Source organism: Mya arenaria, chromosome 3, assembly GCF_026914265.1.
Source record: "Mya arenaria isolate MELC-2E11 chromosome 3, ASM2691426v1".
NCBI lineage: Eukaryota > Metazoa > Mollusca > Bivalvia > Myida > Myidae > Mya > Mya arenaria.
Window position 1 is genome coordinate 49624388 of NC_069124.1, and position 206748 is coordinate 49831135.

Consider the following 206748-nt stretch of genomic DNA (forward strand, 5'->3'; position numbering starts at 1 on the left):
GAAGACTCTAACATACTAGCGTCAAACCATATTGAAATTTAACTGATCAACGGTCATTATAGAAATGGAATACTTAGGAGCATCCTCGCTCGTCTCCCGGAATCCACGGACTGTTCTAGAATGAACAGGCTCCGAAATGATGTCAAATGACTTGGCGCCACAATAGCCAAGATAAAACAAAATCTGTTGGACTCGAATGCAGAAAACATGCGTTATGCTCCAGTTGGAATAAATGATGGTATTCCGTCAGTATCACCAGCTAAAGCAGCTCAAGTGAATAAAAACACAGACGCAGGTCTCAAAGATCAAACCGCTGACAGAGATAGAGACACAAATGGGGCTGCTGACAGGTCATTGTCGGAGCATGGACAACCCAAAAAGCCCTAAAACGAGAAACGGAATCAATACAACTCCACGTGCATCCCGCGGGAGACGGAAACAAACACACAGAAAAACGTCAATGCATCAAACCGTTGAGAAGCTGGTCGGGTGCGAGACATCATGCAAAATATAGATGTCACAAGCACGGCAAATTACGAAAAGTTGTCTTTCAGCGCAACAAATACAACCAAAACTGACTTTAACGATGTGAGGAAACGACGTAACGTATCATACTTCGTCGGTCATATTGTTAGAGACGTAACGAAAGTGACATATATACACTTAAAACAAAAAGAAATGTGCAATTGTCTTATCTTCGTTTGTTTCACGGAACGAGAAACTCCTTCGCAAAGGTGAACGCCGCAGATGAGCTCGAAGATATGACTGAAAATGCAACGTTCTGGCATGAGAGAATCGTGTACCGGAAGTGGGTTTCCAAGGAGGAATGGGATAACACTCGTCGGACGTCACGTGAAAGGAAATTCAGAGACACCCGTTACGAACGCAAATCCAACAACTTTGTCGCTGAACATCGTCAGCGGCGCAACGCCGGAAGTGAACGCCGAGACTACAACGACTACAAGGAGAAGTTCGAAGGAGGCGACGTCACCAGGACAACTACTGGAGCGATAGACGGTCGAACCATTGGAACACCGACGACAGGGAGCGACAATGGACTTAAGAGCATACATTTTCATTTCTGTTTCCCTAGATGCGGTTTTATGTACTGATATATATATGAATTCCTAATAATGTGTACCTTGCTCAACTTGTTCTGTTTGAATTGCCGCGGAATAATGTCTTCCACATATTCCTTGTTAGATTATCTAGACACATATAAACTCGATATTGCATTGATAACAGAACGTAAATTGTTATCAAGATCTGTAGCATTAATGTATTAAAGTGATTCTTTAATACTATAAACAGCAATTACCATTCATTTGTTACTACAGACATAAGTACGGACAATGATGGTCCGATAAGATGCAGTAGAGCAGGAACAGCTATAATGTATTAAAAACCCTCAACTGCTGTATAAGTAACTTTCAACAGCAACTAGTTGGGCAGATAAACTCAATGGATATCGTTTGGATTTTATTTAATCCGTTGATATAACGGCAATACTTTGAAGAGTACTTGCCTTCTTGTTTTTGATGATGAATTTCTCCTACAAAATTTTACTTAGGTTACCATTTGGAAGAAACTTTAAGCAAAAACATGCCGTGTTTTTACTTTTCATGTTTTGTTTTTTTTGTTCCCAGTTTTAGTACAATGCTGCTTTTTATTATGAAACTCTATGAATACACATTTTAAACCTTTTATTTACTTAGGCAGATAGTGTGTGATGTTCATAGTTTCAAACAATAACTGCATCGTATCTATGAGAAGTTTTTGTATTAGGTACTCTTAATTGTATTCCATCTTCTGCACAAAGAGTTGGGATCCCAAATCAATGAAGTTACTTGGGGTTCGTGTATTAGGTTATTATTATTTGTTTTATTATTACGTTTCCTCAAGTTAATGCATACTATACCTTTTAGGTTTTTACTTCATTTTGAATTGTTGGGATAATAGTGAGGTTGTGCACGCAAGCTGGTTTAAACCCCCAGTAAATTTATAGTTTACCGACCGTTCCAAGGCGGTACCTAACAATCCTTGATAAACACACCTAGTGTTTTATAAAGTATACATGCACTGTGTTATTTGTGAAGTTTCGTGCTGTTGTTCCATGTTTCTTGTTTGTGTTTTTTTTTGTCTTTGGAGTGCTATTAAACGGGGTTTATGTTTTGGCTACTGAGCTTGTTTCTGTTGTTTTTCATATAAATATGAATCAAGAGTAAACAGTTACAATTCGTTTAATATCATGTTGATAAACAGAATTAATATACGTATATACCAAATAGAACGGTATTCATTAAAAATCATTAATACCGTGTTTCTGTAAATTGTTTGAAAATAATCTTATTTCAAGGATATGTACAAGCATCAATGTGAACAGTCAAAAATCTCCATCAGCTGAGCAGCAAGGTTCTCAAAAGTTCTTACTTCAAGAGACGATTTACCATCATATTGAAGCGGACAGCAATGCAGATTGCCTGCTTGGACAAGAAAGCTACCTTTGACTCTGTTTGGCGCATGGGACTCTTATTCAAATTAGGCAAATTGGGATACACTGAGGCTTTTAATGAACTCGTATAAGGACATGAAATGTGTGATAAGAGTGCAAGGACTTAAATCAGAGCCGTTTGACGTTCTGCGTTCTGTTAGACAAGGAGGGGTTTTGTAAAAAGAAATGTAGTTGGTTTACATCGACCAACTTCTTGTTGACCTTGAACGAAGCAATAATGGAAGTATGTTTATATCAGTCAAGAGAGGAAGCCATCGTTTGCGGATAATATCTCACTGGTATCTGTCACTCCTCTAAATATACAATGCTTGAAAGATATTGTCTATACATATTGCCAAAGTTAATGTCAAGAAATCAAACAATATTGTCTTTACAAAGCGACGAACAGCACCACCAATAGGAAAACCTTATGGTAACATGTACATTGAACATTCAGGCTATGTAATCCATACTGGTATAAGACGGGACTATAATTTGAAATATACCATTTACATTGTAGTAAAGTATGACTACAGAAGGCGAGGGCAGGGAGTCAGTACCAATGGCATCAACCCACTAATCTCTATGGATCTATTTAAGAAAATTGTCAAACTAATAGCACTTTATAGCTGTGAACTTTGGTGTAACATGTCTACAACAAATGTTAACTTAGTCAATACTTTATTTAAAAATTAATAATAGGGTTTACGAAAATGACTTGATCTGATATGTGTGAAGCGATAGTTTGTTTAAATAAACCAAGTTGTACGTGATGTTGAAATTAGAAAGCTTTTGTATTTGCAAAAACTCTTAAGCTTGAATGTCCCCTGCACTAGCAGGAATCTGTTTATTCGATGATATCTATTATATTTATCACACGTTGGAACTCACATGTATGGTTTTGTACCTGATGTATGTTGTATTCTATGTAAAAATGGTTTACAGACAATTGTAAACGATGTGATAGTTAATCCATCGAGGCATCCAAATCAATTCAAAAGAGCCACGTTAAGACCTCAGTTTACCAGTTTGAAGAGAGCGATCGCAAAAACATGTACACATATTGTGTAAACAATGCTGTAGTGTGCATTACCGTGCTTTTTTATCTAAACATTGTGTTACCCTTTCATTTCTAGTAAGTATACTGTAATTATTTGTATATTATCTGTAATTCTTCAATAAAAGAGGAAAAATGAAGATAAATATATGGATAGATAGATAAAAAGATAAGGTTTTTTTTAATTATTTTATAAAACATAACATAATAATAAAAACAGATGTAAAAGTTAATGTAGTTTAAATATCATAAAAAATATGATAAAAAAGGGGCCGTATCCATGACGTCTTAGAAAAAATGTTCAACTAAATAATTATCCAAATCATAAAGGCATGCGAATAAATTTGATACAAACTTATTCTGTTCTGGTTCTGTTAAACTTATGTTCACTACCATGAAAATCGTCACTTTGAAGTCTTATAAAGACGGCCCCAGATGTAAGTAAATGAGTTACTTTACATAGATGAATATACATTGTATCGTTAAAATATATGTACGCTTATCTCGAATACAAAGCACAACTACAGTTTGTCTAGATAGTTATAAGGCTGAACGTTTTCGTAAACGATTGCGATACAATGATGCTTTTTAATTAATACTGTAAAACATTGATTCAGCAATGATCGCAAACTGCTATCGTCCATTCCACTCTTAGTCTTTTTCTCTCACCAAACAATCTCCACGTCTGTCCTTATACGACACCGAGGCGCCAAAGGGCAATAAATATGCCAATCCACATAACGCCTAGGACGATGCTTGTGATCATCAAGCTCCTGGCGCTGTTGGAGTATCGATGGGCCGCGTCCAATTCACCAGAAGCAGAAGCGCTGTTCGCCTTAGAAAAATAAAAATATATTTGTTATATCATGTTGATCAAGAATGTCGTTCTGTAGTTGGTCTTGAGTCGTTAGTGGAACCAATGCTGAACGATAATTTAACACAATATTGGCATAAAAAAGACATCACCACAATGAGTAGTTTTTACAATAAAGCGTTAAGTTCTAGATCTACCTAAGAGAACTCAATATATCAACAATCACAAAGTTGACATGGGTCGATGGTACAGACCGTAGTCAACGCCTTTGCATGAGCATATAAAAATAATATATTTGTAACTTATTCAAATATGAATATCACTTTCTTATGGAATGCACATTGTATGATGAACGTAGAATTAGAAATATACCTAGGTTTTGTATACAACGTCCAAATATGTAGAAATAAGTTGAGTGGTCAAATACAGAAAATTATACACTTATTATATGATCATATTATGGGATATGTTTAATTTTCAGAATCAAGAATTAGACGTCATTTTGTTACGATATAATTTAGTGACCCAATTTGAAAAAATATGGGGTCAACGCGTGATCAGTTCTGAAACAATACTGTAAAGTCATTCATGTTGGAGGGGTGATATATAGAGGACATTTGCAAGATCATATTTTATTTCACGAGTGTCATAGAAATACATTATTTGCGAGAGGCGGAGTCACGAATGAATCGAGTGTGTGTCTATGTTCGCGAGTAACACTGTTCGCGAGTGACATTATAACAGTTAATGCACGAATTATTTTTAAAATGAACAGGGCATGAAAACATTGACTGAATATCAGTGGTCGCCATTTACTTAGATCGGTAGTGTAAACAAAAAAAATGGATTTAACATGGACTTTAATACAGTTTCCCACGTGTAAGTGTTTGTTGCATAATACAAGAATATGTATTCATCCTCACTATCCGTCAAATTTGCTTGAAGACAGGTCGTTTCCAAGATGGGGTGAAAACATGCATCTTTGGTGGAAGAACACGTGGTTGTGGTTTTTAATTAATCAGTCAATTCCTGTGTGAACTAACTCGGAAATTATTACAAAAGTCCGACGCATTTTCCAGACAGAATCAGTTACTTTAAATATTTTAGTATTTTGTGATTCGTAAGGGTATCTATATTATTGTTTTCTATTACGGTTTCTATCTTCAATGCGAGTAATTTTTCTTATTGAAAACGCAACGAGCCCTTGTTTATTAAATCAATGGGCTTTGAACTGAATTTTTAGAAATGTGTCAACGCTAGATTTCACATTTTTCCAATTAGAAGTGTTGCCTGTCTACATTGATTGAAATGTATAGGGAAATTAATCAAGAACAATCAAATTTAACCAAGACATAAAACTGTACTACACCCACATCCACACACTTTGGTGCTTTTATGTTATTTTTATTATATACTTTAATTACTATTATGATTTGTACTTTTTTATTTTTTGAAAAAGTGAAATGTGTTGTCAGATATTGTCATTTTTGTTATTTGAAACAACAACAGGGTTTCAGTATCAGATAACACAATCTTCCTTTATGTTGCTCTCTCTCTCTCTCTCTCTCTCTCTCTCTCTCTCTGAACGTAGAATGGCCTATTGCCAAAGGCGTAAACTTCCATATTGAGTATTTACGAGATTTACTATATTAATTCACTTAGCAGAAAGTGTGCGCAGTGAGAACGTGAATAAATTAATAATTCGACTCTATGTTTGAAAATTCATTTTAAAGTTTTAATCTCGACAGACTTTTCCAAAAAGAGTGACTGTTTTTTTTATCCCATTCTGATTAAATATTCTTTCGTAAAATCTAGTCAAACCCTTACTACCCAAAATTTGTCAAAAGGAAGGTATGTTTTACTCCCGAAAAAGATTGTTCCTCAAAACTAAATTAAACATGAACTTTTGAAACGTTTTAATTATTGGCCTTCCTAACCCACTTTAACACTGTTGAAAGCCCTTACCAAGCGAAATTAGAATTATGAATTAGAAGCTGTCTATCGGAAATATTTACAGTAATTGCTTAAACAGTGTTAACACTTATTTTTAACACAAACCACAGTGGCATAGTAGATGGCAAATATTCCTGTCAATGGGAAGCAGCAGAGGCAGGCAAAAACGGACGGCACCAAGTAATCAGGCGGTAGGGACACGGTTGTCACCACCTCGGGCTGGCTCACAATCTGAAATTAAATATGCAGGATAAACGTGTTATGTGTTAGTTCTACTTTAACCTTCCCGCCTAGTTTATTGAATCCTGTAGCTAACCATGCTTTTTTAATTCCATGCAAACCGGCCGGTTTATAAAGTTATAGCATAAGTCAATGTGCTATTATTATTTGAATGACCAGAATGCATATTCTTAAGATATATCATATTGCCCTGAGTGTTTTGATTGGATGAAAACTAGACACTAATTAGAATCAGAGGGACATTTCTAAAAAGGATAATGTAATTTAAATGGTGTCGTTTCTTTATCAGGCTTTTGCAGGCATCGGTTATTCCATTAAGAGTAAACGTCAGTTGGTTTCTATTTTAATGAAAACATTCGGATTGTATTCCTTTGATTAAGATCAATCTTAGAATAATAATAATAATATAGTTAAAACAAATATTTCTTCTTAGAGCTCAGTGGTTGTATTAAAGCAATGAACACTTGTTCAGACAGATCAAACAAGTGTGATTTTAAATTTAAATCCAACATAAATTAAATAATTGCATTGAATATACGATCCTTGTGCATCGGGAAAAGTGTCTGCTGTACATAGGGACTAGACACCAGATGTCCAAAAAAGAGGCAAGTATTCTCTCAAAACAAGCCTAAGATTGTCAATGCGAGCTAGTAGGTGACCGATAGAACACCATTTTATTTGCCGAAAATAATACACGCAACAATCGTGTTGTTGTTTCATCTGACTTTCCCGTTTAAAAATAATGCATTTTGGTTTTCCATTTTAAAAATATATGTTTATGAGTAATGACAAATGTACCGAGGCCATTTTTATATTAACTAGAATCCCTAGGTAATTTGAAATTGGAAAAAATGCCACAAAACATGTGTCATAAGCGATGTAATGCATCGGTTAATTGATCCATTGCGTTGAACACAACGAAGTCAACTTTATATAATGTTTTGACAATTTTCTGTTTTCTTGCAAATGCATGATCTGCATTATCGTACAACAGATCGTTCATACTCTCTTGTTCAATCGCCCCGATTCTGAGTTAAAACAGCGAAAAAATCCAGCCGTTTTCTGTTTATAGATTCGCTCGGAGTCGGCAAACCCTGCCGATTGTTCATAGTCTATGAAAAAGTTTCTTACAAATACTTTAAATTGAAAATCCTATCCACAAAAGTCCAGCTTATCAAACTTTCGGTATAATGATTGATTAGCACATTTACCGCATATTTTCTTCTATATTCTTCAATATGTTCGAAATTCCAATATGGCGGCGATGAGGAAATTTTGCCGTACCAATATGTATCAACAATTAGGCTCATAAGAATCCATGTACTATTATAACTAATTATAAGGAGAAACATATTTAAAACGGTGTTAGTCATTTCTTCATAAATTTATCCTCCAAGTTCGTAATATATGATAGGAAAATACGACTAATTACATTTGATACATTATTAATGTTCATGTGATATTCACATTTCGGTCCTATTATAAAGGTTATATTTGAAAACCCTCGGTACATTCAAATAAAAAGGGACTTATACGTATATGGTATTTACATGTCTATCGATATTGAACATACATGTATTTCAAGTTAGCTGAATTTTCCGTTTAAGAATAATTTATGTCAATCGTTTTCCTTTTTAAGCACTGGCTTTTAGAATGTTTGGTATTAGTTAATTTCCCCCTCGGGTTGTGGTATCTATGCTGGGCAATTTATGTTTTATGGCATGCGAAAGTCTAGAGTAATTTAGTTATGATATTTGGACCAATTTTACTGATTATTATGACTTAATATGCATGATTGTATATAATTTGGCGATTATCCCTTTAAAAAGAGCCATATATGACCGATTTGTATGATCCATTTTGTAATTTGAGTTGTCACTTGATACAGAACCTATTATGATCAATGAATACCAAAAGTATTCTGATCTGAAGACGAGTAGTTTAAAAGCAAAGATCATGTTACTCTACAGTGTTTATAATCCTTGGGTTATAATTAGTGCGCGAATATATGCAAAGCCTCAAACGACCAAAAACAGCATTTCGCAGATTTCGAATAAAAGAAATTGAACTTGTCGTCATTTCTTGAAAAGAAATTTATTTATTTTTTACATAGTTTAAACATTTATTATTGATTGGTTTCTTTAACATTTTACAGACAAAATGTGTTTATATTAGTATGTCCCCGCATGCCTTTAAGCTTTTACAACCCAGTGGTGTATGTATGGTTTATATTTGAAAACAAGTTAATGTTGACATCATATTTAAAACCACATTCATAAATATTGAACTTGTATGTTTTCTTTAAGATAAGGACAGCAATACAGCTTTTTTATATTAAAATTACGTACCACAGTGGTTGGGCTTTGTACATGAGTTTGCACTCCGTACGGTTGAAGCCCATATTGTTGCTGGACTGTGTATGGGTGCTGGCCTGCGTCCTGGTGCTGGCCAGGATACGGTTGCCGAAAGTTCTGGTCTCGTTTATATTGTTGACCGTCGTATTGAGGCGGCGGCTCGTAAGGTGGTGGATTATCGAGGTTAGAAAAATTATATCCTATGTTCCCTGAAGAATTTAGGAACAATTGTCATTAATCGAGGAATATTACTTCTCACTTATTTGACAAATATCTTATACTATAATCCGGGAGCCGCTTTATTACCCTAGCATATTTTTGAGAAATCTTAACTTAAACATACCGAAACAAGAATAAAGATTATTTTAGGCCTCATTGTTAATACAAATAATTATATGCTTGATAAAACATTCCACAGTGCAACAGTGGCTTGTGAAAGCCTAAAATAAGCATCATTTTAAAAGATCATATATTATTTCGCTGTAAGGAACAATCTTTTTCATACATACATTCTTTACAAAGTAAAGTGTTCTTTGTTCGGTTGTCTGGAGCATTTTCACATAAAAACATATTTATATTGTTGACATCCTTTTTCAAAAAGAAAATGAAAATGCAATTCTAAGCCCAAAACGGAAAAAAAAAAATTTCGTAAAATATGCTCGACTCCTTATTAACAGTGTATGCATTATGCTCGCTAAATATTGAAACTCAAAACAAAAACATTACGAGTTAGTCCTTCAAGCCAAGATTTGCACTGTTGAATACCTTTAAATTCAACATCGAAATCATTTTTACTAAGTTGAAAATTCTACTTAAGTTGCGTTATAAAAACAAACTCTAATTACTTTCACTCATTAAAGAAATGTATTTGATATTTGGATGAAACAATTGTAAATTATAATTTTATTATCTTTAAAATGCTCTTACTTATAATAAGGGACCGATACACACATTTGCTCTTCTTTTAACTCTTAATCAAAGCCATGAACATTATTAAACACTCATCTCTATTCTCAGATTTCAATGCTCAATTAAATTCTTTAACATGTATCATACGTGGAACACCTTATTGTGGTCAGATGCTCAATTAAAACAAGAAGACAAGAAGAAAAGGTGCGGGCGTACTTTTCACGTTTAAGCTTTTAAGTGTTCACGCGTATGCCTCCGTCAATAGGTGCTGCCGGAATTCCTATCATTGAATTTTAGAGAAACCATATGACAAAAAACAACCACAAAGTTTTTATGAGTTAATGATTGGTTTCATTAAGTGGGTATTTATAGATTCGCATATATACATTAATAGAGCAAACGTTTTGGGGGTTTTCATTGTGAGTGTATCATGTCCATTTTTTCCTAGCCTCACATAATAGCTGTAATAGTATTGAATATAATAGGGAAAACAACAAAGACCATTTGTATTATACGCTTTTGCTATAAAGCTTGAAAATTTCATAAAATATGAACCGCCATTCTTACAAATATAACATAAAGGATAGTTAATTCATAATGTCTTAGGCCATTTCTGATATGGTATATTGAACAAAATGTCTCTGTAGAGTTGATCTTTTAAAATCTGAGTTTCAACTCATTAAGTTTATTTATCATGATATGAATAGACTTAATTAAAACAAAAAGGAAAAGCTTTAAACATACCGGCATTCTCCATGTCAACACAGAAAACTAAGAATTCGTTTTAATATTAACAGCAAGTTAAAATCCGACTGCGTTCTATTTACGCAAAATTTAGCAGTATTTTGGAGTAGTTGTCGCATGATATGTTAAGGTAGCGAAAATAATGAGGCCATCAGATAAGACGGCGCGATTGGGTAGGCGAATGCACACGCTATTTTGAAATATGAGACCAAAAATAATAGACAGCTTATTTTGAAGTAAGGACTCAAGACTATAGAAGGTATTACTGGTTGTAATGGGACAATTTCATTGACATAGACTCAAACTATAATAATGTTATTCTTACACTCTTCCGATAAGGGCCGTATTCATAAAGCATCAGGTAAACATGCCTAAGCATGAGACATACGAATACATTTGATAAAAGAAAGACGGTCTGAAATAAAATATTTATATATTAAAATATTTGTTTCAAAATCAGTTTAAACAAGGTCTTATGAATACGACTTTAGATTAATTATAGTGTCAATAAAAATTTGCATAACATTTTTAAATAATGTAGAATCCCTGTAAACTTAGTTCAAAGAAACAACTAAACTACAATATATATTATAAGGCTAAACTGTTTGCGAGAACTATTGCAATACAATTTAGATTTTTGACAGTTATTTCAATTCATTAATTGTTCAATAATGTTCTGTCGTCCATCCGTCTTCCTTTCCCCTTTATCTCCCTCCACAAATCTACACATCTAGTACGAGTTGTAGTAGTTAATATAGACAATCACAATTTGGAAATACGAGAAACTACGTAGATTGACAGTATTTTACATTTTCAGTTGTTGTATTACAATATAGATGGGTGAGGTTGGAATTTCCCATTTGGTTTGTGCTTTTCAGGGGATCTTTAGTGAACATCGAGTATTAGGAAGGTGATACGCGATACATGGAGACGCCAAATATGGCATTATTGGATATGCAGACTCGCGAATTAGTTTAATGTTACTTATGTTGATTTGGGAAGAAAACGAAGAAGGTGCATTAACTACGCCATAATGCCATTCGGGCAAAATGAATTGCTGCGTTAATATTAAATGAAATGCCTCTAGGGTAAATTAACCACAATCAGTTTGGGTATTTACATGTTAACGCACAAATTTGAACCACATGGTAAACATCGTCAAATAAACGAGACAATAGACGACGGAAAGTTAAAAAAACGAGTTTCTTATGTATGATTTATCATATTGGATAATATCTATTTGTTGTTTTTTCACTGTTTTGATATTTCAACCCGCTCTCACATTAGAATCAAACGTCAGGGACAGTTTCAGAAATGAGGTTACGTCAACAAACAAGTTATCGCTCTTTTCTGAAAAAAATACACTGAACAGTCATTTGATATACTTTTTAGGTATATAATAAAAGAACAACTCTTGTTGTTTTTAGTGAAAATCGCAATACATCTGATCATTTGAACTCCTATAGTAAAAATATATTGCGATATTACACTGACACAAAAAATTACCATATATAAATTGAGTTTTTAAGCATAGTTTAGCATTTCTTTTCGGTGCTTTTAAACGTGATAAGGATAACGATACATTTTAGAAGTAAGAAATGACAGGCGATGATTATGAATACATGAATGCAATCAGAAGCTTGCTTACGCCATTGTTCCTGTTCAACCTGTTCCGAGCCGTACCTGTTAAATATTGCGTATCGTTCATAATACCATAATCATAAGACTATACTAGAACCATTTTAAAGTGCAGATTGAGTGACCGATCATATACTAGTACGAGTGGTGTTCGGAAAGTTTTGGCACAAATCTGTCATATTTTTTTCTTGACATTTTCGTATGAAATTTTCAGTATACGTCTTACACGTTTCATCTCTTCATTCAAATTATACATACACATATTCTTTGCTTCAGATGAGTTATTTTGTTGTTATGGTAACGAAGGGCAAGCCTGAGCGGGGCTCTATTACATCGATATCGAAAACTGTAGAACTACGAGTTTGTTTTACTTCATGGTCTGCAAATTGAAGATAACGCATTTTGTCGTTATTCTTGAAATCTATTGGATGTCAACAATGTCTTTTCCAGTCTACATGGTAAACAACTTCATAAAGAATAGATCCAGAACAACGATATTCCGAAATATGTTGCGTCTTGATGGGTAAAGGCAGACAAGAAACTTGAAGCATGAAATAAAATTCTTAGGTTGTTGGTATGGTATTATTGAGCGGCCACCATGTCTTGCGCCGGCAACCCATTGTTGAATGCAAACCATACGTCACAAGCACATTCTTCACTGATATGTTCCACTTTGTTTTTGCATATATAACCACATAGAACGCTATGGATGTCTTCTTCCAGCTACAACCACAAAGACATCATTTATGAACGCAATGATTTATTCTGTTCTCTATTACCAGACACACATCGGCTACCTTTGCAAGCTTATTAATCACTACAGATTGAAGTACAGGTATCCTATGCCTTCCTCGACAATCCAATTTCTCTCTTAAAGTAGAAGTCAATGTACCCTTTCCCTTCTTCAAACGTTCACTCTGTATTCCAAGACAAAGGTAAAAGGAGTATACATGTGCTGTAACTAATTATCGTGTGTCTGCAGACACACGTGCATGTCACCGATGCCTGCATAAACAACTTACTCTATAAGTTTCCATATAAGTAATGGTACCATGTGCTTGCTTTACGCCCAGACTGAAGTAAAGGTACAATTTGTTTGCTTATGCAATTTTATCTGTCTCATTCCATAGAAGTGAGGGTACCCTTTTTCTGCTTGAATAATTCACTCTGTCTCCCCAGATATAAGTACATGCATTTTTTGCCTGCTTAACCCCTCGCCTGCTTAAACACATAACTATTTTCTTTCAATATAAGAACAGATTCCATTTATCCTGCTTAAACAGTTTACAATTCACTCTGTCTATCCATATATAAGTGCATGTATCATATGCCCGCTTAAGCCATTAACAATGTCCGGTCAGAAATAAATTCAAGTTTTTTTTATGTATACTTAAACAATTTACTCTGGCACTCCAAATTCAAGTACAGGCATACTTTGCCTGCATAAGTAATTAACCCCCTCCTTTCAGATAGTACAGGAAGTAAATACTTTATTTAACACTTCACTCTTCCTCTCCAGTTATAAGTACAGGAATCATTTGCCTGCATAAACCGTTTACTCTTGCCTTTTAATTACTTGTTTGAGGACAGGTACGCTTTGCCTGCTGAAAGAAGTTGCTGCTTCTATCCAGAGATAATTACAGACAATGTTTGCATGTTAACAGTGTTACACTGTTCTTTCAATATAAAAACAGACAGATTCCCTATGCCTACTTTAATGTTTTGCTCTGTCTCTCCACAAATAATTGCATGTACCGAATTCCTACTTAAACAGTCGATTATGTCCGCTAAGTAATATATAAGTATAGGTACCATAGGCCTGCTTAAATATAGACTATGTCTCTATTTTCATATAAATACAGGAACCCTTTGCTTCCTTCATTAAGTTTGAATGTCTTTTTTAAGAAGTACAGTTATCCTATGCCTGCTTTCACTAGAAAAAATATTGCTTGACTGGTAGAGAAACATTTATGTCTTTGAATGTGCATGGTTAAATTTAAAGTAAAAGCTTGAAATAAACTTGAGCTCAAATCTACATGTTTATTGAATTCACTCTCAAAAATATAACACTAACTGGTGATAATAAAATAATACTTAACTTACGTGTCTTTTGAAGAAAAAACGAGGAACTGTATCTGACGATAAGTGTTTTGCATATACATAAGTGAGCAAACAAATGCTTTAACAAATAGATTAATACAAATTTAAGAACAGAAAAAAAACATATTTTTTTTCGAACGGTAAGCATAACATTATTATCATGGCCTTTCAAAATACAATGCATCGCTAGTAAGATAACACGAAGTTCTCGTAAAAGGTCCGCTTACAACCGTTAGAAGACACCATTTCAATAGCTCTGCTGGGGGTATAGTCATATAAGTATCTTTCTTAGTTCATGATGACTCAAATCGAGAGCTCATGTTGTCAATATCATTTCTGTGACGTATGTTGATTAAGAAATAGAAATAGAATAGACAACAAACATTTAATTCACTAACATAAGAAATTGATCGAAAGCTAAACGCTCATAAAGATCATCTTCTTCAATATAAAAAGTAGTGTTTATCATCTGGTTGTTTTAGGGGTTTTCAGAAACGGAATATTCGCTTAAAAATAATATATGTATATGTATGTAACGTGATATCTATTGCATTGGAGTACTAGACCAAAGATGATATCTATTTAAACAAATAAAAAAACATATTGCATCGTGCCCTACACTTGACGTAAATAAAATATAATAAGTTATTGAATGGTACTTCAAAACGGCCATTTCTCATTCGATATTTTCTTGCTTTGTAAGTAATTGAATCTTACCCCCAATGTCTTTTTTTACTGGAATCCGGCGTACCTTTCTGCGGCATTTAAAACAATTCTTATATGAGCCAAAATCCTGCGTACCAAAAAAGCCACAGTGCGATCTAAGCCCGGCAAATTAACTATTCTGAAATGTTCCTATTCAGTTTATGCAACAAAAGTCAAAGACATTAAACGAAACAAGCCCATATGTATACCAGTAAATGACAATTATTTAGTTTTGGGATTATTACATTCATGTGTATATTTCAAGCGTCAACGAATTTATATGTATATATGATTATATGATCAAAACATTTTTTTTAACAAAAAACAAATAGTTATCTCTTAGAAAACAAAAGGAAGATAAGCAGTCCATGCCCGAAAACCCTATCTAATTATGGAATTATTTGTTATTATCTATTATTAGTGTACTGCTTGCCCAAATACATGCTAGTTAATGTTGTTTAATTTTGTATTGGTATTCTTTATACTATCATATTTTAAAATAATTCATTTCGCAAAAAAGGTGTGCGGCCTCAGTATGTTCCAATCCTCAGCAGCACTTCAAGAAGCACGCTCATCTTTCCGTTATATCTCTATAAGAGACAAGCTCATCCGCCCACCCGGAGTTTTTCTAGAAACACTCTCACGTACACTAAAATTCAGTTATCAAACTTGAGCTGGCGGAAATTGTAAATCCGAGTCATAAATGATAATATTTGATAATTTGAAGGCCGACTTGAAGGTCAAATCACACGACCTGCGATGACAGCGTCATATCATCCTGAAGCTTCGAACGGCTGTGCACACGCTCAAGGTTTTATTCTGAAATAATCTAGCGGGCTAAATTATCAAAACGCTATCAAATAAATAGTATCCCTATTCGAAACAGCGATATATCATTTTTTTCACTGATTAATCTTTATAAACATCCGGAAAATAAAAGATAATTCAATGTTATTATTCATACGTATAAATTTCCCTTTTTAAAATCATTTGTCTATTATTGCAATATAAGCGCAGTTACCCAGAGTGATAAATTAACCCTCGTGGACAAATAATCTAGAAATTTGGCATTTCATGTCATTTTAACGCTACGGTTAATTTGCAGCCTGGAATGTTTTGTTTTGGCAGTTTTTTCCAGAACAAACTGCTCACAAAATTTACAAGATTGTTGGAAGAAAATTGTATAATTACATAATCAAATAACAATCCAACTAAAGAGGGATTAGTTTTCGTGTTAAGCTATGTTATGTCAGATGGATCTGGTATACAAGAACCAAATGCAAAACGTTAAGTTTCAATATGCAATAAGTTAATCCAGCTGCATTTCACTCAGTACATATATTGGAATTATAAGTTTTAAAAACATCATTGATTCTTACTCTGTTTTATATTTGTCAAAAGCTTATTTACTGTGAACAGTTTAAGTTCTACCAGTCTAACAGTTGAACAAGATGACAAATGGCACAGGACTTTTTATATTAGCTATATTCGTAAATTTTCTACTTGATGGATAATGAAAATGCATTACTTATAAATATTTCGACACATGTAACATTTAGAACCATCAATATAGTTTATGTATTTTGGTAACACAAATTTCTTTTTAATCACAATATCATTTTTTAACGTCATTTGAACACTTCCAAACATAACCTCATTTTACGAGTTGCCTATGTCGATATCTGCCCCGGGGTGAATGATCATGTGGGCCAAAACCAGTAAAGTATTTGACCAATTTTTTATTCAGATTTTCAGCAGGATCAATGCCACTTTTGCAAATCTTTGATAATTATGATTACTGAAATAACAATACATTAAGTAGAGTGCATAGAAAATAGAAAAGGTGAACAAACTCTGCCTTGCTAATTTGATACTCCTTCATTTCCCGAATTATTTGGAGTTACAACAAACTATTTTGCCAGTATGTATACCAAGTAACGCCATATGTTGTGATTCAAAGTATTGAATAATACCACCATCTTGAGTTTCGGGTAATCCTGAAAAATCCCCTAAATACCGCAAACCAAACGGGAAATTACAAATAGCGATTGTATTGACCAACCAAATCTTGCCTCCTAACCTCGTGACCTCATTCTTCAGCTAGATTAACGCACCATGAAGTAATGATTTCAAAAGACTTTAATCATTTTCTTGAAGTGGATGCAAGAGGATTTGATCTTGTTATCTTAATTGAAACGATTCATTAACTTCCTAATTTGACATGGAGAAAGCCGGTATGTTTAGAATGCTTCATTTTTGAATTTGTAAACTTGGATTTGAATTGATGGTTTAAAGAGAGAATCAAATGTACTATCGGCCCATGATAAAGAAAGAAAGTGTTATGAATAATACATTGGTCAATGTTTTTAAAGGACCATTGCTCCATTAAAATTTAGGGACATTTATTAGATAAGTGAGTTACAATCACGGATCGTTGTCATGAAGAAACTTAAATTAAATGTAAACTTTGCAAAGAAAAGTTTCAGAAGATCTTTTTATCAGGATTTGAGGTCCAATATCTAGCAAACATTATAGGTATATGCTTTCTAACATGAGAAGCGGGGTAAGGGAGTAGAGCAAATTTTGTGAAAAAAATATATTCTTCAGATTTATATATTTATACATATTACCAATTTTATAAGCGAGCGAAAGCTATATGTTTGTTTTCTTTTTGTTTTGTTTTCTCGGGGAGGGGATATTTTTACATAGGTAAACGTACTCGCAAAGATGCTTCATGAATCAGGCCAATAGTAAATATTGTAAAAAAATTGTCAAAACATTTGGAAGGTATTTGCCTGGATTAAATCCGAATTGTTCCATACACGACAAAGTTCAAGGGAGATAACATTTGGTCTTATTCAGATCTCGATGATCCTCCACCCTACGGAACGTCTGAAAACGACGGTCAGCAGAATCCAGGTGGACAACAGTATCCAGAAGGCCAGCAACAAAATCCAGCAGATCAGCAGTATGGCCAATCATATCCCATCCAGCAGCCATACGAGGTCCGTGCAGGCCAGCAACAATATGTGGGTCAACCGTATGGAGGGCAAAACATGTCCCCTGTGGTACGATTTTTTATCAGGCAAAATTGATAAATTAAACGAAACTTACCGGTATTGTTAAGTTTCATTGTAATTCTCCGAAGCACAAAGTCATGGTGATGGATTTTAGTATGATATGCGTCAGAAGCCCAGCTGGTATTTTTTTTAACTTTCCGTGAGTACCAGTCATGAACTGTAAGCTTTTTTATGTGCTTCAGTTACATAGTTATATTGGAGGGTTCATTATAGGTGTGGTACTTGAGCGCCATCAACATGACGTTGTGCTTCGGTAAATCTCAATTAAACTTCACCTTATAGGCAAGTCTTGATTAATTTATCAAATATCCTTCAACACAAAGTCACGTGATGGCCCAAGTTATATTTTAAAGGGTGTTCACAAAATGAGACAAACCAATAACCGTCAAAAATGTTTTGAGTTCGTTTGAGTTATAAAGTTCATATACATTTATGTTTAATATATTGCATTGATCAATACAATTAGTATTTTCTGCGGTTTGCAAAGCAGATTCGGCAAAGCTATCAGTCAAAGATTTTTGTTATAAAAATATTAAATGTACATTTTGAAGAACAACCAGCGGCATTCATGGTCTTTGAATTGCGTAGTGTCTATACCGGCGCTTGTTAGTACTTAATATAACCATCTCGAGATCGTTTTGGTTAAAACTGCTTTGTATGGTTTCTGGAAACAATGAACAAATAACTACATTCCCCTCTTTTGCCGCTGCTTTGTTAGAAATAAAATTCTGAGGTTTTAACCACAAATTATGCATCATGCACATAGCGTCTAAATTAAATTGCCTTTATATGTTAGCCCGGTCTTGTTTGTTTAACTAATTTATATATTGCATAAGTAACTGTATCTTACGTTTGGCTATTTTTTTTCTAATATTTAACAGCTGTAGGACTGGGCTCTTTGGTAAAAAATAACAATAAGCATAATCAGTTACATGGTAATCAGCTGAGTTTTGACAAATGACCACAAAAAAACATCCAAACTGTTCACATAGCGAGGCAGGGCAGGACGCATGTTAAAGTTCTTTTCATAAATCTAGAAATAATTGGGTGACTTCCCACCGAGAATTCAATAAATTGTAAACATCAAAGGAGGAAATAGCACTCATCGCCGTTAAAACCACATTGTATGTCAATTCTCTGGGGGAATTTTTTTAAAGGAAATTGATAACATCACAAACAATTGAACTAGAAACCTTAACATTGTTTTCATCGCAATAAAAAATCCAATTAATGATATTTGTTTCATATTACTTAGTGTTGAATTTCCTCGATGAGTTCATAATAATAGCTATGGCATTTTTCACATTTTCATCAGCGACGGATACAACAGCTGTGTTGTCCAATCTGGAAAAAAACAGCAGACCATCGGCCTTGTCGTCTGTACTATATGTATCACCCTGTCTATCAGTCTAAAAGGTGGGAAAGCTTAGAACCTATATTTGGACCAGTCCCAATAAAATGTATCTACATATACAGGTCCTGGACCTCGTCTCCAAGAAATGTAATTGTTTATCTGGTCCCAATTTTTTAAACTTCTTAAATACCTTAAAACAGGATTAAGCTAAGATCACTATTTTGGTTGTTCTATAATATGCGTTATATTTACTTCTGTAAGAGTTTTTAGAAATTATATAAAAAATATGTGTATGATAATCAGAATAAACCATATTTCATTAATCAAAATCATTTTATGGTATGTTTTTTTGGCTAATTGAAATAAGCGACTTAAGCCAGTTAAGCTTAAGAAGTTTCGATAAATTGGAGCCTGGTGATTAAGCCTTGAAGCAAAAACGTCTATATCAGGCTAATAAAACGCTGTGAAACCCCTTTTAAACACAGAAATAGATAACATCTATTCGGTAGTGTCGCGAAATACTCTATTTAACATGCATATTTTAAGTATTTTGACGCTATGAAACAAGCAGGTGTAATAAGATTTAAACCCTCATATAAACTTTACCTTTAGCAATGAATGTACTCGTTATATTACTCTGTTTTAACCATAATAATAGGGCCTTGAAAACACTGTCGGGTTTAATTCTCCTTTGAAATGATCTGCCGGCTGAATGACTCCTTTAAATCAAAAAGTATGTATATCACAATTCTGCACTATTAACTCTTTTAACTTTATTTGGTTGCAAGGACGTGAGTCTGATTTGGCGAACAGAATTCTATGGTGCAGCCATGGACAGTGTCTAAAACACTATTTTCAGAGGTCACTTTTCCCATTTAGCTTTAGCCGGCCTGCTTGTTTAATGCAATTATTGTAAGGGTGACTCACGTCGGTTGCATCGCAGGCTCAGTTTACTGTCTCGCATGTTGTTTGGGATTCTAATTAAACGTCCCCTATGCGGTCCTACTCGAGGATATCCCCCCCCCCCCTCTGTGTCTCAAGGGCATCGCAGTGGGTATGGGCGGCGTCCGAAAAAAGAACCTTTCTCCGGTAGGCACGGTCTTTCGTTCCAGGTACCTGTCTGTATTTTCTGCCCGCACTGTTATACCAATTATGTTCGACTCAGTTATCGATTTATACTGGTCAGCTATATTGTCCCCGAATAACATCTGATGACAGAATTGATATTGGAACATATTGCCTTGTATTCATTGTTCAAGACACGCTTGAAAGATTTACGCCTGCATGCATTGACATGCTCATTCTCATGGTAGTGAATACATGTATTTGGAAACATCACGCGTTTTGGCTTTAATAACCTTGATATTTTAGGATTCACTTTTGGAGGACTCCACTTCGTGACGTTTTTTGGCACGCGATATTTATCTGATCATTTCGAGTTTTGTCACTATCTTATCAATATTGGCTCTGCCAATTTGGTCAATGGTTTCCAAACCGGCGAGCCTCAAGCCTCACTCAATGACTCTATAATAAGTGTAATACGCAATGACTAATAAATCCAAGTGTCTGTTTTAAGAGTACAATAATTATCAATTAACACATTCATATTGACAACAATTAACAATAAAACAATTCTGATATATGCATCACTAATACAATCTCTTAAGAGGTAGCACTCTGCATGTTATTGATTTGTTTTCATCAAGGGCTAGAACGCTCGAGAACACTGGAGCGATTAGGTGACATTGTGCTGAAGGAGCATGGTATTTTTTTTATAAAATTAAAGAACTAGCTCTTAAAGAAGCAACAGAAAAAGGAACTTATTCGGGCTTATTTCGGTGTTCGCATTCAATGACTATTTTATATGGCTTAGATTATAGATTTTCTTTTTGGATTCAAGCTGCAGAAAATGTCATTTATATTAGTTGAAGTTACATCAAGATAGTCTTTGAAAACTCTTGTGCTGGTCACGTTAGCATGCAGGTACAATTTTAAAGATGGTTTGCGCTCTCCGAGAATTTACCGGAAGTTGTAAACGTGCTAAGGCAGACCATATTTTCATGTAAACATGTATTGTTCGATGACTTGTTCTCAAGTATCAACACTTCATACATCACTCGATACAAAAAGCCGGAAGCATTGTGAAAATATATACTAATACGAAACTAGGACAAATAAATGTTTGAACTATTTGAAGAAACTCGACCATTTAAATTTGTTATCTTCATAATTCCCGAAATATTCGTCTTTGTCTTTGGGTGCTGAGGATGTTGTTATATATATACACTCAGACTCATCATAATCCATCGATAATATGGTTCCTTCTAAGGATATTTTCCAAATAAAAATCATGTTGTTTACAGCCGTATATTCAAAACAAATGATATATCTTAGATTAAAATTAAGGATTCTGACTTTTTTTGTTCTGAAGCCAAGGATAGCTGCTACCTTCCAGTAGAAATTACACATGATGTGTTTAACCTGCGTATTTTATTTTAGATTGTGACCCAGCCTGGGTACCCGGAGGTGGTGACCACCATGCCGCGACCCCCTGACTACATGGGGCCTTCCGTTTTTGCCTGCCTTTGCTGCTTCTGGCCAACAGGAATATGCGCCATCTATTATGCATCTCAGGTTTGTGTTTAAACGACCACGATCCCATTGCTTATTTTTACCTTTATGATGGCAGAACTTAGTTTCAATTCGTATTATTTTACAATATGTACCCTTATCTCTTAAACGAAATTGTCGAGTCATTATCTAGCAACATACTTAAATAAAATCTACCCATACAGAAATATCTTAAAAGGCATAAGAAACCGTGGCACGAACACTTGTCAAGTAATTTCTAAAAGCTGTAAATGAAATTATAGTTTTTCATAAACAAAGTTAATAATTTGCCGACATACTCAGGTTTATATTTGTTTGAATTCTCATCCTGATGTTCTATTTAAGCCATCATTTGTACTGCGCAAATAACAGAATGACATTAACCACTACCTACTCAATTGAAATGATACAGGAGTGCTACAGCAGGAATAAATTCTTTCATTAACAACAGGGACAAGCCTAAAAAATAAACTCTGCTTAGGGGCGCAAGACAGGGGCCAAAACGAAAATAAATTAGAGACTAAAACAAAAAACCACATATAAAAAACAAACAAATACCACAGACAAACCACACACAAAATAGCGTTTACAGTAAATGATAACGGTCCGTGAAACACGATTTCAATGGAACCCATGTCTACTGTGGGCTTTAACTAGTTTGTAAGGCTAAAACCCCATACTTGATTTGACATAGGGCACAAAAAAATGTTAAGTGAATTTATCAGGTTGATTACGTAAGTACTCTATGTGGCAGTCTACTTCTTATTAAATAGGACGTGCCATGGTCTGTTTTAAGTACCAAAACAGACATCAATACTAATAAATAAAAAAAATAAAAATAATAATAATAATAATAATAATAATAATAATAATAATAATAATAATAATAATAATAATTATAATAGTAAAAGTAATAATAATAACAATAGTTATAATTAAACCAACCTTTCTTGAAATGTACCCAATTTCACAATTTTATAAATTTTACACAATAACAATAAAAAAACAAACACAGAAAATGTATTTAAATTATTTCACTCTCATTTTAATACAATTGTTCCATTATTCTGAATGTTATTCAGATGCCTCACCAAGTTAACAACATACAATGCAACAGGCATGTTAACTTGACATGTACAGTTACTGTACGCCAATGACAACAGTTCACTATGTTTACCATGTTTGCAGAAATGGAATGGTCTGCATCAATTTCATGGGCCGATGTACAAATTTCTTCAACTTTTCAACGGACTATCTCTTGATACCAATTTAGTTTTTACATTTATAAAATGAACGGTTCAAGCTAATGTTATTCATTAAGTGGTCCATAAAACACAATGTACGTTTCAGTTTCTATTACCTATACCGTTCTAAACAATTCATAACCAAACATATACTAGTATTTCTAAACTAAATTGATAATAAAAAAAATATGATGCATTCCAAGTTGTCTTATAAAAACAGCTTTTATAATCTAACTATTTAAATTTTTTACACATGTACCATATACCTGTTGATAACAAATAAAAATGGTTTAGAACCAATTCAACTCAATAGATTCAACAAGTAATTTCAATGCATACGTTCTCCTAATGACATGATACAAATTGTTATACAATATCAACAGTTATACAAAGAGTCCATGAACGGTATGCAATAGGTATGAACAAATGACGAGAAACAAATGTATATGTTTTCATAATTCAGTCGACTCTATTTATGTTTTTGACAACTAAACTTATATATATGTATGTGGATGGTGTCGATAATACCAAGGTATATATCTTTTTTAAGTTCATTACACAATATGAATATCATAAGAAGTGATACTGGGGAGTTATCGTTTGTAATGGCGTTGACTCTGGGTCTTAACCAACGACCGATGTCACTTTTGGTAAAATTCAATATGTTTGAATATGGTTGACGTCGTGAACTTGACACATTGTAAAATGTTGCCCTTGTCTATAATGTTAATCTTATTGCATATGAACCCATTTTTCAACCTTTAATTTACTAATGACAAAAGCAATAGCATGAACATCTTCATAAACATGTTTTCATGATTTTAAAGGCGAACACTGCTGCTGCTTCTGGTGACATGGCGATGGCCAAGCAATACTCCAACAACGCCAGGAACTTGATGATCACGAGCATAGTTCTTGGCATCATCTGCATCATCCTGACGATTGTTCTGCGTGCCGTTATCGGTATAAAACACACCTACAAATCGTATTAGACGTGCAGAGGGGAGAGAGAGAAAGGAGTCAAAGAGAACAATTGACGCCAGGAGTAGAATTAATGTTTTAGTTGTCAATATATTACAGTTACTATCAAAAACATAAGTATGTATCAATCATTCTTAAACAAGTTAAGCCTGTGACCTTTGAGTATTTCGGGTTAATTTTGCAGCATTTCTTAATTCCAAAAATAACTTTGTATGAGACTATAAATGCAATAAACTTACTGATATTGACTCTCCAATAGTGATCAACTGCACATATTGCAACAATAATCGGAATTTGTTTTAATGTTTGTCTTTATAATTGACCATTATGGTTTGCACCTGGTGTATTTTGAAATTTTTATTATTATATAAGCCATATATTGACCGTATTTAGAGGCAAATAAAAAATTTAACACAATAGCCGTATACTTATAAAACAAATGGAAAACAAAAATCTGTAATCTTTGTTATTTTTATAAAAATCAAATGATTTGAAATAAGCAAGTAGTAAAAACATGAAACCGTTATTATAACGTATAATTGGAACCTTCGATAGTAAAATAAAGCCTACGTTTAACCGGACTATCCAGATCTGTGGCAGATTCGTTGTCTAGTTGTATAACACCTGACTGTCATTCCAAAAGGTCGCAGTTTCGATTCCCCGACACACCACTAAAATACTTATTGTTTTCCGTGAAATGGGGTCCCGTGTGCCAGTGGTACTTCACACTGGGGCACTTAAAAGAACCAGGGTTGATCTAACCAGGGTCACATTCCGTCTATGCAAGATGTTCTGAAGACCAATAATGTCTAACAATCGTATCGGAGCACTCGCCTAGTGGGCAAGCCCGAGTGCGAGCATAAATAAGCTTACACACTTAGAAAACGAATACAATTTTTAAACTCAGACAACTGATTCGTTGATGAAAGATGTGTGTTTAAAGCAAAATTTTGAAGATATATTTTAAGCAAACAATCACCTATGGAGGTACCGTGCGCTCACAAATGAGAAAATACACCAAAGCAACTCGAAACGTTGAGAACAATGGTTTTATGACTTCTTGGAGTCAAGGTAGAGTTTAGCATGAAAGAGTATATAGTTTAATCAAGGTTCCTTTATCTAAATATATCTAAAGAGACATAGTATCTTCTTGTAAGATAATCAGTGTGTGTTTACTACGTGATAAATAACGTCATATAAACTACGTTGGAAGAACAGAGCGAAGGAAGTGTGTGTTTGGCAAGCAAAAGGTGCACATAGTTATATGATGAAGGACAAGTTATTTTTGTTGACTACATCAGGAATATACGCCTATTTTATATATGACAGCAGAGTTAATGATAATATGCCGATTTCCCATTCAATTATTAATTCATTTATTTAGCTTCATTACGACATTAAAGCTGCACTCTCACAGATTTGCCGTTTTTCCAACATTTGTATTTTTTGTCTTGGAATAAAAACACTTTTCATTTGGTTTGTGATAATCATTATGTATCAATATCTAACTGATTTTATTTAAATCGCTAATAATCAGACGTGTTGACCATTTTGTTCTCTTGTTCTTGTTGACCATTTTGTTCTCTTGTTCTTGTTGATCATTTGTGTTCTCTCGTTCATGTTGACCAGTTGTTTTCTCTGTATCGTTTTGACCATTTTTTTCTGGTTATTGTTGTCCATTTGTGTTCTCTGGTTCGTGATGACCGTTTGTGTTCTCTGGTTCGTGATGACCGTTTGTGTTCTCTGGTTCGTGTTGACCGTTTGTGTTCTCTGGTTCGTGTTGACCGTTTGTGTTCTCTGGTTCGTGATGACCGTTTGTGTTCTCTGGTTCGTGTTGACCGTTTGTGTTCTCTGGTTCGTGTTGACCGTTTGTGTTCTCTGGTTCGTGTTGACCGTTTGTGTTCTCTGGTTCGTGTTGACCATTTGTGTTCTTTGGTTCGTGTTGACCGTTTGTGTTCTCTGGTTCGTGTTGACCGTTTGTGTTCTCTGGTTCGTGTTGACCGTTTGTGTTCTCTGGTTCGTGTTGACCGTTTGTGTTCTCTGGTCCGTGTTGAACATTTGTGTTCTTTGGTTCGTGTTGACCATTTGTGTTCTTTGGTGCGTGTTGACATTATGTATTCTCTAGTTCGTTTTGACCAGTTGTCTTCGCTGGTTCGTGTTAAACATTTGTGATCTCTGCTTCGTGTTGACCATTTGTGTTCCCTGGATCGTGTTGACCATTTGTGTTCCCTGGTTTGTGGAGCCATTGTTGATCTCTGATTCGTGATGTGTTAACTATTTGTGCTCTCTTGTTCGTGTTTTCGACCAGTTGTGTTCTCTGGTTCGTGTTGACTATTTCTGTTCTATGATTCGTGTTGTGTTGACCGTTTGGGATCTTTTGTTCGTGTTTTTGACCAGTTGTGTTCACTTGTTCGTGTTAACCATTTCTGTTCACTGATTCGTGTTGACCATTTGTGTTCACTGGTTCGTGTTGACCACTTGTGCGCTCTTGTTCGTGTTTTCGGCCAGTTGTGTTCACTGGTTCGTGTTAACCATTTGAGTTCACTGGTTCGTGTTGACCATTTGTGTTCACTGGTTCGTATTAACCATTTTTGTTCGCTGGTTCGTGTTGACCATTTGTATTCACTGGTTCGTAATGGCTGTTGTGCTCTCTTGTTCGTGTTTTCGACCAGTTGTGTTCACTGTTTCGTGTTGACCATTGGTGTTCTCTGGTTCGTGTTGACCATTTGTGTTCACTGGTTCGTGTTGAACATTTTTGTTCTATGGTTCGTGTTGTTTTGACCATTTGTGATCTCTTGTTCGTATTTCGACCAGTTGTGTTCACTGGTTCGTGTTTTCGACCAGTTGTGTTCTCTGGTTCGTGTTGATTATTTCTGTTCTATGATTCGTGTTGTGTTGACCGTTTGGGATCTTTTGTTCGTGTTTTCGCCCAGTTGTGTTCACTTGTTCGTGTTAACCATTTATGTTCACTGGTTCGTGTTGACCATGTGTGTTCAGTGGTTCGTGTTGACCATTTGTGCGTTCTGGTTCGTGTTGACCATTTTTGTTCTATGGGTCGTCTTATGTTGACCGTTTGGGCTCTTTTGTTCGTGTTATTGAACAGTTGTGTTCGTTGGTTTCTGTTAATCATTTGTTATCACCGGTTTGTGTTTACATTTGTGCGCTCTTGTTCGTGTTTTCTACCAGCTGTGTTCACTGGTTCGTGTTAACCATTTGTGTTCTCTGGTTCGTGCTGACTTTGTGCACTCTTGTTCGTCCAAACTATAATTAATCTTCACAAACACCTTATTGTGCTTGTCAAATTTCTTTTGATTGAGTCGAGCTATGTAACATCAGCGATAAAAGACTTCCACCAGTTTACTCCTCCGTGCTTGCAGAATTCTAATACACTATGGATCTTCACATTGGCAGTAACATTATTGACATCGTCTTATAAGTTATTTGTATTTTTTTACCATAGTTGAACAACAAGCATTCCAATTCGTGTTGAAGATTTTGTTTACTATTTCCTTTGATACGTAATGATGTAGATTTCTGAAAGATCTGAAATCTTCATCGGATGTAGCTCGTTTATGCCATAACAAAGTCGCTTGAAAGCCCAATTGTTATATCAGTATGCTTGCATTGTTTCCGAGATGGCATAAATTGAGGGTGTGTCACATAAAATAGTTATAAAAGTTTGAAATCTAAAATCACATACGGTTTTGCAGATGACATATATAAGTCTTAAGGTTATATTTATATATTTTATTAACTGAAAATATTGAAATTTGTTTGTAGATTAAATACATCCTCATCTAGTTCGTTTATGAAATCATTATTAACAAGTATATGTTACAGCCGATTAAGTGTAGTAAAATACAACATTATATTCCCATATAGAACAATTGACATACTAATTTTTTCATAGAGATCAGCAGACACATATTATTTGATGGACGATAAGTAAGTTCCTTATTCCTTATTTCCTGTTCGAATAATCATTCAAAATGCATTATTGTTAATATGAATAAAAACCCTTCTTTGTAATGTGTTTCGTAATTTGTGAATAAAAAATGTACGAAAAAAGAATAAATATCCTTATAATATGCTTAGTTCCTCTTTTGTATCCGTTAATTTAAATATTCCCATTTATGACAAGCGATCAGGGACAGAAAAGCAACCCACGAAAACGGATCAAGGCACTTGATCGTTTTTTCCCGTTATTTCGTTTTAACGACCATAAGAAAATAATTAGAAAATGACAGCGTGCGTAAATTATTTGCGACGTTTAATATGTTGTCCTTAAGATTGCAATGACGGTTGCACGTTACCAACATGTTGCATTGCTCATCATATACGTGTGTAAAGCTAGGTTCCTGAGCACTCCGTTTCATCGTAAAAAAAGTACAAATTATTGCGTTTAAAAAAATAGAGAAAAACATAAGTGAAAATTAATAATAACGTAGTGTAATATTGAAAACATAAGTTAAGCCTTTGATTGAAAAGTAACATTTTCGTGATATTGTGGCCTGATCCAAGAATTCTCTGCCATTGTAAGGTATTTACTCAAGCAGGTATTTTGTCTCAATCATGTGTATAATTTAAACAAAAGTAGTTAAATCTTGTCCTGCTCATATTCAATGTTGTTCTGTATTTATGTTACTATTTTATTAATGTATTAAAGAAATTCTAAGTAATTGCTCAAGCACCCTTTTTGCTCTAGAAACGAAATTACTGAAGTACTGACCAGACAATGTTGAGCTGGTTTTCCAGAATAAAAATTAAATATATGGTGTAACACTGCATGGTGTCTTGTTTACCCCTTGTAGGGTTCTTGTTTATCCGTTCGTCTGTTTGGTCAATAAATAGTGATAGAATCAACGTACAACATGAGCCTTCTTTATTTCGTTCAATCATAAAAACGTTATACTTTTTCGATCACTCTGCGGAAGGACTTCGTTACAAAAATACCAACTCTATATAGGGAAGACAGAGCTGAATCAATCATTTTTTTATTAGAATGTATATAGTATATTCTACATAATTCAAATGAAAAGCATTTGAATGAAGCTATTTCAAGGTTGATTTCCGCAAGGAGTGTATAGACAACATTGAAATGTTAAGCAAATATATTCATGATAAACATATGATTAATTATTATATGTGTCAAAAATGCACTACAGTCTTTCGTGACACAAACTCTTCGTTGCTCGTGTTCGTAACGCGTGATTTGTGTACATGTTTATGTGAGTTTGATACATGTTTGGTTGTTTGGTTTTTAGGCATTGGGTAAGATAAGAATGGACTCAGGATTATAGTGTTTGACATCCCAGAATTGCCATTCATAGCGTATATTGTGAAAAATGAAGACATTTTATGATTATTATGGTTGAAAATGGACTTGAATGACATTGTAATCATAACCGTTTAATGGTAAAGTTATACGTATAGTACTTATTGATCGAATCGCCAAAATAAAAGTTATGTATATGATAACGCTTGCGCCTCGTCAAATCCGAATCAGCAATAATCCACTCGAGTCGAATACAACCTCCAGGATCAAAACGTAATACTAATAACCCTATTATATTTCGGGCATGTATTTGAATAGAGGTCATGTTCTGATTACAGTGTTGATGCAAGTATCTAGCATATGGCGTTTGTACAAGATATCACTGAGTGATTGTGCAAACAGTCCCAATTAGATTTACTGATATAAAGTTTGTCCATGTACATTCATCTTAAATTGGCGATTTAAAATCAACAAATGTAAAGGGACTTTCACGTTCTTTACGTGGTCAGACATTATACATTTTAATTATAAATTATATTTAAAGGGTGTTAACTATTTTAAAAATATAACTTTAATTTCAACTTAATTCGATTTCTTTAATATCATCAATAGGACATGGAGCAAGCGTTTTTCCAAGATATTCACCCTAAGGTGCGCTTGTATTAAGAACAGCACGCATGCAAGTCTGGCTTTGATAATTATCAAGTTATGCGAATTAATTGTCTGAGAAAAAACAAACAGCAGCCGAAAGCTCTCTGTGCAACACTACTGTTTCGATCTATTTTACCCGTGTGCACTGTGGCAATAATCATACGTAACATGTGTAAGACATTTTCCAGTTGCTTTTAGTGTATTATCGTAAGTGTCAATGTTGACATTTCATTACTTGAATCACAACAAAAAGAAATAAACATTGTCGTGTTGACTTATCGTAACAATAAAGCATCAGTTACTTTTGTTTACTCTTCTTGTTTGAGGATGTCGCTATTAAGAGAAGATATATATGATTATTGCATTCATAAACCATGTCATATATCATAATCTCGTACTGACTTTGGGGACATTGAAACGTACGAACGTTTTTTCGTAACCTTCATTTACACTTCTAATAACATTTATTTTGAAACTAGAATTATCACTCGAGGCTTGTTTATATTTACAACTTTGCTTTGTTATATATATAGCCACTCGCTTAATATTAAAATGTTAATTTTAAAATCGGGATCTTAATTGTTTGTCTCACGATCGTTGATGAGATGAGCCTCATAAGCCTTCCTCTGCCCGCAGGTAGTGACCGAGCCCGACCCGGCGGTGGTGACAATACCGCGGCCGTACTATACATGTTGGCGTCAATCGTGACATGTATTTTTTCTGTTTTCTGCCAACTAGACTGTGTGCTTTCTACTACCTATATGAAATACATGTTTGTATTTTTTGGAATTCATTGCTTTTGTCATCGTTTAGAATAATACTTATTAAGATCAACTTGATACTATCATTTTGATTGTAAACAAAAATATTATATAAACTTGAATCTTTTGAGTTGAGTTGAGTTTTGCCAAGCTGTCGCCCCCGGTGACATGGGCTCGGTATCACACATGTCCAATAACGCCAGGAACCTAATTATAAGCACCTTCACCATCGGCGTCATTTGGATCGTTATCTTCATCGCCCTCAGCCTTCTCACCTAGACAGACAAAAGCATTCATTGGAAATAATAATGGAATTCATTGCTTTTGTCATCGTTTAGAATAATACTGATTAAGATCAATTTATCATGTGACCTTTTTGTTTGTGGTGTTTGTATTTGTGTATGTGGTGTAAGTTTACTTTTGGTGTTTGTGTTTGTGTATATGATATTAATATATTTGTGTTTATAGCTCATTGTCGTTTGGGCCCTTGCCATGTGCCCCTAAACAGGGTTTATTTTTTAAGTTTCGACTACTGAGCTTGCCCCTGTATTTTTCATTGTATTATTACTATATTTACCGAGTGTTATATGTACTGATTCTTACATCTTGTCGATCAAGTAATAAACCAAACCTTGTTGTTGAAATATGTGATTTTCAAACAAATATGTTACTGCAATTGTAAAGTCGATCGTTCATATGACATTTAAAAATAGTATGTAATTAAACTTTCTAAGTCTTTCCTACATAGTATACAGTCTCTGTAGTCCCTACTTTAGTTAGTATTCACAAACATCTTATTGTGTTTGTCGTATTTTTTTATTGAGTCGATCTATGTAACGTCAGCGACAAAAGACTTCCACGATTTTACTCGTCCGTGCTTGGAACATTTGTATACACTGTGAATCTCCGCATTGGCAGTAACATTATTGACATCGTTATATTGGTTGTTTGTATCTTTCACCATAGTTGAGCAACTAGCATTCCAATGTTTGTTGATAATAATTCGTGTTTAAGATTAGATTTACTATTTTCTTTGATACGTAAGGATGTAGAATTCTGAAAGATCTAAAATCTTCATCGGATGAAGCTCGTTCATGCTATAACAAAGTCTCGTTTGAAAGAAAAATAGTTTGAACAGTATGTTTGCATTGTTTTCGAGATGACATAAATACTTTTGGTATAGGGTGTAAAATAAAATCGTTTATAAAGCTTTAAAGTTTAAAAGCACATATGATTTTGCAGAAGACAGATATAAGTACTTAGGTTACATTTATATTATGAATGAACTGAAAATATCTGCAGGTATTTGCAGAAGTATGTTTGAGTCAAGATAATGAATTAGATGTCTAAACAACATTCCCTGATAATGACTGCCGAGTACAACTTGTTAAGCACATACCTCATCTAGATCGTTTATCAAATCTTTTAGGAGCTTGTTAACGTTAATCAAGTAATAAAAAGTGGAAAGGACACCACATTCGTGAACTGATGGTTGCACTGCAACGTTATTGGGCTTGCAATAATTGAAATTAACCGTAAACAGACGACTTAAGCGAACTTTGAACCTTCCTGTCTTAACTGTCTTAACTTGAGAACCAGACTAACGTGCCATAAAGAGTCAAAGTAGCCTACATAAACAAACATATAAACAGCCTTTGCGTTATTGTTCTTGTTGTTGTTTCTTTGAGGCGAGAGAATGGAGTAGGTGTCCTATTCCAAGCATTATAACTTTTGGATTTCCTAGCATAGCATATCAAAACAAATAAAAAATGCCGGTATCTTTAAATATGAAGTCAATGAAGACACATCAGTAGAAAACAAAAGTGTCTTCTCACTTGTCTGCCTGTGCAATAATGACAACTTAGGCTGTCTGTTTTCGGCCATGGTCTTCCTCCTATAGTGCGCAATGGACATACCTGAGGAAGTATGTCATGTCTATATATGAGTCATGTCTTGAGCACTATAAAAAATATATTTACTGTTTAATGTTTCCAGCTTTTGTTCCTGCTGAAATTTCTATCTAAAGCACGATAGAAATTAAACTTAAAGCAAAAAGGATTCTATGTTTCAAACAGATTTGATGAGATTTATTAAAGTTATAACCTTTCTTACCTTTCAAGATATTCCGGTTAAATGGAATCTAAAGTAATTTAATCTGTTGCGTTTATATTGAAACATCATTCTGAAGTCGTCGGATTTAGACGCAAACTTCGGATTAACGATATTTAGTTTTGACAAACACAACCAAGAAAAAATTAGAAAATGACAGCGTGTGCAAATTATTGGTGACGTTAAATATTTATTCTTGAAGATTGCAATGTCTGTTACGCTTTACCAACATGTTGCGTTGCTCAGCATACATGTATGTAGCCAGGTTCCAGTATCACAAAAATGCTTAAGTAAATTAACAATTTCAGCCACAACTCATTTTACCACATAGCCAAATCTTGTATATGATGTACTTTCTCATATGTTCATACAAACCATATGGTCATGACTCCATAAAAACAAATAGTTTTAAAGCAATAATTGTACTTGAGTCAAATTTATTAGTTTGTGCCCAAGTACGCAAGTACATTTTTCTGCATTTTCTTTCATTTCGTTGAATCATAAAAACGTTAACTCTTTGGATCACTATGCGGGTGGACTGCGTTGCAAAAATACCAACTCTACATAGGGAGGGCAGACATATATAAAACCGAACCGTACGGAAAAACCTTACTACGCAGGACGATGTATCTAATATGCTGAATCAATCAATTCTTTATTAGAATGTATTATACTCTTCTATATAGTTCCAATGAAAAGTCTTGAGGTTATTTCCTAGTTGATTTCCACAAGCAGTGTATGGACAACATTGAAATGTTAAGAAAATATATTCATGAAATTAAGCATATGATAAATTGATATCCGTGTTAAAAATATGATGTTTCTTATCACTTCGATAGAGACAATAATTGTTGTTTGTTGTGGATTCTGCGGCACTTTCTACAGTCTGCTGTGACACAAACTAATCATTCCTTGCGTTCGAAACGCGTGATGTGTGTACATTTGTATATGAGTTTGTTACCAGTTTGTCTGTTTTGTTTTTGGCCATTTGCTAAAATAAGAATGAACTCAGGATTATAGATTTGACATCACAGAACTGCCATTCATAGCGTTATATTGTGAAAAATGAACTCAATGTATGATCACAATGGTTGAAATCCCCCCTTTTTGAAACGATGACCTTGTAATCATTTTTTTCTATCATGGCCAAAGTAATATTAGTAATACTAATTAATCAAATCACCAAAATATACGTTATTTATATAATTACTCGGACAGCTGAACTGCGGCGAAGAATTAAAGGTTACTTTCTACTTAAATTAAAAAGTTTAAAATATATAAATAAATGTTTATCCCTCGTTCTTTATAAATACTTTCGAAAAAGTATTTAGTTTTTATAACACATATCAAACAACATTCATTTGGTTTAGCAAGGATACAAGATTACATATATTATAGCATCCAAGAACCGTCCGTGTGGGGTTCGAGTAGGGGCGGTAGAAAGATATCGTTGAACAATATCTTGATATACTTCGGTTATGTACATTAATATAGGCCATGTTCTGATTACAGTATTGATGCAAGCATCAAGCATATTGTGATTGTACAAGATAACATTGTTTACTTGTGCAAACAGCCACAGTAACATTTACTGATAAAAAATTTGTCTATGTACATTCATTTGAAAGTGAGGATTTAAAATTAACAAATGTAAAGGGACTTTACACATTTTAATTGCGTGTGCGTAATGAAGCATAAAACCATATACCTAGACAACATTGAAACCATTGAAATTGATCATCGAAGATTTTTTTATAAGAGCTCTATTGATATTTCTAGTTGTTCAACATAATCGGTGGATTAGCAAAACTGCTTTGATGATATCGTTAAAAGTTAAAAATATGTTGAATATGAGTTAACTCAAAATACATATTAAAAAGTAATATGTGTATACTGTTCGGCGTTGATTCAAATCAATTGATAAAATTGATTACTTTGAAAACAATATGAGAACAAATGTTCAATTTAAAAATCTTGACGTCTGAGGGTGTCCCTTAAATATTACAAGTGTATATTGTAATCGCTTTAACTCTGAAGTGAATTATCAGTCCCTGTTTCGATAAAACTTGCCGTCCCTCTGGTTATTGTCCAAATAAATGATTTCAAACTAAAGGGTGTTAGCAATTTGAAGAATATAACTTATTTTCAACTTAATTCGATTCTTTAATATCATCAATCGGACATGGAGCAAGCTGGTAAGTTATGTTATTGTTGTGGTTATTTATTAAGTAGCTGATAAGATATTTACCTAAAGAGTTACGGCGTAACTACTTCTTCGATGAGGCTTACTTATTGTGTGTTTTGCAGAATTAAAAGTCCAGTCTATGTTTATATGCAGAGTTGATATTCTGCTTGTATATTTACATTTTAAAAAATATACGAAAGTATTTTTTTTGACGTGGATTTCATTTTTATATCTACCTTCTCGTAAATCGAATACTTTCTAATTCATTTTCCGTTTGGGTGAATTAAGTTTAAGTGTGTGTATTAGCTACAATTCTGAGTAAACAAGTTAAGTAATTTAGAACGCTTTAATACACATTTATCAGTGAGAAAGTTAGAGATGTGATGTGAATTATTATCTTATTATAAATGGCATTACAACATGTCCTGAAACTTAAGCCTTTAATGTATATTTGTCCAGGTCAAAATCCTCCTCCTTATTCAAACCCACCTGGTCAACCATATCCGGGCCAACATCAATATCCAGCACAACAAGCATATCCAGACAAACAGTATGGAGGTCAGCAACAATATGGAGGTCAACAACAATATGGCGGGCAACAACAATATGGAGGTCAACAACCTGGTGGTGCGGTCATGCAAAGTTCATCAACCGTGGTAAGATAATGCCGTTTGTAATTTCGTATCTTTTTAGCTCGTCTGTGTTTTCAAGGTATTCAAATGCAACATAAGGTGCACTTGTATTAAGGGACAGCACGCATGTATGTCTGGCTTTAATAATCATCAAATTATTCGAATTCATTGCCTGGGAAAAACAGATAAATGGAGATTTTTCTCTGCGACACTCATGATTTCGTCTTCTTCACCTATGTGCACTGCTGCCATTATCGTATTAAACAAAATTAAACATTTGCCTAGAAGCTTTTGGTGTATTATCGTATGTGCCAATGTCATAAAATCATTACTTAAATACAAAACAAAATCTAAGCCGTTGACGCAAAGACTTAATAATTAAGCAACCATTACTTTTGTTTACTCTTTTTCTTTTAGGATGTTGTTTATAAGAAAAGATATACATTTGTATATATATATATATATATTGTGTCTGATCATTTTATTCTAAGGCAATGTTTCATAATCTCGTACAGAAATTCGGGTCATTTAGTCAACGAGCGTATACTTTGTTGTAATAGCATATATTATGAAAAAACAACGTTGGCCTAGAAATATAACTCTAGGCTTATCTTAATTTAAAACTTTACTTTGTTTTTATTTAATTTCTGGCACTCTCTTAGTATTCAATTGAAATCGTGATCTTAATTGTTTGTCTCTCGCTCGTTGATGATATAAGACTGATAAGCCTTCCTCTGCCCGCAGGTAGTGACCCAGCCAGGCCCGGCGGTGGTGACCACGGTCCGACCCCCGGACTACATGGTTGCGTCAATCATGACATGTCTCTTCTGTTTCTGGCCGACAGGACTAGTTGCCATCTACTTCTCAATACAGGTCAGTTTCAGAAATAAACACATGCAATTCATGGAATCATATTAGCCGACATATTTAACAAATACATAACAGTTGCTTGTATCTTTTAATTGAAATTCATTATATCAAAATTGATAATGTTTAAAAAGAATGGCATCCAATAAAGAAAAAAACATCAGGTTGTTTTAATGATGCATGATCCAACAAAACTCACAAAGACACGAGTTGAAGATACAAAGGAACACAAAATCAAACTTCATTTTCTAGTCGCAGCAAGCAGCTAACGCCGGCGACATGGGCACGGCAGCACAGATGTCCAACAACGCTAGGAACCTTAATATTGGCACCTTCGTCGTCGGCTTCATTTGGATAGCAATAGTCATCATCGTCGTCGCTGTCGGCGCAGCTAGTGTAACTTACGGAAACTAGACACTTCAAAACGGATTCACTTGAAATGAAATGGACTTTCATTGATGCATAATATTTTATTATATTACTTGTATTTACCCATGTCATACATGTACCGCTTACGTATTTCACATCATCCAAGTAATAAATTGACCTTGTAGTCATACTTCGTGCTTTATTATACAAATATTTCAGTCAATATCGAAATTAAGGTTCAATTTTTTCACATTGTAACTTATTTATTATTTAAATTATTATTATCTAATCATTATCAGCATTCGTCTACCAACTTACTTTAAATGAACGTTAACAACTTATTCATATCACAGAAATGTGCTACTGTTCGCAAATAAACTTTGCAAAACGTACACCTCAGCCAGATAATAAAAGCGTGTTCATAATCATTATGCCATTTTGCAACGATGACACAATATGCTTTGCCCAAAAGGGATTTCGAACAGCTCATTTTTCTCCAAATGAAAGAACGTTATTTAAGGCTTCGATTTAATTGGTTGATAAGAAACCAATGCAAACGATACATTTATCGACTATTTTCGGCAGTATGAACCCGCCCCTAAATATTACGTTCCATTTGGATACATAACGAATTCAATAAATCGCTGACGGTGACAGGTGGCTTTCTTTGATACGTTAAGGCGCTGATAGGCTACAGGTTTTGCACTTTATTTGAAATGCACTTTATGTATTTGGGCGGAGCAAAAGGCGTTGATCCAGTTGATCCACTATCGTAGCAATTGGTTACCCTGGGGTCAAAACAGGCTCCTTCCTTGCTGCAGCTTGTTAAAGAGAAGTAAAAAAAAAATGGTTGTACATCTCCAAATGTTTATGCGATGTAAAAAAGTTTTAAACACTTTAACACATAATAGGACCACGAATTACTAAAGTCGATTCATACACAAGGGTACGTGTTTGTTAGCATGACTCTGTTAAAACAGTTCACGTTTGTATTGTTTTGTTTTTATTTTGTTGTTGTTGTTTTTTGGGGGGAGGGGGGTGGGTCACGAGAAATCTAACTGCAACCATATGGGAACAATATGTTGGATTCGATAACAACTTGACACTTGGTACTTTAACTCTCACAATGTATAGGACGCTTGCATAAATAGGACGCAGGCAAAAAAAATAATTTTTCGTTTGCATTTTAGGCGTATTTCGACATTTTTTCTTGTGTACTTCCGTAATTAGCTTCATATTCCAGTGATTTAACGTATTTCGGTAATTCCAGTATCGTCTTATTTGTTTTGACGACTTATTTTTTGTATCTTATTTTTTTATATCGTGAAAATGGCAACGGTCAAATTAACCACGCGATATTAAATTGCAAACTAATTTGTGTTGTGTTTTTTTTTATTCCAAGTAAATTTATAGATTAGACGCAATGCGTTGTAATTTTAAAAGAATCAATAGTAAAAAATAGATTGAAATGTGTTGCGTACATCCCTTTCTTTAAATCACAACCTTTTCGGATATTCAAACATCGGGCTTTATGAGTTTCAATTTACACATCTTAAAGAGTAATTGGGGAATATATTCTATAAAGCTGAAGTTAGACTGTTGATATCGGTATACCTAACAATGTCTTACTCTGGGCGACACGTCATATGATAATTGTACATGACGACGTTATGTTTTTTCGTAATCAAATTGAATCAATTAAGTGAACAATTGTTAAATTCAATTGTACAGGAGCCCGTAGATACTTGTCCAGGTACTATATTCAGTTGAGGTTTAAATTCGTTTGCGAAACCCCCTTTTAACTAGCTCTGGTAAGCAGAAAACAGATCTATACACAACAAATTTCCATCAAAAGATAGGTTTTGTTATTTTATGTACAAACAGCCATAGACCAACATTTTATTTTCAGAGGTATAACATTTGACGTTAAAGAGTACATGTTTAAGTATAAATTGGTGACCTAAAATGATCAGTTGAGTTTCCACAAGTAATTTCCACTGTAATTATACGCTTATTATTATGTTTTTATTCTGTATAAAAAGAAATTTACATTCAGTATTTCTGATATCATTTCATGTGGCTTCTATCTTTACATATCAGTAGCTTTACATGTATTTTCGTAAAAGTTTCGTCTTTGGTCAAGTTATTATGTCCCTTCATATTTAAGAATATACATACAAATCATATATTCATTGTAAAAAGTTTTTATATTCATTATACTTGTTTTGTTTTGTTTTGACAATTTTCACTTCTATGTGTGTATAGTACCTTTTCAATTTGATGTCTAGGAGTTGACTCAACAAAGGGTCCCGGAAAAAAACATATGAAGAAAAAAAAAATTAAAAAATAAGTATGATTTTTTTAAAAAGAAAAAAAACAGTATGAAAAAGAAAAAAAACACCATCTCTCTGCACCACGACCACAAAGGTTTACCAACTCGTTTTTGTTCATTTGACTAGTATTGATAATGGGGATGCAGCGATCAATGCATAGTAAAGGGTTGTTTCTCTTTGCTGTCATTTCACTCTTAAAATGAAAACTCTCAGCGTCCAGAGCTCAAGCTCGAAGAAACCAGGTTACAACACTATCACACGAGTTCCTGTCAAATGTCGATAACTTGGGCTCATGTCAAATAGATTTACATTATAAGTTATAAAAGATGCATTATTCTTTAGTATTAACATCTTAATTTACTGGTAACATTAAGTCCATCTGTATCATTTATTGAACTAAACGACATTTTTACTTCCGGAATTGACTAGAACTTCATAATGGCCTGGTCTAAATGTATGAATGTGAATTCTTCCTTGTTTATTACTTAATCTTTATAATTTTGTAGTGGCCATCAATGCAAAATATCAATTTGCAATATGTTTATTGATTTGTAGATTCGCGACGTTATACACTGAACTTCCTAAGGTGGTCCAACTATTTGGAAAGCACTAATTTGCATTGTCAGAACAGTACCAGCTGCCTTGAAAATGAGACACCATTTGAAATTATCATTCAAAAATGTTACTGACGACTCGTTCAACTACGGATCACAAAGTAAGTATCATAACTTTTGTTAAAGCGAACAAACGATTGTTGATTTTGAAATACTTTCTTAAACGTTGAAATTGATATTATACATGGTTATATATATCAAAACTTGAACATTAAGGGTTTTTGGATATTCTTTGATTACTGTTGCCAAATTATCATAAGTCTTCGAAAATATAAGGATAATTTTCTTTTATGCGTTCACTCGGTATGAACGCTTTGCCGCATGCAAATCAAAGATGCGCGCTAGCATCAAAGAAAACATGCAAACAAGCTTTAACATTACATCATTCCAGGGAATCGCCTCCGAAACTCCTCATATCAAGAAAATGGCTTTTCAGTCCATGAAATTGAAACAGTCAATAAATCACCACTTAGCATGTCATCCTGCTGGGCTATTTACTGTGTGTTTTGACAGATGTTTCTTGTACTGACCAATATCAGTATGTTAGTATTGAGTTTGTCATGAATGAATTGCATGTATAATCAAAGCACTGATAGTGCTAAACGGCTTGAGCGATGATTTATACATGTGATAATAAGAACAAACAATTTATGAATGATAGCATGGCACTCGCTCGATCACTCTCACGTCTGCTCGTCCATCCATCCAACTTGCCGACACACCCGACCATCCATTAACTCACTCACCAATCAATACCCACTCACAACCCCACCAACCCCCAATACTTATTCGGAATATTCCATCAGCTGTATAATAAAACGGGCATCATAGCAAAAGGCTATATTCAGATTCAACTAAACTTTTATACTAGTGTGCTATTCTAATATTCCTATCAACTACAATTTTAAGAGAATGTGAACACAGTTGTATTTAAGAAAATACTATTTCAATTTAGATCACAGCTTAAAAAAGAGAGCATAACAAATTATTTACAAATGTACATATTTAAACCAGTTATCCATAACAGCACTATATAAAAATAAGAATCATTAGAATGCTCAGAAGAATATGACTTACACGCGCAAGGCTAGATATTGTTTAAACTTACACACAAAAAAACATACATGTACAGAGGAAAATGACCCAACTTACCAAGAAGTTGGAGTATGAGCATCAATATATCACTGCAAATTCTGAGTTATATATTAATGGATAATATAAAGGATAAATGTACTACCATCTTACATACAATGCTACTTGGTATATTTATCTTGATTCACTTCTAGAACAATGCAGGCAGACTCGAGAAACCCGCACGGAATTAATTATGGATTATACATCTAAATGTCATCCGCTGCAGTATCTTATTTATTGAATTATTATGCAATACAGATACAATAAGCTCAACACCAGACCTTCTAGTAGTTTTTCAGCTTATGTGAGTTTTCCCATTCATATCTGTGTGTATATATGTGTTTTACTGTTAATATACGCAAAATATTACATACTCGTACATGAACCTATTTAGTAAATCAAACTTTATTTCAGGTATGTTTCAGAGACTGATTATCATTGAAATGTGGTACTTTCGAGTATGATTTTCAACTCCACATGGACTCATTTGAATTTTTGTGGTCTATTATAAAAGTTTTCAGCTAAAGCTCACGCCTACATGCTTGCATACAAAAAATATATTCACAAACCCGTCTAGAGCATTTTGCCACTTCATTCGTCTACACAAATTGGAGAATTAAAAGTTAAAACATGAACTCACAATGTTTTCTTTACGGTTCTTGTGTTTGATAAAGGGTGGAATATGCATAACTTTGCTGCAGTTTTTGTTATGCTTATTTTTGTTAGCATTTTTTTTTACAAACTAATTCACCTGATTTGTTTACGTTATGGTCACAGAAAACAGTGAATTCATTATATTCCCGCTTCACAGTTAGGTGGGGATTATTTAGAAATCGCTCGCGTTACCACGTCTGTCCGTACGACAGTCGGTCTCTCCGTCCCGTTTTCGATTTTATATCTTTTTCTTTCATGTCCTGATTTTTAGCAGAAGTGAACGCCATAGCGTGAGGATGTGACGCGCTCAAGATCCGTGCCACTTACTTCAAGATCAAGGTCACAGCAAACTTCTAAACTAAGTCCGTCAGTCTGGCTCGTTTTTGTCAATCCCATATTTTGAAATTGAAAAACAAAATGTTTGGCAGAAGTAACCAGCATAGTATGAGGAAGTGTCGCCATTAAAACCCTACCATCGATGCCAAGGTCACAAAAGGAATTGTCAGACCCTGGAAGGGTTCGTGTAGAAGCCTTCTGTGATTAAGAATAGTGGTATGCTGCTTTGGTGTTTGCTTGACACATGATAGACCTAAATGTAGCTGTGATTTTGAAGTAAAAAAGCCGTACTGTGGTATGTTTGACACTAGATAAACTTCATTGCAGCAGAATTTAGATTTACAGGGCACTTAATTGACTTGATCTTTTTACACTTAATGTTCTCAAGTACTAGTGTTACAAACCTATTGTCAATTGGGCACTTCATATATAGAGCTTTATAGAGCCGTTTTATTTTTTGTTTGGCACAAAATGTTTATTGGACACACAGTGGACTTGAGAACAGTCTGTCTGTGGTGACTGTATGGCAGATATGGGTTGATGGTAGCCATAATGAAGTTGAATGAGCTCTGGCTTGACTTTTTATAACCCGTCTGGGGCTTGTTTGATCATGAGTCGGCTTGACTGTAACCAAAATAAGGATGCAAAGGGCCGCTGGAGATATATTTTGTCTACAAGACACAATGGGATGTTGCGTCCTAATGGTTTGAGAAATTCAGTGGACTTATAGAAACACGTTTTTGCTTTCTTAATACTGTTTCGACCTGGGGAAAGATGTTAATTTAGTGGTTTGGTACTAGAATATTAACACATTAGGTTGGAAAAAACACAAAATCACAAAAGTGATACTTCCGGCTGAATGTGCTTACATAATACTCATAAAAAACATTTCATATGTATCTTGTTTTGCACGGGATGCGCTTAATAAGGGACATTGTATGGTTGACTTGACTTTTGATATGGGAAAAGAGATGAAATATATTTATTAGCGTTTTTCTGATCGTATTTATGTTATGACTTTAAACAAAACGAAGATTTTATCAAAAGAGTGCTGTCGATTTTGATCATATTTGCATATTCACATTCAAATGAATTTTACCTACATTTTGAAATGCGTTGTTTTGTATGTCCGTCATCTAATCATTACGATATGTTGCGTTTTTATGCCAAGTGTTCAAATTTGCCACTGTGGTATTTTTTGGACGCGTTTATATGGTAATTGATAACATTGACTTTTTTAATAAAATGCCATTAGTTTGTGTTGAAAAGAATATTAGACATAATGATGAATCTTATTTTATTCACGTAAGATACCAATTGCAATATTTATTACAACTCTTATTCACTAAGCGATATAATGTTGTAGTAATTTAACAGAAATAAAACATGTTATCCTGTCAGAAAAGATTTAAACTGCACGTATTCACGATTTTTCTTCATTCTTTAAATGATAAGAATAAAGAATGTGTAACTTCATAAGTATCAGCTGAAATAAGAGTGTGATAGCTTTTTATGATAATTTAATGTATTTTAAATTTTAGCAATGACTATACTAACTCGGTTAGGAAATCTTCTGAACAACAAAAACAAGTGAAAATACGATGTAAAACTCGGTTCTCAGAAACATGTTGGAGGGAAAAACTCTGGACTGTACATGTGCGTCGCGAGCTTTATACATTAAGTATACTGTTGAAATATCTCCTCGCGCTGTGACTCATTGGCGTCCAATTAGAGCGTTGCTTTCTTGCGAAACTCCGCCTACAAAGGTTACGAAATTTCATGTGACGAGTTCCTCAATTTAGAGAGCATTTCAAAGTTTGTATTCTTTTAAAATATTAAGATAGCTTTCTAGGTTAAATGTATGTTTAAAAATACAATATGCAACAAGGTGCCCGGATGTATTAATGGATGACTTCCAGCTTCGGGGATAATTATCCAGTATATCCTGTTTTATAACACTTAAATCGATAAGCATATGAAACCGATTCAACCAAATATAGCGAAACCCAAGTTCATTGAAAATTCATTTCATATTAGATGCCTAGTAACAGCATAAGTCCATTAACAGAGCCATTGTTAGTATATTGTATGCGTCTTAAATAGTATAAAGGTCTCGTTTTAAGTAGCTAATCGTATTCAATACTCAATAATTAAACATGTTCTGTGTACTGACATGGGTATTCGACAAAGTTTACCATAAAACGCGTATCGATTAGTATCATGCTTCACAGCTAACATTTTCCGACAAAATTTCGAGTGTACAATTCGAATTTCCGGTCCTTCATATTTTTTGCACGATAATTTAACATTGGTATAAAAAGCGAGTCATACAACTCCATTCTGTATTGAATTAGGGTATCTAAATGATTGTAAACGGTGAAAACATTATCGAGTAAGAACGATGCATGTTAAGCAACTCTATGTTGAGTACGATTCGAGTTTCATTTTTTTAAAAATATGTCCTCCCAAATATTTGAACGAACATACCATGTCAATATTTGAGTAATATATGTAGAAGTCATATATAGTATGGCGGTCATTTTTGTAACTCAAATTTTTTATTTTAATTTTTATTCAATGCCATTGTTTTATGATAGAAAGGTTGGGAAACACAACGAATACGGGCACGTGTACGTGTGAGTTATTTCGTGAGCACTATTGCATCCAGATATACGTACTTGTTATAAGTTTAAATCGGAAAATTACGATACAAACTACATGTCAGTTAAATGCACAGTTGTAAAACACAGCCCTAGATTGAGTGAGTAACAGCAGCTAGAGGACGGCTTTCTTATTATTCAGAGTAAATTGTTGACTTACATTGTATTGACAGACATGATTAATCCATGCATGAAATTATACAAAAGCTTGCCCAAGCGCCACCTAGTGGTTTATTTATAGTCCTGTTTCCCCTTTAAAGCGCGTACTCAATATTAAGGACACATCTCAAATTTAACGTCATATGTATGTATGACTAGGCTTTTTTAACAGGAACGGTGCAAAAAACACAAAACCACGCGGTATATAACGTTTAATCCAAAATATAGGAAAAACGACTCGCACATGTAAAATGAAAAAAGGCAAACGGTTTTTGAAGAAAACTTTATTTTGCGCATGTTCTGAAAGCTGCACATTCAAGCAAACGTTCAGGTGACGTTTCAAAACCATGACTGCAAAAGAGATAACCGTATCAATTGTAATAATTATATTGATATTTTGACTTTTATTCGTTAACAAACATTGGCGATAAATCGGTTGATTGAGGTTTGTTTCCTCTATCGTTTTAACGATTCGTAGAAAAAGGAAATACTTAAAAGATTGATAAAACATCGGTTTATTGCTTGATTGAAGAGCTGTCTAGCGCATGTAAACATAACCAAATTCAATGTAAAGAAATCAGACCTCACGTTGATATAAATTATAAGTATCACTGCACGCTGCATCATATTACGTATGTGAGGATGTTTGGAGTCGAATTGATTTTGGTCGTGTTAGGCCATTTTGTATTTACCGATGCAGGATTCCATGCATTTGTACAAAGTGGGTGGGATTACTGGTGCACACAAGAATGTTAGCGCCAATGGAACGACAAAAACAGTGCATTTGTTTCCGGGGTGCCTTATGCAAAGCCTCCTGTTGGCGATCTACGTTTCAAGAAGCCGGAACCTTTTCTAAATTTCACGAGGGATTCTACAACGTTTAACGGAAATTACTTCCGGAGCGCTTGTGTCCAATTTTCCTCAGTGGTCAATAAACATGTTTTCTCCAACGAGTCAGATGATTGTCTGTACTTGAATATCTACAAGCCTAAAAATGGAAGTAGTCTCGCGGTTATGATTTGGATTCACGGCGGCGGTTTCACATCCGGCTCAGCTGACCAGTTCAACATGGAGTACTTGGCTGCATTTGGAAATGTCATCGTCATAACATTTAATTATGGTGTTGGTATATTTGGCTTCTTTAGTACTATGGATGAAAATGCAATAGGGAATTATGGTTTATAAGATCAAAGACTTGTGTTCCAATGGGTCAAGAAATACATCCATTCCTTCGGTGGAGATCCCAACAGAATATCAATCTTTGGTCAGTCCGCAGGTGCAGTAAGCTGTTCTTTACACGCCATGGCAGAGGTGAATCGCAATTTGTTTCAGAGAGTGATCGCACAGAGCGGTAGTGCAATGTCCGTATTATACAATATGTCTGTTGATGCCCGACTTAACGCCATATATATCGCAGAAAAAGTGGGATGCAAAATCAGCAAAGAAGATTACAAAAACAAAGGCAAAGTAGCAGACATGGTAGAATGTGTAAGGAATGTGGTCTTCAATTTTTTGGATCACTGGATTTTCTTAACGGAATCACGATGTGGGATGGTCTTTCATTTATGCATATTATACAAAATAGCATTAATGATTTAAACAAATCTCAATCACTTTCGGAAACCCTTGAAAACTGGCTAAATCAATTATTGTTTGAATCTATTTTCAAACGAAAATTTTCGAAAGAAATTCAACAGTTGGTTAGGAACAGGTATACGAATTGGGATGACCCGTTAAGTTCAGAAAGGGTTCGGGAACAAGTACTTCAATTTCTCGGCGATGTCGAATACAATGTTCCCGCAGTTCGTGCTGCCCGTGAACACTTCAAGCACGAGTATGATACCGGATCCGGAAACTACCTTTATCATTTTGTAGCTGAACCACCCGTTCATGTCATGGAAACTCCCTCCTGGATAGAAGGTGCCACTTATGCAGACGACCTATTGTTTTTAGTAGAAATGGACAACTTTAACAACTACACAGACTGGCAGCGACAACTGTCGGACTCCATAATGACATATTGGGCGAACTTTGCGAAACCCGGGTAAGAATTGTTACGTTTATATCAAATATGGTACTAGTAGACGTCCTTAAAAAGGGCGTTTAAATGCCAATGCAAAGTCCGGTTTATGCGTTTGTATTCACTCTTCTTGAAGCACTAAGAATCATAACTGATTTGACAACAATACAATTTGCCCATATGTGTTCATATACATGCGATATTGTACGTTATAATGCTCACTATTATTATTCCCCATAAATCGTATAAACGATTTGTGCACCTTTAACATTTATTCTAATTTATTGTCTAAACAAGTATGTCAAACGAGAATATCAAATGAATGCAAAGTTTTACATGATCTTTAAAATCACGTTCTATCATGTAAGGCAATGAGCCACGATTTTTTCCCAAATCATTTTAGGCCCTCTCCTTTTAAAATATTGTCATGCCTATGGTGATAACATCTTTGTAAAAGCTGTATGTAACGTGTGAATGTCTACAGTGTATAATTTGCATTTTTTATTAAGATATTTTGTTAATGTGACAATTTTGTTACGTCACAAAAACGATGAAGAATGAAGATAATAAAGAATGGCAACAGTAACTAAGCAAAGAATTGTATTCATATAAAAACGAAATGAGTGAAACAATGCTAATATAAAAAATACAGGTTGTTTTCAAAAGATGGACGTATTCTTACTTTCTAACTTACGTTGAACCAATAATTAATGAGTTTATTCTGTATTATAAAGGTCACCGAATCAAGTAAACAGCATTTCAAAATGGGTTCCATATAATGACAGTCAGGAAACATATATCGAATTCAGCCAGGATATGGGTCCACATTATCTCAAGAAACACCTCTATTCTGGTGCAATCAACTTCTGGCTAAAGGTTTTCCCTGATCTTATCAAGGCATTCGACAATATGGAAACTGCGGGAAATCAGTCGGGAACATCTGCCTCAATGCGCAAGGGCAAAATGGATATAATGCTGTTAAGCATTGTCAGTCGGTTTTTATACATTACTTTCTAATATGTTTGTTACCATTGAAAGATTTTCAAATATATATATCCCACAACTTAGACAGAAAGGTAATATAATCCAAAACAAAATATGCAAATTTAGATAACTTTACGCGTGGTATACAAATGACAAACAGGATTAAACGTGATAAACTGTCATTGATATTTTCCTATGTGTATATATTACACTGTTTTAATACTTGTCTATTTCAATCCTGATATGAATTATCCCGTGTTTTCTTTTCATTTCTCTATTAAAACTGTATTCATCGCTACGAATGTATATATTATAGCCATGAAAACTGCAGTGATCTCACTTTGTTCTTTAGTCAGGTAAAAGTCTCTTTTTGTCCGATTTATGTTGTGCAGTATTTAAATATACTTCTTATTCTGTACAATATAATTATTACTACTACTACTACTACTACTACTACTACTACTACTACTACTACTACTACTACCTACCTACCTACCTACTACTACTACTACTACTACCACTACCACTACCACTACCACTACCACAACCACTACCACTACCACTTCCACTACCACTACCACTACCACTACCACTACTACTACTACTACTACTACATTATTGTCTAATATGTTTGTTACCAGTAATCCTTATTTGAAAAATTTACAGCGATACATTTCACACAACTTAAATTATCCAAAACAAAATATTTTTTAATTTTTTTTAAAGTTTAGACGTCTATATCGGTCGTATGCGAGTGACAGATATGGTTAAATATAATTAAATGTATTTTCTATTTAAATATTCAAATTGACAATTGCATATATTGTGCTCATCTTTGCACACAATGTATATAATAATGCATACATTTATTTCTGCCACTTTGTGAGATCGGACAATAAAAATACACTTCTCACTAGCGTACATGTCTGTATTGCAACATTGTTTAAATATTTTCTCAACCTATCTTTCTTTTTATATATCAATAATTCTCTTAATAAAGGCGAAAATCAATAACCAAACTCTTTATTATCACATAAAATGAAAAGGGAAAACGAAAAAGTGTTGTACATGGTGAAAACTACATGTAGAAAATTATTGATGTATGTACATATAAGTTTTAAATTAAGAAATACGTTTGTTTATATTTAACATATCTAATAAGTGTATATCTATATAGCAACCACGGTCAACTCACTATGCTAATAAATAGTATTATTTATATTATAGTTTGAATTATATAAAAATATAGTGTTAGTCATTGTTAAAAATTGTATCTATGAAATTGTATTTGACCACTGATCTATGAATTGTCATGATATGTGTATATATGCATAATTCTTGTATGCTCAAGGGGTTATGGCCTTTATGCATTTGAAATAAACTATGAAACTATAAAACTACATGTTTAAATGCGCTCGGCAGCAATATTTTAAAGTTTGAAAGAAACTCAAGATGTATATACTTACCCCGCTTATAATCAATATAAGGTTTAGGTGTTGTATGTCCAGGTATGAATTTAATGTCGTTAAAAAAAAAAAAATACCTAAATTAAATGTCGCATAATTTATGTTAATAAATGAGTCGATATCGTCGTTATTACTTATATGATATAAAATATCCATTGCTTAAAACTTGTATGACGGATAACCAGTTATATTTTAATATGAATTTGATCTAAGTAAACATTCTAAATTTCTGGTCATTTACATGGATTAAAGCAATTAAAGTATATAGCGCAGGTTCAAAGTACGAATGCGTATTCATCAAATAATTGTATTTCAATTTTGTTATCTTGTAAAATACGAAAGACCACAACAAATACATTGCAAAAGAGGTGTTAAAACGTTAGAAATAGAATCAATGTATATGCAATGTCATTGGCATATATATACACCTAAACTTCTATTCCTTAAATGAACGGCATTAAGGCAACTAGGAATATTTCCCCAATAATCGCGTATCAATATAAATAGCTTACTATCTATCTTGTTATTGTCTGTGTTGTGTCAGCTGACCAAAACAAGTAATTTAATCAACATGTTGAAGAGTGATAACTTATAATTTCATGCTTTAGGATGAAATATTGACTTCTTTGGGCAACTGTGTCGCCTGCCAAACAAATACATGGCTAAACATGTTTTTAACTACAGACTTGTGAGCTATTGCAATTTATATAATCAGTCAATGAAGCTTTTCCACGAAATACATAGAATCTTAAAAAATACAAACATAAGGACATACTGTGGAACAATGTCCACAACGGAAATTCACCACCGAAATGGATGTGGAAGAAAATTATTGACAACAATTTCGACGATTGTCCTACAAGGATTATATACCTGCGCATCTACTAAGAGAAAATACTGCTTCAGAACTGTGGATGGCGGCAAGAAAAAAATCCCCGATTACTATCCCTGAATAGACATTTACTACACTCAATTGATTACTCGGGAAAACGTTCCCTCAATTATGTGACATATGCAATTCTCACCATGAAAAATATACAATACATAAACTGTGTTTTTGTCCAAGTTTGGTCGAACTTAGAGAAAAGCTATGGGACCAAATAATTATGCAAAAAGGATAATTATGTGTATTCTCTTAAAAGTATGAGTTGAGGTAGAATAGAAATAGCACATAAAAGAAAGAAACAGACCATAACTCCAGTCTCTAATCTATGTACCATAAATCTCAACATATCTGAACAAAAGGGGTGAATATGAAGCAAATAAATTGACATGAATACGAGACATGCCGGAATACCGAAGAACAACCGACGTGCTCAAGCCCACGACATGAAACGCGCCGCAATATATATAGAAAGATATACTTTTGTACCACAGGCAAGAAATTGCTTACACGAGACAACAACTCGACGTAGGCATTAAAAGAAATACTGAAACATGGTACGGAGAACAAAGGAGGCTATAGCCTCAATGAAACTGTGGCCTTCGTAGAGTGTAGTACCACATCCACAAAATATCAAAGAAGCTCATATTGCTGGAGCAGAACGTTCTTGACACTTGCAATCCGTCAGGAAAGATAAAGGGGGGACCTGGGTTGGATCCACATAGCTTACAAAATTGCCAAAGGGCAGCCACTGGGCAAGTCGCTACCGGAGAGACTTTGGCCGGTATAAGCAACTTAACTGATTTTTTCCGTGACTATATTTATAATTTTCCATGTGAAGTTCAAGCGCGGAAGGAATGTCAGCTCTTTAATGAAACGTTATGCATGAATAAGTTGCCACCGCGGAGCCACGACCGTGTCCTGTCAGTTTACCTACTCTTTGAAAATCATGAAACGTTAAGAGGTACATAACCGGAAGTAGACAACGATGGAAAGCGGCATTATAAGTGATTTGCAAAGAATGTACAGGCGTTCCAACAATTGTGAAGTTATAGGTCAGCGTTTATCTGGCGAACGTCATTGATTGTTATAACGTAGAAGGCATCTCTTGACTTAGTGTTGAATAGGATCACTTAAATTCCAGAGTTTTTGAGCGTAACCAATCGCCGACAAATGCGTTAAGATCGTAGATGCAGCCTATTTTTTTATATAGCAATGTGAAATGAACGTCAAGATAGCCCGCGGAGGTGAAGGATATGTTTGTGGCAAAACTTGAGTGGGTTCTGCCAGTAAGGGCTTGAAGGAAGCCATAGCTCTATTGTATGTTTTTGTCGAAGAAGTTGCCAAAGCCTTGTTGACAAGCCCGCCTGCAACGGCCATCAAATTATCAAGCTGTCGACTGGAACCGGTTCCAGCACAGGGTTGTTGGACGGACAGGTCCGCAAGAACGTTTGTACCAAGAACACCAGAAGAAGTGACGGCTTGATGATACCCATCTCCAGAAGTGACTTACTAACAGATTCGGCCACATCCGGTGCCACTTTAGCCACTACTTTGTCTATAAACGGAGCATCAGCTGCGAACGCTTTCTTTTGCTCATAGCTGTAAAAAGATGAAACTGATTGACCTTCGAAAATGAAATTGAAGAATGAGTGGGGTTAGTAACCGATGTCATAGAAAACCAACTTCTCTCATGTTCCGACTCCTTAAAAGGTGCTTAAAGAAAAGTAATATAACAATTGTCACTATAGCCTTACTCCTCCAAAAAGTAGGATTAAACCTTCGGCTCCAATATCCCTACTCAGCCATGGCCTCTATAGCAATACTCAAGAATGGAGTAAAAATCGACAAACGGTCCAAATAGCCATACTCTACAAAAAAGTAATACTACAATAGGCTCCAACAGCAGTACTCCAAAATAGAGTAATGAAACAATAGGTTAAAACAGCTATACCCCACAACAGAGCAATGCAACAACAGGCTCCAAAAACTGTACTATACAATAGAGGAATACAACAAAAGGGTCCAACAGCTGTACTCTACAATAGAGGAATACAACAATAGGCTCCAACAGCTCTACTATAAAATAGAGGAATACAACAATGGGCTCAAACAGCTGTACTCTACAATATAGTAATACAACAATAGGCTCCAACAGCTGTACCCTACAACAGAGGAATACAACAATAGGCTCCAAAAGCTATTTTCTAAAATAGAAGAATACAACAATAAGCTCCAAAAGCTGTACTCTACAACAGTTTAATACAACAATAGGCTCCAACAGCTGAACCCTACAACAGAGTAATACAACAATAGGCTCCAACAGCTGTACTCTACAACAGAGGAACACAACAATAGGCTCCAACAGCTGTACTCTACAATATAGTAATACAACAATAGGCTCCAATAACCGTACTATACAACAGAGGAATACAACAATAGGCTCCAACAGCTTTACTCTACAATAGAGGAATACAACAATAGGCTCCAACAGCTGTACCCTACAACAGAGTCATACAACAACAGGCTCCAAAAGCTGTACTCTACAAAAGTGAAAGACTATAATAGGCTCCAACAGCTGTACCCTACAACAGAGTCATACAACAATAGGCTCCAAAAGTTGTACTCTACAACAGAGGAATACAAAATAGGCTCCAACAGCTGTACTCTACAACAGAGAAATACAACAATAGGCTCCAACAGCTGAACTCTTCAACAGAGGAATACAACAATAGGCGCCAAAACCCGTACTCCATATAAGAGTATTACAAGCATAGGTTGCAAAAGCTTATTTCTAAAATTGGCCCCCAACAGCCGTACTCCACAGTAGTGTAATACAAAAATCGGCCCAAATAGCCGTACTCTACAATAGTGTTATACAACAATAGGCTCCAATAGCCGTATTCCAGAATAAAGTAATACCGCAATCGGCCCCAATAGCCCTTCTCCGCAATAAAGTTATACAAGATTAGGCTCCAATAGTCATACTCTACAAAAGAGTAATACCACAATCGACCCTAATAGCCGCATTCCGCAACAGAGTAATACAACCATAGGCCCCAAGGCCGTACTCAGTAATAGAGTAATACAACAATAGGCTCCAAAAGCCGTACTCCACAATAGAGTAATACAATAATCGGCCCTAATAGCAATGCTCCATAATACTGGAAGTAAATAATCGACCCAAATACCGCACTCCACAATTTTGTTATATAACAATAGGTTTCAATAGCTGTACTCCACAATAGAGTAATATATCAATATGCCACAATAGCCGTACTCCAGGATATAGTATAACAAATATCGGCCCCAATAGCCGTACTCTACAATAAAGTAATATAACAATAGGCTCCAATAGACGTACTCTTAAATAGTTTAATACAACAATCGGTCCCAATAGCTATACTCCACAATACTGTACGACAATAATCGTCCAAAATAGCCGCACTCCACAATAGAGTAATATTACAAGAGGCCTCAATAGTTGTACTCCACAATAGAGTAATATAACAATAGGCTCCAATAGCCGTACTCTTTAATAGAGTTTACAAAAATAACCCCCAATAGCCGTACTCCACATTAGAGTAAAACAACAATCGGCCCCGATAGCCATAATCTACAATAGAGTAATATATCAATAGGCTCCAATAACCGTACTCTATAATAGAGTAATAAAACAAAGGCTCCACAAGCCGTACTCCACAATAGAGGTATACAACAAAAGGCTCGAATAGCCGCACTCTACAATTAATAATACAACAATCGGCACCAATAGCCGTACTCCACAATAGAGTAATACAACAAATGTCTTCAATAGCCGTTCTCTACCAGAGAGCAATACAATAATCGGGCTCCAACAGCCGTACTCAACAGTAAATAAATACAACAATCGTCCTAAATAGCAGCACTCTACAATAGTGTAATACAACAATCGGCCCCAAAAGCCGTATTCTACGATATAGTTCTACAACAATCGGCCCCAATAGCCGTACTCTACAAAAGAGTAATACAACAATCGGCCCCAATAGGCGTACTCTACAATAGAATAATACAACAATCGGCCTCAATAGCCGTACTCTACAATAGAGTATACAACTATCGGCCCCAATAGCCGAACTCTACAATAGAGTCATTCAAAAATCGACCTAAATTGCCGAACTCTACAAAAGAGTAATACAGCAATCGGCCCCAATAGCCAAACTCTACAATAGAGAAATACAACAATAGGCTTAAATAGCTGTACATAACAATAGAATGATACAACAATCTGTCCCAAAAGCCATCCTCTACAATAGAGTTATACAACAAAAATTGGCCCTTAAAACCATACTACTCAAATGAGTAATACAACAATAGGCTGCAATAGCTGTACTTTACAACAGAGGAATACAATTATCGGCCCCAATAGCCGTACTCCACATTGGAGTATTACAAGAAATGTTGCAATAGCTTCACTCCACAATAGAGTATTACAACAATCGGTAAGAAAAGTCGAACTCCTCTTAGAGTAATACGTCAATCGGCCCCATGGCCCAATATGTAGCATTATATATGAAAAAAGTTCAAGATATATATATATATATTATAAAAATCATTATCATTTTATTTTAAGTTATTTCATATAACCTTTTTCCAGGCACCAATTAGCAGATCTCGTGGAGAAAGGAATAGTTTAGCACCAAGGTTAGATGTTCGACTCGAAGTAATCAGAAATTCGAGTTTTTCTTACCTGATTATTTATGTAACTCATTTCTGAATAATTTTCGTTTTTTCAATTAAAACTATGGGTTGCCCAAGCTGCCGGTGTAAAGCTTCGTAGAATAACCCAAACATTGCTGAGCTGAGCGATCCGAACTGACCGACGAAAGTATCCGAAAGATACTCTGAACTTTATGACAACCAGTGGACAAAGACCGATAAGAAGCGCACAACGGAAAAGGGATTTACTGAGAAAAAAGCAATCGACTGTTTATTGGACATATTGCGTGTAAAGTTTTGTCAATAAACTTGCTCCAACCCTTTAGCATTTTCATTTAAAAGTCTAAAGAAAAAGAAATGATTTGTTTTTCAATCTGCTTATGAAAAATAATTAACATTTACTGCGATTTGAACATCATTACTAATTCTAAATTAATAGCAATCTCTCACTGTGGTTATTGTAGTGTTATCTTAACCACTTTCAGACGGCTTTTTGCCTTCTGCGCAAACGTTAGCAATACCCAAGAAAAAGTGCTAAAATCAACAATCCTTTGCCCTGTACAGGATCTAAAGTCATCTCAATTAAATACACTTTGTTTTATGACCCCCCCCCCCCCCCCTCCCCGAATAAAAAATAAATATAAATGTATAGATAAAAATAATTCATAAAATTTAAATTTATTTATATTTGATACAATTTTAAATTGCCTTAGCTATATACAGAAGAGAGCAATGTAGACATCATTACTAGTACTGAATAAACGGTTTGGCTAGTTATCAAACAATAAATAATCGCTAATATGCATTTAAATTTATATGCAGCAATTTATATGTTCTACTATTCTTGTGTATTGGATATTAATTTTGTTTTATCTTTTTAAGATTGGAGAAAATGACGAAAAACTATCATCTGAGCAGAACGCCATGGTATCTGAAAAATGAAAAGGAACAGTTGACACCTCTAGCATCGATTTGCAAATTAAGGTGACGAATCTTGAATGGAATGTTTGTTTTCGTATCTAAATGATTCCTTGTTAGATTTTGATAACACAACAAAAACACCAACAACTGACAGGAAAACAGACTGAATCTTTACGTCTCTGTACTTTTAAAATTGGGTTCGGTTAATATTGATTTTTATATATATTTACGCGCCATTTTTTTAAGAAATGTTTTTCTGTGAATTGAAATAGAATTTCAAGAAACGGCATACTGATTTTGCTGAAGTGAAAGAAAGATTTTCCCTGATGAATTTATGTAAGCAGTGTCTCTTGTCTTGTCTCGTTCATAAACTGAAAAGGTCCTGAGACTTAGTTACTTCTTTTAAAAAAACGTTATTTTAACTTTGTTGCTGCTTGGTTCGTCGTGTCTATTGTGTTATTAACATCGTCTTGTTTAAACTTTTACATGGAGTGCAGAGCGATTTGGGTTCAAGCACTCTACCAAAATTGACACTTTGGCTAGCTGTTTTGATGCTCGTGTGTTCTGTTCGATGTGTATGTTCGTGTGTATGTTCGTTATGTTCGTGTGTTTTTTAGTGTGTATGTGGTGTTTGTACAAAACCCAATTTGGTTGGGTTGTGGTGTTTCTAGTTTTAATATTGAATAAATGTTTGGCCATGCCCAGAATATGTACTTCTATGTTTGATCCAATCATGCCCAATTGATTAAATTTTTCCAATGTGTAAGTAGTTTCACATGATTTATATAGCGCATAAACATTCTTAAACCAGAATGCACTGTGATTTAATTTGGTGGTATTCAGATGTATCAGAAAACCAACATAGGTCCTGAAAAGAGACTTTTATCTTATGTTAGATGGCATAGGGGGTCCTGTATTGCTCATTTTCATATTTGAGGTGGTATAACGTGTTTATTTTCTGAATAGTCAGATTTTGAATTTTGAGTTAATTTAATAAACATTGAGGGCTGTCGTATATCGAAGCAACTAAATGTAGTTATTTAAATGTGCATAGCATGTACATGGAATGTTACAATATTTTGTTTTATCGTAATTAATCGATAGTAATAAAAAGTGACTTACGAAATAGTTTAAAGTTTAATGTTTCTAATATTATATACAAAGCACTTATATTATAACTTCAATGTCGAGATAATTTGTTTTGTAGAATGCACAGTATCTTATAAAACATTTTTAAAGTAGTGTAACATTTTCACAAATAAAGTTGCTCAATATAAAGAAATGAATACCTGAAATGGCTCGCAATGTGTTATTTAATTTTAAATTAAAAACGGTCTGGATACCTTGCATCCGAATAACAAGTGCCATAACAACACCTTTTTACCATAGTACTTAAAAAGTTGAGGAAATGCTAGCGCTTGTATATGACGGACTCTGGTCCATCAAGAAACAACCCAACGGCTTCAAGGCCTCTCACAAATCTCAGTATTATTCATGTACTGAATTCCCTAACACATGTGTTAAATTATTTACTGTATATTTACCCCATCATTTAATAACCAGACACTCATACTAGTTGGATATGACTGCAAAAAAAGTACAAAAATGTATATCAAATATTTCGCTACAGTTGTGGTCGTGCCTAAGACTATTTCAATAAACCTGAATACAATACAGCGGGACTCAATAAAATATTTAAAAAGAAACACGTAAAATATACAAAAAAGTATTTTTATAGGCAGTTTTAAAGAATTGTAATGCGTCTATAAGGACTACTGAAAACACTTATGCACACGTCCATGTGAGTTCTCAATATCAATATCTGTAGTATGAAAAGTATCCAAGGAATCTGAGGACGACGACAAGAGCAAGCCAGCACATAAACACGACAACACTGGCTATAATGAGGTTGCGGGCGCTCCTGGCGAGCTGGTTAGAATGTGGAAGGTCCCCATCGTCAGCTGACTGGTTGGCCTGGAACATAGTCGTGTCAAGTAAATATTGATGATATTATACATTGCTTTCTTTAGATATTAATACATAGCATTCTATAGATATGTGATGTCGTCATTGTAACATTTGACATTTTCATATTTGGCAAGATGTTATTTCTTATGAGCATTACAAAACAATGAAGTACAACCGGTACGGACACAATACACATCTGTTTTATTTGTTTAGTATTTATTGAATAAGTTGTACCAAAAGTATATGTGATGTTCGTAGAGTATCTCATGCCATTGATTCAACAAAGTATGAACGATATATTGAAAGACACACACTATTGACTGTTAACCTATTCGAATGTATGTGTTATTTTCATCATGCACCTGTAGAATGGTAGAAAATACAGAAACAAGCAATGCACTCTAAATACTAACCATCTTCAGTGGCACAATTTTCAACGCCAAAAGATAATTTAAGAAGCTAACGATAACCTCGTAACTGTTCAACCTTAAGATCGGCATCTTTTTTGTTGCTATGTTCTGAACATCTAAAATATTTTATGACTGTAGGGTCGTTGATTTTACACCTTCAATTTGCAAATATAAATACACATATTTCGACTTTCAGGACCTTATGATGTCATTCTCAGCAGCAAAGAAGGTAAAGTTAAAAAACCTCACATTTCATGGTTTTGAGGACAAACATGAATACGCTTAATAATGCAGTTATTGTTTCTCGAAATCTAGCAAATATATATTGTTAATACTAAGGCTCAATTCGCCGTCGTCATAACTGTGTAATTACAATATTCATGCAAAAAGCTACAGAAACATGCTCAGTAGCAAAAAGTTTAAACATAAACCCGGTTTAGTGGCAATGGATAAAACGCCAAAGACATAGAACACAAACTTTCAAACAAGAAACATAAAACAGCACAAAACTCTACAAACAGCACAGTGCATAAATACTATATATTTATATAAATAATTGGTATGTTTATCAAGAATTGTTAGGTACCGCCTTGGAACGGTAAGTAAAATGTAAATTTACTGGGGGTTTAAACCAGTTTATGTGCACAAACCTCACTCTTATCCCAACAATCCTTAATAAAGATAAAACGCAAAAGGTAAATCTTATCAAAGTATGCAAGTTTAAAATACAACACCATTTAAATAAGATATCGAGGCTTGACTCTTATTATTATATAAGGCCCTTGGTGTTACCTTGTGGGCGTAGTAGATTGCGCAGAGGCCGGTTGGGCAGAAGCAAAAGAGGCATGCCAGTATTGAGGGGATCATGTAATTTGTAGGACGGGGCTGAACGTACACTGCCCCTGGTGCCCCGCCTGGCTGGGTCACAATCTGAAAATCGTGTTGGCTTGTTATATTGTTGTAGTGTTATTCAAACTAATCTTTGCAAAGTTAACTTTAATAGTTATTGATAAATAAATCTGGAAAAAACTACATTTTAGATATTAACATCTGAATTATTACTAATTTTGGTATATATTAACCATTAAATACATTACAGGGATAACGTGTTTAATAACGACATAATGAAGCTATTATAATGATATAAAGTAATACATTTACTCTGAAAAATATATCAATAAATTAAAGCTTGCGGTGAAGACTTATTCAGGTTTGACATTTTGTAACCTAAAAAACAAAACAAAAAACAGTAGTATTTTTTTGTATTAATGATGTGATTTGATATTAAAATAATTATTTTTTAATATTATTTTAACTAGTTGAGGAGTTATATATATCAGCTTAAAAGAGATGCTCCTTAATATTGCAAACTGAAACACTTATACCTGATATTTTTATTTTTTTGTAATAGGTATGTAAGTTTCGAGCGAGCGAATCGATGTAGAAAATGAACGGCTTGAATGTTGTGAAAACCTTACTTTTTTGTTCAAAGCATCATCACACTCCTAGCAAAATATTTTGAATCGGTTCGATTGTTTTGGGACGGTGGAGGGAGGGAAATATAATACTTTCAGAAAGAAGGACGTAGTCACCTTGCCCAAGCATAACACAGGTGAAACAATTAAACTATAACAACCGTTCGTATTAAGCAAGAAACTTAACCAGTTGTGCTAATACACATCAGGCGTAACAATGTTTACTTTTAAGTACATTGAGTTAATTGCATTTAAAGCAGGCTTTTCACCATAAGCGACATAATGATGGTATCCCAGTGCGAAAACAAGTCATCTTGTGAATTCATATATGAACGTGTGTTTGATTACTTTCTAAGTCTGATAGGTATTTGATCGAAGGATATAACATACTTAACGCAACAATTTTAATCAAAACCTTAATTCAAGCATTTGGTTAGGTAATGAAAACGTTACTTTCTATGTTTACTACATCTCATATACAATGAACAATATTTGGACTGCGTAATAAAGTAACGAAAGTGGTCATAAAGTATTGTCATCAAATTTCATTTTCATTAAATCAAACGTGTCTATGAAGTGATGTCTTTTATTGTGGATCTTTATATATCAAGAAAATAATCAAATTAAATTAATCAAAAGAATTAAAGCTGGTCAATTAAGTGTAAAAGATAGCCACCGTGGTGGACTGCAAAACACGTGTGATTCTCAAGAATGGTATTGCTGTGATGGAGACGGTAGAAGGAGATCGACGATAAATGGTTAAATGTATCACTTCTGACGTAAGGATTTCAGAAAGGAGTGAATTTACTATTCTGACATAGCATCGGAATATAGTGATTTATGTCAATTTACCACGAAACTATTTTAAGTTCTCTCATATGTTCGTCGATATGAATTTGAAATAACCAATAAAAGCTACCTATAAAATATTTTAATAAATAAACTTAAAAACTAACCACTTGCTGACCACCATACTGTGGCTGGCCATACGCTGGTGGTGGGTAACCTTGTTGTGGCTGACCATACCCCGGATTACCATAGGCGGGCTGGCCTGCAGGTGGTCCATATTGGGGTTGACAAGGCTGGCCGTATGGGGGCTGACCAGGCTGGCCGTATGGGGGCTGACCAGGCTTGCCGTATGGGGGCTGACCAGGCTGGCCGTATGGGGGCAGACCAGGTTGGCCATATGGGGGCTGACCAGGCTGGCCGTATGGGGTCGAACCAGGAGCGTCTTGACCGCCAGTCATTGGATATTTCTCACCATCTGTAATTAGGTTAAACAAAAAAATGAATGGTAACATGATCAATTTCAAGCACTAACAAAATAATTGGCAATGTTAAAAAACACACACAAAAGAACTCCATCAGTTAAATTAACACGTTGTATTTTTACTTTTTCCCGTTCGGTGCGTTTATAAACATGTTATATTTACGCTTGAGCCTTGTTGACAGTTTTAAAATGATGCAGAATGTATTCTAGACGCCTATTATCGAACTAGGGCACTTGTAAACGTAGTTCGTAGTGGTGTAACAGATATTGAACACTAAAGCAAACTCTTCACTTCATTCAAACTGCCAGCAGCCATGTGGCTGTTGGATTATACTAAAACAAAAACATAAAAATGACAACAAGCCTAGCAGTAAGCATGACATGTTCAAGTAATATTTATAAATAAAATAAAAAAATGGTCAATTCAATGTCATTAAAACGATAATTCAAGCCTGCAATAATTCGATAATGTCAATACTTCATCCGGAGAACGTGGATATTTTAACTTGTTTGTGTGAGGTTATTAAGCAGTAAGACCTCCCATGGAATAATTTCCATTAAATACGGAATCATTTACGCCAAACCGTGAGAAGCACGGAACATTTGACACGAACTATTACATGCAATACAAAATCGTTGCGTCCCGGTGGAAAAAAGGGGTCAACAAAGGGTCAAATTCAAGTATTTGCATAAGTTTTGCACAGGGAATAAGATTAGAAATTTAACATATATTTAAAATATTCGCATACTTTTCCATAATATTTCTTTCTCAAATACTCCAAATGCATGAGTTTTTGCATAGCACCTAGATTATCAAAATGGCGGCAGTTTACGGGCGCCTTGATAAAAGACTTCGAAACCATTTTCAGGGTAAGTACATATTTACTTCATACATTTTCTACAGACATTGTAAGGCGTTTTGTCCGTCTGACTGTCAGTTTTAATGTTTACATGTAGTATAATAATGTAAAAATAAAATGTTTGTCAATTATTAACTACAGCTCATAGGACAGAAATATTGATTTTTTGGAAAATGAAAATACATCTCATTGATATTGAAAAATATCTATATTTTTTCTATCCTGATGTCAAAATCAAAGTGTAGATGTCGGGATACGTCATAGTCAAACATCACTAACGTTAATCTCCCTCTGCAATACAGTACCAATGTACACAACATATCGCGCAATCATTTTGGAATGCTAAATCTTTATGTTTACCATAAGCATCGGCAGGTTTTAAATGACTTTTCCAAATTTGCCGAGCTTAATCTTATATCTTGCTATGCGATAACTAAGAAGCTGGTTTCGTACAATCTAAGAAATACACATTGCCACAAAATCAACCTATCACAATATGTATATCGAGTTAGTGTGAGACTGCCCAATCTGAATGTGTAAAATCGGACAACCTCTTGGCGTGTGGTAAGCTTGTGTATTCAGATTTAGGGTTTAGTGCATATTAGACAAAATGACTCCACACCGATACCAATAAGGCTTAACGCATACATTTCCACGGGATCCCTTAGTAAGAGCCATCTTACAAGTACGCAGAAGCAGACTATAAGAACATACAGTAGTTAAACTTAGCAATCATATAAAAATATAATAGAAAGTGGTACCCGTAACCATGAGGCCAGAATATCATGAGCTAATTATTATTTGAATGCCATATTCGATTCAGGTAGACATAATTTGATGCATAGACTCAGACAGAATTTACTTCTTTATAAAATCAAATCTTTTTAACAAAAGGATTAAGTAAAAAACTAAATGTTAACTGGGATTAGGCAGTTTTTGGCCCCTGTCCCAGACTAAACAGTCACAACATATGTTCAGAAAATATGTCAAAACTGGATTTCGCTTTTCTTTTCTTTTCAGCATGATAAATTACCGTTCCAAGGCGGTACCTAACAATCCTTGATAAACACACCTATTTTTGTTTACACAGTATATACTTATGCTCTGAGTTGTTTGTAGAGTTTTGTGCGGTTGTTCCATGTTCCTTGTTTGTAATGTTTTTGTTTTTGTAATCTATGTTTTTGGCGTTTTCCTGTGCCATTACGCGGGGTCTATTTTAAAACTTATTCGCTACTGAGCTACTGTAGTTTTTCATATAAATATTGTCGCAACCTGTAGTAGTTAGTATCCACATAGAAACCAGTGACATCATAAGTAAAGTATCAATTTCTTAGCAACAACTTTCTTTTTTAGCAACCAGCAACCTCCTTAACAACCAATGGCAATCTTAGCAATATATAACTTCCTTATAAATTCACCAAGCAACCAATGATTTAGAAATCAATGACTTTTGTCTCAACCGTGTTCTTCCTGATCAATAACCTTTCCAATGTTTTTCTGAGTTACCACTTACCTCTTAGAATCTAATGACTTCCTTGGCAACCATTGACTTTGTAAGCCATGTATTACATTTTTAGCAATCAAATACTGTCTTAGTAAGCATTTACTTTCTTACATCCATGCTACTACTTACATCCATAGCAACTAGTGACTTATTTGTAAGCAGCCAATGACCTCCATGGCAGCCATTTGCTTACTTCACGACACCGTTGACACCCAATGACTTCCTTAGCAACCACTTCTTTCACTAGCGGTAATTTACGGTCATCAATCGGTCAATTTGCGAGCAAGTGCAGCTTAGAGAAATTCAAATGAGCTATAATGGTGGTACCTTCTCTCTATTTAACGAGGCTTTCTACAATTTTCCATGCACCCATCGAGCATTTTCAACGCTTCTGTCATTTACGGATCTCCTGTTCTATACATTTAGCAGTGCTCCCTTGTGGTGTAAGTCATTAATCTTTTTTCAATGCTTATCACACTGTTGTTAACTTGTCCCTATATCTAGCCCTTGTCTATCAGTGCTTTCAGCACTTTGATTAATAGCGTGGCTAAGTACCATACACGTACTATCAGTGAGCATCAGAACACCTGTAATGGTTGTTATAAATAGAACATCACAACATTTTCATTCCTGCATATCATCAGTTGAACAGGTATGAGTATGAAACAATTATCAATAGTTTATTGGTATTATATTGTTAAATCGTTGATTTTACTAGCACTAGAATTAAAACTGCATTTATGATATAATTCTTGAATGATAAGTTAATCATATTTGCAAAGATATTCGTGTAATGGTGTTCCTACAACAAAGGAAAACAACTAGATGCCTAGTCTAATATACTGCGTAGCACAAATAGGATGTGGGGAATAGCACAGAATTATTGTTCATCGTTTGTTTACATCATACAAATGTGTATAATTATTCTTCATATCAAAGATTTCATATTATTGTAAAAATAATCTTACCGTGAGCCATGTTGTATTCCGTTTAATTTATAATGTGTATGTGCATAACACTATGTGTTTACGTCGCCACAGTTGGGCGAATACGCTTCATTCATCCAGTGGCAGTCGAATGATCGATACTAAGCTGGCGTTGTTGAGTCAGCCTTGTTTACATGAACTGAATATTGTATTGAGTGGATTCACACGGAAATATACGGGATATAAGTTAATGCATACTTTATCAAAATATTGATTGTATGCTTGTTAAGTTATTTGATTTAATAGCATAGCTTGTGCCGTCTAATTATTATATAAACGGACTTGTTTTTCCCACTGTAAGTGTATTTAAAATATCAAAGAAAATATCTTCTATAGGGCTTCCAAGTCTGTATAATGGTTTCGATCGTGTGTGGTTAACCACAGAACTTATAGTATATTGATTGAAGCAACTGTCCTTTTTGAGCCTTGGTATAAACTATACAACGGAAAATGTTTTAGTTAACCACATATCACCTTTAACTATTCATTTTTTGATAAAAACTGGAAATCTTGCTTTACGAGTTTACTTAACTTGTGACGCAATTCATCCTTCCACATCGAAACGCATTCAAACCCGTACAATTCCACGGTATCTTAAACCATATATAACTAAACACCCAACATGCTCACACATGTCCTTAATAACTTCTACTTCCTATCAAAGGAGTCAAGCACAACTGCCGGCGCAAATTCGTATTTATAGCCCAAAACTAGGGCAGATATGTTGTAAAACCCGTACAAACATGTTTTTTTTTTTATTTAATGGACAATCACAATTATTGGCAATGCGTTTTTTCTGGCCGTATTGGGTTAAAAGTCGTTTTAAAACGGACCGGATCTGTCGATAACATCAAGTGTTACGCTGTCACTTTCATAAGACTTTTGTTACACAGGTTTGAGTGGTACCTTATACTAAATAATCACCATGAATAAATGTTATATTCAGACAGGACATCAGAGGAACTAAATCTAAATGTAAACAGCATTGAGCCGTTCTTTGGCCATAATAATCTATAAGAAAACAAATCACTAATGATTTTATTGAAATACTTTGATAAAAATAAGAGATACACGTGATACTTATATGTTCGACTAAGGGTTCCCTTTATTACATTAAGCATTCGTTAACCTCTAAGAATACAAAGCTCTCGCTACCTTCTTATGTGTCTTTCTTTAGAAATAACGTATGATGTATCGTACGGCTTTTTCAAAAGCAATGGTCGCAAGAAAAAAATAATTCGGTGCCTAATTGAAACAGAAATTGTTTCACAGATAAAATGTATGTTTCCGCCTTGTCACATATCGCTGTCTCGCGGGAATCAACGCGGATGATCACGCGTGACCTGAACTTAGGCAATAATACTTGCCAGTACGGTTAATACTCGACATCCACGCGATATATTTGGCGATAGGCGAGACTCTTAATACGGACCGGTTTTTACATTTATTCGAATTCATTTATGTCCAATTTCCAAAGCCGGAAATAGGTCTTTCCCAGCCAACTTTACATTTTCAAATACATTATCTATTGATATGATTGGCATTTTCATCCATTAACTAGTAATTGTCACCATCACCTTGACCTTTGAGGTATTGACCCAACAATCGATAGGGCCACGACCAATGTGCATATCAAGTTTGAAGATTAAGACTACATCAAATCCTTTTAAAATTAATCATCGGAAAAGAATTTTTTCGCCGCCGCCGAAGACGAGCAAAGTCATCCCATGTGTCAAAGATACTTCGAAGGCAACAAAAACATTTGTAAATGTTGTGATTCTAGCAACATTTGCCTTATATAGTGTTTACACTGCAACAGGGGTTTTACGCCATTTTTTATATTTATCAATTCATATCAATACAAAATAAATTGGATGTATAAACTGCTTTAACTTGTTTGCAGGTGGCCTCGACCAAGAAAACGACTTCAAATCTAAAGAAAACACTATGATTATGCCAGTTCTTTATAACAATTCATTACAAGTCAATAAAGGCATTTTATCAGGAGTAAGCATGCATTGTTGCAAGATTTCTATCCAACGCCATAACTTAAAAACATAAAAAATCATTACATTGTTGCAGCTAAAGAAGGTGATCACAAGGTAAATGATGGTGATCAAAAATGTTAACCATTATAAGTAGATTACACAAACCGGATAGGTCGCCGTCGGGAGCTCCCATACCTTTTCTGTGTATTTTTATGACCTTTGACCATTTTCCCCAAAAATACAAAGGGGTCACCTACTGACTATGCTATATATGTAACATTGAAGACTCTTCACCAAACGATGCATCAGCAACGAAATTGTGACGTTGAGCACGCGAATTATGTCGGACAAAGCATGTCCAGTGTATGTCAAGCTTCACAGGATTATCACAAGGTTATCGTGTGAAATAATGTCTGCTCCCCGACTGTTGTTTCATGTTTCCGGTTTGTGATTGATTGTTTTGTGTTATATGACTTTGGCGATGACCCTGTGCCATTTAGGGGGGTTAATGTTTAAACTTTCGACAACTTTTTTCCTGTTCTATTTCATATACATATTTCAGTTGTATTTTATTCACGCCAGCTAATGCTGAGACACAAATAGTGAAATGGATTGGCCCTATATGAGAATCAATAAAAAATGAAAGTGCTTTAAATCTGTAAGAAATCATAAAATCAGAGTGTGTGCATTTCTTCTTGTAAGTAAAGCTCCACCTTATTGCATACAAGCAAAAAACTTGTTTCGAAACTCTTCCTTTATCCTACTTTATAGAAGTTTCTGGTTCCCACAAATTAAAATACAGAGTCCCTCACAAACAGGGGGGAGAATCGAGCTTAACCTTAGCATTCAAACAAGATGGCGGCGCCCATGTAAAAGGTGAGTTTTTCGGCGATTTAAAATTTTGGAAGCCAGTTTAGACACTGGCATATTGTGAAAAACCTGCTAGAGAAAATTCCACACCCATTGGTACTTGGATCTCCATGAAACATGCTGTAATTTTGTCAAACATTCGGACATCGGCATCGACTCGAGAGGAAAACGAACTAAAAGGCACGGCTAAGGTTAGGATCCCTCGATAATATTGGCCTGTTTTGACGATTAGCAACACTATTCATGATTGTTGTGTCAAGTTGGTGCAATATAAATGTGTATTGATCAAAAGTTATCCGTCTAGAAACCGGTAATGACGTATTTGCTTCAAAATTAGTATTTATGCACAATGCTAAGGAGCAGTGCACGCAAATAAGTGGCTACGGTTAGGTGCCATTTATTGAGAGAGGCGTTCATTACCTACGGTAATTTTGTTTCGTGTTTGTATCTGTTCTTTCTGAGAGATTAAAGGTTTCCGTAACACTGTGCGACATCATCATTATCCAGATGAGGTTTTTGAAACTGCCAAATCTGATTTCGCTGTGTTTTCATCTAGATACAGTTGGAAAAAAACTACAGTGACGCGATGTTGTGGATGAAAATCGTCTATTTTGTAGTTTTTGGTGTACCTGTTTAAATTTGAGGATGCATTTAAACAAGAAATAAAGAAATATTTTGCTAAAATAAATTTAAAGGAAGAACATAGAAACCATTTGCTAATTGCAAATTTAACCCAATCTTAATATGTCCTTTGGAATCTCTTTCAAGTTTGATTATTGTTTAAGTCTGGTCAAAAGTAGGTAACCACAACTGATATAAGAATAACCTAATTAACATTTGAAGTGTTATTTTTTTTACACAATTTTCATGAAACTTGGTCATTATTTGTGTCTTAGAAATGTAGTTGAAAATTAATGTAGTTTGTTTTAATAATGGTCATGTGGGACAAATAGCAGGCCACTAGGTCAAATGTTCTCAATTCCTTGTTAGAACTGATTTGATCTTATTTTTTACTTATTTTGCATTACATTTAGTTAGAAAGTGTGCCTTAATGTTAATGAGTCATGTCCGGTAAAAAGTAGATATTCAAAACATGTTGACAATTATGAGGCAAATGTTGGTCGGCCGTTGCCTTCAATTTCTGTCAAGTTTCACTTGGTCGAACAAACACACTTAAAATCATCAAAGGTTGCTTATTGATCATGCATATGATTTTAATTCTATAATGTTTTTGCACACAGAAGGATCGTCACGAGTGGCCAACACAGAGCATCCGTGACACATAAGCAACGGAGAAAAATGGTTGCATTAAAGGCATTAAAAGCTTTGTGCTACTAGACAGTCTGCATACACTGGCAAGGAAGATGTTAATGGTTAATGAAATAAACTTTATTAGCTTTGTTTTATTTTGTAATCTGTACAAATAGTCAGGGACCATAACTTATTTTCAACGAATTCCGAAAAAAAATCTATACTGCGCAGTTCAGCAGACGTAGGGATGGCTTTGTCCGGCGTTGTTTTCATTCGCGTCATCAGCGTCACAATTTGGTTACCAATCAATCGTTTGGTATAGAGTTTTCAAACCTACATACATCATGGTTAGTATATGAGCCCTATTTATTTGAGGTGGAGGAGCAATTAGTCAAAGGCCATAAAATATGCAGAAAACAGTATGAGAGCTTCCGATATTAAACGCATCCGGTGTCTGGATTCTACTAATAATGGTGATTATTTATGACATTTTGCTTGTGAAAACCACTAATAGCTGTCACACTCTAATGATTCATTTAAACTCAGATAATACGTTAATTCAATTACCATATCAAAATAAGCTATTGTTCTGTAATACAATCTTGCAACAATGCATGTTAACTTCTGTAAAACGTGCTTCTATTGACATATCCTATAATGTTTGAAAGAACTGACGTTATCAAAGTGTAATTTGTTTTTTGTTGTTGTTTTTTCAGATTTGAATTCGTGACCTTGGTCTACACCGTCTGCAAGTTTTCAAAGTTTTAGCAGTATGTATACAATGTATTTTGAATTGATACTAATGTTAAATAAAATAGTTGTTTATTTCCCGCAACAACACTGGGATATATGGTGATGGTTGGTCATTTTGCATGACATGGCATTGAAACTCTGTTTTAACATTGCAAAATGTTCCCAAAAACAAAACGTTTACAAATGTTTTTTGTCGCTTTTGAAATATAGGTGACACGTGGGGATTACATTCCTCGTAGGCGTCGGCGGCACACTTCTTTTTCGATTAATAACTTTCGAATGATTTGCTGTAGTCTCAGTCATCAAACTTGGTATTCAGTTTAGTCGTGATCCCTATCGATTGTGGGGTCAATAGCTCAAGGTGATGGTGACAATTGCTAGACAAAGAAAGGATATTTCCGATCAATAATGTTTGAACGACCGAGTTTTAAATCAGTATGGTCAGTATGTTAAAATTGCTAGTTTTGCACTTCTGTAATATAGATATTTGTTGTCGTGAGCAGGTGGCCTTAAGCAAATACAATATTGAAGTTGAATTTGAATGCTTCTTAAATGCAAATACACACATTATATGTCTATATATGGTCGTGCTTCATGAAGGGATTTTAAAAAGTATCACCTGAGTCAATGTCAAACATAAAGGTTTATCATTACGGATTACGGAAAATATGCATAGTTGGTTGTTTTAAGGCTATATCTTCGTCATGGGTGGAGTGATTTAAAAATGTGTTTGGCACGTACATAGAATGAATGTGTCGCATGCAATAAACATAATCCAAGTTATTGGTAATGCTTGGAGGTTAATTATTTTCAAGTGCTACATACATGTACATATACGCTATAAGGCTTCATGGGATTAAAAATTAGTGTCGGTCGCCGCGTTAGACAGTTAGCCGCCTAATGCACGTACTTTATATAGTAAAAACGTACGAGGCGATTTGGAATGGCCCGATAAGGCAGGTGAACCTTAAAAGCAGTTGACCTTTCAACCAGGTTTGACTGTATAGAGTATGCGTGCCAAGACTGTAACTTTTTGATACACGGACGGATTTAAAAAAGAAATTGCACATGTTGGGTACATAAAGGTTGCTTACAAGACCCATGACCGTACCTTTATATTTTAGGTTACAAATGAAAAGCTGCATATATGCATATCGATAGAATCAAGTTTATCCCTTCTGGGCTATATTTTGCCATGCACGGAGGGATTTTAAACTTACTTGGCACATATGCTAGTACATACAGATTACACCAACAACACTACCTCAATTCTTCACAGTTTTGGGCAAACATCAGACGTAAGCTTTTCACTAATGTAGATATAATAGCAAATGCATCATCCATTGAAATGACGGCCTTCGTCACTTACTGTGAAAGCTCATGTTCTGGATTTGAGGCTGATGAAAAGGGCAATCGATTGATAATATATTTTATTAAAAAGTGTAAAGGTACCTGGGAAAGACTTTTTTCGGCTTCGGACATTTTATCTTGGAACGTTTAGTGTGTCATGTTAAGAATACAATAGGGGTCGTGCGGCTATTTATTAATTAAGTAGCCTTTAACGAAGAGGGGTGGCTTTGCAATTTGAGAAATTATGATCACAAACAAAAGGTAGTCTTCACATCTATTATGTTGAAACAGTTTTTGGGCATTTTGCTTAGTATTACTTTTCCTTTTCGAATACGCTGATTCAATACGTCTCCGTAAAACGTGTGTTGTTTTGCAGCTCAAAACCGACTCTTTGGTAAAAATGTTTCAACGACGCATTTTTAAAGGATTATGGCTAGGAAGTCTGATACAAAATCTTCTTGTTTAAAAACTCATATTTAGCCTGATCATTTATATTGGACATTTCTAACAAAGATAAGATCGTTTTTATTAAAATTGAAGCGTCAAATCGTGTTACGACATTTGCTGAGCGTAAGAACAAAAATGAAACGATTCAGTTTTCGCAATTTTGTTTTAAAATAGCTTCAGGATAAAGGCACAAAGATCGGTACGCATCACAAAAGGGAGTAAAAATGTAATGAAAAATCGAGAACTCACATATTACGTTGGATCCAATCTTTACACCTAACTAAATAAAAAAATCACAATACACAACGATCGGTTCACATAATATAATGAAGTATGCACAAAACGTAACGGAGAGTTCACATAACACAACGATATATACAGATCACATAAATATGTATACACAAAACGAAATGGAGAATTTACGAGAAAAACGATGGATACACATCACATCATGAAGTATACATAAAATAAACTGGAGAACTCTTTGGTCCACATGGCATAATATGTATATACATAACGAAATGGATTTCACAAGGCAAAATGTTCAGTACACATGACATAATGAGATATGCACATACCGAAAGGGACATATACTATTTCGGGATGCGTATGATAGTATAAAGACTGCATAGAATACAAACCAAAAGTGTAAAATTGTGCAGCAAAGGCGTTCCATACGTTCTCATGTCGAAATATTTCGTTTCTTATCGTACGAATTTGAACAAGCCGTAGATTGTATCATGCACATCGCTTAAACCCATACATTCTCACACCTGTTCGTTCTTTTATCTAATGAATATTAAATTTATTCCGTGCTAAGAGTCTGGCCTTTTGCCAAATATATCGCCTAAATATCGAATAAATACTAGTACAAACGAATTTGCAATAATTTCACAGATAACGTGTGATCTGCCGCGGCGATTACCCGCGAGTCGCAAGAAATGTCGTCAGAGTGTGAAAGTGTTATAAGCGACATGTGATTTGGCGGAGACATTCATTTTATCCGTGGAACACTTTCTGCTTCGATAAGGTACCGAATTAGATTTACTTGCGACCATTGTTGTTTGAACAAGCGCCGTGAGATGCATATTTAGATAGATGGTAGCATATATATACTAAGTTTTCTTAGACGGTAACGAAAATTCAACGCAATGAAAAGAACCTTAAGTTCAAAACAGTCAGTATCGGGTGTTCCTCATAAAGAGCATGTGTTCGTCTCTTTTCCCTTTATTTTGTGAATATTATATAGTAACCATAATCAATGCATTTCAATAACTCGTAATTCGTTTCCACATAAATTCCTATGGTGTACGTAATGTACATGTTCCTCTGATGTCATTTCCTAGTATAACATATATTTATATATAACATATAATATACAATATATATGGTGATTATTTAGAATAGGGTACAACTCAAACCTGTGTTACAAGGGTCTTGTGAAAGTGACAGTGTGGCACTTCACGTTATGGACTGTAAGGGCCACGTCCGTTTTATTACGACTTTTAGCCCGACATGTCGATATTCGAGAAAGAAAGCCTCGTGCATGGCGAGAAGTTGTTTATTAAAGCAAAGTATTGTCAAGATGTGTGAACGGGTATTTTACATCATATCTGCAATAGTTTGGGCTTATAAAAACTATTTTTCTTTCGACACTTGTGCTTATCTCCTTTCATTCGAATTCGGAATTATTACGGAAATTAGTAAGAATGTTGTTGTTTGTTTTTTTGTTGGAAATGGTTTGAATTACTGTAGTGTTTGCGTTTCGACGTGATACGACGATTTGAATCATGAGTATGGTAAAGTTATAAAGCATTTCCAGCAGGTTTACCCGAAACAAATTTGAATAATCAAAAGCTGATAGGTATAAAGAATTCCGGTGAATGGTATATGTTTAAAAAACAGGGTACTGCAGGGGAGGGACAGGGGCATAAGGTTGGAAACAACATATTTAAGAGCGCTGTGAATAATTGCAACGTTATGGTTTTGACAGAAAATGTCAGTGTTGTAACTGCCAAATATGTAAAGTGTGTATGCATTTAAAATCATATCACAAGTTTTAACAAAAATATTCTAGATAGCCTGTAACAATTTATGAAAGCAAAAGAGTGTCCATGCCCGTGGAGCACCCTTCCACAGCACTTAAGCTATAACCATATTCCAGTTAATCTGCATTGAAAACCAATAGCTAAAAAGTGATGTATCTTCTTTCAAAAATAGCGAAGTACTGTTCCGATTAAGCCAACGAAACCTCGCGAAGTGTCGTACCAATCAGCAAAACATTGGACACTACAAAGACACGTCCAGAAGGAATCGGTCTCGTGGTAAAAGTGTCCGCATCACAAGAGCTTGCGAGGTCGATCCCCGCTAGGTGTATTTTTTCATGGCCTTCCAGAGTGATTCTATAACCTTAAAGCTTTTGTCATAGTCAGACAAAGGCAATATTTAGAATGCTAATTAATTATTTCTCGCTTCAAATGTCACCATAAAAAAGTTTTCACACACCTTTCAAGAAATAATGCTTCACTCACCTCAGAACTATTTAAAGACCGATTTGACTTTAATAATAATCTGAATCACTGCGCGCATATCCATGGCAACCACGAATTATCAAATACCCATACGCATTTATTTTCACTACGCACAAAAGAGTTCAAGAAAAAAATACATTTTTATTTAATTTTGTTTAACTGAGGTGGGAGACGCATCGACCATAGCCGCTCGTGTAAAGATATGTTCATCCAAACTCTCGCGCGGTGTTTTTCGCAAACTCGGTAAACCTCGTTTCCGCAAAACACCCTACGCTCGGGTCGGGATGAATCTATCTTACACCCTCGGCCATGGAAGATACTTTCATTCTAGCACACCGAATAGGCATTTCCGGTAAATTCAGCCGTGCTTGAAAACTCCATCAGGCATCACCCATGCCAGATGAGTCACGCAGTGACGTAATTCTTTTTATTTCGTTTATTTTACATTTTTTGTAACCATAATTATGAGATTTCAAACAATTTTGATTTCCATAAACATATTAACTTCACAAAGATATACCTTCAAAACAAAACAAAATAACTCTTAAAAGACGTGATACTGAAGGAACATCTTGACGTATGCATTGCATAAAAATTACCCAGGCAACATCATCGCACGCGCTTTTTGGTGAAATGTACAAAAATGCGCTTTTCAATGTATTTTTTTTCCACAAATATTATAATTTAAGGTGTGCTTTAAAAATATCAATCGTGGTTTTGTTCCGGATAGGAAATTCCGACCCTCGGGCTTGCTGCGTAGCCGGTATCTCGGCAAGCCCCGTTACCTGGCAACGCAGGTGCCATTGGGTCGGACTTTTCTATCCGGAACGGAAACATATGTTAGATTAATAATTTCTATGAACTTGGAATATTTTTGTCGAAACTCATAACTTTATTGGCCAGTTAAGGCAAAGTTAGTTAGTTTTTGAAGGTAAGCGTTTTATTGCTATGTTTACCGGTGGTTTTATCGGTGAAGTAAATATTTTATTTTTACTGTGTAAAACAGCGAAATAACATTTTAAACATCTCACTGTTTGGCAATTTTGGCCCGATTTCAAGGGCTGGGACACAAATTCAACGACGTCATTTCCAAAATAACGTAACGTTCGAATACAATTTTCGCGCTTTCAAAAAACAACAATTGATGTCATTTTATATCCTTTTTAGGCATATAACAAAAAGAAAAATTGTTTGCTTTTTAAGAGTAAATTTGCAATATAATTCACCTCGTGAACACCAAAAGTAAATATTCTCGTGAAATATAGCCTTTGGTGCTCACTCGGTGAAATATATCACGATTTTCCATTGAATCAAACAATTATCCTCTATATATTCTGTGACAGTCGCTTAATGCACAACTGGATTCTTAATATAACGATATGATGCTATATACTCGTTTATAAGATGACTCCGATATGTGGTTTGAGTTTAACCGTGCTTGTTCAGTTTTGTTATAAATCAGTGTTTATAAAACGCAGCACTGCTCTTAAGAATGATGGTTAAAAAAACACTCGCGCGGTAATGTACAGATGTCAATTACTCTCGAATATCGTTTAAGTGGTATGTTAAAATATGCCAGTGTGTTTGTGTTTGTTTTTGTTTTTTAATAGAAAAGTCGAACTAATACATCGATAGACGACAACATGTACAGCAGTTGTGCGATAATACACGTGCTAATTGCGAGATCTTTGTATTTGAAGGCGAGAAATTTTAACAGTTTCAAATTAGCGTACGCACGTCTCAACAAAATCCGAAAAAACGACGCCATCAGTCCAACTCTGTACTTAAAACAAATGAAAATTGCAATATTTGCAAATTATTTCAGCAAAACTTAACTAATCTTATTCTCCTCGTATTCATTAGAATTAAAAATGGTTTACCATTTCCTTTGGCTTATAATGTTGATCTATTAACAGAGATAAATATTAACTGTTTAAACGTCGAAAATATGCTTGTTTTTGTTCTGTATTTTATTTCACCTTTTTTGCGCAAATTTCTCTGCCAAATTAGATTCATTATAATATGTTTTCTAGAAGATAATAGCCAGACTACCTGAATATCTTCTAGAAACATCTGCTGTTAAATACTGTTATCATGAATAATGTGTGAAACCATTTTATTGCTTAATAGAAGATAGCATTCTGACAGGATTCTACCATTTATACATACAAACATTGTCGAAAACTAGTTGAACAAAACTACTTTGTGTTTCAAACTTATCCATGCAAAAAGTGACATATTTTTAAAAAATAACTGCGGAAAGTTGTGGAAAGGAAATAGTTAGGAAATGTGAAGACAATTATTTGCTAAGTTTTAATTTGTACATTGTATTCATCAGACACATCAATAAATGCACAGACTTGGCTGTTCTTGTAGTATCGTCTGTAATCGTCCTTATAGCTCATTACCTCATCAGTTGCGCAAGGTCACAGATTTATGACCCCCCAATACACCAGTCAATTGTAACCACACCCCCAGATCCGGGGGTATAACGGGGTTAGCCGGGAAAATGGGCCGTGTTTTTAACTTGAAGGTGGCCCCGCAGTGCCGGGTGAATGCGGTGCCTTTGTCTTAGGAAGATCCTATTTTAATTATAAATAGCAAGCCTCGATATATAATTTAAACGATGATGTAAATTTGTAATAATACAATTATGACAATGGCGAATCGAGTCGTAGTATTCACAATGTATTTTCTCAATTTCGAGAAACAATACAGTCGAAACTCGTTGGCTCGATATCCTTGTTGGCTCGAACCAAATTAAAAGGACCTATTTTAATTTACTCTTTGTTCATATAAATTTCGATCGGATGGCTCGATATCTTGGGGGTCGATATTTCTCCACGCTCGAAGTCGTTTTCGCGGTCTCAAACAAAAATTTCACACTTTGATTTGTTTGCTTGGGTCGATGTTCAGTTAAGAATCTCACACCTTGATTTGTTTGATTGGCTTCATTTAGCACAAAGCGCTAATTGATTAAAATTGCTTGACTGATATTATAATTATTATCGAATTTAAATGGTTTAACAGTTTGAATAAACATGCAATCACTTTAAGTTCTGTCTCTAATTGTTATCCATCCCTAAATTACAATGCATTTAGATATAACTTTTAAGCTATGTGTGTGTTACCCACTGTTTACAATTGCTTGTTTTCGCATAAATGTATTTTTATTATAAATAAAAAAATAAAATGATATTTTCTAATAATCGAATAAGTCATATTACGAAATTTAGGGTGCGTAACTATGCCCAATAAATGCTATTCCTTCTCTTGCGGAGATAGCGTAGCCAATAACAAACGAGGTAAATAAGACTTTATGTAACAAATGAAAAAATAACATTCTGTAAGCAATCCCGCTTGGCTCAATATTCTCGAGGCTCGAAGTACTTTGACCGGTCCCTAGAATATCGAGCCATCGAGTTTCGACTGTAATGTAATTGCATTTTAAACCATATTCATAAACCATATTCATGTTTTCCCTCAAAACCATGGTCTGCATGGAATATTTGTTATTTAAACCTTTCAATCGGTTGCTTTCTGCTGAGAATGACGTCATTAGGTCCTGAATTTGAAATATGTGTATTGATATTTACAAATTGAAGGTGTAAAATTCCCGACCCGACAGTCGTGAAATATTTTAGATGTTCAGAACATGGCAACAAAGAAGATGCCGATCTTAAGGTTGAACAGTCACGAGGTCATCGTTAGCTTCTTCAGTTATCATTTGGCGTTGAAAATTGTGCCACTGAAGATGGTTAGTATTTAGGCTACATTGCTTGTTCCTGTTTTATCTACTACTCTACAGGTGCAGGAGAAATACAACACATACATTCGAATAGGTTAACAGTATCTCAATAGTGTGTGGCTTTCAACATATCGTTCATACTTTGTTGAATCAATGGCATGAGATACTCTACGTTCATCACCCAAACTTTTGGTACAACTGTTTCAATAGATACTGAGAAAATAAAACAGAAATTTAGTGTCCGTACATGTGTTATTTTATTCTTATGTAATTACATCATGTTTGTATCATTTCAAATGGTAATCCTTGTCATGGCGACATTCATAGAACAGAAGTACACACATATATCATATGAAATATAAGAGAAGAGGCAAATACGACGTCGTCAGCGAAATAAATTATCGAGATTTAGTCATGTTCATTAAATCCGGATGTTATCGTCTGCTCATGATTATAATAAAAAAAACTCCGATCATGAGAACTAACATTTTGCAAAATATGAAATTGTCAAATGTTACAATGACGACATCACATATCTATAGAATGCTATGTATTATATCATCAATATTTACTTGACACGACTATGTTCCAGGCCAATCAGTCACCTGACGAGGGGGACCTACCAAATTCAAATCGGCTCACCAGGAGCGACCGAAACCTCATTGTAGCCAGTGTAATCTTTTTTATGTGCTGGCTTGCGCTTGTCATCGTCCTCAGATTTCTCGAATACTTTTCATACTACAGATATTAATATTGGGAACGCACACGGACGTGCTTTCAGTAGTCCTTTATGACTCATAACATATTTTTAAACAGTTTATAAAAATGTTTTTAGTCTATTATTTTACGTATTTTGAATATATAGAAACTATTGAGTAGGCTTGTATCGCTGTATTGTATTCAGGTGTATCGAAATAGGCTAAGGAACGTACGCTAATTTACTGAAACAATCGATATAATTGTTTGTACTTTATTTAGCAGTCCTATCCACACTGGTATGAGTTTCAGGTTATCAAATGATGGGGTAAATATACAGTAAATAAATCACACTTGTGTAAGTTTATTCTGTTGATGAATTAAAACCATTAAAGTCAATATTCTATCATTTAATTTAAATGAAAGCAGTGATCAATACAACTCTCATGAAATTCAAAAAAGACAGCAGACAAATCGTTTAAAATTAAATCACACTTGAAGCGCCATTTAAGGTGCTCATTTTAAGGGCAAATTTATTTATGATAGTGTTACAATGTTTTATAAAATACTGTGTATTCTACAAAACCAATTATCTTACCATTAAAATTATAATTGCTTTGTGTATAGTATAAGAAACATTAAACTTTAAACTATTTCTTCAGTCATTTTAATTGCTATCAAAAATAATCTACGATTTATAAAATATATAGTAAATTGCGTGATTATGCTATGCAAATTTTTCTAACTACATATAGATGGTTTGATATTCGACAGCCCTCAGTTATATTAAATGAACTCAAAATTCAAATTCCGACTATGAAGACAGTTATACGTGAAACCACTTCACATCTGAAAATGAGCTATAAAGAGCCCTCTCTGCCATTTAAAATGAGATGACTCTTGTCTCGACAAATGCATTGTCCAAATACATCTACATACCACCAGTATGAAGTCATGATGGGTTTAGAATGATAATTTGCTGTATATAAATCCATTTGGAACTAATGACAAAATGGCAAATGTTTACTAATTGGGCATGATTTGTACAAACCTGAAAGTACATAACAGTCGTACAATCACAATATACACACGTACAAACACCACATATACACGTACAAACACCACATACATACGTACAAACACCATATACACACGTACAAACTCCACATACACATGTACAAACACCACATACACGCGTAAAAACACCACATAAACACGTTCAAACACCACAGACACACGTACAAACACCACAGACACACGTACAAACACCACATACACACGATCAAACACCACATACACACGTAAAAACACCACATACACACGTAAAAACACCACATACACACGTACAATTACCACATACACACGAACACCACATACACACGTACAAACACCACATACACACGTACAAACACCACATATACACACGTACAAACATCACATACACACGTACAAACACATAAATATTTAAATCTCACTTATTCCAACAATTATCAACAAGGGCAAAGACGTTGATGCTTCCTCAGGCAAGTGTCATCTTGAAGAAAATCTAGTTAGAAACACTTAAAAATGTACAGAAAATAACAAACGTAATGCATTTAACAACATTGAAATCGCTTCAAGTTATGACAATACGTTGATTGATTAGTTTTGGATTCTAAATTGTGTCTTATAGAATTATGTACAATAAAGGGTCGAAACTCTTTATATATTGTCCGATTTACTTGACCCATATACAAAACTGAAAAAGACTTGGCTGCCATAGATATTGCCTACATGATCTATTAAGAATAAATAATTGAACTTTTTATATAACTGTTACCAGAAAGACATATGCATTATGAAGTGTTGTATTTAATAAAGCCCAATTCCTAAATTATCTATTTCACCTTTTTTGAAACTGACTGAAATATTATGATAAGAAGATATGTAAAACAGGATGTGCTACTAAACTCAACAACAATGTTTGCTTAGTAACACGAAACACTTTCTTTCGGTGCCGAGCAAACAGTTTCGCCAGTTAGAATGTTGGTAAGAACGTTATCTTTTGTAGGAAATATATACATGTAGTTGCTACTTAACTATCTTTGCACTGTTGTAGAGTAGTGTGTGCAGAACAGTAGCTGCTACTTAACTGTGCAAACAGTAGAATAAGAGCGTTTGATTAAAACCGTCACAACTATGAAAAATTAGTTGTTTTTTAAATCATGTAAAAGTCCTTCAGAAGTTGAAGTTTGCTTTGGTGTGGTTTATTTTCTTGACGCCTTTCCCTGTGCAACACCTTTCAGAAGCAAACCTCCTCCATGATGCAAATACAGCGCTGGCCAAACGACGTATTCCACCTTTGGACCAGTGGCCGTATAGCTCTTGTAAACGTTTTTGTTGAAACTATCGTCGCTTTTCGTCTGACAGTCGACCCAAAGTGGTGGAGTTTGGACACACATCATCCAGCAAAGTCGTACACATTCATCAGTGAAAATCTTTGTTGCACTATCAGCAAAATCAGCATGCTTTTTCTTGAAATGCTGTTTGAATACAAGGAAAAACATTTGTTAAAAAGAATAATTTTGGTGTCTAAATAGTAAATACAAATCAATATTAACCGAGAAGAATTTAAAAGTAGACAAATAGATCCTCTTGTGTTGTGTCAAAATCTGACTAGGAATCATTTACATATGTAAACAAATTTAAGATTCGTCACCTTTTGCAAATCGATAATTGAGTCGTCGACTGTTCCTTTTCGTAATTCAGATATCATAACGGCATGCTCGGATGATAGTTTTTGGTCATTTGCGCCAATCTAAAATAATGAAACAAAATAAATGTACATTACTATGGAATCGTAGCATATAATAATTGCTGCATATCAATTTAAAATGCATCTTAGCGATCATTTATTGTTTGATAACTAACCACAGCGATACAATTGAATATAGCATTGGACTCTCATGTCATGTTTGTATTCAATGAAAACAAGTTATCTTTTGTATAAAAAATCAAATTATAACCTAGCAAATATTTATTTGTATCAATAATAAAGACACGTCTGGTTCTAGGTATTGCGTTTATTTCTATTGTTGTTTTTAATTAAACAAAGTGTAATTACGTGAGAGGACTTCAGATCCTGTACAGGACAAAGGATTGTTGATTTCAACAAATGTGCTTGCGTATTGCTTATGTCTGTGCAGAAAAGATAAGCCTCCTGAAAGTGGTTAAAATACCAAACCAATAAATAAAGTTAATGAGTGCAATTTATTTTAGTACTAGTAGTAATGTTCATATTACAGTAAATGTTTTGTTTTTCATATGGCGGACAGACATAAGAAAACATTACCTTTTCTTTTCGCTTTAAAATGATAATGCTACAAGGTTGGACTTTTATTGACAGAGCTTTACCTAAAATATCTCCAATAAACAGTCGATCGCTCTTTTCTCTGTACATCTCTTTCCGTCTATGAGCTTCTCAAAGGCGTTTGTCCACTGGTTGTCATAAAGTTCAGAGTATCGTTCGGATAATTTCGTCGGTCTGTTCGGATCGCTCAGCTCAGCAATGTTCGGGTTATTCTCACGAAGATTTGCTGCACCGGTGGCTTTGTTCAACCTGCTTGTATTTTTTCATCAAGTATTAAAGCAATGTTTTTCAGAAATGAGTTACATAAAAACAAAGTTAAGTAACACTCGAAATATTGACGAACTTCATCTCACCTTAGTGCTAAACTGTTCTTTTCTTCCACGAGTTCTGCTATTTGGTGCCTGAAAAAGGTCATATGAAATAACTTAGAATATATAAATAATGACTCTTTGTAAGGAAACAGTCAATAAATTCAACGTTAAACTTCCGAATTGCGTTAGAATTAAAAATGTACAATATTATGTTTCAACGTTTAAGAAAGAATTTCAAAATCAAAATCAATTTGTTCGCTTTAACGAATATCTTTACAACTTACTTTGTGATCCCTAGTTGAACAAGTCGGTCAGTAATGTTCTGAATGATAATTTCATATGGTGTCTCTTTTCTGGGCAGCGGGTACTGCTCTGACGTTAATGCAAAGTAGTGCTCCCGAATTAGTTGGAGCGCTTTTGAACAATCAATGTATGAAGTCGTGAATCTACAAGGTAATGTACATATTGCAAGGTTTAAATTGATAATGTACGTCGCTGCACTCTCACAGATATACCATTTTTACAACTTTTTTATTTTTTGTCTAAGAAAGAGCATTTTTTTGCATAGATAGCTGCAAACCAATGATAAATGATTGCTGACAAAAACATTCGTAGATTTTCATATTTCCGTTCTAAAATGTTGTATGGTTTAAACCGTTTTTGCATAAAACGTCATTTTTGAACTTAAATATAAAAATCTGCTATATAATTTTTTGTCAGCGGTCTTATATAAATGGTTTCCATGCATTGTCGCAAAAATTGGCTCGTTTCAAGACAAAAAATAAATAAGTTGTCATCACGTTCAATCTGTGAGAGTGCAGCTTAAAAAATAATATAGATTTACTTAAAAACCAAGAAAAATAAACTCATCATTAACTTTACAACCATATCTTGAAACAATTTTACCATGCCTTAAATACCTTTTATCATTGTATTTTATGCAGTCGACAAGTTGATAGACGCATAATTGGATGTCTGAAAAGACCTCAGAACGGAGTTTGATATCTTTTCTCCTTTTTGGTTCGTGAAATGAATATGGTTTACTTTTAAGTCTGATCAGAGAGGACTGCAACAGGGGAAAATTCTCCTCTACAAATAGTTGAGTGTTCTGTCTGTCTTCTTTCCATCTAAATTGAGGGTAGATAAAATTATCAATTTATTCGACATTAAGCTAAATCCATATTTTAATGTTTTGACTGTTGAACTCCGATAATGTACAATAAATGATTACAGTTCTTAATCGCATCCCGCCAGAATAATTTCCGACTGCTTTTTCGAGGAAAATGTGCGTTAGATTTAATACTTGAAGAGTATACCGTCCTATTTTGTAAATAAATGACCAAACGAATATAACCGGTAGTCCATTTATGATGGCTTGATTGTTTGTAAAAAGAGTATGTGCAGTTATTTAACACGCACTGATTTTATCTTTTACATCCTAAAACAAAGTACATACTCGTCCTAAAGTATTAACGTATTTCTACAAACAAGCCCAGTGGTATTGCCATATCGTTATATTTTGCCATTGAAGAAGCATGAAAATGGTTTACCTTCGGATGCAACTTATACACACTTTAACATCTGGTTCGTCTGAAGAAGTGCGTTCTCCTCCTATTGGGTTCACTTCATCGTCCATTATATATTTGCACAAAGATTTGAATTCTTTCATCTTGGCTTCGAAACTAAAACAAAATGTAATTTGATAGTCGTTAGTTCAGAATTCGTAAGAAAACAGAAACTATTTGTACTTGTCTTAACATTGAAACGTCTTCCGTTGCAATCCTGAGTGTATGTATTATCATTTGTACTATAACATACATATTCGGGATAATCGTTGTGTTTTCTCAATTAAAAAGTCTGTATTCACCATAATATACTCTTATAAACTGATTATCACATAACACTTGTTTAACAGGCAAACGTTTTATAACATTACAAAGCATGAATTAGAACCAAGAAATAAAACTAACTGTCTCAAATTATATTTATGTAAATCAACGCAGTACCTATGAATGCTCCCCTGTTGTATTTTTTTGATATTGACAATCGCAATTCTAATTTCGTTGACATCTAATGCCATGTGGAAATATTTAGGATTATGCAAGTTGTTAACAGTTTCAAGCTGTTCCCATTTGAAGACTTCAAGTTTGAGTTGTTTAAGTTCGTCTTCAGCAATCCTCATACTGTAACACAAGACCAACAGATGTTTTAAATGTGTTGATTCATCCTATCCAAGCACACCGTCTTAAAATCTGCAACACATTCTTAGAGTCTTAACTTTAATCATCAGGGGTTCAAAACCTATTTGTAAGTAAGAAGTATACTTCTCTGTAATCACAAAACTCTGTTTCTTCCGTTCGAACGTCTTCTCTCGGAGACGTCGTAATGCAACGCAAAATTCAGAATCCAGACCATCTATACGATTGACTTCAGTGAGATCTGACCAATGTTTTAATTCATTTTCAAAATTACCAATTTCCTCTCGCAACCTTTTGATTCTAAAACATGAAACTAAATATATTTTTCTGTTGTTCATCTAGCAATAAATAAATTCTTTAACAAAGTATTATAATATGTGACGCACTTTGAGAGCTTGAGTCCAAATGAGGTAACCTCATTTTCGAGATAATCAACGTCAAACAAGACGCCACACAATTAAACTTGATTCCAAATCAGCAAATAATTTTAAATCGTTTTCTGTCTTTGTTGAGCTCTCAGGTAGTCTATATATTACAAACAGTTGTAGTTGACATAGACATACGCGAGTTAATTGACTTTAAACAAGAGAATTTGGCACAAGTTCTGGTATAAAACGAAGGTCTGTACATGTTTTCATATATAAACATTCAAACGATCAGAAGAATAAACAAATAACCGACCATTGCCTGATAGTTTACAATGCTAAAGGTGCAAAATAAATTTCGACAGAAAGCCAAAATTGCCGAAAATGTAAAATGTCAACATTGATGTCCAGACGTATTTTTAAGTTCCATCATAAAGTGTTACGTGTATCACGAATTATTTGACCCTGATTTGGCTAATACGTTTGAAATTGTTTATCAATTCTATTTTGAAATGTTAACCTTAGATAAATGAGTGAAGGTCAGTTAGGGGTCAAACAATGCAGAAATGTGTACAATGTAAAAAGTGGCGTACACTTTCCAGAAGTCATCATTAGGTGGGTATAATATCCCGCAGCTTATTAAATTCCAACCAAGTTGGTGAACCAGTTAATGGACTTTTTAAAGAATATGTTTAACCCAGTACCAAGACTGACCAAGTACCACCAATTAAGGTAAATACCATACAATAGCATATCACTGTAAATCTTTTAGCCTTCACCAATCATTTAATATTTCTGCCTTTTCAGCTATTAAATACACGGTATAAACTTGCTATCAGTAATTATTTTTTATCCATAAGTGCATTTTTAGTAAGAAGTTGAAGGTCACTTTAACTATACTTGATATGCATCTGTTCATGTTATGATATTTCTTTTGAATGTGTTTAGTGACGTTGACATATAGAAAATAGTCATAATTAGGCATTAAGTTTACATGAGAACATGTTGTAAACAAATCATTGTTTTTCATTTGTTTGCTGTTAAATGACGTATGAAATAATAAATAACCAATGTTCCATATGGATTTCAGTTAACAACATGTACTCAAGTTAACATGATGTACGAAGTAACCTATTCGTAAGGACTAATGAATGAAATTACTTGTAAGTTGTGAACAAATATTTAAGAAATCAAAATAAATCATTTTAGGGCTTTTAAAACAATTAAATCACTATTGACACTCTTTTATCAGTCTCTTAATTATTTTGAGTAAAAAATATATAATATAATCACCATTGGAAACTTAAAAGAGTTGATAAAGTAGCTATTTTTTCAAATTAATTTTAATATTATTGATTTATATCACAATTGGATCATATAATTATTCATATGATTGTTTTGAAGGTAATGTAAATGGAGTTCGGAGGTCGGTGTGTTAAATCACACATTGTGAGATGAGTTAGTTATGGCTTATTGATGTTGCTATGGTATCAATTTTGTATACACATTCATCTTAAGTTCATATACATTATGATAATTGTCAACTTATTTTAGTCAAATGACTACCATCTCATTAGAGTGAAAGTTTGCCTTTCACCAAAATAATTACCTCTTACAAATTTGAAGATGAAATGTGTATTGATCAATTTATACATGTTCAACATGTTTTAAGTCTCCTTCATTCCTTATTTCACTAGTATATTACTGAGATGCTTGAAACAAAGTTGTAACTTCAGATACATGAACTTTTCCGATTTTGCCCTATATATAATTAATAATTAATGATTAAAAATGAATTTGCATGTGTGTTTTTTTAATATAAGGAAACCATTGCCTTTTTATTTTAACAATAAGGTCACAGTTTTAACGATTTTCAGTTTAATATTCTTACATCTCATTTAAGCTAAAGTTTGCCTTCACCAAAATAATACTTTCAAACTTGAAAATGAAATGTTAAATGATATATTGTACCATGTATATGTTTAAGGTGTTTGACGTCTCCTTCATTCCTTTATAAACTAGTATATTTTTGAGTTGCTTAAAACATAGATGTTCCTTAAAGGACATGAACTTATATTATAAAAAATGAATGACAAAAAACTGAAAGCACATATTCTTAAGGTTTTTCTTTATTATTTTAGGAAAACCGCTTCCATGGCACCCATATTTATATTGTCACCAGAGGGTAACAATTGTTATGCTTTTTATATAAATGTTTAAAATGTGCGCCTTTATTGGGGCAATAATTGATATACACGTTAAAATGTTTATGCTTTCTGTATATATGTTGATAATCATTCACCTGTTTTATACTGACGCTTTAATTTCTCAGTCAAAAATTGGAATTTTATAAAAAAAAAAAAATGAACGAATTTGTGTTGGGAAAAGAAAACGCTTTGTAAATATGAATTTAATCTCAAAAAAAATTTGGGCCCAATATCACATGGTGAAACACAGATATTAAACAGGCACTAATAAAACAAAAAAGAAGTGATAATGTGCACGAATGTCTTAATCTAGGGCGACAGAATCAAACGGTAACCTATTGAATACAAATAGGAAAAAAAATCAAACAATGCATTTTTCTGTTCAGCAGCCAAACAATCCCAACAAATGTTAATGTAATACAAAATGGTTGATTACTTTGTATTGTCAAAATTGTATATATTTCCACAACAGTGATGTGTATTTGTAAATCAAGTCACATAAAGAGAATATATAGAACCGGCTAATGATTAGGATTAACGTAAAAGTGATATTCTTACATTGTCAGATCATCTTGCTTTTTCCGGGAAATAAGAATACGTACAGTTCGCAAATCTCGCAAATATGTACTCGTATCTTTGCCAATATTTTGTAGGTTCTCAACTTCTTCCCAATTTTTGATGTCTTTTGCCAAGTCTCTAATTTCCTGTTGGAAGTCGCTATTTCTGTAAACAAACATGATTTTATCCAACAAAATAGTATTGTTTGTTGAGCTTGATATCGCAAGCCGACAGGGATTTAGGTAACACTAATTTTTATCTGCGATCGCAGCTCCTTTCATTTCGTAGTAGTTTTCTTTTTATTGATGTTCAATATAAGGTGCGTGAAATATATTAATTTCTTCGTGACCTAATTTTAAAAAGTAATATTCGTAGTAATCAGCAATACACTATTGATCATCGTCGATTAATTTCATCCCAGTTTTGAAAAAAATCTAAAACATTTTCATAATAATTGGACATAGGGCAAAAGTTGATTAAGAAAGAACCATATAAGTCATCAAGTATTCATTTATTTGTCGAAGAGTATTTAGTGCCATCCTTCACTTATTCAGCTATTTCTGATAAACTTTCATGAAAAACGTAATTGAACTCTAATGTTCATCTGACTACAGATTTGAGACGTTTTGCTTACCTTATTTCTTTCATTTCGAGCTGTGCTTTCAGTTGGCTGATTTCTTTTTTCAACTCGCACTTTGTTCCCCTAAAAGTTATTTCAATAAAAACTGATATGCTACGGAAAGTTGCAAGAACATGTTTTATAAGTCAGGACATTTAACGATGTTTGGCTGTAACATTTATTCTGCATTAGAATATTTAGAAATATATATGTTTCATGTTTTAGTTCAAACGTTAAATCGTTAATCCAGATTGTACCTAGATTTTAAACGATAAGGTTTATATTTCCGCCACAATCCCTGGGTTTAAAACTATTAAACTGTTTTGCATTAACCGTTAATCTACTATCCAAATGTCTAGTTTTATTTAAATTCAAGTTGTTTAACATTTTTTAAAGGAAAAGTATGAGATAATCTTTAACATAATAACTACCTACGGAATAGTTGGAGTATTTTAATAGCAGTGTTTAACGAATTATATTGGCAAATATATATTTTATGTTGAATACCTACCCATCAGCTATTTCGCTCTGCTTCTTTTGCCACCTCAGACTAAGAACAAAAAACGTTGCTTTATATTTATCATTATCATTTATGTACGAATTATTTTTGTGGTACGAACTACTTCTTTTATGATAGTTAATTTACATTATCCATGGTTATATTAGAAAATACAAGCAAAACCTTAATCGTTATTTCATGCATGTCTATTGTTAAATGCACATACCCCAAATCATCAAAAGCAGCAATAACTCTGAAAGTAATGACATATAATATCATGGTTTATAATATGGTATACAAAGTGGTAATATTTGTTGCACGAATTAAATAGGACAACAATTTATAATGATTTACACGCGTCAATGCTACGAATTTATGATTTGGTTTTTACAAATTATACTACCTTTTGTATTGATTAATAAGTATCAATGTGCACTATAATAATATAAGTTTAAAAAAGGCAAATTGTTTACACACAAGCTCCGTGTAACATAAGTACTGTCTTCCCAATTAGCATATATAATTGATTATTAATAAGTATGTATCATGTTCATAACATTTAAGGTTTGTTAAAGTTGTTTCGGCATTTGAATTTTGTTATCTACTATAACTATAAGGTGTTGTTTCATTATAAAAGATATGCATTCTACTTTGCTCGTCTTACCCGTCAAACATAGACTCAATTTGAGTTATACGTGCTCGGCATCGCTGTTTGCTTGTTTCTTTGTCGCTGTATTTATCTTCTGGTAACTTATTTGTTCTTGTTTAAGATTTAATTCCAACCTCTTAAGAAATACTTCCAAGTCGTCTTCTATTTCCTGAGCATCGCTATTTTCTTTCACACTGTAAGGAATTCTGAAATATGATTATATAATATACATCTCTTTTTATGCGGAAGTAATATTTTTCTGCATAGGGATTTTTATTGCCTGGTAAAATATAATATTGTCTGAACATTACATATTTAGTAAAATATAAGAACAATGATATAATTTAATAACCAAGGCTCCGTAAAAAGAAGAGTTATAAACATACTTGTAACTTGAAACTTGAAACTTTTTTTTTTTCAATTAAACGCCTGTTTTTGTGCAAAATCACATTCAATGGCGTTGTACATCAGTTTAAAACATATAAAATAATAGACATTAAACATTAATTAGAACACAATAAACAGAAAAATATACATAAAAACAGGGAATTTAAAAGAAACGACAATAAAACCCATAAAATCGACACATATCTTAAATATAAACATATATAAATATGTATTTGAAAAAAAAATGTCGAAAAGTTTCTTATATAGGGTATTAATTGTTACTGGACAATTATATATAAACAGCGCATAAAAGTCTCTAAAAGAAGTGTGTTTTTAGGCGTTTCTTAAAAGTGTCTAAAGAGGCAGACTGTCTTATTATTAAAGGCAGTTTGTTCCAGAGCTTCGGGCCCACTGTACCAGAACTTCTATCATTGAAGAATTTTCTTTTGTTAAGAGGTATCTGAAACTGTAACTCTGTTGAATCTGAAGACTTTAACCCCGATCTCTTTTGGATGTGTTTAGACAAAAGTTCCGTGAGGTAGGCAGGTGCATCATTAACTGAACACTGGTACATGAAACATAGCAATTTGAAATTAATTCTGGCCTTGATAGGTAACCAATGTAGTGCAGTGTAGAGCTTGTTGAGAACTTTCGAATTTGCCACGATTTAAGACAAGTTTTGCACACATATTTTGAATACATTGCATTTTGTATAGATCACATTCTGCTATGCCAAACAGTATAAAATTACAGTAATCTAAGTGCAAAATGACTAATGAAAGTACAAGGATTTGTGTAGCATTTGCAGTAAGAAATTTACCTATACTCTTAATTATGAGATAGTTTAAACATACGTTTCCATTGATCGTGCTGTTTCTTTTTTGCAGGTCCGTTCGTACATCAGTGCTGTTGTCCCTATTGTCGTATTTATAGACCCTGATTCACTTGACTTGACGGATGCCTGCCCAGATGGCGGCGTTGCGGACTTTTGAGCTCTGCCAGTTGGTTTTAGCTTTTCTGAGTCGATGGAAAACTTGCTAAGCGATAATTGGGATGTCCAACGACCGCGACTCCTGGATAGTTATTACATTTACATGAACTACCGTTGACATTATGATACAGAAAGGCCATAATTGATGTGAAACCTGGTACAAAATATAATATATCAACCCCTTTCTGAATATAGTTGATAGTGGTTCAAATTCATATTGTCACGCGATATTATTTTTAAGCACAAACAATTTACACAGTTCAACTTCGATTAACGCAAACATTTGTTTTGAAACATTTATAGCAACTTCCTGCATGATTCCTTCGAGACAGAAAACATGTCCCCAAACGTTGTGACGTGCTAATCTATAAGAGGGACGGTCCAATGCATCATCATGAAATTACAATCAGTTTTACCCAAGGAATAACTTCAAACGGCGAACCTCATCAACTTTATTAGACTTCTAGTTACTAGAAACACAGAGATACTACGAAGAATGGTTTTAGCTCGCTCTTTACAATGTTTAATCACAGAAAGTCATTATTAAATTAGGATTTTAATAACACTTTTAAATAACTAGGGCCTATCTTATGTTGTGACGTATGACATCATTCTTCATAATATTATTATTATTTTTGTGTTAGTATTTTAAAAACGGCCTTTCGATCGTAACTTCAATCAAGAGTTGAGCAAATGATTTGAAAACCTCTTTAGCCAAAAAAATTTCCAAATTTCCTGTTACATTGACATTTGCCTTAATCCAACTAAATCCCTAATGTTTTCCGAAGATTTGTTTTTACAATTAGTACACTAGAATACATCATTATCAACCTAGCCTATAGACAAGAACCCTATTGACTGTATCATAGGAACAACAACCTTGACCCAACCAGCCATTATTCTATCCTAGCCCCCATTACCTATTATATTATCCTAACTCCCACAATTATACTATCCTAACTTAATACCACTCTGTATGGCCTCCCAAAATACAACACCAAATTGTTATACGCATTCACAATACTACTACCATGATATTGACTCCAATGCCCCCTAAATTCAAACCAAATGTACGTTGTCACATAAGCCTCCTTTGTAATACGTTTATCACCACATAATATATGTAACTAAAGTTATTGAGTCAAACTGTTTTTGTTTCATTTTACTACAAACATACCTTTATCTTGACAACACTGAACCACAAACAGATTCCTAATGCACACCTTTAAACAAAGTTGCTACATACGCATGTACCAAGCTTTATTGAAACGTTTGCAAACTAATTAAATTGATCAAAACACACTGTTCACTTTCAGTAACAGCGACCTTGACTTTGCCCCTACTGACTCAAAAAGCAATAGCGATATATGTATCTACATTAAGATCCTATTCAAATATTGTAATTATAATCAGTCCATTCTAGATCAATTAATTGAACACAATCACTTCTTTCGATGATCTCAAAAATCAATCACCATAACCTTCCTGACTATCCATCAGTTATATCTAAACTAATTGAACAAAAGCTATGGTACTATTTTAAGAAATCTTATATTAAAATATTCTTTTCACAGACCCTTGACAGTGAAAAAACAAAGTTTTCCATATTAAAAAGGTTTTGGCTGTAATCATTTGATGAAGTTTTACATAAGATAAAAAGGTCACCTACGAAACAGGGTGTTTTTCTATTGTTGACACCTCGATCTGAAAAATAAATCGTACTCATTTTAAAAAAAAAAATCATTTTAACAAACTTAGCGATATTTATGTTTCCAACATATTTTGTTGGTACCTTAACCATTTTGGAAAATATATACTGTCGGTAATAATGAAACTGAAACATGTTTACTTCATAGTGTAGTTGGCGTATTTCCGTATTTGGCGTACACGCCATTTGACTCATTTTCGCCCCGCTTGTTAGCTTATTTTCGCCACGACACTTGGCACATTTGCGCCTGCCATGTGGTTTGTTTGTGCATAATTCGCATTTTTTCCCTTTTCGCCGAAAAATGGCAAGGCCATGAATCAGCCAATATACGAAATAAACTATACCGAGCTAGATGAAACAATGACAACCCGTAACCATTCGACCATCTCCTGCAAACGGACTGAGTTTTTAAGATACAATGTATATAGCAATAACACTGCCTATAGCATAAACAAAAGCGACAAATATAAATGTCAGAGAAAAACACCGTTTACTAACCTGTTCGTGTAAAGACATCAGAATTTGCTTTACTTCTTTTACAAGCTTTGTGTTTGGGGTCGATCGCAACATGCATGATCGTTCTTTTCCTTTCTGCTTGAGGTTGAACACACTTTTCTTTTTGAAATTAAATTTTCGCAAATGCCAAAAAATTTCCAAACATTTATAAGTAATGTATGCAATAAAATTGTAGAAGCAATAGATAATATACATTAATCTTATAAAAAAAACTTCATTTAATCAGCATCAAGAGAATTATGGACTTTATCAGCCAAATGAGTGTTGTGGAGACAGCTGCATTATCGAGAAATGCAAGTAACAAATGTGAATTAAATTATTACTGCCTGCTTTTGATGCACAAAAGGCTGAAATATGTAATTATTTTGTTCCGTAATGTGCCATGTTTTCTTCCTTAGTTGACGACGTCACCAACTTATTTCTATAAGATTACACTATTGCAAGTAATAATAATAAACAATACTAGTGTATATGTATAGACATCGCCTATTTATAAGTGTTATATTTAAATAGATGAAGTAATAATTATATACAAGTATTAGTGCATTTGTATAGATGTCGCCTAATAATTACTGTAAAATTACAAAATTGGAAATAATTCTTATAAAAAAGACTAGTGTGTATGTAAAGTCGTCGTTCATTATTGTTAGATTACAACATTGGAGGTAATACTTATATATATAAAACTTGTGTATATGTAAAGACGTGGCCTATTTACCACTGTAGGATAATTATATTGAAAGTAATAATTATATACAGTGTAAATGTATAGTAATTTATCATGCTTTTCATCAACTATGGCTCTCCGATCCTAATTCAGGAGCATAAAGACAAAATTACTTTTCGTTGGAATGCTTACTTCTGTATCGTTATAGTGAACTATTTTTTTTGTGAGAGTAATGACAAAATACCGGAAATGGTGCAGCATGATTACCATTTTTCACATTGGTATGGACCATCCATATATTTGCTTCCTAGCACCATAAATGTTCAGGCTATTTCTGTGCAGTCATAGGAAGGTACTTTCAGAGTTTAGTAAAACAAAAATAATAAAATTCTTATAATGAGGGTTTACAGTGACAAAGTTGTATACGCAGGTATGTATGTTAAATAAACACAATTTCTATAGACAATCCCAATTTATACCATATGCGCCGTCTCAGCAGTTTATAGCTTTATCAAACATCATATCTAAAATTAGCTGCGGTTTCCTCATTGTCCTTGCATTTTTGTAAAAAGATAATACACGGAGTTATATCCACATCGAAAACTGTAAGAAAGTTTTTTTAAGTTATTTAGAGAGTCCAAGTAGTATTTGTCTATCCTCGAAAGCGGTTTAAACTTAAACAAAATATACGTAAAATTTAAACAGGAACTGCCAGTACACCAGTGCCAATTTATACATAGTTCTGTATAATGCAATAAAAAAAGATAATGTTAATAAATTATAATTCGATCTTACATTTGCCCATGCATATCGAAGCAATATGAGACCATTTTTATATTTTGCCTGCTTCTCTGGTGATAAGAATTTACTTATTTCTTCAGCTTTTTCAAAGAAGCTGTTGATATTAAAAACCGGTATTTCTCCTCCAGCAGCCATCGCATATTTAAATTTAAACCTGAAATAAAATACACTAAACTTATTAACGAGGCAAGTTATGACACGCTGAATGGTTTAAGTTTCGACAACCGCTTATCACTTTTAAACACGATTTTCGCGAAATTGTGTGTTTTACATTCCCTTCTGGACATAAAACAGGTATACGCCCGTTAAATTCGTTTAATTTATACATAAAGTGATTCACTCTTTTTTTTTTTTTATAGAATTATACTTAAAACAATTGTTTTCACCCCCTTTCAGTCTGACTGATGCTGCCACCTATGCTTTTGGTCGTCTCCAGTTGAGTTATTAGGACATAAATAAACCGTTCGAAACGTGGGTAAAGTATATCGACCATTCAAGCATTTAATTGTTGCCCCTTATGTTAGATAATTGTTTATTTTAAAATAAATCTAGGCAAGTGTTTGATATTCAGTAAACTGCATGCCCTTTAATCTAATAAATTTATCACCTTAAACATACTTTCCAAACTGACATACCTTTTTCTTATCAGTACAAAATTCAATGACGTTCAACATCCATTTTCCGACACACACTCGCCCAAACTTAACAAAATTATATAATGCATAGCAGGATGTTATTACTGTTGCTATGCTGAAAAATACCAAACCCAATTCTTTTATACTTCCCGTTCCAAAATCTTGTAATAAGTTGTACCGAATCAGACAACCGTTTGATAAATAGCCGTTTTAACTAATGATCCTTTAGACCTTCCTACGATCGAAAAAGGGTGTTTTTTAGGCTTGCCCTTGAATAGCAAAGGTAGAAATTTAGTGGCCCCTAAATTTGAGTGCTGATGTGTTTCCTATTGTATCAATGACTTTTATACTCCGCTTCATTTATGTTTTATAAATCTCTATGTGCTATGAATTCGAAACAGAAAGTATAATTCAGAAACTAGAAAAATATCGATGAAAGTGTTCACACACGCATACAATCCACCTGTTCCCGCCCCTCCCCCTCAGCCCCGCCGGACTCCTCGCCCCGCCCCCTCCCCCCCCCACACACACACCTCAGGCCCCCCCCGTACCTTCGGCTCTAATTAACATCGAAAAGGTTGATTGTCAAAGTCTAGGCTCTCAGCCGCTCGGGTCTGCCCCATTTAACAAGCGGTCCCAGGTCGTCCCATCTTCTATGTTCTCTCGTTTGTGTTACCTCATTATATGTTGTTGGAAGATAACGTTATAGGGGCTATTGTTTTCTATTTGGCTTAGCGGGCATACCTTAAGAGCTCTGACATCATCATTCTCCCACAACACACAAACACACACACACACACACGCACATGCACACATCCTTTTTGTACACCTGATTTCGGCCAATTTAACCTTGTATTGATACATATTGATTAGTTAATATTTTCGTTGATGGTTTGTTGTCCGTCTTTTATTTGTTTACGACAAAACATCGTTGTTCAAATGTAAAAAAATGAAATCTAGGCCGGTATTGCAAAAACAATGTTTTACTGCAAAAACACCACATGTTTCCCTGATAGTTTCAACCTACTGCAACTTGTCATACCGTTCATGCTTTGTTAAATCAATGACATGTCATAATCTACTAAAAGGATAGATTTGTTCCAATAAAAAAAGAGCCCGAAAACCAAGACTGTCGTACGAAATGTACTGCATGCTTATGTTATTGCCCCATTGCCGTTAATAATAAGATTCAAATTTCAATTTTAGTCATGGTGACATTCATATTAAAGACGTACACATATAATTCAAATGTTAATAAAGAAAAGAAACATACGACCTCTTCAGTGAAAAAAATGTATTGGACTTGAGACAAATTATGACCATGACGTTTAGAATTGAATTATAGAAATAAAAAAGGTTATGATAAAATAACTGCGATCGACTGCTCGCTCATCAGGCCAAACATTTTGCAAAAAAATGATAATGCCGAATAAAACAATGACGACTTAACATAAATAGCGAATGCTATCTATGATATCATAAATTTTAACTTGACCCGCATACGTTTCAGGCCATTCGTTCAGCTGACTAGGGGGTGTCGTCAATTCAAGCTGGCTTGCAGTCGGCACCCGCAAGCTGAGTACAGCCAGCATCATCGTTGGCATTTGCTGGCCTGCTCTTGTCATCGTCCTCAACTAACTCGGATACTCTACATACTACATATATTAATTTTAAAACGCGCGGGTACGTATTTATGCGTGAAAAAAGTATTCGTTAAAGTCTTTTTAGAATGTTTTTAAATAGTAAACATATTTTGAATATTGTGTTGTGTAAGTATGTCCCACTGTAATGTACTCAAATTGATCAAACTAGTCTTAGCCAACGACCGCAACGTTAAAGAAATATTTGTTAGGACTTGTGTTCATTTGTGTACTGCTAAAGCAGTCAAAGCACAAAATTATGGTCATGGGGTAAAACTGCAATAAATATATTAATACATGTGTTTGATCATTTTGTTGATAAATAATACTGAATTGTTTTGAAAGGTTCGAAAGTCGTTCGGTTGTTTCTTGCTGGTCGAACTCAAACGATTAAAGGCAACAGTCTACCATCCAATATAACTGAAAGCAATGATAAATACAATTAATATACAATGTTTGTGAAATGCACAAAAAACAGCAAACAAAACGTTTAAAAAAATAGCACAGAACACGCCATTAAACGTGTTCGTTTTATGACAGGGCAAGTGCTGATTGTTTTATGGTTAAACAAATTTTTATCATTGTTTTCATAAGAAATACATTGTGCATTCTACAAAACTATAAAATGAAAATATATGAAACATTTAACTGTGTTCTTCGTCCATTTTGATTTGTCTAAACGAAACTACGATGAAACGATTTACTTATTATTTTGTAAAATTCCGTGTACATGCAAGGAAAATTATAATAACAGCTGATATAAGACTAGAATGGAATGCGGGGCCCTCTGTGATATCTACTCTGATATTGAAGCCTCTTGTCAGGACCATATTGGTTCTCTTGATAAAACGTTATATAATTCAATTTTAAGTATTTGTGCACTTTTGTTTGAGAACAGTTATTTTTCAACTTAATTAGCAATGTTTTATTACATACGAGAATGTATAAAAATATAAGCCAGTAGACGCGGCAATAATTAATCATTGGGCATTATTTGAACAACCTTGCAAGTTAATGTACATTCTAATCAAGAAACGCCATATTCGGACGATACCGTATTATAATTTTGTTTAAATGGGAAAGTTGCATATAACTGTTAATACAAGCAGTCACCTTGTTTTTAACAATCCGAAATCGTATGTACATGAGATTGCTGTATACCATATCTTGAACATCACAATTATCTGATCATTGTTGTAAGCCTCATCAGCCAGTATCAACTTGAAAAAGAAACAGAAGCAAATATTCAGGTTCAAGTACACATTGACTTAACGTATTCAACGATCAGCTGACCTAAAATAATCTGATAATGAATTAATAAAAACGGAGTAACAATACAAACTGTTTCAGGGTAATTCATTCAAAGTTCTTTGTTGTTGTTTTTTGGAGAAATTAAGATTCTTAATATTTGTGTGAAAAACAACAGAAACAAGCTAAGAAGCTAAAATTTTTAAAAAGTTATTTTTCTTCCACATAAAAAATGATAAAAGGCCTGTATCTTTGATATATTGGTGCGATTTATTTTTCAATTATCGAAGTTGCCCACGACTCTGCGGCCATAAAGTTTGATTTCAGGCTAGTAAATATTTGAACATGATATATTAATCTTACCAGCTAGGCAAAAAATATAAACGAAGGACAATAACTCCAGAGACATGTTGGTAAGAAGGTTTTTGCAGTAAGTTGTTTTCAATTATTTATTTATTTTTGCATTTTTTTTAAAGAAGTGTTTGCAGAAAAAGATATAACATGCATTAATTAAAACCGTCCTCACAACCAAAAGTCCGTTAAATTATGTAAGATTCATTGCGATGTTGAAGCTGAATCGGGCGTGATTCATTGTCGAAATGTTTTCCCCTGTGCAACACCTTTCATTAACAATGCTTCTCCTTTTTGCAAATACAGCTCAGGGCAGACGACGTACGAAGGGTGATCAAGAATTACGTGGACTTCTTACATATTTTCTATATTTATCGTCTAAATCATTTATAAATTCATGAATATCTTATTCAAAGTGTTCTGCATAGACGATATTAATTTTAGGTCTGAAAATTTTATGAGTTTGGAAAATTACGGGTTTTAAAAAAAACAGTAACGCACGGTCGGCGCACCGTCTAGAATCTATGTTTACAAACTTTTTATGTATCTTTCACAACACGCTTTTCTTTCATGTTTATCTATGAAATTACGTCACATATTACGCTGACGTTATACTGACGTCATACTAATATACTGTTCAATTTTTTTTTTATGTCATTTCCGTTTTTAAGGCGTTATTTTCTTAATTGATTACAAGCACAGTCTGGAATACAATATGGCGTCATCACACTTTATAGAAGCGCGAGCGGTAATAAAGCTTTTCGTTCCATTGGAGAAAACAACAACACAGACTATGAAAATGATGGCTAAGATGAAAATGAAGCAACCTGTGTGTCGTTCATTAGTATTCAACTGGCATCAATGTTTTAGAGAAGGGCGAGATTCCATAGAAGACGATAAGGGAAGAGGACGGAAGAAGACGAGGGGCACGACGTTAGTGACGTCGGTGAAGAACACCATCAAAGAGGATCGCCGTTTGACAGTCGTGATGTGACATGCGTCGTTGGGTGGGGTACGGAAGTGTGCAAAGGATTTTAACGGATGATTTAGGCATACGTAAGGTTTGTGCAAGATGGGTCTTGATTGTTAGACTTGGAGACCGTCGCGCGTCTGCCATAATCGCCAGATCTGGCGCCAATGGATTGTGCCGGTATTCCCAGAAATCAAGAGTCAGCTTAGAGGACATCGTTTTAATTTATTCCATCAACTGCAAGTTAATGTGCATAATACGAATAATAATAAATTATGTATTGTTCTGAAAATGTCAGGAATTATACCAGATATGTTTTAAGTATTGAATGTGACTTTTCTATGTTATATGTGCAACGATATTTGAATAATTAAAAAAGACCACGTAATTCTGGATCAACCCTCGTATTCGACCATTGGGCCAATGGCCGTATAGCTCTTGTAATCATCTTTGTTGAATCACTGTATGTCGCTGTTTGTTGAAAGTCAATCAAGATTAGCGGAGTTTGGATGTGTATGAAGTATGTAGCACGGCAACATAGCAGCTAGTTACCAGCAGCAATAACAACAAGAGCAGTCAGCTGTTATGCTGCTGGCAGCTAGCTGCTAGATTATTTAACTATGAATATAATAATTTATTTTTACTAAATACAACTATAGTTTGCCTTGTCTAACTGTATGTAAGTTTGATAAATATATACTATCTAATTTATATCTTTATTTGATGAATACCGCTGATGTGATTCAGTTTCAACTGTTTTTTTCTTCTTCTAATTTTAGTTACAGTGATCTTGGCATTGAGCCCAGGGGCCAGACATGTAATCCCATGGAATTTCTCCATATCCTCTGCCTGCATACCAAGTTTGGTTGCAAATTGTCAACCCTAACTTAATACATTTAGTACCAAATCTTTGTTGGGATACAGTGACATTGAACTTGACCCTAGGGGCCAAAAATGTACATGCCATGTAAGGTCTCCATAAACTCACATATACCAAGTTTGGTCGCAAAATGTCAACCCTAACAAACGTTATTTAGTACCAACCGTTTTTCTATTTTTAGTAACAGTGAATTTGACCTTAACCCTAGAGGCCCGAAATGAAATCCAATTAAAAGTATCTATAAATTATTCCTATAGACCACGTTTACTTATTATAACAAACCTAACTAAACTAATACGAAACCATAGGTGAGTTTGACGCCGCCCACTTGCCGGCCAGCCCGAACAATGGCATACGTCATTTTAATAAGTTAACAATAAACCAGGTTTTACTTTGTGATAACCTGGTTTAAATATAAAAATGTTCCTGTCAAAAGCAATAAAAAACAAGGGCCATTATTTGGTGTTAGTATTGAGTTTCGTCACCTAATTGTGTGATGGCTGTTATGTAAAGTATAGAAGACATTGAATTAACAGTATTTGAGATCTGAGTTTAAACTAAACAATGCCCCAAAGCTTTAACCAAACTTTTTTTAAGTCGATCAAGGGCCATACTTTGTATTTAGGAGAATATGGAGTTATGTTACCTAATTCTGTGATGACCGTAAGCAACCTTGCACTTTAGTATTTGCATATACATATAAACAAGAAACCTTATCTTTGGGGTGCATTTTTGGGTGTGCGACATGTTCATTAAAAGGAAATAATTTTTGATAATTTGGGTCTTAAAGATGCATTCTTACTCCCAAATTAGATTTGACACATTAATACAAGTGTTTAATATACCAAAATGATGAATACATATCGAAAACAAGGGTTCTTATGAAGTACACCGAGTTTAATTTGAAAGAAAGGTGCAGAAACATGGTATTTCTACCTTATGAAACAATAGTAGATCCTAAATCCTTTAACACTCACCAATCATTTAATATTGTTTGCGTTTTCAGCTACATGGTTATAAACTTGTTATCAGTAATCAATATTCTCCATAAAAGAATTATCTAGTTAGTAGTTAAAAGGTTTATCACTCAAGGTTTATGTTTGTAATGCATGTGTATGCATTGATTTTGAATAAGTGAGTCACTTTAAAGTGTGAACTTTGGTGTATTATTCTCTGCACCTAGGCTTCAAACCTATTGTCTTCTAGCCTGTGGGGTTAATTAATCTCCTACGCAGTGTTTTACATTGATAAGCAGAAAAGATATCTGCATATGCCTGGAGTTCAGTTATACATGTATATACTTTTTAAATGCGTTTTCTCCCCTAACCTTTTTGGTAGTTTTGACCAAATTGTATTATACATTTTATTTATTTTTTCTTTAAAATACAATAAAAATACATCAGTCATAAATAATCTATATTTTATTTACCTAAGCAATGTTTTGTTTTCTTCTATGGTTACGGGGTTCGAATGATGTGTGCTCAAACACCTTAGCGATACATAAAGGGATGTGCATGTGCTCAATATGCCCAGACCAGAGTTTCCCAGCACAATAGCCTATGTGTGGTTGAAGTAATTCCAAATGCCTACCACTCTAGCATAGGGGCAAAACCCTTGATTATTGAACATACACGCGTACATGCCTCGAAACATGACCCATAACAGCGTAATGAACGATGCATAAGGCAATGTTTACTTGCTTACTGTGCTCAAACCAGACTTTTCCGAACACAAGCCTATGTGAGGTTGTAGTGAATCCAAATGTCTGCCACTCAAGCATAGTGGCAATGATTGTTTCAAGCGAAGGTGTCAATGCCTAGAACATGAGCCACAATTGCGTATTAAGCAATGCATGTTCAACAATACACGTTTCGTTATGTCCCCATAGTCGAATTTTCGTGCTCTATTTTCGGCTACTCAGGAAAAAATCTTCACGGATCTAAATACGTTATGTTGTAGGCATAGTGGCCTAGTTCATTTCTACACTTTCGTTATGTTCCCCTTAGTCGAATATATTTTCGGGTCAGTTCGTCCCGTAATTGGTTTCTACAGCAGCTTATTTCAATTTTCGAGCTCTATTTTCGGCTGCTAAGAACAAAAGCTCCAGCGATCTTAATAGCTAATATTATATAGGTCTTGTGACCTTGTTCGTCCCTTTACTTTTCGTTATGGTCCCCTTAAGAGAAGATTTCGGGTCAGTTCGTCACCAAAATGGCTTTTACAACAGCTAATTTCCATTTTCGAGCTTTCTTTTCGGCTACTCAGGACAAAAGCTCCAACGATCTAAATAGCTAATATTATAGGTCATGTGGCCTTGTTCATCCCTATATATTTTTTATGGTCCTCTAAGTCGAATTTTCGGGTCGGTTCGTCCCCAAAATGACTCTTACAGCAGCTTATTTCGATTTTCGAGCTTTATTTACGGATACTCAGGACAAAAGCTCCAGCGATCAAAAGGGCTCATATTGAAGGCCTTGTGGCCTAGTTCATCCATACACTTTTCGTTATGGTCCCCTTAGTCGAAATAAGGGGCCAGTTCGACCGCAATTGATTTTAAACTTATATCCTACATTTTGATAATGGTAATCCGTTATAAAATGCAAAATTTGAGTCATTGTAATTTCGATTATATGAATAAAGCTAACTTAAATTGGTCTGGTCCCGTTGCTTCTGTTTCGTACGATGAGAAATTGGCATTTCACAACAAAATGATTACATCGGTGGGCCGCTTATAAAAAAAAACATGTAATAAAATAATCAAATACAGTTGAATATCTTTTTTCTCACCCCTATTTATATTGCTATAAACAACCGGAAAGCATGCAATGATGAACTGAAGTAGTAAATAATAAATATATATTACTTTATTCATAGTAAAAACTGTAGCAGTATAGTAGCTAGCTGCTGTTGCTGCTGGTAGCTTGCTGCTATGCTTCTATGCTGCTTACTCACGCACTTGGAGTCAGAAAACTGAATATAAATGAACAGCGTCTGTTTCTTATTAAACCAACAGAATAGTATATTACGAAATCAACTGATTGTCTCCCGAAAGCGTTTGCTTCTAAATCACTCAATTTAATTGTTCATCAACCAATTAATAATTTCCTTATCAAATCTATTTTATTATATAAAATAGGCAATAAGTCAACTCGCTCGGGCACTTATGGGGCATGAAAAAGGCAACAGGAGTGTAGTGTCCATACAGGTGGTACTTTATTATCTTGTAATAACATCATGTTTTATCAAGTTTCAAATGGGAATCCTTGTTATGGCGACATTCATAAAACAAATGTACACAAATATATCACATGACATATTAGAGAAGTGACAAATACGACGTCGTCAGCGAAATAAATTATCAAGATTTAGTCATGTTCTTTGTGATATATTACTGTATTCGGATGTTATCATCTGCTCATGATTATAATAAAATAGCTCCGATCGTCTGCTCATGAGAACTAACATGTTGAAAAATATAAATCGTCATATGTAACAATGACGACATCAAATATTGGATGTCATGTAGAATACATCAATGTTCACTTGAAACGACTATGTTTCTTGCCGACCAGTCAGTTGACGGGGTGTTATACCACATTCAAATCAGCTCGTCAGGAGCGCCCGCAACCTCATTGTAGTCAGTGTTGTCGTGTGTATGTGCTGGCTTGCTCTTGTCGTGGTCGTCAGATTGCTTGGATACTTTTCATACTACAGATATTAATATTGAGAACTGGACGTGTGCATACGTGCTTTCAGAAGTCCTTAATTACTCATTACATTTTAAACAGTTTATAAAAATGTTTTTATTCGATTATTTTACGTATTTGGAATATAACTATTGAGTTGGCTTGTACCGCTGTATTGTATTCAGGTGTATCGAAATAGGCTTAGGACGTACGCAACTTTAGCGAAACATTTGATATACATTTCTGTACTGTATTTAGCAGTTCTATCCACACTAGTATGAGTTTATGGTTATCAAATGATGGGGTAAATATACAGTTAATAAATCAAACCATTAACGCCAACATTCATTTCATTTAAATGGAAGCAATGATCAATACAACTCTCATGAAATTAAAAAAATGACAGCAAACAAATCGTTTAAAATTAAATAACACATAAAGCGCCATTTCAGGTGCTCATTTTAAGATAGGGCAAATTTATTTGTGATAGTGTTACAATTGTTTAACAATATTTTGTAAAATACTGTGCATTCTACAAAACCAACTATCTTGCCATTAAAAATATAAGTGCTTTGTGTATAATATAAGAAACATTAAACTTTAAACTATTTCTTCAGTCATTTTAATTGTTCTCCAAAATAAACTACGATGAAACAAAATATATAGTAAATTCCGTGAACATGCTATGCAAATTTTACTGCAAACTACATTTAGATGGTTTGATATACGACAGCCCTCAATTATATTAAATGAACTCGAAATTCAAAATCCGACTATGAAGACAGTTACACTTGAAACCACTTCACATATGAAAATGAGCAATAAAGGGCCCTCTCTGCCATCTTCAATCAGATGAATGCCTCTTGTCACGACAAATGCATTGCCCAAATGCATCTACATACCACCAGTATAAGTCATTATGCATTCTGGGTTTAGAATGATTATTTGCTGTATAAATTGGCAAATGTTAACTAATTAGTCATGATTTGAACAAACCTGAAAGTACATAATATATACAAATTATAGAAAGCTTCTTGGCAAGGCTAATTAAAACTATATACGCCATAGTACGACGAAATCGTATTTTGTACAAATACCACATACACACATACAATCACCACATACAGACACCACACGCATCAAAATAACTTAGTGGTTTTTTTAAAGTTGGTAAAGTGGTACAATCCAAATCCATAAGCTCTCGATGGTCACGTTTCAAACAAGACGATGTTAATAACACAATGTACATTATTAACATAGCAGCCATAAAGTTAAAGAAACGTTTTTTTAAGGCTAACAGTTACTAAACGAGGCAAGACAAGAGACACTGCTTTAAAACATAAATATCTAAATCTCACTTATCCGAGCAATTATTAACAAGAGCGAAAACGTTGTTGCTTTCTCAGGCTAGTAGTATCAACTTGAAGAAAATCAAGGCAAAAATAGAAACTTTCACATTGAATTAGATATTGAATGTACTTAAGGACAGGAACTTAACAAACTTAATTCATATAATAACAGTGCAATCGCTTCAAGGCATGTCAATTTGTTGATTGATTAGATTCTTAATTCTAAACTATTTTTATATACAGTCGAACCCCGATGGTTCGATCTCCAAGGGACCAGCGAAAATACCTCGAGCCTCGAAAAATTCGAGCCAAGCGGGATTATTTACCTTCAGTTGCAAACGGTCCTTAACATCTAGTTCGAGCTAGCAAGGAATTCGAGCCAATCGAGTTCGAGCCAACGGGGTTCGACTGTAATTATATACAATAAAGGGTCGAAACTGTTTATATATTGTCCGATTTCGTTACCCTTAAACAAAAAGACTCAGTTGCTATAAACATCGTCTTCATGATCTATTAAGAATAAATAAATGAGCATTTTATAAAACTGTTACCAGAACGACATATACATTATGAAGTGGTGTATTAAAAGAAGCCCAATAACTAAATACTCGAAACTGAGTGAAATATAATGATAAAAAGATAAGTAAAACAGGATGTTCTACTAAACTCAACAACAATGTTTGCTTAGTAACACGAAACACTATTTCTTTCGGTGCCGAGCAAACAGTTTCGCCAGTGACAATTTAGGTAAGAAAGTTATCTTTTGTAGGAAATATATACATGTAGCTGCTACTTAACTATCTTTGCACTGTTGTAGAGTAGTGTGTGCAGAACAGTAGAATAAGAGTGTTTTATTAAAAGCGTCACATTAATAAAAACAAATTAGTGTGTTTTTTTTAAATCATGTAAAAGTCCTACAGAAGTTGAAGTATGCTTTGGTGTGGTTTATTTTCTTGACGCCTTTCCCTGTGCAACACCTTTCAGAAGCAAACCTCCTCCATGATGCAAATACAGCGCTGGCCAAACGACGTATTCCACCTTTGGACCAGTGGCCGTATAGCTCTTGTAAACGTTTTTGTTGAAACTATCGTCGCTTTTCGTCTGACAGTCGACCCAAAGTGGTGGAGTTTGGACACACATCATCCAGCAAAGTCGTACACATTCATCAGTGAAAATCTTTGTTGCACTATCAGCAAAATCAGCATGCTTTTTCTTGAAATGCTATTTGAATACAAGGAAAAACATTTGTTAAAAAGAATAATTTTGGTGTCTAAATATTAAATACAAATCAATATTAACCGAGAACAATTTAAAAGTAGACAAATAGATCCTCTTGTGTTGTGTCAAAATCTAACTAGGAATCATTTACATATATGTAAACAAATTTAAGATTCGTCACCTTTTGCAAATCGATAATTGAGTCGTCGACTGTTCCTTTTCGTAATTCAGATATCATAACAGCATGCTCGGATGATAGTTTTTGGTCATTTGCGCCAATCTAAAATAATGAAACAAAATAAATGTACATTACTATGGAATCGTAGCATATATTAATTGCTGCATATCAATTTAAAATGCATCTTAGCGATCATTTATTGTTTGATAACTAACCACAGCAATACAATTGAATATAGCATTGGACTTTCATGTCATGTTTGTATTCAATGAAAACAAGTTATCTTTTGTATAAAAAATCAAATTATAACCTAGCAAATATTTATTTGTATCAATAATAAAGACACGTCTGGTTCTAGGTATTGCGTTTATTTCTATTGTTGTTTTTAATAAAACAAAGTGTAATTACGTGAGAGGACTTCATATCCTGTACAGGACAAAGGATTGTTGATTTCAACAAATGTGCTTGCATATTGCTAATGTCTGTGCAGAAAAGAAAAGCCTCCTGAAAGTGGTCAAAATACCAAACCAATAAATAGAGTTAATGAGTGCAATTTATTTTAGTACTAGTAGTAATGTTCATATAACAGTAAATGTTGTTTTTTTCATATGCCGGACAGATATAAAAAACATTAACTTTTTTTTTCTCTTAAAAATGATAATGCTACAAGGTTGGACTTTTATTGACAGAGCTTTACCTTAAATATCTCCAATAAAGAGTCGATCGCTCTTTTCTCTGTACATCTCTTTCCGTCTGTGAGCTTCTCAAAGGCGTTTGTCCACTGGTTGTCATAAAGTTCAGAGTATCTTTCGGATATTTTCGTTGGTCTGTTCGGATCGCTCAGATCAGCAATGTTTGGGTTATTCTCACGAAGCTTTGCACCGGCGGCTTTGGACAACCTACATGTTTACAGTACATACAGTAATAAGCAAAATTATTCAGAAATGAGTTACATAAATAACTAGTTAAATAAAGCTCGAAATATTGACGAACTACATCTCACCTTAGTGCTAAACTATTCTTTTCGTCCACGAGTACTGTTATTTGTCGCCTGAAAAAGGTCATATGAAATAACTTGAAATACAATGGTAATGATTCTTTATAAGAATACAGTCCATACATTCGATTTAACTTCCACATTGCTTTAGAAATTAGAATGCACAATATAAGTTTCAACGTTTAAGAAAGTATTTCAAAGTCAACAACCGTTTGTTCGCTTTAACGAATAATAATACTTATACTGCTTACTTTGTGATCCCTAATTGAACGAGTCGGTCAGTAATGTTCTGAATGATAATTTCATATGATGTCTCTTTTTTGGGCATTTGGTACTGCTCTGACGTCAGTGCAGAGTAGTGTTCCCCAAGGAGTCGGACCGCTTTTGAAAAATCTATGTATGACGTTGCGAATCTACACATTGATAAAGTATTGCAAGGTTAAATTAATATTGTACATTGACAATCGCTTGAAAATGACAGAAATTAACTAATATAACGAAGCAATCATACGTTTTAATCATTCAACCATTCTGGTACCTTTCAGCATTGAATTTTATGTAGTCGACAAGTTGATGAACGCATATCTGGACGTCTGCACAGAACTTAGAATACAGTTTGACATCTTTCCTCTTTTTAGGTTCGTGAAATAAATATGGTTCGCTTTTAAGACTGGTCAGAGATGACTGCAACAGGGGATAAATTTCTTCAAAAAAACGTTGAGTGTTCTGTCTGTCTTCTTTCCATCTAAAATGAGCGAAGAAAAACGTTATAAAATTATTTAATGTAAAGCTAAATCCATAGGTTTCATGTTTTCGACTGGTGAGCTCCGACAATGTACAATTAGTGTTTACAGTTCTAAATCGAATCCCGCCAGAATAATTCTAGATTACTAACGCAAAGAAAATACTAAAAAACGAGTTTGGATGATATTAAGACTTGAAGGGTATACCTTCCATTTTGGAAAAGAAATGACCAAACGAATATTTTAGGTATTAGTCCAGGCTATTAAAATCGCATAGTTTTGTGCACAAAGAGTAACTTCAGTTATTAACAACGTAATGATACAGCACATTTATTTTGTTTTGATTGTATCTAAAGCATCCCAAACATAAGAACACACTCGTCCTTATTAAAATCATAACGCATTCCTGAAGAAAGCCTAGTGGTAATGTCTTATTGTTATATTTTGCCATATTAGAAGCATGCAAAATGGTTTACCTTTGAATGCAACTGAAACACGCTTCAGCATCAGGTTCTTCTGATGAAATGGGTTCTCCGCCTTTTTGCTTCACTTCTTCGTCCAGTATATACTTGCACAAAGATTTGAATACTTTCATCTTGGCTTCGAAACTAAAACGAAATGTAATGTGTCATTCGTTAATTTAGATATAGTAGGAAAAACTGAGACATTTTGTGTAAATCCATTTTGTGTTGTTTTTTATATTATATATGTAGTGTGCTGTTTGTGGAGTTTTGTGCTGTCGCTCTGGGTTTCTGGTTTGTGATTGTTGTGATTGATGTCTTTGGCGCTGACCCTGTGTCATTGAACGGGGCTTATGATTTAATTTTCGACTACTGTACTTGTTTCTGTAGTTTTCTATATAAATATTTATAACGTTGAAACTTCTTCCGTTGCTGCCATATATTCAAGTGTCATTATTTGTACGGTAACACAAATATTCGAAGTCAGGATAACAACGGCTAGCTTTACTATAACACACCTTTATAAATTGATTATCATACAACACATGTGTTACCGGGATAGGTTTTTAAAGATCACAAAACATAAATTAGAATCAAGAAAAACATTTAGCGGTCTCGAATTTATTTATGTAAATCAACATACCTCCCCTGTTGTCGCTTTTTGATATTGACAATTTCAATTCTAGTTTCATTGACTGCAAATGCCAAGGGAAAATTTTTAGGATTTTGCAAGTTGTCAACTGTTCCAAGCTGTTCCCATTCGATGACTTCAGTTTGGAGTTGTTTAAGTTCGTCGTCTGCAATCCTCATGCTGCAACGCAAGACCAATATGTGTTTGTAATAAAAACAAATGTGCATGCTTCATCCCATCCAAGCGGACCGTGTTGTAAAACTTTTTAAAAACTAGCCTTAGTGGTTGTAAAATATTTATCTTTAAAGTAAGTAGTATACTTTTCAGAAATCAGAAGACACTGTTTCTTCCGTTTAAAAGTTTTCTCTCGGAGACGTCGTAATGCAACGCAAAATTCGGAATCGAGGCCTTCTTTGTGTTCGACTTCAATGAGATCTGACCAATGGTCTATTTCATTATCAAAACTACCGATTTCCTCTCGGAAGCATCTGAAACTAAAACATGGAACAATGTTTTATTTAAGTTGGTTAATGACCAATTAATAAATTGTAAAATAAAACTGTTTTATCATATTAACGGGCAATATTTTTTCAAACAACAAGAAATAATGTGCATGTATGTTTAAACCTAGTGCGTCACAACCTCAAAAGCAAACTTGCTAATTGAGTCTAATCAAGGAGAGAAAAAATATTGTCAAAGGCGTTCATGGTAAAAATGTGCGAGTTTTACCGACTGACCTACAAGGGTCACTAGTTAATGTCATCCTACTTAAAGTATTTCTACAATGGTTTATCGTAATATTACCGTAATAATAATGACTTTTTTACCGGAATCGTATATGACCAATTTACCAATGAAATGCAGTTGGAATAAGAGCTATGTACATCCAGAACGTATATGCTAAGCGAATCACAGTCACATAGTCTCAAATGAAATTTTCAAATAAATCCTTTATAACATATTTCTCACAATATATTAGTCGCTTTTGTTCGTGTAGTATTTAAAAAGTTCTAGATATAATACGACTAGTAAAACGGAAGCTGACTTGCGTTGACGCATTCTATTCACTTTTAACATTTCGTACCTTTTTTGTAATCTCTTTAATAGCATATCTGTGTTTTTAAAACATTCCTTAAATTGTGAACAGACCATCTGAATGTCGTCGTTATTCCTTTTCGAAGATGGTTTTCTTTCTGCAGGTGTTGCTTTTGTGGCGTCGAGCTGCTGTAATTCATCTGTCATCCTTTGCATTTGTTTCAAAAGGTGCTTATGCCTGAGAGTTGCATTTCAAATTAATTCCGCAATCGTCTTCATTGTTATTGTTATAGAATAATTAAAACAAAAGGGCTACGATGGCACGATTCGCTCATCTGAGATATGTGAAGCAGACCAATGTGTATGTATTATGTAGTCGGTTATTTACAGGTGATCTCAGTCTATTTGTTTTTAGCCTACATTAGTCTATTAAGGATTGATAGTGGCTTTGCAACCAGTTCAATCATTGGAAGAGATTGACAGCTGCCTGACATGAATAAGAGGTGGAAAGCGGATGATGTAGTAAATTTCAGTTAAGTATTTATGATCCTAAACAGGATGTCGGTCATTTTGATGTTGTTTTTGGTATATTGCAACGTTTTGATGTATTTTTTAAGAGTGGCACCCTATGAAGCTTCCTAAGAAATATCATTGAATGTTGAAGATGTATTTCAAGCAATTATTGACGTAAGAACGGATTCACGGAGGCCAGACGAAGACTGATCCTAACTGCTCACATTGAGCACTTTGTACTCAGGTGAGCTAAAAAGATAATAAGGAACACAAATTTGTCGTAAGTAGCAATTCCTGCATTTGACGTCCATGTAACTTTAAAAAATTGATAGTAAAAGAGGGGCATCGAAATACTTAACTGGTATTTCACTTAAACTACGTTTGAAAAAGTATGCTTTATTTCAAACAATCATATCTTCTTAAGTTTAAGTTTGAGTCGGATTGGCTTATAAAGCCATGTCATGCGTACATGTATTTACATAATTTATGAAAGGCCGAACAATACTATATATGTTTATTTTACTTATAGTCGTGTGTTAATTGTATACGTAGACACTTAATTTAATGGTGCAAACATGCTTATTAAAGCTTTAATATATTTGTATGGTTGTTATTGTATTTAAAATGTTCGAGTACTTACAGTTCTAACACTTCTGCTTTACATTTCTCAACAGATCCGGTGACATCTACATGGTCGTCTTGGTCAAACATTTCCTTCCGCATCAATCTAACGCTCTTCTTGAAATCGTCTAATTTTGATTTCGTCTCGGCTAATTCACTTTTTAGAGTAAACTAACATCAGTGTCTATATTTATAATCAGCTTTACATAACTCAACCATTTATTCCTAAATTTATACGAAAAACACGTTGAGTTGACGTATAATTTAGCTAATTAAAATAAATTAAACACATTAACTTTAACAATTTTGATCAGTAATTTAAACACTTACCTTGCCTTTGTATCGATCTCAGTGCTTTGAAAACTCAGCGCCTTTAAAACTTTATTAAGGCAATTACGTTGCGACTCGTCCCGAACGTCGTTTTGACTGAAGAACTTGAAATCATTTTCTTTCACTTTTTCATCCAGCTTAGTTACCCAGATTTCAGTAACTTTTGACCTGCAATTTAATCAATGAACTTTACTGAAATAATTATTTTTAATTACTGTTACAACGTTTAACACTTGTACCTATATAAAAAAAAATCTAGAATAAATTACATTTAAGTAGCCAATAGTCTGTGATAACAATCATGCTTATTATAGGAAGTATTCATACGATTTTATTTATTATTATCATCAAAAAAATTATGTAAAAGGGCAACAATATCGCACAGTCTTGAGAATCCTCCTAACTATTTTCAGATTTTTCAATTGGCACTTACCCTGCCTTTTTTTGCTCTGCTTTTATCGCTATATTCTTTGTCGCACTAAAAACAAAGATAATGCAATGTCTTAGGCTGTTAGATCCATTTAAGCGTATAGAAACAAACACTTTTCAGATGTATACGTACAAATAAATTAGTTGCATGACAACTTACAGGGAAAATATACACTGCATACATAATTACATGTTTTAGTTGTACCTATAGTTCATGGAATATAATGCTAAAACAGCCTACTTGATGGATAACCTGATAATTATAGAATTCAATAAAAATTATTGTACCAGCATATACTTAAGAAAGACTCACCTTGCACGATGAAATGTTTCAATAAGCCTGGAATGAAATAACAAGAAAAAATAAAACATAACTATCCAAAGTTTAAATCAAACGTTTTAATATCAATTACGGTTTTCTGAGAATATGAAATGGATATAAAGTCGTCTTAATTTAATAAAAAAAAACTGCAGTGAAACATCGCCTATTTCTACGTTGAAAGAAATGCCCCGGCACACGAAAAATAAGAAACTAAGCAAGAACACGGTGAACATGTATGATTATATTATTAAGAGTAAAGCAAACTAAACAATAATTATAATAAAAACTTTATTTACCGAAGGTTACCGATTAAGACTTATATGAGAACATATATTCTAATTTTCAATATGGCCTTCAAAGTAAAGAAACAAAAGAAAAAGCATTATTCTTGCAAATAAGTATGTCAATGTTAAAACCAGAAAGATACGTTTACATATAAAACATTTTGTTAATAAATGCATTTATACTTGAACATTCACTGACAGACACTCCAAGGACATGGCTATGAATAAAACATATTAATATATTAAAGAGCAAGTAAATTAACTAGTAAATCAACTTACCATTCACACAATAAATGAAGCTTATAATTTCAAGGTACGTATACGTAAAGGAATGTCATTACATATATTTTTGCTATAGTTTGTGAATAATGTTGCCATATATTTAGTACGAGGAGTTATCTGTAAGACAAGATCCTTGTTTGATACTGATCTTAACTGGTATGCTTTATTGTAAGAGAACGTTACAATATCTGCCAAATATGATGGGGCCTTGTTATTCATTATTTTATATACCAGGACAGCACATTGGTATTTGCATTGGTCTAAAAAATACTCCGCCATTTTAATTCTTGGAATAATTCGTTTCTGTAGTCTAATTAGTTATTTACATAGTAACTTGTTCCTTTGCCCCAAGGGGTACAACAATAGTCAAATATGGGCAATATATATGCGTTAAAACCTGACTTTCATTTCAGCGTAAGACGTATGTCATTGATTAATAGTCGAGTGGATTTTAATTTATAAGCAGAATCAATTTATTGTGCATTTAGTTTTTGTTGGATTCAATGCCATATTATTTAATGGACACCATTTATTTACATAGTCAAGACTATCCTGGAGTTTATTTTGAATTGTTGATATATGATTTTCCGATTCATATAAGGTTGAGTCATCTGCATATAAATGCATGTTTCAATCAGGATACATAAACGTATATTATTTATGTAAAGAATTAAACCAATGGCCCTAATATGGACCCATGGGGCATCCCAGTTGTTATGGGGAGTATCTCAGATTGTAAATTTCCAACTTTTAAAACTTGTGTCCTGTTTTTAAGATATGTTTTGAACAATTTTAATGTACAACTTGAAAAATGGTACAACATTTATTCGTGAAGAAGTATTTCTAAAAGATCAAAAGCCTTTCTCAAAAACAATATTGTTCCCACCAATTTACAGCTATCAATATCCTTTAACCATGCATCTATTAATCATATGAGGGCACTATTTTATGAGTGGTGTTTCCTAAATCCGGACAGAGTTGTATGTATAATATCAGTTTTTGCAAAGTATGACTGTACTTGTGTTGCAATATGTCGCTCAAATAGTTTTGATTTAGTTGAAAGAATTGAAATTGGACGGTAATTGTTTGGATCGTATTTGTTATCAGGTTTAAAATTGGTATAACTCTTGCTTCCTCAAGTTTGTTAGGAAAAATTCCTTGTGAAATGCTATTATTGATTATAGATGTAATATAAGATGTAATAATATCACCACATTCTTTTAAAACTTTGGGGCCTATACCATCCAATCCCGTGGCCTTTCCCACTTCTAATTTATTAATAATTTTACGAACTTGATATTACCTTATATTATTTATCTCAAACATATTTGTATCCAGCTTTATTTCATGACTTGTAAAGACAAATAGTTTTCGTTTGAGAACTTGTTCTATCTAAAATATTTGATATGTTTACAAAATGTTTGTTTAATTCATTTACAATATTCAAAGGACCTTCAACAAATGTATTAAGTCTTTGGGACAATGTAATATTATTAATTAGATTCAAGTTTCATAATTATATCCCTTAAGTTTCTCCAAAGATAAGTCTGATTTTTGTTATCTCTATCTGTATCGTTAAAGAAATCTTTCTTATTTGTTTTTATCATGGTTTAAACTTTATTTCTTAGAATTGTATACTGAATTGTGTCTCCATATTTGTGACGTCTAACACGATCATATATGAGTGTTTTGATTTTATTTGTGAATCATTTTGTTGATGCTCACGTTTCATACTTTTTTACTTTTACAGAAGCGTGTTTGGAGAATGTATTGTTAAGGAATTGATTCAAAATATTTTAAACATCATTCGGATTTGAAATCATATCTATTTGTTACAGTCCAGAAAGCAGTAAATTTGAAATGTCTGTTCGTCATTTTTTTAAACGATCTATACTGTATGGATTTATGTTTGCAAGAATCTCTTTTAATTGTTCCTTTACTAGCAGAGCGTGTGAAACAGATAAGAAAATGATCACTCAGTGATGTCGGTGATACATAACAATCACAAACAAATTCACACTGTTCATATAAACATGATCTATAAAAGCGGAACTACCTTTAGATATTCTTGTTGGACATTCTATTAATTGTTCAATACCATATTTAATGGTTACTTCTGTCCATTTTGTATTGCTATATTTACCAGTTACGTTGGATGGAATTTAATAAAGCTTCATACAGTGATAGATCGTAATGAGAGGAAGTGCAGTGTACAGGAACCGCAATTTTATTTCAGCCAATTACAGAGTTATTGCCCTTTGTTACTTTTTTCTTGTCCGGAGCATAACTTGAAAAAAAGTAACTTAACTCATTTAAAGATGGCCATAGGCAATCGTATATTCTGTGCTTAAGAACATCAAATATATCAGTATTAACATCTCAGTATTAGCATCACTGATATTGTTTAAAACCTTTTTTCTACCTTTTAAAAACAAAATCAAAAAATGAATAAATGATGATAGTCCATAAAATCAAATAAAGTCATTTATAGGTTGGCTTTCCAAATAGTTGACTGCAATTTCATATCAGGACGGCGTTCTTGGGTATTTATCACCTTCAGTGATAGCTCTAGTTTTAATTTGTAGCGCATTGTCATCAATATCTTGGTGAAAGAAAGTTTAATGATTGACATAAATGATACTTCATAGTATAGTTCATCCATTTATGGTAACACATGACATATATTTAAGTTTGCAATACGAATACCGTTCTTTCTAAAATTAAAACCAGTAATAATACCAATGGATTGCAAATTATTTGAAATTAAATTAAATAGTGCAAATACTTCCTGGTAAATCATTTTTATTTTCCCTGAGATCGCAAAGACTATTTCTGTTGTCATTATCAGCGCATATGGCATCACTAATTTCGCTTTCAACGCATAGTTCATTTCTATGATTGCTATCGATGCATAAGTCATAACTATTGTCGCTACCGATGCATCGTTTACTACTGTGTTTGTTATGAACGCATAGGACCTTACTGATATCGTCTTTTACACAAAGGTCATTACTAATATCGTTATCAACGTCTAGGTCACTGCTAATGTTGCTATCAGCGCATGTGTCACTACTAATATCGCTACCACTGCAATGGTCATAACTGGTATTGCTATCAGCGCATAGGGTATTACTAACATCGCTATTAACACATAGGTTATTACAAATATCACTTTCAACGCATAGGTCATTACTTATGTTGTTATAAGCGCTTATGGTAATACTTATATCATTAGTATCAACGCATTGGCCAATACCAATAGCGCCATAAACGCATAGGTCATTACTAGTATTGCTATCAGCGCATAGGTCATTACAAATATCATTGTTAACGCACTGGTCATTACTAACATTGTATTGGGTATTACTTATATCGCTATCAACGCATAGGTCATTACCAATATCGCTATCAACGCATAGGTCATTACCAATATCGCTATCAACGCATAGATCATTACCAATATCGCTACAAACGGTCATTACCAATATCGCCACCAACGCATAGGTCATTACCAATATCGCTATCAACGCATAGATCATTACCAATATCGCTATCAACGCATAGTTCATTACCAATATCGCTGTCAACGCATAGGTCATTACCAATGTCGCTATTAACGCATAGTTCATTACCAATGTCGCTATCAACGCATAGATCATTACTAGTATTGATATCAACGCAAAGGGTGTTACTTATATCGCTATGTTTTGCTTAAGTCATCACAAATATCTCTATCAACGCATTACCAATATCGAATTTGTTATATTTTTAAAGAAGTGTTTAAAAAGTCTTTAATATAGTTTGGATGTTTTAATTTCTCACTAAAATGTTACGGCCAAAGATCTCTACAGTAAATACTACAAAAGAAAGAAAAACACATTTACCACATGATCGAAGCTTCCAGCCTTTCTAAATCAGACTGAGGTGTAGGATTAACGTTATGTTTTGTCGATGTTACAATTAAAGAGTTCAACTTCTGAACTTGTCCAACCAACTCGTCATAATGGTGGTTTGCTTCATCCCTGAGATAAAACATATATCTCATATAATATCTTTATATATATATATATATATATATATATATACACACACATGTTGGCAGTTAATTTGGTAATTAAAAAACTGTTCAAAGAAGGTTTTATTGAAGTACAAAATCTACGACATACCTTTGGTACTCAAGCTTGTGAATTATTCTGAAAAGAAAAGAACTGCTTACATTCCATTTGCGGCGATGTTATTTTCACAATTGAACGCGTATATGTGTAGAAATAAAACTTTTGTATCACTTTGACAGGATATTTGGTTCTTTGTTATTCAAATGAGTTCAAAACGATCGCGATAGGAATACCAGCTCGAGGATCATGTATTGTGTGATAAAAGAACGTATGATATATCCTTAAACGGACAGAGCAAAAAACATTTCAACTATAATGGCAATATGAAGGGGAGGGCAAAAATCTTTGTTTGCTTGTGATCAAATTTAAATGCGTGTATTTATTACTTCTGTAATATGTGTTCTACTTATTGTAACTGGCGATGAATTTGCACGGGTCAATTAAAGAATTTAATATATAGAGAAAATTAAACAAACACCTTAGATAATTGTTTCCCTATATAAAATTACCTTTTCAGACAATCCCGTTGGTTATCTTCTTTCAAAATATCTTTGTTTTCTTCAGGTGAAAGAACTTTTTTAGAATACATTTTCAAATCCGATTTCAAATCAATCGCTATTTTCTCTTTCTTTGGTTGTATTCCATGTGTTTGTTTCGGTTCACCTTTAGACGGTGTAGGTGGCAGCAGTCTCGTCCTCTGATTACCTGATGAAGGACTACTTTGAGGTTGTCTTTTCATTTCACTAGACGTTGTAATTTGTTTTTGTTTCTTTTCGGCCGTCGATAGCCTTCTTTCATTTTCTGAACTATGACAAACATGAAAATGCATAACCATTATATACATTATGGATCATACAAAATAAGTTAAAAATAAACAAAGCCATGTTAGTATAAGAATATATTAACTAGAACTAGTTCTAGATTTGATTCAATACATCATATTTTTGGGATTGTTTATATTGCAAACAGAAGACAGGAAGTATAAAACTGTTTGCCTTTATATATGGTAATATTGTTTTATATATTTTCGTATTTACCTCGGCTGGAACGTTAATTCAGACTGGGCAAGTACGTGACCTGTTTTCTTTATCTAGAAAAAAATCTAAATAATTAGCAGGTGAATTTAAGATAAATACCCTGGAAAAAGCACTAATTTTAGACTTGAGAAACACGTGACGGTAAAGTAATATTTTTCACTGATATGTTTTAATTCAACAAATGTTATGTCTTGTTGGGCAAAAAAGATATTTATGATAACAGTGACATATTAATGAGAGAAATGTTTTATGATAATTGGTATTGATTCACAATATGAGTTTAAAAATGAGTAGCGTGTATGATAAACTATTTTGTTTATTGTGTCTTATAACACATTCAAAGGCGATATATTACACTAATATTCAGAGAGATGAACACATGACAAACCGTGGGACATTCTTTCTCCAAATCCAACAGCTGCTTTTTGAGCTGTTCATTACTACTTGGTAGCAAGTCTTTGATTTTCCTAATTCGGGAAGCAGCATCCTTTCCATTGCCCTAAAACAAAATCAATAAAACAATAACTATCATGATAGACTTACTAAATTGATATATATACATTTTCAGAAAGTCAGACATTTCTTGATGAAAAAGGTAATATATTTGTCGTTAAACTTAAAACAAATCCCATGAACATAAACTCCGCTGATCGTTAGAAAGAACCAAACAAGAGTACATATGCAACGTGGTTGCAACTAGTTTACTGTATTTTTGTCTCGTCATAATAGTTTTAAAGAAATGAAAAAAAAAAAACTTAACGGCGTCTTGGAACACCGTAATTGGTTTGCTCAAGTTCAATAATATAGCGAAAACTACAGGGACACGCCCAGAAGTCGAAAATTCAAAAATAGAGGCACAATGTCATAATTCGAATAAACTGTAAAGTGAATCCATTTCACTTTTTCAAGAACATATTATTTCAATGTATGAACTCATACTTGATCCCTCGTTTGGATGTTCAGGTTTATATGCATCTGCTCTTATTATAAGAATTTAAATATTTGTTGTTTCTTTTCCATACGTTTTTTTTCTATATCCTAATATGTTACATTGTAGATTCATTTTCGTTCCTGACAAGATATCAATGAGCGAATGACAAAATAGCGTTAGATCAAGAAATTCAATTGTGATATATAACTTTTTTACTGTCATAATCAAATATTTACACAATAACTTCCTTTCCCTAAATAAACTGACTTTCGGCTATTACGATGACATCAATCGATAAACCAAACATCTTCGGATATGTTCGGATCGCAACTCGTCGCATAACAATAAAAATGAACGATTTTTTTTATTTTTTTATTGTTTGTATTGTGTCAGCAGGTGCCATAAAATATAAATAAACAATTTAAAAGTTGTAAATTATGATATGTTAAATGTTCCGTTGACATAAGTGTTTCAATATTTCGTTTAAAAGTGATTTCAAGTGGTTGATCTTTCCCCCGTTATCGTGACGGCATTAGATAAAACGTTGCCGGTTAAAGTCGGGTCATTCTATTTACAGAATGGGTAAGAAAGGATAACTGAAAGGTTTCCTGACACGAAATAAAGTATTTTTTACAATTTTTGAATAAAATAATGTACTATTGGTGTAAATATAAGTAATGAATTGCGGGATTGATGTCATTATCGGGGATATGAACGCAATTTGGCTGGTACGCATGGAGTCCTTATTACACACTTTAACCAGCCAAATTGCGTTCATACCCACATAATGACATCAAGCCCGCAATTCATTCCTTAAATAAACATTTCATCCATTGGGCAATACTTTTACTCGTTTCAAAGAAAATGTTTAACTACTCAGATATATCGCAATTCGATCGTACGATATGCGCGTGTTAATAAGATCAAGGCCTTTAAAAATACATACGGACCCTACCTACGAAATAAGCGCCGAACCGGGTACCGCTTGAAATGCAGTTGGTAAAAAAATGTTGTTGTTTTTAACAAATGGAAACCAAACATAAGTGTGTTTTAATATGAAGTTTAAAACCTTTAAAGCATTACACAGGAGTTTACTGCAACACCATTATATAAATAATAGACACCATGGAGGGTGGTAGCTTATATAATGTTAACCAAAGAACGTCCATGTCATCCGTCAGCGAGGTTGATATTCAAGCTTCGAGGGTTAACATTATCACCCTCTGTGGCATCTGATATCTATTTTCAGATGATAACTGATATTTGCAGATACGAATTGAAGTAAAAATGACATAGTTTTATGAAGAATATGAGTAATGACCTTAATCGCATGATGATCGCAAAATACATAGGGGTCATAAACAAGTCACCCAAAACCTAAATGTCACGTTTGAGGGACATGGGTGCAGACATTGTCGAGTAATAACCAAACAAGATTTTTGCGTTCAATGTCACCATGACCCCTAAAATCAAAAGGGGTCATCATCTGGTCAGGCCCATCCCTGAAATCAAGTTTGGGGCCCATGGATGCAGGCATTGTCGAGTTATCACTCGAACAACCTTATCGCATTTAGGTCAATGTGACCTTAACCTATGATCCGATGACTCCTAGCATCAATAGGGATCATCTACTGGTCAGGTCCAACATTCATGTCCAGTTTGATGACCATAGGTCCAGGAATGGTCGAGTTTGTGTAAAAGATCACTGTGACCTTGACCTTTAACAAGATGACCCCAAAAATCAATAGGGGTCATCTACTGGTCAGGTCCAACATTCATGTCCAGTTTGATGACCATAGGTCCAGGAATGGTCGTGTTTGTGTAAAAGATCACTGTGACCTTGACCTTTATAACAAGATGACCCCAAAAATCATTAGGGGTCATCTACAGGTCAGGCCCAACCTCCAAGTCAAATTTGGCCCAGCCTTCATGTTAAGTTTGATGAACATAGGTCTAGGCATTGTTGAGTTATCACTCGGACAAGCTTTGACAACCTTTAACCATTATTAAAAGGCCTACTCTACCTTGACCTTCGACCCGAAGACCCCCAAAATCAATAGGGGCATCTACTGTTCAGGCCCAACCTTCATGTCAAGTTTGATGACCATACGTCCAGGAATTGAGGATTTATCGCTCGGACAAACTTTGGCCTACCGACGGACCGACCGACAGACAGACCTACCGACCGACCACCCGACTTGTGCGAAGCAATCTACCCCCTCTTCTTCAATGGGAGCGAAAATAATACCACCCGGTCAAAACCGTTATATGTAATGGTAACAGTACGGATTGGTTTATGTCGTGTTTATGGGAATTTAATATGGACAGGTCACGTGAGATATAATAATATGTAATGATGACAATTCCGATCATACATAAAGCCTACCAACCCTGCCCAGGGGGTAACCCTAACAAAACCGTTGGTGTTGGCCCAATTGTTATAATCCATTATACAAACAATATCTAAAGCAGGATTATAACGATCGTTATTTCTATATATATTTAAACATTGATCAACATTTATTGTTACAAGAATAATTTTTAATGCTCTTCTGACTTAAGACTGACATTTCGCCTAATTAAGTGATATATTTTATCAAATAGTAAACATTGCCCAAACAGGTGGCTGGTTTCGCAATGTAGGAACGTGTCTTTTACATGTAGTATAAAAAGTTCAAATATAATTTTCTTTTTAACTCTGCTCACGTAAGATCAACTTTAGTGAACATCATCTAAATCGGTATCGAACATTTCGACTGCCGTAATTTTAATACGAGTCTCTAACCTCTCTCTGCTAGGAAATGGAGTATTGTTCGACTTTTTACCAATGTTTTATTTAAAACCAAGCCAATAAGCCCGTCCGATGCAAGTTGGACCGATATATTCCAAATATCGTATATATAGCGAGAACTATCCAATATTCTGCACAATTGTAACTTTTAGGCTAAAAGAAGTATATCAGCAATTTCTTTCAATATTAAGTACTAGATTTAAGCGTTTCCAAAATACCTGTTTCAAAGCTTTTTCAAGATCGTTGATTGCATTCGAATAGGTAGATCTTTTAGCTGCGGACACTAAATGCACCAAACGGAGTTTGCAAATGACTGCACTGAAATCCGCCATTTAACAATTGCATACCTGAAACGAAAAACGACTATTTATAAATGTTCATAAATTAACCAAGTTGCTAAAGAAAGAGTGCATTCTAAATTGTGATAATGTTTGTGTATTTTGCTAAGTTAAAACTAAATGCTGCTTATACAGTAGATTTTGCTACTTAGGTTGCGTAGATTTAACGTCATAAAAGGGAGGACACGCAAACAATTGTCAGCGTCGATCATTCTTTCTCAGTATCGCTGTCAGATTTTTTATTTTTATATTCGGTTAATGATTAATATCAACAAGATCACCCTATATTGCTCACCTGAGTAAAACCTTAATGGTGCTCTAGACATTTCTATAATTAATTGATAATAACGCTCGGGTGACTTCAGTGATTTGGCTAGTTATCGACTTTGTCTGACGTGTTATACCTATTCACCTTTTGACCAAATGAGTTGATGGACAAATGCTTCTTGAGTTGTTTATCCGATAAGACCAATTTTAGGTAATTCTATGATAAAAGGTTGATAACTCTCGAATGACTTAAGCGATGTGACTGGTTTTCGAACTTGTTATGCTCATCTCTTTGACCAAATTTGGTGATGATTGAACTCTTTCTATAATTGGAGTAAGATTGAGGATTGAACAAAGGCTGCTTATTTTGCTCGAATGACTGAAGCGGCTAGTTATCGATTTATTATGTCCACACTCATTCTGGAAAAAAATGGTGATGACTGGATACTTTCTATAATTGAAGAGCAATTACTCTCGAATGACCTAAGCCAAAAGGCTTGCATCGAACTTGTCTGAGATAGTATATGCCAATACAAATTCTGACTGAGTTTTTAATCGGACAAGGCCAATTGTAGGAAATTTCTATAATCAACGATCGGTAACTCTTGAGTGACTGAAGCGATATGCCTGGTTTTTAAACTCAGTGGGAGTATACCACGTAATGAACTACGTCATATATGCTACGTCGGAAGGCAACATTTTGATAACCTTTCTTTTACTACAGCATTTTAAATAAAACAAGGAATGCAAATCAATTGTTGCTATATATATATATATATATATATATATATATATATATATATATATATATATATATATATATATATATATATATATGAGTTTTAGTTTGATTGCAACTGTTTGAAATAAAAAACATTGTATATAATGTAGCATTTAGAATTGACCAAGAAACCTATTTTATGACACCATGTTACCCAGCTCCAAACACATCTAAGATTTCCTCAAGGCCAACATTCTGATAAAGTTTCATGAAGATTGGTCCAGATATATTGCAAAAAATATAGCCCCTAGAGTGTCCACAATGTTTTTTTAAGATTTGACCAAGTGTCCTCATTTTTGACCCCCCATGGCGTACTTGTTTCAAACTATTCCAAGATTTCATCGAGGCAAACATTCTGATTAAGTTTCATCGAAATTAGAGCAGATGTATTGCCTTTAGAGTGTTCCCAAGATTTCTGTAAGATATGACCTAGTGACCTAGTTTTTGACCTTGTTTGACCAATTTTAAAACTCTTATAAAATTTCATTAAGGTAAACATTCTGCCCAAAGTAGATCATAACTGACTATTCAATACCAATGTTTGGTTCGGGACACAATTTTTCAAAGATTTCACCTACTGAGCTGGTTTCTGACCCCATGAGACCCAGTTTCGGACAAATTTTTGAAAGATTTGACTGAATGATCTATTTTTTATCACATGTGAGCCATTTTAAAACATCCAAGCTTCATCAAGGAAAACATTCTGATCAAGTTTCATGAATATTAGACCATACATAATGCCTCTAATGTGCTTCAAAGATTGTTCTAATATTTGACCTAGTGACCTAGTTTTTGACTACATGTGCCCCACTTTTACAAGCGGTCCATATTATATCAAGGGGTAAATTATGACCAAGTTTGAACATAATCCGACCAATCATTTCCATTCCGGACCAAAAATTTGACCTAGTGACCTGATTTTAAATCATATGTGACCCAGTTTTAAATAAGTCCAAGATAGCATCAAGGAAAACATTCTGATTAAGTTTTATGAATATTTAACCATGTATATCGATTTTTCTAAGATTTGACCTAGTGACCTAGTTTTTGACCCCATGAGACCCACTTTTTAAGTGGTCCATATTTCATCAAGGGGTACATCATGACCAATTTTGAACATAGCTCGACCAATCGTTCCCATGATATGGTTCCGGATAAAAAAATCTAAGATTTGACCTAGTGGCCTAATTTTCAATCAAATGTGACCAAGTTTTATTAACGGTCAAGAATTCATCAAGGAAAACATTCTGATTAAGTTTCATGAATATTTGACCATGTATTATGCCTCTAATATGTTCCAAAGATTTAAGATTTGACCTAGTGAACTAGTTTTTGACCCCATATGACACACTTTTACAAGTGGTCAAGATTTCATCAAGGGGAACATTCTGACCAAATTTAAACATTTTCTGATCAATACCTACCAAGATATGGTACCGGACGCACGGACGGAAGGTCTGACGGACAGACGGAAGGACTGACGGACGGACGGATAACGCCAAAACAATATCCCCCTCCCAAAACCTTCGATTCGGCGGGGGATAACAAAGGGCAACCCTATTACCGAAGTTTGATAAGGCGATTAGTTTCATCAAACACTTCGACAAACCTGTTTCCAAAATAATGTTTTGACAGTGCTCCGTTAGACGGTCTTATTGTGAAAAAGTTATTCGAAGTGTTTTAAGAAACTGAACTTTCAATTAAACTCTTGTTAAAGACCGAAGGCGAGGCTCCGTAAGCGGCGTAGACTGCGCTATGTTTCATTTAAATGGTGAAGAAATAGTGAAGTTATCTTTATATAAAGTTGTAATGTTTATTGTTATTTAAATTTATTTAAATGTCAACCTGTCAACCACGCCTAGCTATATTGGCACCGCCTCCAAATATTATAATTGAGTTCACATCTCTGCTGACAACATCATAGCAAGCATGTAATTTTAGAAGTATTAAAATATATTTAGTCTTATTGCGTGTTGAATCTTCATTCCGTAAACCCTTATATGTTACAAATGTCTTCATTGGAAGCAAAACATTGCCTTCCGACGTAGCATTTTTGACGCAATTTATCACGTGCTATACGTTTGACTTAATTTCGTGATGATTGGATGAAGTCTTCAAAAGATATGGATCGGAAAACTTCTGGATGCCGTCTGCCCAAACGCCCATCCGCCCGAATACCGCAGGTGATACCTTAATACATCCCTCTTTTAAAACGGGAGTATAAAAACATGAAAAGAATTTGTTTAATAAGTTTTAAAGGGCATTTAATATTACAATATTTAACTTGAAGTTATATAACTTGTCACAAAAGAGCCACATTGTTACAGTGAATAAGTTTATGATATGAAGTCTGGAGTTGATATCTTATTAAATGATTGCAAATTAATTATGTAAAATCTGGGAGTATAATTATTCGCAGATAGAATTGAAAAATAGTTAAAACGAATAATAATAATAATAATAATAATAATAATAATAATAATAATAATAATTATAACAAAATAATAATAATTATTATAATAATTATAATAATAATTACATTAATTTAAATACAAATTGGGTACCTAAGGAACATTTTGTAATCAGGCAAATGGTTTTGGAAGGGAGGATTTCAAGTTTTTCAAATAGACATATAGTGGTAACTAGCCCAGCCACTTGCAACAGTTTGATTTTTGCATGAATCAATATGGGGAAATAAATTTGATAGAGGGTCACATTTCTGTGACAATATTTTTAAATTGGCCAATGGATTCAATTACTTCAGAAACATTTCTGTGAAAATATTTTTTTAAAGCGGTTTCTGCGTAGAATATTTTCAAAGTGTTTCCTTTCGGTTGACATGGCAACCATAGGTTTGCATGGAACCTTATTTTATAGAAGGAATCTGAAAGAGGGCCATTCAAAGAACATCCCTGTGAGGTTTGGTTGAAATTGTCCCATTGTTTAAGAAAAATGTTGACGAAGGACCGACGGACGGAAGACGGACGACGGATATTCACCATATCACAACAGCTAACGCTGAGCACTTGTACTCAAGTGAGCTTAAAAGTGAATTTGTGCAAAGAACATTCCAAAATAAAAAAAATAATACATATCCAAAATTGGTAAACCTATCGCGGTAAAGTGTGGCAACCAACATCAAATATATCTGAAATGAACTGAGGTATAAGGAAACATGATATGTATGTGATTCTTCTAAAACATAGAGTAATATGCAATACGGTAATTAAATACCTGTGTTTTAGCAAATGAAAAATCGACTCAATATTAATGGCAAAGGCAGATCATATGATCAAAAACTAAAACAAAAAAAAATCGAATGAACATTTTATGTTAAAAAAAATAGTTGTCAACTTTTAAAGACGCCATAAAACCTGTGTAGGCATGAACGTTGCAAAATGTTCAATGTCAAAAGAAAGTTGAAAAAGCACAGACACACACTTTAATATAACTTAAAATGCAATGATGCATGTTAATAAAACGATTGTGCAAGACCATATTTAATAAGTTTCGTTTCTAAAGAACTTCAGAAGCGGACCCAGGGGCGGCCACTTAAAGTTGTCCAGTTAACTGTTAATTTATTTACAAGTATTTATAGTTTCTATGCAGAAAAATACACCAAAATTCATCGTTCATAGTGTACTATGTACAATAATATGACATTTTGATGCCGGTGATTGCATATTATTCTGATACCATATGAATGGGTTTAATGTGTAGTAAAAAAAAATGTAAATATAATTTTATTAATTAAAGGCATTGCAAGCACGCTGTTTTGACATCGGTCATTTCATTTCCGATTTCCGTTAAAATTAATTTACAAAAATATAATCTGAATCTGTAATGTATTTACAGTAATTTATTTTATATATAAGTAATTAGTAAGTAATACCCTTTAACTATGCTACCAAATTGAATAGGGTCACCAGGCATTCGAAATATATTTACAATAATGGCCAATGGCATGATAAAACGAAAGTATTATTTGAACATCGAATACCAGGGCCCGTATTCACACATTGCCTGGATACAGTAATACATTCTTTTTTTGTCTTTTTTATTTTTAATATTTTTTTATTTTTTTTTTTTATTTTTATTATTTATTTATTTCGGTCAAGATAGTGAATACATGTCATTTAAAAAACATTCCACAATTTTCATGAAAGAAAATTATTATCATACATAAAATAATAACAACCAAAATAAATAATAATTAAAATAAAAAATAAATATTAAAAATAAAAAAAATAAAAAAAATGTCATACTCACTGTATCCAGGCAATGTGACGAGCACCTTTGCCCGTATTCACTAACGTCCAGGAGTCTGAGACTCAGGCTAAGAAAAGCCAGATTTTAATTATGAAAAATAACGACAAAAACATTAACAAAACGCCATTTAAATCATTTACATTGGTATTCCTGCCAGTCACATATCATGTAATGATTACAACCCGCCAACTGAAACTTAATAAAAACTATACTGTATATAGCTTACCTTAAAATAATGAGCATAAGGTTTCAAAATGTGTAAAGTATGCTAATGAATACTAATTCCGGAGTCAGCACATGTAAAAATCTATTTGTTATGACATTTAAATGAGGATGTTTATTCCGTTTCTATGTTTCCCACATTTATTTCATGGTATTAGTTTGCTAATTTACTTCCTGATCTACTTAAACACGCTTTTTATAGTGGTGTGTGACCTCCTTCAATATTTTACGCAGTAACCTCCCGTAAAAATGTCATGTTGTATATATGAATACACTAAGCTTTCATAATATTTCATCAATGCATTTACATTTTCGTATGAATTAATGAATATGTGCCAAATGTTTCTCCATTTTAGCTGGAGATTGTATCGCTTTGCCAGTGGTGTCCACAGCCTTTATTAATCCACCATTCCGCAGGCTGTGATAATCAGGGAGGAGAAAGAAGGTTTAGTAAATATTCATCTACCTGATAATTAACTGCTATCACATCAGTTAGTTCACTAGTAATTTAGATTTCAGTGGACAACATTACCGTTGGTGATTTAACTTAAAAAAAAAACATTATAAAATTTCAAATACAATACAAAATGTTTCACCGAAAATCAGATCGGTTTCGAAAACATCTTCTGATTTCAATATATATGTTATCACGATCCCACAAGTATACAACTAATCATAACATAATAATTTCACATAATAAGTGTAATGTTTCAATATAAAATGCATGTTATCTTCACCTTCCTTGTCACGTTAGTTTCTACTACCTTATCATATAAATCTCTAATTAAGTTACATTCACGATCTCAGAGAAGTGTAAATGTGGGGTCCCCAGAAGTTTATTTAACCTGGGAGTAGGTTGTCCCAGCTATAGCCAAGCAATAAGCAGTAGCGACATTTTGTAAATAATGACAGACAAACACGACAGCAGCAGCAAACTTAAATTCTAGACGTAACCCGACCAAAATTGTCAATTGTGCGCATGTTTAACAACCCTCGTACATGTATATTATAATTCATTAATTTTTGAAAATAACAGCGTATGCCGGACTTATGAATTTGGGAACGTTGAAAATGCAGTGTGTTTTTTACACTTCTATCTTACTCATGTTATGTTTTTTCTTCATAAACTCAGGGCGGTTTTAAGTGTGGGAACTTTGCTATGACAACAAGTTTGCAGGCTTAAGTATCATACACGTCAACTAATTTGCACTTGATATAGCTTTATTATTCTTGTATTGTCTTAGAATATTGTTTTACCCGAGCCTGTTCCGATTGATTTGAAATCACCTGACGTCAACCGTACGCAATTGAACCACGGTTTGGAAACGAGCCGTTTTAACTAAAGATGAATAGGTTGCGTTACACTCTTAAGCCTTCTCGTATTCGAAACATGATTTACTTAAAATAAATGATGCAGCTTAAAGTCGTATTTCTTCTTGTTGTGTTTTCAAATACCAGAGGTGGGTTTTATGACACATGCGGATAAGAATTGACGCCCAAATAAACGCCATTTAATTGATTGTTTTCACTTATATATTTAATTGAAAGTGAAACTGAAAGTAGGGGTTTATAGACTTTTCCGATTTTCGTACCCTGACATTTCGTATCTTCCGATTTTTGGTCATTTCGTACCCGTTGGACAGTCATTTCATAATCTACCTATAGTCATTCCTGTTTTGTATGTTATCTGGTTTAGGTAAACAACTAACTCCAGTTAGAAGACAACATTTTATTAGTTCTTAACAGCATGGATGCTACAAGCAGAGTGAATACATGTATGAATGGTCAAGTGTATTCTGAGCAGAGAGACTGCTATTGGCTAGTGGGCGATACACCTTTACTACAGTGGGTTGGGCTTATCAGTAATTGGCAGCTAGTCCAATTATGTAACATCTCTCTTTCTTTGAAGTAGGGTTCTCACAGTCAATACTAGAGTTCACAGCGTGTAGTAATTTGCTAAGTTCCTATGTCAATAAATGCACAGCTTGACTTATCCATTTTATGACTGCATAGTTTATATTACATGTCTTGTGGTTTTCTGCTAATGTAAGAACACTCTCTATTATATCTAAAATCTAACAAGAATTAAACATATAAACATGAAAAAGTAGTTCCTGAAAACATTTTTTACATAGTCAATACAGCATGTATTTACAATGAAAGTTTCTGAGGCATTTTGACATTCCGACCCGATCTCGTTGTATAATAAACCCTATCATCAGATGTCTGACAATGGCTATCTGAAATGGTCTGTGCTTGTGAGTTGACAGGTATTTCAACTGAAGGGGAATTAAATGTTTCCTCTGATACTTGTGGCTGTACTGTATTACCTAGAGAAGATGACTTTTCTGTAGCAGGACAAGGTATTGGGCTAGGATTTAGATCAGAGGTGGATGGATTTGACTGATAAGATTGACCATTGGTGGGAAAAGGTTTCTCATTAGTTTTTAAAAGATGTTGCCTGTTTCTTCTGTATAATCCTTCGTTCTCTGTTTTGACAACATATGACCTATTGTTAACCCTTTTTTCTACTACAGCAGGTAACCAACGTTTTCCTTGCCTTACCCTTACCCTTTCACCTATTTCAAGAGATCTGAGTGGCTTAGCAGACTGGTCATGATAAAACTTTGACTTTTGTTTGGAAATATGCATTTTGTCTTTAACAGTCTGCATATCATGTACTCGTGGCTTAAGCTGTTTGTCTACTAATGGCAGTGTTGACCTTAACTGTCTGCTCATTAAGAGCTGTGCAGGGGATTGACCACATTGTAATGGGGAATTGCGATACTCTAACAGTGCTAGGTATGGGTCATTTCCTGCCTGTTTTGTTTTTGTGAACAGAGACTTAATTGTCTTGACGGTAATTTCAGCAAGTCCATTACCCGAGGAGTGACCTGGGGAAGATGTTATGTGTTTGAAATCGTACTGTTCTGCAAATTTGTTGAACTCTAAAGAGTCATAGCATGGTCCATTATCAGATCGTAAAACTTCTGGGATGCCGTGACGGCTGAAGTAACCTTTCAATTTATCAATCACTGTGACTGACCTTGAGTTTGGGAGCATGCTAACCTCAAAATATCTGCTGTATGCATCTACCAGCAAGACATAATCAGAATTGTTCCAGTGTATCTCTGAAGACATATTTGGCCAAAACAGAACCTCGCGTGCGCGTTGTGTGCATTTCTCTACACCAAAGTGACCTTCATGAATCTTTTCCAACATTAAGGGTCTGATTTCCTTGGGAATAAGGATTTTGTTTCCTTTCAGTATAATGCCATCAGCTACTGACAATTCATCCCTAAAGTTCCAAAATTCAAGAAGCGTGCTGGGGCATTGTGGTCTGTCATTTGACCATCCTTCAAGAATAACCTTTGCAAGTAATTGCATTTGAGAATCTGACTCTGTGGCAGTCCTTATCAGCTCCATTTTCTGATCACTTACAGGTAAATTTGACATGACAGCGTGTACATGCACGTCTAAACCTTCTGCAATTTCTGGGTATGTGTCAGGTAAATATTTGCGAGACAGCGTGTCTGCTAGAGGAATTTGTTTACCTGGGACAAATATCAATTCTACATCGTATTTCTGCAACTGTAACAGCAAACGTTGCAAACGTGGGGGTGCACAATGCAAGCCTTTTTTCCAAATTGCCAACAGTGGTTTATGATCGCTCTGACATTTGATTCGTTTACCATATACGTACTGGTGAAACCTTTTGCAACCAAAGAAAATGGCATATAGCTCTTTCGTTATCTGAGCATAGTTAACCTCTGTTTTAGTGAGAGATTTCGAAGCAAAACTGACTGGTTTCTCATCTTGCATGAGAACTGCAGCAAGGCCATATTTGGAAGCATCAACCTGTAGAGTTATTTCCTTTTTGGGGTCAAAGTAAGCTAATACAGGACCTGGACTCTGAGTTATGACATTTTTGACTTTCTGAAATGCTTCCTGTTGGGGCATATCCCATACAAATTCTACATCCTTAGAAAGTAGTTGCCTTAAGGGCAGTGTGATTTCAGAGAGTTTGGGTGCAAACCTTTGAAGGTATGTGACCATTCCCAAAACAGTTTGTAGTTCTGATTTTGAATTTGGTGGTGGCATGTCCTGTATGGCCTTGACTTTTGCAGGATCCATTTTTAGTCCCTCAGAGCTGAGAATGTGACCAAAGAAGGGGATTTCGCTCTTGCCTATATCGGTCTTATCTGCATTAAGTTTTATACCCATTTCACGACATCTCGTCATGAGCATGTCAAAATTGCGGTCGTGATCTGCATGATCCTTACCAAAAACGATAATATCGTCAACAATTGTCCTAACACCTGGCAAATTTTCAAGACAATGGTCCATTTTTTCTTGGAACAAATCATTTGCGTTATTCAGGCCAAATGGTAACCGCAAGAAACGATACCTGCCAAAGGGGCTGTTGAATGTTGTCAGGTATAAAGCCTTTTCTGTGAGCTTAATTGACCAATAACCACTGCGAGCATCAAGCTTTGAGAAAATGGTTGCATTTGACAACTCTGGCAATATGTCATCAAGCGTCTTGTTTGGATAGTGTGGTCTTTTGATTGCGTCATTGAGGTCTTTTGGATCTAAGCATATCCTTAAAGAACCGTTTGCTTTTTCTACAGTGACCAAACTGTTTACCCAGTCTGTAGGTTCAGTGACTTTGCAAGTGACATTTAGATGTTCCATGCGATCAAGTTCTACCTTGAGTTTGTCTTTAATTGCGACAGGGACTTTGCGAGGTGGGTGAACTACAGGTAAGACGTTTTCATGCAAGTGAATTTCACATTCACCTGGCAACTGACCAATACCTTCGAAAACGTCTGCGTATTTCGAGAGGACTTTATCCTTTGTGAGAGGTGTGTGATTTACATTATCTTTGCTTGGGGTACTAGAATTCATTGCAAGTACAAGATTTATCAGATTCATTCTCAAACATGTCTGTAAGCCTAATATGGGGCTTGAACCTGATTTAACTATGTAAAACTCTTCATTGTAAGTTTGACCATTGTACTTACAAGGTATGGTTATGTAACCTTCCACGCATAGTGGTTTGCCATCATAAGCAGTGAGGCGTTTCTGAGCTTGTCGTAATGGACCCTTTAAGCTTAGTTTCAAGTACAGTGACTTTGGGAGGACATTAACTTGCGCACCTGTGTCAATTTTCATGTCTATTATGGATGTGCCTACTTTTACTTTGGCAAATGCTTGGTTTGACAATGAGTCATGTTCAATGCTATTTACAAAGAAATCATTCTGAGAGTAACAATCGAGATCAGATCTTATATCAAAATTGTTTACCTCATTGACCTTCTTGCTGTCATTGTCCTTCTTGCGACACATTTTTGCGAAGTGGTTCAGTCTATTGCAGTAAAGACACACTTTTCCCTTGGCAGGGCAGTAGTCTTTCCTTTGGTGTTTGTTACCACAATTGTCACATATTTGAAAGTTAGTCCTTGCACTTTGTCCATATTTGGAACTCCGGGCTTCACTATGTCCATATTTGGAGTTCTGGGCTTCAGGCTGTCTGTGGAACGTCTCCCTCTGTGGCGGCTTGGTCCTGCCTGGTTTCCGACTCCCGACTGCATTTACAAATTGTCCATTTGCAGTGATATCCTTCACTTGGGACTGGCTGAGCTCATGGGTGCGAGCTAGGTCTATACACTTTGTCAGTGTGAGCTCTGATCCTTCATTGATTAGCTTTTCACGGATTTTGTTTGATTTAATCCCAAACACAATGTGATCTCGGATCATCTCGTCTTGAATCCCGACTGGGTAACCACAGTCCTTTATAAGAATTTTCAGCTGCGTGACGAACGACTCGAATGGTTCTCCATCTTCCTGTGCGCGTGACTTAAACTTGTAACAGCTGAAGATGTGATTTGACTTCGGGGCACAGTAGCTCTCAAATCCGTCATAGTAATTCTTAAGTGTCTTGTTGTCATCGTCACTTAAGTTCCATGTGGAGAAAATTTGTCTTCCTTTTTCTCCAACCCATAGCATTAAGTAATTGCACTGGGCTTCCTCAGACTTTTTGTTTAGAGGTCCTCCAAACATAAAGTTTGCGTGCTCCTTGAACTTTCTAAAAGCACTTGGCAAGTCCTTTGACTCCCAATCCATTCTAGGATTGTTTTGTGAATCCATCTTCTTAAAATGGCATAAAACACAAAGACAATTGTCCACAGAATGTAGTGAACTTCGTTAATCCGAATTATACGTCATTGTCACTTTTCTTCTGACACCATGTTTTGTATGTTATCTGGTTTAGGTAAACAACTAACTCCAGTTAGAAGACAACATTTTATTAGTTCTTAACAGCATGGATGCTACAAGCAGAGTGAATACATGTATGAATGGTCAAGTGTATTCTGAGCAGAGAGACTGCTATTGGCTAGTGGGCGATACACCTTTACTACAGTGGGTTGGGCTTATCAGTAATTGGCAGCTAGTCCAATTATGTAACAATTCCGTACTCTATATTTTATATGTATTTTCGTGCTTATGTTAAGTAATGTATATACATGTTAGTGTGCTATTTTGATTATTTATTTCTCATTGATATATACTGTCATATATATATATATATATATATATATATATTTTTTTTTTCTCATAAACATGTAAACTAATTCAGTCTTTCTTCATTCCATGACTGTTTTTCATATGAAAAAATAACTTCAATTATAAGTAAAATATAGGGTACGAAATGACTATAAATGTAGGTAGGATACGAAATGACTACACAAAGGGTACGAAATGACCAAAAATCGGAGGGTACGAAATAGTCAGGGTACGAAATGACTAGTTCCCAAAGTAGGAACTATACAGTAGCCAGTCCATGAATATGCACATAAAGCAGTTTCACAAAGAAACAGTACAATATCATGCATTACAAGGAATATGCGATCAAGCCCACCTGATGCAAAACTGCCAAAAGCCAAATCAAACAAGACCTTTACATTTTTTGTAAGTGTTAGTCCCACCATGGACTATGGTCCCCCCTACCAAAACCAACTAACTGCACTATTTGAAGCGGTATAAAAAGGATTCTTTAGGTACATGTACTTTGCATGCACTGGCAGTGTCACTGGCATTTAGGTGTCACACTCAAATAAAAGACGTTCAAAACCAGATTCTTCTAATCCCTAAGGTGAAGGTTTTGCCATAAAAAAGTAAGAAGATCTGTCCATGTACAAGTATTTGGACTAGAGGACAAAACTCTATAAGATCAGCAATCATCTATTAATGTAACTACCTTAGCTCTGTTATATTTACTTTACTGTTTTTAGTGGGGATTTTTATGTTCAATTATATCCCTCTGTCCTGCTCTTGGCTGGGATATACATGTACATGTTTTTTTCTCATTCATGGTTGGATTTTAAAATCATTTGGTGGAAGTGAGGATTTAGCATGAGGATATGTCGCCCTTAATTCTGGTGTCCCTTCATTAGAGGTCAAGGTCACAGCAACCTTTTTAACTCAGTATGTTTTGCTATATAAGTCCTACTGATAATAGTGTCCGGTCTTTATCTTTGTCAAACAATGTTTGATTTTAAAATTATATGGCAAAAGTGACCACCATAGTATGAGGACATTGTGCTTACAAGAAACTTGTACAATGTTCGAGGTCAAGGTTACAGCACAGACAGTATTTCTGACACTTGGGCGGACATTCTAGATTTCTAAAGAAGTAGTCGTAGATGTTTATATAATTTCCAATTAATGGGCATATTGTTTATATGTTAATAGGCTTATTTAACTACTGCGTTTAGATCCGTAAGTTTGAATTTCACTCGAGTGGATTTTTCAGCTTCAGATTTAACAAGGTGCTGACAACTGTATTTTGCGATATGTAATGAGTTTGGATGTATAATGGGTATATAATACATAATTGTATTTTTAATTATAATGGAAGATCAGTTATATAGTGAATATTATTATAGAATTATTAAACTGTGCATAATTTAGACTTGTTTTGAATGTGGGAAAAGTGATTTAAAAGTAAGAAAATAGTGCATGATGTCATTCCGCATGTATTACATCAATGAAGAAAGTGTATTATGTTTTTCATCAAATACCAGTACAGTTATAAAATGCATTTTCACAGGAAATCCCTGAATCACGACATATGAAATCAAGTTGAATGGAATGACATTGGAATACATTAAGTCAAACCACAAAAAATAATGTAAAACTATTTGCATTTGGTGTTATAGTGTAATACATGTTATTCATGTCATTTGTGACTCTAAATACAAGCTTAGAATATACATTTCCAAAAAAAAACTTACTTTGGGCCAACTTCAGAGAGAGCCTTAAACTCTTTATTATGTTTTTTTCAGTTGGAGATGCCAGTAGCGATAAAGTGAATGTATTGTTTGTGGTAGTAGATGACCTTCGCCCAGCCTTGGGCACCTATGGGGATAGGTTCATGACCACACCAAACATCGACAACCTGGCCAGACAGGCGGTGCTGTTTGAACATGCATTTGTACAGGTCTCTGTTATTACATTTACACCTGGTAATTAGTTTTAAGTAAATTAAGTTTCTGAATCATTCTCTTATGAAAAGGCTTTTAAGAGGGCAGGTTATAAATGGTGTTACAAAAAGTAGACAGTAAAGTTTGTACATTTGGCATGATTTTATTTGCTGCAATATTTATAAGGAATTAAACTAATTTCTTCAATTAACCCTCATTGTTTTGCCCTCAGCTAAGATTAAACTTGTAAAGAAGCAACTATTTACATGTAAATATCAAATCCCACTTTGAATAATCAATATCTTTTCAGCAAGCTCTCTGTGGTCCCAGCAGGGTGTCCTTCCTTACAAGTCGACGCCCTGACACTACACGACTGTATGACTTCTATTCATACTGGCGCCAGGCAGCAGGTAATTTTACCACTCTCCCTCAACACTTCAAGGACAACGGCTACACCACTCTCTCTGTTGGCAAGGTGTTTCATCCTGGTAGGTGAATTTGAGTTGTTCACTTAACATTTTATTTGCATGATTTTATATTGGTTTTGAACTTTCATTACTGTCAAGCAGTGAGGCTACAGTAGTTTATACTGATTTATTTTACCAAAGCTTATTTGTGAAGACAGCTATGAGCAGTTATGAATCACTTAGTAGAATTTACTGCTGTACTTTTATAGAGGCCAAGGAACATATGCCCCCGGTGGGGTTAACAAACCAATAACCTCTTGATCAAGAGGCAGACATCTAGTTAATTTGACAAAAAAATAGCCAAGTGTATATCTAAACTCTGCACTGGACTTTTCTGAAGTCCACTACAATGTCATGCATTGAATAATCAATTCCTCATAAAAAAATCACATTAAATATTAAAGTGAAAGATGTATTATTTTTTGTTTAGGGTATGGCAGTAATTTCACTGATTTTAACTCTTAACTCTAAAAGCATCTGCTATGGAATATTTCCGAGGTCCAATACATTGTCATGCATTGAATGATCAATTCCTCATAAAAAAATCACATTAAATATTAAAGTGAATCAGATGTATTATTTTTTGTTTAGGGAAGAGCAGTAACTTCACAGATGACTATCCCTACAGCTGGTCCCAGCCTGCCTACCACCCTTCCACGGAGAAATACAAGATGGCTAAGGTAACCCTTGGTCACGGACTTACATTTTGCACTATTGTCATTATTTAGGTTAAAATATAGGCCTTACATACAAGAATATTTAAACCGAACATTTTAACATCTCTTTGATGTTATGAAAAAGCGAAGGCAATTAACACAGACATTACCACCCTAAAGCATGTCCCCTGGTATTTGTGTATGGTTTTTGGTTTGACAAACACCGTGAATTACAATTTCTATTTTTTTTTTTAAATAATTAATCTTTTTGGAACAAAATTAAACAGAAAGGACAATATTTGGAGCGATTTTTAAGTCATTTCTGTTACTGAAATAGGTCTGATAAAGTCAAAATTGGTCCAGAACGGCAATGTTGGTTTTAAGAAGCCCTGATGTAGGGATATTTTTGCATCTTTTTAGATGTGCATTACTGCATTCTACATGCTGACTTTGACCAGGTTTGCCCGGATGTTGATGGTAGTCTCCACATGAACCTGGTGTGTCCAGTGCGTGTGTCGGACATGCCTGAGGGGACCCTGCCGGACATACAGAGCACTGATAAAGCCATCCAGTTGCTACAACACAGGGACAGGGGCCGACCGTTCTTCCTAGCTGTAGGATACCACAAGCCCCATATACCGCTAAAATACCCAAGGGAATACCTAGGTTAGATTTAGAAAATGTAAATACGTATTCCTGCTCATATGGTGAAAAGAAAATTTAAAATCATTATAAACATATTTGATCATTTATGACACCTTATTGAGGCAGAATAATCATTTAAATCACATATTGCTATATATTTTTTCCCAATACTAATTTGACTTACGTCAAATAGTTGTGTATATTTATTAAGTCATGTAGGTTCTACATTTTACCAATATTATTAGACTGTAGCTCTTGTGATGTTTTTTTTTGTGCAATTTCTTTTTTTTACGGCCAAATTTGCTAATAAACCTGTATTGCCAAAGATCAAGAACAATCATGACTTGAAATGTTCTAAATTTTCTGAGGATAGTTTTCTAAAATGAGTACAAGATGATTAGGTCTAAATGATTTTTGGCATTTATGAACACATGCAGTGTTTGTATACCACGTGATAAATTACGTCATATATGCTTTGTTGGAAGACCACAATTTGCTTAAATTGCATACTTAAAACAAAGAGAACTTTTCTTTTCCTACACCATTTTAAAGGACACAAAGGGAAGTCTATGCCGCTTAAAGAGCTCTGGCTTTATTTGATTACGGTAGTTTAATAAGGTGATTAGTTTCATCAAACACTTTGACAAACCTGTTTCCAAATAATGTTTTGACAGTGCTGCGTCAGACGGCTGTTTTGTGAAAAGGTTTGTTGAAGTGTTTTAAGAAACTAAACTCTCAATCAAACTCTGGTAAAAGACCAAAGGCGGGGCTCCGTAAGTGGCGTAGACTGCGTTAGTGAGAAATAGTGAAGCTATGTTGCTTCTGACGTAGCATTTATGACGCAATTCGTCATGTGGTATACACACACTGACATGTGTATATTTTACAATCTTCAGATCTCTATTCCATGGACAAAGGTGATTTTAAGGTTTATAAATTTATGTGTATGATCCACAATTTTCAGATCTGTATCCCTTGGTCAAGGTGCCTAAGGTCTCCAACCCAATTCATCCAGAATATCTTCCTGACGTGGCCTGGAACCCCTGGACCGATATCCGCGAACGTGATGACGTCAAGAATCTCAATCTCAGTTTCCCCTATGGCCCTGTCCCCACGAACTTCAGTCAGCTGATCCGACAGAGTTACTTTGCTGCTACGTCGTACATGGATGCCCAGCTGGGGAGGCTGTTGTCCACGCTGGATTCAGAGGGACTAGCTAACAACACTATTGTGCTGTTTGTTGGGGATCATGGTAATAAACACCTTCATGTTTTACGGAAAAATGGTTAATTTTTAACTTAAGGTGCACTTTCACAAATTGACAGTTTTAACTGTTTTTATTTTTATGTCTCAAAATCAGCTCATTTTGGCATCAGTGTCTTCAATTTAGTCATAAAAGATAACTCACAATAGAACCGATCTAAATTGTCTCAAATTTCATAATTCTTAAAATGTTTGTAACACTTTTACCATTAAAACAGAATTAATTTTAAACGTAAATATGAAAACTGCGATCTGCTCTTTTGTAAGCAATCTTATATCACTGGTTTCCAGACAATTACTCAAAAATTGGCTCATTCCAAGACACTTAAAATATGAAAAGTTGTCAAAACAATTAATCTGTGAAAGTGCAGTTTTAAAGTGAACTAACACACTTTGTTTCTCTAGCAATACATTTGAATCATTGCCTAATCCTGAAACAACATGTTTGACAATACATTAGATTTCATAATTGTTCAATAAAGACCTGAGTAATCTTAAAATTTTGTGCCACTCATAACACCGACCCTTAAAGAAGACATGTATACTAAAAATCAAAATGCAAGGAAAAAACTCCTTGTTACTATCGAATCCCTTTATCTGTAAGATTTTAATCATTGGTTTCTGTATTTCTTTGATCTCCATCATTTCAAAGGTAACACAAACTACATTGCTATCAGAGTTAAAAGTGTGTGTGCAGTGATTTGTACTGTACGTGTAAAAATAAATGAGGAAAAAAAGATTTTAAAGTGTATCTGTGTTACTAAATTATTCATTGTTTGTTCACTTTTCTTGTCTTTTCCCATCCCGTAGGCTGGTCACTAGGAGAGCACCAGGAGTGGAGCAAGTACAGCAACTATGAGGTGGCGACACAGGTACCCCTGCTGGTCTACGTCCCTGGGGTCACCAGCCGAGCCCTGGGAGAGGAGCCTATTTTCCCCTTCGTGGATTTACTTCAACATAGGAAGGGCTGGATGGGGAAAACCACAAGCAAGAAGAGAAAAGTGGTATCATTTCAGTTTAAAAATAACTTGGATGTGCCAAGATCAGTAGTGACTACCGAAATGGATAATGGAAAAGCATCGAACAATTCAGGGAAGACCCAAGAGTTGAAATATGATGGAGGTAGTATTACTCTGACTACTCATGAAAGGGAAAGAATCTCGAAACAGTTGAGGGTGAGTGAATTGGTGGAATTGGTGGACATATTTCCAACACTTGCTGATCTGGCAGGCCTGAAAGTTCCTCCAAGATGTTCAGAGCCCTCCAATAACATTACCCTATGTACTGAGGGGTCAAGTATGGCACCATTGATATACAGGGCAAGCCAGGTGAGGCAAAGATCTATGAATTTTGGTGACACATATGGAATAGCTAAAGAAAATATTTTGTTCTTTAAAAGAAGGAGAACAAAAAATGGTCAATCAAGTAACAGGATTAGAAAGCACAAGAAATTACATACTAGCGATCGTGCACAAGCTTTACAGTGGAAAAGTGCTGTGTTTAGTCAGTATCCAAGACCTTCAGACGTGCTTAAAGAAGACAGTGATAAACCTAGACTGAAGAATATTAAAATAATGGGCTACACCATGAGAACTAAAGAATTCCATTATACTGAGTGGGTGGGATTTAACCATAGCACTTTCAAGATGAACTGGGAAGATTTACGTGCTACAGAGCTGTATTTAAGAGACAAAGATCCGTTTGAAAACAAAAATGTTGCCGGTTTTAAACAATATGCAAATTTGATTAAGAGATTGTCAGTAAAATTACATCTTGGCTGGCGATATGCATGATGCACATTATCTTTTAATTGTGATATATGTATTATTTAAATGTACCAAAATACATAAATTTCTTGTCCATACTAAACTGCTCTTGTATACTGACAGTTTATAATGGATTTGTCTGTTTTGGGGAAGAAAGAATTATGTATTTACAAAGCCTTGTTGTCCTTTTTACCAGGGTCAGTCTTCATAAAGCATCTTAAGTCATTTCCTAACTCAAGTCATTTCTTAAGTATCTCACTTATCATCATATTGAATAAGCACTTTATGATATCTAAAAAAACTAATTTCGTTGATTTAATAAAAAAAAACTTGTGTAAAAAAAATTCTTATACTTTTCATTTGATTTGACTTCTAATATTTTAAGGAATTTGACTTAGTAAAGAAATGACTTAAGATGTTTTATGAACACCGCCCAAGATTTTAACTAGAAAAAAACTTTAACGCATAATTCAAATGTTTTTCAAACTATTCTGATGAAATTTGAGTTATTTCCCTTTTATTACTGTGAATAAGAAGTAAATGTCTGTTCCTGTTTATGAAGCACTTGTTTTTGTGGTATTATACTTTACTGCAGAAGTGATAAATAGGCACAAACTCATTTTCTGGACTTCAGACTTCAAGTTTCTTCTTAAATAATGTTTTTAACAGACTTGACTTTCAATGCTCAGATATGTAAAATGTATATGTATTTATAATCTTATTATAAGTTTTATACAATACAAAATAAACATTTGACAGTCTTGAGCAGGTTCTCATGAGAGCATAAGGGTGCTACGGAAAAGGGACAGGGTGCAGCACCCTCCCATAACCCGTCAGTTTAAACCCTAAGCCTGTTCCCGTCAGCATCTTCTTCTTGCAAAAACTTTAACCTTGGCTATAACTCATTGCAAATTGTTGCAAAATATTCAACTGAAACTTGGAACACATGTTGTCAGAGACAATATGCAAATGTTTATTAAGGCCAGTAATTCTGCAATCTTCAACATAACTGATTTATAGAGATTGCCACAGTAGGTCAAATCGATATATCCAAACTAGACTTTACTTGCCTATTCTGATAGGGCAAATCAATATATCCAAACTAGACTTTACTTGCCTATTCTGATAGGGCAAATCGATATATCCAAACTAGACTTTACTTGCCTATTCTGATAGCATTTTATTAAAGTGACACTCTTATTCAAAATCAGTACATACACAAATATAACAAACATAAGTTTTGAGTGATAAACCTTTAACTACTTACTAAATAAAGCATTTATGGAAAATATTCATTACTGATAACAAGATTGTAACTGTGTATTTTATAGTCGAAAACGCAAAAATATTAAATGATTGGCGAGTGCTAAAAGATTTACTGTGATCTACTATCGTCTCATAAGGTAGAAATACTGTTATTTCTGCACCTTTCTTTCAAATTAAACTCGGTATCCTTTATAAGAACCATTGTTTTTGACATTTATTCATTTTTTTCGTATATTAAAACATTTGTATTAATTGTGGTACATCTCATTTGGGAGTAAGAGTGCATCTTTAACAAAAACAATAGTATACTCATACATGGTTCCATTCAAGTGAAGTGTAAATAAATCTTAGATAGAAGACTATGTTGAAGTGAAGTGTAAATAAATCTTAGATAGAAGACAATGTTGGCGCATTTTGGATATATAAATCTGTATGATCAAAATTACATAAAGTAGTAATTATAGTCAATTATAAATGATAACAAGTTCCTCACCTGTCCATGCCATATGTGTCCTCTCAAAGTCTTCCTGAATTGTGTTTCAGGGATTCTAAAGGTCTGGATTAATCTTGAAATCAGGGTTTTTACACAGTGGTAAATATTGATTTTTGCAAGGACATTTGCATCTAAAACAGTAGGATGTGCTTTGAAATGAATATGAATAACTGGTGATTCTGGCTTTAATGATTGTTGAATTTTGCGCTTTGTTCGGTTGTAAACAATCGCTGTGGCAGGAACAAGACAAACCCCCCCCCCTGAAAGGCCACCTTAGACAGATAGCTAAATAGTATTAACACCTATATGGCCATGATATTTTCATGATGACCTTCCCAACCTTTCCATGCAGTTTGGAAATATTGATCGCTTACATTTTTAAAGAGCCAAGTATGAACACAAAGATGATAAGTCACTGCAAGATGGAGGGTATGTTGCAATGATCCAATAATGGTTACTGTAATAGTAAGCAACTGCTTTACAAAAAGACATTGAAGGCTCAAGGCTCCCCTTACACCTACTGATTTCAAAATCAATACATGTCATCCACTGGTAGTGTCCAAACTGCCTACCAAGTGTGAGGTTCCTAGGCCCAAGTGTTCATCAGTTATTGACTTCAATGTGCTGGTCATAAACCACATGCCATCCACGTTTTACATCCCTAGGCCGCAGCATTTTTCAGTTCGGAAACAGAATTTTAGCTTAGCTCAAGGCTGCCACAACCTTGACTAACCTGGCTACCAAGTTTGATAGCCCTTGGACCTAGCATTCTTCAGTTATTGATCATAATCTGTTGGGATTGACAGCACTGACGGACAGATGGTCTGAATACTATGTGCTGCCCTTAAATAGAGGCATAAAAAACGGACTAGCATTGGCATTTGTTGGGCTTTCATGTCCTATTTTCAAAACATGCAGCTAGTTTAATTTTTAACTATATGTATATGGAAATAGAGACAAGTGTATTTCAAAATTCTAATTCGTAATTAAGCTTATTTGTCAAGGAACTATTGACTCTGCAAGGTCTCTTTGAGAAGTGTGTATAATAGCTTCTTCAATAGATAAATATCTAATTTAGTGTCAATTTTCCAATAGGCATGTGATAGTGAGCATGTACTATAATTATAGTCAATCTCATAATATAGGGTCTTCCGTGTTCAAATGCTATATTATTGGCAAAGTTTAAAGTTTGCGTCTGTCGCTTCACACTAAAATGGCTTATTCTGTATCAGGTAAAACAAATTTGAATTATAGTACTTTAAATTTTTAGACAAACAATCTGGTCAATGTTTCACTAAAAACTACAGTACTGATGATATTGGCACAAGTGTTTGTTTTATAATGTTAAGACTTAGTCATATATACATATATATATTTATATTAATACATGCAATATACTTTTTTTTATAAAAGTCAGGAGATTAAACCTGAAATCAGAATTGAGAGTTAAATTGCAGACATCATGCAGTCATTTGTAAGGATGTTTTTGGATGCACATTTACATCAAAATTAGTAAAAAGTACCTAAAACAATTTCAACAGAGGCCTTTAGCTTCTTAACTCTACTTTGGAACTAAATAGCAGTAGAACAGAATTGAGATCTCATAGCGGTTGATTTTACCAATCGCCATTAGAGTTCACGTCTAGCAACGTTGCATTGTAGGAAAGTCAACGGTCAAATTCCACGAGGTTTCCCCAAGTAGGCACTTGTGCTGCCAGAAAGTTTTCACCTAGCTTCATTATATTTTGATGCTCAATTTCTATGAAAACTCCTAAACAAAAATGATTGATTTGAACATATAAACAAAGTGATGGATTAACACACCATTTTGATTATTCAGTAAGGTGATCATTTTGATAACCTGCTCAATATTTATTATCTTATTTTGCTGCTCCAGATAATGAAGTTCGGCTTCTGTTGGTTGGGAAGACTGGGGTCGGGAAAAGTTCCACAGCAAACTCTATACTTGGCAACAAGATTTTCAACACGTCCATTTCCATGACGTCAGTAACCATGGAAACAGAATATGGGGAGACAGTCAGAAATGGTCGCAGAGTTGTAGTGGTGGACACACCAGGTTTTTATGACACTGAGCGTACGAATAAAGAAATAATGAAAGAAATTGTGAAAATATTTGGTATTCTAAGTAATGGTTTCCATGCTTTGTTGTTTATAGTTGGAACAGGCAGATTTACTAGGGAAAGTGTTAAGACCATGGACCTATTCAGGAAAGTGTTTGGAGAAACTGTTGTGCAACACACCATAATTGTTATGACCCATGAAGATTGCTTGCAATCCCAGCATTTAAATCATGCAGTTTTTCTGAAGAACTGTGGTGCTGATTTTCAGAAATTCCAGCGAACTTGCAAGACTAGGGTCTTCTTTGTGAATAACACATTGTCTGGTCCAGAAAATGATGCTCAAGTTGATGTTCTAATGAAATGGGTAGATTCTGTCACTGCATTAAATAAAGGTGAATGCTTTTCAAGTTTTCATTTAAAACTAGTCAAGGCTTTTATGAAGATAGAAAGAAGGAGGAAACGGATCAACTTAAGGAGGGCAAGGCAGGCATTGTTCACAAGGGCTGTTCAAAAGATGGGTTTTGAAAATTCAGTTGTTTGGGACCAGAGCAAAAACATGCCAGTTATGAGAAAAACTCCTTCACAAACCTCGCTAAGCAGTGACATAGTTACAAGAAGTAGTTATAGTCTGTTCAAGGAAAGGAAGATAACAAAAATCAGAGTTAAATCTGTCAAACCAGTAGTGGAAAAAGAAATAAACCAAGTGACGAGGGGCGCTGAACGTGGAAAAACTGATGCAACCCAACACAGTCAAACAGACTCAGATAATGCAACAAAAACTAAAGAAGCCAAAAGTGAAAAACCTGAGGATGTGACTGACATTGATCAAGATAGTATTGATGCCAAAAGTGAAAAACCTGAAGATGTGACTGCCATTGATCAAGGAAGTCTTGACGCCAAAAGTGAAAAACCTGAAGATGTGACTAACATTGATCAAGGAAGTCTTGATGCCAAAAGTGAAAAACCTGAAGATGTGACTGCCATTGATCAAGGAAGTCTTGACGCCAAAAGTGAAAAACCTGAAGATGTGACTTACATTTATCAAGATAGTCTTGATGCCCAAAGTGAAAAACCTGAACATGTTACTCACATTGATCAAGCTAGTCTTGATGCCAAAAGTGAAAAACCTGAAGATGTGACTGACATTGATCAAGGAAGTCTTGATGCAGAAGTTGTCGAGATTTTGGAAGAGATTGATGGAGATCATCATCTCACATCTGATGAAATAAAGGATACTTGGTCTACTGATGCAGAGGACAGAAAAAATGTCAAAAATCCTGATTTTTTCAAGCGCTTAAGTGAGTTCTTTTTAGAAATGTTTCAGAAAATTATTGAATAAATGAAATAATATGAAGAAAACGTTTATTAATTCCATTTGATTTAAAAACTGCCAACATGACTTCACAACCAGTGAGCTTGTTGAGCATTGTTTTTTTAAACATAGCAATGGTTTCCTTCAGGGACATTGAAATATGGTCACAGAAATTGCTATTGTATGTGCTTTGTCATCAACATTTTTTTTCATCTCTGGTTTTTAATTACCATATCTTCATTAAACTTGTGTCCCTACGAAATCTAGGTTAAACTTGGTGTCTTTTAGGTCACTAGGTCATGTGCTCTTTAAGTGTGTCTTAAAGACCTTGTTTGTGATCAATAATGAGTATTGTCAGTTGAAGTTGGTTGCAAGGTGACATGACGTTTGAAAAAACCTTGTATAGACCTAATCTGCATGACACAGTGTTTTTTTCCACTTACAAGAGAATGGAATGGATTCATAGCTGAAAAATAGCATTGTCTTGCAAAAAAGGGAAACATACTGACATGATTCATACCATGTTCAACTTGTTTTCAAACCTTTCATTCCACAAACCAGGGATGTGATTGACCTGGCAGCTGGAGGGCTGAAACCATTTCGGCCATGGGTTCTTGGGGCACATTTGGGGTCAAAAGCAGACTGCCGTAGAAGAAAAACTGTTTTTTTAGAAGCTCTTTTGAGGGTTCTTCTGACTTTAAATTTGAAGCAAACTGGGATAACAACTCTAACAACCAAAAGCACACTAGTAACTTATTTAATCAGCTAAAAGGGGGGGGGGGTCCCTGGGGCAATTAGATCCGCGGAATCCCGCGAATCCGCGGACAAATCACATCCCTGCAAACCCATCAGCATTATCATGAATGGCACTGTATTGCTACATTTGCTAAATGTAATTATGGTATGTTTAGAGGTCAATGCTCCTCAAAAAAAAACATTTAAAAAAGGGATTTTTAACCTGATTAGGGTAAAACATACTGGGTAATGGGGCTGAATGTTAGCCCCCAAAAGGACAGAAAAAAACCTGGACAGGAGGTTTACTGACCCAATCCAGACAAAGTTTGCACATGAACCGCAACACTTTGGTTACACAAACTTCACATGAAATTTATAAAATTTCCATTTATTAGTAACATAGTAAATTAAGTAAAATCCAATCTATAACCCTCAGCTGAAACCTTCGGCGGATAACATAACTTTCTTTTACCATGAACAAAGGACAAAGAATGGAACGACAACAGGTTTTCTTGACAATCTATTTTCAAATTAACTGCATATTTATGTAACTTTCAAATTTCATTGATAGAAAATAATCTTAGCTATTTTAAGACTGAATAAATCTAAACCTTGGCTTTTTCAAAAAGAAAATGATTTCAAGGCATTTCACATTTACAATTCCATTAATTTCTAACTTGTAAATAGACATGAGCAAATAAACATGTACATTAATTATGGAACATTTTGACTACACTATATCTGTAAATAGTTGCCCTTAGCTTTAGGCATTCATAATCTCACTAATGATTGTTCTTGCAACTTGTGATATAAATAAAACATCTATAAATCATATTGTATCATGTTAGAGTGTTTTTGTTTGATTTCCCCCAATATTTAAATGGTGACAAGTAGGCAGAGCTTAACCATGCAATTACTATTACAAAGCCATTCACTTAAACACACTTGTTATTGAACGTTTTCCATGACAACATGGTACAAAACATTTACATCACCAACATACCATATGATTGAAATCATAAAACTACCTCTTTTCACTTGTGTATAATTTCAATAGCACAGTACCAGGTGCAGCAACTATTATCAACACTTATCAAACAAAACAAATGCAACCAATGAGTGAAAGGTGGATAAATATACCATTGGACCACTTTGTCTTACAAAGTATTTGAAAAAATCAAAATAAGTATATCTTTGATTAACTGCCCAAGAAGTGTCATATACATGCCATATCACCCGGCGGGGGGAAAAATCCCCCGGAATTTCGATCCATCCCCCGATCTCCCGGCGGGAGATAAAAATCCCCCGGAATTTAAAAAAAATAAATAATAATAATAATTTTACATCAGGCAATAATGACAAAGTGAAACCACAGTAATACTATGTGAGTGAAACACTCCAAAAGGAAACTTTTACAACAAGTGATCAATTAATTTGTAGTAATTATCAAAGGCAAAGAAATATTACTCTTTTGGAAGGAAGAAATTAATGATATTTATTCTATTCTCTTATTATCTGAAAGTCATCAAAGCTGATAGAATTAAGCACAATTTTTTTAAAGACTTTGGAGGAAGGTAAATTTAATTTAATTGTCTCGAAAACATATTTTTCCAATGACGTATTTTGTTCTGCAAGTGCATTACAGTATGACATGACAGTGTATCATAAAAAAATGATAAATCATGACATAAAATAATTCTGTATAATGAAAAAGTTAAGAGGTTTTCAAAGCAAACTATATGTGAATACATTTTTTCATAATTGTGTCTAAAAATACTTTAAAATTTCGCCAACTTAGACCTGCTAAAAAAAATCCCCCTGAATACAACCAAAATCCCCCTGAATTTTCAGCCTTTTGAACAAATCCCCCTGAATGGTCTCCAGAAAATATGGCATGTATGGTGTCATGAAGTTTCGATAGAAATGACATGTTTATTTCTATAAACCGCCCTCTTTATTATGATTATGAATGATTATTTCTACAAAAAAACGACATATTTTCAAAACAGTTTCATACAAAAACTATGAACTATCATGATGTATGACACATACGTTTTGAGTATTCTTAACATTCAATGATGTATATATATTTTTATTTATATATAAGGTACAGAAAAACAATCTCTAAACAAAAATTCACTGTGTGAGTAAATCAGTGAGATCATAAGAACACCGGATATGAAATTATACAAGTATGAGATCAATATTTGAACTGTTACATCGAATAATCATGACACAAAGAGTAGATCATTGTAAACACGAGGAACAGGCATGCAATTCAACAGCAAATATTTAATTTTGAAAAAAAGAAAGTAGCACTCAAATAACATTTACTTTGATCATAATCATGTAAGATAAATTTTCATTATTTAAACATCTCTTTTTAACACACAAAATCAACTTTTTATGGCACATTTAACATCAAAATTGTTTAAGAAACATAAACATTAGTCAATTAATTTTATCCATCAATATTATTTCAAAATAGCTTTATAATGATTATTATCATCCGGTATAGAGTGAACCAAATGTAAGCATTCAAAAAAAAAAAAAGCAAAAAAAAGAAGATATTTAGCAAAACATGGCATAAATATTCCAATAATGAGTATTACAAAACTGAGATTAATGAACAAAAGTGTTAGGTATGAAGCATGTTTAGTACTAAGCACCTTGAGAACCACCCATTACGAGCTATTTATTTTGACAACACTCCAGTCAAAGGCATTCTGGAACATTTTCAGCCAGGGGGAGGCATCTAAGGATTCCTTCATTTCTTCCGGCACCCAGGGGCATTGCCAGGGCAGAAAACTCCGCTCAGGATGTGGCATAATTGCCAGATGGCGGCCATCTTCAGAGCAAAGGGCAGCAACTCCATCCATTGATCCATTGGGGTTGAATGGGTAAGCTGTGGTTGCTTCCCCTGAATCATTTACATAGCGGACTGGGATGAGGCTGCTGGATTTCAGCTGATCATAGAGTTGGTCTGTTTTGAAAATCATCTTGCCTGAAATCAAATAATGTCAGGCTAATTTGCTATTAAAAGCTGCAAACCAGTGATAAAAGACTGCTGACAAAAGATCAGATTGGAGATTTTCATATTTCCGTTTAAAAATTAATGTTTTCTTGCTAAAAGTGTTACTAACGGTTTAAGAAAAATGCATGAAACATAAATTTTTGAACTTAAATATAAAAATCTGCAATCTAGTTTTTTGTCAGCAGTCTTATATCACTGGTTTACATGCACTTTCACATAAAATGGCTGGTTCCAAGACAAAAAAAATAAAAATTTGTCAAAACATTCAACCTGTGAGAGTGCAGCTTTAATCTACACCTACCATAAAATCAAATATCAACAAAGAAAAACAAGCTCAAATGCTGCATTAATGTTAATTATTCCTAATTCGTTTAATGAGTGTGCTGTGGAGTGAACATCAATAGTGCTCATTTGTTGTTTCTCAGTTGTAAAAGGGAAGATCACTCAATAATTTTCAAACAGGGCTCATACAACCAGACTGGCAAAACATAAAGGAGTTTTCAAGGAGATTTCAAGGATTTTTACCAAATTTTCCATGACTATCTTTCAAAATTAAGAAACTATGAAAATACCCCATAGTTTCAAAAAGGCATTAATAGCAAGCTATGGAAATACCAGTTGCTAGCAAAGCATCCACTAAGATTCTTATTTAGAGATAACCCTTTCTTGGAGCAGAACAAAGACATCAAGGACAATTTCCGAAAATAAAAACCCACTTTCAAGCAGTTTTAAAAGCAAAATTGAAAGTAGTTTTTATGGAATTCTTCGCAAATTTAAAGACTTTTCATTCAGCAGCATGAAATTCAAGTACTTTTCAAGTCTGTGTGAACCCTGTTAAAACATGCTGAATTTCTGTGATTCACCACTGTCTTTGGCATGTGTATGAAACATCATGTGAATTTGTTGAGTCAGTTGATTTACGGATAAGGTTTTTGCGCAAAGACAATGATGCCATACCAAAGCTTTGACGATAACTCAACTTTTTTGCTTGAAAAACAAATGAGCTTAGAAATAATACTGAGTAAGCTCCTTTAGCTAAAGTATATATTTTTCATATAAACAAATTCCGCCATCACATTTTTAGCTAGCATGTTCACAAGAACTCGAAAACATATGAACTCAAAAACATAACTACAGAGGTCATTTGGAGACTTGAAGAAACACAGTTACCACTACCAAGCCTGTGTTCTAGAACTTTCAATCCCATTTGCATCATAGCAATTTACACAACCCACTCATGCTACAAACACAAAGAACCACAACAGTTTGCATCAGGCCAAAAACTACAACATTGTGCTTCAGATTCCACACTACGAATGGTGGTTTAGATGAAAATTTATACATTTTTAGTGAATATTAAAGTAAATCCTAATTTTCAATCTTCTAACTAGAATATTTGTTCTTAGGATCAAACCTACAAATTGTAACTGTAAAATTAAAGATGGTCAAACTACTTAAAACATCAATTTTGTTTGTCTATCAATATCAGTGAAAAAAAGGTAATTACTCGCCTCAAAAGCACCATTTGGAAATACAAATTGTCACAAGACTTATAGCGGAGTACCCCAAACCCCCCTGCCAACATTTTAAACCATATAAAATTAATTTCGGTTAAGAGAGCGGCACATGTCAAACGGTTGCATTCCTAAGTTACGCCTCCTATAACATCAACTCAAGGATCTGCCTGCACCTGTGAACATGGGTGTCCATTTGCATAAAAACACAATGTATATTCATGCATAACATCATGAGTGCAATTGATCTACCGCTGTTTTTTGTAGAAAAGGGCAACAACTCAACCATTACTTAACCCATAGTTACAGGCTTTTGTTCACAATATGTACTGCTAGTGACAACATATGCACCAAGTTCATTATAATATCTTAATATTGAAACTGAACAACTTAGTTCACTATGGTAGGGCAGGGGACTGAACTACCTAGTGCACTAGGGTAAGACAAGGGACTGAACTGCCTTGTGCACTAGGATAAGACAAGGGACTTAACTACCTAGTGCACTAGGATAAGACAAGGGACTTAAATACCTAGTGCACTAGGGTAAGACAAGAGACTGAACTGCCTAGTGCACAAGGATAAGACAATGGACTGAACTGCCTAGTGCACTAGGATAAGACAAGGGACTGAACTGCCTAGTGCAGTAGGATAAGACAAGGGACTGAACTACCTAGGAAACTAGTGTAAGACAAGGGACTGAACTACCGATGAAACTAGTGTAAGACAAGGGACTGAACTATGTTATGCACTTTGGCAAGACAAGGGACTTAACTACCTAGTGTACTAGGGTAAGACAAGGGTCTGAACTATGTTATGCACTTTGGCAAGACAAGGGATTTAACTACCTAGTGTACTAGGGTAAGACAAGGGTCTGAACTATGTTATGCACTTTGGCAAGACAAGGGATTTAACTACCTAGTGCACTAGGGTAAGACAAGGGTCTGAACTATGTTATGCACTTTGGCAAGACAAGGGACTTAACTACCTAGTGCACTAGGGTAAGACAAGGGTCTGAACTATGTTATGCACTTTGGCAAGACAAGGGACTTAACTACCTAGTGCACTAGGGTAAGACAAGGGTCTGAACTATGTTATGGACTTTGGCAAGACAATGGGACTAAACTATGTACTGCTAGTGACAACATATGCACCAAGTTCATTAGAATATTTTAATTTTGAAACTGAACAACTTAGTTCACTATGGTAGGGCAAGGGTTTTAACTACCTAGTGCACTAGGATAAGATGAGGGAATGAACTGCCTAGTGCACTAGGATAAGACAATGGACTGAACTGTCTAGTGCACTAGGATAAGACAATGGATTTAACTACCTAGGAAACTAGTGTAAGACAAGGGACTGAACCACATAAACCACAAGGATAAGACAATGGACTGAACTTCCTAGTGCACTACAGTAAGACAAGGGACTGAACTGCCTAGTGCACAAGGATAAGACAATGGACTGAACTGCCTAGTGCACAAGGATAAGACAATGGACTGAAATGCCTTGTGCACTAGGATAAGACAATGGACTGAACTGCCTTGTGCACTAGGATAAGACAAGGGACTGAACTGCCTAGTGCACAAGGATAAGACAAGGGATTTAACTACCTCGGAAACTAGTGTAAGACAAGGGACTGAACTACATAAACCACTAGGATAAGACAATGGACTGAACTGCCTAGTGCACTAGGGTAAGACAAGGGACTGAACTGCCTAGTGCACAAGGATAAGACAAGGGACTGAACTGCCTTGTGCACTAGGATAATACAAGGGACTTAAATACCTAGTGCACTCGGGTAAGACAAGTGACTTAACTACCTAGTGTACTAGGGTACGACAAGGGATTTAACTACCTAGTGTACTTGGGTAAGACAAGGGACTGAACTGCCTAGTGCACTAGGATAAGACAATGGATTTAACTACCTAGGAAACTAGTGTACGACAAGGGACTGAACTACATAAACCACTAGGATAAGACAATGGACTGAAATGCCTAGTGCACTACGGTAAGACAAGGGACTAAACTGCCTAGTGCACAAGGATAAGACAATGGACTGAACTGCCTAGTGCACAAGGATAAGACAATGGACTGAACTGCCTTGTGCACAAGGATAATACAATGGACTGAACTGCCTTGTGCACTAGGATAAGACAAGGGACTGAACTGCCTAGTGCACAAGGATAAGACAAGGGATTTAACTACCTAGGAAACTAGTGTAAGACAAGGGACTGAACTACATAAACCACTAGGAAAAGACAATGGACTGAACTGCCTAGTGCACTAGGGTAAGACAAGGGACTGAACGGCCTAGTGCACAAGGATAAGACAAGGGACTGAACTGCCTAGTGCACTCGGGTATTAAGACAAGGGACTTAACTACCTAGTGTACTAGGGTACGACAAGGGATTTAACTACCTAGTGCACTAGGGTAAGACAATGGACTGAACTGCCTAGTGCACTAGGATAAGACAATGGACTGAACTGCCTTGTGCACTAGGATAAGACAATGGACTGAACTGCCTAGTGCACAAGGATAAGACAATGGACTGAACTGCCTTGTGCACTAGGATAAGACAATGGACTGAACTGCCTTGTGCACTAGGATAAGACAAGGGACTTAAATACCTAGTGTACTAGGGTACGACAAGGGATTTAACTACCTAGTGCACTAGGGTAAGACAAGGGTCTGAACTGCCTAGTGCACTAGGATAAGACAATGGACTGAACTGCCTAGTGCACTAGGATAAGACAATGGACTGAACTGCCTAGTGCACAAGGATAAGACAATGGACTGAACTGCCTTGTGCACTAGGATAAGACAAGGGACTTAAATACCTAGTGTACTAGGGTACGACAAGGGATTTAACTACCTAGTGCACTAGGGTACGACAAGGGATTTAACTACCTAGTGTACTAGGGTAAGGCAAGGGACTGAACTGCCTAGTGCACTAGGATAAGACAATGGACTGAACTGCCTAGTGCACAAGGATAAGACAATGGACTGAACTGCCTTGTGCACTAGGATAAGACAATGGACTGAACTGCCTTGTGCACTAGGATAAGACAAGGGACTTAAATACCTAGTGTACTAGGGTACGACAAGGGATTTAACTACCTAGTGCACTAGGGTAAGACAAGGGTCTGAACTATGTTATGCACTTTGGCAAGACAATGGGACTAAACTACTTAGTGCATTAATGAGAATAGGGACTGAACTTCCTCTTCTCACTTGGGTAAGACAAGCAAGGAGTAACTTTGTAGTGCACCATGGTTAGGCAAGGACTGGACTACATCGTGCACTTGAGTAAGGCAACGATTTTTGAATTGCAGAAATGTAAGAAAAGGCTTGAACTAGGGTAAGACAAAGGGTATACTATAGGTTGACAAGGAGATGGCCAGTGCCACAAAATATTTTCACTTAAATGTTAATAAATTTTGTTCTAAAACCAAAACATTACATTTTTAGTATCCCGAAACATGATGAATTTTGTTCAGCCTTTCTTATTTTCACTAAAAATGTTTCCTTACGATATCAATTATCACTACCATGAATTCATGACGTACATCATAACGCAGAAAAATATCATGATCTTAAAATACTATCCCTTCCAGTTAGCATGTTGCATGTAAGTGGTAATTATTCTGAACTCTGCTGTTCCTCTGGTAAACAATCATTCTAAAGACAAAAACAAGCGCTGTCCATAAGACAGTCTCTTCAACTGTTGTAAAACAAATATTAAAGTAAAGGTTGTTTTTCAAAGGCAAATGTCTTCAGCTAACATTGATGAGAGATTTAATAGAATCACCAAGTCTGGTTACTGTCATAAACCATAATTATATACAACACTTGTTTTGGATGTTTGCGGAATTATCAAATCAAAAGAACAAATTTAGTTGAAAATGTTTGAAAATTGGTTCTGTTATTTATGAAACCACACCCATGCATATTTGACTCGAGTCAACATTTCCAAAAACTGTATTATATCTACAATATGACAGAATAATTTCACACTTAAATATATTATTCAAATGTCTCAATTTGAAATCATTTCTTGAAATTTAAAGATGTATTCTTATACAATAAATAGTATATCATTGTGGTTGAATGCCAAACTTTAACCAATGTCGACAAAATGCCATTACACACTTGCATTTATTTTCTGGAGCTTTCTGAGATGGAAGTCACATATCAACAAGAGAGCCCCTGAGCGCCATGTTGTCAGGATTATATGGACAATTGAATGAAATATGCATGGACTGAAATGACAGCTGATTTGTCACTGACATTGGATGCCGTTGCGGCAGTTTTAAGATTATGACCATTCAAAGTTTGAGGATAGAGTGTGTTATGGCCATGACCTTTGACCCTATGACCTCAAAATCCATAGGAGTCATCAGCTAGTCACCAAAAGTCTAAATGTCAAGTTTGAGGGCCATGGGTGCAGGCATTGACAAGTTATCACACAGACAAGCTTTTTTCGTTCAAGTTCACTGTAACCTTGACCTTTGACCCGATGACCCCTAAAATCATAAGGGGTCATCTACAGGTCAGACACAACTCCAAGTCAATTTTGAAGGCCATGGGTGCAGGCATTGTCGAATTATCACTTGAAACATTTTCGCATTTAAGGTCACTGTGAACTTGACCTTTATCCCAATGACTCCTCAAATCAATAAGGGTAATCTCCTGGTCAGGCCCAACTTCCATGTCAAGTTTGATGATCATAGGTTCAGGCATTGTTGAGATCACTGGGAGAAGATTTGTTAACTTTTTTGCGTTAAAGGTTACTGTGACCTTGACCTTGGCCCGATGACCCCCAAAGTCAAGAGGGGTCATCTACTGGTCAGGCCCAACATTCGTGTCAAGTTTGCTTTCAAGGTCACTGTGACCTTGACCTTTGACCCCTAAAATCAATAGGGTCATCTACTGGTCAGGCCCAACCTCCAAGTCAAGTTTGAAGGCCATGGGTGCAGGCATTGTTGAGTTATCACTCGGACAACCTTTTATCATTCAAAGTCACTGTGACTGTGACTTTTGGCCCAATGACCACTAAAATCAAAAGGGGCCATCTACTGGTCAGGCCCAACCTCCAAGTCAAGTTTGATGGCCATGGGTGCAGGCATTGTCGAGTTATCACTCGGACAACCTTTTACCATTCAAGGTCACTGTGACCTTGACCTTTGGCCCAATGACCCCCAAAAACATTATGGCTCCTTACTGGTCAGGCCCAACCTCCAAGTCAAGTTTGAGGGCCATGGGTGCAGGCATTGTCGAGTTATCACTAGGACAACCTTTAACCATTCAAGGTCACTGTGACTGTGACCTTTGGTCCAATTACCCCCCAAAATAAAAAGGGTCATCTACTGGTCAGGCCAAACCTCCAAGTCAAGTTTGAGGGCCATGGGTGCTGGCATTGTCGAGTTATCACATGGACAACCTTTTACCATTCAAGGTCACTGTGCCCTTGGCCTTTGGCCCGATGACCCCCAAAAACAATAGGGGTCATCTACTGGTCAAGCCCAACCTCCAAGTCAATTATGAGGGCCATGGGTGCAGGCATTGTTGAGTTATAACTCGGACAACCTTTAACCATTCAAGGTCACTGTGACCTTGACCTTTGACCTGATGAGCCCCAAAAACAATAGGGGTAAGCTACTGGTCAGGCCCAACCTCTAAGTCAAGTTTGAGGGCCATGGGTGCAGGCATTGTTAAGTTATCACTTGGACAACCTTTTACCATTCAAGGTCACTGTGACCTTCACCATTGGCCCGATGACCCCCAAAAACAATACGGGTCATCTACTGGTCAGGCCCAACTTCCATATCAAGTTTGATGACCATAGGTCTAGACATTGTCGTTTTATCACTCGGACAAGCTTTAAAATTATTTTACCATTAAAGGTCATTGTGACCTTGACCTTTGACCCAATGAGCCTTAAAATCACTAGGGGTCATCTACTGGTCAGGCCCAGCCTTCATGTCAAGTTTGGTGACCATATGTCCAGGAATTATTGAGTTATCACTCGGACAAGCTTTGGTCTACCAACGGACTGACCGACTGACCAACCGACCGACCTACTGACCGACCAACCGACATGTGCAAAGCAATATACCCCTCTTCTTCAAAGGGGGGCATAATTATGTTTCATAACACAAAAACGCTAAATTTGCACACTCCTATAAAATATTTTACAGTTTAAATATCTTGAATTAAGGTAACCTTATCAACATGATAAAGTGTAAAAATGAGTTGTTACCTTCTCCGTGAGCACTCCACATTCCAAACACAGAGCCCTCCATTCCTTTCAGCATGATTGCTGGACTGTCATACACCCGGACAGTCACGTAGCGACACTCAAACCTCTCAGAGTCATTGTGGTCCAGGAATACACCCTGACCTTTTTTGCCATCATTTTCAGCACCTATATGGAAAGAATAAGTAATCAGAAATAGATAAATATTAAAGATACAAAAAAAGAGCTTTCAATCACATTTTATATATCTCTCATAACTAGAATTCCGTGAATCAGAGGTGCTGCCTGAAGGGAACACACATCTTATTTTCAGGTAAAGTCACTTGAACCTATTGACCCCAAAAACATCAGAGGTCATATATTCACCGTGACCATGGGCACACCAAATTTCAGGATTCTTCAAGTCAATGAAAAGTTATTGATAAGACACAAGAATATGGCGCCAACGATGACAGAGTCAAAAGTTTAAAATCTGTTACAGTAGGTCTAAGGACAAACAGTGGACAAATGAACGGTGTATAATGGTGGGTGTATAATATCATTAATCCTAAAAAGAAACAAAGAACTGTAATAATTTATCACAACAATAATCCATGACCCAACCTGTGTTGTCTGGGGCAATCCAGCCCAACAATCCCATCAGCTGGCAGCCATTACACACGCCAAGGCTGAACGTGTCCTCTCGCTCGTAAAAGGCCTTTAGTTGGGCCTGCACAGACTTGTTGAACAAAGCAGTAGCTGCCCATCCTGTGGTACAATGAAAATGAAGTTATTGATTCAGAAACCTTGACATAACATGCCAACAATTCCATCTCGAAGTTACAGTTTTAAATATATTGCTTTGATGCATGGCGTAAACATTGTTCTTTGCAGCAAAAAAAATCCTTGCATCAGAATTTTAATATTTAATAAACAATATTATATACATTTACAAGAGAGTAGCATAGCAAATGTCAAAAATAGTGTTTTCAATCACAAAGGGGACATAACTCAACATCTACTCAAGCCAGAGTGATGGGCCTTGCTATGAACATGCATATTGTCGCTACCAGAAGGTAGTAAGTTTCATTGACATATCTTGTACATTCAGTTATGGCCAAAGTTCAAGTTCTTGCACCATAAGATGACACTGTAAAACAGACATGCTATAACCAATCATAGCTTATAAACAAATCACTCCATTACCTTAAACCCGCCTACGGAATCTTTGCACCTACCTTTAGCAGATCCGAGTACATCAGCATAGCTGAATCCGCCAACAAATGCTAAACCATGGAACATATCAAGGGTAATCGCACCGCTGCATAGGTCTTGCATGTTGACATCCCATACCTCACATCCGGCCATGAGGAATGCGGCTGACATTTCACGATCACTGTTGCTCCCCTCCTCCCGTAAGACGGCCACTCGTGGACAAGTTTTGCCTGCAAAACCTACACTGTATGTCATCTAGTCTGTTAAAATAATGAGCTAGAACATCATTTCATTTGCCCATTTTACAATAGCATGATTGCATCACAACCTGGTCACAACACTTGCACATTGTTCTCATTTGAAGGATGTGCAGTACTACAATCTATGACAAAACCTTCAACACAATATTATTGATAAATTAACACTGTACTGCCAATGAAAAAAAACAACATTTAAAACATAAATAATAAAACAATTACGTGTTAAATTAACAAAATATAAGTTGTGACAGTAAGCAATGTCCGGGGTATCATTTTCACACTTTATCAGTGTCACCTGATCCAGTAGGACAGAGGAAACTTCATAACAAACCTTATAACAAATACTCAAACAGTACACTAAACCATTCTTACCAGAAGGTATGATGTGAATAATATCAGGGTCAAACGTGAGTCTGTAGGGTGGGGCTTGTCGGACTTTGAGCCCTTCCCTCTCCTGGTTAACACAGATGGGGTTGGCCTGGCGTAACTCTAACTGGAAGCTTGTCTCCTCCCACACATCACGCAGGTCTGTCATACGCCCCTCTAGTACAATGACCTCACCCACTTTTAATGAGACCTGAGGGGACAACATTAACATGGGTAAACAAACTTGCCATGTTTGGTTTGTTGAAGTGTTTTAAGAAACTAAACTCTCAATCAAACTCTGGTAAAAGACCGGAGGCAGGGCTCTGTAAGCAGTGCGGACTGCGCTAAGTTTCATTTAAAATGGTGAAGTTATATTTGTTTAAAGTCTTCATTCAAAGCAAAGTATTGCCTTCCGACATCCCATTTATGACGCAATTCATCACGTCGTATACACACACTGGTATATATATGTAGGCTTTTTCGTTTTTCTTTTTTTATTAGGCTTTATGTAAGAACGCTATTGAAAGTTTTTTATGGCCTGAACATCACAAACCCACCAAGCCTGTTCCAATCCCATAACAGGAAGACGTCAACGAAGCCAACCTATTACATCAGACCATGCTATTTTAAACATACCTTCACCAAGCCAGTCCCCCCTGCTGTGTGATTTGTAGTTCTATTATTTATTCTACGTCAAAGAAATGGTGTTAAACAAAAATACCACATCATGAGGATAAGCAAAAAACACAATTATTTTTTACATTTTAAGAGTAATGACAATCCCTTCCCAGTCCTTTTAATCAGCTGTAAGGATTGGAACAGAAATGAAGGATTGTTGTCCAGGCCTAGCAATCAGCTGTAAGGATTGGAACAGAAATGAAGGAGTGTTGTCCAGGCCTAGCAATATCCATCAATTCTTACAAATTGACCCTACCCTCCTCTCCATACAAATTTTTGAGCAAAACATATTTATTACAAAGGGAATGAAATTTCAAAACCATTTTTTTTTCCACAATGAGTAAAGAGAGCTGGTTTCTGGTCCAAATTAAACAAGAGGGCCATGATGGCCCTAAAACGCTCACCTAAGCAAAAGGCCACAACTTAAGCAAAACAGGAAGTTGGCCAGATGGTTGTTGTTGTTGTCAATCAATGTGACCCCTTGGTGTATTTTTGTAGAAGGTTACCTAAGGAAGCTTCCTGTAAAGTTTCATTGAATTTGGACTGGTAGTTTTAGAGGAGATGTTTTTTAAAGCAAAACAGGAAGTTGGCCATTTTGTTGTTGTTGTTGTTGATAATCAATCGTGACCCCTTGTTGTATTATTGTAGAGGGTCACCCAAGGAAGCTTCCTGTGAAGTTTGATTGAATTTGGCCAGGTAGTTTCAGAGAAGATGTTTTTAAGCAATTGTTGACGGACAGACTGACTGACGGACGGACTGACAGACGGACACCGGACAAAGACCGATCACAATAGCTCACCTTGAGCACTTCGTGCTCTGGTAAGCTAAAAATGCGCTAACATCAGCTAAAGAGATCACAGGATGTGATAAGGGCCCTGAATGATAGCATTATTGACATAGGGAGCAATACAAAGGCATGTTAAAAGTGAAGACGGGTAACTGTACCATATGGGCAATGCAGTTTATGCAGTATAATTATCATTATTAGTTTGATCATAAATATTTACTCTCGGGTATTTTCAATTGTACTGAATAATATACAAAGACCGTAAATACAATAACAAAACCTTGTGTGAATGCAACCTATAGGAGACATTCATGTTTGAAAATTTGTTTCAAATAATTAAAACCAGTTCTCATTGCCATCCCTTCCAAGGACAAGTAAGGCCAAATAAAAAAATAGGTCTGTTTCAGGTTACCCGACCGACCCTATTTTTTCCCGCCGACCCTAACCTATTTTTCCCTGAAAAAAGAATGTGATTTGGGTACGAAAAGCATTTGTTACGAAATGTATGTACGTAAAGTTGACAATATTAGAGTTGGATTTCTGTATGTATTTACCGTACTTCACCTTAGAGTTCGGACACCTTAAAATAATTAATTTTTCGCTCTCCGAATTCATAGAAAATAACCATTTTTACATTTTATAAACATGTATGGTAAACCTGCCTTTTTTCTTCATGTCTGCATTTTACCACTTATTAATTTATCCGTAGTTATCAATGGTTATTACGCCTATAAGTGTAACTCCTTCATCAAGTTAATTAAAATCTCATTCAACACCATTTTATACATGCATTGAAATGAATAAACACCTTTTATCGGCTTCAGATCAAACAGTCACATTGTGTGACGTCACATAACTCTCAGTTATACCCACGAGGATCTCATGAAGAGCATGGATATTGCTATCCAGGTGTCTGGGTGGTATTTTTGATTGTAACTTAAGTATTGCATTTCTAACTTTAATTCATCACATTAAATAGTTACCTGTATCATTGAATGTGTTGACTTTTTTATTGCTTCATAAAGTCTATATTAAAAGTGTGGTACAAGTTTCAATGTTTATTGGCGGTTCGTTTTACAAACATGTAATGTCTGCGTTTTCTTAATCTCTTGATTGCCCTTGTTGTTTCTTTAATCCTCCATTAAATATATCACACATCCATTTCAACAGGCAATAAATCGTTTAGGATGGGTAGTAACTAACTAACTTATCACAGTGATGTATACGGTTAGGTAATCTAGCCAGGCATTGTAACGATAAAGATCAATATTTTTTGTCTGTGAGACTTAGTAACTGTAAAAGTTACAATCGATGTCCTTTGGGTGTCCAAAAATTAGGTACCTAAAATAAATTATTTTTGAAAATAATAATGGATGTCCGAATTTTTAGATTGTCAGAACTCTAAGGTGTGCTTGTAGGGCAGGTATATTTCAATTCTTGAACTATATTTTCTTGTCAGATACAAATGTGTCAGATACTGACTTTCGGATTGATATGTCAGACTAAAGTGTGCAATTTTGGCAATAAAACCTGCATGTTACCGTATTATATCATGTATAGGACGCTAGCATAGATAGGACGCAGGCAAAAAAAATGTTGAGAAAACGGGTAAAACCCCTTAATATATAAGATAGGACGCAGCAGAAAAATGTCAAAATCGGAGCCGAAAAATTGAGGTTGGTAAATTATTTATAACACATATATTGAAGTAAAAAAACAAACAAAAATTGTATATAAGGCATATTTCGATAAGTGTCTTGTGTATTTTGATAATTATCGTCGTATTTCGGTAATTAAGCGTACACAACAATGATATATGTCTTGACATTTTGAGAACATTCACGCATAATATAAGACTTATACATATGCTGTAATATACTAGTTCTGATTGACAGTCAACCGTTGCAACCGTTGCATCTCCGACATGCCTTCTGAATGACAGTCAACTGTTGCAACCGTTGCAAAACTGTGTATTGTCAAAACTAATGATTGTTTTGATAAGGCTTGTCGCTGCGCGGATTAAAGCATGTCAGCATAATTATTGCGTGTCGGTAATTAGCCTTGCCAGCAGAAGGCACCTCGGGTAAAGTGCGAACAAACAATAATACAGTATTACCATTGCAATAGTTTGTTCTATTGATGTTTTTCTAATGACAGACAGCGGGTGTTTTTCACACCTTCGCACATTTGAAAAGATTTGATAGTGACAATAATGCTACTTTGCGTTATGCACATTCCTTTATTATTTTTTTAAAACAGTAACATACAACAAATGTTTTGTAAAATATCGAAACATTAAAATCATAAACAACGATTAATTGATAAATACCTCCTTTCCCGATTTTCCGTTGCCGTTATAACTCAATCCAGTTAAAGTGCTGACTCACATCGAGTTTTTGTGAGTAGCGTCCCTTTTGTAAAAAAGTAAACACTCGTGTTTGTTTTCAATTTATTTCTCAATAAATCATTTTAAAGTAAACATTCAATATATTTCTGCGTGTGTTAACTTGCGTGATTTTACCTATGTCAGTTGTTCTCTTCGGTGACGCAGTACAGATACTTACTATTACCGCGTTCTTCCCCGGTCCGATATTTTCGACCTGAAATGGACTTGGAAAAAACAGATGAAATTCTAATAGCATAGAAAGGACGCAGGCAATTTTTAAGACGATAATTGGGGGTAAAAAAGTGCGTCCTATGCATGATATAATACGGTACTTGTTCTTCAAACCTGAACCCCCAGGTCCTCTTGACAGCATTTAGGTTTCCTTGGCTGATGGCTTATATGGTAAATTTGCTGTCCCACTCTTCATGTAATTATGTTACAGGGAGGTTAGCATTCTACAGAGGGTGATTGAAAGCAAAAGGGTGCATAAAAAAAGTAAAACCGTTCCTGGAAAGTCTTAAATAAGAGCAGAGTGGTGTACCATAACTTAGTTGAAATCCAACCATCATTGTCAAAGTATTTAACCAGACAAATAAAGAATGTTTCCTTTGAAGCATGGAACATGTTTGAAAACTTCTGATAAACCTGAAAATTGATGACTTTTATTTTTGTTACTTTCTGAGTCAACAGTTACTGAAATCAATATATCAACAACAAAAAATTAAAAAAAATATTCCGACCTACCTAACCTATTTTTTGGGCAGCGTTACCTGAAACGCACCTATTTTTTTATTTGGCCTTACACCATTATAAATTTTTTTATTACATTAAGAACATGAAGGGAGGCAACTTTGGGACTTATAGATAACAGTTTTTCAATCAGCACAAACAATTATATATTTCCATCAACCAATTTCGGATTTGCATTCTCTTCCTTAGATATCTTATGTCAAGGAAATCATTTGGGAACACTAGGACTGTTATGGTTTTTGAATTGCAATGAATCTGTCAATTTTTCAAAAATCTCGAAACATATTTCAATACTAAAGTAATTGATGTTAATTGCTTGTTTGACATCCTCCTGCCAGCCTCATCAGAGACAAACCACATTCTAGTAACCAAGGTTTTTCTTCCAAAAACCTAGTTAATTAATCAAGCTACAGCAATCTTACCATGCCCTCAGGTCCTAATCCTTGTGAGTAGCCAATCAGATTACAGGACACATTTGCTGCAGAGTACTGGTCCTGCACATACTGAACGTCTGCTTCTGATATCTCCAAGATTAGGCCGAGTTCTTCATTAAACAGTCTCTCAAGAACAGAACAGTCTGTGAATATACAGTACAAACTTATTTCAACATAACATGTTAATCAGTAAATCTTTTCAGTAAATGTTATCATACATGTACCAATTAATGTACCAAAACATAGTCCCAATAATTGAGTTACAAATAATCACTATTAAAGCATCAATCAATGTGTTGCAATTTTTTTTCACATATTTTCTCAATCAATAGCCCTCAGGTGGACAAACAAAAAAGCTCATGTGGTATGAAAATAACCATATTTTTTTAAATAAAAAGAAAAAATAAAAACTCATCAATGTCCTTTACCAGGAGTGAAATTTGCTTTGCTTCACAAGATTAATTTAGTAATATGCATATTTTTTTTATTGATTTTTTTTAAATGTTCATTAATTAACATCTATTCATAAGTGAAAACATATTATTTTAATATTCAGCTAGGTCCTACCGCGCTGGTCAAAGTTTAGCTGTAGGCCACAATTTCCTGCAAATGCCATCTCAAGACAGGCAGTAACTAGGCCTCCATCACTGATGTCGTGACCGGCCTTTATCTTGCGCTCTGAAACATACATGTGCTCAGAAAAGTCAAATCATAAAGGTCAGTTGTTGCTCTTGAACTATTAACACAATTCATTATATGTTAAGAACAAGAAAGACCATTGATGCAAAGCATCAAAGGGCGCCATTTAATAGTTTATGCATTTGTAATATGTTTAAAAACAATTAATAGTTACGGTCAATGACCATTATAATGACTAAGGGAAAACTGTTCTTTTTAAAGTGTAAGATTTATGAAGTTCCCGCTAAAACATCATATCACATGACTGACTCTACCAATCATTTTGTGCGCTGACTGTGTACTGTTCTTAATTAAAACAACTCGGGACAATCATTATGAAATTTTACTAATGTCACCTTCAACACATTAACAAATAAAGTAAAGTGAACATTTAATTCCGATATCGATAAAATTAAAAGATATCTTAGCTTATGGTTTACTAATTCAGTAAACATAACAAAACAAAATAGAACATAATTATTCGCAATCACATAATTACCGGTTCCCCATTTTTACATTTCCGGCACATGATTACAGGTAACCAATCGGAAAACGTAAACGAATCGGGAACAGTTATTAAACTTATTTGTCGTTCATCTGAAGTAATGTTTTGAAGATAAATTGAAGACAGTCTTTTTAACCATCAATAGCATTGTATTCGGTTTGGTCAAAGATATCCAAAATGTTTATTGATTGGTCAATATTCATCCAATAAAAACTACTAACCAATCAAATTGTTTTAATGAGTAAACTAACCAAAAGGTAAGCTGCGGACAACCTATAAAACATTTATACAATTGGCTGACCTTGTCCTCAGTGCGATTTATTCTAATTACTGGTTTCTACCCAGGAAATGGACACAAGTGTGATTCTATCAGCTACCAGCACCAACACAATAGACCTAAAAGATTTTTTATTTTTCCAAAATAAGTATGAACTTTTTCATGGTATTTACACTGTACCTCCAATGAGTTTCTGTGTGAACAGGAATGCCTCCTTGAGAGCCTCTGGATGATCCAGATCAGGTGTTTGATCGCCAAGCTGTCTGTAGCACTGAGCGAGGGCAGTGCCCCCAAGACGACAACGACCACCATCAATGTCAACATGCAGTAAATGACCTTAGAGGAAACAATTTGCATTTAAATACAGTTTTCACAAGGCTGTATAATAACAAATCTATCAATATTATATCATCAACAAGTCTTCTATAGAAACACTGAACATTTTATATTACTAAAAATTACTAAATGTTATAATGATTCTATTACAATACACATCTGCCAAAGGCAATACACAGCTAAAGCAGGCTGTCCCCATTTCTGCCTTTTTCTATTCATAAATCTCAAATCTCAAATGTCTCATTTGATTATAAACAGACAAGCTAAAAATCTCAATCAATCATCATATTCTTCACCCTATTTCCTTCAAGGATAATATAAATATATATAATATTTATTTCAAGCCTTCAGCATAACATGTTTTTCCATTACATTTGCATGTGGTTGATAGTTCAGCTATGGATCTTAATATAACTAGAGCTGTCACAGGAGTGATGAATACCCTCACACGCCGCCTGGACACAGGGATGGTAAATTAAAGGGCCATAACTCCTTCAAACTTTGGTGAATTGTAACTGCAAGAACAAACTTGACCAGTATTTCATAGTGTTAAAAAAGAGTCCATTGAACCTGTCATAAGTTATCTTCTGGACCCCAAACTTTGGCACATTCCAAGTTGAAAAGGGGCCATAACTTAGAAACCGAATATAAAAGTTGGTACTTTGGAAAACAAAATCAAACATGACATTATTTTTTTTATCCTGTTGAACATGTGTACCAAATATGATTTAAATCTGTCAACCTTTTATGAGTTAACATCCAGACACTGTATCTTTGGCAATTTCTCAGTTGAAAAAGGGCCAGAACTCTGTCATAAATTAGTGGTTTGAAACCATAGTAAAATTTGACCTGTATTTTATGACGTCAAACATGATTTTCGGAGAGAGAATATTTTTATCATTTTTAAGTTTTAAAAGAACACACACACACACACCTCAGACACGATCAGTGCAAGCTTGTTCATAAGCACATAAACAAGAGCTGTCGTAAGACAGCGCGCTCGACTACGCCGCTTTGACTTAGAATACAATAACGATGTAATAATACCAAGTTTGGTCTCTTTATGTCAAACCTAACTAAAATTATTTGATACATAAGGTGAGTTTGATGCTGCCCTCCTACCAGCCCGCCCAAACAATGACGCAAGTCATTCAAATAACTTGATTTCCCATTATGAAAATGTGGTTAAGAATATACAAATATGCCTTTCAAAGGAAATTTAAAGGGTATAGAAGTTATTAAACAATATCCCAACCTGCCCTAAAACTTTAACCTAAGTTCCATAGTCAATCAGGAGCCATAATTTGTATAAAAGATAATATGGAGTTATCTAACCTCATTATGTGATGGCTCTGAACATCTGTGTGAAGTATTAAGTCAATTGAATGAATGGTATTGGAGTTTTAAGTGAAAATCCCAACTTGCCCTAAAACTTTAACCTGCCCTAAAACTTTAACCTAAGTCAATCAGGGGACATAATTTGTATTAAGGATAATATGGAGTTATGTAACCTCATTGTGGGATGGTCCTGAACAACTGTGTGAAGTATTAAGTCAATTGAACAAAGGATATAGAAGTTATTAATAAATATTCCAACTTGCCCTAAAACTTTAACCTAAGTTCCAAAGTCAATCAGGGGCCATAATCTGTGTAAAGAATAATATGGAGTTATCTAACCTCATCATGTGATGGCCCTGAACAACTGTGTGAAGTATTAAGTCAATTGAATGTAGGGTATTGGACTTATAAGTGAAAATCCCAACTTTCCCTAAAACTTTAACCGGACGCCGACGCTGGGGCGAGTAGTATAGCCCACCTATTCTTCGAATAGTCGAGCTAAAAATCAGTCAAAATTCAAGCAGTACCTTTCCCTTGGGGACATTTCAAGTCTGGAGTGACAGTGAGTGTAATGTCTGGACAGCCAACATATGCCGAGATCACAAGGGTACCTGTAAACAATAATCAACACATTCTGATCCAATATTTCTTTTGTTGACAACACAATATTGTCAGTTTGCCATTATTACCCAAACTGCAAGAAAAACTGATAAAGATGCAGATGTAGCTAACAAAAAGAGCCCTGTGTTAATTAACACTGGCGCACATGCCACTAACCTTTGTGAGTTATATATATTATATAAAGGAACAATCTATTGAATTATAAACTATCATTCTTGCAACTTCATTTATTTTTTCTTAAACTTATTCAAATAACAAATAGCTTCTTTATATACAAATACAATATCCTTATCAAGATATACAATACCCCTTTGAGTTTATTAACAGATCTACTACCCCTCTGAGCTTATCAGCATATATAAAACCCCTTTGAGTTTATAAAGAGATACCATGCCCCTTTGAGTATATCAACAATTACAATACCCCTCTGAGCGTACCAACAGATACAAATTCTCTTTTTGAACTTTTCAGCAGATTAAATACCTCTTTGCACTTGTCAAAATGAACAATACCCAAAAGAGACAATACCCAACAGATAAAAAAACCTCTGAGCTTATCAACAAATACAATACCCCTTTGAGCTTATCAACACATACAATATCCCTCTGAGTTTATCAACAGATACAATACTCCTCAGGCTCTGAGCTTATCAACAGAAACAATACCCCTTTGAGCTTATCAACAAATACAATACCCCTCTGAGCTTATCAACAGAAACAATATCCCTTTGAGCTTATCAACACATACAATACCCCTTTGAGCTTATCAACAGATACAGTATCCCTCTGAGTTTATCAACAGATACAATACTCCTCAGGCTCTGAGCTTATCAACAGAAACAATACCCCTTTGAGCTTATCAACATATACAATACCCCTTTGAGCTTATCAACAAATACAATACCCCTTTGAGCTTATCAACAAATACAATACCCCTTTGAGCTTATCAACATATACAATACCCCTTTGAGCTTATCAACAAATACAATACCCCTCTAAGTTTTTTACCAGATACAATACCCCTTTGAGCTTATCAACAGATACAATATCCCTTTGAGCATACCAAAAGATACAATACCCCTCTGAGCTTATCAACAGAAACACTATCCCTTTGAGCTTATCAACACATACAATACCCCTCTGAGCATATCAACAGATACAATACCCCTCCAAGTGTTTCTGTTTTTGAAACTGATTTTTGAAAGCAATGGTAGGTGCAAGACTGTCAACAAATTACAGCACAAGCTTAAACGGTATTATATTTCCAACAATCACTAAACCATACTTTCTTGTTAATTGAATTAAAAGTATATTTTATTGATACATACCTGGAGCTTTGACTGTTTCCTCCCCAACTCTGGCAGCCATACTGAGGGAGTCTTTTCCACCATCGATGGCAATACCAAGGGTGGCCATTACATCACACATGGCTTTACACGCCTCCACTAGGGCAGCACCTTCACCGGGCAACTTGGCAGGCCACATCCAGTTACCACTACATTTTATGTCCTGGAGATAGGAAAATGAGACGATTGAAAGGTAAAACATGAGGTATCTGCAGTTGTTTTGTTTTTTGTGAGGCTTTGGGATAGGGTAGATGGGCCTATTGGAAGCAAAAATGTCTGCTGTAAATCATTAAGAGTGTGCAATATACTGAAATAAACAGATTAAAGGGAAATCATGTTTGACATAATTGTAATAAAGCAGTCAGTGCTGTTTTTCAGCCCTTTTATATTTTACCACTAACAAGAAGAAAAATTCCATCTAGTTTAGTGTGTGGGGGGGGGGGGGGTAAAAGAGTTGAAAGCAACTGCTGCCTGTTGTTAGGAATTGGAACTGAGCCGCAAAATAAATTTTCATCTAGGGGAATAAACTGTTATTGATAAAACAACAACAACACCAAGGTTATCACAATATTTCGACTTTTTCTTTGGAAAACAGACAGGTTAAAAACCTGGCAAATGTTTAACAACAAGTAGTTGATTTGGGTCAAGGAGAACCTATCCCCTTCATCTTGCAAGTCACGCTTAGAATTTACGTTAGTCACAAACCTTGGAATTATACATAGCTTTATATAACTAACGTTCAAACAATCCTTAAACACTGAAGAGACCTTCAGCATGTGTACACAGCAGAATTCACACACTAAACCATCCAAGACTTTGCATGCTTATGAAGCATAATTTCATTGTACATCATCCTGATTAATCACGATTTCATCATCTTTCAAATACATACCTTCAGGTCAGAGACTTTAGCAAACACAAGGTTTGTAAGTGCTTCTCCTACAGACATCCTGGCCCCAGCCGCAGGGCATATCAGCCCTTTGATTGGCTGTTCCCCGATAGCAGTCGCAGACCCGCGGGTCTCCGTGTACGAGAGGGCGGTGACAGCAACATCAGCAAGGGGTGTGTGGAGGGGGCCCACACATTGCTGCTGGGCCACTAGGCCTGTAACACATCGGTCTACCTGAGATGAGGCAGAGGGGAAAGGTCAATTCAATGAAATAAATAGGTACAATGCAAGAATTTATCATCATCTCTTTAAAGGGTCTAGACAACAGATGATACACTTCTAAGGAAAAAAGAAAATTGACAAAAACTTACATAAATTAAAATAGTTGTGTACAACGCATTGAATCATACTTACCGATATATCACATCGCTTACGACACATTCGACACCAATTCGAAATTTACTAGGGTTGTCTAACAAGTGATTCCCAGTAAGTTTAATAATAGCGCCGGTATATTTATTTGTACTCATAAGATACGGGAAACCATTTTGCATTATTTTAAACGGGAAAACACAGATGAGACAGCAACATGATTGTTGTGTTTATTATTTAGACCATGTAAAGTAATGTATTATAGACCTCCTACTGGCTTACATTGACAGTTCTAGGCTTGTTTTGAGGAAATAATGTATTTGCTGATTGTTGTACCATTTGGTGTCAAGCCCCTTTAACATGACAAATGTTCTATATTTTGTTTGTAAATTAAACAGTGGAACAACAGTCAACTGGTAAATTCAATCAATCGAACACATCCTTACCTTATTTGTGAGGTACCTCTTGCTAGCCACTGAGGGTAACCTAAGAACTCTCTCCAGGGCCTCTTGTACAGCAAGACCCTCTGGTAAGCATAGGGGCCTCAACACAGCAGGTTGGCGGTTCAAGTTGAATACCTGAAACATGCAGTAGCAGTGTTGAAAATTCAGATTTTCAAGCACTAGCCTGAATTTCATATCATAAAATACTAGGCATGCAAACGAATGGCAAAATTGATATTCGAATATTCGGTAATTCTTTCGAACGAATATTCGAATATTTGATTACCAAAATACATCTTTTAAAAGTTGTAGTAAACTTTTATAATATTCTCTAAAGTAATAGCAGGGGCATTTTAGCTTTTCCTTGTCGTAATAACTACGCGTGGCGGACCCTGAATAACACCAAATGAGCCTCTGAAATTCTTCATTTCAGAAAGACAAAAAGTCATACTTTATCAGCAGAGAAAAATTAACAAAAACTTTTTGTTAATATTCCTCTGCCTTCATATTTGTAAACAACGTGAACCTAGATGGATTTTTGGTCAAATGGCGTTATGTGCCAATGGAGAGTCTCCGTAGGACGAGCAGCCTCGTTCTGGGATTGACCTATAATATATAAACTACGGAAAAACTAAACCAACTTGGGAACTAGTCTATTTTAGATTTTCTTAATTGGTAGAAGCAATTTACCTAAAATAATTGGATTTTTTTTCTGTCACTTGTCGTTTTATGTCACTCCCCGTGTTTTTACATTAAGCTAGTTATTGTAAAAACACGGGGACTTTTTATAGTACCCGGCGATATGTCCCTAAATGATACATGCCGCGTGTTTAGTGTATTGTCATCACATTCACACCTCTGGCATTATGGGCCAATCGTTGTTTAAACAAGACAAACAAATCTTAAATACAACAACATAGTTGTAGGCAAAATATTTATTATTATTATTATTCAACAAAAAAACATCAAATATTCGAATACCAATTTTGACATTCGAATACCAAACGTTTGATCGAATATTCGAATATTCGTTTGCATCCCTATAAAATACTATAAAGCATACAAACCACTATTCTCTTAGTTTAGCCTTTAAGGTAAAACTGTGAAATAAGGTTTGGTTATGATACAGCAAACATGAATGCAGCATATAGTATGCAAGATCAAACTGTTATAAAGCTGGAAAACTGCAAATGACATCATCCAACAGATCAACATTCAAGTAGATGACAAGAAATAACCATTGTTTTTTATTTTTTTCTTCATTTTTTAAGTTTGAACATCTGATTTCATTTTCTAAACATGAATTTCAACAGCTTTCTATGGATTTAATATCTTAAAAACTGGTTCACAAATTTTGTTTTTACTTAAATTAAAGATTTGTACCGTGAATGTTGACTAAATATGGTTACTTTCTGCCCTCCAGTAGAATGACAAAGTTATAGTAGCAGATGTGTGTGAAGTCACACATCATTTTGTGTTCAAATGACAGTGTAAAATTATATGCATCTCGAAATGCACTTCTATGTACCTTCTGAGGCATCTTTCCCAGTACATGTTCGAGGTCAAGGTCAACAGGATATCTGACCTCCACCTTGTCTCCAGCCTCATCTGTCCCTCCATTGATCACATGACCATTTTCATTGTTTCCATTGGCCACAGACTGTTTTGCTGTGTCCCCAATGGACACATTTTCTGCTTTTCCATTGGTCACAGGCTGTTTTGCAGTGTCCCCATTGGACACATTTTCTGCGTTTCCATTGGTTACAGCCTGTTTCGCAGTGTCCCCATTGGACACATTTTCTGCGTTTCTATAATTTTTCGTGTGACCATTCATGCTATCATTATTTTCCAATGTTTTTGCTGGTTTGTCTTGATCCCCATCAGACTTCACAGTGTTGTCTTCAGATTGAAAACCATTTTCAGTTTTTGGTCTTTTAGCATTCTCCATTCCAATTTCTAAAGGTCTTTTCTTAGAGGTATTGGTGAAGTCCTCCAATTTGATCTGAATGTTTTAAAAGATGCATGTTTACTTTCCAAGAAAACAGTCCAATTTAACTTCTATGTAAATAAGTGATAACTAAAAATAGAATATCATTAAACTCTTGACCCAAAACAAATAGATTAAAAGTTTATCTTTGAAAACAAAAGGTAACATAACTACTTGCATTGTAATAATTTTCAGTAAAGCTAAACTGCTTAATTGGTCATCTATGAGCATAATCAATAATGTCCTTTCCATCTCTTCTACATAGTGTATTGGCTTTATTTAAAGTTATCTTTTTCTTAAGCCAGAAAGTAAGAAACTGCCTTAGCTTTATTTCTGCGATTTTTACAAATTGTTTCCACGGCCCTTTATCTCAGGTTCACATTTTTCTCTAACTTTTCCCTAACTTTTGCCCATTTCCAAAATATCTCTGACCAATTTAAAATTTACCTGACTTTTGAGTTTCCCTGCCCTAGAAAAAAAAAAATCCCTGACTTTGGGAACCCTAATTACGGTAGATCTGGAAACAGAACATCCTTAAGTTATTCCTAAAAGTAAGCCTGATGGGTCGTGTTGTGAGAGATATAAAATATTCAGATCATATTATAAGTCACGCCTTCTACCTACCCTTCCATCTCCAGTGACTGTTCCCACAAACGACACAGGACACCTCTCCCTCTGCCCCACCTTCGTGAGCAGCCCAACGTGTTCACGGGGCAGCAGCAGGGCGTTACTCTCCTGGTACTCAGCACCCCAAACCTCCAGCAAGGACAGAGTAGGGTCAGCTAGTTGAAAGGCCCCAGCACGGATAATTGCACCTGCAGGCTCCACTAGTTCCTTCAAGACATTGCCTTGAATAGAGAGATCAGACAAAATGTTCCAGCATGAAACTCAAACCTTCAGAACAAAGAGAGTGGGTTCCGCTGGCTGGAATGCCACCACCCAAAAACAGCACCTGGAAATCTAGTTCCTTCATGACATTGCCTGGAACAGATAGATCAAACTATTATTCCAGCTCGAAACTCAAACATTCAGAAGGGACACAGACGGGCCTGCCAGCTGGAATGCCCCTAAACAGGAACAGAACCAATAGAACCAACCAGTTCCTTCAGGACATTGCCTGGAAGAGAAATATAAAAATGTCATGGTATTGTGATAGCCTTGGTGAGGATGTTGTGGTGTCAAAACTGTATCCTATGCCATGACCCAAACATCAAAAAAAGACTTGCTCTAGCTAGATGTGCATATTGTTGAACATGCATACCAAGGTTTTAGCCAATATCTTGAAAAAATTTCAAGTAATGACCAACATAATGGTTTGCACCTGGACAAAGACTGCTGTGGCAGACAACTTCAGGCTATGGCAAAACCTCGATTTTTCTCCTGCTAAACTAACACCATACCTACCATTTCCACCAGCGCCTTGGTCATGTATACTGGCAATGGGATTTCGTTCCCGCATTTCAACGCAGGCTCGTATGAGGCGGTTCAGCTTCTGCTCCATCTCGGCATCGCCTCGCTGCACGGCCCCGAAGTCAAGTTCTGCCCTGTTGTCTCCCTGGACCTGTACAGAAGAGGCGGCTCCACCCCCAACACCGATGCGGTACACCGGCCCACCAACCTTCACCACCTCCATACCTGTGACAGGGAGAAATAATTATCTGTAAATTGTTACATGTAAATCTACATAAATCTTGTCTTGATATTAAATAGCTCAATTAAAATTTTAAAAAGATTTTTTATCAAAAAAAGATTTTTTGGTAAGGCTACATCCTTTTCAAAAACAGGCAGGATAGGCAGGCCTTTTTTATTAGGCTTTATATTATGCGCTTCAAAGGTTTTAAACTACATATTAAAACACACACTTTATTTTAAAAAAATATTATTTTTTTTATTTACCAATTGACTATAAAAAACTGATAAGGTTGGCATCCATTTCATAGGTAGGGTCTGAAAACCCGAACCAAATGTAATTTTTTAAGGCCTAATATAACACAAAATGTGTGCTCAATCAAAAAGCACAAAATACAATAATTTCAAAACAACCTGATAGCCAATTAATGTATTATTATTTTCAGTTCAGCAGACATTTCTATAGACTACAGTATTTTTATTTTGTAAAAGAAATACCAAGGCATTAACTGTCCTAGATATGTACAACTATACAACACAAAAACAAAATACTCTCAAAACTAGTGTTAATTAATGACTAAACAAAACCTTCAGATATATGACAAATATCCAATAAGCGTGATGTTGTTTTCTAGGTAAAACATGTCTACTGATAATCACAAAGCAGACGAGCTAAACATTAGAACTTTCACAGAAGTGAAGAATACCCCTGGACATTGCCTTGTAACAGGAGTGGTTAAAATGCATCACTAAAAGGTTTGATTTTAAGATATTTTATTCAACATACTTTTGTATACAAACAAACTACACAGAATATGCACACACACAAGTTGCCTATAATATTGAAATGGATTGGAACAAACGCAAAGCTTATAGAGTTCTTCTCTAACCAATAAAAGGTTTGATATAATATAAGAAATAAAACACACCACTAGGGACCATATGACATTATAAGGACCAGCCAGTCAGCTCCCAAAGGTGAATGATCCTCAGCTAATGCCTCGGCCCACCTTTTGGGGCCGACTGGCTCCTGAACATAATGTTGTATGTCCCTGATTGGTCTGTTAAACTTCCTAAATAATACTTGCATAAAAAAGCGTTTTGTTGCATATTCTATGATGATTCCATGCAGAAATATTATATTGCTAGAAGAAGTGCAAAACTATATTACAAAAGGAATATCCATATTTTGTAGCATAGAACCATGTTTCAGTTATTTATTTCTTTGAAGATATTCATCAGGTGTCAATTAACAGCCATATCACCTAGGTATTACAGGACAAACTGTTAAGAAGAAAAACCTTACCTTTCCTCGGCTCATCCTTTTGCACATGGTTTTCGATCAGCTGTCCAATCCCCCCACTGAACATGATCGGTTTGATGTACTCTCGTCGGTTGCCTGGGCACAATTCCATACCGAATGAACGGGCAAAACCCGCTAAAACAGGCTCTCCAAACTTGTTGCCATAGTCTGAGGCCCCGTTACTTGCTTCTATGGCTATCTCAACCGGACTGGCGAAATTAGCTGGGTATTTAAAGCTGTTGTCCTCCCATGGTAGATGGTAACCTTTAAACATATTTTATGGATTATTATTTGTTTTTAAAACTAAAGCAAACAATTGTATGAATTGCAAAACCTAGAAATTGGTCTCATAGTCAATTCTTGAAATTTTCAATTTTGGCATTGTTCCAAATATGTTTTACATATTAAAAAGAAATGTAAATGATCTTCAAAGTATTGATGAACTTCAAACTACTTCACATGATGGACGCCGCCATTCTCATTTCAAATATGGGTAACTATGACATCTTCTTTCCTAATTATGTCAGTAGACTCATGATACCTGCTGTGTCTGATCAATACAAATAAAGTACAGAATGCAACAAATATGCACACCAAACTTCACTTAACATAATGACAGGATTTATGTAGGAATTGGTCATTAATTTTTACACTCCAGTTTCCACTTTACCTGGAATATTGAGGTTGCCAAAGCTGTATCCTGCAGTCCCTGCCATAACCAGTGCGCCTTTTCCAGTAGATTGTACATCCCGAATTCTACCACCCGCACCTGTTGTCGCACCAGGAAACGGAGCCACACCTGCAATGTAAACTTGACCCTTGAAAATGATTATTGGACAATAACAACACAACAAGATGGTTACTGCTTGTTTGTTTTCCTTGACTGAACTAGGCGAAAACTCAATAAACATTGCCAAGAACTATAGGATTTTTTTTCCAATACTTTAGTACCAAGTTTAATATCATTTAAGTTTCTGTAGTTATGGACAACATTAAAGTTTTTGCATACTGACTGCACCAAAGCTATGTGTATCTTTTTCTTCATAAAAAACAGGCAAATTGAAAATAAAATAAACAATTTGACTTAAGCGGAATGTTAACAAAGGTCATACTTGTTCAAGATCAAATAAACAAGAAATTTTATATGACAGAGGACATATTCACAGATGCCTTCATTTATTGGAATCACAGTTTGCAATATGCTCTATAAACAAAGAACTGTTCATTTCACATGTACAGGATTGTACGCCTTAGACAAGCTTATCCAAATAAATTCAAGGGCCAAAACTTATGTCTATTCATCCACAAAATCAAGGGCCATAACTTTTGTCCCTTTATCCACAAAATCAAGGGCCATAGCTCCTGCCTCTTTATCCACAAAATCAAGGGCCATAACTCTGGTCTCTTTATCAACAAATTTAAGGGCCTTCACTCTTGTCTTTTTTATCCAACAAATCAAGGGCCATAACTCTTATCTCTTTATCAACAAATTCAAGGGCCATAACTCTTGTCTCCTTATCTACAAAATCAAGGGCGATAACTCTTGTCTATTTATCCACAAAATCAAGGGCCATTACTCTTGTATCTTTTATCCAATAAATCAAGGGCCATAACTCTTGTCTCTTTTCAACAAATTCAAGGGCCACAACTCTTGTCTCCTTATCCACATAATCAAGAGCTATAACTCTTGACCCTTTATCCACAAAATCAAGGGCCATAACGCTTGCATCTTTATCCACACAATCAATGGCCAAAACTTTTGTCTATTGATACACTTAATCAATGGCCATAACTCTTCTCTTATTTATCCACTAAATCAAGGGCAATAAGTCTTCCTTTATCTACAAAATCAAAGGCCATAACTCTTCTCTCCTTTATCCACAAAATCAAGAGCTCTTGTCCCATATGAAAGGCAGACGCCTCAGTCAATAATGATTTTGCAATCTTTATGACAGCATATTTCCCTTGTGTCTAAAAGAGGTAAATTTTGATATTGCGTTAATTTACCTCAATTAGGTAAATATATATTATGTCATAAAAATATCTTCTTGAAAAGGATTGAATGTGATAATGAAGGGATTGAAAAATTAGTCCTGCACCCCTTGGTCAATTATGATTTTGCAGTCCATATGACAGCATATTTCACAGCTTATAAGTAAATGAATGTTTTTTTAAATGATTCCATGAATTGTGCTATTTATTTTGGAAAGAAGGTAAAAGCGTGAATTTAAACTTTCAGCTGTCAATTGAATTGAAATTGATTTTCAACACTGTTCAAAAGTAACAATTAGAAAGAAAGGGATATATTTATGAAATTACAAGTATTAAAACACTGTATAGCAATAATATTGATTTTGCGTGCATCAAGTTTAATCACTTTAAGAAATTATTGATGAAAGTATAATATGATGGATCCCATAGCTCTGACTTTAATATTTGTTGAGTTAGGCTTCATTTCAACATAAAAACAACAAAATACACTTGTATGTATTAAAGGGACAGGCTCATGTTTTTGACCCAAAATTTGTTTTCCCAAAATTGCATCTGAAAACACTTTTACTCTTTGATACCGAAATTGCAGAAAAAATATAATAAAGTATAAAAATATTATTATTTCGGTGGGGAGAGGATCCACACTAGTACAGTCAAGGAAAAAATTAGAAAAATGAAACTTTTACCACATGGCCACAAAGACTGATATAACATCTGATGGATATTTTAGCATTTAGCAAAGACATTGTTATCATCACATAATAAAGTGATCAACCAATCACGCAACAATGCTTTAGGGAATCTCATTGCTAACATTTTTCAAAATTGTGGTCTTGAAATACAAAGTTTGAGCAAATATCGACATTTGTTGAAAGATTCCGTAATATTTTTTTTTTTTATATTTAACAAACCATTTGAACTTAGCTAAACATTTGAACCAAAAACAGAAATCTTAGCCTGTTGCATCAAAGCACATAGTACAAAGTGCAGCTCAATCAAAAATAGTTAGAAATTACGATGAAAAAAAAACAAACCAACAGCTACAAATGAGGGAACAAACATTACCATGTGTATAGGACACAACCATATACAGGACGCAACCATATACAGGCTGCAGCCAAAAAATATATGGAAAATTAAGAAAAAAATAAATAAAACCTTTTAGATAGGACACAGTGAAAATTGTTAAATCAGAAACCAATGATGTTTCTTTACAGTGCTCATTTTTCATAGATTATGAAGACTGCAATGGTTGTTGTAAATCATCGATATTAAATATGAAAGCAAAGTATGTTTCTTTGTTTATGAACATGGCAACCCCTTCAGCAAAGTATTAAAGCTGCACTCTCATAGATTTACCATTTTTACAACTTTTTTATTTTTTGTCTTGGAATGAGCAAATTTTTGTGTAAATATCTGCAAACCTGTGATAAAAGGCTGCTGACAAAATATTAGATCGCAGATTTTCATATTTCAGTTTTATGGCTGATATATCAGTCACATTATCCAGCGATGGGGTATACGATGGGCAACTGATGCGTTTTTTGATAAAAATGGCATGGTTGCCGGCCGGACACCCATAGTAATTGGACGGTGACTGAGGCCATCAGGCGAATCGTTGGGGGTCATCGAGAGAAAATAAGTTGCAGTTAAATTCAGCGATGTCTCCACGGATGCCCCACATCCCTCCTCATCGGCAACCCATCATTAACACATCTTTCAAGGATCGACCGATGTATGGCTGAGGTCATCGGGGGTGAGTGTTGGGCAACAGACATCAGCCGATCATTGGTCAATGTTCGACCCAACATTGGCCCATAGTCGACCGATGTACGACCGATGTACGAATGATGTTCCCCAATATATGATCGATGTAATATACATCGCTCGATTACCGCTTATTAGCTCCCTCATAAGAATTTCTTACTGCCCAAACAGGGCTCTTCTCAAGATCCAGTCTCGGACCCACCACCTTCTTCTTCGTCTTGGGGCTCTTTGTCGCTCTCGTTCTGCTTTGTTGCTGCAGCATGGCCAATCTCAGATGTCTCGATGCCAAAGCCATTGTGGTTGATTGATCATGCTAGGTAGGGTGGTCATTTTATACTAATTGTCCGAAAGAATCGCCATCGGCCACGGGAGTTCAAGTTACATCAGCCGACCATCACCCGGGCATCCTACAATGTCTGTAAGATGGCTGGCCAATAATCGTACGATGTCCGATTCACAGTCCGGTCACCGGCCGAGCATTGTAGGATGATCAGTGAAGACTGTCCGATGTCCGGTCGATGTCCGGCCGGTAATTGGTGCCACGCTGGTCAAAAAATGTTTCCCTCTGGAGTCACTCGCCGAACGATCATTGGCGGGGTATGCACGGCCTCAGTACAGTGCCTGTTGCTTTGACAGATGTGTTAAGGATTACTTGACCGATAAGGACCGATGTTGGGGCATCGCTTACACCACGGATTACCACCTGTCTATGGCCACCAAGGGAAAAAAGTGGTCATATACACGCACGGTAATATATTCTACTTGAATTTGTGGAAGTAGTTTGCTCCAAAAAAAATACTATAAAATAACGATTATGTGTACACAGATTCAAAAAAATCCCTTTAAAACTGCAAAAGAAGTTTTCTCCACAAAATCCATTAAAGCCATTAATCGAAAACCAAATTAAATGGCGGCTAGAAGAATTTGTGAAAGCTATGCAAACATTTTACTTATGTGTTCGTTAGGCTTATTCCGACCACTGTTACCTGTGGGGAAGTTGTGTGTCTCTGCTGTAAAGATTATGTGCCTGGTTTCCTTCTCAATGCGAATCATCTTGCTGGGCCCAGTGGGGTCCTCGGGCACAAACACCTCTACTGGGTAACCTTGGATACCACTTGAGGAGGAAAATTGTAGGAAAATTGTAGCATGTTTGTAAATTTTATTAAACATGCTCCAGCTGGGCTTAAATAGCAGGGGGGAGCGCCCTTCTGCCTTTTTTTTAGCACCCTGCTGCCTTTTAACTATGCCCCCTGTGCCCTTTTTTTGACAGAGCCGCCTTGATGATTATGAACTTTATTTGATATTGGACATACTGTCGAGTCAATTTTCAGAAATGAATATAAAAATAATAAATATACATATTCAAAAATAATCTATAAAAAATATACAAATTTCAATCAACAAGCCTGAATTGTAACTATCAATTAACTTAATACATCATTACATGTATATAAATATTGAGCAGGCCAAACAATTGATCTTGATTTGATACGCTAACTACTTGGCCTTTGCTAACAACAATCACCAAAATTCATGCCCTTGCTAAGTCTCATGAAAAACTGTTTACACAAAACAACTGAATTGAACTGATACATGCTAATAGGTATTCATCCCTAAAATATGTGACGTACACAGGATTTGCGTAATGTTAACAGCTACGTTGGTCTCTTGATAATGAATGGGAAAGGTTTGGGGTGCAATCAGTAGACATTAAGTCTCAGTAGAAATTAATATTTCCAACTGAGAAGAAACAATTAAAGGGAGTCGGTTACATGCTGATGTAATGCATTTAATTTTTTTAGACCATCAAGGATGCCAACACAAATTTGTAAAAAGAGGAAACCAGTACAAAATAGGAGTAACCCTTTCACAGTTAAAAAAAATTATTATATACAAATAGTAATTTTTCTGTATAGATCAGACAAAAGGCAACACTTTAAATTTTAAAGTTTTGTGGCAAAAAAAAGAGGAAATCAGCTAAAAAGAGGAAAATTGGCATCCCTGAGTTCATTTGTCAAGTAAGATTTAATAACATGAATTGTGAATTTCTGTAGAAAGATACAAAAAGTGGTTTCTAAAGATATAAGTATAATTGAAGAAAAAACAACAGAGATGAAATCAGCACTTACCTGCTGTTGTCATTGAACTTAATGATGTTGTTGTTGTTAGTGTGTTCCTGAGAGGCCATAATCATCTTGAAGAGTGAGCCATCAACTTCTTCACCATCAATCACAAGCTTCCCACGGAAGAACCAGTGGCGACTGTGCTCGCTTTGGTAAAACAATGATATAAAACTATTATTCAGTTTGAGTAAGACTTCTGTTTCTACATATATATAAGATAACTGTTGTCAATGTGTTTTACAATTGAGTTGAAACAGTAATTTATGAAATCTTAATTAAACAAGAGTGCTGCAGAGGGATGCCAAAGCTTGTCTGTATTTTTAGTCTAACAAGGGGAGTCATTGAAATTAGACTTTTGGATGAACGAGCCTGAATTCTTATACAATTGTTTATACAATTGTTTGGCATCAAATTTTTTAACAAGCCCTGCTATATAAAATTCAGAATTTGACCACGCCCGGAAGACATTATACCAGTGCAGGGCTTGCGGGCTTGTGTTCATTTTGACGACTGCAATGCAAGGGGCATTACTTAACAATTATTAAATCAAGATTTATGGGTCTACAAATATTGCTGACAAGGGGCAACTTGTTCAGAAATTTGTTAAATTTAACAATGTTGTTAACCTCATTGTTCTTAACTTTTAAATCATTATTGCTCTTGAACTTATAAAAACATTTCTGATCTGCAGTATTTCTAGTAACATGGTTGGAGTCACTTGTTTCAGCTGTACGTGTTTCATCTCAGTATATGAGCATGTTATAAATTTAAAGCTGACAACGATGCTGTTAACAACATTGTTAACTTCAACTAAATTGGTTAACTTTTTAAAGCTGACAACGATGCTGTTAACAACATTGTTAACTTCAACTAAATTGGTTAACTTTTTAAAGCTAACAACGATGCTGTTAACAACACTGTTAACTTCAACTAAATTGGTTAACCTTTTAAAGCTAACAACGATGCTGTTAACAACATTGTTAACTTCAACTAAATTTGTTAACCCTTTAAAGCTGACAACGATGCTGTTAACAACATTGTTAACTTCAACTAAATCGGTTAACCCTTTAAAGCTAACAACGATACTGTTAACAACATTGTTAACTTCAACTAAATCGGTTAACCTTTTAAAGCTGACAACAATGCTGTTAACAACATTGTTAACTTCAACTAAATTGGTTAACCTTTTAAAGCTAACAACGATGCTGTTAACAACGTTGTTAACTTCAATAAAGCTCTGACGAATCGGCCTTTTGATTTATCATGACTACTGTATTTCAACTTGAACTATGCAACAGTTAAGAATCCATTTTTAAGGTATTCCAGGCCATAAATATATTAAATACGTACATGCCACAAAACTATATACAATCCAGTAGTATATATAACAATATGAACAAAGTTCCAAATACAATGTATTGATTATCATAAAGACAGCACACCTGTTGGATTGTGCAAGGTCAAAGCACTCAACACTTGTTGGATTCCGAAGAATTTTTTCCTTGAACAGCTGTGTATAGAAATCCAGGTCCCAGTTGTCGAAGGCCAACCCTGGTATAGACGAAATAACAGTCTATAGATTGGTTTCTTTTCTCCGTTCTTCCTTAGCTTATTTTAACTTATGATCATTTATGTAATGATTACAATTTGTGATAAAAATGTCAAAAGAGCAACAAACATGGATGAGTTAAAATTTTAAGTTAAAAAAACACTCCCAAACTAATTTTGTATATTTATATATGTACTTTATCAAAATATTTTATCTTTTCTGTCCATTTTCTGAAAGCTGACATCAAGACTTATACAATATGTATACTTTATCTTGACAAACAGAAGAGCTAGAAATATTGCAAATATTAATAAATAAGGCAAAGAATACTTCATTTAATTGTCCAAAAGTGCACCAGACAGTACTAGTAGAAAAATAAGCTTAAATAATAAAGTAATAAAAGAACTTTCTATACCGCAACTATATTAGAATGCAGACGTAAACTTATTTTTTTATAATAAATTTGTGAGTTTTTCAGGGCAGAAATTTGGCCTTATCATCCTCCTGAAAAAGAATATTTTTCCCCTGCCCAGGTAAAAAAATCTAAACATTATATAAATCATATTAGTATAATTCTCCTTTGGGCCCAAACAATGCTATTTTTCCCCTATCACAGGGCCACACCACTATTCTTTGAAGTGGAAAAAAAAACACCGAAATAATTTTACCCAATTTTTTTTAGACTACAGGCAATGGATTAGACACTACAGTTCAAGCACAAATATTTGGGTAAAAACTTGGGACAGAAAGCAATTCTATATTTTGAGATAACAACCTAAGTCATTGTTGGCCTTTTCTAGCGCAGCTCTCCCTTTTCCGAACACATCCACCTCATACACCGGGTCAGCACGCTTCTCCAGGGCAAATGTCTTCACTGGTTCCAGATATCGACACTGGGTCATACGGTCTTGAAGGCACTGGACAATCGCCTCTTCATCAGAATGAGAAGGCTTCGAGTCTTTGAATTGGATCAGGTACCGCACTGATGCTTCAATTCTCAAGACTTTTGTTAGACCAATTGATTGGCAGATGGAAACTGCATTTGTAGACATAGGTGTAGAGAAATTCAGCCTGAAATACGTCAGATTCACTACAATTTAGGCCTTCGAAAGAAGTAGAAAAGTTGAGAGAGGTCAGTTTGCCAAATGACATTATAAAGAAATATCTGGACCAAATACTAAGTGTACTCACACTTGGTCAAATTATTACTTTACAGTAATGCTTTTCAGATTCCAGAAATCTAGTTTTAAATTTTCGTTATGCTATACAAAAAAGGTAAAAACAAGAGCTGTCACAGACTGCAATATCCCTCGCCAAATACAGAAGAGAATCAACTTTACCTTACAACAAAGGATAACAATGAAAATTAATAAAGGGAAATAACTTAAAAAAAAGATTGCAGCCGGAGTAATGCTTCCTGTGTACCTCACTATTCCTCAATGAGATATATCTGCATATGAAGATTGAAGTCAATACCTTAAAGACTGTTCAAGTTATGCTCGGGACAAAAATAAGCATGAAAATTAATCAAGGGCAATTACTCACATAATACTGCAGCCAGAGTTATGGTTCCTGTGCACTACACGTATCCCCAATGAGATTTATTAGTAAATAAAGATTGAAGACAATACCTCAGAGACTTTTCAAGAAATGCTTCTGAACAAAAACAAAAAAGGTATGAAAATGAACAAAAGGCAATAACTTTTTAAACAAATATTGCACCCAGAGTTATAGTTCTTCTTTACTGCAATTCTCCTAAAACAGATCTATCTGTATATAAAGTTTGAAGTCAATGTTCAAAAGACCAACAAGATTGCACTGATACATGCATACTGTATGATACACACACACATATCTACCATTGCTATATCCTTTCACTTTTCGGCAGGGGATAATAAAATTGACAAGAATGCACATGAGAAAATCACAATCATGAGAAAATAACCCATACATAAACCAGAAGTTAGGAATGTCGCCAAACGCACCTATGGAGTTTCAAGGAAATTGATGCATTTGAATTCAAACAATCATTATATATACGGTAATCTCACCTTGGTCCAATTTCAACCAGGAGGGCATTATTTGCTGTATCAACCTGCAGGGTGGGGTTGGAAGTCAGTGCATTCTTAGAGAAGGGTGTTGAAAGCAACCATGATAGCCTCCTCTGCTCCTCTTCACTCAAATCTAGTAGAAAAGCATTGCCACTCAGAAATTAAGCTGCGACTGACAGACTAAAAGGATCAGTAAATTGATAGTTTTGGGTTTTTTGAGCTGTGTAAACTGAAAGTAAATTAAAGCCTAATACTATTTATTATATACAATCTGAACAGCTCATTTTTTAGGAAAAACTAGAACAAACTTTGTTAGTTAGTTTGATTATTGGCATAATCTTTATGAGAAATGAAATAATGTAGTCTCTCCATAAAATACATTTACTTAAAATACCTTCTTGGCACTCAATGTAAAAGCACTGCTCTGTGTGCAGACTGTCAAAATGGGGGTTGGTAGCACAGATTTTAGTTTTGGCTGAAATCTGCGCCCCTCGACTTAGCCCAGGCTGCTTAAAATATTGCAGTACTGTCATTGTTCTTTTTTCTGAAATATACATATATATAAAGATCTATAAAATAACACAGATCTACTGTAACACCAGGGTTCAAATATGGAATTGGAAATTCTCTGAATACAAGCGAATCTTGAGTAATGACTCTTGAATTATGACTCTTCGCATCCATATGCCACTTGTTGTTTTGCTAGCCAAGAATGACAGATCCCAGCATTAAGTATATCGAGTGGCCAGATAACACACACCTGCTAGATCGTTCCAGAAAGGTGATTCTATGTTGACAGAAGCCAATCTGAATAAGTGTTTCATGAAACACTAGTGTAATAAGGGAAAAGTTTGTGCTAAAAATAATGAATGTGTAATATTAGCGTTGGGCTAAAAATAATATATGTGTAATAATAGCGCTTTTATTTAACAATATAGTGTATAATATTGCGGAGTGACAGTCTAAGAATATATTTTACATTGGTATGAATCAGTCGACTTGTGGCGTTAACGCCACAAGTCGACTAATATATGTTAAAAATATATGAGAAATGTTAAAAGTTCCTTAAATGCGCATTATTGTGGCTAGTTCAAATTTTGACATTGCATAATTTAATAATGATTAATTTGTGGTGTGAATGATGAACAATGACTATGATAATTGTTTAAACAAATTTATTGTCAATAAAAACACTTTTTTTCAAACTTTGAGCCATTGGCATTGGCATTAGCATTGGGGAATGGGGCAATCACTTGAGATCAATCTGCAATCATTTGATGACATGTGCCATTTCATTTATGAAACAGCAAGTGGGTACACTGAGTAGGCTGGAATGAGTACATGCGTCAATCTCTTATTGTTTTAGAGGCATGGTTTTAATCAACATTTTTAAAGTCAACTCCTTACTCACGATATTCGAAAACCATGCAAAAAGTTACGAAAAGTTAGCTACAATTGTTTACTAAATTTCGCGCAAGAAACGCTTCGTCGCCTCTATTTGAAGAGCTTTTGTTAATAGAGAATTTTATCTGCCGGGACCAGGGACCCGGGATGTTGGAGACTTCGTACCACTACAGTATCGTACCACTTCAAAGTCATTCTTTTAAGGAGGATTTTACAGGTGTTAAGAACGTGCAAATGTGGTCGTTAAATAAGACAAAAGTGCACTTAAAATGGTGTGAAAAACAGCTCTCTCAATTCAACTCGGTGATGTGAACACATGACAGCACGAGTAACATTATAAATATTTATTTCAAAATCAATATTAAGCAGCTTTATCACAATTTATGTGCATGTTACAACTGAGATAAGGTGAATTTTTATGTTGAAAATGATTTTTTTTAAAATAAACATAAAATGAAAAATACTATCAACGACATACAAATGTTGCACATCATCCAGCACAGTACAAACACCTTATGTCTGATACTATTAATTTGTGTAGGGCTACAATCGCAGCTTAACCTGTTGTATGAATATTGTGAAAATTGGAAACTAACTGTTAATGTTAACAAAACAAAGATTGTTGTTTTTAAAAATGGCGGTTGTCTTTCTAGATACGAACATTGGTATTATAACAATGAAAAATTGAATGTGTAAACGGTTTTAACTATGTTGGGGTCCATTTTACTTCTACTCTGTCACTGAATAAAATGGCCGACAGCATGGCTATTAAAGGCAAACGGGTTCTTGTATCATTATTAAATTCCCTGTATGTTTAAATGCCTTTACAAAAACATAGTTATTTCAAAATTGTTAAAGCAAAAGTTGTACCTCTATTACTGTACGGGTCCGAAATTTGGGGATTACATAGACATGAAGGTGTCGAAAGAGTGCACACCTATGCCTGTAAAAGGTTTCTTTCTGTACCTCTATTTACATGTAATGCTCCAATTTTAGGAGACTGTGGTCGATTCCCGTTGTATATTTTTTTCTTGTAAGCGAGTTATATGCTATTGGTTAAACAATTTAAGTATGCCAAAACATAGATATGTGTACACATGTTATGCGATTTTGAAATATTTGGATACTGTTGGTTATGTGAATTGGGTAACCCACTTAAGAAAACATTTATTTTCAAATGGCTTTGGTTATGTTTGGGAAGCCCAGTGTATTTCCAATAGAAAATGCTTTATGGCAACATACTTACAATGACTTAAAGATCAATATGTTCAGTCATGGCGTAGCAGTTGTATAAATAGTGCCAAATTGCAACTGAAGCGTATGTCAATTTTAATTGTGTTAGGAAATTTCGGAACGTATGCTCGTTTTCGAGCTTCAGCTCATACGCTAGCAATTGAACGTGGCCGTTATACGAATGTTGAAAGACAGTTAAAGTTTTGTCCTCATTGTAAAGATGTTGTAGAGACAGAATATCATTTTCTTTTGGTGTGTCCTTTGTATGATACTATTAGACAAGAATATATAGAAAGAAAATATTATGAGAACCCAAATATAATTAAGTTTAATGTATTGATGTCTTGTAATATTGAACATGTTGTGAAAAAAACTGCACACTATTTATACTCAGCTTTTGAAAAGAAAAATTCACTTTTCCAGGAATAAACATTACATACTTGTTACAAGTTTTGTCTGTTAGTTTATCGATTGTATATATCAGTTAGCAATGTCAATGTATCAAAATGTACTTTTTCTATGTTTTGACAGATACTATTATTTTATCCATTTTATCCATGCTCACTAATTTGCACAAGTAGTTTTCATGTATGTCTTGTGTGATGTGTGCATGGGCTGGTGGCCTTCTAGCAAATAAACTGTTTGTTTGTTTGTTACAAACACCAACAATATAAATCATTGTAATATAAACTCGGTAAGTACACCTAAATCGAAATCGAAAATATAGGTGTTTTAACTGAAATGAGATTATAATGAATTCTTAAATCGACTGGGTAAATACACAAATATCGAAATCTAAAGTCTACATGTGTATTTCATCATTTTTATTTTTTTTGAAACGAGAATTATAAAAAAATGCACAATACATACAAAGAGCAACACAAAAATATTAAGTAATGAAAAACAAAATGCATATATGCACATATTTCCTTAAATAAATATTTGCTTACTGAATGTTACATGATGAATTCACATTCAGCCCTATGACAAACACATATAAACATTATATTTTATGACACTGTTCACATGCTACAACAGCCCAAGATTTGGACTCTTGTATTTCTGAGTTTTCTGATATTATACATAATTCGGCACAACCATTTATGCGTAAATGTTTTATTCAGTCGGACACTGTTGAATATAGCTCTAGCAATGACCAGCCTTGGTTCAATGAAGATTGCTATGAGAATAGGAGACTATTTTATAGCACATTAAATACTTTTAGACATTACAACTCCGAAGAAAATAGATTAAATATGGTAAATGCAAGATCTCGATATCAAATGTGCAGTCGTAGAAATAAGCTTTCTTATGATAAATTGCAAACAAAAAAGTTAAATGAATCGCGGTTTAAAAATGCAAAGTCATATTGGAATATGTTAAAAGGCTGTGCTAATATAAAAGCCACCAATATATCATTAGACACGTTTGAACGGTATTTTAAAACGGTAAATAACCCCAATGACCCTTTTTTCTCGATCGATGAGGATGTTGTTGATTTCATAGATAGATATGAGAAGAATGAATTCGATGTTATGTTCAATGAATTAAATACACCGATAACCTCTAATTGTTTGATAAAGGCTATTTCACAATTAAACACAAATAAAAGTGGTGGACCAGATATGCATATAAATGAATTTTTCATCCATGGAAAGTCTGTATTGTTACCGCATCTACTTACACTTTTTAATAAGTTGTTTGATATTGGATATTTCCCAAAGACATGGTCTGAGGGTTTTATTATACCATTACATAAAAAGGGAAATGTTAATGATAAAAATAATTATCGAGGGATAACATTGTTGAGCACCAATGGTAAATTATTTACGCGGATATTAAACAATAAGTTGACTGATTGGGCAGAACTATACAATGTGTATATCGAAGCACAGGCAGGTTTCAGGTCAAATATGGGAACTGTTGACAACATTTTTGTCTTACATGGTATTATTAATCATATGTTAAACCAAGGTAAACGTTTATATTGTGCTTTTATAGACTACACAAAAGCTTTTGATTATATTGCAAGAGCTAGATAATCTTTGGTACAAACTAATTAAACTTGGAATAAGAGGTAAGATATTAAATATATACTGTCAAATCGAAAGTTAAACATAATAATTTACTAGGAGAAGGCGTTGACTGTAGGTTAGGTGTACGGCAAGGCGAAAGTTTGTCGCCCTTCCTATTTTCTATGTTTTTAAATGATTTAGAAGATGTTTTTATACACAAAGGCCTAGATGGCATAGATGTTAATATGTTTAAAATATTTCTGATTTTATATGCTGATGATATAGTATTATTTGCAAATTCTGAAAATAAACTACAGTTAAGCTTAGATGCTTTGTTTGAATATTGTAATAGATGGACACTCGTAGTAAATACTAATAAAACTAAAATTATGATATTTCATAAGGGTGGACGATTAAGGGGGATATGAAGTTTTATTACACCAATGTTGAAATAGAAATTACAAACAAGTTTCCTTACCTTGGCATTGTGTTTAGCAATGGAGGATCGTTTTCTGATGCTAAAAAAACATTAGCTGGTCAAGCATTTAAAGCGATATTTCAAATGAACAAATATCTTTATAAATTTACTAGCATATCAGTTAAACATAGACTTGTTTTTTTTTGACAAACTTGTTGCGCCTATTTTAAATTATGCTGGGGAAGTTTGGGGATTTGCTCAAGGCAATCAAGTTGAACGAGTTCATTTACAATTCTATAAACGTCTTCTCGGTGTAAAAAAGACGACACAAAATGACTTCATTTATGGAGAGTTAGGGAGGCTTAGCTTTAAGACAATAAGATACATGAGTAATTGTAATGAAATTGATGTTTTCATTTGAATTGAATTTGCATTAAAACATTTCCATTTATAAAATTATCACTAGCGGTTCGGTGGGTGCGTCCGCTCCCCCTAAAATCGCACAGTTTACTTTTTATTTCATTATGTACGAGTAAAGGGTAATGAAATACGCCCTAAATGCACCATTAAGGACGAGAAAAGGTTTAAACGTCCCCCTCAACGATTCAAAATAGCAGACTCGATTGCACCATAGAACCGTCCAAGTGCCTCATACGCGACTTCGCACGGATTGTAGTGCCCCAGCTGCTGATTTCTATGCTAAAACGTTGTTGATAGTTCGCACTGTATCATACGTCATGATGTAGAAAACAGCCATCTTTATTTTTATTTATATGTTTCACTGCCCCCCGACTGCAGCTTCTTGAAAACATCTTAGAAATGTGCACCCCTTCTCTGAATTTTGGTGACCAGTCGTTAAGTCCTGGATCCAACAGGTCCATTTTCAAACACGTTCAAATATTTATACAGAAATTAAACAGGTTCTAGTTCGCCCACCCAATCCACTCTACTGTACTTTTGTTTCTTTCCTATTTTCGCTAAAACATACGTTTTACTTATTATATTCGTCATATTTCCATAAATTGTTTGCATCCTTTATATAATAACCTTCTGAAGGATAAACAATTGTGCAGGAGTTTGTTTGAGTAACAGAGGCGGTAATCACGTGGTGCATTGTTTTGATACCAAGTATTAAAAATGACAGCGCCCAGTGTGACGGTATGTATTTTTGCTTATTTTCTCTCCATAATAACACAATTAAATTTCGTAACATCGATCATGTTTCAGCGCCCAATTTCACCTGTAATTTGGTACCATCATTTTGTTAGACAGTTATGTAGTTGACTCGGAATGCGTGTCACAAGTTTTCAATCTGTGCGAAATATGCTGCGGAAATCTTTGAACCAAGCACGAACTGTCCATCTTTTTAAATTTTGTCTTTTATATACGCAATTTCGTTTACAGAGCTATCTGTTTGAGTAATAACCATGGAGTTTGGAAAATAGGAATGTAAACATGCAAGCAGAGTTACAATATGCACAAATATGCCATATTTGTCGAGAAAAAATGTGGATAAAATCAACACGTTCGTTTGTAAATATTACCTCCTAGGCCACGATATGTTCAATAACTTTATCATCTTTAAAGTTATGATAACAAACTAAGATGTCGATCGAAGAATATGTATTTTGCCACATAATGGACGCATAAATTAAAAGAAAAAAATCCACTTACCAGGCAAAAGTTGGTACTTGAATCAGTACTTTTCATCTAAATCCAACATTTTGTTTGTCATGAAACATTTTTCCCACTTAATGTTTGCATGAAACGACATTGCGTCCTCCCCCTTAATCTATTACTACTCACATTACAACAGAAATTGATTTTTATCATTAACTAACTAGCCATTCGATTAAGACTACTACGTTTTTACCTGAATATGATTATAACAGACCACACTGTGCTGTCATAAAGTTTAGTAAATACGCTATAAGGTATACTCCCATATGAACTCGGAAGACCAAGAGCCCTGCCAGCACTCTGTGCATCTGATTTTGCTGTAAGAGTAAAGCCTAGAAATGCACCCATTAATAAACCCAGGTAAGTATAGTTGGCAACCACTGTGAAATTGTTTTCCTCACATGTGAAATTATATGAAATTCTGGGTACAGAATGGGGTCTAAAATGAATACTGTTGCTTTTTAAGGGTTTTATAGCCATGTTATTATTAAAATATCTAACATATATTAAAGATCGTCCTTATTCTTTGCTATCGATGAACACTATGTCATATGCACACACCAATATACACACTTTCGCATTACCAATTCAGATTTTAAGTATCTTCCATGGCCGAGAGTGTAAGATAGGTTCATCCCAAACCGAGCGTAGGGTGTTTGCGGAAACTCTGCGCGAGGGTTGGGATGAACCTATCTTACACGAGCGGCTATGGTAGATGCTTTTTCTCCCACCTCAGTTAAACAAAAGAAGTAAAATTGATTTTTTTCGTTCGAACTCTTTTATGTGTAGTGAAAGTTAATCCGTATAGATTTGTGATATTTCGTGGTTGTCATGGATATGCGCGCAGTGATTCAGATTATGTTAACAGTCAAATCGTACTTGAAAATAGTTCTGAGTAGAGTGCAGCATTATTTCTTAAATGGAGCGTGAAAACTTCTTTATGATGTCATTTGAAGCGAGAAATAATTGATAAGGATTCTAAATATTGCAACAAGACAAGGTTTCCATGATGCTGGCAGGTAATTGGGAGGTAATTGTGTGATGACAATAAAAAAGGAGTTCCATACGGGTACTTGTTTTATCTTTGCCCGTGGGCAAGATTTGAATATTTAGTATGGTCAAATTTTTGGATCTAATTAACTGAGGTGGGAGAAACCTCTATCTGCAGCTTAATTTTTTACAGCCAAATCATTCAATAGCAAATTAAAGAGTTTATAAAGGTCTGTCCGCGCCTAATAATAGGTGCATTATGGCTTCACCCCGTCACATCCCCATGTGTGACAAAATTTTGTAGCCAATGGGGGCGTTTTGCCTCCACCTATTAATGGGATAATCGCTAAAGGAGTTAATTCGTACCAAAAGTGCCGCGAGACCTACGATGAATGACATCCAGAGTGGTCCATCTTTGAATATGCATTTTTTTCGGAAAATTCTGTCGACATTATAAGTATGTGTAAACTTGCTCCAGACTGCCCAATCAACAATGTCTTGTGTTTTCTTGATGATATATTTTTAAATAAAAACGATATTTGATAAACTGTTGAAAATAGTGGATTAAATTTATTATCTGGTTACAAATGCAATTTTCTTTCTTAAAATAGCTGCTTCCACCACATAGCCACACGGCATTGTTGATATATGGAAGTGTTGACTATTTTTGGCACAAAAACATATTCATTTTGTATAAAAACCTAAAAAAAATTCAAATGCTTTTTGATTGAATATCTGATAAAATCTTCGTAAATTTGCTCAACACGAGATAAAACTTCCCCTTGTCTAAAACCGTCACTGGAAATAGTCGGTATTATTGTTATTCATCAACATACATGTTTTTATATAAAAAATGCATGATTGACAGTTAACAATCTACCATTGATATTACATTTTATGAGTTTTAAACGAAGGCTTGTTCTCCATATGGAATCAAAGGTTCTTCTAAAGTCAATAAACGCATTTTGTTTTTGTTTCCTTGTGCTTACAATATTCTGTCAGCAAATGCGAGATAAATATGAACTATCTATAGTACACTATTTTTATACTAAAGCCAGTATATTGTTTTAAGCGGTTAATTTTCTTCAAGAATATATGTAAGTATCTTATTTAATACTGAATCAAATAAATGCATTTGGTCTGTAATTTCAGGTGACAACATGTCCCTTTTGTTTTTATAGATTGTGCGTATAACACCAACACGCCAAAAGTCTGGTAAAACACCAGTTTGCAACTCAACATGGCATAATGTCACATTTAACATGTTGACTTAATGCATGTATTTGCTGCTTGATCTGTGCCAATAGGTTTTTCATGTTTTAACTTAACATAGTAATGCAGTTATCTAGATAATGCCTTTACATCAACATTTGGAAAATCAGCAACAAGTTCTTCGACGGTATCCGTATTGGAGATATATAGGTAAAGAAAGTTTCTTCACCCATAAAAATGAGATGTGTTGTTAAAACTAGTTTCAAATTTCCAATGATTTTAATAATTATTTAATAAAGTAACCTTATACACGTAGTTAATAAAATGCAACTACAGGGACGAGCCCGACAGCTGCACTGGAAGTGCGCCTTCCAGTTCAGCAGGGAATCGTGTCTTCATGTGTGAAATCACGTGGTCGAGGAATGAAAAGTAATACTTCAATCTGTAATGGTCTTGGACACTGGCTTTATCCGACTATAAATTAATTTGCACGGTGTCTCTGTCGGCCAACTGTTCTTGGCTTTGACGGCACAACTTAATAGATGCAGCAATACTAACTGCGCGATTATACAATTTGTCAGACATATCCACATTTCTAATATTTTGGAGAATTTCAATGATGTTTTGTGCCTCAGTATGAATCTTTAAAAGGTTACACGACTTTCCCTGAAGGCTGACAGACAGCGGTCGAACAAACCCCAGCGTGTACTCTGTAAGTACAGCAACAACAATGGTTTGCTGCATAGCGTGCATATAAGTTGTTGCATCATGTGCAGATTGACCTGAAGATTCATCAATCATTGGTTGTAGCGCATCGTATATCTTGTCATAATTTACAATTAGCGTATTAATTGAGTCAACACGTGGTAGCCAACGTGTGTCCGACAGTGTTGGCAAAGACTGTCGCTTTGACACGTCGTAAAGTAGAGTTTCGTGTTCTTCTTCTTCAGTCAAACCAGCTAACAGATCAGACACATCTTTAGTCAAAGAACTATATTATAGTTCCTTGAATGCGTTCATAAAGTTTCTTATTTCGGGTACTTTGGTGCACGATGAAACTATAACTAAATTTAGACAGTGGCTAGCACAGTGAACTACTTTGCTTCGGGAAATAGATTTGTTATTCTCGCTTGAACACCAGACACGTGCCCACTCATGGTTGCAGCCCCATCAAATCCTTTACCGTGCCATTTTTGGAGATCAAGGTTCCCTTGTTCCAAATGTTCAACCATTATTGCTTCGTGATATCCGGCTTCCTAACTAAATGTTACATAATCAATAAGTCAACATTAAACGGCCGGGTATGGTACCGTAGTTTGTAGAGTTTATTATATTATATCTAATATTCAGTTCTTTTTTTTTCAAATATAGACATTCCGCCTTGATGGTTTGTGTACATTGAGGCAAATGAAGAATGTCGAAAAGAGTTATTTTTAAGGCTATAAAAATTGTTATGTGCCCCAAAAAAACACCGAGGCAGCCTCCGTGTAGCTACGGCACTGAAGAACATACCGAACAATCCCGTAGGTCAAACTTGATCTCTGTTTTCTTAAACACAATCAAATATATCAAAACATACTGTGCGGTTTTGATAAGCTCAATCCATCATTTCCGTTACAATGATAAACAACACTTGACATTTATATTGTTAGGCAAAAAATACTCCAAATAATTATGAACCCTGACAGTTATATAGGTCTCTAGCGTTTGGGACATTTATATGCGCCTCCAATAAAGTAGAGCGCCTCTTATAGAGCGAGAATTGGGTTTTGTACCTGGTTGTACCAGTGGTTATTATAAAAATTGTTATTCGTGTTTTATTCATGGTTTGTGATTCGTTTTGAAATATTACAAAAATGTTGTTGTATTTTATAATGAAAACAAAAGTTATATCATGTGGTGTTTGATTTTGTGTGTTCCCATGAAAACTACCATACGTTTAAAGCTTTCCCTAAGGCTAGTTTTCCAGTCGCTGGTTATTTTAGAAAATACCATTCCGCAACGTACCGTATATTTTGTTCATTTGGCGAAATTTATGGTACATATAAGTTTATTTATATGAATGGCATTTAATTGAGATTTCATTGAAAGCGTATAGATACGTACATACGTTTTAACATCTGGAAATCAACTTTGTATTGCAATCAGAAACCATTTTCTCCTGTATTTCAGAAATCGAATACACATCTTTGATCGATTTATAGAAAAACGACTTTATAGTCACATACAACAGGTATCTATTGTTTCTAATAACTGGCACTGATTTAAAGCCCGACTGACACAGTTATGAACACGGCGGAATTTAAAGTTAATTCAATGAAGAATGAAGAAGTTCACATATGTCCGAGAAAACTAGTAGTGTAGGCTCGCACCGCTGGGGGGAACAAACAAAATTCATCCCTCTTTTTTATTTCTTTACTTGTTCATTTGTGTTGCTTATAATAATGTTTTTTTAGACATTTTAATGATGAAACAGAACTGAAAAGACCAGAACAGGTATTTATTTTTACATTTTTGCAACAAAGCATCTTGTCATACAAATTAATATATACAACATTAACAACACTTCATGCATGTTTTCATCGTCATCATTCGAGTTACTATTTAGAAAGATCAAGTTTAATTATGGAATGTAGAGAATGTTAATCTATTGCAATATTGTGATTACTTCATAAAAAAGCTGTTTAGTGCATGATGATTGGTGCTTTTAACAACTTTTAACAAATTAAAACTTAAATACTGCCATTTAGTATCAGTTATCTGTAACAAGAATTTGAATAAATGTACAACAGTTGATTTGCTATTACAACTATTAAATTATACCATCAAATTCATACATTTTACCATATTAGGTCTTTCTTAAATGATTACACAGCACCGAAATTATATTATTATTATTATTATTATTATTATTATTATTATTATTATTATTATTATTATTATTATTATTATTCAAATATTTTGTCTAAAGGTAACCAACTCATTTTCTCAAATATGCTATTAATCTTACTCCTATCTGTAATTAATACAATTAAATAAATAGTTAATGAAGTAATTGAAGTGGATCGTACAGGTTATTAACACATATTTTGCCACAAAAATATTTAATTGATTTCTGTTTTTGAATTAAACAATATAAATTTTCTTTATTATAATACATATATGATGACATATATTAAATAGTTTTTGACTTCAAGCTCCCGTTTAAGCTTTATCAATAGTTTACTAGTCGCTCACTGGTATGAATGGTTAAGCTTAATTTCTAATCTTTACTTCAAAGTCACGGTTCGTATCATCATACTGGACCTTTTTAGTCCATTAACCAAACACCAATGAACTGTTTAAGAAGAAAATGAAGCGATGGAGTTGTATTAAAGGTTAAAGAAGGAAATGAAGCGATAAAAATGTTTTTATCTAGTTGAATTTAAAACATTTGACAGTGAATCACTATATAACGTAAACCAAACTTATAGAGCGACTTATGAGCATACTTATGCTAAATTCGTGTTTTATGTTGTTTGAACTACAATGGTACAGAAAATGTATCTAGATTATTCATACATGAAAAAGTATTCATGCAAGTGATATCTTAAAGTGGTTGGATTTTGTACATAAATATCGTAGTCATCTTGATAGATTAATTATTTAAAAATATAAAAAATGTGCAGGAATTCAGCTGGAATATTCAGGAAATAGAGACCGATTGCTATTATTTGACAATGAAATACAAGCATCAGTTAAATGTGACTCTACTTGTAACTCTAACTGGACTAACATTTATTTTGTCGTTTCATATATTGTCAGTGAAAGAGTGTCAATGTCAAAACAGCAATTTTAGAGAAACTAGTTACAATGAATTAAAGGAAAAAATACAATTAAACTGTAAAGAAAAGGGCTGTTTCGATACTAAAAAACCTGCCGACGTTATAGGGACTTTTGAACCAGATACAGGACTGGAAAGAACTTACACGATCGATGAGCTGCGTGAATTGGTGAAATATAAGTCTCAGTTGAAGGAAACGTTTCTTAGTCAAAATTATTATCATCCCAAAACTAAGGATGTTCTTAAACGTTACTTTTTCGGAGATACATTCACCTTCAATGTTAGCTTCGACATGGTCAATGGTAGTCGTGTTTACGACATACAAAATGATGTTATAGTATTTCTTCACCTGCAAAAGACAGGTGGGACTCACATCAATGCTAGATTCGGTGAGGAGCTTGACTTGCCGTTTACTTGTCGTTCAAAAAATGGTTCAAGTAAATGTCTGAATCCGCAAGGTCACATTTGGTTCGTTACCCGTGCGTTTACTGAACGAGCGTGTGGGACGCATGCTGACTGGACACAAATGCACAGGTGTATTGACCACATGATGGACACACGAGAAGGGAAAAGCAGACCTCGCAGGTACCGATGTTCACGTCTTTTACATATTCCGTTACACTTCGTGGACCAATCTGTTATATTCAGTGAATCATTCCGGTTCTCCCAGTAAATAATTCCGTCACATATACAACGTACGCTCATGATCACCCATACCCTGATGTGTCTACATACATTATGCTTGTTTTCCAGGTATTTCTACATCACCCAACTGAGAGATCCTTTGGATCGCTACCTAAGTGAGTTCCATCATCAATCAACCACAAGTCACTGGGAGGGTGCTACGCTTGGATGCAAAGACTATGATAAACCTTACTGGGATGATATCCGACCTTGCTTTCTAACGAAGAACTGGCAGGGCGTGTCTTTCAGCGAGTTCATGGATTGTCCGTTCAATCTTGCAACCAACAGAATGACCCGGATGTTAGCCGACCTCGTACAAACGCAGTGCTACAGCAACTATCACAGCGAACACTGGAAACACGTGCGTGCAGAGGAGTGGGTGGAGTCGGCTCAGCAAAACATATTCAATATGAAGCATTTCAGTCTGATGGAGCGTCCAGATGAGTCAGATTTGCTTTTTCAAAAAGCATTTGGTATTAAGTTCAAAACCAAAGATAAACAGAAGCTATCTCGCACAGCAAAACTACAAATCACTGAAAAGCAATTCCTTAAAATGATCCAACTTGCAGAATTAGATTTTCACATCTATCTCTTTGCACAAGACTTATTTAACTATAGGCTGACCAGAAAGTAGAATCCATTGTGTATGCTTATACTTGGTTTTTACGCCTAAACATGTATTCAACATACAACTATATACACATGTTAGCAGAAAAATAAGATTTAGAATACGCTGTTATGTTTCAATTCCTTAACTATATACATATGCTAGCACAACTTAAGTTTTACGATATGTTGACATGTTTTAATTCCTTAAAACTATACGCGGTGGGTGTGGGTGTGCATGTTTCGTGCGTGTGTTTGTGCGTGCGTGTGTGATATAACGACCACATCATTCTGGGTTGGTTGTTCAGTGTTCGATAAACATCAAACGTTATGTCGGGCCATGATTGGCTTCATGTGTTTTTACACTATAATTAAACGGTATTAGCAGCTCTGGTTGGCTGTAGGTAGCTAGGCAAACAATAAATGATTAAAGAAACAGGCAATTCGTGTTGGTATATTAGTATTGTTGATTAATATTTTGTAAATAAAAATAGTCATATCATTTTACCGAAACTGGATGTATAAAACAATTATACATGGTTTAGTGAAAATAGAAAAGTCAACATTGTTTAACACACTTTTAGCAATCTATTTATGATTTTTATTACAGATTAAAGCCCATTATAATTTAAGAAGTTCAGTATAAGATTAACAAAACTTTCTTATTAAGGTGCCTACGCTATAAATGTTACCATTAACATAGAAAATAATCCTTAACACGAGTGTATAAGACATTCATGATCAATATAGTTTCTTCTATTTTCAAATAAATGGTAACAATATAATGGTATATGTAGAAATTTATTTGTTAACACATTTTGTCATATAGGAAGTATATATGCTTTTATAACAACTTTCAAAAACATATTCGACGTTCTATTGCACACATTTTCCCACAGTAAGAGATTGTATTCACATCAAAATAATGTAGCCATCGATTCGTTACATTTATTTTCACTATGTTATATAAATCTTAGCAATTAATTAGCCATCACTTTAAACCAAATTCCACCTTCTGTAAAGTCTTTCAAAGAAGCTGTGCTGTTTATAATTTTTTTTCCATTCAATACAAACTCAAAACTTGTTACGTTGAGTCTTTTTACGAACTCATTAGATAGATTCGGTAAGAATACAAATTAATGTGAGAACAATGATAATACAATTATCTTACGACAGATCATCTGCAAATTGGAAAACCTTATATTCCTAACCATTCTGTATAGTTTAGTTCAGTGTTTGAACCTAAGTAATTCAGCTTAAATATAATTTCTGTTTAAAGATGACAATCTTGACTCATGAAAAACAAATATATCACAGGTTTTACTGTTTTCTTAGTATATCTAACAACAGAGATTCATCATCTGCAAATTGTGAAATAACCATCAGTATATCTAACAACAGAGATTCATCATCTGCAAATTGTGAAATAACCATCGGTACAAATACTTTTTTCTACATTTCCCATCGTAATGGCAAGAATGTCTGAGCACAAAGTAAATAGCTTTGGAGAAACAGGACTCCCCTGTCAACAACCGCCACCTTTCTTTACAAAGTGAAACACATATTATTTTATATGAACCAGCAACTGTGGTGTCCGGAGAAAATTATACATATCATCTTACTTAAAGAATGACGTGTTCTAGATAAAACTAAATTATATCGTAATAAACGGGGTTTTTTTCGAAGTCAACCAGCACTATATGTCCTGTAATTGGCTTATCATTACAAAATATCATTATGTAATACAATAAGCTTGTGTTTTCACTTAAAGTTTAGCCGTTTTCAGTTGTTTTCCTATTTATTTGGTATGCTACATGAAGCTTTTTGTAGATAGCATTAAATTAAGTAGTTCGTCTCCATTTGTTAAACATGTTGACAATGCTCACGTTCTTTTAGTTGAAGATTATTGTTTCCAAGATTTATATCTCTAGAAAAGGAAGTACAAGTAAAAGGTTTGGTTTGCTGCTCCAACTATAAAACTATCATTTCTATTCAAAAACGTTTGGTAAAAAAAATAACTGTGAATCATCATATCCTGGAATTCTATCATTTTTCATTATTGAAATATTTGAGTGTTTGAAATTTCCACATATATCAGAAGACCCTTTAAAGAGCTAAAGTGTTGAATACTTAGTCCACTTTAAGTGTACAACCCTTTAGTTCTCCTTGTTTATCGGAATCAACTGACTCTGTTTCATTGTATAGATTTTCATAAAACTTATAAGCTTCGTTCAAAATTTATGTTCGTTCATATTTAAAGGAGCCGTCATCATGTTCCCATATTTATCATAATGTTTGTAATGTTAAGGACAACAGTTTTACCCCGCTGAAAGGTTTTCAATCTTGATCAAGTGTAATGACTAGTATAATTTTATGCATGTATGGATTTAGAAAGTTTATATCTGCAATTGATCAACCGCCAACGCAGATCACTGCTCAACCATACATGCATGATTTTTTTTATATTTAAAGATGATTATATCATGTACTGTTTGATTTGGTTTATTCGTACGAAAAATACCAATACATTTAATGACATTGCCCTAAGGTTGTTTTTTCAGTCGCTGGTTATTTAAAAAAACCGCATTGTACCGTATATTCTGTTCATTTGACAAATGTTATTGTACATATAAGGTTAATAAGATAAAGTACCTTTTAATTCGCATTTTGCTTTTATATTTAAAGCGAAACCATGAGTACATACGTTACATCTGGAAATCAAATTCTTATTGCAATCGGAAACCATTTGCTCTTGTATTTTAGAAGAAAAAAAACACGGCGTTGATTAGTTATTTTTTACAAAAACGACTGTATAATCGCAGAATTCTGTTCCTAGCTTTATTGTTTTGGAAAAGGAAGTACACCTATTAAAGGTTAGTTATACTGCTCGAAGTACAAAATTATTAATTTTGAATTGTACGTTTACAACCATCTAGTTCTTCTTTTAAATCGGATTTAACTGGCCCTGTTTCGCTATATAATGGTTTCCATAAAACTTATAAGTCTCGTCTCGGCCGTTTTACCCTGCTGAAAGGTTTTCAATCTTGATCAAGTGTAATGACTAGTATAATTTTATGCATGTATGGATTTAGAAAGTTTATATCTGCAATTGATCAACCGCCAACGCAGATCACTGCTCAACCATACATGCATGATTTTTTTGTATATTTAAAGATGATTATATCATGTACTTTTTGATTTGGTTTATTCGTACAAAAAATACCAATACATTTAATGACATTGCCCTAAGGTTGTTTTTTCAGTCGCTGGTTATTTAAAAAAATATCCGCATTGTACCGTATATTCTGTTCATTTGACAAATGTTATTGTACATATAAGGTTAATAAGATAAAGTACCTTTTAATTCGCATTTTTCTTTTATATTTTAAGCGTAACCATGAGTACATACGTTACATCTGGAAATCAAATTCTTATTGCAATCGGAAACCATTTGCTCTTGTATTTTAGAAGAAAAAAAACACGGCGTTGATTAGTTATTTTTTAGTATAATCGCAGAATTCTGTTCCTAGCTTTATTGTTTTGGAAAAGGATGTACACCTATTAAAGGTTAGTTATACTGCTCGAAGTACAAAATTATTAATTTTGAATTGTACGTTTACAACCATCTAGTTCTTCTTTTAAATCGGATTCAACTGACCCTGTTTCGCTATATAATGGTTTTCATAAAACTTATAAGTCTCGTCCAAAATATATTTTTGTTTATACATGTATTTCATGTGCCTGCATTATTTTTCTATATTCATAATAAAGTTTGTAATAAAAATTAAAATCAAGTCTACTGGAGTTTGCCTCTTAGGTATACATGTATAGAAAATATCATCACTCATTGCTTATACCATGCTGTAGGTTTTTGCTAGATCACCTGCATATCACAAAGAAGTATTACATATACAAAGGAATTATTTTGTCCGGAATCCACAGCTGCACAGGTTTTTGATGGATAACTTTTTAACAAATTTGTGTAGAGTCTTCAATCATGGTATGATCATTCAGTGATTTTTGGTGCAATTTACTGCCTTCTAAAAGCTGTTTTCCCTTGCGAAAAAGGCCGTTTTCCCCCTCAAATTTGTTTCCCAATTTGATAAATGCAGGCTATACGTAATGAATAAAAAACAATTAATTTCTTGAAAAATAAACAAAATCTTGACGAAACTAACTCTTCGACAACATGATGTATGCATACAAAAGTGAAAACATGTATATTTGCCATTTTATTAGCTGATTTTGTATTTTCCAAAAGTCGATTTTTATTTGTCACCATAAGACATAAATCAGGTGAAAAGTCTTCAAACTCTAATATTGCTTGATTTAAATAATAACTTTTTATTCATTATAATAATATTATATTTAATAAGGAAACCCAAATATTCCCGCATCACGCAAAAACTACTTTTTATTGTTCAACGATGACTCCCTGGTGACATACGAGTTAGTTTCATTTTGTCAGTTCAAAACATAACATATTAGAACAACAAAACAGAATACTATAAAACAGTTTACTCTAGTTTAAAAAATTCTTATAACAATGTCATTTTTGCAGTTCATTCGAAGGTAATTCTAAAATTTGCATACCAAATAGTTTTACTAGAAAGTAATAAATACTTTTATACAACAATTTTATGACATATACATTTGTATTCTTAGTTCAATAAAATAAAGATAGAACATTATCATGTCCTACAACACAACCATAACAATTAGTCTTACTAGAAATATTATCCGCGGTCACATTCACCTCCGCAATACCAAAGGGCTGTGCACACCATGTTGGCTTTGACACATTTGCATATTCGGTATCCTTTTTCAGGTTTGCAATTACATTTCAGTTATAATTGGCATACTACAGATGCCTGTGTGAGAGAAGACCATATAGGCTCCCATTGTTTGGTGATCCTCTTTGCCAACCCCATTCTGCAGGTCATGAAAGACTCCAAGACTCCAAGGCTTGACCCAAGCAAAATTCAGTTTGAAATATTGACCGTTTCACATGCTCATACAAGGCTCGCGGAATATTTTTAATCGAACAACCCCTCATGTTGAACATAATTTTCCAAGCTTCAGTAACACTTACGGCTTGGCATGTTTTGTCATACATTTGAACAACAAAGTGTTCGGTGGATGGCATGGTGTCACTGAGTGACTGCAGTGGTGGTGAATTTACCATATTTTCAAAGCCAGAAGATTCCTCTTCATATGATGACCCACCCAGTGTTCTTACATTTGCTAGCAAATGATGACACTTCATCACAACCAGTAAATGCACGGAATGCAGGTAAAGCTTTTGCTCTTGATTCGCCAATGGATCCTGCGATTTCAAGATTCATATGATGACCCACCCAGTGTTCTTACATTTGCTAGCAAATGATGACACTTCATCACAACCAGTAAATGCATGGAATGCAGGTAAAGCCTTTGCTCTTGATTCGCCAATGGATCCTGCGATTTCATGATTATCTTGATATCTATGTGGTTTGCCTGAACCAAAAGAGATCCAAAGCTTATCTGAGGAAAGTCCATTAAACAATCCTTTTGAAATAACTATGTCATCAGTTTCAGTGTGTGTATACTACGTGGTAAATTGCGTCATAAATGCTACGTCGGAAGGCAATATTTTGCTTCTAATGAAGACTTTAAACATAGATAACTTCACTATTTCTTCACCATTTTAAACAAAATATAGCGCAGTCTAAGGCGCTTACGGAGCCCCACCTTCGGGTTTTCACCAGAGTTTGATTGAGAGTTTAGTTTCTTAAAACACTTCGACAAACCTTTTCACAATTCGGCCGTCTGACAGAGCATGGCAAAACATTATTTTGGAAACAGGTTTGTCGAAGTGTTTGATAAAACTGATCACCTTATCAAACTCCGGTAATAAAACGAAGGCGGGGCTCTTTAAGCGGCATAGACTGCCCTTTGTTGTTATTTTAAAATGGTGTAGTAAAAGAAAAGATTTCTTTGATTTAAGTCTTAAATTTAAGCAAAATGTTGCCTTCCGACGTAGCATATATGACGTAATTTATCACGTGGTATACACACACTGAGTTTCCACAGTCCTGATCAGAATGATTTTGGTAACCACTTATCCCTTCTTCCTCTGCATACATTTAAAGACGTGTATCTGCTTCCTCGTGTGAGCATTGTGACAAACTCTCCATTGGCATATAGTTTTCACTACTTACACCTTGTTTGCCTTAAGTTGACAATGCTAGTGTGCCACTATTTGTTTTATCAATAGGTCTGTCTTATTTTCTTCAAGTCTGAGATATGCCTGCAAATTTTCAGGCACTCTTGAGTCTGAAAGTACACGTCTTCTTTCATCTATCTCTTTTCCCTTGTGTAAGACTTAAGACTGTTTTCAATGTATTTATCCCACACAACATCGACTCTGTCAACACTCAGCAGTTGCTTTTCAATTTAAGAGTTTATAATTTTCTCAGCATGCATAGTCTTCAAAGTATTCACAACCTGTTGGTGTTAGAATATTAACAAACACTGCTCCATCTATAACTAGAACTTGAACATTTGGACTGACAAATTATGTTGGAACTAACTTTTCGAGGCATTCAAGTAGGTCCGAATTTGTACACAATCTTAAGTTGGAGAGTGCTGGTGGAAAATTGCTATTTTCATGTTCAAATATTTCATCCAAATTCCCTTCTCGTACCTGGCAAGAGACGTAGAGCGTGGCAAACAGCGAACAGTTTTGTTTCAGTGACATGATTTGCTCTTAATCATTTGACAAAACTCCGGTCATTTGTTTACTGAACAAGGGTAACTTATTTTGTTTATTGGGCTTTATCTGGCATTTCAAGTCGTTAACTAATGAAATTGTTATATTTTTCTTTTTATAGCAATTCTTTTTCTCGCAGTGTTCTTGCCAGTTCAGCATATGCAATAGCTCTTGTTCCTGTGAATCTTCTTCAATTCGTGTACAACCGATTGAAGTGACAATCTGATATTGAAATTGTTTGATGTACTTTTTAACTTATCCATGGTGTTTCATTTTTGGCACATTTTCCTGTGTGTTTTAATACTTTCAATAGACTGTTTAAACTCTTAAACTAACCTGGTCAACTTCGGGGCACAAACCATCCATCTGAGTAGCTGCGAGGAATTTTCAGTCAAATCTACAGCTCCTTCTTAACCCTTCGCCAAT

The 206748-nt window shown here is 34.7% G+C and overlaps 9 protein-coding genes across 25 annotated transcripts; 4 read left to right on the plus strand and 5 right to left on the minus strand.

The window, feature by feature from the left end:
- Window positions 1-3719: 3719 nt before the first annotated feature.
- LOC128228497 (trafficking regulator of GLUT4 1-like) lies at window positions 3720-10685 on the minus strand. Its single transcript, XM_052939837.1, has 4 exons — window positions 10563-10685; window positions 8904-9118; window positions 6421-6546; window positions 3720-4383 (listed from the first exon to the last, which is right to left on the minus strand). The coding sequence occupies exons 1-4, from the start codon at window positions 10573-10575 to the stop codon at window positions 4240-4242; spliced, it is 498 nt and encodes a 165-aa protein (XP_052795797.1). The 5' UTR covers window positions 10576-10685; the 3' UTR covers window positions 3720-4239.
- A 6541-nt stretch (window positions 10686-17226) lies between these two features.
- LOC128226095 (proline-rich transmembrane protein 1-like) lies at window positions 17227-24323 on the plus strand. The gene is made up of 4 exons (XM_052935987.1): window positions 17227-17239; window positions 17868-18073; window positions 21939-22073; window positions 24121-24323. Exons 1-4 carry the CDS (start codon window positions 17227-17229, stop codon window positions 24283-24285), a joined length of 519 nt encoding a protein of 172 aa, XP_052791947.1. The 3' UTR covers window positions 24286-24323.
- A 10804-nt stretch (window positions 24324-35127) lies between these two features.
- Window positions 35128-37313, plus strand: LOC128228973 (proline-rich transmembrane protein 1-like). Its single transcript, XM_052940574.1, has 4 exons — window positions 35128-35265; window positions 35715-35911; window positions 36632-36760; window positions 37007-37313. The coding sequence occupies exons 1-4, from the start codon at window positions 35253-35255 to the stop codon at window positions 37166-37168; spliced, it is 501 nt and encodes a 166-aa protein (XP_052796534.1). The 5' UTR covers window positions 35128-35252; the 3' UTR covers window positions 37169-37313.
- Window positions 37314-57110: 19797 nt separating this feature from the next.
- On the minus strand, window positions 57111-65066 carry LOC128228305 (calcium-binding protein P-like). Its single transcript, XM_052939540.1, has 4 exons — window positions 64441-65066; window positions 60795-61102; window positions 59156-59293; window positions 57111-57959 (listed from the first exon to the last, which is right to left on the minus strand). The coding sequence occupies exons 1-4, from the start codon at window positions 64448-64450 to the stop codon at window positions 57801-57803; spliced, it is 615 nt and encodes a 204-aa protein (XP_052795500.1). The 5' UTR covers window positions 64451-65066; the 3' UTR covers window positions 57111-57800.
- Window positions 65067-78440: 13374 nt separating this feature from the next.
- On the minus strand, window positions 78441-94678 carry LOC128229359 (uncharacterized). Of its 9 annotated transcripts, none has more exons than XM_052941239.1 (20): window positions 94553-94678; window positions 93912-94071; window positions 92432-92524; window positions 91895-91929; window positions 90089-90307; window positions 88863-89053; window positions 88425-88451; window positions 88211-88249; window positions 87715-87783; window positions 87081-87245; window positions 84077-84250; window positions 83759-83935; window positions 83303-83434; window positions 82673-82879; window positions 82037-82198; window positions 81795-81842; window positions 81486-81693; window positions 81196-81291; window positions 80791-80889; window positions 78441-80614 (listed from the first exon to the last, which is right to left on the minus strand). In XM_052941239.1, exons 6-17 carry the CDS (start codon window positions 88871-88873, stop codon window positions 81486-81488), a joined length of 1419 nt encoding a protein of 472 aa, XP_052797199.1. In that variant the 5' UTR covers window positions 88874-89053; window positions 90089-90307; window positions 91895-91929; window positions 92432-92524; window positions 93912-94071; window positions 94553-94678; the 3' UTR covers window positions 78441-80614; window positions 80791-80889; window positions 81196-81291. The 9 variants fall into 9 exon arrangements, with proteins under 9 accessions (XP_052797199.1, XP_052797198.1, XP_052797197.1 ...); XM_052941238.1 differs by having other exon boundaries at window positions 92432-92527; XM_052941237.1 differs by having other exon boundaries at window positions 92432-92543.
- An 8152-nt stretch (window positions 94679-102830) lies between these two features.
- LOC128228914 (uncharacterized) lies at window positions 102831-127639 on the minus strand. Of its 2 annotated transcripts, none has more exons than XM_052940460.1 (22): window positions 127476-127639; window positions 121813-121941; window positions 118261-118371; window positions 117873-117925; window positions 117345-117641; window positions 116887-116913; window positions 116605-116742; window positions 112146-112172; window positions 111837-111881; window positions 111404-111571; window positions 111093-111230; window positions 109989-110177; window positions 109225-109398; window positions 108917-109084; window positions 108289-108420; window positions 107608-107814; window positions 107321-107482; window positions 107076-107123; window positions 106770-106971; window positions 106481-106576; window positions 106076-106174; window positions 102831-105897 (listed from the first exon to the last, which is right to left on the minus strand). In XM_052940460.1, the coding sequence occupies exons 2-22, from the start codon at window positions 121924-121926 to the stop codon at window positions 105622-105624; spliced, it is 2871 nt and encodes a 956-aa protein (XP_052796420.1). In that variant the 5' UTR covers window positions 121927-121941; window positions 127476-127639; the 3' UTR covers window positions 102831-105621. The 2 variants fall into 2 exon arrangements, with proteins under 2 accessions (XP_052796420.1, XP_052796421.1); XM_052940461.1 differs by lacking the exon at window positions 127476-127639 and adding an exon at window positions 127250-127400.
- A 1164-nt stretch (window positions 127640-128803) lies between these two features.
- On the plus strand, window positions 128804-141374 carry LOC128229388 (iduronate 2-sulfatase-like). Of its 7 annotated transcripts, none has more exons than XM_052941279.1 (9): window positions 129052-129316; window positions 133746-133898; window positions 134204-134443; window positions 135820-135974; window positions 136268-136445; window positions 137016-137104; window positions 137539-137746; window positions 138690-138977; window positions 139799-141374. In XM_052941279.1, exons 4-9 carry the CDS (start codon window positions 135909-135911, stop codon window positions 140779-140781), a joined length of 1812 nt encoding a protein of 603 aa, XP_052797239.1. In that variant the 5' UTR covers window positions 129052-129316; window positions 133746-133898; window positions 134204-134443; window positions 135820-135908; the 3' UTR covers window positions 140782-141374. The 7 variants fall into 7 exon arrangements, with proteins under 7 accessions (XP_052797236.1, XP_052797237.1, XP_052797240.1 ...); XM_052941278.1 differs by having other exon boundaries at window positions 133746-133894; window positions 134200-134443; XM_052941282.1 differs by having other exon boundaries at window positions 129135-129149; window positions 133746-133894; window positions 134200-134443.
- Window positions 141375-147167: 5793 nt separating this feature from the next.
- Window positions 147168-186997, minus strand: LOC128229394 (phosphoribosylformylglycinamidine synthase-like). Of its 2 annotated transcripts, none has more exons than XM_052941295.1 (24): window positions 186918-186997; window positions 185901-186050; window positions 185507-185639; window positions 184231-184526; window positions 183349-183457; window positions 181913-182053; window positions 180770-180897; window positions 176695-176823; window positions 176028-176288; window positions 174497-174727; window positions 173717-173940; window positions 172634-173107; window positions 171109-171240; window positions 170294-170524; window positions 169384-169564; window positions 167963-168046; window positions 165942-166097; window positions 164869-164979; window positions 164290-164444; window positions 159273-159477; window positions 158664-158870; window positions 158050-158193; window positions 157450-157614; window positions 147168-149645 (listed from the first exon to the last, which is right to left on the minus strand). In XM_052941295.1, exons 1-24 carry the CDS (start codon window positions 186931-186933, stop codon window positions 149326-149328), a joined length of 4383 nt encoding a protein of 1460 aa, XP_052797255.1. In that variant the 5' UTR covers window positions 186934-186997; the 3' UTR covers window positions 147168-149325. The 2 variants fall into 2 exon arrangements, with proteins under 2 accessions (XP_052797255.1, XP_052797256.1); XM_052941296.1 differs by having other exon boundaries at window positions 186960-186994.
- A 10828-nt stretch (window positions 186998-197825) lies between these two features.
- On the plus strand, window positions 197826-200273 carry LOC128228822 (heparan-sulfate 6-O-sulfotransferase 1-like). Its single transcript, XM_052940324.1, has 2 exons — window positions 197826-198866; window positions 199035-200273. The coding sequence occupies exons 1-2, from the start codon at window positions 198178-198180 to the stop codon at window positions 199597-199599; spliced, it is 1254 nt and encodes a 417-aa protein (XP_052796284.1). The 5' UTR covers window positions 197826-198177; the 3' UTR covers window positions 199600-200273.
- The last annotated feature ends 6475 nt before the right edge of the window (window positions 200274-206748 follow it).

Excerpts from the sequence above, each read along its gene's own strand:
- LOC128228497 (XM_052939837.1), bottom strand. Across the intron at positions 6,547-8,903 it reads TACAAAGCCCAACCACTGTG|ATTGTGAGCCAGCCCGAGGT; the intron begins GTACGTAATTTT and ends ATTTAATTTCAG. Across the intron at positions 4,384-6,420 it reads CCATCTACTATGCCACTGTG|GCGAACAGCGCTTCTGCTTC; the intron begins GTTTGTGTTAAA and ends TATTTTTCTAAG.
- LOC128226095 (XM_052935987.1), top strand. Across the intron at positions 18,074-21,938 it reads GGCAAAACATGTCCCCTGTG|ATTGTGACCCAGCCTGGGTA; the intron begins GTACGATTTTTT and ends ATTTTATTTTAG. Across the intron at positions 22,074-24,120 it reads CCATCTATTATGCATCTCAG|GCGAACACTGCTGCTGCTTC; the intron begins GTTTGTGTTTAA and ends ATGATTTTAAAG.
- LOC128228973 (XM_052940574.1), top strand. Across the intron at positions 35,912-36,631 it reads TGCAAAGTTCATCAACCGTG|GTAGTGACCCAGCCAGGCCC; the intron begins GTAAGATAATGC and ends CTCTGCCCGCAG. Across the intron at positions 36,761-37,006 it reads CCATCTACTTCTCAATACAG|TCGCAGCAAGCAGCTAACGC; the intron begins GTCAGTTTCAGA and ends TTCATTTTCTAG.
- LOC128228305 (XM_052939540.1), bottom strand. Across the intron at positions 59,294-60,794 it reads AGTATGGTGGTCAGCAAGTG|ATTGTGACCCAGCCAGGCGG; the intron begins GTTAGTTTTTAA and ends CACGATTTTCAG. Across the intron at positions 57,960-59,155 it reads CAATCTACTACGCCCACAAG|GCCAACCAGTCAGCTGACGA; the intron begins GTAACACCAAGG and ends ACTATGTTCCAG.
- LOC128229359 (XM_052941240.1), bottom strand. Across the intron at positions 82,199-82,672 it reads ATAAAATACAATGATAAAAG|ATTCACGACTTCATACATTG; the intron begins GTATTTAAGGCA and ends ATTACCTTGTAG. Across the intron at positions 81,843-82,036 it reads GTTCAACTAGGGATCACAAA|GCACCAAATAGCAGAACTCG; the intron begins GTAAGTTGTAAA and ends GACCTTTTTCAG.
- LOC128228914 (XM_052940460.1), bottom strand. The coding sequence starts at position 121,926 with ATGGCGGATTTCAGTGCAGTCATTTGCAAACTCCGTTTGGTGCATTTA. Across the intron at positions 117,926-118,260 it reads TGGAGAAAGAATGTCCCACG|ATAAAGAAAACAGGTCACGT; the intron begins GTTTGTCATGTG and ends ATTTTTTTCTAG. Across the intron at positions 107,124-107,320 it reads GTTCAATTAGGGATCACAAA|GCGACAAATAACAGTACTCG; the intron begins GTAAGCAGTATA and ends GACCTTTTTCAG.
- LOC128229388 (XM_052941276.1), top strand. The coding sequence starts at position 128,880 with ATGATGCAGCTTAAAGTCGTATTTCTTCTTGTTGTGTTTTCAAATACC. Across the intron at positions 136,446-137,015 it reads TGGCAAGGTGTTTCATCCTG|GGAAGAGCAGTAACTTCACA; the intron begins GTAGGTGAATTT and ends TTTTTTGTTTAG. Across the intron at positions 137,747-138,689 it reads ATACCCAAGGGAATACCTAG|ATCTGTATCCCTTGGTCAAG; the intron begins GTTAGATTTAGA and ends CACAATTTTCAG.
- LOC128229394 (XM_052941295.1), bottom strand. Across the intron at positions 174,728-176,027 it reads AAAGGATGAGCCGAGGAAAG|GTATGGAGGTGGTGAAGGTT; the intron begins GTAAGGTTTTTC and ends TCCCTGTCACAG. Across the intron at positions 173,941-174,496 it reads CCAAGGCGCTGGTGGAAATG|GCAATGTCTTGAAGGAACTA; the intron begins GTAGGTATGGTG and ends TCTCTATTCAAG.
- LOC128228822 (XM_052940324.1), top strand. The coding sequence starts at position 198,178 with ATGAAATACAAGCATCAGTTAAATGTGACTCTACTTGTAACTCTAACT. Across the intron at positions 198,867-199,034 it reads GGGAAAAGCAGACCTCGCAG|GTATTTCTACATCACCCAAC; the intron begins GTACCGATGTTC and ends CTTGTTTTCCAG.